The sequence below is a fragment of the Panthera leo genome, chromosome A2 (assembly GCF_018350215.1).
Source record: "Panthera leo isolate Ple1 chromosome A2, P.leo_Ple1_pat1.1, whole genome shotgun sequence".
NCBI classification, from domain to species: Eukaryota; Metazoa; Chordata; class Mammalia; order Carnivora; family Felidae; genus Panthera; species Panthera leo.
The window spans coordinates 153,725,958-154,014,315 of record NC_056680.1 but is presented as its reverse complement, the minus strand read 5'-3'; the positions used below and the strand labels follow the sequence as shown (position 1 = coordinate 154,014,315).

The following is a 288,358-nucleotide window of genomic DNA, read 5'->3' as shown; positions in this document are numbered from 1 at the left end:
AAAAGACAGGAAGCATAAGAAGGGTGGGTTTAGGGTGCCTCGATCGCTCATTAAAGGAAGCTTCCCCCAAAACATGTTAAATTGCTGGAGGGTTTTATACCCTGGGCGAGGGATATACCTTTGTTTCAGAAAGTGAAAAAGAACTACTGTAAATGCAGAGGCAGGAGAGAAGAACCTGTATAATGCTAGCAATGAGTACTTACGGAAATAGGGCATCTGCACGTTAATTTACTTAAAGGAATAAGTATCCACCTGCCTCTTGGACTATGCCACACAGGAAGAACCTGAAACTGATGTGAGCTTTAATTCTTTCTCTAACAACAAGGAATATTTGCCACAGAGTATGATCAGTAATGAAACCGTACAGCAGAGGCTTTCCACTTCACCACAACTTAGAGTAAGACATAGATTTTACATTATGATCCAATATACACATATTGTTTCATGAAACAGTAATTACCCTCATTATACGTGAAGCGCTCTGATATTCCCTATACTAATGTCTTTTAATGCTGGTCACAACCTGCTAAATTGATTTCACGACTAACTTATGATTCATAGCCCACAGTTTTGAAACACTGAGCTACAGAGATGGAAACTGGTAACGCAATCTCTGATTATAAGAAGTGTCTCTAAAGAAGCCTTAACTTGAAAGTACAAGTGGGAAAACCAAAGCCTGGAAGTCAATGTCTGTGAGAGGTTAAATTTTGACCCTGAGGTGGGGACATTATTCTGAATTATCTAAGTGTACCCTAAATGCAATTACATGTATCCCTGTGAGAAGGAGGCATTAGGAGATCTGATACACATAGAGAAAGAGGTGATGTGAAGAAGAGGCAGAGAGACAGTTGAAGATACTGGCCTTGAAGATTGATGTGGCCACAAGTCAATGAATGCCAGTGACCACCAGAAGTTGGGAGAGTCAAAAAACGGATTCCAATCTAGATAGAGCCTCTGGAGGGAGTGTGGCTCTGTCACCACTTTGATTTTGGCCCAGTGATACTGACTTCAGACTTCTGGCCTCCGGAACTGTGAGAGAATAAAGTTTTGATGTTCCAAGCCACCAAATTTGTAGTATTTTGTTATAGCAGGCTCAGGAAATTAACAGGAACCCCATAAGCTTGACTTAATGAGAGTCATATTGTAAAGTGCCTAGAATGTTACTAAGACCCCAAGTTCAGCTACTTATAGCTTGAAAAGCCAATATTTAAAAAAAATTTTTTTTAATGTTTTTATTTTTGAGACAGAGAGAAACAGAGCATGAGAAGGGGAGGGGCAGAGAGAGAGGGAGACATAGAATCTGAAGCAGGCTCCAGGCTCTGAGCTGTCAGCACAGAGCCCGACACGGGGCTCGAACTCACGGACCGTGAGATTATGACCTGAGCCCAAGTTGGACACTTACCGACTGAGCCGCCCAAGCACCCCATTGAAAAGCCAATACTGAAGAGATGAGGTGTAGGGTTTAAGGTTTTTTTAAGTTTATTTATTCATTTTTGAGAGGGAAAGAATGTACTATCAGCACAGACACCCCCCCCCCCCCCATGCAGGGCTCAATCCCACAAACTATGAGATCATGACATGAGCTAAAACAGAGTTAGATGCCCAGCCAACTGAGCCACTGAGGTGCCCCAAAGTTTTGATTGGAAAGGAATATGAGCTTTATTCAGGAGGCCAGCCACCTGGAGGAAACAGACTCTTGACCAAAGGCCAACTCTGAGCTTTCTGCCTTGCTCACAAATTTTTAAAGGAGTTTAGGGCAGTTAATCAGTAAAGGGAGTGCAGTGGTCTGTAATATTTCTTGATTACTGTGCAGACTTAATAGTGCCAGCTACAGACGTTTTCACAGTGCTCAAAGATTGTGCAAGGGAGTCTGGTTCCTTAGTCCTAGGCATTAGGGGCGGGGGTATGTGCAAGAGGGTCTGGTTTCTGTTTCGAGATGTGCAGAAGGGCTCTATTCTTTTCTTGGAAAGAATGCACGATCTCTCAAAAAGGTTTGTATATGTACTGGGCTATGGGTGGTTGCTAAGGCTTAAGGACAGAGGCAGTTTCAAGAGTAATAGCCATTTATAACTCTTTACACCTTGGTAGTTTCGAGAGTCATGGTATCTTATAGAGATATTCACAAAACATACTGATAACACAGGTGATAGGTGAAAAGGGAAATGCCAAAAATAGATATATAAATGGAGCCAGTGACAAGGTTTATGCAAATATACATCATAATATTCATTGCCATGAGTCTACTGCAAATTTAGCCTTAAACTTTCCAACAGCCCAACATGCAAAGGGAGCCTTCTTGTTTACATGATTCAGTGGCCATTAGATAAAACAGGCAACTACACAAAAACACAAAAGACAAGGTGAAAATTCTACCCAGACCATTATTTTTGGACTGAGCTATGCAAAAAAGGATGAGGGATGCTCATTACATTGTGTGTAAATGTAACTGCAGTAAACTCACACCAGACCAAGTTTCTAAAGCTGATATGGTAAATATCATAGATTGATAAACTGTCAAAACTTAACTTGATAAGAGCAAATTCTAGATTGATAAGATGTTGCTAAAAACCAAAATTCAACAGAATAAAATTAAAGATCCATTAGGCTTTATTAAGCGAGTTATGAATCAGAAAGCATCCCATCTAGCAAGTAGAAACGAGCTGAGTTGTACAAAATGGTAGTAGGGTGGTGCAAGAAAATTATTAGCAAAATAAAGGAAAGAATTGTTTCAAGTCAGGACATTTTTTGTGTGGGGGGTGGGAAGACGGGGGTTTTTATCATGCAGATTACCTCACTAGTGCAGATCAAGAAATTTCAGATTGACTGTTAAAAGGTTAAGTTCTTGAGAGAGGCTGAAACTGTGATTAAGTTTTGGTTTGCTGTGGTGGGTATGGGTGGAGAGGAAGGATACCATTTGGGGCTTCTTTTTCCCTTTTTAAAACAACGTCAAAAAATAACATGATTCTATAGGAGGGAAGAGAGTGTCCACAGAATACCTTCCCGGTATATGGCATACTGCTGATGCACCTTGTTTCCGGGATACGTTTTGGAGTATTTGTGAATGGCTTCGAATAATGCTTAGAAAATAATGTCTTCAGCCTTACTATCAGTCAATAAAGACTTCATACAATGCCTGAGGTGTGCCGTGCTTGAGAGCAGATTTAGCATGGAGGAAAATACAGTATTTCCACTATTTCCCAAGCCTATCTAGGTAACTACTAAAAAGTCAGATAAATATCCCATCCCTCCTGCCTGAAGGGCCACTGGGGGAGATAAACAGGCAGCTCCAAATGGCGCCCTGATCCAGCAAAAGGTATCAAGAACGGCCCTCTTAGAGGTGTTACTACTCCACTATTAGAAAATGAGTAGGTAAGTGCAAGGAGAGGGGAATGGCATCGCCGATGGGCCAGAAAACCCTTCAGCCCCTAGTCAAGCAATGCCCTTGGAGCACATCAAGGCCTAAGCTGGATGAAAAAAAAGAGGAACGGAAAAAAGAAAGTGCATTTTATCCTCCACCACGCGGCACGCGCACGACCATTACTTTAGAGGTTTGAGGGTTTGTAGCTCTTTTCCAACAAAATACGGTTAGCGAACCTTGCAAGACTTCTCAGCAAAGCCAATCTTCCTCCCTAAACCACCACCTCCAGTCCACACACCCGAAGCACTGCCCTCACTGCGCAGGTGCCAAGTAGGACCTCTGAGGCCTCCAAGAGAGAGCGCTAGTAGTTCCGGGTTTCACTAGGGCTCCCCTCTAGCCGCAAGCTTCTGTTTCTCCACTGCTCTCCGTTGTAGAGTGGCTTCCGAGCTTAGAGCCCGGCCGGGGGCGGGCCTTCCGGGAGAAGGGAGGGCCTTCCGGGAGAGGGGCCCGCGGGAGAGGAAGGTCGCGCGTAGGTAAGGCTGTCCGGGAGCTTTGGGGGGGTTCCGTAAGTGTGCGATTCCGGCGATCGTGGAAGAGGTTCTGCGAGGGTCTCCAGCCTTGGAGAGTTGCCAAGAATAAGACGATTCGATTTCATTATTAACCAGCTCGGTGGTTTCACACCGTCCAACAGACAAGTTGGCCTTTTCCTGCGTAAATGGGGGAATTTACCAAACGAAGGACTCTAGCGTAGTTGCCTCTCTGACACAGTTACTCTCTTTCTGATTAGGTAGCGTGCAAGGCTCGGTTTGTCAGCTCATCCGGCGGTATTCTGTACCGTCACTTTGTGTGGGGATGCAGATTAATTTTGTTGCCAGTTGAAAGAAAAATATTTGCGGGACGCCTGGCTGGCTCATTCCGAAGAGCATGCTACTCTTGATCTTGGGCGTCTTGAGTTCCAGCCCCACCTTGGGTATGGAGATTATTAAAAAAAAAAAAAAAAAAAAAAAAAAAACAAACTTAAAAAAACAAATTGGGGAATACCCTAAGGATACAAGCGTCCGCTGACTTGACACCTGCTTCCATCACAAGCAGGCGTGATCCAGTCATTTGCAGGGGGTTGGTGGCGTTTTTGTTGAACTGAATAAAGCGGACTGACGTTCAGAGCGTTCGTGTCCCTACGACCCAGTGACAGTCTGTACCAGGTTTTAAAAATAATAAAGCATCGTATTTAGTTTTGTGAAACACGTGTGAAGAACGTGTGTGGGTTCCCTGAGACCTGATGATTATTAGGGCAACCACTGTGCCACGAGTTATGCGTGTCAGCCTCAAAACACATGAGGTAGTAACTTACTCAAGTGGTAGATGAGAAAACGGAGGCAAAGGATACCTACTTCTGCAGACACGAAATGGCCATCAAAGCGCAGAGGCAAGATTCCAAATGGTTTTTCTACTGCAAAGCTGGTGCTCTCCAGTAACCAGTGGTTTTGAGAAAATGATGAAAACTCTCCCCAGCAGAATTTACACACACACACATTCAACATACACTTTTAAAGTTCGACGGGATTCACCCCGCTAAGGGATACCCAGGTTAAGAACTCCTGTACTTCATCTGCCCTTTTCAAAGAAAAAAAAAAGCAAACCTAATCCCAAGCCAGTTATTGGCCTTAATTTATTTTTTTATAAATTTTTTTTAGTGTTTATATTTGAGAGAGACCGTACGCAATCAGGAGAGGGGCAGAGAGAGGAGACTGAATCTGAAGCAGGCTCCAGGCTCTGTTAGTAGCACAGAGCCTGATGTGGGGCTCGAACCTACTAGCCCTGAGATAGCGACCTGAGCTGAAGTGGGACGCTTAACCTACTGAGCCACCCAGGGTGCCCCCAAAACCTGAACTTTTAAATGCATCAAACCTGTCAAAAAGATCAATGAAACTTGCCCCTTTATGCTAGAGTAAAAATATGGGAATTTTCTTGTGTGGGCTTAACATGTCTTGCTGCAGTACATTTGAACATATATATGTATATATATTTTTTTCCTTAGCATTTTCCACTCCAGTTAATTTTTCTTCATGGTACTGTTTACTTTAGATTTCATTTAAGGAAAAATGATGTTTTTAAGTTTTTAAGTGACTATTTTATACTTGCTGGAATGGCTTCATGCAAATAAAAATCTTGACCTGTAAGTTATTTGCCTTTTCCTTTATTGTCTTTAAAATAATCTTTTTAGGGGTTCCTGGGTGGCTCAGTCGGTTGAGCGTCCGACTTCCGCTCAGGTCATGATCTCATGGTTCCTGAGTTCGAGCCCCGCGTCGGGCTCTGTGCTGACGGCTCGGAGCCTGGAGCCTGCTTCGGATTCTGTCTCCCTCTCTGCCCTTCCCCTGCTGACACTCTGTCTCTCTCTCTCTCTCTCTCTCTCTCTCTCTCAAAAATAAAATAAACATTAAAAAAAAAAAATAATAATAATAATAATAATCTTTTTATTTGTAACAGAAAATTGAAAGATTCTGTAAGGAGGCATACTAGGATCCTAAAAAATCCTAAGTAAGGCTTTCCAGTTAAAAAAAAAGAAAGAAAATTTAAAGCCAGTAAAAAGTGACAATTTACCAGTCCTAGAACCAGTATTTATGGACAACAGAACTGTGTAGCTGTTTTAGCCTATGTTAAAAAAAAGAACAGCATACGAGGTCACCTGGGTGGCTCAGTCAGTTAAGCCTCTGACTATTTTGGCTCAGGTCATGATCTCATGGTTCAGGAGTTCGAACCCCACATTGGGTTCTGTGCTGACAATATGGAGCCTACTTGGGATTCTCTCTCCCTCTCTCTGCTTCTCACCTGCCCCCCGGCTCGCTCACTTTCACAGTCAAAGTAAATAAATAAACTTTTGAGAGAGAGAGGGCACAAGTGAGTGAGGGGCAGATAGAATCCCATGAGGGGCAAAGAGAGGGGGGTTGAGGAGAGAGAAGCGGGGCTCACCCAAAGCAAGGCTTGTGTTGTTTTGTTTTGTTTTTACCCAGAGTGGGTCTCGAGCTCACCCATTGTGGAACTCTAACCCATGAACCATGAGATCATGACCTGAGCCGAAGTCTGATGCTTAAGGACTGAGCCACCAGGCGCCCATAAATAAATAAAGTTAAAACAAAACAGAGCATACCAAGCTCCTATGCCATTCTTCATCAGAGACGTATGTCTGCTCTGTGGAAGGAGACTACAGAGCAGTAATTGATAATTGTTATAATCATTTTCCGTTTTCTTCTTTTTAGCAAATGGATCTTTATTTCTAGTAAGGGATTCAGGTTTGAAGAGGCTTATTCCCTTTCTCCATCATAAAAGTTTTAGGACTTGGATTTTGTGGTATAGCCGTGTCCCAATGGATTCTAATGAGACTTCTTTGCCATTTATGTCTCCCAGTAATTTCCTACATTACAAAGTGGGCCTGGAGATAACTTAGTATCCTATGATGGCTTCAGTGATCACTCTCCTTAGGGGTCCCTTCCTCCTTGCTGCCTTTCAAGTTACTGAGCTGCTGGTCCCCTCCCCTGCATTTCTCTGGCTGTCAGTTTTTGTAAGTGAGGATGTCATTCCAGGGAGATAGCGGTTTAACTGCATGAAGTGTGTAGCTCTTTTCCTAAGGTATCTCCTTTTTTGCATGGTTAAATGAGGACAAGGAATAGGAGCACCTGGCTGGCTCAGTCAGACCATGTGACTCTTGGTCTTGGCGTCATGAGCATGAGTCCCACATCAGGTGTAAAGATTACCTAAAAATAAAACCTTAAAAAATAAATAGGGGCACCTGGGTGGCTCAGTTGGTTAAGCATCCAACTTCGGCTCAGGTCATGATCTCACGGTTCGTGAATCCCAGCCCCACATGGGGCTCTGCACTGACAGCGAGAAGCCTGCTTAGTATATTCATTCATTCTCTCTCTCTCTCTGTCTCTCTCTCGCTCTCTCCCCCTCACCCTCTCCCTCTCCCTCCCTCCCTCCCCTCTCCCCTCTCCCCCTCCTCCCTTCTCTCTCTCTCTGCCCCTCCCCTGTTCACACACAGTGTTTCAAAGATAAGCATTAAATAAGGACAAAGAATAAATAATTGTGTCTGATTAGATCATACGAGCACCAAACTTAAAAACACATTTAGATTTTTTTTCTTTTTTTAAGTAACTATTTACTGTCACAGTCTTAGTTATTTCTCACAGTAGCCCCGCAAGCTTTGTTTTCCAAAAAGGAAACTCAGATTTAGAAAATAAGTAACTGTTAAAATAACCCAGCTGATAAATGGTAGAGCCAGGATGCAAACCTAGGCCTCAGGACTCCATGCTGCATCTTCATTTAAAAATAAAGCGATGGGGGGGGGGGGGGGGGGCGCCTGGACAGCTGTCGGTTACATACCAGACTCTTGATTTAGGCTCAGGTCATGATCTCGTGGTTGGTGAGATTGAGCTCCACATAGGGCTGTTTGCTGACAGTGTGGAGCTTGCTTGGGATTCTCTGTCTCCCTCTCTCTCTGCCCCTCCCCTGCTCACCCTCTCTCCGAAATAAACATTAAAAAAAAAAGAACTCTTGAAAAAAAGAAAAAAAGCAATGGAATTTGGAACATTATCTGTCTGAAAACATTGTAACAAAACAATAGTTCCCTGGCCATCAAATAATTGGTTGTGGAAATACTGTGCACTTGCAGAAGAAATTTATTCTAATGCCATAATAGCAGTTAAGCAAAACAAAGCAAAGGTGATTAAGAAACCGTTTGTTTTAGTTTTTTTTTTTTAAATCTGATGTTCAGAAAAAGATAACTTTAAAGAGGAAAGGTAAAGCATGCAAAGAAACTTTGTAGCCTCTGAAGACCACTATGGAGTCTGCAAGGCCGTTAGAGGTTTACAGCGCTGATTTATTACGATTTCGTATTTATACATTGAACTGTTAATGCCTTTTTTTCTCACTGATGAAAATATAACTTTACCCCTAACAAGCCAACCCAACCCAACCCAACCCACTCCCATCCACACAACTCTAAGAGTTGAGACAGAAGTGAATCTGAGAACAGGAGTGCTGACAGGAAATGGAAAAAGCAAGGTTTGCATGGGATCCCCAGGTTGGAGGGGCAGAGAAGAGACCCTAGATCCAATAGTTCTCCCATTGCTGGCCTTCAGATGGCACTATTGGCCCAGGTTTGCTTGGTTGGTGTTAAACGATTGGTAACTGGTTTGAGATCGACATTCTGCAATTGTTTTGAGGTCAGCCTCTGCTCTTTCAATGGGTCTTGAAATGGACAAGAAAAATTCCTTAATTTAAACTGGTTTTGGGTTTTTTTTTTCTTTTCTTGCAAGTTATTTTGAAATTTACTGGGCACTTTTCTTGTTTAGAGGGTGTTATTTTTTTTTTTTTTTAAGATTTTACTTTATATTTTAAGTAAACTCCACATGCTTCATTGACTGAGCCAGCCAGGCCCTCTAGGAAATATTTTTGTTTTCTATATTTTTTCCCGATTGGTTTTTCAAGATAGGTTTTTGCCTTTTTTCTGTTTGGATATCAACTCCTTTTCACCCCCACCAGACTGTCCCCCAGGACAGTTTCTTAGCAAAGATTCTCCTCTCCAAATTTCACAGTAACTAGCACCATCAGCCACCAGGAAGCTCTGCATCTGGCCTGGGATGGGATGGGACGGCTATTCTACCAGCAATGTTCTTGATTCTTAGGTATCGCCTATTAATTTTTGATATGTATTAGCTGAAATTTCTTCATATTACGGATAGCATCCTCCTACCTCTTTCAACATTCAATGTACTGTTTTCAGTTAATAAGAAGTTAACTGGCGTGCACTGAGGCAGAGTATATAAGACGGAAGAAAAGACAGATAACCTTATAACCCGTAAGTCCTTCCTTTCAGGAATAAAATGAATCTTAAGAGCCGTTGGGTTTATTTATAAGACTACTGTCTCTGTTTTGTTTTTTTCCCCGAATGGCTCTCAGTCTCTAGGCAGAATTCAGTCCAGCAACCTAGAGGCTAAATGACCTCATAACTCATTAGCAGTTCTCAGAGCCATCTGGAGCCCTTGAGGAGAACAGTGTTCAAAGGGCTGATAATAAAGACAACAGGATAATTATTTCTCTGCCATGATTAAACCTTTAGATGGCAAGCAGTCAGCATTTTTATTCTGCAGATTGCTGAGGTGGGTGTTTTCTGAAGGTATAATAACAATGCTGTGGTAGGATAACTCATTTGCCTGTCCTCATCTAGCCTACAAACAGGTAAGCTGTCAGTAAATAACAAAACAGTTCACTGTAAAAAGTTCACTACAGCAAGGTAATAGTATGGAAATCCCAAATGTAAAAATTAGAAATGTAAATAAAGCATGCAAAGGAAACCACCATTCGGACTGTGGACATTTCCCAACTCCAAGGCATGTCCTGTCGGCCACATGACATGCACGTGTGGCCTGCTGGTTTCATTTTCTAAAGTGCTCACTGGTTAATCTTAGAATTTCATACACTAACCTGTTGATGTTTCTTCTCATTTTCTGTAGGGACCCTTGCTCCTTGCTGCTCAGGAAATGTCTTCACTTTCAGAATATGCCTTGCGCATGAGTCGTCTCAGTGCCCGGCTCTTTGGTGAAGTTGCCAGGCCCACTGATTCCAAATCCATGAAAGTGGTGAAGCTCTTCAGTGAGCAACCGTTAGCCAAGAGGAAGGAGACTTACGACTGGTATCCAAATCACAACACTTACTTCGCACTCATGGGGACGCTACGTTGTCTTGGCCTCTATAGGTAATGGCAAAAAAGCACAAAGAGTAACTTGTAAGAGATTATTCTAGGAGATCAGAAAAGGAAAAAGTTAGTTTTTTTATCCTAATAGTTTTTTGGCTCTTATAAAAGTGCCCAGGTTGTTCAAAAGGCACAGTTTTGGGGGGAAAGGCTTTTAAAATACTCAACAATGGTCACACCAGGAAAAAAAAAAAAAAAAAGGAAACATGCACTTAGTGGAAGACAGATTTTAATTATGTCTAAACCTGGACAAACTGACTGGATATTGAGCTACAGAGATGTTTAATTATTAATTTAAGAGCACTTTAAAGGGATGCAGAGGAAAACTGATGCAAATTCTGCAGAAGAACCCCCCCCCCACCCTGTCCCCGCCCCCGCAGGCCGCCAGAGCTGCAGGTTCTGATTGGTCAGATGAAGAGAGGCCCTGCCTGCAGCCCATCCCCTTCCTAGCGAGTTTGTGGGAGCCTTCTTTCTTTCCTAGTGACAGTTTTTTTGCAGTTCTTATTTGCTTCTACCTTCTTCTGGCATTTAAAAAAAATTTTTTAGTGTTTATTTTTGAGAGAGGGAGAGAGCACGCATGAGTGGGGGAAGGGCAGGGAGAGGGAGACAGGATCCAAAGCGGGCTTCTTTGGACCACAGAGCCCGATGCAGGGCTCGAACCCACAAACTGCAAGATCATGACCTGAGCTGACGTCAGATGCTTAAGTGACAGAACCACCCAGGTGCCCCCTTTTCTAATGTTTATTTATTTTTGGCATTTTTAGTTTGTACCCTTTTTGATATATTTTTTGATCTAAAAAAAAAGTTGTAGTTCACCTTTAAGAGTAATATGTGGATTGCACAGGCTCTAAATACCATGTGTTCCATATTTGTGTATGTATAGGTACTTGGGACTATGTATTGCTCCAGAAAGAAAAGAGATCAAATGCCTATGTGATCATTTTCTTTAAAAGAGAGCCTTAATTACCAAGCTAATACATGCTCATTATAAAAGAATTCAAACAGTGTGTAATTGTGTAAAGTTAAAATCTACCTTTTTTTCATGTTTATTTATTTATTTTGAGAGACACGGAGCAGGGGAGGGGCAGAGAGAGGGGGCGGAGAGAGAGAGGGAGGGAGGGAGAGAGAGAGAGAGAGAGGGAGGGAGGGAGGGAGGGAGGGAGGGAGAGACAGAGAGAGAGAGAGAGAGAGAAAGAGAGAGAGAGAGAGAATATGAATCTCAAGCAGGCTCTGTGCTAACAGCACACCTACTGGGAGCTTGATCTCATGAATCGTGAGATCATGACCTAAGCTGAAATCAAGAGTCAGATGCTTAACTAAGTCACGCAGGCCCCCCCCCCCACCTTTTTTTTAATGTAAAATAAATCTACTTTTTGGAGTGCCTGGCTGGCTCAGTCAGAGCATGTGATTCTTGATCTCGGGGGTCATAAGTTTGAGCCCCATGTTGGGTGTAGAGATTACCTAAAAGTAAAATCTTTTAAAAATAAATAAATCTACTCTTTAAGAAAATTTAGTATGTTTTAATTGCACATGTCTTAAGGCAGCAGTACAAAAGTTAATTTGGGACTATTTAATGCAATAAAATTAATAATTCATTCCAGGTAACTAAAAATTGGTACACTCATCTATACAACAGAAATATTTTTTTAAGTATCTTCCATGTATAGACACTAAGATGGGCACTAGAGGAACAGCAGTGAACAAAACAGAATAGATTTTCTTAGTTAATATATTAAAAGAGATTATAATCCATGACACATTCTGAATTTCTGGAATTGCTCTGGGGCTTTCTCCCTTGCTATTAGTCTGGGCTCAGAAAATAAAAATTGTATTGTGACCCAAAATAAAATATCACTGGAAGGCAGATCTCCCGAGTAGAAAATTATAACCCATAACAAAGTCATATTCAGCTATTTTAATTTACCTGTTTGGTGCCACTGTACATTTGTTTGAAAAATAAAACCTTGACTATCTTTGGGGATAGGGAAAAAATACTTAGTGGTTAGTTATCCGTGGAAAAGCACAATTCTTTTCATGTATTTGGTCACTGGTTATGGTAAATGGTGCCTCTAATGGAAGACCTCCTGTGGCATCGGGCAGGATGAAACTAGACGATCTTCAATAAAGAAAATATTGCTCAAAGGCCTACAAACGAGGGAGGGACGCACAGGTTCTCATAAACACTGACTCATTCAGTGACACAGGTGCTTGGGCTGTAGCATCACAGAGACAAAGACCCCTGCCTTTGGAGCCTTCCTTCTGGCTGAGGGTTGGCGGGAGTGGAGCAGGGAGGGAAGAAGAGGAGAACAGATGTAGCGGATACGCTACACAGCTGAGTGTGCCGTGGGGGAAAAAATAGTAAAGCCGCCTGAGCAGGATCAAGAATGCTGAAGGGCACGTGGTGGGTGGGGAAAGGATGGGTCACAGTATTAAACAGGACAGTCAAGGTCAGCCTCTTTGAGAAGATGAGGTCTAAGCAGAGACTTAAAGGTAGTGAGTAAGTCAAGTGGGACCTAGGAAAGAACTTTCCAGGCAGAGCAAAGGCCCTGAGGTTGGAGTGTACCTGGTATGTTCCAGGGGTAGCACGGGCTATGGAGACAGCGGTAGGGCCACAGGCAGATCATGAAGGGTTCTGAGGGCCATGACAAGGTCTTGGCTTTTACTCTGGGTGAAATGGGGAACCGTTCATAGGCCTGTGAACAGAGGAATGAAGTTTTAAGAAAACTTTTGAGTTTTAGAGTTTTGAAGAATTACTCTGGCTGCTCTGTTGAGAATAGATTATTTGAGGGCAATCATAGTGAATTCCAAATAGCTCAGTTGTGTCCATCCTGTTCATGGAATAAAACTGTGTACCCTGGAAAACCAGTCTATTTTAAAACCACCTAAGGAGTGAAAAATTGGGCCCAGCAACCTCTCCCCCCCATATTTAATTCATATGCCATTATTATCCACTCTTTACAGATGTGCTACAGAGAGGGAAAAGTCACTTATCCAAAGGCATACAGCTACTAAATGTTAGATGGAGCTGTGATTTAAACCCAGGTTGAAATGGATTCCAGGGGCACCTGGGTGACCCAGTCAGTTGATTGTCCAACTCTTGATTTTGGCTCAGGTCATGATCCCACAGTTCATGGGATCGAGCTGCTTGGGATTCTCTCTCTCCTCTCTCTCAACCCCTTTCCAACTTAGGCGCACAAGCTCACGCATGCTCTCTCTCTCTCTCAATAAATAAACTTTATAAAGAAAAGAAAAGAAATGGGTTCTAGAACTTACATGTTAAAAGGTATTTGATCTTAGAATGCAGACATTTTTCTAGAGTATAGGCCGTCTTACACCCCATCCACATGTCCAAACAGCCCTGGCTTCTTGATCTCTAAATCTGTCTGTTGACTTGGCTTCCTTCTGCCTGAGCCTTTCCCCAGCAGCCTTTTCGTGTGAATCATCCATGGCCTTGAAGGCAGCTTCCTCCAGACCTCTTCTCCTTGTAGGACGTACTGGTTCCTGCGGCCCTCGGGGTCTCTGTGTGGCTATTGAAGCTCATACCCACTTTCTGCTTCCCTCTGTTCAGTCTTAGTGTTACAGGGAAATTTGGGGTAATTGTTAGCACTGTATCATAGTTGCATAGGTTTATATGGGCTGGCCTGGGAATTTAACTGTCGCTCGTGGGGACACTGTGACTCAGAAGTGAACTTCTGGAACACAACTCATGTATACACTGGGGACTCGCTGTCCTTTCTGTTCACCAGGCTGAGCACGTGCCCTGTAGAAGTCAAGGACCGATAACCACAACAGCCTGAGGGAAGAGTGCTACATTGGTGTGCTTTTCCACTCAGGTACAAATACTGGCTCTTTTTCTTTCTCCACTCAGAGATGAGCATCAGGACTTCAAGGATGAGCAGATGCGTCTAAAGAAGCTTCGTGGCAAAGGGAAACCAAGGAAAGGAGAAGGGAAAAGAGCAGCAAAAAAGAAATAGTGTCGGTCCATCAGGAGAAAAAACTTCTTTCTCAGCAACTGGCAGCAGAAGAAGGTGTATTCATCTTTCCACATCTTGGAGGAGTGGGAGCTTCCTAAACTGAAGATTTGGAGGAACACAATCATTTCTGTGTTGAAGTCCAATCCAGTTGAATCGTGACTGGTTTCTGGGACATGTTATAATTCTGCAAAGCTGTTTTGGCCTTGGTTTTTTACTCAGATGTTTACCTCTTTCTCTAAAGAAATGATTGAAGAAGGACTCATTTGGGGTGGAAATGGGATGTTGAGAGCACGGGGACAGACTCATTCGGTGAGCATCCTTTAGTGTCCTCAGTATCCCTTCTTGCTTCCCCCACTGCACCAGCCCTGAACTCCTCCACCCCTCTGACCGCTCAGCCACCATCTCCACCACCAAGCTCATCAACTTTAGGTACCTCTCCACCTATTCCTTGGAGACTATCTAATAAGATAGATTTGTGGGACACGGCTGTACCTGCTGAGAGAGTACTGAGTACCTGCTGTATACAATGTACTGGGGCCCTGGTAATATCATGATTAGCAATAGAAAACAGTCCCTTCCTTGTGGAACTTTCAGGCTTGTGGGGAAGACTAAATATTGTATCATTACACAAATGAAATTGTATTAAACGCTACAAAGGAAAAATCCAGACTTCTGCGACAGTGTGGATCAATGGATGGCTCAATCCAGAGATAGCAAGAGGCCCAAACTTCAGGTAGTTTCAAGAAGGCCTCTCTAGGCACTCCTGGGTGGATCAATGGATGGCTCAATCCAGAGATAGCAAGAGGCCCAAACTTCAGGTAGTTTCAAGAAGGTCTCTCTAGGCACTCCTGGGTGGCTCAGTTGATCAAGCATCTAACTCTTGATTTCGGCTCGGGTCATGGTTCATGAGTTTGAGCCCAACATCGGGCTCCATGCTGACAGTACAGAGCCTGCTTGAGATTTTCTCTCTCTCTCTCTGCCCCTCCCCCCATCTCTCTCTCAAAATAAATAAATAAACTTAAAAAAAAAAACTGCCTCCTTAAAGAGGCCTTGATCTTGGGGTCATGAGTTCAAGCCCCACGTGTGGTGTAGAGTTTACTTAAAAATTAAAAAAAAAATGGGATGCCTGGGTGGCTCGGTTGAATGTCCGACTCTTGATTTTGGCTTAGGTCATGATTCCAGGGTCATGGGATCAAGCCCCATGTTGGGCTCTGTGCTGACCATGGAGCCTTCTTAAGATTCTCTCTCTCCCTTTTTCTCTCTGCCCCTCCCTGCATGCTATGTCTCACTCTAAAATTGAAAAATTTTATGGGGCGCCTGGGTGGCTCGGTTGAGCATCCGACTTTGGCTCAGGTCATGATCTCACGGTTTGTGGTTCAAGCCCTGTGGTTCAAGCTCTATGCTGACAGCTCAGGGCCTGGAGCCTGCTTCAGATTCTGTGTCTCACTCTCTCTCTGCCCCTCCCCCACTCACGCTCTGTCTCTCTATCAAAAATGAATAAACACTACAAAAAAATCTTTTTTAATTTAAAAAGAAAAAATGATGGGAAAAGTGTGTGAGGCACAGAGAACTCTATTGCAAATCCCTAAGGTAGGAAGAAAGTGTCCTGTTCACGGAGTGGAAAAAAGATCACAGACTGTATAGGTTTCATAAGGAAACAAGAGGCCAGACCATGAAGGGCTTTGCAAGTTCTGTGCAAAAGCTTGGAGTTAACCAATGCAGTGAGTGTGTAAGGTGTTATTTCTTTGAGAAAGGAGTAGCTAGCTGCTCATTTTACTGTATTCTAGCAGTGAGGTTCCAAAGAGGTGGTGAGGCCTCTCTGATTTTTTTTTCAAGTTCCAAAAATCTAACGTCTAGTAAATTTTTTGAAGTACTTTTTCTTTTCTGTTGTAAAATTTACCATATTAACCACTTTTTAAAAATTTGTTTTAATGTTTATTTTTGAATGACAGAGACAGAGTGTGAGTGGAGGAGGGGTAGAGAGAGGGAGACACAGAATCTGAAGCAGGCTCCAGGCTCCGAGCTGTCAGCACAGAGCCCGACACGGGGCTTGAACTCACGAACTGTGAGATCATGACCTGAGCCAAAGTTGGAAGCCTAACCGACTGAGCCACCCAGGCGCCCCCCATATTAACCACTTTTAAGTATATAATACAGTAGCTTTAACTGGATGCACACTGTCCAGCTAAAAGACTTTTTAAGGGCGTTTCTGCCTCTCTCTGGAAAAGAGCAAAGTACCCGCAAGAGTACATATAGCAGCTACTGAAGCTATGACTTTCTTTCCCTGCAGCATTAGAAGTCCTGGCAATAACTGCCCTGCAAATAATTCCTGAATCAGTAAGAATCCCATCCCATGTCTCAGATAAATTATATTTTTAAAGATGCATGATCCAGATGGTATGGCTGGGGCCATTATATTAGCTTTAAAAACTACTTCAAGTTGGGTAATTTGTGTCTCATTTCATCAGGGGACTGAGAATCTATTCATTTAGAATTCTCTGAGCACTTGCCCTGTGCCTGCCACGTGCTAGTTGTGGAGGACACAGACTCAGTCCCTAAGGTTGTATGAATGACAGTTGTGTGATCCCAGGGATTTGCTCGGAAAAGTGTACACTTTCTGTTATTCTCGGCCAGTGCAGCTGAGCCAGGTGGGTGGAAGATTACCCCAGGATGTCAGGCTGAGAAACAGGCTCTCAGCCTGAACACGGTGTAGAACAACCCAGTGGATGTTTCGAATGAGGCCATCTCCAACTTGTGGAGAAGGCCTGAATGTAAGAGGAGCTTAAAAGAGTTAGCATGGTATTTTATAAATTTTTTTTTTTTAACGTTTATTTATTTTTGAGACAGAGAGAGACAGAGCATGAACAGGGGAGGGTCACAGAGAGAGGGAGACACAGGGTCTGAAGCAGGCTCCAGGCTCTGAGCTTTCAGCACAGAGCCCGACGCGGGGCTCGAACCCACGGACCGTGAGATCATGACCTGAGCCGAAGTCGGACGCTTAACCGACTGAGCCACCCAGGCGCCCCAGCATGGTATTTTAAAGAGAGACCACATCAGATACCAATAGCTGACCTGAGTCGGAAACAAGCAAAGGATCTGGGTGTTGGTTTGCTGATGGCCCCTGAACCTACAAAGAGCCTTAGCAGTGGTTGATAGGTTTGTAAGTGACTCAGCAGTAGGCTAGTATGCCACTGCTCCATGCTGAAAATCCAAAACTACACCTAAAATTTACTTGTACATAAGCTGTACCCTGAAACCCATCTGACACAGTAAATGCTACCTGACTTAAAACAGCCTGTGCTGAACATGGTGGACAGACAGGACGTAGAGGATAAAAGGGAAGGGGTAATTCTTGGTGCCATAAAAACAACACCTTTCAGGACACCGGCGACTGTGGTTTAAGACAAGGACAAAGTGCAATCGGAAAAAACTCTTTAACTGCAGGTGTAGGCTAGACAGATGTTTAACTGGACCTCTCTGGCCAAGACCAAGACTTTTGTGTTTTCCCTCCAATGTTTGGTATTCTGTGTGCATGGAGGATCTTGCCCTTGATTTCACTATGGCACAGTAAACCAGACGGGGCTTGGGATTCAGAAGTCACGGATTGTGGATGCAGTCCTCCTTACAGGCTTTGTGACCTTAAGTCACATTCTCTGAGCCTCCTTCCATCTCTAAAATCATAGTGATGCTTCACTACATTCATGAAATATTAAGATTTGTGAAAAGCACCATGTGAGTTGTAAAAGAGGAATCCAATGTTTTCACACACAGCTCTTTGTGTGACTAGTGAGAATTATTACATCTTCCCAATAAATTTTTCCGAGGTAGTGTTGACAAATATATGCTAAAAATATAAAATTCTCTACATTTACATGCAACACGACAGGTTCAGGAAGCAGTAGGTGGGAGATGCATTTTATTATTTATGTGATCATGAAACTCATTTTTTAAAAAGCATCATGTAGATGTGTGTATGTATATCTAAACGTGCATAAGCGTATAAACAGGATGCTTTTACTTGTTAAGCACCTTCTGAAAAAGAAGAAGTCAAAATTAAAAATTCCGCCCTGTTCACCCTTTCCTTTTTTCCTCACACATGTCCCCCAAAGCTTCTAAGTGCCTAATTTTAGAGATTTACAGGCAGGAACAAACTTCAAAGGAAATAGAGGGAAATGTCTCTTAAACTGCCAACTCTGTCTTCATTGTCCTTTTTCTTAAGTACTCATTTTAAGTTCAAAAGAAAGCATTTTTTTAAAAAAAGAATCAATAAAACAAACAGTAAAACACTCAAGAAGACTTAGAAAAACAGGGAAATACAGTAAAGCCCTGGGTATTAAGAACTAGAAACCAGTAAAACATCATGCTGAACTTAACACTGAAATGTTTTTCTTTGGCTTTTTTCTTTTTTGAGAGAGAGAGAAAGAGAGAACACAAGTAGGGGAGGGGCAGGAAGAGAGGGAGGGAGAGAGAGAAAGAATTGCAAGCAGGGTTCACGATGAGCCCAATGCAGGGCTCGATCTCATGACTGTGAGATCATGACCTGAGCTAAAAATCAAGAGTCAGATGCTTAACCAACCGAACCATCCAGGTGCCCCTGAAATGTTTTTTAAATGATACCATGACAGCAAAAGAGGAGGATCATGAAACTAGGGTGAGTACTTGTCAAAGAAACTACCCAGATGCAGTTTTTTAACTTAATTGGACGTCTGGCGATATTATAAGTTCATGTCAAAGTAGAAACCAAAACTAAACCAGTGTAGATCCTAAGGCCTTTTTCATTCCACTTAAACGTGTTTTTTGAGACAGAGAATAGATTCATTTTTGGAGAACTCTCTGTGTCTATTACAGAAAATATGAGCTCCTTATTGACAATCTAAACTGCTGCTAAGTGCAAAATATCTTCCCAAAAGAGCCACAAAACGACTAACCGACCCACTGAGTTTAGCATAAAAACAACATTCTAAACAAATGAAAAGTCTTAGGACACATGTCAAATCTAAAAGACTGAGTATATCTAGCATGAGAACTGACCAGTTCATTAAGCACCAAACAAATTAAAGTTAAAGATAGAGATCAATGCAGTCCAATCATCCAGAATGACTTCACAAGCAGTGAAAGCAATGAATGCAAGTTATGTCAACATTTTTGGAGCACTTACCCCACACCTGGCTTTGCATTTTATAGGCCTTATGTAACTCCAGCATAAGTAGTCCCATTTTACAGCTGAGGAAACTGAGGCTTAGCTCTTGTGCCCAGGATCACACAGTTCTAAGTGTCTAGACTGAGGTTTAAATCCAAGCCACCTGACTTCAAAGCCTACACCACCAATCACCACACTGTTGCAAGTAGGATCATCCCACGCAGAGAGGGGGTTACGGCAAATAGCGTGTGCGAAGACCCACAGACAGAATTCTAGTTGGCAAGAGCCATAATGAGCGTGGCCTTGCAACTTCAGAGCCATGACTTCATGAGCCCTGAAGTTCCCCGTGTCCTTTTATGACCCGACAATGCAGCACTGACCTCTCTGAGTCTGAACGGTATTGTGACAACAACTACCATTTGTCCAGCGCTTCCCTATTTGCTGGGAACTGTGCGTAGCTCTGTAAGCTATACCACTTAATTCCTCCAACAACCCTTTGAGATAAGTATTACCTTTCCCGTTTTGTAGGTGAACTTAAGTTTAGCACCGTGGTTCTCAACTGTGGCTGTGCATCCGAATCACCTGGGGGAGGTTAGAACGCTGTGCCTGGTTCCACTCCAGACCAGCCTAAGGCGGGGGAGGGAGAAAAGTAAGTTCAGCTTTGATAATTTTGAAAAGCTCCTCAGGTGGCTCTACTGTGCGATGGAGGTTAAGAATCCCTGGTTTAAAGCAGTGTTTCTCAAGCTTTGGTATTTAGCAGTAATCCAGAGGGCTTGTTAAACACGGAGGGCTGGGCCCCACCCCCAGAGTTCCTTTTTCAGGAGGCCTCAGTGGGGCCCAAGAATTTGCATTTGTAATAAGTTCCCAGGTGCTACTGGTCTAGGGTCACGCTTTGAGAACCATTCGTTTAAAGTCGTCTCTTTCTGCGTGTGTGCATTTTGCCTACTCTGGTAGCAAACACAGGTTGAAATTGCTGGCTGCTTAGCATGAGCTCCAGCCAGGAAGGACTTCTGGGTCCTCTGGTCAGTAGGTGGTACTGACCCAGAATGAAGCCAGACTGGGGGCCTGGGTGACTGGTTTGACAGGTGGTGAGTCCTGAAGGAGTAGGAAGGGCTAGGTCACCCTGGGACTTCGGCCACTTGATAGGTCAGCCAGGGACCACTGAGGGGGGCTGGTGGGCATAATGCAGGGAAAGCCAGGTCCTCAGGCAGAGAGCAGGTACCACACGGTATGCAGGAAACCAGGAGCAATGTGACCCCCTGAGAGAGAAAGGCCGACAGCAGCCGTCAGTGCGGTGAGGGGAGCTCCAGGGGAATGAGTTCTGTGGCTACAGAGGCCAGGTAACAACCCTTGCTTATCACACTGCATTCACAGGCAGTTACATTCTTGGTGGAAAGGCTAGATGGAGCTGAAAATAAAGTCAGGGTGGCAAAGTCACTGCCATGTGAAAATGAAAAGTAGATATAACCTGTTAGGATTCAGTAAAGGGGAAGTAAAAATTAACTCACGTAACTCTGTACGCAGCCATTTAGAAATACACGTAGAATGTAAAAATTGGGATCGTCTATTCAATGTTTTCTTTGCACGCTTTCCCTTTCTTTAGCCTTTACTCTTAGCTTTTGGCAGGAGACTAGGCGGGAGTAAATACATGACTGTCTTTCCCAGTGACACAAGACCTACACTTGTCAGTCAGTGTGACTCCATTAAGACAGTAAGGCTCAGAGGATGGGCTCAGCCGGCCTGCAGCTGAATCATCACCAGAGACTTCTCTGAGTCAGCAGGCAGGGATGCAGCCTAGGCATCTGCATTTCCAACAAGTCCTTCCAGGTGATTAATATGCAATCTAAATTCTGATGGAACCCTTGAAAACCAGAAGATAAAACCTGGTTCCACGACAACCTAGTGAGCCACAAGATGGAGGCATCCAGATGACCTTGTGCTTGTCAATGTAGCAACACATGTCTTGAATCAACCGTGAATTGTAATATCCTCACCACCAACCTCCTTCGGTTTCTGATTTTATAATTCTCTCCAGCAAGCTCACATGTCTGATTTTATTCTTTTTTTTTTTTTTTTTTTTTTTTTTTTTATTTATTTTTGGGACAGAGAGAGACAGAGCATGAACGGGGGAGGGGCAGAGAGAGAGGGAGACACAGAATCGGAAACAGGCTCCAGGCTCCGAGCCATCAGCCCAGAGCCTGACGCGGGGCTCGAACTCACGGACCGCGAGATCGTGACCTGGCTGAAGTCGGACGCTTAACCGACTGCGCCACCCAGGCGCCCCTGTCTGATTTTATTCTTAGTGAGTCCTTGGCGCTAATAATTGCTTATCATTCTATAATGATCTAGGATGATCTTATCTCTACAGTGGTCTTTGCGGGGGCATGTTCAAGGTTACAGAGGTAGCAAGGATACTGCAATCCCTGGATGCTCAATTCCAGGCTTGTGGGCTCTTCCAGACCATCTGTGCAGGTTGTAAACTTCATCACAGAAAGGAAAGCATAATCAGAATTATTCTTCTTGTGAAAAATAATCACTTGATCTCTCCTCCTCTTTTATAGGTCTTATAAAGTCTCCCACTGCATTTCACAACCAGCATAAAGAGCAGGGAAGATTAAAGCGAAGAGAAGCTCAGTGATCTCATTTGGAGATCACAGTCTGTCTAGTTAGCACAACAGGTGGGCCTCCAGTGTTTTTGCCACATCGCAAAACCAGGCAGGCACCAGCTCCCCAAGGAGGGAAGGGTGACTGGGTGATGCGAAATAGGAAAAAAAGAAAATTAAGACCACCCTAAAACATGATTCATTGTCAAGTGTTTTGCAAAGAACAAGTATTATTTCGATGACAAAAAAAAAAAAACCACGTTATTTTTTAGAAAGAACACTGTCATGAGATCCTAACAGCTTGCCAACTGATGCAGCTATTTTCTTACTAAAAAGGAAGCACCTGAGAAAGCATCAAACTAACTCAAAATGGTCATTTGAGTTATGTTTTTCTAATTGTTATTATTCTTCAGGAACCCAAATCAATTGAAAAATGTGTGCAAACCCCATGAGTCCTGCCTTCCTGTTTATCTCCCACCAAAGACCCTCAGACTAAGGAGTTCCCCACGGCCCTGCTGCCTTGATCCACAGCAGCTGACCAGGCCTGCCTGAACCCCTCTCTTCCCTTTCCTGCAGTGCTTGCTCCTGCGTCACCTGAACAGGTGACCTCCAGGATGAGTCACCCTCATTTACACCCCTGGCTGGTTCAGGTACAATGAAGAATCTGTTTCTGAAATGCCAAAGTCTCAAAAAGAGAGGCTTCTAATACTTTTTATTAACTGCTCCTGGCAAGAGACAAATTTGTGCTTGCCAGCTTGCTCTAAGGTTGTGCCAACTGGCGGGCTCAGCCGAAATAGACAACAGTTTACAGTGTCTGAGCCTTTTTACTGGAAGTGTGCTGCCAGGACCCCCTGGGAGCTTGTTAGAAATGCACAACTGCAGGCCCTCCCCAAACCTTCTGAATCAGGATCTGCATGTTAACAAGATCCCCAGGTGGTTTGTATGCACCTGAAAGCTGGAGAAGCTTTAAAGTTTAGACTTGTATTAACCTTCAGAGTTTTCAGCGGTCCCAGGGACCCAAATACAGTCTTCCTGCCTTTACTCATGCAGTCCATCCTCTCTGCCTGGAAATGTCTTCCATAGCAGTTCATCATCCTGGCCAACTCCTACTCATTTTTCAAGGCCCAACCCAAAGATCACATCCCCACTGAAACCCTCCTGATACCCGGAGGGAGTCAAAACTAATCATTCCCTCTTCTGTGTTTCCTTGATACATTACATCTCTTATATTCAGTGTATACTAATATTATCGAGTTTTCATGCCATATTATATTTATATGCTCACATGTCCGTGTCCCCCATAAGAATGTGAGTTACGTAAGGACAAAGAACACACTTTATTCATCTATGTTCCCTAGCACCCAGCCCAGGGCTTGAAACAGAGTCTCAGTAAAGGTGTCATGAAAACTACCTTTGGGGGCATCTGCGTGGCTCAGATGGTTGAGCATCCGACACTTGGTCTTGGCTCAAGTCACGATCTTATGGTTCATGAGATCGAGCCCTGCATCGGGCTCTGGCTGACAGCTGGAGCCTGCTTAGGATTCTCTATCTCCCTCTCTGCCCGCCCCCCATTCTCTCAAAATAAATTTTAAAAAAGAAAAGAAAAATAGCTCTAACTACCAAATTAAAAAAACACACACACACTACCGTCTGATCTTTTCTTTCATTGAGTCAGGTAATAGTAAAATCTTACTCCGCTACTTGAAAATTTTCCCATTATAATTTTGTATCCTTTAAAAACCTTTCTTGAATAAATATTGTCAAAATGTCAATACTACCCAAAGCTATCTACACATTCAATGCAATCCCAATCAAAATTGCACCAGCATTCTTCTCGAAACTAGAACAAGCAATCCTAAAATTCATATGGAACCACAAAAGGCCCCGAATAGCCAAAGTAATTTTGAAGAAGAGGACCAAAGCAGGAGGCATCACAATCCCAGACTTTAGCCTCTACTACAAAGCTGTAATCATCAAGACAGCATGGTATTGGCACAAAAACAGACACATAGACCAATGGAATAGAATAGAAACCCCAGAACTAGACCCACAAACGTATGGCCAACTCATCTTTGACAAAGCAGGAAAGAACATCCAATGGAAAAAAGACAGTCTCTTTAACAAATGGTGCTGGGAGAACTGGACAGCAACATGCAGAAGGTTGAAACTAGACCACTTTCTCACACCATTCACAAAAATAAACTCAAAATGGATACAGGACCTGAATGTGAGACAGGAAATCATCAAAACCCTAGAGAAGAAAGCAGGAAAAGACCTCTCTGACCTCAGCCGTAGCAATCTCTTACTTGACACATCCCCAAAGGCAAGGGAATTAAAAGCAAAAATGAATTACTGGGACCTTATGAAGATAAAAAGCTTCTGCACAGCAAAGGAAACAACCAACAAAACTAAAAGGCAACCAACGGAATGGGAAAAGATATTTGCAAATGACATATCGGACAAAGGGCTAGTATCCAAAATCTATAAAGAGCTCACCAAACTCCACACCCGAAAAACAAATAACCCAGTGAAGAAATGGGCAGAAAACATGAATAGACACTTCTCTAAAGAAGACATCCGGATGGCCAACAGGCACATGAAAAGATGCTCAACGTCGCTCCTCATCAGGGAAATACAAATCAAAACCACACTCAGATATCACCTTACGCCAGAGTGGCCAAAATGAACAAATCAGGAGACTATAGATGCTGGAGAGGATGTGGAGAAACGGGAACCCTCTTGCACTGTTGGTGGGAATGCAAACTGGTGCAGCCGCTCTGGAAAGCAGTGTGGAGGTTCCTCAGAAAATTAAAAATAGACCTACCCTATGACCCAGCAATAGCACTGCTAGGAATTTACCCAAGGGATACAGGAGTACTGATGCATAGGGGAACTTGTACCCCAATGTTTATAGCAGCACTCTCAACAATAGCCAAATTATGGAAAGAGCCTAAATGTCCATCAACTGATGAATAGATAAAGAAATTGTGGTTTATATACACAATGGAGTACTACATGGCAATGAGAAAGAACGAAATATGGCCCTTTGTAGCAACGTGGATGGAACTGGAGAGTGTAATGCTAAGTGAAATGAGCCATACAGAGAAAGACAGATACCATATGTGTTCACTCTTATGTGGATCCTGAGAAACTTAACAGAAACCCATGGAGGAGGGGAAGGAAAAAAAAAAAAAAAAAAGGTTAGAGTGGGAGAGAACCAAAGCATAAGAGACCCTTAAAAACTGAGAACAAACTGAGGGTTGATGGGGGGTGTGAGGGAGGGGAGGGTGGGTGATGGGTATTGAGGAGGGCACCTTTTGGGATGAGCACTGGGTGTTGTATGGAAACCAATTTGACAATAAATTTCATATACTGAAAAAAAAATTAAAAAAAATAAAAACCTTTCTTATATCTTTGATAGCTGATTTACAGTGACTATTCAAAAACATTTCCATTGGCCTGGAAACAACCTCTGAGCCTACATTTCATTGGGACAATGATTTCTGCCCCCTTTCCCTTGCACACACCCCTCTCCCACAAGGTAACATACCCGTTGTTGAAAAGCCAACTTAGAGCAGATATTTTTAGTGGGGATGGGAGGTGGTATAATAAAAGGAATTATTTTATTTCCTCATTTCTATTAAGCCTGTCTTGGTAGCTCTAATATTTTCTTGCAAATATATAACTGATAATATTAAATAAATCAGTTGTGAGTGAAAGGCAAGAAAACAGTAAAGAAAGTAGAAAATAAGTAGTGATCCAAGAGTCCCAATAATTAATAGCTGTGTTAAGACAAACACACCAGAAAACATGCAGGTAATTATGGGGCATTTACAGAGTTGGCATAACCCCTCAGGTTAACAATGAACTCTTGAAAGGCTGTATGTAGTCATGCACCAGCCTGCACGAGATAACACACAGCCTGAGATGTTCACTGGGAATATACAATGAGCAATTATCACTGCTCAGTGCTAGTCAGCAGTGCACAGCTATAAACTGCTCATCATCCATAAGATTCATCCAGATGGTCTTAGTCATTGTTCACGTTTATTTCTGAATGTATGGTTCTGGCAGTGGTAAATAAGAGACACTATTTAGGTGAACTTTCGCTTTCTAAAGTGGCCCATGCAATATTTATCAAGAGATTAAATATGAGCCTTTGACTCCAGTGTCCCGCAGGTCTAGAGCACAGAAATACAGATACAGGGGTGCCTGGGTGGCTCAGGCGGTTGAGCGAATGACTCTTGATTTTGACGCAGGTCATGATCTCACGATTGTGAGATCTAGCCCTGCATCAGGGTCTGCGCTGACAGGGTGAAGCCTGCTTGGGATTCTCTCTCTCCCTCTCTCTCTCTGCCCCTCCCCCCTCTCAAAATAAATATTTTTTTTTTTAAAGAAAGAAATACAGATACAAATGCACAAACATTTTCACTGGATTTTGTTATTGTTGTTTTAAAGTTTATTTATTTTGAGAGAGAGAGAGAGCATGCATGTGGGAGGGACAGAAAGAGAGGAAGACAGAGAATCCGCACTGAGAGTGCAGAGTGCAACTTGGGGCTGCATCTCACAAACCCTGAGATCATGACCAAAGCTGCAATTAAGAGTCGGACGCTTAACTCACTGAGCCACCCAGGTGCCCCTAAACATTTTTAAAGAATAATAAACGAATGTTACTGGAACAACTGAAAAAAACGTGGGTTTTTCCTTCCCAAGGGCACAAATGCAAAAATTTAATAGCCAATGATGTATGACTTTAGGTTCAACAGAACTGACCCGGTCACTAGTACATTATAATGTATTTATGTAGTGATTGCTTTATTAAATATAAACTTCAGAGGTTTGCTTATAATATTTGTTATCACTTTTTATCATTTTATTATTATTATTTTTAGTGTATTTCTTTATTGTGAGAGAGAGAAAGAGAGAGAGAGTGGGACAGAATCCCAAGCAGGCTCCACACTGTTAGTGCAGAGCCCGGTGCGGGGTGGGACTTGGAGCCCAATCACGACCTGAGCCAAAATCAAGAGTCCAGTGCTTAACTGACTGAGCCCCCAGGCACCCCTGTTGTCACTTTAATTTCACTCATTCAAAAAATTTCTCTTCTTTAGCTATTTTTCCTGTAATTAGATGATACGCCACCAGGTGGCAGTAGTGCCTCAGTCATGGCCTCATTGTCTGAAGAGTAAGGATTTTGCTGCAAGGTGTTATAATATGTTGAGAGATGTATGGTTTTATACTTTGTAGTGGTTTTTTTGTTTGTTTGTTTGTTTTTTAATTTTTTTTTTAATGTTTATTTATTTTTGAGACAGAGACAGAGCATGAACGGGGGAGGGTCAGAGAGAGAGGGAGACACAGAATCCGAAGCAGGCTCCAGGCTCTGAGCTGTCAGCACAGAGCCCGACGCGGGGCTCGGACTCACGGACTGCGAGATCATGACCTAAGCCGAAGTCGGACGCTTAACCGACTGAGCCACCCAGGCACCCCTACTTTGTAATGTTTTAATTCTTCATTAAAATATTTGAATTTAATTGAATATACTAGATATTTCTTTTATATCAAGATTGGAAAGAAAATAAAACAGAAAAAAAGAAAGATTAAAAGAAAAAAAGAAACATTCCGGTAAAAGAGACAGCCCAGTCACACTGCTTAGACAATCAGAGTTACATAAAAGATTAATATTAGTCTGTCTTTCTAGTATTCCTAATCAGCTAGAAAGTTCTGGGCTGCTTCCTATGACTCTCCTGAAATGTCTTTTTCATATTGCTACAAAGGAACAGAAAGAAAAGCAATCCTTGTTAGATTTACCCTAACTGCAGGATTTTAAAAATCCCACTTTTTGAGCAGGGAGCCACCTTAGAAATTTAGGGAAAGCCCACATTTTACAGCGGAAGAAATTGGCATCTCAAGAGGCAGATGTTTTACCCAAGATCCTTTGGAGACACAGAACTAGATCCCAGGTTACATAGGGACCCTTGACAAATGTGCTCAAACAGGATACGAATGTCAATTTGTGAAATTTACAGTCACTTTATAAGGCTAGGTTTACCAACCCAGTTAAAAAAAAAAAATTGTTGGGGGCGCCTGGGTGGCTCAGTCGGTTAAACGTCCGACTTCGGCTCAGGTCATGATCTCGCCGTCTGTGAGTTTGAGCCCCGCATCGGGCTCTGTGCTGACACCTCAGAGCCTGGAGCCTGTTTCGGATTCTGTGTCTCCCTCTCTCTCTGACCCTCCCCCATTCATGCTGTGTCTCTCTCTCTGTCTCCAAAATAAATAAATGTTTTAAAAAAATAAAATAAAAAAATAATTTTTTTTTTTTTAAATTTTAAATAGTTTCCATGCCCAACGTGGGGCTTGAACCCACTTCCCTGAGATCAAGAGTCAGACACTATATAGATTGAGCCAGCCAGGTGCCCATACCAAGCCAGTTCTTTTTTTTTTTTTTTTTTTTTTTTTATGTAAGTAATCTCTACACCCCAACTTAGGGCTCGAACTTCCAACCCTGAGATCAAGAGTCGTATGCTCCTCCAACTGCGCCAGTCAGGCGCCCCCAAGCCAGCTCTGTGTAGACCAAGTAGTTCCTCTTAGTCACTATTCTTGCAGTTCAGACAGGTTAAAGAACACACTCCAATTACCAGCTGTTAGACCAGTCACTTAGGTTTTTTGCAAGTAGGAAGGATTATGAAGACAGACATTATAATTACAACTAAAAAATAAATGTGCTTGTGGAATTGCTAACCAATACAAACATTTACTCCACAACAGTAAGAGAAGCGGGTTTACAGTGTAGACTAAAATTTTATGAAGTACAGGGGCACCTGGGTGGCTCAGTTGGTCAAGCGTCCAATTCTCAATTTTGGCTCGGGTCAGGATCTCACAGCTCAGGAGATGGAGTCCCGTGCTGGGCTCTGTGCTGACAGCACGAAGCCTGTCTTGAAATCCCTGCTTGGGATTCTCTCTCTCCTTCTCTCTCTGCCCTCCCCTGCTCTCACGCGCGCTCTCTCTCTTTTTCAATAAATAAACTTAAAAAAAAAAAAAAAAACTTTTAAAAAGTTTATGAAGTACAAATATCTGCCTTTCTCACACATATGATTTCAAATTGTATGAATGCTAATCTAATTCTGATCTTCCTTATTTCAAAAGGGGACCTCCCAGCTTCCTCTTACTTAGGCTTCACGTTGCTGCATAGCTCACCTTGGGTGCCCTGGGACTCAGGTTTTACGTTTACCCACCTCCGGGAGGCTGGGGAGACTCCCGGGCACTCCCACTCAGCTCTCCTCTAGTTGTCTAACTCTGTTATTGCTGTCAGTTCCTTTGAAAATGAGGAACTGTGCGTTCTGCAACCCACAGCTATCTATCAGCCTTAGGAGAGGTCTCAGGTCTGTTCCTTGAATCCACGACTGCTACAAATTTCTTCTAGAAAGTCAGAAAAAGAAATGAATGGAGAACATGAAGAGACCTCAAGGTCAGTGTGAAAGTCCATCTTTCCAGTGAGAAGTTTCCTCAGCTTCCTCCCATGCACCTTCACTCTTCATGGTCAGCAGCTCAGGGACAGTCCCAGGTGCCCAACAGAGGCCAGCTTTAACTTCGTACTGAATTATTAATTATGCTTTCTTTGAGCTGTTGGATATATCCCAGACTTTGGGGTGTGCATGTGTTTTGCATTCAGAATAGTTTATGTAGGGGCGCCTGGCTGGTTCTGTCGGTGGAACATAGGACCCTTAATCTCAGGGTTGTGAGTTTGAGCCCCACGTTGGATATAGAGATTACTCAAAAATGAAAAATCTTGGGGTGCCTGGGTGGCTCAGTCAGTTAAGCATCTGACTTTTGATGTCAGCTCAGGTCTTGATCTCAGGGTGGTGGGTTCAAGCCCCGCATTGGGCTCCACGATGGGCATGCAGCCTACTTAAAAAAAAACAAAAACAAAAAAAACACCTTTAAAAAAAGGTTTATGTACATACAATAAAAGAGAAGGAAAACTTTATCAAATCCTTGGACTGGAGGTAACTTTCCAAGTTTAAAAAGAAAAGAAAAGGCACCTGGGTGACTCAGTTGGTTGAGCGTCTGACTCTCGGTTTTGGCTCAGGTGATCTTGAGGTTTGTGAGTTCAAGCCCCACATCGGGCTCTGTGCTGGCAGTGCTGAGCCTGCGCGGGATTCTCTATCTCTGCCTCTCTCTCTGCCCTTCCCCTGGCCGCGTGTGCGTGCGTGTGTGCGTGCACACGTGCATGTGTACACACGATCTCAAAATAAATAAACTTAAAAAAATAAAAGATTAAAAAGGTGAAGTGCATCAAATATTTAAACCTCTGTACATCAGAAAGTTACGAGTAGGTTTGAAATACAAGCTAATCACTTAAGAGAAAAACTGCAATATTATGAACTAAGGATTCAATGAGCTCCTACAAATAGGGAAAACAAAATCCCTCTAAATTTCCAGTAAACAATGGAAACAGAACATGAATAGACAAGGCACATGCAGTTAGATGATAAACATTTGGTAATATGATCAACTTCACTGAAATCAAATAACAGAATTAAAACTACAAACATGATATATTGCCTACCCAACAACTTAGCAAAGATGTATTGAAATATGAATGTCCCAACTGATACAGTTGTGGTGAAATGGGTCCTTTCACATACTGTTGGCAGTAAGGATAAAAATTAATACACATCTTCTGAATAGCAATTTCACCATGAATTTAAAGAGGCTTTAAAATATTCTAAGTTTTGACCCTGTAATTCCACTTTTAGTGACTTGTATTAAAGAAGTAATCCAAAATATGCACAAATATTTTGAAATTAAGAAGATCATTGCAGCATTTTGTATGCAAGTGAAAAATTGACACTTAAAATCTAACGATAGAGGTCTGTTATGGCAAATTCCATAAATAGCATACTAGGCAGCCATTAAGAACTATGGTTAGAAATAATTTTTTTTTAATTCTAAAATTTTTCTTTTATTTATTTTGAGTGAGTGCAAGTGGGGGAGGGGCGGAGAGAGAGGGGTAGAGAGAGAATCCCAAGCAGGCTCCACACTGCCAGCACAGAGCCTGACAAGAGGGGCTCAATCTTGTGATCCGTGAGATGGTGACCTGAGCTGAAATCCAGAGTCAGATGCTTGACCAACTAAGCCACCCAGGTGCCCCAGAAATAATTTTTTTAAGCAAGAAAAATGCCTGTAATAGTAAGTGTAAAAGGCAAGGCATAACTGTTGTTTTAACGCAGGAGTATAAAGACTGGAAGGGAGAAAGGTTAACAGTGGTTGTAACTAAGAGATGGGATCTCAGTTCATTTTATTTCTGCTTCTTTATACTTCTGTGTGTTTTACAAACATTCTACATTCAGCATGGATTACTTTTCTAATAAGAAAAAAAGAGACATAAAAGGAGAAAAGCTAAAGCACAAGATTAATTAACAAAATGACTATGATTTCCCCACCCTCCCACAGCAACAAAAAAGTCTCCTGAGAAGACCCTGAAAACCCACCCTCCAGGTAGTGCTCTTAACCTGATGTTTACAGAGAGGAGTTGGTTTATTGCAGTGTTAATGTGGTCAATTGAGAAACGGCCTAGTTCCTGCCACATGACTTTATAGGGTGCTGAGTTCTCTGCAATAACATGCATAATAATCTTTTTAGCAATCCCTGCAATTAGGGGGTGGCCAAACTGGAATTATTACTTTATTCGAGGCAGGCACACACACATATGCACGCACACACAATGCTGGAAATTCAGAAACAACTACCCTCTTGAAGAAAAACAGAGTAATTAGGTCTCCTTTAGATGGGAAGATAGTCTTCAAAATCTAAATATAAACAGATTGTACTTTTTTTTTTTCTTAAAAAATATAGATCACCAATCTCCACCACAAATTAGTTAAAGTCAGGTAGATGATACCATCTACCAGCGGTATCATAGTGCTTTGGACCTTAGGACAACAACGTAAATTGGTGGCCTGTAAGATGTTACAGACCCACAGCTTTGGAGTTGAATAAGCAATGAAGGAAGTTCTCAAGTTGCACCGTGAGAACCAATTTTCTCAAGCAGAACTTAATTACAACTGTACAATCATCAAAACATTTATGGAGAACGCTAACCTTACACCCACTGCTGGGTTTCTGTTAAACTGATTTCCTTTAACTGAAATGTTCCCATCGAGAGAGAGAGAGAGAGAGAGAGAGAGAAAGGGAAAGAGTTGCAATTACTACTGTTTCTGCTCAACAATATCAATAGCATGCTTCTGCTCGTCTTCTTTGTAAGGCCAAATATTTTTTCTCTGCTTGACAGGAATCCAAATGGGACTGTCTTAGGGTGCATACTAGCCCACCTACTGTTTTAAGCACAAGAAACCCACTTTTCCAAGGTTATACAGCTAATTAGTGGTACTGGTGTTTACGGGAGCCCAGTTCTCTGAACTTGTATTCCATTGTTATTGTTCCATTGCTTTAGCAGTATGATATCCTAGACTGATTTTCCCAGAGAGAAAACTAAGATTTGCATATCAAGACTTTATCTTTGAATGCAAAGAAAAATACAAGATTAAGACAATTAATTAAATAATTCTGCAGGGGGTAAAATCATCACCCTTTGCGATGTCAGAGAGTCTCACTGTCCTGGGATGACCATCTTGGGGCTGACGCAAAGATGGTTTTTGTGCCAAGTACTGCTCGCCTTGGCGAGCAGCTTGAGGAGCTTTACACCTACACAGGGGCAAGAAAGAGAAAGAGCCTTGGCCAGGTAGACTAGGCCTCAAGGACAATCAAATAACTTGGGAGAGAAGGATGGAAGTGGTGCAAGGCAAAGGATAAGCAGATGTAAAAAGAAGTGTTTCAGGTGCTCCTGGGTGGCACAGTTGGTTAAGTGTCCCAGTCTTGATTTCAGTTCAGGTCATGATCTCACCGTTCACGGGATTGAGACCCGTGTCAGTGCGGAGCCTGCTTAGGATTCTTTTTCTCCTCTCTCTCTGCCCCTCCCCGTTTGCTCTCTCTCAAAATAAATAAATAAATATTAAAAACAAAAACAAAAACTGTTTCAGCCCTATGCATTATTTGGAAATAGGATCGTGGGTCTTTGGAAGAACCCTGGGGAGGGAAGTGAGTGAGAACCAGTTAGCCTTTTCACCACAGACTCACAGACAGACTGACTCACATGCACACGCACACACACATGCACACACATACATCAGGGCACCTCTTAGACTCTGCCTTAGTGAGTGCTGACACACAAACACATACTTTGGCCTCTTTCCTTTTGAATGTGCAATTTCTTCTTTATTATTCTGATCTGGCTAAATTTTACTTGTCCTTAAACACTCAAACCACACCACTTTGGGATGCTTTCTCTGAGCCCTCCCACCTTCTCTCTGCCCTCACCCAGACTAGGCTACATCCCCCCACCCCTGTGCAACCACACAACTCAGACATACTCTAGCAAAGTGTTTTTCATACTGCGCGGCGATGGTCAGTCTCCCTACAGGGACCAGAAGCTGTTTGAGGACAGGGACCTCATTTTTCTTCTTTATATCCCACTACCAAACAGTGGGCCGGTCACATACTATTGTGTCAAGAATCCCTTCATCAAATGACTGATTTCTGAGGATCTACTTACTTCTAGCACTATGGTAGGTCATGGAGACACAGCAGTGGATGAGCTTCACGTGGTCCCTGCCTTCACGAATTTTATATTATATTAAGGCACGTTGACACTCCAAAAGCTTCTTGGAAGAAATGATATTTAACATGATGAATGAGTGTCAGATTGGTCGGACATAATATAAATAACTTCCTATTCTGCAGCATTGTCCCACCTCAATGGATAATAGACTCAAGGACAAACACAAGGATTAGGGTTTTCTCAGATAAGGTAAATTTTATAAGGAGTGCTACCAGAGACAACACAGACAAATTGGCCTGAGCCTGGCTGCTAACTTCCATAGCAACACCTAAAAAGACTGGCATTCTATTCATTTTATAGAATAAAGACAGTCACAGCCAAACCTCATTTAATTGAATTCTGCTAATTTTGAATCTGTGAATTACTCACTTAGAAACTTGGCTGGCCTCTACGTTGACACTGCATATAGAGAATTAGATTTCCAGAGAGAATTAATAATAACAACAAGCCTTTAAATAGCTCTTCAAAATTTTTAAGTCTTTCATGTATAACATCTGATCTGATAATGAGACTGTAGTTATTTCTACTTTCGGGATCTTTACCTGTTGGATCGTAGCCATTCTCAGTAGGATGTATGAGAGGAAACGAGGTTTGATGACTCACTACCCTATCTGAAATGAACAATTGGGCCATGCGTCAAGCAAACTTCAGGTGATGGTCCAGGTGTTGACTCCGTTGTCACAACATTTGCAAGGACTCCACGGGGTCCAGTTTGAAACATGATGTGTTGTTTTGTTTTGTTTTGTTTTGTTTTTCATGCAGACTCCTGTGTGAAAGAGTAGAGCTGTGGAATCTTAATTTACCACTTCTTTTCTGTCACCATGTCTAAGTCTCCAGAGAGAATGCCTTTTCATTAGAAGAGTAGCAGAATGTTCAATGGAATTTTCAGCCGAGCCCCCAAGGCCATAGGTATCTGACACCAAAGGCAGTTTCAAGATAGACTAGCCTGAGGGAGTTTTTCAGGAAATGTCTCAAAGTCGGTGGCATGGCTCTTAAAATCTCTTTGCCCACGTCGGGAATATAAAGGGAGCAACTTGTTGAGAAATCAAAAGAATTTGTGCCAAAATTAACTGGCAGGAAACGGTGCTGTGAGTCTCCCGCCCTCTCGGGGCAATGGTGGAAGGTTCTTCTCGTTTTGTATCAGGTGAGGAAAGAAGGCACATGATGCACTAGTGCCTGACTCCCACCTGGAAAGTCCCAAAGCCAGAGACAGGCTGGCATTAGATCCAGAAACTGGATAAAGGGGGTGGGAGCGAAGACGGGGTGGCCGCTCTGGGTGGCCTGTGTTCCCAGAGTGTGTCAGAGGAAAAGGTGCTTGAGCATTTTTTAATTTTTTTTTTTTTTTAAACTTTTTATTTATTTATTTATTTTTGGGACAGAGAGAGACAGAGCATGAACGGGGGAGGGGCAGAGAGAGAGGGAGACACAGAATTGGAAACAGGCTCCAGGCTCCGAGCCATCAGCCCAGAGCCTGATGCGGGGCTCGAACTCACGGACCGCGAGATCGTGACCTGGCTGAAGTCGGACGCTTAACCGACTACGCCACCCAGGCGCCCCTAATTTTTAATTTTTATTTTATTTGTTGGGCTCCACATCCAGTGTGGGGCGTGGACTCATAACCCCGAGATCAAGAGTCACATGCTCCACAGACTGAGCCAGCCAGGCTGGCTCGCCCCTGTGTGAGCATTTTTAAGCCCATGGTGGCCCTCTCAGTGGAGAGACAGCCTGGAGCTTTTTAAAATCCTGCCCACGGGGCGCCTGGGTGGCTCAGTCGGTTGAGTGCCCGACTTCGGCTCAGGTCATGATCTCACAGTTCATGGGTTCGAGCCCCACATCAGGCTCTGTGCTGACCGCTTGCTCAGAGCCTGGAGCCTGCTTCGGATTCTGTGTCTCCTTCTCTCTCTGCCCCTCCCCGGCTCACGCTTTGTCTCACTCTGTTTCTCAAAAATAAACAAATGTAAAAAAAATTAAAAATAAAATAAAATCCTGCCCAGAGGACCACACGAAGGAATGAACAACAGCAGAAGGCAAGAATCTGTGTAGAACCAACTCAGAAAAACCAGAGAAAACAGCGGCCAGCCCATGGAAGACACTTGTCCCGTATCACAGGAAGGGCAGCCAAACATGCCCAGGGGCTGCCTCCGAGGAACCCCAGAAGAGTCGGTGAAAACATTAAAAAAAGGCACCTTTAAACACCTGGCAGACCCAGAATCGTAAAGCCCTCTTCCAAGCACCAGTAAATTAAGAATTTCCTGCAGGGCTGTGCCAGGCCATACTGGAGCCTGAGGCCACAGGAAAGAATCTGTACCCCCACATACACTTGTCAAAATATCTTCTCCTAGGGGCGCCTGGGTCGTTCAGCGGGTTAAGCATCTCACTCCTGAGCACTCAGGTCATGAGCCCACAGTTTGTGACTTTGAGCCCTGCGTCCGGCTCCGTGCAAGGCGCCTGCTTGGGATCCTCTCAAAATAAATAAGTAAACATTTAAAAAATATATACCTTCTCCTATGTTAACGAGTGGAAAAGTTAATAAAAGCTCTACAATCAAAAAACATGATTACATATGAAGTCCTGTGTTTCCCAATCTGTTTCTCACACCATTGTAAAGCCTCATAAACACACCCATCGAGGGACACAATGACCCGGTGGCCCTTGAACTACAGGCTGATTAGAAATACTGTTCCCGTTGCACAATACCTCAAGGTCATAAAACAAACAAAATATGACAGCCTGTCTTTATTTACGTTTTTGGTGTGTTGTTCATCCTGAATTTTTTGCATGAGACTTAAAAAAAATACTGCATTAATATGGATCTTGTTTATTGAGCCCCTTTCACTTTTGCACTTGAGGCAAGTGTCTTCCTGCCAGCCCTGTTTTTCAGCTCAGTTTCTCCTTCATTTTTCACTACCTTCAAAGTCAGAGAACCCAGGACCTTTGGTTAGCAAGACGGAGGGGAGAGGTGGAAGTACAAGATGAAGAAAGTTTTTCGCATCTGCAGATGGTCTCAGCTGGAGAACAGGGACAGTGGGAAGCAAAAATAAAGATGCCTTCTCCAGTCACATTCCCATAAGGGTTGCTCGTTCAATGTACTGGCCACCTGAAGTTACACAAGAGCTTCAAAACAAAATCACACAAAGGCCCGGCAGTGGGGACTTGCGCTGGGGATAGACAGAAACCTCCAGCGTAATATCTAGTGAAAGAATTTGGGATTGGAGGTCAAAGGCCAGGGTTCTACTCCTGGCTTCTCCACACACTATGCTTGTGAGAATACTCTGTTAGCCTCAGTACCTCATCCATAAACTCAGGGAATATTACTGAATACTTCCAATATGCTAGGAAGACATGATTACATATTTAGGGGGAGACAGAGGCAAACAGCCAATAAGACTTACGGTAGAGATACCTGCAGGGTGTTACTGCCACAGAGCCCAGGAGGAAAGCAACCGCCTCAAGTACGGAGCTTAGGAAGGTGACAGCAGACCTAAGTGGGGGCAGGAAATAATAGAGTTGAGTCATGTGAAGCTGCAGTAAAAGAATGCTTCAGCCAGAGGGAACTGTGGTAAAAGCAGGAGGAGAATGGAATCTAAAATAGCCAAACTCATAGAACCAACGGTGGTTGCCAGGGGTAGGGGAGGAGAAGAATGGGGAGAGGCTGGGCAAGGGGCACAAACTTTCAGCTATGCAAGTGGTTGAAGCAACACTGAGGTTTATTTCTCTTTTTTTTTTTTTTTTAATGTTTATTTTTGAGAGACAAAGAGACAGAGTGTGAGCAGGGGAGGGGCAGAGACAGGGAGACAGAATCTGAAGCAGGCTCCAGACTCTGAGCTGTCAGCACAGAGACTGATGTGGGGCTTGAACTCACGAACAGTGAGATCATGACCTGAGCTGAAGTCAGGTGCTTAACCGACTGAGCCACCCAGGTGCCCCACTGAGGTTTATTTCTCACTCATATCCTGGTTCCACAGCCCCTTCTCTCTTGGTGTTTTGCTGTTTGTATGCATGGTCCCTTGGTCCAAGATGACTGCTCAAGGTTTACAAAGCAGGAAGAAGAAAGGACATGAGAGGGTCATGTTCCCCTCCATTTAGAGAACTAGAAATTCCACAAAATATGTTCACTTAGCTTTCATTGGCCTTAGTCACATGTAACTAGTTGCATGGAAGGCTGACCTACTGCAATCTTTTATTCTGGACAGTCACACACCTGGTGAAAACACAGGATTCAGTTACTAAGGAGAAAGAATCCTTTCTCCTTGGATCAGGCAACCAAGAGTCTCCTCCACAGTTATTGTGTCCTCTCTCAGCTAATGATACCGCCAGTTGTTCAAGCCGAAGTCCTGTGAGTCACCATCAGTGAACCCCAGATCCAATCTCTAAGGAGCTCAGGACTTACCATAAACCCTATTTTTCTAGCTTCTTCCAGCCATCATCTCAACTATTAATACAGCTTTCTATCTGGTCTCTTTGCTTTTACTCTTGCCATTCATGTTAGTCAGGCTATGCGGTGCTGTGGTAACAAACAGCTTTCTAATTCCAGTGAATGAATGTAAGAATGAATGAATGATAGGGGGGCTTGGATGGCTCAGTTGGTTAAGCGTCTGACTTCGGCTCAGGTCATGATCTCACAGCTCGTGAGTGTGAACCCCGCGTAGGGCTCTGTGCTGACAGCCCAGAGCCTGAAGCCTGCTTTGGATTCTGTATCTCCCTCTCTTTCTGCCCCTCCTCTGCTTGCACTCTGTCTCCCTCTGTCTCACAAAAATAAACATTATTATTATTATTTTTTTTAATGAATGATGAATTCATGGAGAGTTACTGTTTAATAGGTACCAAGTTTCCATTTTGCAAGACTGAAGGAGTTCCACGGATGGGTGGTGTTGATGGTAGCACAATAATGTGGACGCTGAACTGGTCTAAATACTGAGAAAAGTGTGGGAACGTGGAAGAAGCCTGGACCCAGAGAATCCATTGTAGCAGACCTGGATTACCCACCTATCTCCAAACTTCTCGTGGCTTGAGACAAATAATCTCCATCTAACGAACAGCCACGTTGAAGTTTTTCCTTGGGGTTTTGTTTGGGTTTTTGTTTTTTTTTTTTAAGTTAGTATTTGAGTTTCTACCATGTGCTACCACTACTACATGCCAGGTTTTATTCTAGAAACATGTGAGTAAAAGTGAATTACTGCCTTCAAGTAATTTGTATTCTAGTAGGAGAAACATAATAAGTGAGTAAATATACAATGCATGACCTATAAAGGACTATGGGAGCAAAATAGCAAGTTTAAGAGAGTAAGAGAGACAGGGATTTCCAAAGATGGGTATTGCTTTTTTAAAAAAAAAAGAAAAGAAAAGGTACTTCTTCACTCGTGCTTTATTATTTTACTTTTATTTATTTATATTGAGAGAGAGAGCATGTGTGTACACACGTAAGTTGAGTCAATGCAGAGCCCCATGCGGGGTTCGATGCAAGGCTCAAACCCGCCAACCGTGATATCATGACCTGAGCTAAAACCAAGGGTCGGAGACCTAACAGACCGAAGCCCCCTGGGCACCCAGGGCTTTGCTTTTATATGAGGCAGTCAGAAAGGCTACTCTGATAACAAACGTGACAGGTAAGCAAAGACCCAAAGGAAGTGAGAGAGGGAACCATGAGGCTACTTGAATAACACTGCCCAAGCAGGAGCATCCTTGGAGGGTTCATGAAAGAATAAGGAGACAAAAAGAGGAGGATTGTAAAAAGTGACAGAAAAATGTGTGTTGGGGAGGGGAACGAGTGCATGCGGGCCTTTGGGGCACTGTAAAGACCATGGCTTTTACTCTGTGCTGGGAAGCCCTAGGTCTTGCCACTTGGAGTAGAGAGATGCAATCTGAGACTCAAGCAAGCCAGAAGGCATGCAGAAAGGGAAGGGAATGTGCACGACTGCAGGACCAGGACAGGCTCTCTCTGCAGAAGCCTGGAGTCCTGACTAGGGAGCCTGGTGAGCCTGAAAGTCAACTGCTTCCATCTGATCCCCACCCTGAGGTCCAGCAAGGGGTCTGTGAAGCAATACGCCCAGCGAAACAGAAGACCAGTTGTCCAGAACTTTAGTCAATACCTTCACTTTTAGAATTCTTTGCCTGACACAGAGGGAATGCAGTGGAAGAAGATGGGATTAAGGGTGTTGTCTTCCTGCCTATTCTTAAAAATTGCCTTGAGGCTGGGGCCATTAATTTCTGGGAGTGGGGGATTGGCAGAGCACTAAGGCCAGTCCAAGAGCCAAAAATTCTCAGATTCAAAGACTAGAAAAAATATTGGCCTTGTTTACTTGCACACAGAATTAACTGGAAAAAAATAATCCAAAAACAAAACCCAAAAAACCAAACCACTACTAGGTTTAAGAGACAACTGTGTTTATTGAAAAACAGAAAAGAAAACAAACAAAAACCAAACAAAACCCACAGGCTGTTAGCCACAGCCTGTGGCTATTAAACCCTAAAGCAATCTCTGGGCCCCCAGAGAGTACTAGCAAGAATAGAAGCGCTTAATCTCCAATGATGGGAGGGACACTGAGCACAGGTTTATCCCACGAAGAAGACTGGTGGCTGCGGATTGGCTCCTCAAGAAACTTTTTTTTTCCTACCAGGGCAGGAGTTCTTGCTGTTCCTGCCTTAGTAATTGTCTAGGAGGATTTAACAATTTCTAAAGATCAGTAACTGCTGTAATTTTCCACTCTCCTGCTTTTCTGAGCGGGATTTTTCGATGTAGTTCTCCTGGTCTTCCCCACCATTGTATATTAGGTATTTGGATCACTAGCAAGTTGTCTTTAAGCTTATGGGTTGGGGGTGCCTGGGTGGCTGAGTTGTTAAGCATCTGACTTCAACTCAGGTCATGATCTCACAGTTCATGAGTTTGAGTCCTACATCTGCGAGCACGAGGCCCACTTCAGGTAAGCCCCGCTTTTCTCCCTCTTTCTCTTTCTCCCTCTGCCCCTCCTGAGATTTTCTCTCTCTCTCTCTCTCTCTCTGCCCCTCACTCATTTGCACCTTCTCTCTTGAAAAAGAAAAAATTAAGCTTATGAGTTGCAGGAGTATAAGCCAAGTTCATACCTAACGGAGAGGGTGGTACTCCTCCAGAGTACCTGTCTGGGATGTCAAGCTGGGCAAGGTCTGTGGATTAAACTTGGTGGTTGTCTCTTAGATGAGGCAGATGTGCTTCATGTAAAGGAAAGAAGGGAGTGTACAGAATGATGTGAGTAGCAATGGCAGGTAGTGTGACCCAGTCTCAACCTCTAACCACTCTATCTTTTTTTTTTTAATATTTTATTTTATTTTTGAGAGAGAGAGATAGAGCGCAAGCAGGGGAGGGAGAGAGAGGGAGACACAGAATCCGAAGCAGGCTCCCTCTGTACTGACAGCTCAGAGCTCGATGCAGGGCTCGAACTCATGAACTGCAAGATCATGACCTGAGCTGAAATTGGACGCTTAACCGACTGAGCCACCCAGGTGCCGCTGACCACTTTATCTTTTGCCGGTTGTACTACAGAAGTTGTAAAGCTATTTCTGATCATCTTTGATACTAAGGTGACCATTGCAGGGGAGGAAAATAATTTTCCCTTTACCCTTCTAGGTTCTCGTAAAACCCCTGTAAAAGAAGATTAGCACGATAAAAAACAAATCAAATTATGTACATACATACAGGAGCCCCACAAAGATGAGACTCAAAGAAGTCTCATCAGAAGCATGAAGCTTTTATATTTTTTAGATAAAGAAACAAGAAATTTGTGACAAATTGACAAGACAAAGGAGTTTGGGCTAGGGATAGTAAAATGGTGAAGAAGTAACAAGTTCATTTTTTGTTTTGTTTTGTTTTTAATGTTTTTATTTATTTTTGAGACAGAGAGAGACAAAGCATAAGCAGGGGAGGGGCAGAGAGAGCGGGAGACACAGAATCCGAAGCAGGCTCTAGGCTCTGAGCTGTCTGCACAGAGCCCAATGCAGGGCTCGAACTCACAGACTGTGAGATCATGACGTGAGCTGAAGTCGGATGCTTAACCGACTGAGCCACCCAGGTGCCCCTGTTTTGATTTTTTTATACAGTCTTTTGGCCCTAAATTCCCTGTATCCAATGATAGGTTGCTTTGAACCATCCTGGCACAAGGATGGTACCTTTCACATGGAAGCTTTATCTCCTACTTTCAAGGAGACAGAGGAGGGTCAGAGTCACCTTCCTGCAACAACTGTTTCTCAAGTGCCTTTAATTCAAAATAGTCAATATGCCAAAGTCCCATACTTTGGGGTGACATATTCTGAACCCCTATAACATGTAACCGAGATCTGACTAAGATACAAGCAGAAGTCTGCTGGCAACTTGAGAAAAGATTTTGCTTTTTGATGCATGCTTCCTGTTCCTCTTTCCTCCACCTTGGAGCCCAGACTTGAAGCTGGAGGTGGAGAAGCTGTCTCCCAACAAGTGCAACCAGGTGAGGATAAAAGCCAACAGGCCAGCAATGGTGGAGAAGGAACAGGGGGAAGGAAACGCAAGAGAAAAAGCAAGGAAGGGAGGGAGGGAAGGGGAGAGAAAGGGAGAAAGAAAGAAAGAAGAAAGAGAAAGGAAGAAAGAGAGAAAGAAAGAAGAAAGAGAAAGAAAGAAAAAAGAAAAAGAGGAAAGAGAGAAAGAGAAAGGAAGAAAAAAGAAAAGAGAGAAAGAAAGAAGAAAGAGAAAGGAAGAAAGAAAGAGAAAGGAAGAAAGAAAGAAAAGAAAAAGGGCAAGCTAAACCGGAGTCCTAGATGGAATTATTAAGTAGCTATTAAGCACCAGCCCAGGAAAACTTACCCTGGAATTTGTTGTATGAAAACACAACAATAAATCTACATGTTTAAGCCTCGTAAATCCATATGTTTAACACTAAATCCATATGTTTAACAAGGAAATGTACATGAAAATAGTGAGTTACCCTTCTATGCTCATCAAATGGGCAGAAATTATAACACCTGACCTTATGAATTATTGTCAAGGAGGCAGAAAAACATGTATTTTTATACACTGCTGGTGAAGGGTGAATTGGTGCAACCATTTGGAAGAGCAACTTGGAAACTGCTAGGGTAGGTGAGGCTGGACATAACAATTCCACTTCGAGATACAAATGCTTGACCCTTGCTATTTAAAATTTTTTTAATGTTTATTTATTTTTGAGAGAGAGAGAGAGAGAGTCAGAGCATGAGCAGGGGAGAGGTAGAGAGAGACAGAGGGAGACACAGAATCCAAAGCAGGCTCCCAGCTCTGAGCTGTCAGCACAGAGCCCGACGTGGGGTTCGAACTCACAAGCTGTGAGATCACGACCTGAACCAAAGTTGGACACTTAACTGACTGAGCCACCCAGGTGCCCTGACCCTTGCTATTTAACGTATGGTTCGTGTAGTCCAAGAATCCCTTGTACTTGTGCATAGGACATGCAGATAACGGTATTCACTGCAACTTTGTTTGCAATAGAAGAAAAAAAGGAGAGGGGAGACTTAAATGCTCATCAACAAAAGGATAAATAGATAAATGTTATTATATACATATGAGAATGAAAATGGATGAACTAGAGTTTCATAAATCAACAAGTATAAGTCTCAAAAACATAATGTTGACCTAAAAAAGCGAGTTACAAAATAATAAGTGCAGTATGATATCATTTATATAAATTTTTTAATCCGCAAAATAATTATCTTATTCATAGATATATGTGTGTATGTATGTGCGTGTATATATGTACAGGCGTGTGTGTGTGTGTGTGTGTGTGTGTATATGTATATATATACATATATGTAACATATATATAATACAAGTATAAAAATGCATGAGAGGGGTGCCTGGGTGGCTCAAGTCAGTTGAGTGTCTGACTCTTGATTTCAGCTCAGGTCATGAGATCCTGGTTCGTGAGACTGAGCCCTGTGTTGGGCTCTGTGCTGACAGTGTGAACCCTACTTGGGATTCTCTCTCTGCCTCTCAACCCTCTCAAAATAAATAAATGGGTATTAAAAGAATCCATGAGAATAAAAATGAATTCAGGACAGTGGTCACCTCTGGAGGAGGGAGGGTAGCAGCCTAAGGGGTTCAAGGGTTCAATTCTGCCTTTTTTTTTTTTAATGTAAATTTGAAGCAAATGGGTAAAATCGCAGTATTTGATAAAACTTGGTCATGGGTGCCCTCATGATTTATTATTCTATTTTTCTCTGTGTTGGTAGTATTTCACGATTTTAAAAGGTGGGGTTGGGGAGAGAAAGGAAAAGAAAGAGATTCAAGGCAAATACCAGAACAAGAGCAAGGTATCCTCAAAAAGAAAAATAGATCACAGGGAGGCAGATGGAGAGAAACACGCTGGTTGGGAAAAGAACAATCAGATTTCAAATGCTGTTGCTTCAAATGCTGTACAAGTGCTGCAAACCACTGCTTGCGGTCCACTTAATTATTCCCATCTATTTCTGTGATGTGCCAGGTCAGAGAGAAGAAGAAAGGCCTTTTGATGCTGAACTTGCTTGAGCCCCAGAGTACTTGGGGTATGAATATACCCAGGGGAAGATTTTCAGATGCAAGTCTTCATTCAACAAACTTGATAATAACTAACATTTACTTTGTGCTTACTATGTTCCAGGTACTATGTTCAGAACTTTATATGGTTTATCTCATTGCACTCTTAACACCCCTATGTGGTAGGCAGTAGTATCATCCCCTATATTACAAATGAGGAAACCAAGGCTAGTCACAGGCTAGAGTGTGGTGGGGCTATGAGGCAAACCTAAGTAGGTGCTTCCACAGGCCACAGAGCCCGATGTGGGGCTCGAACTCATGAACCACGAGATCATGACTTGAGTCGAAGTCAGTCGCTTAACTGACTGAGCTACCTGGGCGCCCAGAAGAGGCCTCATTCTTAACCACCTTGCAATGTACCAGGCATCGTTAGATCTGAGAGTACAGGACTCCACAGACCTACAAGCAAAAAATTTCATTGACACGTTCAATTCAGTTTCACACACTCCTGTTTGTTCAGTGGAGTAGTTTCTGAGGCTCTGTTCATTTTTTTTTCCTATTCCTCATACTGAATTGAATAATCTCAATTTAGCTAACTTTAAAGTTCATTGTTCTTTCTTCTGTTTGCTCAAATCTGAGGAGCTCAACCTCAGATTTGAAATTTGCATTTCAGTTAGTGTGTTTTTCATCTCCAGAATTTCTACTTATACATGATAATTAAGCATAGTCAGCATGCTCTACATTACATCTCCAAAACTTATTCCTTTTATAACTAAAAGTTTGTACCCTTTGTTCAATATCTCTCCTTTTATAATCTATTCTTCTATGGTTGGGTGGGCCTGTGTTTTAATTTTGCTTACCTACAAGTCACAAAGATATTTTCCTGTCTTTTCAGATGCTTTACGGATTTTGCTTTTTTGTTTAAAGCATTTAATTTTTTCAGTTCATTTATTTATTTATTTTGAGAGAGAGAGCAGGGGAGGGACAGAGAGAGAGGGAAAGAGAATCCCAAGCAGGCTCTGAGCTATGAGAGCAGAGCCCAATGTGGGGCTTGAACCCATGCACTTAGGGGTCCAAACTCATACTTTTTTTTTTTTTTTAATGTTTTATTTTTTTATTTTCGAGACAGGGAGAGACAGAGCATGAACAGGGGAGGGTCAGAGAGAGGGAGACACAGAATCTGAAACAGGCTCCAGGCTCTGAGCTGTCAGCACAGAGCCCGACGCAGGGCTGGAACTCACAGACCGAGAGATCATGACCTGAGCCAAAGTCGGCCGCTTAACCGACTGAGCCACCCAGACGCCCCTCAAATTCATACTTTTGCATGTAGGTATCTAGCTGTCTCAGCACCATTTGTTGAAAAGACCATTCTTTCCCAACTGAATGGTCTTGATATCTTTGTCCAAAATGAGTTGACTACAGATGGATGGGTTTCCTCTCGATTTTTAATATGTCAACTGTCCAAAGAGGTTTCCCTCTCTGAAATAGATATGTACTGGTCTGGTTCATTAGAAGGTATACAGATCATAAAGCCCACACACATTAGCACAAGCAAACAAGTGGAAAAAAAAGCTATTGAGAAAACACATTAGAGAATGGAATAGAAGAGGAGAAGATGAGATTGGAGATAGATGCAGATCTGGTCCATATACGGCCTTTGAGGCCAGGGTATATGATTTGGGTTTTATTCTAAATGTGTTAAGAAGCTACTGGATAGTTTTGAGCAGGAAAGTGAGATCAAATAATTTACATTTTTAGAAGATCATCTGAATGCCAGGTAAACTCTGGAGCATAAAGCGGCAAGAGTAGAAGCAGGAAGATTTTTAGAATATTAGGATCTAAGTAAGAGATGATGATCATTTAGACAAGTATGGCCCAAGTGACAAAGGGGAGAGGTAAATTCAGGATATATTTTGGGGATACAGATATGAAGGTAAATGTAATGGTTGGGGTGCTGTGGAGAAGTAAAAAGAGGGATCAGGATGATTTCTTAAGTTATGTTTAGAAAAACTGAGTGGATGATTGCTCAATTACATCCCTTCCTTTGCTGAGATGTTTAAAGCTAGGAGAGGAGAGGAACCAGTTTGGGGAGTTGGGTGAGCTTACTGGAAATTCATGGGGAGAACAGGCCTAGACCCTGAACTGCACAGGAGAAGTCATCATAGTTGTAATTAAGTTGAATGTGTTCAGATGTGTCTTGTATGTTGATAAACAAGATACGTGACTCTCACGCTGAGAAGGTAAACAAAGGATAACTTCAAGGATGAGAGAAAGCCTTCTAGGGTTGGGAGAAAAAGAGGAGGTGGACAAGTGGGGGGGGGCAGGAGCTGAGGGGCAGGGAGGATGTGTCAAAGGTAGAGGAGGTGGTATGCTATGTGTGTATATATAGAAAGAATTATGTACTTTTCAATTCTGCATTAGGGATACTGTGAAAGCTCATTGGTGCATTGCATAATTAAGCTACTCTTCAGGAACAAATGATACATTTTGAATGGGAAGAGACACTAAATTTGTTCTACTAATCCAGTGGGTCCTGAGAAACATTATAGGTATTCTAATTAATGATATAAATAAATGCTTAGAAAACATGTTTACAGTGTTGGTGGGAAGATTAAATAAGATTATAATCATGTATTTTACTGTTTGGCATATAGTTAATCTATTAATAAGTGATAATAATATTATTAAATGTCAAAAATACCAGATCAGAATTAGCATAAACAATGGTGATGACAGCAATATGTTAGGAGGTGCATTTAATTATTTTGAAATCCTGTTCTCTCAGTTCCTTTTCTACAACATTGGTATTCTACACACACACAAATATAATTTTAGTTTATTGTGTGTATATATGTGATGTTTTTTCCTTGCATTCTTACTTTTATCTCACAAGCTTGCAGCAATGAATAATGCCGGATTCCTTAAAGACTAGCAGCTTGTGGTGTTATTTATAAGAAAACGGTAGTTAAATGAAATGGACTTATTTTAAGATTTTATTTTATTTTTCAAATAATCTCCATACTCCATGCGGGGCTTGAACTCACAACATCAAGAGCAGGAGTGGCATACTCCACCTACTAAGCCAGCCAGGCACCCCAAAATGGAATTATTTTAATCAGTGATACTTTAAATTTTAGTATCCCAAACATAATTATTATAGGAACTGTCATACATAATACTTTTTAATACTCTTCAATTAACAGAGACAGAAACAAAAACAAAATAAAAAACAAGATAAACCCTAAGTACACCAAACAAGCATTGCCTTCATCTGAATTACTCCTGGTTTCCATTTCTTCTACATTCTTTCTTGTTTTTTAAAAAATATTTATTTATTTATTTTGAGAGAGAGAGAGAGCACGCAAGCCAGGGAGGGGAAGAAAGAAAGAGAGAGAGAGAATCCCAAGCAGGCTGTGCACTGTCAGCACAAAGCCCAACACAGGGTTTGATTTCCAACCATGAGATCATGACCTGAGGTGAAATTAAGAGTCAATGCTAGGGACGCCTGGGTAGCTCAGTTGGTTAAGCATCTGACTTCTGTTCAGGTTCTGATCTCAAGGCTTCTGGGTTCAAGCCCTGCATCGGGCTCAGTGCTGACAGCTCAGAGCCTGGAGCCTGCTTTGGATTCTGTGTCTCCCTTGCTCTCTGCCTCCTCCCCCGTTCATGCTGTCTCTCCCTCAAAAATTAATAAACAGTAAAAAAAAAAAAAAAATTGAAAAAAAAAAGAGTCGATGCTTAACAAACTGAGCCATCCAGGTGCCCCCATTCTTTCTTCTTTTTGATGTTTTCAACCTTATTAGAAATTTTATAGATTTGTTACTTGGTTTCAAACAAAGGTATTAACGAAGGCAATCTACTTACCTGCTGATAAGAAGTATTTCAATTTAAAAACAGTCTTTGACAGCAAAATAAGAACCAAACGCTACTCCCCACAATACATGGAGACAAGACACCTTGATAACTGAGGGAACATTTTCTTTCTCAGTAGAAGCTTGGCTGCACATTTCCCCCATGGGAAAGAGTACTCCTCACAAGGTACACATGCTTAAGTGTACACATCTCCTTGTTAAAGGGGACAGGCATTTACTTCTAAAGGTTTACTTTGAGTTCGTTAATGACAATGAAGATAATTACACTTAATTTATATTCATTTCTCACTTTTCTCCCCATTATTTTCTGTCTACCATATAAATGTCTACCTTGCTTATTTTGTGGCTTTTGTTATGTTTATTTTTGAGAAAGAGAGAGAGAGAGAGCAAGCGCCAGCCAGGGAGGGGCAGAGAGGGAGAATCCGAAGCAGGCTCCAGGCTCTGAGCTGTCAGCACAGAGCGGGATGTAGGGCTCGAACTCACAAACTGTGAGATCATGACCTGAGCCAAAGTCAGATGCTCAACCAACTGAACCACCTAGGCACCCCTATTTTGTGGCTTTTTAAAAAAGTTTCTTTGGGGCGCCTGGGTGGCGCAGTCGGTTAAGCGTCCGACTTCAGCCAGGTCACGATCTCACGGTCCGTGAGTTCGAGCCCCGCGTCAGGCTCTGGGCTGATGGCTCAGAGCCTGGAGCCTGTTTCTGATTCTGTGTCTCCCTCTCTCTCTGTCCCTCCCCCATTCATGCTCTGTCTCTCTCTGTCCCAAAAATAAATAAACGTTGAAAAAAAAAAAAAAAAAAAAAAAAAAAAAAAAAAAAAAAAAAAAAAAAGTTTCTTTGGGGCGCCTGGGTGGCTTGGTCGGTTAAGCGTCCGACTTCGGCTCAGGTCATGATCTCACGGTCCGTGAGTTCGAGCCCCACGTCGGGCTCTGTGCTGACAGCTCAGAGCCTGGAGCCTGTTTCAGATTCTGTGTCTCCCTCTCTCTCTGCTCCTCCCCTGTTCATGCTCTGTCTCTGTCTCAAAAATAAATAAATGTTAAAAAAAAAAAAAGTTTCTTTAAGGGGCACCTGCCTGGCTCAGTTGGTGAAACATGCCACACGATCTCGGGATCATGAGTTCTAACCCCATGTTGCCTGTAAAGATTACTTAAAAACAAAATCTTAAAATGGGGTGCCTGGGTGGCTCAGTCAGTTGAGCGACTGACTTCAGCTCAGGTCATGATCTCACATGGTTTGTGAGTTTGAGCCCCGCGTCGGGCTCTATGCTGACAGCTCAGAGCCTGGAGCCTGCTTTGGATTCTGTGTCTCCCTCTCTCTCTGCCCCTCCCCTGCGCATGCTCTGTCTCAGAAATAAATAAACATTAAAAAAAATTTTTTAATAAAAAATAAAAAAATAAAATCTTAAAAAAAATTTCTTTAATATTTTTTTCTGGGGAAATACATCACCTCTCTTCATCATCAAAAACAACTGAGAAATATATGAGGTCTTATAACTTCAATTATTCTCTTTAATAACATAAAACACCTTCTTCATAAAGAATAATAAACCTTGGGACACCTGGGTGGCTCAGTCGGTTAAGCATCCAACTTCAGCTCAGATCATGATCTCTCAGTTCATGAGTTCAAGCCCCGACTCAGGCTCTGTGCTGACGGCTCAGAGCCTGGAGCCTGCTTCAGATTCTGTGTCTCCCTCTCTGTGCCCCTCCCCTGCTTGTGCTCTGTCTCTGTCTCTCAAAAATAAATATACATTAAAAATTTTTTTTAAAAAGAATAATAAATCTTAAGTAACTTAGATTAAAAAAAAGAATAATAAAACGTCATTAGTTCAATTAGGGAGAAATAGGGGGGATAAAAATATACAGGATTTAGAATGGAAAAGGAGATGTCTCACAGACAGAGTGATTAAAAGAATTCTAAGAGAATACTACATGCAGCTTTATGTCAATCAATTTGAAAACTAGGATAAATAGATGATTTCCTTTATAAACAAAACTGACCCATGAAAGATGGTAAGCATAAATAGCTCCATCTATAGTAATTGTAGGATGGAACTGAGAAAGTATTAAACTCTAACCTTGTAAAATGCACCAAAGTTATTTACCTAATTTTTATCTCTTCATCCTTCCTTCTTTCCTTGCTTCCTTCCTCTCTCCCTTCCTTCTTTCCTTCCTTCCTTTCTCTCTTTATTTTGGTAAACTCTATACCCAATGTGAAACTCGAACTCATGACCCCAAGATCAAGAGTTGCATGCTCTAGGGGCCCCTGGGTGGCTCAGTCGGCTAAGCATCCAACTCGCAGCTTTGTGAGTTCGAGCCCCGCATCGGGCTCTGTGCTGACGGCTCATAGCCTGGAGCCTGTTTTGTATTCTGTGTCTCCTCCTCTCTCTGTCCCTCCCATGCTCATGCTCTGTCTCTCAATAATAAATAAACGTTAAAAAAAAATTAAAGAAAAAAAAGAGTTGCATGTTCTACCGACAGGGCCAGCCAGGTGCCCCATGTTTTTTTATTTGTTCTTAAAATTTTTTTAATGTTTTATTTATTTTTGAGGGGGAAGGAGGGGTGGAGAGAAGAGGGAGACACAGAATCCGAAACAGGCTCCAGGCTCTGAGCTGTCAGCACAGAGCCCAACACGTGGCTCAAACCAACAAACCATGAGAGCATGACTTGAGCCCGTCAGATACTTAACTGACTGAGCCACTCAGGTGCCCCTATTTGTTCTTTAAAAAGCATAAAATTTCAGTGTGTGTTAAGTGATTCCAGGATATTAATGAAAAGATAGAAAAGCCACTAATTCATTTTATGAAGTCAGCCAACTTTAACATTAAAACTAAATAAAGACCATACAAACAGCATATTGTAGACCAGTATTGTAGACCATATTGTAGACCAGTCTCATTTGTGAGTATAGATACACATTTCCTAGCTTATGAATATAGATGCATGACCCAAACAGTTACATTTGATACAGTAATGTAATAGGGGCACTTGGATGGCTCATCTGACTTTGGCTCAGGTCATGATCTCACGGTTTGTGAGTTCAAGCCCCACGTCTGTGGGCTCTGTGCTGACAGCTCAGAGGCTGGAGCCTGCTTCAGATTCTGTGTCTCCCTCATTTTACATCTCCCCTGCTAATGCTCTGTCTCTCTCTCAAAAATGAATAAACATGAAAAAAAGATTTAAAAAATACAGTAATGTAATCAAGCTTTTTTTTTTTTTAGATGGTTCAATAATAGGAATTCTATCAATATAATCCATTATATCAACAAATTTAAGGAGAAAAACTATATCATCATGTCAATAAGTGCTGAAAAGACGTTTGATAAAATCCACTGGCCATTCCTAATTTTAAAAACTCTACATAAAACAGAAGGAACCTCTTAATAGGACCGCTTACCAAAAGCCAACAGGAAATATCCTATGTAGCAAAACACCAAAACCATTTCATGAAAATCGATAACTAGTCAGGGATGCTATATCAGTATTATTTAACAGTGCCTTGGACAGTGTAGTACATTCAGTAAGATAGGAAAAATGGCATAAATTTTAAGGGAAAAGCAGATAAAATTGAAGAAATTCAGGTAAAAAGAGACTAGAATTAATTAAGAGAATTTGGTAAGATGATTGAAGACAATATAAATATATTGGAGTTAATGGCTATTCTTCATTCTTTTTTTATATTAAATATAATTTATTGTCAAATTGGTTTCCATACAACACCCAGCGCTCATCCTAACAGGTCCCCTCCTCAATGCCCATCACCCACTTTCCCCTCTTCCCCAACCCCCATCAACCCTCAGTTTGTTCTCAGTATTTAAGAGTTATTCTCTATTCTTTTAATAAACATTTAGAAAAGGTAGTGAGGGAAAATACTCCGCTAACAATAAGAGAAAAACATCTAAATCACCCAAAGTTAAATTTGACAGGAAAAGCACAGAACTTAAATGAGAAACATAATAATGTCTTTTTTCAGAATATAAAACAAGTTTTGGACAAAAGGAAAAGCATTCCTGTCATTATATGAGAACATTAATATAAAAAGGCAATTTTTCGGGGTGCCTGGGTGGCTCACTTGGTTAAGCATCTGACTTCACCTCGGGTCATGATCTTAGTCCGTGAGTTTGAGCCCTGAGTCGGGCTCTGTGTTGACAGCTCAGAGACTGGAGCTTGCTTTGGATTCTGTGTCTCCCTCTCTCTCTGCCCCTCCCCTGCTTGTGCTCTGTCTTTGTTTCTGTCTCTCTCCCTCTCTCTCAAAAACAGATAAACATTTAAAAAAAAGTCAATTTTCCCAAAACAATGTATACATTTAGTAAAATTCCAATTAATTAATAGAGTATGGGTACAGGTTGGAATTGGATAAAATACTTTTATTTATTTTAACAAAAAATATTTTTTAATGTTTTTATTTATTTTTGCAACAGAGAGAAACAGAGCATGAGCAGGGGAGGGGCAGAGAGAGAGGGAGACACAGAATCCAAAGCAGGTTCCAGGCTCTGAGCTGTCAGCACAGAGCCCGGGGTCTCGAACTCACAGACTGCGAGATCATGACCTAAGCTGAGCTGAAGTCGGACGCTTAACGGACTGAGCCACCCAGGTGCCCCTGGGTAAAATACTTTTAAAAGTTATACAGAAAAATAAATGACGAGTATAGCAACATAAACAGTGAAGGGAGACATACCAGATATTAGAACAGATTAGAAAGTCACTGCTATGAAATGATTACAGAATTCTAAAAGGTTAGACAAACCTTTTATATTGGTGAAATGGAATAGGAATCCACAAAGGGATCTCAGCAGATATATACAAGTAATATGTGATAAATGTGGTGGTTGAAGTCATTGTGGGAAAGACGAATTATTTAATAAATGGGGCTAGCACAACTAGCTGTGTATTTGAAAGAAACTACATTTCTCTATCTTGTGCCAGATATAAAAAGAAATGGATAAACTACTTAAAAAGCAAACAAATAAACAAAATCCTTGGGGGGAATACAGGAAAATAATGTATTTTACCAACAGGTAAAAGACATTGGAAATCCAGAACATATAAAACACAAGACATATATGACTCTATAAATACTATCAACTTTTTAAAAAAAAGTTTATTTATTGATTTTGAGAGAGGGAGAGAGCTCTCACACGAGTGGGGGAGGGGCAGAGAGAGAGGGAGAGAGAGAATCCCAAGCAGGCTCCGCGCTGTCAACAGCCTGATGTAGGGCTCGATGTCATGAACCATGAGATCATGACCTGAGTGGAGATCCACAGTTGGACGGTTAACCAACTGAGCCAACCAGGTGCCCCTCAACTTTTGTATGAATAAATGTGGAAGAGATATTATAATTTAAGCTAATACATAGTAGATTCAGAGAAAATATTTATAATAAAGAGGAGAGATATTCAATAACAATAATCAATAACGAGCTCTTACAAACTGAGAAAAGATATGAAGACAATTCATAGAAGAGAAAAAAAACCTAATGACCAATAAGCACATAAAAATACACGAAATTCACCAGTAGTCAGGGAAATGTACATTAAAATAACAAGAAGTTATCGCTTTAAATCTATTTGTCAAAATTTTTGTAAAGTGAAAATGCCTATTGTTAGCAAGAATGTGCAGAGAAGGATGGTCTCATATACTGTTGGTGGAAATAGGAAGCGTTGGAGCCTTTTTTATAAACAATTGGCAATAGCTATTTATTTATTTATTTATTTTTATTTTTTTTAATTTTTTTTTAACGTTTATTTATTTTTGAGACAGAGAGAGACAGAGCATGAACGGGGGAGGGGCAGAGAGAGAGGGAGACACAGAATCGGAAGCAGGCTCCAGGCTCTGAGCCATCAGCCCAGAGCCCGACGCGGGGCTCGAACTCACGGACCATGAGATCGTGACCTGAGCTGAAGTCGGACGCTTAACCGACTGAGCCACCCAGGCACCCCTGGCAATATCTATTTAAATTACAGTTATTTGTACCTTTTTCAAGTAATGCCATAGCAGCTTTATATCCCATAGTAGTAAAAGCATCAAGTGGTAAGATGACACGTAAAGGGATGTTTTCTTCAGCTTTCTTCATAGTAAAAAACAAAATAAAATAAAATAAAATAAAATAAAATAAAATAAAATAAAATAAAATAAAATAAAATAAAATAAAATAAAAGTAGAACTCAGTTAGTTGAGAGATTTGAGAGATTACCATGTATTTTTGGTATTCTTGAGAAAGCAAGATGTGCAAGATGGTCAATTTGCCACCAAGTAACCGTTTGGTCTCCTCAATAAATGACGCCTTATCAGGGGCTCAGTGCTGGTTTCTGTAGCTGGCAGGTTGGCAGCAGTAGCTGGAGCAGCGTTGGCAAGTGGGGGGCCAGGCTTTGGGGCTATGCCTAACCTCAGTCTCTGCCACCACGGCCAATTTGCTCATGTGCCCACTGTGTCGGCACTGGGAGATTTTGTGATGTAGACTGGCTGACATCAACCGGCCTAATCATTTGGTCCCTGTGGTTGTTAATGTCTCATCCGTGGTGCGTGCTCTCTGGTAGACACGAACACGTGATATGCCGATCTGTACACTTTGTGCCAACTCTCCTAGGTCTATTCATAAGGCCCGCCCCTAGATTTCCTCATATCCAGTCTGTCAGCCTGTCCCTTCCAGGGCCCTGATCACTGACCACTGCCCGGGAATATGCATGTATTTTCATCTTGGCCCACGTCTCCTTCTCCACAAAGCAGGTACTACCTTTTGGGAAGATTTTCCATGCCGACAACTGTTTAAGGCCCTCCCTAAATGTGGATATTATGCAGCCATACACATATTCAGTGTTCACTCATGTACTTAGCTGACCCATCTATGAGTCAAATTTGGGCTTTTCCCTCCTCCCTTAGCTGGTTTTACAGGACCTCCTCTCACGACATAGCCAGAGGCATGAGCGAGCGAGGGAGGTACTGTGCAATTGTGGTGGTTGACAGGAGGGTCTTCCTGTTTAAGCCTGATACCAAATATACCATTTCAGTCTTTTGACTGCTGCTGGGCCCGTCTGACTTTATAAGTTGGCAAGGACGGACAAAATCCTTAATGGGCATCTGGACTCACAGTCCCTTGGTTCTTCACGGTCAAATATTCTGTCTCCATCATGGCCCAGTAACGTACCAAGAAATGTTTCTCAAAGGTGTCTGATTCTCTTCTTCAGATGGCATCGCCGCACAGAGAATGGTCTGCACTGTGTGATTCTCCCACTGGAGTTTGCTATCAACTCCATACTGAACAGATTGAAGATTTTTTAAAAAATGTTTATTCATTTTTGAGAGAGAGAGAGAGAGACAGAGCACAAGTGGGGTAGGGGCAAAGAGAGAGGGAGACACAGAATCTGAAGCAGGCTCCAGGCTCTGAGCTGTCAGCACAGAGCCCGACGCGGGCCTCGAACTCACGAACCGTGAGATCGTGACCTGAGCCATCGTCAGCTGCTTAACCAACTGAGCCACCCAGGTGCCCCCGTACTGAACAGATTTAAATTAAATGTGACATTTTTGTAGATTTACCTCAAAACTCAGGTGTGAGTGAGAGCTGCAAGAATGGAGAATAATCTAAATAATAGATAATATATTATTATGAGAATCACTGTATTCAACACTGGCTCATGGTCCTTGACCCACCTACAAGGCATTCCAAGCTGTCATATAAATGGGCTGCTGGCAGGCATGTGCCACCAGGCTTCCAAATACACTTAAATCTGGAACACAGTTTAGACTCCAGCTGGGCCCCTATTATAAGAGAACACAACAGTATCTGACAAGAATAGTATAAAACTAAGCAGCCAGGGTTCCCAGATGTTATCAGACCATATGAATAAAATGAAGATATATTAACTGAAAACTCAAAATCACAATGGCTTAAGTCTCTACCAATTTGATAGTTTGAACCTCAACAGCCCAAGTAAAGCAGGCTATAATTATTTCTTAGAGTCTCCTGTGGCTTCCCAGGACCAGGCAGCCACTTTGCCCAATTCCAGGAGGCGTGACTGATATTGCGTCCCAGGTGAATGTCACTCCCTGGCGCACACCTGAGATTCACACTGCATAAAATGTGAATGGTGTCCCTGGAATAATGTAACAGTGACCCTGCACCTTTCAGGTGTTCACAAACCAATTCCCACTCCAGATCTACTGTTCTTCCTCTTCTGTTTCAGTTGCCTTGGCCATTGTCCACTGTCCTTGACATTGCCTGAAGGAGAACCACTGATGCTAATGTTGAAGGTGACCTTTGCAGGCTCTCTACTACTCATACCAAAGATGCAGCCCCCTGATAATCCCAGAGCCACTGTCTGCACATTGGCAAAACAGGCTACATTCTGTGCAGACTGGGGAGAAAGGTGTGCTTTCTACGGCAATTTGCTTCCCAAGTACTCAAACCCAGGACCTTACAAAGTCTCTCACTTAAGTGTTCCATCAGCAGCTACTTTCCATTCATTCTTCATCTCCTGAAAGCAACTCTCAACACTATCCCCCACCAACAAAACATTTTTTGCCACAGAAATAAGTAACTGGTAGGTATAAATTATCTCAATGCATAATGTACCAACATCTCCATATGTTTTCTCCAACCTCCATCCAAAAGGACAAAGAAGCATATATCTAAACCAGAACACTTAACACATGTGGTTATTTTAATTGTAACTTTATATATGTATGTATGGAAGGGTGTCTGGGTGGCTCAGTCGGTTAAGCATCTGACTTGGGCTCGGGCCCAAAGATGTGCGATTAGCTATATGCTGTAAACTTGACAATGAAATAAATCTTCAGGAAAAGAAGGGAACGCTGGTTTTATGCCTCCGATAACTTCAAGTTTCCAACATCCTGCAAGGTCAAATTACAAGGGCAAGTGTCTTGAGGAAATTATAATGGCCTTGGAGTAATTGTTCCAGCTCTACGTTATTAAGAAACCTTTAATATTGTTTATTGGTCCCTAACACATTGTAATAGGCATGTTAATTCAATGAAGGGAATAGTTACCTTCAGACTCAGTAAAAACAAGCTAGTTAAGAAGACGGTGATCCTCACCTTGTATACTTCAATGCTTAGCCACCAGTTCTTAAAGCAAAAGGGTTTTACATTTTTCATTGTGTCAATTTTGCCTTTAACTTGCTCATTTTTGGCTAGAGATGTCTCTAAGCACATTTCCATATAAGGTTGGGAGTTTCAGTCTTTTTTTTTTTAATGTCTATTTATTTTTGAGAGAGAGAGAGCACAGGGGAGGGGCAGAGAAAGAGGGGGACAGAAGATCTGAAGTGGGCTCTGTGCTGAAAGCAGCAAGCCCAATGAGGGGCTTGAACTCCCAAACCGAGTGATCATAACCTGAGCTGAAGGAGGATGCTCAACAAACTGAGTCACCAAGACTGAGTTTCAGTCTTGATCTATATATTGAAAAACTTCTAAAGGTACAGTAATATTATGAAGCTGCCTCTGCGTTTATCAGTCTTCTGTAAATTAGTAGCAATAATATTCAGCTTCTGGTTGAGTCCAGCCTGGCTGTCTGCCACCACTATAGCCCTGCTCTCACCCACAATCTTCTGCTTATAACTTTTAAATGGCAGCGTTAGCTACAGCTTCTCTTCAGCGTTTCAAAAATCTTTGGTCCTACTCTCATCCAAAACAATCCATTGCACTTATGTTTGGAATGTATTAAGTAATATGAAATGTAAACATAAAATGTTCAATCTTCTCATTAAAATAACAGAGTTTTTGGCCTCTTAATTTCCCAACATCTAACTTCTTTTATCATTCTAACAACTAATAACATTTCCTAGAGAGTGAATTACTGTCCTGTACAGAATGAGGGAAAATATGTTTATATTCATGTAAGAAAAGTTCTTATGTGAAAAGCGCCACCCAGAAAACCATGCTAATTTTAAATGGTGTAAGAGAGATGCTAATACAGAGACTGAAGGATTCGCATAATTAGCATATTTGCCTGCCAAAGCTATTGTTAGTTTAAAATATAAAATACATAAACTATGGGGAGCCTGGGTGGCTCACTTGGTTAAGTGTCTGACTCGGTTTTGGCTCAGGTCATGATCTCGCGGTTTTGTGGGTTCAAGCCCCACATCAGACTGTGCACTGACCGTGCAGTCTGGTTGGGATTCTATCTCTCTCCCTCTCTCTCTGCCCCTCCCCTACTCACGCTGTCTCTATCTCTCTCAAAATAAATAAACTTAAAAAAAAACTTTTTTAAATACATAAACTGTGATCAATAAATATACTAGCGATCTAAGTCAAACATATTTATAACACCATGAAATTAACATTTGGTTAGGCCCAATATTGAGTCTTTATAAGAATAGAGCCGGGAAGTGATCCCGGCAGATGCCAAAACCAGAAACTCAGATTCAGGAGGAAAAAAGACATATCAAAATAATAAATAAAAGGGTTTTAAAAGGGAAAAATCCAGATTTTCCTTCATAGGAGGACACCCAGTATGGGAAAAGATGTGAAGGTGGAAAGACATACATTTAACAATCTGTTGTTGAAAAACTTCTAAACTAACTGAATTCAAATATTAAAAAAGATTCCAGGGATTAACTCAAAGATTTTTGTTACATCAGTAACAGAGAATAAGGAATTAGCATTTATCTTTAATTTTTTAAAAAGTTTATTGAAGTAGGGGCACTGGGGTGGCTCAGTTAGTTAAGCATCCAACTCTTGATTTTGGCTCAAGTTGTGATCCCAGCCAGGGTTGTTGTTGGATTGAGCCCTGCGTTGGGCTCCACACTGTCAGCAAGTGAAGCCTGCTTGGGATTTTCTCTCTCTCTCTCTCTCTCTCTCCCCCTCTCTCTCCCTCTCCTCTCTCTCTCTTTCTCCCTCTGCCCCTCCCCTGCTCCCTCACACTGTCTCAAAATAAATAAATAAACTTAAAAAAAGTTTATTGAAGTAAACTTAATATACAAAAGAAGGTGCATGTATTTAATATGTACATTTTGATGAATTTGGACATAGGCATATACCTGTGATGCCATCACTGCAAACAAAGTAATAAACATATCCATCACCTCCAAAAGATTTCTTGTCCTCTTGCTTTTTGAGGGGAACTAGTATTTATCTTTACAAAAGAGGGTCAAAATGCAATAACATCAGTTAGTTAAAAACAAATACAGGTTGAACAGCTGTTATAGCATCAAGTAGGGAATGTAGGGCTCAGTTTGGACTTGGGGAGTTGGCAGTGTCTGTGACACATTCAGGTACAGACATGTAGCAGGAAGTTGGATACTAAAGGCTGAGTCTGAGTCCAGGTGGAGATATCTACACTGTGATACACATTTAGAAGTCATCATTGTAAACAAAACCTATGAGATGAGTACAAGGGTGAAAGGAGTTCCAATAGGAAAGAAACAGGGAAAGGGTGGAGTCCTCTTTCTCTGGGTTATATTGACGGTTAAACTGCCAATGGTGAAAACTGACCCCAAAAAGGAAGCCAAGAAAGAACTGACCTTTTTTTTTGAGAAGACCAGTAGTGTGTGGAATCATGAAATCTAAGGTAATAAGAGATTTTCAAGAAAAAGAAAACAGCTAACAGTTGTTACAAATACAAAAAGAGGAGCAAGACCCCATACTGTGAGGTAGGCAAGGAAATAAGAATGGTTAAAAAAAAAAAAAAATGCATGGGGCACAGGGTGGCTCAGTCCGTTAAGCATTTGACTTCAGCTCAGGTCATGATCTCACAGTTCCTGGGTCCAGTTCATGGGTGCAAGCCCCACATCTGGCTGTGTGCTGACAGCTCGGAGCCTGGAACCTGCTTTGGATTCTGTCTCCCTCTCTCTTTGTCCCTCCCTGCTCTCTCTCTCTCTCTCAAAAATGAATAAATATTAAAAAAATTTTTTTAATAAAAATAAATTTTTAAAAAATGCATAGAAATTTGTACTTGGGGGAGTTAGAAGCTAGAAAGTTCCTGTCTTAAAGCCTTTATTTTCTCGGTGATGTAGGAAGCAAGATCTCACAGAAAGGTTTCTGTATCTCGGAAAAAGACAGAAGCAAAACACAGATGTAAAAATCAGCATTTAGAGACATTAAACATGAAGCACAGCAGTAGTTGTGATGTGTATAAAAGTTGGGTACTGTTAGATATTTGCTCTTTGACAGGCTCTCCCAGAGCAATGGTACATGTTAAAACAAAAAAACAAAAAACCCAAGACTGTCATTATTGTTCAGATTACATAAAAGCCTAGCACAGTTCCTGGCACTCAGTAGATATGCAATAAATATTTGTTGAATGAATGAAAGAAATGAACCATGAGACCTCATAAATCTATCTTAAGAACAAAAAGATAACCAGGACAGGTGTTGCTACAAATGTTTATCATAAAAGTGCATTACAAACACATACTTAGAATAACACAACAACATTTAAGAGAAGATCCCTATTTAATATGTAGAGATACATTACAGGGTCTTATTAAAACCTGAGTGCAACACAACAAAAACTTTGTCTCACAGACTCTTAATGTCCATGACAAAAGGTGTAAATCCAATATACCAAAAAATAAAAAGCATCATAAAACTAGATTTATCTAGTTTTATCTAGAAATTGATCCTATGTAAGAAGGTAAAACTTAATGCAATATTAATAGTGGATGACTGCAAGTTTTGTTTTGTTTTATTTTGTTTGAGACAGAGAGAGACAAAGCACAAGCAGGGGAGGGGCAGAGAGAGAGGGAGACACAGAATCTGAAATAGGATCCAGGCTCTGAGCTGTCAGCACACAGCCTGAAGTGGGGCACGAACCCAGGAACCACAAGATCATGACCTGAGCCAAAGTCAGACGTTTAACCAACTGAGCCACCCAAGGGCCCCGACTAGCAAGTTTTTAAGTGCCTGAAAACACTTTCCTTCAGAAACTTAGGACAATGTCTTATTATCATAAGTATGTGCTCTTTGTATACAATGAAAGAAAAATGTTCTCCAACATTTTTTTAAAGATTTTATTTTTGGGGCGCCTGGGTGGCTCAGTCGGTTAAGTGTCTGGCTTCAGCTCAGGTCATGATCTCACAGTCTGTGAGTTCGAGCCCCGCGTCGGGCTCTGTGCTGACAGCTCAGAGCCTGGAGCCTGCTGTGGATTCTGTGTCTCCCTCTCTCTCTGCCCCTCCACTGCTCATGCTCTGTCTCTCTCTGTCTCAAAAATGAATAAAAAACATTAAAAAAAAAATTTATTTTTAAGTAATCTCCATACCCAAACAGGGCTTGAACCCACAACCCTGAGATCAAAAGCTGCATGCCCCACTGACTGAGACAGCCAGGCATCCCCCTCCAACATTTTTTGAAAAATCTCAAATATACAACAAAGTTGAAATATTACTACAAACAAATTACCATATATCCTTTATCTAGATTCTAATAAATTGTTACCTTTTCTTTATCTCTATCTCCATTTTTTCCGGAGCCATTTTAGAGTAAGTTGCAGACATAATGGTATTTCACCTTAAACACTTCATCGATCATCTTATGAAAATACAGATATTAACATTAATTCACAATTACTACTTAATATATAGCTCTCCTTTAAGTTTCCCCAGTTGTCCCAAGAATGTGTCTTATAGTTTATTTTCCTATCTAGGGTTCAGTGAAATTTCATGTATTACATTTGGTTGTTAAAGCTCTTTAACTTCTTTAATGTAGAATAGTCTCTTTAACTTCCTGTCCTCGACTTTTTTTTGTTATTCGTAATACTGAATTTTTGAGGAGTTAGGGTTGTTCGTCTTATAATCGTCCACATTCTGGATTTGATAGGTTTCTCATGGTTGTGTTCAGGTTAAACATTTTTTGGACCCAATACTACATAGATGATGTACCACATCGGGACTCATTACGTAATGTTGATTTATCCCCCTATTGGGGATGCTGAGTTTACTAGCATGGCTATTAAACTGCTATTGTAAATGTATACTTCCCCCTTTATAATTAGTGAGAGGTCTGTGTGGTGGCAATAAGAAGCCAAAGGACTGCCCTCGTCCCCAACAGTCTTTTACCCAAATAAGAATTTCAGCAACTATTAATGGTCCTGACCTGGAGTAATTATCACACTGGCAGTTGCAAAATGGTGATTTTTCTAATTCTATCATGCCCTTGCTCTGGAGTATACCAAAGTGCATCCTGTGCAAGCTCAATTTATACATTGCTGTCCTAGATCTGGAATCAGCCGTTTCTCAAAGGAGCCCTCGTGACTTTTAGGGGAGAATGGTATTTCAAAATCAAGATTCAGGTATCAGGTATCAGGTATACCTCGGCACTCCTTTCAGTGCCCAGAGCTAAGAATACACGAATCTACATGTACGTCTATACTTATACATTTATATATATGCATATGCACACATACTATATATAGGTATATACACATATAAATACTTATGTATACTATATGTACATATAAATGTACATACGGATAAGAATTATATAAGGATTTATAAGTGTACATATATTGTATAATACATACATTACATATTATACATATACTATATAATACAAATATTACACAGCATATGTACTTTCCTAATTCTATCATTTCTTCTCCGTGTAATAACTAGCATACATTCTTCTAAAATTATACATACATACATGTTCATAGACACATTATTTTTGTCTAAGTCCTACATTAATACAGTTATTCCAATTCAAATCCAGTATCACGGGGTTCTTCTTCAACTTCTCCTGTTCATAACATGTTTCTTACTTTTTCCACAGTAAGACTCTTGATTCCCAACATCATCATATATACTCATTTCTCTACCCACAATAAATACAAATTGTTTTGGAATTACAAAACCAACATCACTACCCATAAGAAGCCTTCTAAAAAAAGTTAAAGATTTATTCGTAGTTCATTTTGTTCTTTGAATGTAATCCAGTCAGTACTTAAGAAACGTAAATAACAGGAATGTACTGCAGAGATTTGGTCTTAGGCAACTGTCGAGCTGGTTAAACAGTCTAGGTGGGGATGGTGTTTCTGGGTCTGCTGCTGGAACCTAAAATCCTCAGCCAGACAGTCAGGAATAAAAGTCAGAGGTGAACTGGGAAAAGCAGGAAAAAATGAAATCTATGAGGCTGAGCTGGAAGCTAGGAGGAAAGACTGTAATACAAGTCAGATTGTCACTACCTTGGGCTCTTGTGACAATGCCAGTGATGGGGTTCCTGCGGGAGAAGCCCATCATCACAGAGTTAGACATGCATCCCATACAAATGTAGCACTTGTCATTTCTTCTCTCAGAAGAGAGCCAGCAAAGAACTCTAAGAATTATGCTCACAAATGCATTTCTCACAGCCTTGGTGGAACGAGTTTGCTCTGGACACTCTCAGGGGATATATTTCAGGAGTGGGTGAGCAGGTCTTAAATGATGGAAGAGGATTCTGGGAAATAGTTCCAGTTTAGCTAATTTAACACAATGTAAGTCCACTATAGTCTACAGTCAGAAAGGGACATGCAAAAGCTACTGGAATTAATCACTCTCTCTGTGTGATTATGCTATGAATTTGATATATGATTAGGTTCATTTGGTTAGATTTTACTCTTTTTCATTTATTTACATCCATAAAGTAAAAGTATATTAAAAGATATACTCAGAGAAGTCTCACTCTTACCCTATCCCCTTCACCCTGTTCTTACTCCTCCCTTACCAGGTGCCATTTTCATTATGTATATATACATATATAGTTTCCCCTCACTTCTTGCCAAAAAGGTAGCATACTGTATATAGTCTACTGCACCATGAAATACAAACAAATTTAAAAATAGTTGAACACTTCATGGGCACCTGGGTGGCTCAGTAGGTTAAGTGTCTGACTCTTGATTTCCATTTAGGTCATGATCTCACGGTTTCATGAGTTCGAGCGCCACATGGGATTTCTGCTGACCGCATGGAACCTGCTTGGAATTCTCCCTCTCTCTCTTCCCCTCCCCTGCTAATGCTTTCTTTCTCTCTCTCAAAATAAATAAATAAACATTAAAAAAAATTTGAATGCTCCAAATTACCAAATTCACAAAGAATAGTGAAAAGAACAGTGTATCTTATTAACACACCAAAGGGTTAGTATAAGCAAGATGTTACAAAATGAAATAATCATATAAATATCCTTTGGTAAATGTTAAAAAATGTTGAAAAATCACTTTTTAGAGTGATGAAGATGTTCTGGAACTGACTGTGATGATGGCTGCCTGACTCTATGGATATATTAAAAATCACTGACTTGTATACTTTATTATCTTTTTAAAATGTTTATTTATTTATTTTGAGAGAGAGAGCATGAGCAGGGGAGGGGCAGAGAGAGAGGGTGAGAGAGATTCCCAAGCAGGCTCTGCACTGATGTGGGGCTTGATCCTACAAACCCTGAGATCGTGATCTGAGCTGGAAGAAGAGTCAGAGGCTTAACTAACTGAGCCACCCACGCACCCCAAATTGTATACTTTAAAGAGGTGAGTTATATGATATATGGATTATATTTCAATAAAGCTGTTATTTTAAAAACTCAAAAAAAGAGAGAAATATAATATCTAATACATTTTTTTAAATTATATTTTGTTTTTTTTATGTTTATTTTTGAGAGAGAGAGAGAGAGAGAAAGCGAGCACAAGTGGGGGAGGGGCAGAGAGAGAGGGAGACACAGAATTTGAAGCAGGCTCCAGGCTCTGAGCTGTCAGCGCAGAGCCCGATGTGGGGCTCGAACTCACAAACCGTGAGATCATGACCTGAGCCGAAGTCAGATGCTCAACCAACTGAGCCACCTTCTAATACATTTCATCAATCTAAAAGCAAAGTCTTCCTTCAAGAATTAAAAGCCTGAGAAATGTGAGTTCAGTAGAGGAGATGACAACTGTGCTGAAAAGACAGAAATCCTAGACTTGATATGAGTTCTTAAAAAAAACAAGAAACAAAAAACAAAAGTGTTTATTGACTTCCAGTTTCATAGGTACCAGTAATGAGGTGGGGTTGCTTATATGATTTTTGATTGTATTTTTTTTAATATTTAGTTTTCTCTCTTTTTTTTAATGTTTATTTATTTTTGAGAGAGAAAGAGAGTGTGAGCGGGGGAGGGCAGAGAGAGAGGGAGACATAGCATCCATAGCAGGCTCCAGGCTCTGAGCCGTCCACACAGAGCCCGGCATGGGGCTCGAACTCATGAACTGTGAGATCATGATCTAAGCCAAAGTCAGATGCTTAACCAACTGAGCCACCCAGGCACCCCTGATTTTTTACTGTATTACCAAAAGCACGGATCCTAGGTTATTGCAATCAGCAGTTCTATTCTTTGTTAGTTGCACGAAATCTGGAAAAGTGTTCAACTGGACCATGTTCTAAGAGGAAAATTGAAAAGAATAGCAGAAAGATGGGAAAATACTTCAAGGAGAGAACTAGAGGAAACAGAAGTCCCTTCAAATACTTGAAAGCACTTGACAGAATAACATATAGACTCATCCTGTGTTCCTCTAGAAGGCAAAACAGACCACAACATAGATGTCATAAAGAGGAGGGTTTTAATTCAACTTCAGAAAACAAAGAAGTTCCCCTTGAAGGCACTGTATTAGTGAGGTCCCCATCACATTTGTATAGAGTCTGGGATTCCACTGTGAAGATTCCAAGTATCTCTCTACAGGAAGGCTGCCCTGAATCAACTCTATGATTCTATCTTCTATCCACACCTAAACAGCTTCTGAGAGTAGCTTTCTACTTTTTATTTTGATGTTTATTTATTTATTTTCAGAGAGAGCATGAGTGGGGGAGGGGCAGAGAGCGAGGGAGAGAAAGAATCCCAAGCAGGTTCCACACTGTCAGTGCAGAGCCCAACACAGGGCTTGATCTCATGATCAAGTGAGATCATGACCAGAGTCAAAATCAAAAGTCAGACACATAATTGACCAAGCCACTCAGGAGCCCCAAGAGAGGAGCTTTCTATTAATACAAGACGTGTTATTCACAATGATGACCTTGATTCATAAAGAAAATATTAAACTGTAATCAGCTATACATCATTGAATCTTGTTGGAGCTGTAGAAGCTTCCTAGAAACTGCTTACTTGTTTTCCAGTAGTTGACTACATTAACATGGATCAGACCCAGCTGGTCAGGTCCAGCTTATGGGTGAGACTACCCAGTGTCTATTAGAATGCAGGATTCAAGATAGAATTTCCAGTTGAAAAGTAACTGGAAGAGAGGGTCAGATATATCAGGAAGGCTTCTTAGTGTCTCAGACACGAACTAGAGCAAAGATCTGAGGAATGCTCCTCACCTGGATGTGTTTTCCAACTTCCTGTGAATACACAAATGCCTTAGGGGAAAAGGGGACTGGGAACAACACCTAAAAGAACTGCATTGACTAAATGCAAGATAATACTGCTTTGATGCCCATATGACATACCACAGCACAGGAGGGAGGTGTCTTTCTGTTTCTGTCCAGAACACAAACTGGCTTGATTTATTGCAGGCTCCAAGAACACAGTGCCATAGTTTTGGGTAGAGAGTTTCAACACAGCATAGTGTCTATGGCAGTATCCGGATTTGGCCAGGGGAAGTGCCCAAGAGGAGACAGTTAGGCTGTGTCCTACGGCCAAGGACCTGCATTTATTTTTGCATGTAGTGGTAAGAAGCTAGAGAAAGAAGGTAAGGGCTTCTTCATTAGTATACTGAGATATGTCTTGGTGATTCCCAGTAATAAAAGGGGGAGGATTCGAGTATAGCGTCCCCTGGGCAGAAGGTGAAGGTAAGTAACCATTTCTAGAAAAGCTGGCTCAGTATTCTAAATTTTTTTCTCTTAATGTTTATTTATTCTTGAGAGAGAGAGACAGGACATGAGCGGGGGAAGGGCAGAACAAGAGAGGGACACAGAATTTGAAGCAGGCTCCAGGCTCTAAGCTGTCAGCGCAGAGCCCAATGCGGGGCTCGAACCCACAAACCGAGAGATCGTGACCTACCAAAGTCGGACGTTTAACCCACTGAGCCACCCAGGTGCCCCTATAGCTCATTATTCTAAACACAATTTGTCTGTAAATTAAGATAACTGTAAATTCTTTGACACTTCTTCCACTGAGAGGTACGATCTATATGCCCTTTCCTTGAATTTGGGCTAGACTTAATGACTTACCTATATCCAATAAAATGCAGTAGAAGAAAATAAAATAAAAATAAAATAAAATAAAATAAAATAAAATAAAAATAAAATAAAATAAAATAAAATAAAAAATAAAAAATAAAAATTCAACAGAAGTGACACTGGGTGACTCCGGAGGCTAGGTCATAAAATACAATACAGGTTTCACCTTGCTTATAGGAAGCCTAGCATTTGGAGCCCCCAGCCACCTTGTAAGAAGGCTGACTACCCTGAAACAGCCATGCTACGAGGAAGCTCACGCCACATGAGGAAAGTATGTTTGGGTATTCTGGCTGATTGCCCCCAGCTGAGGTACAAGCTTCAATCACCAGGTATATGAGGAAACATGCCTCCAGATTATTCCAGTCCCCACCCATTGAGACACTTCTAGGTATTGAGTCTTCCCACCTGAGGGTCCCAGATATCATGGGGCAGAGGCAAGCCATCTCTGCTGTGCCTTGTCTGAATTACGACTGAGGAGGTAACTTTACATTTTGTTAAGGGCAAAACTATGTTTGATCCTCACAATGATATAGTTAGGCGGGTTGGGTTGGCATTATTACCACCATCATTTTACACATTAAAATAACAATAGGGGTTCGAGTGAGCTTACCTTCTTTGAGATTATATATAGTTAAGATATGGCATGCTGATACTGATCTTTGTACTCTACAAAGTTTATGCTTCCTCTATATTCTCCCATCTGGATCCTGTGGGGCTTTAGAATGGCCTAGGGAAATCAAATAAGATATATCCAGATTTAAAGACAAAGTCAGAAAATGTTGAGTGAATAGAGGCTAACAAGAATCAATATTAAATGGACGAGATCAATCATCCTGTGAAGAAATAACTATGTAAGAGATGATCTACAGGTTGTTGCTGATAAAGAAGGCTATAATTTAAAATAGAACCAATGAAAACAAATCTTAGAACTTTGAATGTTATGAGGAAGTGTTATAATGATATATTTTTTTAAGGGTCTGATTAGAAAATGAAATAGCACTGTTAAAGAATAAAAAATGCTGCAAGTTGTGTTTTTGATAAAACTAAGGGTAAAAAGTGCCATGACTGGCTAATGGTGCAATTTTAGTCTGTTTAGAAGTATGTCCTTAGAGTAAAGAAGGGCACTTCAGACTAGTATAGCTTGATGACATAATCTCTTAGGACAGTCTTCATTTACTCTACTTTTGCCAAGCCACTTTTGATTTAAATTTAGTTCCTAAAGCAGACTTTTCCACTTGGAAAGGAAAGCACAAGGAAGCTAACAAACCTACCACACTCACTTGATAGGCTGCATTTTGCATTTTTCATTGTAAAGGAATGTTAGTATTCTGATTAATCAAGCAGCCTCACACACAACGCCTTACCTTTAGACTAAGGATCAGTTCCTGGGCTCATAGTGACTCTATCGGTATGCAGACATTCAGCTTCACAAGTCAGTAGGACAGCTTTCCATCTCTTTAATCATGGTGAATACTATAAGGAGGTCACTGGTGAATTTCCTCCTCATGGGAAGTAAAGAAATGTAGTTCACTCAATGCTTCTATAACTTGATAGTTTGGTTACTTTGGCGATTAAAACTGTAGAGCATCAGTAGGGCCACAGTATCTTCCACTGTGTTTCTCACTCCTATTTCTCCATTCCTTATTCCGCACCCCCCCCCCGCCCCGCCCCCCCCCCCCCCCCCCCCCCGGACATATTCCCTTTCCTTTAAAATAAATGTACTTTTAGTAACGGATTGGGTGTCTTTAATTTCATTCTGTAATTGGGCCTCACAAAGGGAATTTAACTCTTATTTTCATGCATACTTTTTACAGATAATGTCTTAGAATATTCTATTCACGAAAGGCACGAAGCATTTAAAATGTTTTCATTGATTTTCTTGAAAATAAAAATCATTTAAGTTTTGATGCTTCAGATGACTGGAATGCTATGTCTTTGTGCAGGCCCTTGCACACGACAAGTTTTCCACTTACATTTGCTGAATGAATCTGCAAAACGAAAAACACACTTAAAGAAAACGTTTTATTCCTCAATAATGGGGAAAAGCTTTTAGACTTCCATTTAGACCTACTTTAGCAGGCCAGATCCTTTAATGAAACGGATACAAAAATCATTCTGATAATTTAGCTGTTCCTAAATATATTTCTATCAAATTCGCTCAGATGTTTCCCCCTTGAGGTTTCAAGTCTTATTTTAACGACAGAGACACTCGCTGTAATGGAAAAAACAGAAGCAGTATGGGCTTCCCCATCTTTCTCCCTCTAGGATTTCAACTTCTCGAACACCACCCATGCTCTTCTAGTAAATCCCACATTACGGCACAGGTTTAGCACAGGGAAGAGAACGAAGTAGGAAATCGGAGCCATGGAAACGGCAGAGCGGAGGAAACGTGCACGCGCGAGGGTAGGCACGAAAGGAAAGAACCCTCCCCAGAAGACTGCGCGAGGGCGCTCCTAGGATTACGTCACGCACCCCGGTGACGTCACGGCCGTGACACGCGGGTGACGCGGGTGACGCCGTTGCCGCGGCGACTTCTAGTCGTCTCCGCCCCCTTCCCCCGCCCCCCGCCTAGCATCCTTCCCCCAATCCCCTCAGGCTCGGCTGCGCCGGGGGCCGCGGGCCGGTTCCTGAGGTGGCCCAGGGGCCCTCCCGCCGCCGGCGCCGCCCGGGCCGTCCCTCCCCGCCGCCCCCCGCCCTCCGCCTCCGCCTCCCCCCGCCCTCCGCCTCTCTTCCCCCTCCCCGCCCAGCAGCGGTCGCTCGGGCCCCGGCTCTCGGTTATAAGATGGCGGCGCTGAGCGGCGGCGGCGGCGGCGGTGGCGCGGAGCAGGGCCAGGCTCTGTTCAACGGGGACATGGAGCCCGAAGCCGGCGCCGCGGCCTCTTCGGCTGCGGACCCTGCCATTCCCGAGGAGGTGAGTGCCGGCGCACCCTACACCCCTCAGGTCTCTGGGCTCGGCTGGCTGGTGTTTTTGGGGGGAAAGAGGTGACGGTGGGGGCTCTGGTGCCCTGAGCCACCTTCTCCTTTGGGTTCTGCGGGGTGGGAGATGGGCATCCCCGCCGTGTCCCTCTCCGTCATGCGGCTCCTCGCTACGTAAACACACACAGTGGCCCAGGGGGGGTTTCCCTGGCTCGCACCCCAGTCTGGGGGATTCAGGCGGCATTGGCTGAGCGGGAGGCTATCAGTAGGGGGCGAGACTCAGGGTTGGTCCGAGAAGGTCACGGCTGGCTGAAGGTAGCCAGGCTCTCATCTCTTCGATGTTTTCGTTATTTTGGGGTGGGGGGGCGGCGAAGGGGGGCGGCATCCAGGTGGATAGATGTAGGTTAGTAGCCGGGGCCGGGACCCCAGCCTGAGTTACCATTGTAATTACTACACGGTCGGGGGGGGTGGTGGTGGTGGTGGTGATGGGGCGCATCGTTCCCCTCCACTCTCCCTGATGTCTCCCTTTTCAGGCCTCTGCCCTCCCCTCCACTTTTCTACTTGTTTGGGGATTTCTTTTCACCTGTTTTACCCAGCAGATGGTTTTGATTTAATTTTTACTTTTTTCAATCTTAAATCCCACTGTTTCCGCTCTCCTCTCCTTCCCGGCGTCAGGGCCCCGGTTCTTATGTTTGCCTGTGCTCTGTCGCTGAGTGGTAACCCTTCCACCCCCCCATCCCATTCCCATCGGCCGCTCCGCTCTTTTGCCGGTTGTCGGACCTGCCAGCCTTGCAGCCTCAGTATCTACTTAAGACCATTTTTGCACTTCTCTTACCCTAGTTCTCTTTAGGCCCTCTGGATCATTCTCCTGCTCCCTAGCATTGTTATCTATTATCTTCATAGATCCGTTTGGACGCTTTGGAGCTCCTTCCCTTCTGAATCCTGAAGCTGTCAGGATTCCATCAGGTTTCACTTGAACTACTGGCACTTTTTGGCTAGTCTTCCATTGTGCGTTCATACCTCTTTATTTTTTCCTACCCGTTTTTAAATAGATTTGATTGATTTCTTTCTGTTGTCCTCCTTTTTGTCCCAGTTTTTTCCTTTCCTTTTTTCCTGCTTGGCTTCTGCTTCTCTCAGCCTGTTTTTTGCATTATTGAGCCTATTATCACCTTGTCAAATTATTTACATTTGGTTTTTAAGGAAAACTTACTCCATTTACTATCTGATGTTGTATTATATAGAGTAATACACTTTATTATACTTTGCAGATAATGAGATATTAGTATAATAACTGTGCTTTGTAGTTATTGATTAGATTATGTGATTTAATTCTGTTGACTTTGCTCAAAGTTCTCTTTCCTTCCGTACTGTTTACATTTTGTTTCCCAATTCTCATAATGTCTCACTCTTTCTTCTATGTATGCAATGCTTCTTTCCTGCTTCATCATCTTTACTTTGGAAATTCACCCCATATGCTTGCTCTAGTATTAGTTTGTTCACAATTATAATTGTTTCTCAGTCTCCTATACCACCTGCATCTATGCCCATGATGTGTTCTATGCCGTCATCTGGTCTAAAGTTCTCGTATGTTTTCTTCTTCATTAAATTGCACCTCTTTCCACTTAATTTTTACTTTGCATTTTTGCTCAGATCAGTTTCCTCTAACATCTGTTCATTTTCACCAACTTCTTGTATTCTAAGGATAGCTCTTTTCCTTCTTCCATTTCCTAGTTTATTCTGATTTCCTTGTCCCCAGTTAACCATTCATTCGGCCTTGTTTCCTGACTTTTGGTTCTTAACTCTCTGAAGCTTCCTCTTGTCTTCCCTGCACCTCCACATTCCTTCTTATTTATAAACAGCTTTGTTCCGTTGACATGGAAATTTATTTTTAGGATACATTGTTTTTAATGGATAAATACTAGGGGTCACATCTGCTGTCTATTTTTTCCATGAATCGGATATGCCTTTGTCTTACCAGGCACAGGTGCCTCCAGGCTCCCTTTACTCTGTAGTGTATGTGTGGTTTTGTTGAATTCTAACTTTGAAGACTATTACAGAATGGAAGAATGGACAAATTATTGGGTATGGGTCATGAAATTGTAATTCTCTGACCATAACATTGTTTATACTGAGAACTTTAAGACTTAGTAGAACAGTTTGCAATGATATAGAGAAGTCTTTTGTTATGTATAATCTCCGCTATCTAATTGGAAAGGGCCGGATTGTTTGAGCTCTACCCTCTGAAGATTCTGATTCTGTACGTGAGAGCTAGCGCCATAAGTTTCTGTATTTGGCACACTTCCTGTGCCGTTCTCATGCGTTAATGATTGAGAATCACTAGGCTAATGAATTTAAGTTTAAGTCGCCAATAATTAGAAAACGTATTGGTATCTCCTAAAACTACAAGGATACTCCTCTAACTCTCGTAACTAAATTTAATTAGTTAGAAGTGTTGTGTGCTGCGTCCTCCACTCAGGTTTTAATGTTTATTGATGAATAGTTTTATCTCTATAATTTCTTACAAGAGCTGATATAAAAGGTATTTGAATGGAGAATAAATGATTAAAAGTGAATCTCTTTTGAGTATAGATATCAATGTTATGGATGGCAGAATAAATTCCTCTAAGAAATACTTTAAAATTTGAAGTTGATATTGTTAATTCAGCGAAAACTGAAAGGTACTGTGTGTGGTCTTTTAATTGAACTATCTTCCTTATGTGCACTTAAAGAGGTAGACTTGCCAAGTGCATGGAAAGAAATGAAAAGTTGTGCTTGGTAAAATGACACATTCTAAAGAATTCCCTTGCCTGACATTAAAATAGAGGGTTTTTTTTTTTTTTTTAAGTTTCTTAGAGGGAAATTTCAGCTTTCAGGTGCATTAAAAAATTTCTGACTACAGAGGGAAAACACATTCATTATTGAAAAATTACAAAGCTGTAAGTAAAAAAAAAAAAAGAAAAAAAAGAAAAAAATCTAATTATGTCACTAGGATATAAAAGTATAAACATTTTGGTGTATATCCAGAACTTTTTTAATGCTTGTATGATATAGTATATGTGGTTTTAATATTTTAAACTTAATGTAGCAAAATGTTTTACATTTCATTAGGTAATACTGTGATTTTTTTAAAAAAATAATAATTTTTTTTGGATATTAAAGATTTTTTTTACTACTTGTTATCAAACATCTTGAACACAGAATGTAGATTTTAGTTTTTGATGTATGTTGGGAAGTGAACAAATTTTTTTGTCCTGTATTTGTATTTGTAGACCTCAAAGTAGAATATTCTAGAAATAACAGGATCTTATTAAATATTTATGAAATGAATGTGCTTATACTTGTGGTATTAAACCTTTATTTCTGACCATTTATATTTCCCTGATGTTTCTTTCTATGACTATATGGTATAATATTGGGATATTGTGACTAAATAGTATAATGAATACATTTATTTGAAAAACGTGTTATATTAGGGTATGATATTTGTTAACAGTTCTTCTGTAGTGTTTCTGTAGAAGGAGCTTCTTATAATTCATTACAATTAAAATTATATTGTTTTCATGATTTCTTATTGCCTGCCTTAGTTAAGCTATGTAATTATAATAATGCATTGACTAAGCAGTATTCTGGGATGGAATCTTTATAATGTGGTTCACTGTATTAAAACACATATTTATAAACCATGAAAAACCAGAGATAGTCCCATTAGGGTACTGCGTGCTTGTTTAGTTCTGGTATTGCTGCTAATACTTGTCTAGGTATTTTTGAAGGTGGTCAAAACATGCCTGTTAGGCATAACTATAAGATAGCTGTTTTTGTCTTTAATATTTTTACTGGTCCCTTTCTGTACTCTTTCTCTCCTTCCCTCCTTTAGGCATCTACTTTTATTTAGAAAACTATCTGATAATCAGTCACTTACATATGCTGGCTGTTAAAGGAATCATTTGTCAGTAAACCGATAAGAAAGGAATGTTGGTTCTGGATGCTTGAATCTTTGAATGTAGCAAACTTGATTTAATCTTGTTTGGATAATAGGCCAGAAGAATTATATTAGGATAACAAGCTAGAGAGAGGTTTGACTTTTTTTCAATTCCCTGTCCTTTGCTTTCCTGATAAGGATGGATAGGAAGCTGATCTAACACCTGGAAACCTATTTTCTCTGACTGGTGGGGGAGAGAGGGAAGGAGCAGGCTATATTGTTTTTTTTAGGCTTTTCTGTGACCTGATGCTTACTTTGTTAAATGTGGCAGCTGCTTAGAATTCTTCCTTTTTCCTTTTCTCCCAATCATAAAATTGTATTCTCCTTTAGAATTGAAAAGTGCATATTTCCTTTGACATCTTGGTATTAATTTAGCTGAGTTCTTAGTGTGAACATTTTGTGTCACAATTCCCTTGTTCTAGGAAATGCAGTATGTTGCTATGCTTCCTATATTTCTGCCTCAAATTGTCATTAAAATAAGCTTTTATTGGCGCGCCTGGGTGGCTCAGTCGGTTGAGCGACCGACTTCCGCTCAGGTCATGATCTCACGGTTCGTGAGTTCAGGCCCTGCATTAGACTCTGTGCTGACAGCTCAGAGCCTGGGGCCTGCTTCAGATTCTGTGTCTCCCTGTCTCTCTGCCCCTCCCCCGCTCATGCTCTGTCTCTGTCTCAGAAATGAATAAAATAAACATTAAATTTTTTTTAAAAATAAGCTTTTATTGTCAGTAGCTCTTACTGGATTTCATCTTCCTCAGAAGTTGAATTAAGTCCTTTACTCATTCCCTTCGTCTGTTCCACATTGGTTATTCTGTGAGGTTAGGATCAGCAATAGTTAGAGAACTGACTTCTCAATTATGTCTACTGCTTTTGTAGACATAATGTTACAGATAATAAAAGAACCAAAAAGGTAGTCTCATTTGTATCGTTCCTTCGTTAAATATTTGCTGGAGGCATTGATGTGTTCTGGGAGGTAGTTTTTATTTTTTAGTTTCTTTTGGCTACCAACCTAATTTACTATCATACATAATTAGCGTGGTAGAAGAAACTCTTAATACAGCCTACACCCTAACATTAAGCAATTATTTTTTTTCTACCCTCTACCCTCTGAGATTATTTTGGTTTCCATGTTTTCTCTTGGGCTTAAAAAACTATTAGTCTTGTTTCTTCCATCAAGACTATGCATATGGAGGGAAATTGATGCCCAGTAACTTAACATTCCTTTCGGGGTCCTGGGAATGTACTTGATACAGAGTATAAAAATTACTCTGAACTCAATTAACTTTATGTCTTTGGGAAGCTCTGTAACATCAAATGAAACATCATTTTCATTCTTGTAATATAGCTGCAGTTACTGACAGCACTTTTGGGAAAAATATACCATAGGATGGTAGTTTTTAAATTACTGTAGAGCACTAGACAATTTTTAAAAAACTACCACTGTAAGAAATTCAAGTTTTCAGTTACCCTAATACATACATAGGAGAGAAACAGTTTTTGTCTGTTTTGTACATTTTTTAAACTTTTTTTTTTTTTTAAGAGAAAGAATGTGTGGGGGAGGGGCAGAGAGAGGGAGAGAGAGAGAATTTCAAGCAGGATCCATGCCCAGTGTGGAGCCCAACATGAGGCTTGATCTTACAACCCTGAGATCGTGACCTGAGCTGAAATCAAGATCCTTAACTGACTGAGCCACCTAGGTATCCCTGTTTTGTACAGTTTTTTTTTTAATCTTTGTGTTTTGCAACAATATGTGGCACATAAGTACTCAAATACTTCATGAAAGAAATAGTGAATGGAACCTTATTAGATATGATGCACTCTGTTTTTCTGTACTTTTCAGTTCTCCTTTTTTTAAAATTGTTTTTAATGTTTATTTTTGAAAGAGAGGGACAGAGTACAGGTGAGAGGGGGCAGAGAGAGACAGACACACACACACACACACACACACACACACACACACACAGAATCTGAAGTAGGATCCAGGCTCTGAGCTGTCAGCACAGAGCCTGACACAGGGCTTGAACCCAGGAACCACGAGATCATGACCTGAGCTGAAGTCAGATGCTTATCCAGTCAAGCCACCCAGGCGTCCCTCAGTTCTCTTTTTTTATGCTATGCATAAATCAGTTTACTAGATTGATAACAAATTGGTTGTAACAGGCATTTTGAAGGGTGGTGTAACTTCAGCAGTTACGAAAAGGCTCTGTTTAGTTCTACACTTTAACTCTTGAAGCTCTTCAGTTATCTGCTTTGCATGTTGGTTTCCTTGAAAAAGAGGCTTTTATGGCTGTGAAAATTTTAGAGATGTGTACTGGCATAAATCTTCCCAATTGTAATAATCTGTGTAGAAAATTTCAACAACTTGTATCTAAGATAGTGGTCAGCAAACATTTTTTTGTAAAGAGTCAAATGGTAAAATTTTATGCACTGTGGGCCTAACTACTCTGTCTCAGTCAAAACAACTCAACAGATTCAACAGTGGCATTGTAGCACAAAAGCAGCTAATAGACTCTGTAAGTGAATTAGCCTGTGTTCCAATAAAACTTACGGACAATGGAATTTGAATTTCATATAATTTTCATGTGTCATGAAATATTCTTATAAGTTTTTTCAACATTTAAAAATGTAAAACTATTCTTGTGGGCTGTATTAAAATAGATGATAGCCCAGATTTAGTTCATGGGCCAGAGTTTTCAGATTACTGGTCTAGGGGAGACTGACTATATCCTATTAAAAGTTCTGAAATGAAGGTGTGGGTTAGAGGTCTATAGGAAGTTGATCATTGCTTTTTGAAAAAATGTCGGGTTTATTGGGATATAGTTTACTATACTGTAATGTGCCATTTTAACTATATAGTTTGATGAGTTTTGACAAATGTATATAGTCATGTAACCACTGCCACAATCAAGATACGGAACGTTTCCATCATCTCAAAAAGTTCCCTAGTTCCTCTGTATTTAGTCCCCTTCGCTGACCCTCAGTTCCTGGCAGACACTGGTCTGGTCTCTAGTCTTATTTTCCCAGAAAGCTATATACTTTCCCGGAAAGTTATATAAATGAAATGATAAAGTATGTGGTTTTATGTATTTGGCTTCTATGATTTAGTTTGATACATCTGAGATTCACCCAGGTTGTATGTATCAGCAATTAGTTTTTGCTTATTATTTAGTAGTAGTCTATTGTGTGGATATGCCACAACTTCTGCATTTACCAGTTGATGGGGTAGTAGGGTTGTTTTTGGTTTTCAGCAATTGCAGTAAAGGTTGCCATAAATATTTGGGTTCAGGTTTTTGTGTGGACGTGGGTTTTCATTTTTCTTGAGTAAGGACCTAGAAGCAGGGTTGATGGGTTGTATGGTAAGTATACATTTAACTTTATAAGAAACTACCAATTCAATTAAAAAATGGGCAGAGGACATGAACAGACATATCTCCAAAGAAGACATCCAGATGGCCAACAGACACATGAAAAGATGCTCAATGTCACTCATCATCAGGGAAATGCAAATCGAAGCCAATCAGATATCATATCACACCTGTCAGAATGGCTAAAATCAAAAACTCAAGAAAAACCAGGTGTTGGTGAGGATGTGCACTGCTGGTGGGAATGCAAACTGGTGCAGCCACTGATGGAAAACAGTATAGAGGTTTCTCAAAAAATTAAAAATAGAACTACCCTACGATCCAGTCATCACACTACTGGTATTTACCCAAAGAATATAAAAACACTAATTTGAAGGGATATATACACCCCTGTGTTTATTGCAACATTATTTACAATAGCCAAATTATGGAAGCAGCCCAAGTGTCCATACACTGATGAATGGATAAAGAAGTGGTGTGTGTGTGTGTGTGTGTGTGTGTGTGTGTGTGTAAAATGGAACATTATTCAGCCATAAAAAGAATGAAAGCTTGCCATTTGCAATGATGTATGGATCTAGACAGTATAGTGCTAAATGAAATAAGTCAAAGACAAACACCATATGATTTCACTCTTATGTGGCATTTAAGAAATAAAACAAATGAACAAAGGAGGGGAAAAAAGAGACCAAAAAATAGACTTGTAACTACAGATAAAATGGTTATCAGGAGGGAGGGAGGTAGGGGGATGGGTGAAATGGGTGAAGGGGATTAAGAGTACACTTACTTTGGTGAGCACTGGGTGATATATGGAACTGTTGAATCACTATATTATACACTGGAAACTAATAACAACAATGTATGTTAACTACACTGGAATTAAAACAAAACAAAACAAAAGAAAGGAAACTGCCAAAATTTTCTAAACTAGCCATACCGTTTTGTATTGCTGCCCACAGTGAATGAGCATTCCAGTTATTCTGTATCCTTGCCAGCATTTGGTATTGTCAGTCTTCTTAGTTTTAGCCATTCTGATAGATATATAGTAGTTGCCCATTGTGGTTCTAATTTGTATTTTCCTAATAACTAATGTTGTTGGGTATCTGTTTATGTGCTTATTTACTATCCACATATTTAGTGAAGTCTCCCATTTAAATCTATTTAGTTATTTATCTTCTTGTGGAGTTGTAAGAGTGCTATATTTATATTCTGGATTCAAGTCCTTTATGTCAGATATCTGTTTCGCACATGCCTCCCAGTCTGGCTTCTCTTTATATTTTCCTAATTGTCTTTTGAAGAGTAGAGGTTTTATTTTTGATGAAGTTCAATTTATCATCTTTTCTTTTATGATTTCTGCTTTTTGTGTCCTATTCAGTAAATCCTTTTTTTTTAAGTTTATCTATTTATTTGGAGAGAGAGAGAGCGTGCGTGCACACACATGCGAGTGGGGAGAGGGAGAGAGAGAGAATCCCAAGCAGGCTCTGCAACGTTAGTGCAGGGCTCGAATTCACAAACCGTGAGATCATGACCTGAGCCAAAGTCTGATGCCTAACTCACTGAGCCACCCAGGAACCCCTATTTAGTCAATTTTTGCCTAATTTAAGATCATGATACTTTCTCCTATGTTTTTGTTCTAGAAATGTTACAGTTTCACCTGTTACACATCATAGGTCTGTGATCCATTTGGAGTTAATTTTTGTGTATGTTGTGAAGTAGAGGTTAAAGTTCATTCTTTTTCATATGGATGTCCTGTTTCATAGTTGTTGAAGAAACTTTTTTCTGTCAAGTTACTTTAGCGTCTTTATTGAAATCAATTGATCATATATGTGAGTTTTGAACTCTGTTTTATTGACCTATATGTCTTTTCTTTGGCCAATATCACACTATCTTGATGACTATAGCTTTATAGTTAAGTCTTAAAATTAGGTAGAACCAATTCTTTGGATTTTTAGAACTTTAAAATTTGATTTTTGAATTTCCTGTGTTAACTATACTTTTAGAAGGAAAAGGTCCATAATTTTCTTATTCTGAAAAGTATTTTCTACCCCCAAAAGCCAAAGACTTACTGCTATTTATAATTAGCGCACCCCTATCTTGAATTATTTGGTGGTGAGGTTCATGAAAAAATGGCAGGTAAAGAAAAACTTTCATTCAAAGTTCATTTCTTTATAAGAAATGAAGGAGATGTTTCAGTGGGTTGCACAAAGCAGTCAATAATGTCCTTTTTACCATATTGCAAAAATATTAACTGTAAAGAAGATATGTGTGGGTGAAAGTATATTAAGATGTTTATTCACTACAAAAGTCACTGAAAATGTCAGCTGGTGGAAGATATTAGTTTCTACTCTGTTATTCTCCATCTTCATTGTAATAGTTCTTCTATTTGAAACCTATGTCATGTTCTGTGATGTTCCAGAATTAGCACCTTTATTAATCTTCAAGGCATCATTAAATTGTTTTTACTAAGGATAAGCATTTGGTGATTGTTGGTCATATTTCTACCTTTCTCATTGTGGCTCATATGATCCTTCATCTTTTTTTAATTACACTGGTGATTGCTTAGCTTAGGGGAAGTCCCTACAAGATAAACTATTTCTGGTCATGTTTTTCATCTAGGTATTAAACAAAAAATCAGCCAACATGTTCATAGAGCATAAGTCTTGGATACCTGACTCGTACAGGGCTGTGTGGGAAGGTAGATAGTATCCAGGCTTTTGTGCACATTGTAAGGAGTGTTATTCCAGTTGTATCTGGCTACCTTGCAAATTTGGAAAATGCTCTTCTAGGGAGAGAGAAGCTCAACATTTTGGCAGACCATTTTCAACTGTTGTTTCAAAATTAGTGTGTTTAAAAAATGCTTTTCCTTTGTAAAAGATACTTTGTGTTTACATTGAGAAATACTCTACTCGTGTTTTATATTTTATATTTTTAAATATATAACCATTAAATTAATAACATCAAAAAAAGACTTTCTATTTTTAGAATAGCTTAAATTAAATGAAATTTTAGGATGCTTTTAATTTTGAAATAGTTTAAGGGGCGCCTGGGTGGCTCAGTTGGTTAAGTGTCTGACTTTGGCTCAGGTCACGATCTCAATGCTTGCAAATTCGGGACCCGCATCCAGCTCTGTGCTGACAGCTCAGAGCCTGGAGCCTGCTTCAGATTCTCCATCTCTTTCTTCCCCTTGCCTATTCATGCTCTCTCTGTCTGTCTGTCTCTCTCTTTCAAAAAATAAACATTAAAAAATTTTTTTAAAAAGAAATAGTTTATTTTCTAAAAATGTTTATTTTTTTATCTTAGAGAGAGAGAGAGAGAGAGAGAGAGAGAGCGCGCAAGGGCAGAGGAAGGGCAGAGAGAGAGAGAGGGAGATCGAGAATCCTAAGTAGACTCCAGGCTCCAGTCTGTCAGCACGGAACCCAACCTGGAGCTGAAACTGACTAAACTGTGAGATCATGACCTGAGCCAAAGTCAGACACCTAACTGACTGGAGCCACCCAGGCGCCCCCAAAAATAAACAGTTAAAAATGCTGCTTAGGTTTGTTTGTTCCTCTGTTAGAATTTCTAAACTGCATTTTCTATATTATCACATTTATTTTGCAAAATAAATTTGTTTGGTCTCATAGATGGACTTTTAACATTAAAGGGGATTAATAGCTCCAGCAGTAATATTGTAAATATTTATTAGAACCTGAATTTTTTGTATTCTCAGCCTGGGTCTAATCTCTTTTCCTCTGTTATATTTTTTTTATTTTTGTTTTCTTCTTAAAAAGTTTATTTATTTTGAGAGAAGACAGAGACCAGAGAAGTTTATTTATTTTGAGAGAAGAAGACAGTGGGGTGGCGGCACATAAAGAGAGAGAGCAAGAATCTCAGGCAGGCTCCATGCTCAGTCAGTACAGATCTCGATGCGGGGCTCAGTTTCACGAACCATGAGATCATGATCTGAGCCTAAACCAAGAGTCAGATGTTTAACTGACTGAGCCACCCAGGCGCCCCCTTTTTCTCTGTTTTTAAAGTTATACCATCTACTTAGAAATCTCTCTGTAACTTGAAGAAAAACATAACAATTACTAATGTAAGAGTCTTAAATTTTTTTAAATGTTTATTTATTTTTGAGAGAGAGAGAGAGTCAGAGTGTGAGTGGGAGAGGGGCAGAGACAGGAGACACAGATTCTGAAGCAGGCTCCAGGTTCTGACCTGTCAGCGCAGAGCCTGACGCAGGGCTCGAACTCATGAACCGTGAGATCATGATCTGAACCAAGGGTGGACACTTAACTCACTGAGCCATCCAGGCGCCCCTGTAATTTAAGTCTTATGTAGGTATTGTTTTTTTAGAGTTCTTATTAGCATAATTTCTGGTAATGTTATATGAAGGTAATTTCATTCCCATTCATTATAAAAGTATCCTATCAATACCAAACAATTATTGCCTTTATAATTTTTTAATATAAAAAGGTAAAGTACTATTAATTATTCCTAAATACCTCAAAATTGCATTTTTACACAATTGTATAACTGTATGTCCATGGGAATGGTGTCAGAACTTCAGACAGGGAAGAGGTTACAATTCGTTGTAGTCGTTACGTTCCTATTGTACAACCACTGAAAGTGTTCATTTCCCCTTAGTTTTTGTACACTTTTAACGCTTTTAACATTTGAAATATTCCACCCATATTTTCTTTCTGCAGGTGTCTTCTCATATTAATATTAAGTTACACAATATGAAGTTAGTTTCACTATGCATGAACATTTAGTTCAGTGTAACTTTGTGATAACTCTGTTGTAGAGGATTTTTCTGCCTTTGAGTTTGACACTTAAGTTTCTGTATATATTTATGAAGGAAACTTTGGTTATTGGTTATCATGGATGACTCTTTGAGAGAAAGGTTTAAATAGTTCTAGCAACTATTCTGTGTCGTAGCCATTCCTATGCAGCTTGCTTATCAATGGCGGCATTTGCTTTTTCCCTCCGTCCCCTGTGATAGCCACTGAACTTGTAAGTGGATCATAGTGGTATGAGAATAAAATGAGATTGTGAACATGTAAAACCCCTCACAAAATTATAGTCATGTTATTTTTCTGTTCATTTTCAAGATTAAAAATAAATATATTCAGATTTTTCCTTTCAGAAATACTTATGGCATTTTTTAGGATGTTCAGTGACACAGCTCAGGGCTTTAGATGTTACAGACTTTTGGCAATTCTTTTTTTTTTTTTTTTTTTTTTTATGTTTATTTATTGTTGAGACAGAGAGAGACAGAGCATGAACGGGGGAGGGTCAGAGAGAGGGAGACACAGAATCTGAAATAGGCTCCAGGCTCTGAGCCGTCAGCCCAGAGCCCGACGCGGGGCTCAAACCCACGGACAGTGAGATCGTGACCTGAGCCGAAGTCGGACGCTTAACCGACTGAGCCACCCAGGCGCCCCTGGCAATTCTTTTTTTTTTTTTTTTTCTTGGTTGACATTTTATTAAATTCACATGAAGTAAAATTCACTATTTATGGTATACATAAAAGGGTACTGGTGACTGCACAGGATCATGTATCCTTGAACACAATGTGTAAGAATCCCATAGCCTCAAAATTTTTGGCAATTCTTAATATAAGGTTGCTGATTGACCTAATAGGACTGTTTCAATGTTGATTACATTCAGTGTTATCTTAAATTTTTTTTTTTTTTCAACGTTTTTTATTTATTTTTGGGACAGAGAGAGACAGAGCATGAACGGGGGAGGGGCAGAGAGAGAGGGAGACACAGAATCGGAAACAGGCTCCAGGCTCCGAGCCATCAGCCCAGAGCCCGACGCGGGGCTCGAACTCACAGACCGCGAGATCGTGACCTGGCTGAAGTCGGACGCTTAACCGACTGCGCCACCCAGGCGCCCCAGATTCAGTGTTATCTTTAAACCACCACTGAGTTAAAGACACACACAGTGACAAAATACTTCTATTTTTTGGTAAGCATGTCTTAGGAAAGAGGTAAAATGTGTTAATATGATAGTACACAGACTGTGTCTCAGGACTTTATTGGAAAAATGGTAAGCATTAGGACTTGTGTTTTAACATTTTTAAAGCTATGGTCCACCATATTCCTTGTCCTCTTTCTTTTAAAAACAATTTATTTATTATTTAAAAAAAAATTTTTTTAAGGTTTATTCATTTTTGAGACCGAGAGAGAGACAGAGCATGAATGGGGGAAGGTCAGACAGAGAGAGGGAGACACAGAATCTGAAACAGGCTCCAGGCTCTGAGCTGTCAGCACAGAGCCCGACGCGGGGCTCGAACTCACAAACCGTGAGATCATGACCTGAGACAAAGTCGGACGGTCAACCGGCTGAGCCACCCAGGCGCCCCCCCGACTGGTGATTTTAAAGGGGAGCTGTGTTTATAAGCTGCCTTGAAAAGTTTTATATTCTTTTTTGCACTGGAAGAACTGGAGAGAGGATGTGCTATGATGAACTGGGTGATGGGCATGCAGGTGGGCACAGTGGGTTAGCTGTTGCCAATCCCCATCTCTGCCCTCCGTCCCTCTGTCCTAGTCCCTAAAGCAGCTCAGCAGCTCAGCAGCTCCTCTCCACAAGCTGGAGTGCTGGACTGCCAATGGAGGAAGGTGGCTCATTCTCCAGGTCTCCTCGTGGCGGGCCTGGGCCCCGGCCCCTTGGCTCTGCAGACTGTTAGGACACTGCCCTGCCACATCTTTGCACACCTGCACACTCTGGGTCCTGCGAGGTGGCCCAACACTGGCCTTGACAGCTCTCTTGGTGAATTCCTCATTCCTAACCCTGTCCTGGCTTTGCCTTGAACCTGAATGAGGTCTCTGCCTTCACCGCCTAATCCCTGCAGTGTGGCTTATTTATATTTGTTCTTATGAAGCAGCCATTTGCTTCAGAGCTCAGACCCATGAAATGGCACTTGCTGGTTTTCACACATGTTCTAACCACTGGAATATTAATGTTAGCCCCATTTCCTATGGAATAAGACAATGCATAAATGAGATGCTAGTATTATTCACAATAGCCAGCAAGCTATAGCCAGCGCCTGAGCCACCCAGGCGCCCCTAAAAACAATTTTTTTAACGCTTATTTATTTTTGAGAGACAGAGTGCAAGTCGGGGAGGGGCGGAGAGAGACAGACAGACAGACAGAATTTGAAGCAGGCTCCAGGACTCTGAGCTGTCAGAGCCCAATTTGGGGCTCAACCCTGTGAACTGTGAGATCATGACCTGAGCCGAGGTCGGACGCTTATCTGACTAAGCCACCCAGGTGCACCTTACTTGTCATCTTTTTAAAACTACATTGATGACTGGTAGTAAGTCGTTTCATAGGCCATTATTCAAGTATTCAGTAAATAAATATTTGAGTGCCTACAATATGCCGGGTAGTAATCTAGGTGCTTAGGAGTACATTAGAAAACAAAACAAAGATCTCTGCCCTCATCTAGCTTACATTCTGGTGGAGGTATGTGTATATAGTGGGGGAGGGACAGATAGACACACAAAAAGAAAATTACATAGTATGTTTGAAGGTAATAAGTTGTGTGGAAAAATCAAAACAGAACAGGGCAAATTTTGGGGGGTAGGTTGCAATTTAAAATAGACAAATTAGGGGCACCTGGATGGCTCAGTTGAGTAAGCGTCCAGCTTCAGCTCATGTCACGATCTCATGGTTTGTGAGTTTGAGCCCCATATTGGGCTCTGCACTGATGGTGGGGAGCCTGCTTGGGGTTCTCTCTCCCTCCCTCTCTGCCCCTGTCCCGCTCACTCTCTCTCTTTCTCTTTCTTTCTTACTCTGTTTTGCATTCTCTCTCAAAATAAATAAATAAATAAATATCTTAAAAAAATAAAAATCAAATAGGGAAATTAGGTTAGGGCCTTAGTTGAGAGGGTTGACATTGAGCAAAGATTTCAAGAGGTAAAAGAAAAGCATTTCAGACAGAAGAACCAAATTCCAAGGTTCTGAGTCAGGATGTGCCTTGCCTATTTGAGAAATAGCAAGAGGGTCAAAGTTGCTGGAGTGGCTTAAAGAAGGGAGCTGAGGGGTGCCTGGGTAGCACAGTCAGTTGAGCGTTGGACTCTTCATTTCGGCTCGGGTAGTGATCCCAGGCTCGTGGGATTGAGCCCCATATGGGGCTGCACACTAGGTGTGAAGCCTGCTTGAGATTCTTTCTCTTTTCCTCTTCCCTCTTCCCATCTCTACTGTTTGCCCATGTGATCTATCTCTAAAGAAATTTTTTAAATTTAAAGAAGGGAGGCAAGTAGTAGGAGGTGGAATCTAAGAGGTGTTGGGGTAAGAGTGGGAACAGAAGCATGACCAAAAGCCATTGATTTTTGCTTTAGGTGAAATGGGTAGCCATTCAAAGTTTAAGCAGTCAAAACTGAGCCACGTGTTTTTAACAAAAAGGTTCTGGTTGCTATGTAGAGAATAGACTGTAAAGAGGCAAGGGTAGATGTAGGGAAACCAGGGAGGAGGCTCTTGGAATTATCTAGACAATGGTCTAGACCAGAATGGTAGCAGTAGAGGTATATAGAAATGATCAGACTTTAGATGTTTTTATTTTTATTTATTAAAAAAATTTTTTTAACGTTTATTCACTTTTGAGAACAGAGTGTGAGAGTGGGGGAGGGGCAGACAGAGAGGGAGACACAGAATCCCAAGCAGGTTCCAGGCTCTGAGCTGTCAACACAGAGCCTGACATGAGGCTCAAACTCACAAACCGTGACATCATGACCTGAGCCGAAGTTGGATGCTTAACTGACTGAGCCACCCAGGTGCCCCAAATTTTAGATGTTTTTAAAGTAGAGCCAACAGGATTTATTGATAGGTTGAATGTGAGGTGTGCAAGAGAGCTGTCAAGGGGGAAGGGGAGGGCACAGATTAAGAATTCAGCCACCCAGGGGCGCCTCGGTGGCTCAGTTGGTTGAGCATTCGACTCTTGATTTCAGTTCCAGTCATGATCCTGGGGTCATGGGATGGAGCCCGGTCTTGGGCTCTGTGCTGAACACGGAGCCTGCTTGGGATTCTCTCTCTCCTCCCCTTCTCCCCTGCTCGTGTACTCTCTCTCTCCTAAAAATAAAAATAATAAATAAAAATTCAGTTTGGGGCATGTTTGAAATACCTATTAGATGTCAAAGATGTTGAGTATGCAGTTATGAGTCTGGAGTTTGGGAGTGAGGCCCAGTGACAGAGACTGTTCACTGTATCTATGTCTTACTTTCTTCTTGAGTATGAATATGTACTTAGACATTTCTCCCTTGTAGTTAGGTGTGGTTATATGATTAAGTTCTGGCTAATGTAATATGAACACATGTGATATACACTAATTCTAGGTCTGGTCCATACAAACACCCTCCATCCTGTTTTTTCCCTTCTGGTTGGCTGCACTGAGATGATCCTAAGGGTAAGTTGGAAGCCATATATTGTAAATGGTAGGTTGTCGATTAGCCTGGGTGTCTGAATACTGTATGGATAAGGACCACTTTGCTAACCTGTTCAACAACCTAGTATTATTAGATGGATAAGAAATAAGTTTACATTGTATTTGAGTTCTTATACCTTTTGGGTGTATTATAGCAGTTACCCAGCCCTGAATTTGGGATTTGGATGGTATTTGAAGCTATGAAACTGATGTGGTCATCAAGGGAATGAGTGGAGATAGGAAAACAGTGAGCCAAGGTTGGAGAAAAGAGGAGGAGCCTGAGAAGGAGCAACCAGTGGGGTAGGAAATCAGATGAAGAAAGTTTATTTTTTATTTATTTTTATTTTATTTATTATTTTTTTTTGAAGAAAATTTAATAGAGAGTGGTCAGTTGTGTATACTGCTAGGTCAAGAAAAATAAAGACTAACAATTTATCATTGGAGTTAACAAAGTAGAGCTATTGTGATATAGACAAGAATAGAGCATTGAGATGAGATTCCAATGGAGATATTCTGATGGAGTGATTTTAAGGGAGAATAGAAGAAGTGGGGATAGTGAAGAATTTTCCTATAAAGGGGAACAGAGAAATGGGGCAGTAGGTAGGTAGTGATTGGGAAGTGGGGTCAAAGAATTTTTTTTTTTAGTGATTAAAAAAAATTATAAGGACATATGGTGATAGGAATGAATCCTTAGTAAATCATTAATGGTTTCTGGAGAGAGACAGGGAGAGGAGGAGGAAGAGGGAGGGAGAAGGAGAGAGAGAGAGGGACATTGCCTCTGAAGAGGCAAGAGGGAAAGAGATTTAGTTATATGTGGAAGGATTGGCTCTCAATAGGAGCATGGATATTCTATGGTAATAGGTGGTAAGGCAGAGTATATAAATGCAAGTGTTGATAGGTCCATGTGATAAGGTTATAAGCTAAGAGTGAATCTTAGGGATAGGTGCATTAAGGAGAGGTGAATGTCTTAAAGTTGTTTGGGAACACATGAGGGTGAATGGATAAGGGGCAAATATAAAATTGATAAGCAATATTAAATTAGTTGACCAGTTGTCCAAACAGCATTGTGACTTCTGGCTTTTTGGTGCAGGTCCTCAGATCAAAGTTAAATGTAACTTGCTGAAGGCAATTTAATAATTGATATGAGTCATTCTCATTTTGACTCAGACATGGAATCGTTGTGAAATAGAACATGAATTATTACTTCTTCGTGAAGTATATGCCATTATCCTGTGGAATTTAAGCTAAATTTGGAGAGGTCTGGTTACTAAGGTTGTTTTTAAAAAGAATTCATTCTTTCTGTATTGAAGTTTTATTGAATATTTATTTTGTCTGTGTAGAATAGCATCCTCATCGTTGCAGTCTAATTTTTTATACCGTACAGTGAAGCAGTTGCTGTCCTGTTACTTTCTTTCAAACATTTTCCAAGTTTGACTTGTCTTTTTGCTCATTCTTTTCCTGCTGCCTGAATTAGGAATTCTTTCCCTTGTCCTCAACCCATCCATACCTTTTAGACTTAGCTCACTTATCTCAGGAAGCATTCCTTAACCTCTTTCCAAGGCCTGCTTAGGTGCTTCTACCTTGTGCTTTCATAGTGTATCTCAGGGTATACTTGTATCATTTGACTTACTGTCTTATAGTTTTTGTTGATATCCATCCCTTCCCTCCAGACCAATGTCGTTCAGTCAAGCTTTCTGTCATGATGGAAATGTTCTCTGCTGTCTTGTGTGTCCACATGTGGCTACCGTGCACTCAAAACGTGTATAGTAGGACTGAAGAGTTGGATTTTAAATTTTATCTGATTAAATTTAAATAGTCACATGTGGCTGCTGACCAGTACTTTGATCAGTGCCACTCTAGACCCTTTGAAAGTCAAGGCTTGTGTGGGATTCATATTTATTTTTCATTGCTTAGCAATACTTACTGCTACTTAAATTACTGCATTCTTTCTCAGTAATCTTAGTCCAAATAGTTGTCACCTGGAACATGGCAGTTTTCTTCTCTACTTCCATTCTTAACCTTAGCTTTCCAGCTTGTTTTCAGATTACGTTGATTTATGCAGCGGTAAGTTCTTCCATCCTGTAAGCTAGGGTTTTTGTTGTTGTGTTGCTGTTGTTTTTCTCTTTTGGACTGAAAAACTGGGTACTGTGAGGCTACCTCAAGGAATTTCTGAGGGTTAAGGAGCGGCAAGGAAGAGGTTTAGTGGGCTTGTGGAGGGTAGGGAGGCAATTTCCGCTTCAACCAAAGTAGCTCCACTTTGTAAGTTACTATATTGGAATTGTGCTTGAGATTTCACTTGGAGGGAAAAAACGCTTCTAAAAGAGAACACTCTTGTTGGAGGAAACAGGGCATGCACATGGCAGTATGTGATTAAGTGCCAGAGTGGATGATGGAGGAGTTCAGAAATGGAAGGTTATTAGAGGCTAATGAGGTCTTGATGGAAGTTAGTGTTTAACCTAGGCAGGAAGAAGGAGGGAAAACAAGATGTAATAGGTGGTGGGTATAGACTTTGCAAAGAACTAGAGTTAGAAATACATATGGTAGTTTTGTTTAAGGAACAGGATCACCATGATAATAGTTGAGTGAATTGCATGAAATAAAATTTGGCTACGTTAGACAGGACGTCATTGTGTAAAATAGTTACAAATGGAAAATTTTTAACTTTATATTATATGCAGCGGGACGAAAGTGGGGATTTAAAATGATAAAAGCAGTGTTTCAGGATGATTGAATTGATAAGGGTTTGTACGGTGGATTTCAGATGGGAAGAGGTCAAACATTAAATATTTAGAGACAAAAGCAGTAAGGTGTTGTTCGTGTCACTGTTGAAGGTTGCATTCATTGACAGTAGATACTGAGACACTGTAGTGTGCGGTATTTATTAGGAATTAACACCTGTGAAAGGAAGACTGGGCACAGGATGAAGTTGTATTGTGATGCGGGCCTCATAAAACCCTTGCCTTTTATTTTAGCGCGGGGCTCCGGAGTGAGGATTGCCTGTCAGAGGGAGTTGAGCCAAATGGCTGGGCCTTTGTACCCCTCCTTGCTTGGTCACTGGATGTGGGCCGAAGTTGAAGCGGACTTTGAGGGAGGTGACATTTGGAAGCTCTGTCTTCTGGCTGTTCTCATAGCTGGTCAGCAGTTCCTTCCATGAAGGGGGAGCTTGGTCGCACATCTCTCTATGTCTTCCATAGACAGTGGGTCTGAGTGTGCGCACTTCTTCCCCAGAGGGCAGTTTTGAAATAGTTGGAGGTATTTTGGTTTTTCAAACGTCGGGGAAGAGGGTGGTATTAGCCTTTAATGAGCAAGGAGAGGGAAAGTCAGCCCTCTCACAGTGTTCAGGACAATCTGCACGTTTAAGAACTGTTTGAGTGGGGCGCCTGGGTGGCGCAGTCGGTTAAGCGTCCGACTTCAGCCAGGTCATGATCTCGCGGTCCGTGAGTTCGAGCCCCGCGTCAGGCTCTGGGCTGATGGCTCGGAGCCTGGAGCCTGTTTCCGATTCTGTGTCTCCCTCTGTCTCTGCCCCTCCCCCGTTCATGCTCTGTCTCTCTCTGTCCCAAAAATTAAAAAAAAAAAAAAGAACTGTTTGAGTTACTACATGACTTTGAATGGTTGTTGTTGGACTTTGTAGGTGAAAAAGTGGTAATGATAATCTGAGCTTAGAAACTAACTTTGTTTTAGGTATGAGGCATTGTATTAATATACACCAAAAGTTTCAAGAATTTAGTTATCACATAAATCGGAGCAATGTTAAAATTTTTTTTAAGTTTATTTTTGAGAGAGAGAGAACATGGGAGGGGCAGAGAGAGAGGGAGACAGGATCTGAAGCAGGCTCTGCACTGACAGTAGAGAACCTGATGCGGGGCTCAAATTCATGAACCCTGAGATCATGACCTGAGCCAAAGTTAGACACTCAGCTGACTGAGCCACCCAGGCGCCCCTGAATATTAAAAATTTTGATCAGAACTTTATCGGGAGTTCACTACTTCAGAAAATCACACGATTGATAGCAGTGCCACCTGCACAGTATTGGGTGACTCAGATACTTTTCCTTTCAGTCTACAGTGGTAACCACCACAGTTGGAGTGATTCTCCATATAGATCTAAGCATCAGATACTCTCATTATGTTTATTTTAATAATTGCCTGCACATTTTGTAATATTATTACAAATTTATTTCTTTCATATGCTTGAAAATACAATTAGAGTATTGTTGACTTTTAAAATTTCACTTAGGCTATCTCTGAATTTAATTTTAGGATAGTACAGGGGGTGTTACAAAATAGTGGTCATAAAAAGAGGAAATTGATTTCTGTTTTCATTAATGGTGGATTGGGTTATTTCAGACCAGCCCTTTTGATGAAAACAACTACAAATCTTGGAAACAATATTTCAACATTTTTTTGAGGAATTAAAGAGCTGAAGAGCTAGTAGAGAGCTACAAGGCCAAATACTAGGAAAAAAATAGGAACCCAAAAAAATAAAGTGGAGAATGAAGTAGCTTTTGCTCTAAGGGCAATTGCCAACCTATTCAGATTTGAGCTTTGGTTTTGGGGTACTTCATGGGATGAAGAAGTTCGAAGTCAAAGCCTGGAGTTCTTCCAAAATGACAGTCAAAAAGAAGAATAACTCCCTCTTAAGATGATATCCCAAGGACTCCATCATTAGGTTAAGAGTGAAACAGAACTAGACTGTCTACCCGTTCCCATATCTAGGGGATTGTGGATTTGATTGGAGCAGGGGAAGAGAAAAGAAATTAAGAAAAATAAATCCTTCAAGTTGTGACCACAGTTTTAGCTCTCACACTAATTAGCAGTTTAGATTTCTCTTGCCTGGGTGGTCCAGGGACCCTCAAGCCATTTATCTTAGTTCCTGGTTTCAGACTGGTAGTACTCAGAAGGCTTGGCAGAAGGAAAGGCAAATTATCGTTGGAGAGAGGCCCTTCATTCTGAAGAGGATTGCCACCAATAATTTTTCAAGAGCAGTTAATAGTACACTATCACAAGTAACCAAGCATAGTAAAAATATACACACCCACACATAAAATCATATGATATATGTATGTAAAATTCTTTAAGCAATATAATTTAAGATTTGTGTATTTTTTTTATTGAGGTATAATTGACAACTGTGTAGTTTGATTTATATACATATACCTCAAAATAAGTTTTTAAAAAAATATATAACCTACTTGGAAATGGCACTGTGAATAAGAAACAGATCCACGTAATTCTCAAATATCAGATGGATTTAAAACAATTGCTGTTTCTTAATGTTTAAAGAATGAAAGACATATATATTTTTAAATTTTTTAAAAATACTCGTTTTTGAGAGACAGACACAGAGTGTGAGTGGGGAGGGGCAGAGAGAGAGGGAGACACAGAACTTGAAGCAGTCTCCAGGCTCTGAGCTGTCCACAGAGAGCCTGATGTGGGGCTTGAACTCACGAACTGAGATCATGAGCTGAGCCGAAGTTGGACACTCAACCAACTGAGCCACCCAGGTACCCCAAGAATGAAAGACATATTTGAAGACAAGCAGAGAACAAGAGACTATGACACTTAGTAGACTTGAAAACACACACACACACACACACACACACACACACACACACACGGAAAATGCAGAAATGAAACTGTGCCAAATATACCTAAGGGAGAGATTGAACATATCATACCTAACTGAAGAAGAATTAGTTACCTGGAGGATAAGGTGGGAGAAACTTTCCCAGCCACACCTAGAGAGTGAAAACAATGAAAATATTGAAGAGAGCTTACATGATGAGGAAGATAGAATGAGATCTATCAAATTTTAATCAGAGCTCCAGAAAGAGAGGAAAGAATGATGCAGAGGTAATATTTGAAAAGATATTTCTGACTGCACATTTTCTAGTTTTAATGAGAAACCAGTTGATAGACTTTCAGAAGCTCAGTAAATTTCAAGTAGTATAAGTGAAAAGAAATTTGCACCCAGGCAAATCAGTGAAATGGCATAAACCCAAATACAAAGAGAAAAATCTTAAGAGCAGCCGGAGGAAAAAAAAGATTTCTTTCAAAGGAGCAGCTATCGACTGACAGCTAACTTCTCAACAGAACAGCATATGTATTTTCAAAATAATTGCTAATTTGTATTTATAAATTCTACACTTAGCAAAAGTAACTCTTAAGGATGAGGGTAAACTAAAAGTTTAGTTTGACAAACTGCATCAGTCCTTTATAAAGGAAATTATGAAGGATGTACTTTAGGCAGAAAATTCCAGATAAAGGTCTGAGGTATGAGGTAAAATGAAGAGTAAAGAGCCTTGTTGAAGTAAATGAAAGAAGACCTAATGGGGCAAAATACCATGTACATGGATTGAAACACTCAATATTATGTAGATATAATTCTATCAGTATTTTATAGTTATAGATATTTAATATAATTCCAATCAAAGCATTAGTTGTTTTTTTAATTTTTTTTTTCGGTTTTGTTGTTTAGGTGGAACTTAAAAAGCAGATTCTAAAATTCTCTGGAAAACAAATAAAGGGCCGAAGTAGTTGAGATGTTCTCAAAGAGGACAGTAGGGGAGGATTTACTTTACCAGTTATTGAGACTTACTATAAAGAATAATAATTAAGACATTGTCATAAGTTGTCTAGTGATGGATGGACCAGTGGAACAGAAGAAGGTCTATAATTATGGGTTACTTGATGAATGACAGATATAGGTTACTTAATATATGACAGATACATGCTGGGTAATCAGTGAGAAGAGTGCCCTTTTCAATAAATGGCTGGAAAAATTAATTTGGACCTTAACCTCACAGTGATCACAAATTCTGGCTACATCAAATGTCTGGATGTGAAATGCAAAAATATAAAGCTTTTAGAAGACAATATGAAAACATATTTTTATTTAGAGAGCTTTTAGAATTTATTAGTGAAAATTAATGTTTTTTGTTAAATTTAAGATGCCATGAATTCTAAGATTCACCATTATTTTATATTTCTAAAATAAAATATTGCCAGATAACCATGATATGCTATTGACTGTAAAATAAATGCACTCAGTTTTCACTTTTTTAATCTTACACAAGTGATGAAATACAGTGCACTTCCTGAACTTCCTTCCATCAAATGTGGATGCAGCTTAGGTTCTCTCCACTGGATGAATTCCCAAAATTTGGAAGGCAAAGAGGACAAGGAAACTTGTTTTTGCTGCTGCTTTGGGTGGTTAGCACAGTTGTGGGATTTGAATGAATAGAAGCAGTTGAGGTGTCTGGACTGAGATTCCAGTGTTTAATACCAGTTTAATACAACTCCAGGCAGGAGTGGCAGTAGCTTTTAGACATCCGGTTTGCAATGTAGCCTTTATCTCCTCATTCCAGTAGCTACTCCTGATTCTTAATCCTTACATATTTTGAATGATAACCATCTTAGTCCTTGTATTTAAAAAAGTTTTTCTTACGGCCGCCATCATGGGTCGCACGCACGCTCCCGGGAAGGACCAGTCCCAGTCGGCTCTGCCTTACTGCCGCAGCGTGCCCACCTGGCTGAAGTTGATGTCCGACGATGTGAAGGAGCATATCTACAAACTGGCCAAGAAGGGCCTGTCTCCCTCACAAATCGGTGTGATCCTGAGAGACTCCCATGGTGTTGCACAAGTACGTTTTGTGACAGGCAATAAAATTTTGAGAATCAAAAAAAAAATTTTTTTTTTTTTTTCAGGGCGCCTGGGTGGCTCAGTTGGTTGGGCATCTGACTTCAGCTCAGGTCATGATCTCACGGCTTGTGGGTTCAAGCCCCACGTCGGGCTCTGTGCTGACAGCTCAGAACCTGGAGTCTGCTTCGGATTCTGTGTTGCCCTTTCTTTCTACCCCTCCCTTGCTTGTATTCGGTCTCTCTGAAAAATAAATAAAGCAGGGAAGAGACAAAGAGAGAGAGAGGGGGAGACACAGAATCTGAAACAGGCTCCAGGCATTGAGCTATCAGCACAGAGCCTGACTAGGGGCTCGAACCCACAAGCCGTGAAATCATGACCTGAGCCGAAGTCTGATGCTTAGCCAGCTGAGCCACCCAGGTACCCCCATCTTAGTCCTTGTATTAAATACCTGTCTGGTTGAAATATGTGATATGTATCATTTTCTTTTCTGCATTGGGTCCTGATAAATAAATTTTTATTGGCTCAAGGAATCATTTGGCATTTAAAAAAAATTTTTAAACATTGTGGTAAACTATATTCATGTTTTAACCATTTATTAAGTATATAATTCAGTGGCATTACATACATTCAGAATGTTGCATAACCATTACTACTATCTGTATCCCTAATTTTTTTGACCTCTCCTGCAAAAACTCTACCCATTAAAAAATAATTCCTTCTTTCTCCTTTTCCCAACCCCTGGTAATTTTTATTCTACCTCCTGTCTTTATGAATTTGCCTATTCTTAGGTACATTGAATAAGTGAAATGGTATAATATTTGTCATTCTGTACCTTATTTCACTAAGATATGTTTTCAAAGTCCATATATCAAAAGTGACATATATCAAAATAACTGCCAAACTGTTTTCTCACGAGTATTCCATCTACATTCCCTCCAGCGATCATGAGGATTCCAGTTTCTGCACATCCTTGCCAGCACTTGTTATTGTTCTTTTTCTTCCTTTTTTTTGGATTTTAGCTATCCTAATGGGCATGAATTGGTATCCATTGTGACTTTGTATTATGTAATTCTTAGTGGAGTTTTCTCAAGAATCTAAACATAAAATTACCATATGACCCAACAATTCCACTTCCAAGTGTACATACCCATAAGAATTGAAAACAGACTTGAATAGATACTCGTACACTGATGTTCATTGCAGCATTATTTATGATAAGCAAAAGGTGGAAACATCCTAAGTGTCCATTGACAGATGAATAGATAAAATGTAGTATATACATACGATGGAATATTAGTCATAAAAAGGAAAGATGTTCTGGGGTGTCTGGCTGGCTCAGTCGGTAGAGCATGCTCCTCTTGATCTCTGGGTTGTGAGTTCAAGCCCCAAGTTGGGCAGGGAGCCTACTTAAAAATTTGAAAAAGGAAAGAAGTTCTGATACATGATACAACGTGTGGAAACCTTAAAAACATTATGGTAAGTGAAATAAGCCAGACACAAAAGGGCAACTATTGTGTCATTATATAAAATATCTAGAAGAGGCAAGTACATAGAGACAGGAAGTAGAATAGAGCTTAACAGGGGCTGGGAGGAGAGGGAACGGAAGTTACTGCTTAATATGAGAAAGGTCAGAATTTAGTATCAGATGGAACCTAGGCTTAACTCTCATATAATACAAAATTTCTTCTGTAGCATCCCTGACAAATGATTAAGCATTCAATTGAATATCCATAATAGGAAGGCAGTTTTTTCCTTTGTTAAATATCTTTATTATTATTTTTATTTTTAAAGAGAGGGCGAATTAGTAGGGAAGAGGGGCAGAGGGAAAGAGAGAGAATCTTAAGCAGGCTCCACGCTCAGTGTGGAGCTCAACATGGGGTTCAATCCCATGACTCTGGGATCATGACCTGAGCCAAAATGAAGAGTTGGACACTCAACTGACTAAGCCACCCAGGCTCCCTAAATATCTTTACTGTTAATAAAGATATCTAATAATGTGAATCTCAAATATACCTTCTTGAACTTTTGTCTCTAAGTTGTAACATCATCCTAGTTTAGTCCTTTGGAAAAGCACAGGACAAGCTGTCTCTTTTATCTCACGTCCCCACTCTCTCACTATTTGATATGCACATACACACTCCTTTAGACGTTTCTTTGACACTGGTTACTTGCTCTGTGCTTTCCCTTGTATCCAGGTCATCCTATCCAAAACCAAAAATACCTTCCCCGACTCTGGTACCCCCTTGAGCATTTGTTTTTCTTTCTGGTCACTGGCTGTGTTAGTACTCACTTAAACCTAACCTCTTGAAAGTCCGTCTTTCATTTCTTATTGCACAACTGAATGTATTCTTTCCGAGGCTACTCTGTAACCTTAACAATCAAGTTACCCTCTGATTTAGTGTATCAGTCCTGCATTTCCAGTGGTGTCTTGAGTATTTTATCTTTTAATGTCTCACTGACATCATAAAGTCAGCAAGTCCTAAACTGAATCAGTTCTCTTTCCCTTTAAATTACTTCTTCCCCTCTTGTAATATTCTCTACTTATTATAGTTTATTCTTGAAACCCCAGAGCATCTTTCATTTCTCCTGTCTCCTTATTTTTCCTGTGCAGTCAGCAAAGCCCTCATGATTGGGATTTGTGTGCTCTTATACGAGACCTCAAAGAGCCAACTCCTCCCTTCCTGCATATAAGATTACAGCTAGAAACACCGTCTGTGAACCACAAAGTGGGTCCAGACACCATATCTGCTGGCACCTTGATCTTGGACTTGCCAGTTTCCAGAACTGTGACAAAATTCTTTTGTTTGTAAGCCACCCAGTTTTTTGTTTTGTTTTTGAGAGAGAGAAGGGGCATGAGCAGGGGAGGGACAGAGGGAGAGGGGAGGAGAAAGCTTAAGCAGGCTCTATACCCGGTGCGGAGCCTGACATGAGGCTCCATCTCATGACCATGAGATTATGACCTGAGCCAAAATCAAGAGTAGAACGTTTAACCAACTGAGTCATCCACACACCCACATGGTATTATTTTTACAACAGCCCACACAAATGAAGACAGCTGCTGTTCTTACTGAGGTTTATGAGACTCTGACCTCCCGGTCAGTAAGGACTATCACTACAGTATTTCTAATGCCTAGTACATCATGTGATACTAATACTAGGCTTTTACAAAATATGTGTCAAAAGGATGATTTACTTTTAGAATTAGATACAGCATGTAAGCATTCAGTGTAGCATTGTGCCCAACACATACAAGGTACACATAAATGGTAGTCCTTTTCCTTGTAAAATAGTTTGTACTTTACATTCATTGATTACATTTATTCATTCATTGGCTTAAAGTTTAAGAATAAATACTGAACTCCTCTGTAACACACTCCTTGTGTGTTAGCTAGGTGCTTTGATACAGACATGATTATCTCTGTCCTCAAGGAGGTTACAATCTAGTGGTAGAACCAAATAAATCAAGAATTAAGGACAGTGTACTATGTTCAAAGTGTGCTCCAGGTGCAGAGAAATCACAGAAGAGGAGCACGTAATGCAACATGGGTTTAAGGGAGGGAGGATGAAAGATTTCCCAAAGGAGATGAAGTGAATTTTAGATATTTAAAATGTACAAACCTTTTTAAAGAAGGATAATTACGCTTTATTTAGAGACATAAAAGAAGACCTTAATAAATGGAGGTACATACTGTGTACTGAGAATGAGTTGAAGACTGAGTATGGTAAAGATGTCAGTTTTTTTGCAAATTGACTAGTAGATGTATTTAAATCCAAATGCCTGTAGGTTTTTCTGTGGAACTTGACAACTTGATTAACAGTTTCTATGGAAGTAAAAAGAGGCAAGAATTGACAAGTTACTATTAAAGAACAGTAAGAAAAGACTTCCTTAATCTGTTTTTTCAGTCAACAAATTTGAATGCTTGCTACATGTGAGACCCTTGTTATTACCTTAGTGAACACGAGACATGTCTCCTACCCAAAGCACATTCAGATTCACTTCTGGTGATATCTGAGGTTGTTTTTTTTTTTTTTTTTTTAATTTTTTTTTTAATGTTTATTTATTTTTGAGACAGAGACAGAGCATGAATGGGGGAGGGTCAGAGAGAGGGAGACACAGAATCTGAAACAGGCTCCAGGCTCTGAGCCGTCAGCACAGAGCCTGACACGGGGCTCGAACTCACAGACCGTGAGATCATGACCTGAGCTGAAGTCAGACACTTAACAGACTGAGCCACCCAGGCACCCCCTTTTTTTTTTTTTTTTTAATTTTTTTTTTTTAATGTTTATTTATTTTTGAGACAGAGACAGAGCATGAATGGGGGAGGGTCAGAGAGAGGGAGACACAGAATCTGAAACAGGCTCCAGGCTCTGAGCTGTCAGCAGAGAGCCTATCTGAGGTTTTTAAATAAACCACTTCATGAAATATCAGGTGAGTGCCAGGACTACCAACAAACTTATCACTGTAATTTTATTACATGGTTTTTATATTTAAAATTTTTCCTGGTTGTGTAAGATTTTTCTTTACATTTTATTAGTTTTAATTTCTTTTAACTGTAGGATGCCAGAAGTAGGCAGGTTTTACCTTAAATAGATCCTTAAGAATGTCAATTGGATTACAGCCTTGTTAGAAAGGGAGGTTCTGCTGCTGAATGATGTATCAAGCAATTATGCGACCTTGGGGAGTTAGCGAGGGAGGGTGACTTTGAGGGTCCCACACGCATAGGTTTCGAGGCCTAGCCTGTGTGTCAGGTGTCTGGGGAACTTACAAAAGAAAAGGCAAGATGAATAACAAAATGACAGGTGAACTTAAGTAGGTAGAGGTTGCTAATGAATTTTATATGCCTGTATGGAAGTACGTGGGTGAATACATGCTGCTAAATTAGTTGGGAAAGGATACACTTGTTTGGAACACTTGCTTACTGTATTATTGTTATTATTATTTTTTATTATTTTTTTAAACATTTATTTATTGTTGAAAGAGTGTGAGCAGGGGAGGAGCAGAGAAAAAGGGAGACACAGAATGTGAAGCAGGCTCGAATGTAGGGCTCGAACGCACGAGCTGAAATCATGACCTGAGCCAAATTCGGATGTTCAACCAACCGAGCCACCCAGGCGCCCCTGTAATATTACTTTTTTAATGTTTATTTATTTATTTTGAGAGAGAGTGCCTGCACATGGGAGAGGAGCAGAGAGAGAGAGAGGGAGAGAGAGAATCCCAAGCAGGTTCAGCACTGTTAGCACAGAGCCCAAAATGGGGCTTGATCTCACGAACCATGAGATCATGACCTGAGCTGAAACCAAAAGTTGATGCCTCACCAACTGGGTCACCCAGGGGCCCCTTGCTTACCCTGTTAAATAAAGTTGAACCCCCTCTTACTGTGCACAGAAATCAATTCCTGGTAGATTGAAGGTTAAATACAAAAAGACAAACTCAGCTTTTTCTAAAAAGCAGCATACTTTTATGAGCTCAAAGCAGGGAATGATTTCTGAAGACTGAAAACATCATAAAAATTGACAAATTTGGGATGCCTGGGTGGCTCAGTAGGTTAAACATCCAACTCTTGATTTCCCCTTAGGTCATGATCTCCCTGAGATTGAGCTCTGCGTTGGGCTCTGTGCTGAGCCTGCTTGGGATTCTCTCTGCTCCTTCCCTGCTTGCATGTGCTCTCTCTCTCTCTCTCTTTCTCTCTCTCAAAATAAATAAACATTTTTTAAAAAATTGATAAATTTGACTACACTAAAAATAGGAACTTCGATTTATTAAGACCCCCCTTAAGAGACTGAAAAGACCGAAGTGCAGAATAGTAGATATTTGTAACGTACATGTATTAGTTACCTATTGCTGTGTAATAAGTTATCCCAAAATTTAGCAGCTGAAAACAGTAAACATTTATTTTACAGTTTCTGTGGGTCAGAAATCTGAGAGCAGCTTAGCTGGGTGACTCTGGCTTATGGTCTCTCATGAGGTTGAAGTCAAGTTTTGTGCTTTCCCATGGGTTGTGGCAGGGGCCTCAGAAGATCCCCTTCCAAATTCAGCCACTTGGGCCTCTTTACAGGGCTTACCTCACGGAGTGGCAACTGGCTTTTTCCAGAGTGAAAGATCCAGGAGAGAGTGAGAGAGAGTTCACAGCATGTAGGCCACAAATAACTTAATCTTGTAACCTATCACAATGAATGGACAACTAGTACAAAGTGTATATGTAAAGAAGTATGAATCACAGGGGCGCCTGGGGGTTAAGCGTCTGACTTTGGCTCAGGTCATGATTTCATGGTTTGTGGGTTCAAGCCCCATGTCCGGCTCTGTGCTGACAGTTCAGAGCCTGGAGCCTGCTTCAGATTCTGTCTCCCTCTTTCTTTCTGCCCCCCCCGCTTATTCCTGTGTACATGTGTATGCGTGTCCTCTCTCTCTTTCTGTCTCAAAAATAAACATTAAAAAGAACAGGTATGAATCACTAGGACAAAGACAGAACACCAAATAGAAAAAGCAGGCATTTGAGTTAAAAAAAAAAAAAAAAAGACCAATAAACATATGCAAAGGTCATTAACCTCATCAACAATTAGGAATAGAAATGAAAACCATAGGAGTCCATTTTATACAAACTAAATTGGCAGAAACGAAACATTTGAACAGCATCCAGCATTGGTGAGGGATATGCTCTTCCACTGCTGGTGGGAGTATAAATTAGAAGAACCACTTTGGAAAATAATAGTGTGTTCTACAACCTGCAATACCACTCCTGGGCATTTAACCTAGACTGGTGGTTGTCGAACTTGATTGTGCATCAAAATCCCCTGAGGGATTGTTAAAACAGACTGCTGGGCCCCACCCTCAAAGTTTCTGATTCAGTAGGAATGGGGTGGAGCCTGACAGGTTGTGTGTCTAACAAGTTCCCAGGTGATGTTGGTGCTGCTAGTCCAAGAATCATAATTTGAGAACCAACCATTGCCCTAGCGAAATTTGTGAATATGGGGAATAGGAAGCGTGTGAATGTAAGACTGTTCATAGCACTATTATTTATTTTAACTCCAAAGTACAAAGAAAAAAATTCAAATGTCCATCAGCAGTGGATTAGATAGGTAAATTATGGTATATTCACTTATGGAATAAAAACTTAGTTTATCGCTTCTCGGTCTTATGGCTAAAATCTGTTCTTACCAGTTTGATAAAAACTTAGTATAAATGGACCAGGAAAAAAACCCACAGCTCCTGCACCAATATGTGTGGTCCCATAAACTTAATATTAGTCAAACATTAGATAAGTCACAAAAAAATTCAATGCAACGTGATGCTATTTATAAAAAGTTCCAAACATGGGGTTAACTATATTGTTCAGGAATGCAGACAGAAGTACAGAATTAAAGGAAAATCAAGAATAATTATCACAGGGGTGCCTGGGTGGCTCAGTTGGTTGAGTGGCCCACTTCGGCTCAGGTCCACGAGTTCAAGCCCCGTGTTGGGCTCTGTGCTGGCAGCTCAGAGCCAAGAGCCTGCTTTGGATTCTGTGTCTCCCTCTCTCTCTCTGCTCCTCCCCTGCTTGTGCTCTCTCTGTCTCTCAAAAATAAATAAATGTTTAAAAAAAAATGAAAAAAAAAAGAGAATAATTATCACAAAGGTGAAGAGTGATGTGTTTACCCCAGGGATGGCAAACAGTGGATGGAATTGAGGAGGGACATGTGGGAAGGTTTTAAGGTACTGGCAATGCTGTTTCTTAACTTTACCGTTATGCTTTAAACTGTAGATATATTTTATAAACTCTTCTCTACATACTTCTATAATAAAATTTACCTTAAGTAGATATTTTATAGATGAAGAAACTGACACTTGGAGGGTAAATACTTTGCCCAAGATTACAGAGCAAATAAGTGTCAGCTGAAATTCTTTGATTTTAAAGCTTGTGCTCTACTATTCTGTACCATAAATTTTTACAAGAGTTGTAAGAATTAGATACTGTAATCCCCATTTTGTAGATGAAGAAGTAGGTTTTGAAAAGTTATGCAACTTGCCTAGGGATACATTGCCTAAGTAGAAGATCTGGGGATTTGGACACAGACCTTGTGATTCCAGAGGCTCTTAACCACCTTGCTCTTGGAGCCTCCCCACTTCCTATTGTATCACAATCAGTTATACTTTTTGAGTTTGTTAACCACAATTGATAGCTCATGTTATACCTTTTGGCACCTTCACTGGCTTTCTACTGATGTTTTTCAGCCTGGATTATTATCTTGAATCTGTTTAGTACTCTGAGTTTGCTTGTGCTAGAGAATAAAATGTTTCTTTACTTAGTTGTGTTCTTTTACCTAGGAATTTAAGTTAGAATTTTGATAAACTCTGCTTATGTCAGTGTACTGATATCTATTAGCTTTCATTGTCTGAATCTTCAGCCTTTAAAAAATTCTGTACTCTTACCAGTAAAATTTGAGTTTATTAACGTCACTGCACGTCTGTTTTATTTGTAAATTATGTGTGTACTGCTGTACGAAAATAAATTTTTAAAAGCTAAGCCAAAAATGAAACAACTTGTGATGGTTTTCTTTGTCTGCAGCTAATATCTCAGGCCATTACACCCTTATGGCAAGGTTCATCATTAACGATAGTGGGTACAAATCTATATTTTGAATAATCTGGATAATTCTTAAAAACTGGCTAGTTTCTTATCAGATCTGATTAGGTCAGGATTTCTCAAATTGGACACTGTCTGCATTTTGGCCTGGATAATTCTTGGCTTGGCGGGGGGAGGGGGATGTTGTCCTTTCCGTTGTAGGACGTTAAGTAGCATCCCTGGTCTCTACCCCCTAGGTGCCAAGGTATCCTCCCCTCGGTTCTAACAATCAGAATACTTAAGACACTGCCAAGTGTCTCCTGGGGGCAGAATCACCCCTGGTTGAGAACCACTGGGTTAGAGTGTTGTTTTAATCCTGTATTGTGCCTGCCAAACAGCTTGTGCTAGGAGCAGGCAATGTGTCAGCTTTGCCTTTTTCTCTAGCAGCAGTAGTGTTACCTTCAGTATGAGGTTTGAGATTTTTTGGTATGAGTTCCTTTCAAGCCTCATGTCTATTTTGTGAGGTTTATTTAGTAAAGCTGGATAATAACCGTACATTCACTTCACTCAGTGTATTTAAGCTGTAGCATGTCACAGTAAGACAGATGTGCAAAGAAGAGGGAGAACTCCTCCCTTAGTTAAGTGCTGTGCAGTGTGGAATGCCAGGGCTTTGGCGTACCTCTTAACCACGTGTGACACACCTGTCTGTTAATCCTGAGTGAGGGTGGCTTTGTAAATAGTAAATCTGAAAAATCTGTAAGTGAAAAACCTGAAGTTTTCTTAGTTTTCTAGATGAATACATGACTAAATAATGTCTGCCTACAGCCCTAATAAAGAGTCTCTTGCTTGCCCTTTATAGGTGTAAATCATGTGTTCGGCCATCACATTGTCAACTGCTGTAGAGTTTGCATCATTTCAACTATAGAACTCAAAAGGGGAAAACAATTTAAGTTCTCTTAACTGACTTCTACCTACCCAACTCATCAGGTTAACTGATAGTTCCTGTTAAAAAAAATATTTGCTGTCAAGGGCACCTGGGTGGCTCAGTTGGTTAAAACATCTGGCTTTGGCTCGGGTCACGGTCTGTGGTTCGTGAATTCGAGCCCTGCATTGGGCTCTCTGCTGATAGTGCCGAGACTGCTTGGGATATTCTCTTTCCCTTTGTCTCTGCCCCTCCCCAACTTGCACACGTGTATACTCTCTCTCAAAATAATAAACTTAAAAAAATATATGCTGTCCGATTAGATGTGGGTTATATTTAAAGGAAGATTCCTCACCCTACATCAAGGTTTGGAGAATGAGTGTTCATGTTACAGTTTTAAGGTAAAATAAAATCTTTATGGTTTTACCGTTGCTTATGATTCCCTGATTTAGCGAACCTTTTCTCTTAACCAACCACCAGACTTTATTACATTGAATAAAGGGCTTTCTTTTGCACCCACTTAGGTATTACAGTTGTGATGATTTACTTTGTGGAGTTGGGATTACAGTTTCTCTCAGCACCCTACTTCTCTCGTCATCTAAACTCACAGCTGCGTTATTATACAAAAAGTCTTCAAACTTTGTCTTCTGGAATGGCTATTTGCTCTCTCAAAACAACCCTGGCTTCCTTCTTGCTAATTTACAGGATTATTGCGAGGATATTAAATCTATCAACAGTCGTTCAGACTCTCATTACTTCTTGCCTATAATTGTGGCATGCTTTTAATGGTACTCTTGGCCTTTAGTGCCTCTCTGGCTTGTTAGTTAACCTGAACATTGTTGCCAGAGTAAACATCTAAAATATATGTCTAAACAGATCAAAAGCCATTTATAACAATAAGAACTGCAATTTTTAAAAAATTACTATATATGCTGGCTTAGATGTGGTCTCTGTAATCAGGAGATGTCCATTAAACAAATTATTTAAAAAAATACATTACACACATAAATTCTGAATTGTATGTGCCCAAAGGAAAAAATAGCAGGTACTGTGGAGTTGAATGTGAGTCTAGTATAGACTGGGGGAGAGTGATCAAGAAAGGCCTCGCTGAAGTGAGACCTAAAGATCTCTTCTATCTGGAGAAGCTGTGCTTGTTTGGAAAAGCACTGGGCAGAGTTTTACAAGAAGAAAAAATAGGTTGGGTAAAGGCTTTCCTGCTAGAAGGTCATTGGTGGTTGAGTTTATTGAGTAAGGGATAGACAGTGCCTGATAAGGCAAGAAGTTGGCTGGGATAGAATCATTTAGGATCTTGTAATCTGTGCTAAGAAGTTTAGGTTTTATTTTTGAGTCACTGGGGAGCCAGTAAAGGGTTTAAGCAGGGAGAGTGATGTGATCAGATTTGTGTTTTAGGGATTCACTCTGATTATGGAGAATGGATCAGAGAGGAGTGGGAGTAGGGCAAAAGAAACGGGAAAACCAGTTAAGATACCTTTGTAAGTAGTAATTCAAGGAGAAAGGATAATAGTTTAGAGTAATGACAGTAAACAAGTTAACACATAAAATTATTCTCTCAAAAAACCATTATCATAGCCTTGTGAAGTATGAGCAGAATAAGGTTTGGAATGAACATATCCAAGCCCATCCAGTAAATAGTGGTATAAGGAATTGAAACCATGGATGTTGACCATTTGGCTTTTGTCTCTGAAACAAAAAACAAACTTCAGTGAAGATTTTTTAGCCTACCTTTATTACCTTTATCTCCTCCTAAACTCTTATTTACCTATGCTGTAGCTAAACCATACTATTACAATAGTTATTATGAACCTAACTTGTACCTAGATGCCACTGATGATTGTTTACTGTGGCTGGAATACTCTTACATAGTTAACATTAGGATCCAGATCAAAGAGGAAGCCTTCCAACTTTGTCTCCAGACACACATTGTCCATTTTCCCTCTTTTAACCACAGTAGTTTCTTTATGTCATGGTGTGTTAATTCCATAGATATGTGTTGGGCACTTTGTGTAGACATTGTGGATATATTCATGTACAAAAATAGAGCGTCACTATGGAACCTATAGTCTGGAGACAACACAGACCTTGTAAACAGAATCTGTGCATACCAATGTAATTATAAATCTTGAAAAGTGCTCTGAAGGAATAGTAAAGGATGCCTGTGGGTTCTTAGTAAATAGTACAGGACTGATTGCCTTGGAGGGGCCTTGAGTTCAAAACTATTTTTGTAATAATACTAAGACATTGTTTGCCTTTCACTCTCATTCTCTCATGAGGATTCAGTGATAAAATGTGTGATAGTGTAGCAGATTGAATGTAGAAGATGATATGAAAATCCGGATGTCTTCTGTTAAGGTGGATGTTAATGACACTGTAAAAAATATAAAAAATATTACTTTCTCTTTTCATTATTTTTGTTTTGGAAAATGTAGTTATTTTTTCATAAAAATTAGGTTAGTGTAATTTTTAAATGAACTAAATATACAGATTTCTTGGTTATAGTTTTTAATATGGTAAACATTGAAAGCTCCAACCTGCATGAATAAGAGCTATGAGGGGTCCTCAATAATTTTTAAGATTATAAAGAGATTCTGAAACCTGGAAGTTTAAGGGGCACCTGGCCGGCTGGGTCGGTGGAGCATGCGACTGGATCTTGCATCTGCAGGTTTGAGCCCTATGTTGGGTGTAGAGATTACGTAAAAATAAAATCTTTAAAAAACAAAAGAAGAAACTAGCAAGTTTAAGAACCTCTGTGGTGGGGACCTGACTTAAATTGGGGTCTTCTAGAGAATTAAAAGATCGCTTATGTCTCATTTTAAGCTCTTACCTAAAAAGTAAAGTCTGGTTATCTCCGTATCTCCAAAGCCTGTACTTCTTTGCATATAATGGGTATGTTGGTTAAATAATGTTTTATTGCCAAGGTCTACTGTACGTGGTCCTCATTTCTTGAATTTGGTTTGAAGCCTTTATTGAAGATACCATCTTTATTTCTGATTACTGTGGGAGATAGATCTGAGTTCAAATCCTTCTTGGTGTGAAGTTGCTTAACCTTGATGAACCTTGCCACTCGTCTGTAAGATAGAGTACATATTACTGTATTGTAATGATTAAATGAGCCAATGTATATAACCTGACAGGCACAGAACATGCAATAAAATGGTAACTTTTTATTTTACATACATAGCATATTGAGCTTAGTTCTAGTTAGTGGGCAGAGAGGTCTGTGGGTGAATTAGTATATAATTAAATAATCATCATTTGAGTACATCTAATAGTTTATTAGGAAGGGAGAGAAAGCCAAAATAATCCATTGCATGGTTACTCATCTTTAGAAGAGGGAACTGAAACAAAATGTAGGCTTAGAATAGTTGAAATAAAAATAACTCCAAGTACGTTGTAAGGATAGGGACAGAGTTTTATATGTCTGGTACCCCAACAGTGCCTCACATTTACTGAATATTTAAACAATGTTAAATAGCTAGAAATACTAAAAAACATTTTTAGAAACCTTGCAAAAATGTGTACTATAGTTTAAAGGTCAGGTCTCAAAATATCCCACATGGCTAACTGGAGAAGTAAATAAAGGAACCTGGAAGAAAAACAGAATTGCCCTGGGGGATAACATGAAGTGTTATAAAGTGTGACTAAACAGGATCTAATAAGATAGGACAGAGTAGGGCATCTTGCGGTGGATTCCAAATTTAGCAGTTAAAATCTTAACTATATTAGAGGTAGACTCCTTGAGATCACAGTGCAGAATGATCACAGTGCCAAGGGATGACAAGAAAATAGCTAGGAAGATCAAGTGACTGCTTTGCTTTGCTTTTCATGGCAGAGAGCTATAGGAAAATTATCCTTTTATATATTCTCTTTTGAAGCAGGTAGTTCAGTTGTGCTGAAAAGAAAGAAAAAAGAGTGTGGTGACAGATGGTAGCTACACTTGTGAATATAGCATAATGTATAAACTTGTCAAATGGCTGTGTTGTACACTTGGCAACTAATGTAACATTGTGTGTCAACTATACTCAAATACAAAAATTAAAGAAAAAGTAATATTGTTATTCCTTATTTGAGATAAAAATCAACAGAAGTTGGGGGCGCCTGAGTGACTCAGTCGGTTACGCGTCCGACTTCGGTTCAGGTTATGATCTCACGGTCCGTGAGTTTGAGCCCTGTGTCGGGCTCTGCTGACAGCTCAGAGCCTGGAGCCTGCTTCAGATTCTGTGTCTCCCTCTATCTCTGCCCCTCCCCTGCTAACGCTCTGTCTCTCTCTCAAAAATGAATAAACATGAAAAAAAATTTTTTTTTTTAAATCAACAAAAGTTGGCTAGAGCAACACAGAGGTCTGGATCTAGAGCTTGCTTACATTAAAAAAATTTTTTTTAAGTTTATTTACTTATTTTTTGAGAGAGACAGAGATAACGTGTGAGCAGGAGAGGGGCAGAGAGACAGAGGGAAAAAGAGAATGCCGAGCAGGTTCTGTGTTGCTAGCGGAGGGCCCAACGTGGGGCTCGACCCCTCAAAACTGTGAGGTCATGACCTGAGCCGAAACCAAGAGTCGGACACTCAACTGACTGAGCCACCCAGGGGCCCCAAATTTGCTTACATTTTAAACAGAAAGGGCTGTAGATTTTCTGTTCTTTTTACAACTAGAAAGCTTTACAGAAACTACCTCTGTAATTATCTCATAAAACTTCTTTCTCGTTTGAAGGTTTTTATCAACTTAAGGTTTGAATTTTCATAGATTATTAATGTGTATTATCTCGATAGCTGTGATCTTTGAATTTATAGGCGACTAAATTGAGATGTCATTTGTAGTAAGAGCAAGTGAAAAGTATGTTGCTATTCACACTTGGTATTTAAGTAGATGCTTATATTATGCAGTCAGTGCCAGCAGTTGGTTGTTAATTGAAGATAGTTTAACTGGAAAAATTTTAAGGATATTAAAATATAAACCCCACATTTTAATTTAAAACATATAAATGCATTCTCCTATACCTATATTTTGATATAATGTTTGATTAATGTGCTCTGAGTGGAGTTCCATGTGTTTTTTCGTGTCTCAACAATACTTATGATGCATTATCCATAACCACCTGTTTTCTTTTTACTCTAATCATCTGTGAGTTGAGTGAACAAATCATGAGAGATTCTAGGGAAAGGATGAAGATGACTTAGACTAGAGTGATAACAGGGGAAGTGATACAAAGTAATCTGATACATGATATATTTCAGCCATAGATCCAAGAGAATTTTCTCTTGAACTAATTTCCAAGTGCATAAATTTCAGAGACGAACTGAACAAGAGAAATCACTGCTACGAACCAAATTTTTGTTCTACAAGATCGAGTAAGATATTTTTTTCTTCATATCCAGGATCCAACCTTCTAGTGAATTCCATTGGCACTACTTTTGAAATATATCTGGAACCATACCATTTCTCACTGCTTTCGTTGCTACCATGTCAGTCTCAGCTACTTTCCTCGGTCCAATAACAATAACCTATATATAAGTGGTCTTGCCCCCTTGCATTGTGGTCTCTACATGGCAATGGGAGTGATCACTTAAAACGTAATTTATGTTATTTCTTTGCTCACGAAACCACACTTAAAATGGAACCTAGACTTTGTATGGTTTTCAAGATCTATATAATCTGACTCTTGCCAGCCTCTGTCACTTCATCTTCTAAACTAGTGATTCTCGGGGCGCCTGGGTGGCTCAGTTGGTTAAACATCCAACATCAGCTCAGGTCATGGTTTGTGAGTTCGAGCCCCACATGGTGTTCTGTGTTGTCAGCGCAGAGCCTGCTTTGGATACTCTCTCTCCTCTCTGTGTCCCTCCCCTGCTCTCTCTCTCTGTCTCAAAAGTAAACATTAAAAATATCATTAATAAAATAAAATAACTAGTGATTCTCAAAATGTAGTCCAGGGACAGCTAGAGGCCGCCAAGGCTCTTTTGGAGGATCCACAAGGCCAAAACTATTTTTATAAAATAATTATGATATTTTGTAAAAACTTTTTATAAAAATACTAATATGTTAATTTTTCAGAGTTTCCAGTTGTTCATTAATGTGTTTTATTGCTACAGATTAATGCAAAGTCATATGAGAATCCAGCTATCTTTTATTAAGCTAGTCATTAAAAAGAATTGCAAAGATGTAAAACACTGACATCCTTCTCACTAAATCTTTTTTGTTGTGGACTTTAAAAATAATTTGTGTTACATGATGGATTTCCTACTAAATTAATATTTTTACAATTTCTCAGTCTTATTTTCCAGTGTGGCAAATATTAATAGATATAGCCCACATAACCAAAGCTTTTAGAGATCCTCAATAATTGTTAAGAGTGTAAAGCGATCCTGGGGTGCCTGGGTGGGGCATATCGGTTAAGCATCTGACTCTTGATTTTGGTTCAGGTCGGGATCTCACGGTTCATGAGTTTGAGCCCCGCATCAGGCTCTGCGCTGACAGTATGGGGCCTGCTTGGGATTCTCTCTCTTTCCCTCTGTCTCTGCCCCTCCTCTGCTCACTCTCACTCTCAAAAAATAAATACATAAACTTAAAAAAAAAAAAAAAAAAGTTTAAAGCAATCCTGAGACCAAAAAGTTTGAGAACTGTTGTTTTGCACTATCAGCATTTTCTTAACACCAGCTGCATTGGCTTTCTTGTTCTTTGTAATCTCCAAGCACCCTTCTAACCTAGGGCTTTTTTCAGCAGCTGGTATTTTTTCCTATGGCTGAAGGGTATTCTTCCAAGCTTCCTCACTTCATTCAAATGTTCATATGTCACCACCTCTTTGATGAGACCTTTCTTAACAGCAAAATGCTCTTTCTAAGAGTTTCTTCCCTACCCCCTGTCCCTTACTTAGACCGAATTTTCCTCCAAGCACTTGTCACTGTTGGAAATTAAGTGATATGTTTGTTTTCCTGTTTTGGTCTCCTACCTGAATATATACTCTGTGAGGGTGGGGATTTTGTTCACTGCTATGAGGCGAGAGCCTTGAACAGTGTTGGGTACATGAGTGATTAATCGGTTTTTGACAATGAAAAAAGTAAAAATACACAGAAACAGAATCCATGAGTAAAAATGTGAGTAATATAGAATACGTACTCTGGAAATCTAATACATGAATTAAAGGATTTCTAGAAGGAAAAAAGCAGAGAAGTAAAAATTAGTTAAGTAATAGAAGACTGTATCTCTGAGCTGTAGAAAGACTTGAATCTGTATGTCGAAAGATAGGATAACAAGCAAAAGTTACATTTCCAGTTGAGATTCCTGAATATCAGGAAAAGAGATGATCATAAGCTTGTAGACAGAACAGAAAGGGAAGATAAGTCAACATTGACAACACTGAGAGAAGAAAGTGTGTTTAAGAATCCCATATCTGGCCAAGGTATTTTCAGACAAGAATGGAACCAAAGTATATACATCCCCCATATACACTATCTGTACACTAAAGAGACATGATTAAAAGTGGAAATTTACTGTAATATACTGTAATGTTAACTTTTTAGAAATTAAAAAATATTATTTTAATTCTAAATAAGTGATTCTGAAAGTGAGGTGCCTATACCAGTGGCAGCAGCATTACCTGGAAATGTCTTTTTAAAAAAATGTAGGCCCTATTGCAGACCTACTGAAACAGAAACTCTGGGCATGAGGCTCTGCAAGGTATATTCTAACCAGCTGTTCTAGTGATTTTGTACACGGTAGACTTTGAAGACCATTGCTAATCCTAGATCCAACTTAAAATAATAAACACAAGCATTTTAAGTAATTCTGTATGTTTTACTCTAAGGTTTTGACATATATTAATTTAATTTCTCCCCTAACTACCTTATGAAGTAGGTACTCTCATTATTTCCATTTTGTAGTTGAGAAATTTAGAAACTTGGCCAAGTATTCAGGACTGGTTAGTAGTGAATTAAGATTTTTTTTTTAGGAGGTAATTATCTCTTTTTAAAAAATTATTTTGAGAGAGAAAAAGCACAAGCAGCGGAGGGACAGAGAGAGAGAGGAGAGAGCAAGAATCCCAAACAGGCTCCACACTGTCAGCGCAAAGCCCGATGTGGGGCTCGAACCCACGAACCATGAAATCGTGACCTGAGTTGAAGTCAGATGCTTAACCAACTGATCCACTCAGGTGCCCCAGTGGTGAATTAAGATTTAAATCAAAGTATTATGACTACAAAGCCCATGCTTTTAGCCGCTACAGAGCCCTAGTGCTTTCTTCAATTTGGGGGATGGAGCAGAACTAAGCAAGTTAGGAAATCCAAGAAGTATAAAGGAGAAGATTGACACACCTGAATATATAAAAATTTAAGATTTTTATAAGAAAATAGTATGCACATAAAAGAAAAAGATGTGATATACAATGGCAAAACTGACACGTAACACAGGATTAACAGTTCTGCTATACAGAGAGCTCTCACAAATTGTTAAGAAAATGACTACATTAAAAATGGACAAAAGATACAAACCTATATAATTAATAAAAGAAGACATGCAGATTTCATAATATCTGAGTAGATACTCAAATCTCATTAGTAGTAGAAAAGGAAGTTGGTATTAACAGCAAGATTATTGTTTTTCCATCTGTGTGGTAGCAAAAAAAAAAAAAAAAAAAAAAAAAATGACATCAGGTACTAGCTGGAATATAGGAAAATCCTTTCAGTATCTCTCAGCATCCTATCAGCACCTGTTTGGGTATGATAGGGCTGAGGTGCTGATAGGATTGAGATACGGGTACTGATAAGGATTGAGAATTTCTAAAACCTTTTGCAAAAGTACATGTTAATGTCTGTTACAGATTTGAAAAGCTGTGTGCATGTGTGTCCATCCTTTGATCCAGCAATTAATTGCCCTTTAGGGAATCTATCCCACAGAAATAAAAGCCCTGGTAAATGGATAACTGTATAACTATTGTGTATTGCAGCATTACTCAGCAAAGTGTGCCAACAACCAGAATGTGAATGTCTCAATACATGGTTGAGTAAACTTGAACACAAAATTACCAGAACAATGATAGTTGCCAAGTAATAATATATAAAGTATAATCTTGGTTTTGTTTTTAAAAAGAACAGAAGAAAGGCAGAGAGAAAAATATGGAAGAGTATGACTCAAAGTGTTAACATTGATTACTTCAGAGTCATAGGATTGGGGTGAAGGTGGAAGGGAAAATTACAAACTGATTTTTTTTTTAATGTCCTTATTTGATTTTTGTGGAACAAGGGGTTTGTGTGTGTCTGTGTGTCTGTCTGTTAAGTCTGTAGACGAAATGGGAATGGATTGGTGTTTTGCTTGCCAAATATAAAAACTTTCCAGTTTAGAATGTTAGATGTAGACTGATGGATGTATCTTTAGAAATGTCGAAATGTCTTCGTTTTGGACTACTTTTTTGTTGTGTGATCCATAGTTAGGTGGCTTATTTCTAAAATACGTGTAAGATCATAAAATACTCATGAATGTGTATTAGTATTGAAAATTCTCCTTAGGGGCACCTGGGTGACTCTGTTGGTTGAGCACCTGACTCTTGATTTCATCTCAGGTCATGAGATGGAGCCCTGTGTCAGGCTCTGTGCTGAGAGCATGGAGGCTGCTTAAGATTCATTCTCTCTCCCTCCTTCCCTCTCACCCTTCCCCCTGCCCCCGCTTGGTTGCTCACACTCAAAAATAAAAATAAATAAATGAAAATTTTTAAAAAATAGTGAAAGTTTAAAAAAAGAATGAAAATTCTCCTTAAATGTTAAAGTAGGATGACATACACTGGACCCACCAAAAATAACCCCAAAATGTTCTGTAAGAATCAGATTTATCTGATGTGTGAATATTACTTTAGGAATTTTACTTATTTAATTAACTAAATTTCAGTAGTTAAGCAGATTTTATCATTAACCTTCACATTTGAATATATTTTAAACTTAGCTTTAATTAGATAAATTCTTTACCTGATTAAAACTTGGTCTTGATTAGTATCTGTTCTTATCAGTTTAAAACTTGGTCTTGAAATGCAAAAAACAAAACAAAAAAACCCCACAAAAACTGTTAATAGAGTTGACTGTACTGATTCATTATCGCTTTAAAAATTTTGTAGCTAGTATTTTATTGAAAATTGCCAAAAAATTTAAAAAAATACAAAAGCATATGCACCGAAGGGCAACTTTAATTTCCATTCTGACAGAGCTCTAGTCTTACCTCTCACATGTAACCACTGTCAGTAGTTTCTGTGTGTTATTTCTGAGTTTGTCTGTATAAAGCCAACTGTTGGTGGACTTTGATGATGATGATGATGATGATGATGATGATGATGATGATTTTAGAGAGAGTGCATGTATGTGAGAGTTAGAGGGAGAGAGGGGGAGAGAATCTTAAGCAAGCTCAATGCTGAGCATGGAGCCTAGCTCGGGCTTGATCCCTTGGGATCCCTTGAACCAAAAATCAAGAGTCGAATGCACAACCAACTGAGCCCCCAGACACCTCCCGCTGCCGCCTCCTTTTTTAGTTGTTTTTTTTTTTTTTTTTTTTTTTGAGAGAGAGAGAAAGAGCAGGAGAGGGGCAGAGACAGAGGGAGAGAGAGAATCCAAAGCAGGCTCTGCACTGTCAGCACAGAGCCCAGTGTGGGGCTTGAATTCATAAACTGTGAAATCATGACCTGAGCCGAAACCAAGAGTCAGCTGCTTAATCTACTGAGCCACCCAAGCACCCTGCTGTCAACTTTTTAAATTGTATATATTTTTGCTATACTGATAATGTAAATTATATATTCTTTATATTGGAAAAAAATAAAGAACATTTATTTAATCAATGCCCAGAATATTTTTGATCTAGGGAAAACTTTTGAATTTAACTTACTTTTTTTTTTAAGTTTATTTATTCATTTTGAGAGAGACAGCTCAAATGTGGGAGGAGCAGAAGGGGGGGAACAGAGGATCAGAAGCAGGCTCTGTGCTGACAGCAGAGAGCCTGATGTGGGGCTTGAACTCATGAACCATGAGATGATGACCTCAACCAAAGCCAAGAGTTGGATGCTTAACCAACTGAGCCACCCAGGCACCCTTGACTTTAACTTTTTAAAAACTTTTTTAATTTTTTTAATTTAATTTTTTTTTTTTTAATTTACACTCAAATTAGTTAGCATATAGTGCAACAATGATTTCAGGAGTAGATAGATTCCCTAGTGCCCCTTACCCATTTAGCCCATTCCCCCTCCCATACCCCCTCTAGTAACCCTCTGATGTTCTCCATGTTTATGAGTCTCTTATGTTTTGTCCCCCTCCCTGTTTTTATATTATTTTTGTTTCCCTTCCCTTATGTTCATCTGTTTTGTCTCTTAAAGCCCTCATATGAGTGAAGTCATATGATTTTTGTCTTTCTCTGACTAATTTCACTTAGCATAATCCCCTCCAGTTCCATCCACGTGGTTGGAAATGGTAAGGTTTCATTCTTTTTGATTGCTGAGTAATACCCCATTTTGTGTGTGTGTGTGTGTGTGTGTGTGTGTGTGTGTGTACATACATACATACCCCACATCTTCTTTATCCATTCATCTGTCGGTGGACATTTGGGCTCTTTCCATACTTTGGCTATTGTGGATAGTGCTGCTGTAAACATGGGGGTGCATGTGTCCCTTCGAAACAGCACACCTGTATCCCTTGGATAAATACCTAGTAGTGCAGTTGCTGGGTCGGAGGGTAGTTCTATTTATAGTTTTTTGAGGAACCTCCATACTGTTTCCAGAGTGGCTGCACCAGCTTGCATTCCCACTTGACTTTAACTTTTAATAATAACTAGGTAAATAGTAGAAAAAGCAAAAAATTTACCTTTCCTTTCAATATTTTGAATTATTAGAGACATTGACACTTGTCCTCTTCTATCAGGTAGTAAGAGAAAGTTGTTGGACGGTTTTCAGTCTGGCATAATCATAAATGTGGCATCTCAATCTGTTCATTCATCTGTTTATTGTTTTCTGTGTTATTGTGTGTATGTATGATAGGAAATACCTGAATACAGGTATTTTACTAACTTCCTTAGTCAAAAGAGGGATTTAAGTCTGAGTTTGGTACAAAACTACCTGAATATATGTGCCAATTGTTTACTAAAGTTAGAGAACTCCAGTTGCTTGGCACCTGCAGACCTTGGAGGAGGTTACGATGGCACCTGTCATCCTTGCGCCCTGGTATTTCTTTTGGTTAGAACTTGGACAACCTTTTAGATTCTCTGCGGGCTTACTGTCCTAATTAGGTTTTATAAGGCTTTTTGAGTTGATTTTGGCAATTTAGATTTTTATATAAATGTCTATTTCAACCAAATTTTCAATTTATTGAGATTGTTTATAATACTGCCCTCAGTGTCTTTAATTTTTATCTCCACGTGTTTTACCTTTCTGATTCTTAATGTATTTTATTTTCTTTTTGAGATTTTCAGGGTATTGATCAATATTATTAATTTCTTCAACGAATTCTTAGTTTATTTAACTTAATGCACTTAATTTTTGTTTGCTCTTTTGTTAATTCCTGTTACTAAATTTATTTTTTCTCAGGGTTTTTTGTTGTGATTATTGTTCTATCTTACATCAGTTTATTTTCAGATTGATTTTTTTTTTTCCCTAATAAGTACATTTGAGGCTATTGATTTTCTCTTTTAAATATTGCTTTGGCTCCATCCCATAAGTGTTGATATGCAGTGTTTAATTATCAATCAGTTCTGAATATTGTACTTTCAGTTGTGGATTTTTCTTTAAGTCAGGAGGTATTTGGAAGTTGAATGTTTTCTCTTGGTTGTTTTATATTATTTTTTATTTATTTTTAATGTTTATATTTGACAGAGAGAGAGAGCGCGCGCGCGCGAGAGAGAGAGAGAGAGAGAGCGCGCGTGCCCGCAAGTGGGCATGGGCAGAGAGAGAGGGAGACAGAATCTGAAGTAGGCTTCAGGTTCTGAGCTGTCAGCACAGAGCCCAATGCAGGACTCGAACTCATGAGCCATGAGATCATGACCTAAGCCAAAGTCTCACGCTCAACTGACAGAGCCACTCAGGCGCCCCTGGAAGTTGAGTTTTTAAAAAACTTCCCAGTGCCTGGATTCATAGGTTTGTTTGACTGACTGATTGATTTTTATTTTTTAGCTATAATTTCAGTCTTTTTTTTTTTTTTCAAGTAGGCTCCACACCCAGCATGGGCCTTGAATTCATGACTCTGGGATCAAGAGTCAGATGCTCTATTGACTGAACCAGCCAGGTGCCCCTGCTGTAATTTTATTCTTAATTTACAGTTTGGCTATCTTATGGTTAGAGAAGAAGGCTATAAGTATCTACATATTGGCATTCCTGAGATTTCCTATATGTTCTAATACATAATTAGTTTTCTAAATACTGATCCTTAGCTTTCTCCCCTCCCCCATTCTAAGGTTATTTTAAGTGAGATATAATTCACATGCCATAAAAATTGTCCTTCTAAAGTATGCAAGTCAGTAGATTTTAGTATACTCACAAGGTTGTGTAAGCATCATCAGTATCTAAGTCCAGAACATTTTTGCTACTCCAGAAAAAGCCCCTATTCCCATTAGCTGTCAGTTCCAGTTCTCTCTCTTTTTCAGTCCCCTGGCATCCACCATTCTTTCTGTGTCTATAGATTTGCCTGTTCTGGGTATTTCCTATAAAAGGAATCATACAATATGTGCCCTTTAATGTCTGTCTTCAGTTACTTAACATAATACTTTGAAAGTTCATTTATGTTGTCACATGTGTCAGTCCTCCATTCCCTTTTTTTTTTGTAAATTGAGGTGAAATACACATAACATAAGCTACTTTAAAGTGAAAAATTCAGTGGCATTTAGTATATTCACCATGTTGTACAACCACCACTGATGTCTAGTTCAAAATACATTCATCACTAAAATAAAACCATGTACCAACTAAGCAATTTTTCTCCATTCTTCTCTCTCCCAACCTCCGAAGGTCACCAGTTTGCTTTCTGTTACCATGGATGTATCTATTCTTAATATTTTATACAAATGGAATCATAAAATATATGACCTTTTGTGTCTGGTTTCTTTCACTTAGCATAATGTTTTCCAGGATTATCTACATTGTACTTTCCTTTTTATGGGTGAATAACATTCCATTGTCCTATACCACAATTTGTTTTTCCATTCATCCATTGATGGATGTTTGGGGATTACTTACAGCTTTTGGGTATTGTGAATAGCGCTGCTATGAATATTGGTGTACTTGTATTTGGGTACCTGTTTTCACCTACTGTAGGTGTATACCTAGGAGGGGAATTGCTGGGTCACACGGTAATTCTGTGTTGTTTTTTTGTTGTTGTTTTGAGGAACCAGCAAACTTGGTACAGCAGCTGCATCATTTTACATTCCCATCAGCAGTGCATGAGGGTTCCAGTTTCTTCATATTCTCACCAACACTTGTTTTATGTGTGTGTGTGCTTTTAAATAATAAGCATTCTAGTAGATGTGAGATGAAAACACATTGTGATTTTGATTTGCATTTCCCTGTTGATTCATGATTTTGACCATCTTTTTATGGATTTGTTGGCTTTTTTTGTATATCTTTGAAGAAATATCTTTTAAAGTAGTTTCCCCATTTTTTAATTGAGTAGTCTTTGTTTTTGAGTTCTTTCTATCTTCTGGATACCAGACCTTTATCAGACACAAGATGTGCAAATATCTTCTTCCCTTCTGTAGATTGTCTTTTTACTTTCTGGATAATGTCCTCTACACAAATATTTTTTATTTTGTTGAAATCCAGTGTTTTTCTTTTGTGCTTTGGTGTCATAAGTAAGAATCCATTGTCAAATCCAAGGTCATTAAGATTTACCCCTGTTTTATTCTAAGAATTTATAGTTTTAGCTCTCATGTTTAGGTCATTTATCCATTTTGAGTTAATTTTCATCTATCATGTGAGGTAGGCGTCGGCATTTATAGTATAAATTTGCTACGAGTCACTGCTTTTGCTGTATCCTATCAGGTTTATTAATATGTTCTGTTTTCATTTTCATTTCTCTGAAAGTATTTTCTTTTTTTTTAAAGAGTTTTTTTAATGTTTTTTATTTATTTTTGAGAGAGAGAGAGAGAGAGAGAGAGAGAGAGAGAGAGAGAGAGGGAGAGAGAGAGAGAGAGAGGGAGCGAGCAGGGGAAAGGCAGAGAGAGAGGGAGACACAGAATCCGAAGCAGCCTCCAGGCTCTGAGCTGACAGCACAGAGCCCGACATGGGGCTCGAACTCACAAACCATGAGATCATGACCTGAGCTGAAGTCGATGCTTAACCGACTGAGCCACCCAGGCTCCCCATCTGAAAGTATTTTCTAATATGCCTTGTGATTTCTTTGACTTTACATCTATATTCAAAAGGGATATGGGTGTGTAGTTAATTTTTTTTTTTTTTTTTTTTTTTTAGTATGGTCTTTCATGATGGTATAAGGGTAATGCTGGCCTCAAAAAGTGAGTTGGAAAAGGTTTCCTCCTATTTTTTGAAGAACATTGTATAGAATTAGTGTCATTTTTTATTTTTTAAAACATTTTGTAGGGTTTGTCACTGAAATCATTTGAATCTAGAGATTTCTTTTTAGGAAGGTTTATAAAATATTTTTTTAGTTTCCTTCATGGTTTGAGGAACATTAAGATGATCTCTCCCACCTTGTGGGAGATATTGTGTGTGTGTGTGTGTATGGTTTTTGAGGAATTGGTTGACTTCTTCTAAGATTTGGAATTTATGTACATCTTGAATTTTTCATAGTATTCTCTTATTATCAACGTCTAAATATCTTTGAGGGTCTATAGTTTATTTTTCTTTCATTACTAATGCCGGTAATTTATATCTTCTCCTTTTTCTTTTTCATTCTCATTAGAGATCTATAAATTTATGTTTTCAAAGAACTAGCTTTGGTTTGTTAAAAAACAAAAACCAATTGAGTACATTTTAAAGATTTTATTAGCCAGGACATCTGGGTAGCTTGGTTGAGTGTTCGACTCTTGATTTCAGCTCAGGTGAGGATCCCAGGGTTTTGGGATCAAGCCCTGTGTCAGGTTCCACACTGAGCCTGGAGCCTGCTTAAGATTCCCTCCTCCCTCCTCCTCCTCTCCATCGCCCCCCCCCCCCCCAACTCCTTCTCCCCTGCTTATGCTTGCTTACTTTCTCTAAGTAAATAAATAAAGAAATATTTTATTAGCCTTATTCAACAATTCATGAATTGGGCAGCGTTGCATCTAGCAGATAGAAAGGAGCTACAAAGAGCTATGCACAATGGAAGACTTTTATAGGCGGAAGGAGGTAGGACAAAGAAGCTATTCTAGCAAAGAGCTAATTTTTTTCCAGGCAAGGTCACTTTCTTTGTGGGAGACAGCAGGGGTCTACAAATTAGTGACTGGGTATTCCAGGCTGACTGGGTAAGGTTACATTCCTGGGAAAGACCAAAACTACAGTTATGTCAGATATTAAGTCTTGGTTTGGGGATGTGGGCTTAGCACAAGGGACTCCATTTTTAGCCTGTTGTCTTACTTAACAGTGTAATTTGTTAAAAGTATTTCCTTCCCTGTTTACGATTTAACTGATTTCTCCTCTGTATCTGTCTTCCTTTTCTTTGGGTTTATTTTGCTTTTTCTCTAGTTCCTTGAGGTGAATTTGAGACCATTTTTATTTTCTAATAAATGATATAATTTTAATGGCATAAAGTCACCTTTAAGTCATACTTTAGCTGCAATTTACAAATTCAGTATGTTGCATTTTCATTTTTACTTCTTTTTATAATTACTGGATTGTTCATCAAAATATTGTTAATGATTTTTGCGTCTGTGCTTTTGAAGGCTGTTCCTTTGTGGTTTTGAGGCCTCCTCTTTGACCCAGGCATTGTTAAGAAGTGTGTTGTTTTATTTCCAAGTGTTTGGAGATTTTCTGATTATCTTTATGTTTCTAGTTTAATTCTGTTATGGTTAGAGATATAGTTTGTATTTTTTAAAACTTTGAAGGTTTGTTTTATGATTTAGAATAATATCATGTATCTTGGTAAATATTCTGTGTGCATTTAACAAAAATTTGTATTCTGCTATTGTTAAGTCGAGTGTTATGTTTTTAAGATAATTTGATCCAGTGGGCTGAAGAAGTTGTTTATTTTTTTCTATATCCTTACTGATCTTTCTGCTAGTTCTGTTGCTGAAAGAGGAGTGTTGAAGTCAAGTACAATTGTGAATTTGTCTGTTTTCATTTCATGTTCTAAGTTTTTATTTAATGTTTAAAAAAAAATTTTTTAATGTTTATTTTTGAGAGAGAGAGAGCAAGCATGGGTGGAGGAGGGGCAGAGAGAGAGGGAGACACAGCACCTGAAGCAGGCTTCAGGCTTTGAGCTGTCAGCACAGAGCCCAATGCGGGACTCGAACTCACGAACTGTGAGATCATGACCTGAGCTGAAGTCGGATGCTTAACCGACTGAGCCACCCAGCACCCCTATGTTTTTTAAAGCTTTGTTAGTGGGAATACTTGTCTCTTAGTGAATTGACCCTTTTATCACTATGTGATGTCACTTTTTGTCCTTTTTTTTCCTTGTAGTCTATTTTATCTGATATTAACATAGTAAAGCTTTCTTTTTTTTTTGATTTAACTTTTTTTTATTTTTTAAAATTTACATCCAAATTAGTATATAGTGAAGCAATGATGTCAGTAGATTCCTTAATGCCCCTTACCCATTTAGCCCATCCCCCCTCCCACAATCCTCCAGCAATCCTCAGTTTGTTCTCCATATTTATGAGTCTCTTTTGTTTTGTCCCCCTCCCTGTTTTTATATTATTTTTGTTTCCCTTCCCTTATGTTCATCTGTTTTGTCTCTTAAAGTCCTCATATGAGTGAAGTCATATGATTTTTGTCTTTCTCTGACTAATTTCACTTAGCCTAATACCCTCCAGTTCCATCCATGTGGTTGCAAATGGCAAGATTTCATTTTTTTTTGATTGCTGAGTAATTGTATATATATATATATACCACATCTTCTTTATCCATTGTATATATATACACCACATATTCTTTATCCATTCGTCCATCGATGGACATTTGGGCTCTTTCCATACTTTGGCTATTGTTGATAGTGCTGCTATAAACGTGGGGGTGCATGTGTCCCTTCGAAACAGCACACCTGTATCCCTTGGATAAATGCCTAGTATTGCAATTTCTGAGTTGTAGGGTAGTTCTATTTTTAGTTTTTTGAGGAACCTCCCTACTGTTTTCCAGAGTGGCTGCACCAGCTTGCATTCCCACCAACAATGCAAAAGAGATCCTCTTTCTCCGCATCTTTGCCAGCATCTGTTGTTGCCTGAGTTGTTAATGTTAGCCATTCTGACAGGTGTAAGGTGGTATCTTATTGTGGTTTTGATTTGTATTTCCCTGATGATGAGTGATGTTGAGCATTTTTTCATGTGTCGGTTGGCCATCTGGATGTCTTCTTTGGAGAAGTGTCCATTCATGTCTTTTGCCATTTCTTCACTGGATTATTTGTTTTCTGGGTGTTGAGTTTGATAAGTTCTTTGTAGATTTTGTATACTAACCCTTTATCTGATATGTCATTTGCAAATATCTTCTCCCATTCTGTTGGTTGCCTTTTAGTTTTGCTGATTGTTTCCTTCGCTGTGCAGAAACTTTTTATTTTGATGAGGTCCCAATAGTTCATTTTTGCTTTTACTTCCCTTGCCTCCAGAGACGTGTTGAGTAAGAAATTGCTGCGGGCAAGATCAAAGAGGTTTTTGCCTGCTTTGTCCTCAAGGATTTTGATGGCTTCCTGTCTTACATTGAGGTCTTTCATCCACTTTGAGTTTATTTTTGTGTATGGTGTAAGAAAGTGGTCCAGGTTCGTTCTTCTGCATGTCGCTGTCCAGTTTTCCCAGCACCACTTGCTGAAGAGACTGTCTTTATTCCATTGGATATTCTTTCCTGCTTTGTCAAAGATTAGTTGGCCACACGTTTGTGGGTCCATTTCTGGGTTCTCTATTCTATTCCCTTGATCTGAGTGTCTGTTCTGCCAGTACCATACTGTCTTGATGATTACAGCTTTGTAGTATAGCCCGTAGTCCAGGATTGTGCTTTGGTTTGCTCCTGCTTTGGTTTTCTTTTTCAAGATTGCTTTGGCTATTCGGGGTCTTTTCTGGTTGCATACAAATTTTAGGATTATTTGTTCCAGCTGTGTGAAGAATGCTGGTGTTACTTTGATAGGGATCGTGTTGAATATGGAGATTGCTTTGGGTAGTATCAACATTTTAACAATATTTGTTCTTCCTATCCAGGAGCATGGAATCTTTTTCCATTTCTTTATGTCTTCTTCAATTTCTTTCATCAGCTTTCTATAGTTTTCAGTGTATAGATTTTTCACCTCTTTGGTTAGATTTATTCCTAGGTATTTTATGGTTTTTGGTGCAATTGTAAATGGGATTGATTCCTTGATTTCTCTTTCTGTCGCTTCATTGGTGGTGTATAGGAATGCAAACGATTTCTGTGCATTGATTTTATATCCTGCAACTTTGCAGGTAGAATTCATGAATAAGTTCTAGCAGTTTTTTGGTGGAATCTTTTGGGTTTTCCATATAGAGTATCATGTCATCTGTGAAGAGTGAAAGTTTGACCGCCTCCTGGCCGATTTGGATGCTTTTTATTTTTTTGTGTTGTCTGATTGCAGAGGCTAAGACTTCCAATACTATGTTGAATAACAGTGGCGAGAATGGACATCCCAAGCTTTCTTTTGATAATAGTTTGTATGATATATATATTTCCCCATCCTTTTATCCTACCTGAGTTGTTTGTAGACATCATATAGTTGGATATTTTGTAATCTCTTCTGACAATCATCATCTCCTAATTTGTATCTGTAGACCCATTAACATTTAATGTAATTATTGATATGTTTGGATCTAGGTTTACCAGTTTAGTAATTTGTTTTATGTTAGTTTTCTCTGTTTTTAATTATTCTCTTTCTCCTCTCCTGCTTTCTTTTGGATTCTGTGTATAATTTTTAGTATTCTATTTTAAATTTCCTTAGTGTGGTAATCCTGTGTTTATATATAGTTTTTCTTTAGTGATTACTCTGGAGATTATAATATACATACTAAAGTTTTCAGTGTCTGCTTAGAATAAATTTTGTATCCCCTTAGATGGATTATGGAAATGTTACCACTATATAGCTGTTTTTATCCTTCTGCCCCCCTTTTGTTACTGTCAACTTGCATGTTACCTTTGTTTTCATACAAAGCCCCATTAGGCAATGTTATCAATTTTCCTTTCAACTATTAAACATATTTAAAGAATGTAAGACGGGGTGCCTGGGTGACTCACTCGGTTAAGTGTCTGACTCTTGGTTTCGGTTCAGGTCATGATCTCACGGTTTTGTGGGTTCAAGCCCCACATCAGGCTCTGTGCTGACAGCACAAAACCTGCTTGGGAGTCTCTCTCTCCTTCCCTCTCTCTCTCTCAAAATAAGTAAATAAACTTAAAAAAAAACAGAATGTAAGACTAGAGGATTCATGTATTTATATTTATATATATATATAATAAATCCACGTATATATATGTGCGTGCGTGCGTGTGTATATATATATATATATATATATATATGTTTGTTTATGAGAGAGAGCATGAGTGGGGGAGTGGCAGAGAGAGGGGGAGACAGAATCTGAAGCAGGCTCCAGCCTCTGAGCTGTCAGCGCAGAGTCCGACATGGGGCTCGAACCCATGAACTGTGAGATCGTGACCTGAGCTGAAGTCAGACGCTTAACTGACTGAGCCACACAGGTGTCCCCATGTATTATATTTACCTAGACATTTGCCATTTCTGGTAGCAATTCTTATAGAGCAGGTCTGTTGACAACAAATACTCTTAGTTTTCATTTATCTGAAAATATCTTTGTTTTACTTAATCCTGAAAGATATTTTTACCGGATATAGAATTCTAGGTTGTCAGTTCTTTTCTTTCAGCCCTTGAAAATGTTATGCTACTTACTTCTGATGAGAAATCTGTAGTCATCTGAAATGTTGTTTTCTGTTGTTGTTTTTTTAAAATTTTTTGTTGATGTTTTATTTTATTTTTGAGAAAGACATAGAGACAGAGCATGAGCTGGGGAGGGGCAAAGTGAGAGGGAGACACAGAATCCGAAGCAGGCTCCAGGCTCTGAGCTGTCAGCACAGAGCACGACACAGGGCTTGAACTCACAAACCACAAGATTGTGACCTGAGCTGAAGTTAGAGGCTTAACTGACTGAGCCATCCAGGCGCCCCGTGAAATGTTGTTTTCTTATAGTTTATGGGTAATTTTTATTTGCTTGCAAGATAATTTGTCTTGGTTTTCAACATTTAATGAAGTATATGTTTATTTCTGTGTATTTATCCATTTTGGGATTTACTGTCATTTCAGAATCTTACACGTTTTGTCAAATTTGGGAAGATTTCAACCATTATTTCTTCAATTTTTTTTGTTTTTGTTTTTGTTTTTGTTTTTTGCTTCACTTTCCTCTCCATTTGGAGTTCAGTGACACATCTGTTAGATCTTACTGTTGTCTCACAGAACTTTGAAGTTCTGTTTTTTTAATTTTCAATTCTTTTTTTCCCCTCTGCTGTTAAGATTGGATAATTTCTGTTGATCTATCTTCATGTTCACTGACTCTTCTATTTTCATTCTGGTGTGGAATCCAACCATGAGTTTTCAAATTTTCTGTTATTTAAATGTTCAGTTGTAAAGTTTCTGTTGATTCTTCTGTCTTCACTGTGTGGAGGCTCTCTAGTCTTATTTCTTTTAAGATTTTATTTTTAAGTAATCTCTATACCCAGTGTGGGGCTCAGACTTACAACCTTGAGATCAAGAGTCTTTGCTGTACCAACTGAGCAGCTAGTGCCCCAAGAATATTTTTTGATCACTTGTTGAAGCATATTTATTACAGTTGTTAGATGACTTTGACATCTGGGTCATCTTGGGGTTAGTATCATTTGGTTGTCTTTTCCATGCAGGTTGGGGACTTTCCTGGTTCTTTGTGCAGAGTAATTTTGAATTGTTTCCTGGTGTTTTTAATATTGTGTTAAGAGAATTAATCTAAGACATGAGACTTACAGGTTCATACTGAGGCATAGAAATGCTCTTTGCAGTTATCTCTCCTTTTTTTGTTTTGGCTGTGTTCAGGAAAGCAGAAACTTAGAGCAGGCAAGTTGAAAAATAGGCCAAAGTCTTTACTCTAGTTATCCAAGTCAGAAGGATAAGCTCACCAGAGACTCAGAAGTAAAGAGAGCTGCCTGTAAGGACTTACAGTGTTAAGATTATCTGGAACCTTAGAGCTGTGTATTCTCTTCAGGTAGGCCTTTTCAGTATTAAGAAAAGTTAAAGACTCTCAAAAATAAACTAAAATTAGTAACATTAATGAGACAGTATAGAATTGCTTTTTTCCTTAAGGATTTAGCATACAATTTTGAAATGTAGTTTTGAATGGTATTTTTGAAATCTGTTTCTATTTTAAATTTTCTTAAACGTTAATATAAGGATTTATATTCTCATGTTGTAGCTCACAGAAAAGGGCATATTGTTTTTTTAGTAGTATATGTGCTACTGAAGTGAGCACAGAGCATGTTATTTTTTGAATATCACAATAGATACCTTAGGTATGTAGAGGAAAGAATTATTAATTTAATTTTTTAATCAAATAAAGTTATCTTAAAAGTTTATATTGAGGGGCGCCTGGGTGGCGCAGTCGGTTAAGCGTCCAACTTCAGCCAGGTCACGATCTCTCGGTCCGTGAGTTCGAGCCCCGCGTCAGGCTCTGGGCTGATGGCTCAGAGCCTGGAGCCTGTTTCCGATTCTGTGTCTCCCTCTCTCTCTGCCCCTCCCCCGTTCATGCTCTGTCTCTCTCTGTCCCAAAAATAAATAAACGTTGAAAAAAAAAAAAGTTTATATTGAATCACTATATTGTACACTTGAAGCTAATATTACACTGTCTTTTAACTAACTGGTATTTAAATAAAAACTTACAAGAAGAAAGTCTACAGTATGCAGAGATGGCTAGGAGGGTGGAAGAGTAAGAGGGCCCTAAGCTCACCTTGTGCCATGGATACAACTAGATAACACATCAAAATCAATAACCCAGAAAGTGACCTGAGGAGGAGTAGAACAATCTCCTCAACTGTAAGTAGAGAACAGGCCACATTGAAGAGGGTAGGAAGGGTGGAGATGCAGTGGGGAGCTAAATGAACTTGGACCACCCACAGGGCCGGGGAGCTGACAGCTAAGGGAATGGAGAGAAGCAGAATATCAGCGAGCCTGCAGAGGGAGGACGAATGCCCATAATATTTGGTGCTGAAAACCAGGGGCTGAATTAATGAGTTCTTAAAACCAGCAGGACTTAAAGCCTGAAATGTTAATATCAGTAGGCTTGGCTCCCCGGGAGCCTAGAGGGTGATTGGAAGCTGAGTCTCTGCTCTTAAAGAGATAGCAAGACAAAGAGCCCACAGACTTATAGCATAGAAGCAGCAGTTCGAAAAACACCTAGGACATACTGGGAGGGAAAGTACGCTACTCATCGTGGAGTGTGTCCCCAATGGGCAAAGATCACTGAGGGACCTCTCTAGGGAGAGAGGAGCTGGCGGGCGCCATCTCCTTCCCCTCACCCCCAGCATAAACACACAGCCACCTGTGGGAACCAGCATTGCTCCCACATTCACTACCTAACATGCTTACACCAGGCTCCACCCCATGCTTTCAGTGGATCTGCCCTTTTCAATCATGCTTATGTCAGTCCCCTTACCTCATTCCTGGCACTGCGGGTCCCTTCCCCCAGACCTTGCCAACACCATGTCTTCCAGCCCACATGTCTTGTGGGGCCTCGGTCTCGGCAGGTGGTGGTGGTGGGCCATGCAGAAGCCCCAGGTGCGCCTTGTTAAAATTGTGCCCCTACCTGCTTGGCATGCTTTGCATATCTGCCCTGGCCAGCCCCTGGTCCTGGTGGAGGCGGCAGCCACAGCAGGTCTCATTCCACACACACCAGTGCACACCTTGTTAACACTACTCACCACCTCAGCTGGGGCTCAGACACTGCTCGCAGCAGGCAAAGAGAACATCTGCAGACAACTGAAGAAAAAAGTGGCCAGCATAAAAGGGCCTGGGCAACACACATAGCACACCCCCTGAAGTGCCAGTTTCTGGTGAACGGGCGACATTGTACTGCAGGGCACTAGAGGATCTCTTCTTCATAAGGCCATTACTTTCAAGAGCAGGAGACACAGCTGATTTTCTAACACACAGAGACAGACACAGAGTTAGATGAAGTGAGGAGACAGTAGACTGTGTCCCAGATGAAAGAATAGGACGAAATCAAAACAAAAGAGCTAATAAACAAAACAGATATAAGTAATACGCCTAATAAAGAATTCGAAGTAATGATCATAAAGGTACTAGACTTGAGAAGAGAGTGGTGGAGGACATCAGTAAGAACCTTAATAGAGATCAAAAAAGAACTAGGCAGAGATGAAGAACACAATGAAATAAAAAAATACACCAGATGGAATAAATAGCAAGCTAGAGGAGACAGAGGAGCAAATTAGCGACCAAAAAACAGAGTAATGGAAAGCAATCAAGCTGAGCAGGTGAGAGAAAAAAATATGCAAAATGCAGATAGACTTAAGGAACTGAGCGACTCCATCAAGTGTAATAACATTCACATTATAGGGATCTCAGAAGAAGAAGAAGGAGAGAGAGAAAAGGGTCAGAAAATTTACTTGAAGAAATAATGCTGAAAACTTCTCTAATATGGGGACAAAAATGGATATCCAGATCCAGGGGGGCACAGAGGTTCCCCTAACAAAGTCATTCCAGGGATGTCCACACCAAGATGCATAGTAATTAAAATGACAAAAAACAGTGATAAAGAGAATTTTAAAAGCAGCAGGAGAAAAGACAGTTACATGTAAGAGAAACACCATAAGGGTATCCCTGGACTTTTCAGCAGAAACTCTGCAGGCCACAGGGGAGTGGCCTGATGTATTCAAAGTGTTGAAAGGAAAAAAAATCTGAAGCCAAGAATGCTGTACCCAGTAAGGCTTTCATTCAGAATAGGAGGAGAGAGAGTGTTTCTCAGACAACAAAAGCTAAAGTAGTCATGACGACTAAACCAGCCCTATAAGAAACACTAAAGGGGACTCTGAGTAGAAAGGAAAGACTATGAGTAAGAGTAAGAACACTAAGAATGCAAAAGCAGTAAAAATAAGTATATGTGTAAAAATAAAAAATCAGTCAAGGGATTCACAAAGTAAAAGGATGTAAAATAAGACACCATATACCTAAAAGGTGTGTGTGTGGTGGTGGGGGGCGAGGATGAAGAGTAAAGAATGGATTCAAAGTTAGGCAAACGTCAATTTAATATAGACTGCTATATGCAGAAGGTGTTGTATATAAACCGAATGGTGATCACAAATCAAAAACTAGTAATATATATGCAAAAAGTAAAGAGAAAGGAATCTAAAGTTATCACTAAAGAAAGCCAGCAAACCATGAAAGAGGGCAAGAGAAGAACAACAAAAACAACCACAAAACAAATATAAAAATGGCAATAAGTACATATCTATCAATAATTACTTGGAATGTAAATGGACTAAAAGCTCCCACCAAAAGTCATAGGGTGATAGAATGAATAAAAAACAAGACCCTTCTATATGCTGCCTGCAAGAGACTCATTTCAGACCTAAAGACACATACAGATTGAAGGGATGGAGAAACATTTATCGTGCAAATGGATGTCAAATGAAAACCAGGGTGGCAATATTTGTATTAGACAAAATAGACATTAAAACCAAGACTGTAACAAGAGACAAAGAAGGGGTACTGCATAATAATAAAGGGGATAATCCAACAAAAAGATAACAATTGTAAATGTTTACATATCCAACATGAGAGCATCCAAATACAAAGAGGAGCTAGTAACAAACATGAAGGAAGTAATTGATAGTAATGCAATAATAATAGAGGACGTTAACACCCTGCTTACATCAATGGGCAGATCATCCAAACAGAAAATCAGCCAGAAAACAGAAGCTTTGAATGACACACTGGACCAGATGGGTTTAACAAACATACTCAGAACATTCTATCCTTAAACAGAGGTATGCTTAATCTTTTTGGGTGCACACAGAATATTCTCAGAATAGATCACATTTTGGCCACAAAACAAGTCCCAACAAATTCGAAAAGATTGAAGTTATACCACGCGTCTTTTCTGACCACAACGCTATGAAACTAGAAATCAACCAGAAGGAAAAAATTCTGTTACAATGCAAAAGAAATTAGGTGTCTTTTAGAATGAGTGAAAAACATGTTACTTTTCAACTTCCAAATTTATATCTCCAACATAGACCTCTTAATTTAATTCCAGATAAAGATATGTAGCTCCTATTTCAGCTCTCTATTCTGTTTGTTTAAAGGCCTCTCAGGATGTTTAAAATAGAAATTTTTTATTTCTTTATGCTGTGTCTCTCAGTCCCACCTCCAGTATTTCTTGTGCAGTCTTTTGGATTTGGGGCTCTTTCGTCTTCAATTGACTTAGGTTAAAAACTGTAGAGTCCAAGATGACTCCCCTCTATCATACCCTGCATTCATTTCATCAGCAAACCTATTGACTCTGTAGTATATCCAGGCTGTGATGAATCTTCCCACCTTTGCCTGTGTCAGTGTGGTAAAAGGCAACATCTTATTTCATTTGGCAGTCATTTCCCACTTGGTTCTTGGCATCAACTCTTGTTCCCACTATGGTTCATTTTCGGTATAGCAGCTATTAAAAAGATCTGAGTGAACATGTTACTCTAAAAAAAAAAATCATTATTGGGGCACCTGAGTGGCTCAGTCGGTTGAGCGTCCGACTTCGGCTCAGGTCATGATCTCACGATTCGTGGGTTCAAGCCCCATGTCAGGCTCTGTGCTGACAGCTCGGAGCCTGGAGCCTGCTTCGGATTCTGTGTCTCCCTCTCTTTCTGCACCACCCCCGCTCACACTCTGTCTCTCTCAAAAATTAACATTAAAAAATTTTTTTTTAAATCATTATTAAGATAGAGTTCACATACCATACAAATTACCCATTTAAAGTGTGCAGTTCATTGGCTTTTCCTAGGTTCAGAGTTGTGCAACAATCATCACCAAAATCAATTTTAGAATATCTTCATCACTCCAAAAAAGAAACCCCACACCCCGTAGCCATCAGCCCTCAGTCTCTTTATTCACTTAATTCTCCTCAGTCCCAGGCAACCAGTAATTTCTGTCTCTATAGATTTCACTAATTTGGACATTTCCTGTAAGTGGAATCATGCAATATGTGGTCCTTTGTGACAGTCTTCCTTCACGAAGTATAATTTCAAAATTTATTCATGTTTTAGCATATATCAGTATTTTATTTCTTTTTATTGCCAAGTAACATTCCATTGAATATGGATATACCACATTTTATTTATTCATTAGCTGATGAATGGTTGGGATTGTTTCCCCTTCTTGGTTATTGTGCATAATGCATCTATGAAGACTTGTGTACAAGTTTTTGGATGTTCTGTTGTATGTTGTTGTGCTGTTCTTCTAACACAGTGTATTAATTATCTATGGTGTAACAAACCACCCCAAAGCTTAGTGCTTAAAACAACCATTGCGAGTCTGTGAACAGGCTATTCTGGACTGAGCTCGCCTTGGCTAGGCCTTCTTATTTTTCTGTAACCAAACTGGTGGTTCTAGGTAGGCTATCTGGTCTCGGATGGCCTTGAATGACACAACTTGGTTCTAGGAGGCTAGCCCAAACATGTGTTTTAGCAAGGCACAAGTATATTAGCAATCAAGTTCAGTTGTGCAGGAAAGCAAGAAGAAGCTCGTGTTTGCATTTTAAGCTTCTCCTTGGGTCATATTTGCTAATATCCTGTTGCCTAAAGCAAGTCACTAGGAGAAGCCTAGGATTAGAATGGAAAGGGACTACAAATTAGAAAACAGAAGGTATGCCTACAGGGAAGCCATTAATTGGGGTCATGAATGCAGCCAGCCTGTTACCACCTCCTTTCTTCTTGTATCTTAATACCTTGTATTTGTTTTCCATCTGGTTTTCTTTTTATATACCTGCATGGTGAGTTTGCTCCTTCATTCCCTCAGGTCTCTGTTCATTTATCATCTTATCAGTGAGCCCTTCAACTCTGACTACTTTACAGAATTAATAGCCACTCCCCTCCTTCCTGCTTTACAGCTAGATTTTTCTTTATATCTTTGTTTTAAGAGCCTATTTATCATTTTCTTGAGAGAGTACACGCGTGTGCGCCCAAGTCAGGGAGGGGCGGAGAGAGTGAGACAGAGGATCCAAAGTGGGCTCCACGCCAATAGCAGCCAGCCTGACATGGGGCTCAGACTCACAGACTGTGAGATCATGACCCAAGCTGAAGTTGGATGCTCAACCAACTGAGCCACCCAAGTGCCCCTTCTTTATAACTTTTTATCTCCGTCTGACATATGTATTTTGTTTTGTGCTTGACTTCCCTCGGCTTCTGTGAGGTCAAGGATTTTGGTTAAATGCACTGTCAATGCCTAGAACCCTGGCACAGGACTCTCATTAAATAGTTGTTAAATGAAGGAACGAATCTACATTGATCCACTTTTTCTTAAATTCTAATTATCTCAAAGTTCTCACCTGTGTTACACTGTGGACTGTGTAAAGTGTCAGCTGCTCTTGGTTAGAATATGTGATGATTTTTTTTCGTCAGTAATAGTACCCCCCACCCCACCCCTACTCTCTGGGGGATACATTCCAAGACACCCAGCGCATGCCTGGAACTGTAGGTAGTACTGAACCCTAGATATACTCTGGTTTTTTTCCTGTGCATATATACCTGTGATAAAGTTTAGTTTATAGGTACAGGAAGAGATATAAAAATATAATAATAAAAATAGTTCAATTATAACAACATACTGTAATAAAAATTTTGTAAATGTGTTTTTTCCTCCCCCCCCCCAGAATATCTTATTGTACTGTACTTATCCTTGTGATGATGGGAGATGATAAAATGCCTACATGTGAGATGAAGTGGGGTGAAGGATGATGTAGGCACCGTGATGTAACATTAGGCTACTATTGACTTTCCAACAATATATCAGAAGGAGGATTATCTAGGATTCCAGACTGTGGTTGACCACAGGTAACTGAAACTGTGGAAAGTGAAATGGTAGATCAGGGGAACTACTGCACTTCTTACAGACACACAGACCATGTGGTGTATAAGAATCGTTCTGCCACTCATTAACTCTCTGACCTGGGCCAAGTTTATTTTTTCACCTGTTTCCTGTTCCATAAAGTAAGGATAATAATAGTTTCAAACTGCTTGAGCTGTTGGGAGAATTGAACGAGTTTAATATGTATAAAGTGTGAAAACAATGCCTGGTACAAAGTAAGCACTATAAAAGATTGGTACAATTATTGTCTAATGTTTCTATCACCCACTTGTTATTCGACTACATGGCACAGGGTAAATGGAATTAGAAGCTAGAGAGGTCTTATACTGATGGAGAAAATTGTTGAAAACTTGACTATACTTTTTTGGAAGGGGAAAAGCCCACAAAGCAAAGGAAATAGGTGATGTTTTTCCAGTGTGTGTATAGGAACATTGTATTCTGAAAACATTCACATACCATGAAGTGCTCTTTACAAAATATTCTTTATTTTAGAATTTACTAAAAATACCTAAAATTGGGGCACTTGGGTGGCTCAGTCAGTTGAGCATCCGACTCTTGGTTTTGCCTTCTGTCATGATCTCTCGGTTTTGTGGGTTTAAGCCCCATGTCGGGCTCTGTGCTGGCAGCATGGAGCCTGCTTAGGATTCTCTCTCTCCTCTTTCTGTGTCCCTTCCCCACTCACACTGTCTCTGTCTCTCTTAAAATAAATACACTTTTTAAAATATAAATAAAAAATAAAAATACCTAAATTAGTGAGCGCATATTTTAACTCTGTCTCTTTTGAGAGTCATATAAGCATCATTCTCGATACATCAGAGAGAATGCCTTGGACTCACACTGGGTGCATTAGGGTTTAATTCTGTCCTGGAACTCCATTTGAAAAAGAAGGAAAAAAATACCTTGACTAGGGTGGCTCCTGCTTCATTGACTGGTAAACTACCTACTTCATACTAGTGTACTTAGTTAGTGCTAGGAATAAAGCAGTGATCAGTGTGCTATAGATCTTAACTTCACTGAGTTTACAGCCCTAATAGGCCATTATACCCCAGTTATTTATTTCTGTTTCCCACACATCTTTTATTTTAGAGTCGTGGGACACGTGCTCTGGAATGGTGTGCCAGGGCTTTGGAGAACTGAGGGTGGCTTGTTTTTAAAGTTACATGGGGGTTGGGGCGCCTGGGTGGCTCAGTCGGTTGGGCGTCCGACTTCGGCTGAGGTCACGATCTCGCGGTCCGTGAGTTGGAGCCCCGCGTCGGGCTCTGGGCTGATGGCTCAGAGCCTGGAGCCTGCTTCTGATTCTGTGTCTCCCTCTCTTTCTGCCCCTCCCCCGTTCATGCTCTGTCTCTCTCTGTCTCAAAAATAAATAAAACGTTAAAAAACAATAATAATAAAGTTACATAGGGGCGCCTGGGTGACTCAATCAGTTAAGCATCCGACCTCGGCTCAGGTCATGATCTCGCGGTTCGTGAGTTCGAGCCCCCCCCCCCCCCCCCCCCCGTTGGGCTCTATGCTGACAGCTCAGAGCCTGGAGCCTGCTTCGGATTCTGTGTGTCCCTTTCTCTCTGCTCCTCCCCTGCTCATGCTCTGTTCTGTCTCTCTCTCAAAAAAATAAATAATAAAACATTAAAAAATAAAGTTACATAAACTTAGTGGATGACCTTATGGACAGTTTAAAATAGTTCATTTTTGATGCTGTTTTGTTTTTCCAGGATCCGTGAAATGATAAGGTTTACCTGCTGTCAGCCAGAAAAAAATTTTTTCTTCCTCTTACTTCCATTTTGGGTAATTTTAAATTAATTTCCAAGTTTGACTCAAAAGTCAGGATATTTTTCGCATATTGATTTCATGAACACCACTTCCCTATTTGTATATCTCACTCTCTCCTTGAACAAAGTAATTGTGAAGCTATTATCAACAAACTCTTAAATCCTCAACCTTTTTTTTAACCTTAAAAAGATTCCAGACACCTGTCTGGCCCCTGATCATTGTGCTTCTTCAGCCTTCTCGAGAGAAACTCATTTCACAACCCGTGGACTCCGGGACCAAGGAATGACTGTAACAGTTACTAATTTCCTTGACTCTTTAGTCTGTCTCCCCTTTCATTTTGTGAGTCTAACAAAATAGCAACTGCACACCATCTCTCTTCCATCTCTGTCTTCAGCAATGGCTGCTGGCAGTGCTGCTCCTTCTGTCTTCCGGTGAAGACTGTCTGTCCACTCACTGCGAACTTCTCACAGCTCCCGCTTTCATCTCTGGACGTCACCTCAAAGTCTTCATTGAGAAGTTAGATGCAGCTCTGATCTCACCACCAAATCTACAAACCTGTCTGCGTTGGTCTTGGTGTTCTCTACCTTCCTTTCACTCATTGTCAGAGACCTTCCCTGATGGTCTCATTCCTCTTCTTGTGACTCAGGTTCCATCTTCTTTTTACTGTCTCTAGGGCTTCTTTCCTGCAGTTCGTGTCTCTCTTCCACATCCTCAATGTCTCCCTCTCTTTTGGATTTTCCTTTTAGCCTCCAAACATGCTGTTATCTCCCAGCCCTGCTGTATATACAAATATATGCAGATATTGTAATCAGATATATAGAAGACACATCCTTCTTAGTGTCTTCTGTCTGCTATTCTTTTCCCACTTTTTAACCAATAAATTTTCTTCTCTGAATAGTTTTTCTCTTACCCTAGTGTCTGTTTCTTCTCAACCATTTTTGTGGACTCTGGTTTTTGTTTTGTCTTGTTTTGTTTTACTAGTCCTCTAAATGTTGGTGGGCCTTAAGGTTGAGTCTTTGCCTACACTCCCTTGGAGGTCTGCTCATTAGTATGCTGTGACACCTAAATGTCTCCTGCCTTCTCTCTCCTCCTGAGTTCATAACCAGCTTCCCTCCTTGATCATGTAATTGACCTCACCTGTTGGGGACACAAGGCTTGCTTTCTTTCCCTCTTGATTCCCCACTTCAGTAAATGACTTGACCGTCCATACTGTTGCTTACGCCGACATTTTGGCTCTGGACTCTTATTTTTCTTTCTCACCCCTTCCCCATGTCTAATCCATTAGTAAGTCTTATCTTCTCCACCTCTAAAATATATCCCAGATGCACCAATTTTTCTCCACCTCCACTGCCTCCACCTTAGTCCAGGCAGTCATCTCTTGCTTAGCCTACAACCGTAGTCTCAACTGGTCTTCTTTGCATCCACTCTTGCCCCCTATAATCCATTCTTAACTGGAGTGATATTTAGAGGCATTATAATATTTATGCTCTGGATTTCCATTATCTAGAGTTAAATCCTGACTCTGTTGTTTGCCAGTTCTGTGACTTTGAGCGAAATACAACCTCTGTGCCACAGATATTCTCATCTAGAAAATGGGATGGTAATTGTCAGAAATAATAAAATATCAATCAGATTATGTCACACACACACACATACCTGGTTTTGAAAGTTTGGATTCTCACTGCACTAAGAATAAAATCCAAACTACTTACCGTGGCTTTTTGCTTAATGTTCCTGACCTCTTGTTTTCATGTTCTCCTTGTTTACCTTACTAAACCCACACTTTAGTATCTTTTAGCTCTTTACTTGCAAACATAGCTTTTGGTGGGGTATGCTTGCTTGCTTGCTTGCTTGCTTTCTAGACCAGTTTATTAACATTCTTGTTTTGTGTTTGTTTTGTTGTATATAAAGATAGTGCCATTTAAAAAAATTAGTTGATTTTTTTTTTTTTTAACCTGGTGACTTATCTTTTTAAGTGCTAGGACCAGGGTTCTACTGTGTTTTTCCAGTTTTGTGGGAGATTTATAAAATTCTTAGAAGTGGAATTGCTAAGTCAAATGATAGGAAAGTTTTCAGACCTATGAGTCCTATTGAGGTGAGTTTTTGAGACTTCACATGTCCACAGAAGTTTTCATTTACCCTCGTATTTGATTCATATTCATGAATAAAGGACCAAGTTGATTATGGTAGAGAGCTTTGCAGTTATACAAATATAGACCTTTGTTCTAAATGGGAAGTCTGATTGTGGGTTCTCTTGAACTTTGTGTATTCATTGGTGGTTTTTTTCTAGGGCACAGGGATTGGAGTAGGCAGGTTTAGGGCCACCCTAATTATAAATGTAAGGTCAGCAAAAGTATGGAGGGAGCTAACCAACTCACAACCTTCATTTCCTTCTTCATTCTCTCCTTCCTTCCTTTCCCAAGCATATAAAAAAGTACAGAGAATAATATTGATCATCCATGTACCTATAACCCTATGTTGTTGAATCATGTCTTTTATCATATTTGCTTCAGATATTTTAAACAAAACATTACAGACACAGATAAAGCACCTTCTAGCTAATCAAAGATAATCAGAGTGTATCCTTTGTATCTGTTCCCTGCTCTGTTCATCTTCAGAGGTACCCATTATCCTGAATTTAATGTTCATCATACCATTCACGCTTCTAAACTTTTGACATGGGTGTATGTCTATAAACAATATCAATGGCATGTTTTAAAGCTGTATATATCTTAGAACTTGGTTGTTTCATTCAATATTGTGTGTTGGAGACGTATCCTCAATGATAAATGTAGCTCTAGTTCTTCATTTTGACTTATGTATAGTATTCCATTTTACAATTTTTTTTTTTTTTTTGCCCCTTTTCTCTTAGGGAGTATTTTAGTTGGTTCTAGTATTTTGCTATTAAAACAGTGCTGCAATGAATACTTCTTGTACGTATGTTAATGTTGTAATAGCTGCATGATAGTATAATGCCCACCATCAGCTTTGCTAGATATTTTCAGTTTACTCTTATGCATCTGTATCATACCCACATGTAGAATAGAAAAGCACCTATTGCCGTACATAGTTAGACCTAAAGTTTTTGCCAGTCTCATGGGTGTGAAATGATTTTTCATTTTAATTTGCATTTCTTTGATTGCTAATGAGGTCATTCATGTTATCATGTATCTGTTGGATAGTCTGAATTCTCTTTAAATCTACTACTTGTTCATAAATCCTTTGCCCATTTATCTTTTGGATTATTTGACATTTTCCAAAAGGATAGCCAGTTACCCCAGCATTATTTATTTATTTTTTTAATGTTTATTTTTGAGAGAGAGAGAGAGAGAGCGCGCGCACGCGAGCATTCAAGGGAGGGGCACAGAGAGCAGGAGACACAGAATCCAAAGCAGTCTATGAACTGACAGCAGAGAGCCCGATCCAAGGCTCGAACCCACGAACTGTGAGATCTGACCTGAGCTGAAGTCAGCTGTTTAACTGACTGAGCCACCCAGGCACCCTAGCATTATTTATTATATGGTCCATGATGTCCCCCACTGAATTATAATGCCAACACAAACTATATCCGTTCTATTTGCTCTGTTTATTGCTGTACTATCCTATTGCTTTATAAATCTTGCTCTCTAGTAATAACAGTCTTACTCTCATTATTTAAAATAGCTAAAAGACTGTATCATTTTATAGTACTTTTGTAAGAATTTTAGAATCAGTTTGCCAAATCCATGGGGAAAAAAAAATCTCAGGATTTTGTTTATTGTACTACACTGAATTAATTTGGGGAAAATTTGAGATTATTACAATATTGAATCTTCACATAAAAGAGCATTTATGTTAGTCTTTGTCAAGTGAAGGGGTGGAACATGCACATACACACATGCATCACATGGCATAAATGTGAAGTAAGATTTAGTGGAAAACAGTAAGTACCAGAGCACACAGAATCCCCTGAGTTCTGTTATCTTCACACAGATATATACTTAGGGTAGACCTAACTAGAACTAATATACCAGAGAAGGGGCTCCTAAGTAATAATTGGAACTTTGAGGTTGCTGGAATGGCCTTATTAGAACGGAGAGCTCTGTGGCTGTCATCAGCCTTTTCTTGCATTGAGCAAACTCAGACCTCCTAAGTCAGCTTGTTGATAGGCTACTAAAAGAGAAGAGGAAATAAACCTCCAGAGTCATTTGAGTTTCTCTTCTCAGTCTTCCTTTATGCCTTTGCATATTATTTTGTTGTTCCCTTCACAAAGATCTTGCAAATCTTTTATTAGATTTATTCCTAGGGGCGCCTGGCTGGCTCAGTAAGTAGAGCATGCGACTCTTGATCTCAGGGTTGTGAGTTCGAGCTCCATGTTGAATGTAGAGATTACTTAAAAATAAATTTAAAATCTTAAAGATCTTTTTCTAGATTCTTTATAGTTTTTGTTGCTATTTTGAAGGGCATATTTTTAAAATTGGCTCTGGCTGATGCACTGGATTACTATTCTATCCACCCATCTTGCATTATTTATTTATGTCTGTTTTTATATTTTCATACTCTTAAAAAATTTTTGTTTTAATGTTTTATTTATTTTTTGAGAGACTGGGAATGTGGGGGGTGGGCACAAGAGAGGAGGATAGAGGACCTGAAGCGGGCACCTTGCTTACAGGCTGACTGCTGCAAGCCAGATGCAGGCCTCAAACTCACAAACTGTAAGATCACGACCTGAGCTGCAGTCAGATGCTCAACCGACTGAACCACCCAGGCACCCCTCCATGCTATAACCCTTCCATACTATAACCTCCTGTATATAATATCAGTGGTAACAGGCACCCTTGTCTTATGCTTGACCTTTCACTGTGATATTTTGCTGCAGGTTTCTGTAGATATACTTTATTAAGTTAAAAGATCACTATTTCTAATATTCCAAGATTTTTAAAATAAGTAAATGTTGAATTTTTCAAAATACACTCGAATTTTGTTACTGATTTTTAAATTAATTGCATCATGATAAAGAAATAGGGTTTGTATGACAACAGTTTTCTGTGTTTATGAAACATGTTTTGTGGCCTTGAATGTGACTGGTACATAGAGGAAAAAAGGAACAATAACAAAACTTGATCAGTTCCGTAGAAGTCAGAAAATCAAGAAAAAAGCAGTGTAAGTAGAAAGCACACAATAAGACTAGAAATAAATCAGGTACAAAAATGTAAATGAACTAAAATCTCTGATTAAAACAGATAAATATGTTTAAAACAAAACATGCTAGCAAAAGAAAAAAAAACTTTGCATAGTTCATTTATAGGCAACACAAAGATGAGAAAAGACATATCAGGCAAATGCTGGTGTAAGTAGGTTTGTATCATAAAATAGACTTTAAGAGAAAAAGCATTGTTGGGGAGAGTTAAAGGAAAAAGAGATAAAAAGTTTGGAGAAAAACTCAATCCTACATAGAAGTTGAAGTAACAGTACAACAAACGTTTGCATTGATGTCACTTACACCACATAGCTTCAACAATTGTTAACATTTTGCTAGATTAATAGGTCCAGAAAAATTATTTCACTTGTCTAAAATTATGTCTAGGGAGATTAACAATTCTGTAATCATATGTGTAGTACATGTTTAAATTTCCACAGTTATCCTAAGAATGTCTTTTATAGCTGTTCTCCATCCCTAAACTAAGATCTTCTTTGTGTGCATGTGTTGAATTAGTTGTTGTCTTTTAATAGTTCTTGTCTTAGAGTCTTGAACAGACCACCCACCGTTTTGTTTCCCATGACATGATTTATCAAAGAGACTAGGATACTTGTCCTGGAATGTCCCACATTTTGGATTGTCATGGCTTTGACTTTTAAAGAGAAAGATAAATGTCTTATAGAATGTCCCATATTCTGTATATGTCTGATTATTTCATTATTTTTTTTTACCCTGTATATTTCTTCTCAACTTGAAGCTAAGTGTAAAAGTTTGATTAGAGGGTGCCCGGGTGGCTCAGTCGGTTAAGTGCCCGACTTTTTTTTTTTTTTTTTTTTTAACGTTTATTTATTTTTGAGACAGAGAGAGACAGAGCATGAACAGGGGAGGAGCAGAGAGAGAGGGAGACACAGAATCCGAAACAGGCTCCAGGCTCTGAGCTGTCAGCACAGAGCCCGACGCGGGGCTTGAACTCACGGACTGTGAGATCATGACCTGAGCCGAAGTCGGACGCTCAACCGACCAAGCCACCCAGGCGCCCCAAGTGCCCGACTTTTGACTCAAGTCATGATTTCATGGTTCATGGGTTCAAACCCCACATTGGGCTCTGGGCTGACAGCTCAGAGTCCGGAGCCGGCTGGAGATTCTGTGTCTTGTTCTCTCTCTGTGCCCTCCTCCACTTGTGCTCTGGTGTCTCTTTCTCCACCACCACCCCGCCCCCCCACACACACAAATGAATAAACTTAAAAAATTAAAAAAATGTTTGATTAGATTCTGTATTAATGTTTTGCAGGTAAACTTCATGGGTGATAGATAATGTGTCATTTATGTTGTATCACATTAAGAGGTACTTGTCTGGTTGTCCCTCTATTAATGATTCTAAGCTACATCTCCTTATAAAGATGTGTGTTTTTCCCTCTGTCTTTAATCTGTGTGGAAATGCTTGGACACTATAGGAGTATTCTGTTCTTCATCAGCTTTTCACCTAACAGCTTCAGCCTCCTGTGATCCTTTCTTGAATCAGTGATTTTATATTAGCTGGCATTCTTTTAGAAAGAGCTTCCCACATCAAATGGGAATAACTAGAATTTTTTCCAAGAAGGTAGAATATAAAATACATAATTCTTTTCCACTAATGTTTAATTTTTCTAAAGATGTAACAGTCACCTACAGTGGTGGCAAGTGTCTCCCAACAAACTTCTTACTTTTATGGACTAGTGAGTTTTTATTTATTTATCTTTTATGTATGCAACCTGTTGTAATTAATTATAGTTTTTACTCTTTTTGCTGAAAATCTCCCAAGTTTGGCTAGTAGGAGTCCCTTCAAGCTGGCTCCTGTGTTGTTTTGACATCTGTCTGGCACATGAAGATGTTCCAGGATCCTCTTGAATAATAAGTGGGTCTTAGAATGCTTTACTGCTGCCCATTTGCCCCCAGCAACTGTTGTCATTGTTTTTGTTGTTATTTTGTATAGTCTGCTTATTTAGATTTACCCTTGTGTTTATTAGTTTCCAGGTTCCCCATTTGTATTAGTTTCCTGTGGCTGCTGTATCAAATTACCACAAACCTGGGGTTTTACCGCAAATGCATTCCCTTAATAATTCTGAAGGTCTGAGATCCAAAATGGGGTTCACACTAGGCCAATCGAGGTGTCAGAAAGACTGTTCTCCCTCTAGAGCACATTTCCTTGCCTTTCCCAGCTTGTAGAACTGCATTCCTTGAATTCCTTGATTCATGGTCCCTTCTTTCAGCTACCCAGGCCAGCAGTGTAGCATCTTCAGATCTCTCTGGTAGGTCTTCACTTACCTAATCCTCTGTAATAAAATCTCCCCATTTTATAAGGATGCTTGGAATAACATTTCGGGCCCATCCAAGATAATCTCCTTAATTCAGAATACTTAATTACATCTGCAAAATTCTTTTTGTCATATAAGGTAACATAGGTTCTGGGGTCTACAGTGTAGATATTTTGGGGGCTGTTAATCAGCCTACCATGCTGCTCTGTCTTTTACATTATTCTGGGTTCTGTTTCCTTTTAGGTTGTTAGCTATTTTCTTTTGTTTCTTGAAGTCATTTCAGTATCCTCTGGCTTCTTATACTGTTGTTAAGAAATATGCTGTCAGTGTATTTTTTTTTTTTTTTTCTCTCTGGTTGACTTTAAGAACTTTTATGAACTTGTACTTCGACCTATATGGCTGTGGATTTAGTTTTTTCTGTCATGGACAGGACACAGGACTCCTTGTGCTACTCTTGAGAATTTTTTATTTTCAATTGTTTTAGAAAATTACACCCATCTTCTGTTCAAATATGTCTCCCATTGTCTGTTTACCTTCTGAATTTACTAATTCCATTCTTTGCCTTTCCTGTTTTCCCTTCATTTTTCTCTGTCTTTTGGCCAATTTTCTCTGAATCCTCTTCTAGTTCTTTAATTCTTTCTTTAGCTCTAATCTGTTTACTTCAGCTGAGGTTTTATTTTAATGACTGTGATTTATCATTTTCTCATGCTCCCCTTTTATATGTATTGTCTTTAAGCTTGGAGATATTCTAGAATTATCTCAAAAGAAACTTTGATATTTTGGTCGGCAATTTATAAACTTTGATTTCTTTCTCAAGCTGATTGTATTTGTTTTTTATTTTAGAGGAGTTTTTCAGAATCTTTTCCACTGACTGATTGTCTAGCCTTCATGCTTCCACTGCCATGATTATTTTAGCAATTCTTCTGAAATTTTAGGACCATGTCTCTCTTTTTGAATTATTTATTTTAAATAAATTTGTTTACATAAATTTGTTTTACCTTTGGTAATAGTTATTTGTTGTTTGGGCATCTGTTAGACTAGCGTGTAATTTTCTCCTTTGACCTGTTAAGTATTATTTTACTGGATTCCTGATGAATGACTAACATTAATTTGAGGGAAAGAACAAGAGTGAGAGAGGGAGAGGGAACTGAAAGGAAGAGGGAAAATAGAATTTAAGAGGTTTTCTATCCTCACAGCTTGGATTATTTGTGTGTGTCTGTGTGTTTTTTTTTTTTTTTTTTCATTTTGTATTCTTTTTGTCAAGTTTGGATATCTGGATTTTGCTAATTTTATGAAATGAACTTGGAAGATTTTCCTTTTTTATATGCTTTCACATATTAATAACTTACTGTATTTTCTTTAAAGGTTTGATAGAAGCCAATCCTATAATAATCCGGACTTGATGCCTTTTTATTGGGAGGAAGGGAGGCAGTGGCTGTAGTTTTCTGTGCCATTACTGCCCTGCAGTTCTTCCATAGCAGTTGGTCTGAATTTATATTTTATTAATTTATATTTTAACATAGGCGTCTTCTGAGGTGGGTGTTAAAAAAATTTTTGTGGGGGAGGGAATTTTGCCATCTGTAAAGTCACTAGAAATGATCGATTGTTTACTAAGATTGCCTGATTTTAATTGCTGTGGTCCACTGAAGAGATCAAAACAGGACAGGAAATCTAGTACCTTTCTTGAATTTTTTTGCTTCTGTTTGTAATTATTTCATTTCCCTTTCAGGATTGTTGAAACAGATTTTCTTCATTTTTTCCAAGAAGGCATTTTAAGGCCAAAACTATATTTCTTCTCTTAGTTTTACAATATCTTATTCTATTTTTTAAACTATTTATATTTAATAATTATCATCAAAGTTCTTTCTCTTACTCTTCTGGGAAATCTGAGCAAATTTTTTCTACCAGACTCATCTTCCCTAATTTCAGTGACGGCTCATAGTGATTTTTCTTCATTCTTTGGATATAAAATACTTTTGTTTCGGGAATTAAGAAATCTTATTCCAGAACATTCATGGTCTGGCCCTGCCCTACCTCACCAAACCTGTCATTTTCTACTCCCCAGTACAAAAATTTTATTCTAATCAGTTTTAATCAGCTCAGTTCCATAATTTCCCTCATGTTCATTTTCCTTTTCTAATCTAATTTTTTCCTTTCTCTCTCTCTCATTCCTTGGGGGGTGGTTCTTTACCCTAACTGTACATGAGTTTTATCTGTGGAGCTTTAAAAAAACAAAACAACAACAACAACAACAAAGGCTTTGGATAATAACATCTTCATTTATTTACTGAAGTGGAAAGAATCCCCGAACTAGGCCTAATTTTTCCTCTCTTCCCCTATTCTAAAGACAGCCTGAATCTTAGTTTCATCACTGATTGAATACCTGTTATGACTAAGACACCAAGATAAGTGATGGGGAAACGAAAGATAAATAAAACATGTTTCTGATCTCAGAGCAGCTAATAGACATGAAAAACATAATCAATTTTAGGATATCAAATTCTGACTATAAAGCACTTCTACCTGAGTGGTCAATGAAGTCAACATAGAGGGAGGTTATCATTTTCTGAGATGAAGAGACTATAGGAAAAAGAAGTTTTGGGGGGATTGTGGGCTAGACCAGAAGTTAAGTCTTTGAACATGTTAAGTTTGCAATGTCTATTAGTTATTTTAGTGGAGATGTTCAGTAGGCAGTTGGACAAAAAGTCTGGAGTTGAGAGGACAGAGCTGGATTTTAAAATTTGGGCTTCATCAGTCCATATTTGGCATATAAAGCCACAAGATTGGATAAGATCACCTGGAGAATAAGTATAGCTAGAGAAAAAAGACATCCAGTGCTTTTGGGGGGATATGAAAAATTAGCCAAGGAGTCGTAAAGGAAAATAATACTATATCTGACAATAGAAAGAAAAGGAAACTTCTGTCATTGCTTCTCAAATTCTGAGATTTTGCATGTATAACATGCTTCTGGAAGATTATGCTGCTGCTAGTCTATGGACCACTTTTGAGTAGCAGGACTTTGTCTGACAAACGAGGCATAAAGTGAAAAACATGAAAAAACCACAACATTTGGAGGAGAATAGGGTTAATATATAAAATATCTAGAACATAGGCTGTCTATAAATCAACAAGAAAAAAAATAGAATGAAAGAAAGAATATGGATAGGGAATTTTCCAAAAAGAAATGTAAATGTCCAGTAAACGTGAAAAATGGTTTCCTGGGAAATACAGATTGAAACAACAAGATCACCTTTCCCCTTTCAGATTGGCAAACGTTTCAGAGTTTGATAAGACCCAGTGTTGGTGGGATTATAGGGAAAAGCATGGACTCATACCCTCCTAGTAGGAATATGACTTGGGACTTTTTTTCTATTGGAAAACCATTTGACACATTTATTAAATTTTTAAGTGCACATAACATTCAATTCAGGAATTCTATGCATTGATATCTAAAAGGGAAACTTAAACCTGTGCCCAGAAAGGCAGTTCAGAACTATTCATTGAAGCATTGTTTGAAGTTGAGAAAAATGGAATAATCTGAATATCCTCTAGGAAGAGAATTATTAAATAAACCAAGGGTCCTGAAGCCCCCTCCTTGTTCATCTATCTATATACCCTCTTGTACATTTTTTAATTACCACACATTTTTAAATTACAACTTTCAGTAGTTTAAAAGGCCTTAATCTCTAGTGTGTATTATATTTATGCTGTTCATTTTTGGTCACACCTTAGAATTCCAGGTTTAGATCATGCAGTTTATGGAGTATCTAGTATACAGTGTAATTTGCAAGCACATTCTCTAACCACTCAGATAAATTGGACTCATTCTTCATCAAGGAAAAAATGACTTTTTAAAAAATAAACACATAATATATGCCTATACTATAACCACCCAACTTCTGAATTCTAGGCTGGCCAGCTGGATAAATGAATGAGGCTTGGAACCCTGCCAAGAATTTATTTCACTGATAAAATAAGGTCTTGGTTTTAACCCCTACCCCTTTTCTCTCAAGGGGTTTTTCCCTCGTGTTGACTCCGTACTTTAAAATTTATACATCTTAGAACAGTGCACATTAGTAGGATCTGAGATGGAGAAGAATTTTGCCTTTCTTGTATAGAACGGAGAATTACAATGTGGTGATTTTAAAGGGAGAGGAGGAAAGGAGACTAGTTCTCAAGCAGTTCAATTAGGAGTACACAAAAACATCAAGGAGCTGAAAATTGTCCTAAAATTATCCGTGACCATCCACTGTTAGGTTGCTCTTGAAGTTTGAAGACCATTGACAATAAGCAGTGTCATAACAATATTATGAAATAAATGTTTCTATCCTTAACACCACCATTTAAAAACAGTAAAATACATATGTATTGATATGGAAACAACTTTGAGGAATGTTGTTCAGGGAAAAAAGCAAGTATTAAAAATGTTTTTTAAATATAATATTTATATGTATTTGTATACTTTGTATATGTATTATTATATTTACTTTAATAAAAAGGAGATGTGGAAAGGATGTATAACAAATTGTAAACGGCAGTTGAGTTTTGGGCAAAGGGTCCAGGAATGTGGGGAAGTGTGAAAAGAGACTTTCGTCATTCTTTTTTTTTTTTAATTTTTTTTTAATGTTTATTTAGTTTTGAGACAATTTTTGAGAGACAGAGTGCGAGCAGGGGAAGGGCAGAGAGACAGGGAGACACAGAATCTGAAGCAGGGTCCAGGCTCTGAGCGGTCAGCCCAGAGCCCAACGCGGGGCTCGAACTCACAAACCGTGAGATCATGATCTGAGCAGAAGTCGGACGCTTAACCTACTGAGCCACTCAGGCGCCCCTGTCATTTATTCTGAATACTCATGTATTATTTGAATCTTTTACAGTTGAGAATATTTGTACTACTAGTGTAGAAAAGAGTTTTTAGGTGTTTAATAAAAGATGGGAGAAACTGCTATGCTAAATGGTCTCACAGTTCTCAGCTCTAAATTTCAAATTTTAAAATATCTCTAATTCATATCCTAAATGATTCTTATTTACATTCTTTTAAATTATTTTTCAGGTGTGGAATATCAAACAAATGATTAAGTTGACACAGGAACATATAGAGGCCCTATTGGACAAATTTGGTGGGGAGCATAATCCGCCATCAATATATCTAGAGGTAAGCTTTTGAGTATCATATCTGTAGTGATTTTTGATTTTTTATTTTTGTTATTTTAGAGACAGCGAGAGAACACAAGTGGGGGAAAGGGACAGAGGGGGAGAAAGGAGAGAGAGAGAATCTTAAGCGGGCTTCACACTTAGCACGGAGCCCCGTGCAGGTCTCAATCCCATGACCCTGGGATCATGACCCTAGCTGAAACAGAGAATTGGATGCTCAACCGACTGAGCCACCAGGTGCACCTGTAGTGATTTGGAAAATAAAAACAAGAACTTACAAAAAGCATTTGTACTAGTAATAATGTTTACCCTAGGGGGTAAGATGAGAAATAGATATGGGAAGGTGGATTACCTTCGTCTTTATTATATTATACTTCTTAATCTTACTTCATTTGTTACAATAACATAGAGTATTTTGTAGTTTGGAAAAGGAGAAGTCATGTATAAACCTCAAAATATTACTCTGTTAAAAAACTTATTTAAAAAGAGAGAAAGAGAAAGCATTCAGTTGTGGAGGTTAGAAAACTAGTTGCTGTGTTAGAAAGTGGGGCCAAATTTTGTGAAGTATCTTTTTTCCTTGTGAAATATCTTTTTTTCCAGCAAATCCCCCCAAATTGGTGTTTGCTTTCTTAATAGGTAAAATTTATAATATTTAAATAGCTCAGAATTGCTTAGCTTTAGTGTTTGAGGCTTTTGTATCAAGACTTGAGCATCATAAACTTATAGTCATTGTTCTTAATCCTGTGGTGTAGTAGTTTCTGTTGTAATCGCAGATAACCTTTCTTGCTATTGGTTTCCTGATGTAAGTCACTCGGGTTCCATGACGAGCAAGCTGTTAGGGAGTCCAGGCAGTCAGGCTTCACGGTCCACACTGCTTCCCGCTGCACTACACTGCCTGTCGCTGTAAAAGCTGGTCCAGCTGTAATCACTAATCATATAGAAATATAACCATAAATTACAAATGATCATGTGCCTTCAAACGCCTTACATTTTTAGGCATGGATTGGTAGACTCCTAAACTAAATTTCTAGTTCAGTAATCTGGTTGCACTTAAAGGACGTTAAATCTTTCAAGTATTTATTTTCATGAGAAAGTAAGTTTGCATTTCTAAAATAAATTTAGAAGTTTGGAAATAACCACTGATAAACTGTTGGCTTCTTCATATGGCTTCCCTCAGAGCACACTGCCAGATACCAGTAGTAGGACCACAGTTCATACCTCTGAATACTAGTTAGTGTGCTTTCCAATATCCCATGCTGTTTTACTTTTCTGTCTGAGGAGGGCAAGTGCAGGAGTCATAGGAGGCAAAGAGTCCTGGTGAAAATAGTGATTCTTTATTAATTAGAATTAGACAGTTTAACCAACAGTTTTTGCCAACCATTTCTGTGTCTTGTGAGACTCTCCCCCGCCCTTAGTCGTAATACATTTGCATCAATAACCGTTTTTGACTATAGCAGGGATTCAGTGCCCCCTCCACACACTCACATTCTTCACGCTCTTCACTGTTCATATTACATCTAACTAGGACAATATAAAGCAGACCATACCTCATAGATTATATCATTAGCATGTAGATTCTTTTTTTAAAAAAATTTTTTAATGTTTATTTATTTTTGAGAGAGAGAGAGAAAGAGAGACAATGTGAGCAGAGGAGAGGCAGAGAGAGAGAGAGAGGGAGACACAGAATGTGAAACAGGCTCCGGGTTCTGAGCTGTCAGCACAGAGCCCGACGTGGGGCTCAAACTCACGAACCACGAGATCATGACCTGAGCTGAAGTCTGACGCTTAACCAGCTAATCCACCCAGGCACCCCATGCAGGTAGATTCGTATTCTTAGGGACACACTACAGAATTTCTCTGTAGAAGGCGATATAATATAGTGATTAAGATGAACTTTGAAGTCACATAGGCCCTATGTTTGAATCTTAGCTGTGACTTAGCTTCTGCAAATAGGTTACCTAATCTCATTATACCTGACCTCATTGGTAAAATGAGAATACTGTCACACATGTAGTAACTTAAGGTTTAATTAAGTTTATAATTAGGAAATAGCATCATTCGTCACACATATTGATTACCCATAAATTTTTGATTCATTCATTCAGCAGATATTTATTAAGTGCCTGTTTATATTTATGCATTTATGCTTTTTTAGGCTCTGGGGATATAGCACAAAAAAAAAAAACAAAAAACACCACACAACTGTGCCTTTAAGCAGCTTATAGTTTTATCAGAGGAGGGAATTACAGGCAATAAACAATAAACCTACATAAACATTGGATAAACTATGAAGAGGAGCCTACCTGGAGATGACATATTCTTCCCTGGGGAAAGTTGATGAGGGCCAGTGGGAAGACCTTTGGGTACTGATATTTGAAGGCCCTTCAGTGAAAAACCAAGTTTGTTGGTTAGCCACTGAGACCCATCATTCTGCTTTCTGTCCCTACGTATTTGACTACTCTAAGAACCTCAAACAAATGGAATTGTACAATATTTGGCCTTTTGTGACAGCTTATATCATTTAGCATATGTCTTCAAGGTCCATCCATGTTGTAGCATGGGTCAAAATTTCCTTGCTAATTAAGGCTGAATAATGTTTCCACATTTTGTTTATCCATTCATCTATCAGTGTACCATTGATGGTTGGTCATTTCTATCTTTTCATTACCACGAATAATGCTGATTTTACTCCTTTTGACTGTATACCAGAAGTGGAATTACTGAATTATGTGGTAATTCTGTATTTAATTTTTTTTAATTAACTAATTTCTCTTTAATTTACATCCAAGTTAGCACATAGTGCAACAATGATTTCAAGAGTAGATTCCTTAATGCCCCTTACCCATTTAGCCCATCCCCCCTCCCACAACCCCTCCAACAACCCTGTTTGTTCTTTTATGTTTAAGAGTCTCTTATGTTTTGTCCCCCTCCCTGTTTCTATATTATTTTTGCTTTCCTTCCCTTATGTTCATCTGTTTTGTATCTTAAAGTCCTCATATGAGTGAAGTCATGTGGTATTTGTCTTTCTCTGACTAACTGATGTTGCCTAGCATAATCCCTTCTTTTTTTTTAATTAGTTAATTAATTAATTTATAAAAGTTTTTATTTTTTCTAAATATTTTTTTTTCAATATAGAAATTTATTGTCAAATTGGTTTCCATACAACACCCAGTGCTCATCCCAAAAGGTGCCCTCCTCAATACCCATCCCCCACCCTCCCCTCCCTCCCACCCCCCATCGACCCTCAGTTCTCAGTTTTTAAGAGTCTCTTATGCTTTGGCTCTCTCCCACTCTAACCTCTTTTTTTTTTTTCCCTTCCCCTCCCCAATGGGTTTCTGTTAAGTTTCTCAGGATCCACTAGCATAATCCCTTCTAGTCCCATCCACGTAGTTGCAGATGGCAAGATTTCATTCTTTTTGATCCCGAAGTAATACTCCATTGTGTGTGTGTGTGTGTGTGTGTATGTACACATATATATGTACACATATACACACATACACACATATATACATACACATATATATGTGTGTGTGTGTGTATACACACACACACACACACACACACACACACACACACACACACACACACATATATACACACACCACATCTTCTTTACCCATTCATCTGTTGGTGGGCTTTTGGGCTCTTTCCATACTTTGGCTATTGTCGATAGCGCCACTAGAAACATTGGGGGGCATGTGCCCCTCGAAACAGCACACCTGTATCCCTTGGATAAATACCTACTCGTGCAATTGCTAGGTCGTAGGGTAGTTCTATTTTTAATTTTTTGAGGAACCTCCATACTGTTTTCCAGAGTGGCTGCACCAGTTTACATTTCCACCAGCAGTGCAAAAGAGATCCTCTTTCTCCGCATCCTCGCCAACATCTGTTGGCTGAGTTGTTAATTTTAGCCATTCTGACTGGTGTGAGGTGGTATCTCATTGTGGTTTTCATTCCTGATGATGAGTGATGTTGAGCATTTTTTCATGTGTCTGTTAGCCATCTGGTTGTCTTCTTAGGAAAAGTGTCTATTCATGTCTTGCCCATTTCTTCACTGGATTATTTGTTTTTTTGGGTGTTGAGTTTGATAAGCTCTTTATAGATTTTGGATACTAACCCTTTATCTGATATGTAGTTACAAATATCTTCTCCCCTTCTGTCGGTTGCCTTTTAGTTTTGCTGATTGTTTCCTTTGCTGTGCAGAAGCTTTTTATTTTGATGAGGTCCCAATAGTTCATTTTTGCTTTTATTTTGCTTGCCTCCAGAGCTGTGTTGAGTAAGAAGTTGCTGTGGCCGAGGTCAAAGAGGTTTTTGCCTGCTTTCTCCTCTAGGCTCTTGATGACTTTCTGTCTTACATTTTGGTCTTTCATCCATTTTGAGTTTATTTTTGTGAATAGTTTAAGAAAGTGTATTTAATTTTTTAAGGAAATGCCATACTGTTTTCCACATTAGCTGCCTTTTACATTTCTGTTAGTAATATACAAGAGTTCCAGTTACTCCATATCCTTGCCAACACTTACTTTGTGTGTGTGTGTGTGTGTGTGTGTGTGTGTGTGTGTGTCTAATAGCCATCCTAATGAGTGTGACATGGTATCTCATGGTTTTGATTTGCATTTCCCTGATGACTTATGATGTTGAACATCTTTTCATGCATTTATTGGACATTCATTCTTCTGTGGAGAAATGTCTGTTCAAGTCTTCTACACATTTTTTAATTGGGTTGGTTTTTTGTTGAGTGGTAGGAGTTCTTTATATATTCTGAGTATCATTCCTAATTAGATATATGATTTGCAGATATTTTCTTCCATTCCATGGGTTCCCTTTTCTCTCTGTTGATTATATTCTTTATGCGAAAGTTTTTTTTTTATTTTGATGATGTCTCATTTACCTGTTTTCCTCATGTTGCCTGTGCCTTTGGTGTCACATCCAAGAAATCATTACCAGACCCAGTGTCACGAACCTTTTTTTTTTCTGTTTTCTTCTAAGATTTGTAATTACAGTTTAGCCCTAACGTTGAGGTCCTTGATCCATTTTCAGTTAATTTTTCTGTATGATGTAAGCTAAGGGTTCAACTTCATTCTTTTGCATGTGTATATCCAGTTTTCCCAGCCCCATTTATTGAAAAGGTTGTCCTTGGGGCGCCTGGGTGGCTCAGTCGGTTGGGTGTCCGAATTCGGCTCAGGTCACGATCTCGCGGTCCATGAGTTCAAGCCCCGCGTCGGGCTCTGGGCTGATGGCTCAGAGCCTGGAGCCTGCTTCCGATTCTGTGTCTCCCTCTCTCTCTGCCCCTCCCCCGTTCATGCTCTGTCTCTCTCTGTCTCAAAAATAAATAAAACGTTAAAAAAAATTTAAAAAAATAATAAAAAAAAAAAAAAAAGAAAAAAAAAGAAAAGGTTGTCCTTTCCCATTGAATAGAAACTTTGACACATGCCCTTGTCAAAAATCATTTGACCATGTATGTGAGAATTTATTTGCGGGCTCTCTTTTGTTTTCCGTTGGCATTTATAGTCCAACTTTATGCCAGTTTACACTGTACTGATTTGATTACTGTAGCCGTGTAAGGATTTTAAAGTCAGGAAGTATGAGATGTCCAACTTTGTTTTCCTTTTAAGGATTGCTTTGGCATTTCACTATCTTTTGAGATTTCATATGAATTTGAGGGTGGATTTTGCTATTTCTGAAACACATGGGGATTTTGGTAGGGATTGCATTGAATCCATAGATTGCTTTGTGTAGTATTGACATCTTTAGAGCTCATAAGTCTTAAATATGAATGGACAGCTAAGAATAACCAAATATTGGAAGAAAGCTTATAGCAGGAAAACAATAGCAAAAATGGTCAAAGCAACTCAGAAATAGTGCACAGAACAGATGAGAACCTGAAAATAACTATAATTAACATCAGAGATAAGAGAAGACAATCTGTTCTTATTTCATGGCTGTACTAAAGAAACAAAAGTCTTAATAGAGAACAAGAAAGAGCTCTTGGTATTAAAATAATTAAAATAGTAAGCAGAAAATGTAAATACATATGTGTATGTGTGTCTGTGTGCATATATATAAACAATTGTTTTAAGATAAAATTAAGGAAATCTCTAGAAAGCAGAATAAAAATAAAGATGGAAAGTATTAGAAGAAAGATAAGAATTAGAGAATAAATCTAGGAGAGCTATAAAAATACCAAATGCTTTTAGCTACAGAAAATCAAAAACACCTAATCACAAGTTGCCCAAACAAATAAGAGTTTTATTTTCCCCTCCTGTAACAAGAAGCGTGGAGGTAAATTATTTTAAGATTGATTCCACAGCTCAGAGTTGTCAGATGCTGGGGTGGATCTCTACAGTCCTTTAGGCCTTCTGTCATGAGTGCCACAGATCTGTATGCCATCATAGGACACCTCAAAGCAGGAGCTGGGATCACAGACGCTCTCTTGTATCCTACGCGCTTTCAAGGAGGAAATTTTTCCCTTCAAATCCCCTACACGTCTTTTCCTTTATATCTCATTGACCAGAATGGGGTCACATGTATCCCTACACCGGGACTATGTTTATATTTCTTGAAATAAGAGGCTAAAAAGTGAAGTTTTTCCAATGTTCACAGTTTGGCTTTAAGATAAGCTTGAGCATTGGTGACTAGAAGTTATGCTATAGTTATTTCGTTCCAAACATTTCAAGATAGGAAATAATGTTTTCTATGTTTGATATTTTTGGTATTTCCACAGGAAGATAAAACTTTACCTATCCCTGCATCTCTTCCTTGTAGCAGAACAGAGTGAAATCAGTTCTGTCACCATCAAAATCTTATGTCCTTGTACTAATTTATTTAAAAACTAGCTTTTAAGTTGTTCTAGATTTTTTCCTACTGACGTGAATAATAATTAAAATTATATTGATTCTCTTGATGATAACTTCAGTGAAATGAACTATAGTACTCTTAAGGAATTTCAAATTTGGCTTTTTAGTCTTTGGTTCCCTTTTTATTTATTATTATTATTTTAACATTTATTTATTTTTGAGAGACAGAGATAGAGCACAAGGGGGAGGGGCAGAGAGAGAGGGAGGGACAGAATCCAAAGCAAGCTCCAGGCTCTGAGCTGTCAGCACAGAGCCCGATGTGGGGCTTGAACCCATGAACCGTGAGATCATGACCTGAGCTGAAGTCAGATGCTTAACTGCCTGAGCCACCCAGGCGCCCCATAAATCTTCATCCAAAGGAAGAAAAGATAAGTTTGCCTTGAAGAGTCATTTCCCAGGAAATCTTTTTTTTACCCAATTTTTCTCCCTCCATACATCCAACAAGTTATTTGAATGCCTTCTGTGTGTAAGATAAAATGCTAGATGCTTCTCTAGTAGTAGGTTCTTCTTTTTGGACCTGACATATTAGATTCCAGAAGAGAAGGAATAGTGTTTCTGGAATCACTGTGCTGGTGATACACACGGGTGTTACACACTGAGTCCTAGCTACCATAGAATTGACATGTATGCCAGAGTGCCCTGCAGATAGAGGCATGGTAACGGTAGTAGCTCCTGACATTTATTATTTGCTATATACCAGGCACTGTTCCAAGCAGATAGTCGATCGTTTAATCCTCAACCTATCCTTTGAGTTACACTTCCTATTCTCATTTTCATTTTATAGATGAAAAAACTAAGGCACAGAGGAGTTTAGTAATAACATGGCTAATGCTACAAAATTAGTATATAATATAGCCAAAGTTTGAATCCACACATTCTGAATTCAGCATCTGCTCTTAACTGCTATATCATTATTATGATACTGACAGCCTTTTTGGTCTTTAATCTGTGTAGAACCCAGGATGATGCAGAGATAGTTTATTAAAACAAGTGAAAAGAATACTAGCAGCAAGGTCCTTCATGTGGAGTACAGAGCAGTCCATTAGATACCATCTTTGGGCAATCTGTAAGATTTCATTGTATCTTGTGAAATGAAGTTTAACAATAAATTTAATGGACTAATGATAAAAAATGTTTATTTCACTGCTTTTTCCCATTTGTTTAAAGTAGATCCTTAGATAATTTTCCTCCCACTTTTCCCCAAAATTTTATTTTTAAGTAATCTCTCCACCCATTGTGGGGCTTGAACCCACAACCCTGAGATGGAGTAGCACACCCCACTGACCCAGCCAGCCAGACATCCCTCCCACTTTTACTTGAGAAATGATTCACATACCGTGAGATTCACTTTTTTAAAGTGTGCTATTCAGTGGGGTTTTTTTAGTATATGCACAAAGTTGTGCAGTCATCACCACTGTCTTAATTCCAAAACATTTTCATCACCCTAAAGAGAAACCCTTTACTCATTAACAGTCATTGCCATAAGCCATTGGCAACCACTGATCTGCTTTGTATTTCTATACATTTGCCTTTTGGGGCACTCTGTGTAAATGGAATCATACATGATACGGCATTTTGTGACGGGCTGCTTTCATTTGGCGTAATGTTTTCAAAATTCATCCATGTTGTAGCATGTAGCGTTCATTCCTTTTTATTCCCTCATGTAGATATATCATATTTTGTTTGCCAATTTATCAGTTGACATTTGGGTTTCCACTTTTTGACAATCATGAATAAAGCTATTATGAACATTCATATATAAGTTTCTGTGTAACATCTGTTTTCACTTGTCTCGGTTCTATGCCTTGGGATGGAATTGCTGTGTCCTATGTATGGTAACTTTATGTTTTAACTTTTTGAGGAACTACCAGACTGTTTTTCAATGTTAGCTGCTCCATTTTAAATTCCCACCAGAAATGCATGAGGGTTTTCATTTCTCCACATCGTTACCAACACTTACTCTCTTGTTTGTTTTTTAAACAGTCATGCTTGTAGTTTTGACCTAAAAATGGTAAAGCATCTTTTTCATGTGCTTATTAACTGTTTATATTCTTGGGGAAAATACTAATTCAAATCTTTTGCCCACATTTTAACCTGGGTTATTGTTCAGTTGTGAGAATTCTTTGCATATTCTAGATAGTAGATCCTTATGAGATATATATATATTTTTTAAGTATTTTCTCCTAATCTGTGGGATTTATTTTTCATTCTTTTGGTAGTGTCTTTTGAATTTTTTTTTTTTTAACGTTTATTTATTTTTGAGACAGAGAGAGACAGAGCATGAACGGGGGAGGGCCAGAGAGAGGGAGACACAGAATCCGAAACAGGCTCCAGGCTCAGCTGTCAGCACAGAGCCCGACGCGGGGCTCGAACTCACGGGCTGTGAGATCATGACCTGAGCTGAAGTCGGCCGCTCGACCGACTGAGCCACCCAGGCGCCCCAGTAGTGTCTTTTGAAGTATAAAAGTTTTAATTTTGAGAAGTGCAGTTTATCTGTTTTTTTCTTTGGTTGGTGTGATTTAGCGTGTCATACCTAAGAAATTACTGCCTAATCTAGGTTCATGATGATTTACTCCTATGTTTTCTTCTAAGAACTTTGAATTTAAAAATTTTTTTTAATGTTTATTTTTGAGAGAGAGAGAGCATGAGCAGAGTAGGGACAGAGAGAGAGAGGGAGACACAGAATCTGAAGCGGACTCAAGGCTGTGAACCATCAGCACAGAGCCCAACGCGGGACTTGAACCCACCAACCGCAATATCATGACCTGAGCCAAAGTCAGACACTGGTTAAGTGGTTAACTGAGCTACCCAGGCGCCCCTCTGCTAAGAACTGTGTAGTTTAAGCTCTTAGTTTTAGGTGTATGATCCGTTTTGAGTTACTTTTTTATTGTAATCTTAGGTAGTACTCCAACTTCATTCTTCTGCCTGTAGATATTCAGTGGTACCAGCACCATTGTCAAAAATCAGTTGGCTGTAAATGTAAGGCTTTATTTCTGGATTCTCAAGTCTTCTGTGATGTTCTATATATGTATCCTTATTCCAATGTCTTGATTACTGTACCTTTATAGTAATTTTTGAAATGAAGAAATGTGAAGCCTCCAAGTTTGTTCAAGATTATTTTGGTTTTCTGAGTACATTACGCTTCCATATGAATTTTAACATCCGCTTGCCCATTTCTATAAAAAAGCCATTGGGATTTTGAAGGATTGTAGTGAATTGGTAGGTCAGTTTAGGGAAAACTGTCATCTTAATAATATTAAGTGTTTTTGTATTATTTAATTCAAAAACATCCGACATGATCTGTGCCTTCAACTAGTTTACAGTTTAGTAGAGTCATGTTAAGAACTCAGCTAAGTAGGGGCGCCTGGGTGGCTCAGTCGGTTAAGTGTCCGACTTCAGCTCAGGTCACGATCTCGCGGTCTGTGGGTTCGAGCCCCGCGTCGGGCTCTGTGCTGACTGACGGCTCAGAGCCTGGAGCCTGCTTCCGATTCTGTGTCTCCCTCTCTCTCTGCCCCTCCCCGTTCATGCTCTGTCTCTCTCTGTCTCAAAAATAAATAAAAACGTTAAAAAAAATTTTTTTTAAAGAACTCAGCTAAGTAATACAGGGATGACAGTAATAAACATAAGAATTGCTAGTACTACTTATTCCTGCTAGTAAGAATATTTATTGGGTTTTTGCTATGTGGTAGCCTCTGTAATAACTTCTTTTACTTGTATTATCTCTTTTAATCCTCACGAAATTTTTTCATAATGAGAAAAACATAGTCCTATAAAGAAGAACATGATAATAGTCTAAAGGAGGTGAAGAGAAAGAATACTTCTTTGGGGTTTTATCAAGCAGAGCTTTGAATTGGACTTTGAAAAATAAGTAGGATTTTGATGCGAAAGAATAAGGTTTTGGGAAAGCTTCATCCTGAAGAAGTATCTGGTATCTGTAGTATCTGGAAGAACGAACCACAAGAATTTTGTTGATGATACTGGTGGTGGCTGAGGTGTGCATTTTTGTGGGAGGACTTGTCCATATTTGCTGACTAAGGAAGCAGAGGAAAAGTTGGAAGATATAAGAGAAATTGGGGATAACAGTGTACCAAGGCCTCTGTAGAGGCCCTAAACATTCAGTGCCATTACTAAATTGAGAACAGACGAGAGATGGGGCGGGCCCCTGGGTGGCTCAGTCGGTTGAGCATCCCACTGTTGATTTTGGCGCAGGTCATGATACTGGGTTCGTGGGATCAAGCCCCACATTGGGCTCCGTACTGAGCATGGAGTCTGGTTAAGATTTTCCCTCTCCATCTGCCCCTTTCCCCCACTCGTGTGTGCTCTCTCACTCTCTCTCTAACATGAATTAAAAGAAAAGAGAGATAGGGAAATGCATGGAGAATTGCTTAGACAAAGAAAGAAGAGGAAGCTTTTATTTGATGGCTTTGACCTCCAGAGTAAATTTGAAGGTAATGTAATGCTGTTTTCTGAGTGAGTTGAAGATTGGGTGATGAAGGTAAGGAGGCAGACAAGCATAGAAAAGGTTGGAGTAAATATTGTGAAAAATGTAATATGATGTTAAAAATAAGTAAAAATTTTTGGGTAGTACCCTAAAGGACTAATTTCCACGAATTGATAATGGGACTAATTGACCTCCTTCTATCTTCTTGACTTAATTAACTGACCTTAACTAATTGACCTACCTTACTATCTTCTCCAGCAGTGTATGGTAATCTGAGAGAAAGAATGGAATACTTGAGTGGTTAGAATTTACTCCAAATTTGTATTTGACAAACAAGTTGGTAAAAGAATAAGAATTAGAGAATCAGAGATGTTACTAGTGGTATTGTTGAAATGGTGAGCCGCAAAGTAGGGGCAATAAGACAGTCAAGGCCCAAATCTAAGAAACTTCAAGGGATTAATGTTGATATCATAAACAGATTAATGTAGTAAGATGGAAACTTGAGAAGGTGTGTTCAGGGACAGGGGAGGCTCCACATTGAGGTCTTGTCATCATTTGGAACTCCTGGATCTTGAAGGTAGAATGAAAATTAATACCTTTAGAAATAAGTTTAGAGAACTTTACGGCAGGAATGTTAAAAGAGTAATCCACACTGAATGCATCAAGGATAGTGGGATGAAATGAGTCAATCCAGGGGCAAAAGGCAGGCAAGAGCCTTGATTGCAGCTGTGAGGATGGAGAGAGGTGGAATAACTGCTTTGTACTTAATAAAAGAAAAGAGCTATTGATAAGTGCAGTGAAATATTAGCTTGTAATCCACAATGGAGGGAACAGTATATTTTCAAAAATTAAGACTAACATTTTGATAAAGAAATAACATTCTGAAAATTTATTGTTTAAGTGCATTCCATTTCCCTAAGGCTTACTTTGTGTACTTGTCCAGATGATAGTAAATAAGATTTGATATATGCAAGGGGGAATTTTTATCTCCCAGACTGCATGTATGTGATCTTCCTAGGGTAGGAATTGCGTCAGTCTTTATTTTTTTAGTTTGAGTCCCAAACAGTGCCAGACACATGTATGCTCAGTATATACTAATTGACGGATTAAAGGCTGGATAAATGGATCATATTAAAAGAGATGCCCGTAAGTAATTAGCTCTTGGAACTGAAAGCTAACACAAAACACAGTTCAGATAATTTTGAAGTGATTTGATTGTAATGCCTCAAAATGTTATGAAACATTTCCAGAATCAGGGTATGGTAGCTAGTAGGTTATAAAGGAGAGGGCTTTTTAAAAATTTTTAAAAAATATTTATTTACTTTTGAAAGAGAGAGAGAGAGAGACAGAGCGAGAACGGGGAAGGGACAGAGAGAGAGGGAGACACAGAATCCGAAGCAGGCTCCAGGCTCTGAGCTGTCAGCACAAAGCCTGACGCGGGGCTCGAGCCCATGAACCATGAAATCATGACCCGAGCCAAAGTTGGACACTTAACCGATGGAGCTGCCCAGGCACCCCAGGAGAGGGCTTTTAGATGCAGTTTATGCCCTTTACCCCAATGGCTCATTTTACTATTTTTCCTTTTTTTCATCTTCAGAATTATATTTTAAGAACCAGCATAGCAAGTACAGTCAGTGGTCTTTACTGAAATGAAATTTCTTCTTCATTCTCCTCTATCTTTGATCATTCTCCTTTGCTTATAGAATGAAGTTCAGGCTTCATAGCATGGTATAGACACCCTCTACAAGCTGGTGCCTTACCCACTTTTCCAGTTGTATTACTTGTTTCCCTGTATTGCTATTCTTCATTTAATTCCGCAAACATATATTGATCCCTTGTTGTGTCCCAGATACTGAATTGCATGCAGCTATACTAGTCTGTAGTTTTCCCTCTATGCCTTAAAGTTTCCTACCTCTCTATTTGTTGCAGAATTTCTCCTGTGCACAGCTCTCTCTTCTCCTCCACTTAACTCCGTCTATCTAAATGCTAACATAATCCTACCTCATTCTCACCTTATATCAAGAATGTCCTTTATTTCTCATGTATAACACTTAAGCATACTAAAATACATCCACCTGCTTCTCTGCAGCCCAATAATAAACTCCTTGAGTGATGAGAAGTTTTAAAATCTTTGATTCTCCCTTGTAGCCTTTTATAAATGTTTGTGGTATTACATCTATGTATGATGGTAGAGAGAAATGGTGGACCATAGTGTGGGGGAGGGTGATTTCCATTGCCCTAAAGAACCATGGACATATATATTCCAATTTATTCCATCCCTTTACTCTCAATATCACTCTGTTTTCAAAATTCTTGTTATTTTTAGAATATGACATCTTATGTGGTCATTTGACTTTATAGCTTTAATCAAATGAAACTTCTAGAAGTTTCCACCCTAGTGGATAATGGGACCAGAATTTCTTGACTGCAGGGCATAAACCACCTTTTCAAATAAAATTTTATTCTTTAAGCAGTATTTGATGGGATCGTCAGAGATCCATAGTGAAGAGAATAAAGTATTTTAACTAATACCTGTTTCAGAAAGAAGGTGGCAGTTATATAACTTCTAAGCCCTGTTGAGATTTTGGTGGTAATGGCGAGATCTGACCCTGTACCTGAGTCTTATTTTTTGACAAATCTCTTTTAACCCCGCATCTCCTTTTCAACTTCTCTTTCTGTTCTTTGGAGGGCAGAAAGGTATGAAACTTTATATGCCTACAATTTCCTCAAAAAAAATTTTTTTTAATAGAGAGGGTACTTATCCTTGATTTCATATAGTATTTTATCTTATGTTGGATATGCACTTTGGAAGTTAAATTGCAATATGACCAGGGGCGCCTGGGTGGCTCAGTAGGTTAAGCATCCGACTTCAGCTCAGGTCATGATTTCACGGTTCGTGGGTTCAAGCCTTGCATCGGGCTCTGAGCTGACAGCTCAGAACCTGGAGCCTGCTTCAGATTCTGTGTCTCCCTCTCTCTCTGCCCCTCCCTTGCTTGCACTCTGTCTCTAAAATAAGTAAACATTAAAAAATATTTTTGTTTTTAAATTGCAGTATGACCAGAACATTGTAAATACATTTTAAAATTAACATTCGTGGGTTATTCTAGACACTTATATGTTTGTTGATTTCTCAGTGCAATGTACTGTCTTATCACATACACACAAAAATGATCAATTTAAAAGTAGAAGTATTAATTTACAGTACTTTCAGCACTTATTTTGTAACTTGTACTTAAAACCCTATTAGCTAGATTATAAAGAGATTACAATCAAAGATTTAAATTTCATATTTCCTTTTGTTACTGTCAGGAAAAAGTCCAGATTCAGTGTATGTTTACTTTATTTTATAGGCCTATGAAGAATACACCAGCAAGCTAGATGCCCTCCAACAGAGAGAACAACAGTTATTGGAATCCCTGGGGAATGGAACTGATTTTTCTGTTTCTAGCTCTGCATCCACGGACACCGTTACATCTTCCTCCTCTTCTAGCCTTTCAGTGCTACCTTCATCTCTTTCAGTTTTTCAAAACCCCACAGATGTATCACGGAGCAATCCCAAGTCACCACAGAAACCTATCGTTAGAGTCTTCCTGCCTAATAAACAGAGGACAGTGGTGAGTCAACTTTTAATATCATCATTGCTTTTTCTTTGTGTTTTTCAGAAAGAGTAGTTGTTGAAAATGAAATACGTTATCACTCCATATTCTGTGGTCATGCAAATGGAAGCATCCATTTCAAAAAGGAGTGGAAAAGACATAATTAATTGGTGCCAATGTCTGTGTCCCTTAACTGGAACAAATTGTATTGTGTTTAGTGTCAGATTTGACATTTTAACCTATCTGCCGAACTTGAATCAGACTCAAGCCTAAGTACTAGTTCAGAATCAAAAAGAATGTCCAGACTTGAGCTTGTTTGTTGTCTAACACATGTCAGGTAAGCTTTGTTCTTTGCCCTTGAGAAATCCCTATTTGGACTTATCAAATGTTGGATTTTTAGTGTGCTTGATATTTTTCCTCTGTGTAACTTTTGTTGATCATTAGCATTACCATTGGAACAAGTATTCTGTAAGTAACATTTAAAGAATGGAAATCTGCACAATTTTATGGGCGGTCTATAATCCTTGAGTACAAGTACTGTCATTGCCTTAAATAATGCATCTATATGCATTGTGACTTTTTAAAAATACATGTGGTTACTTTTGAGGTTAATAAAAAACCTTTTCATTTCCAAATACAACTGAAGTCAAAGTAGTTTTTTTTCCCTCACACAGCATTAGTAGTAATGCTAGATTTTCATAGAAAAAGTTTGATGACTAGGCTGTTGCTTGGAGGCTATAGCCTGGAGGCTATGGTGGCCTCCAGTGAGGTTAATTTGTCACCTTGTGCAACAAAGAGATGTGAGTGTCAGTGTGTGGGGATGCAAGACTAGGCCTTCAGCCAGTGTCACAAAGGTAGTTGGAACTCAGGTCCTTGCATAAAGCTGAGTCTTTGAGGAGCTTTATCTTCAGCAAAAGGGTGAACTAGAAGAAAATCTACTTACTCAGCATACATAAATAACAATGAAACTTGTCTGTCTTCACCAGTGGTCCAGATAAAGTTTAAAGCTTCCCTTGTGAATTCCTAATTATAGGCCTGTTCTCATCATGGTGTGGGATTCATATTTGTACTTATGGGTCCTGTCCAGGAACTGTCAACGCAACAAATGGTCCTAGAGAGATAATAGCGCTCAGGCACTGGGTAGAAGCAAATGCAAACCCTCTTTGGCCGATCTAGGTCTCATGAAATTCATATAGATAATGCCCACTGACAAGTTCAAAATCCCATGTCGTAAAATATACAAGGAAAGAGCCTATCAGCACATTAGAAGACTTAAAAACAGCAGGATTCCTAAGAAGGAACCAAATAGGACTTCTAAGTGGTCTTAATATTTTAAACTCAGTGGATGACAGTTCCCATCTATGAAGTATTCTTGCTAAAGATGATTTTATTGAATGTTAAGCTTCCACACCTTCCATTTTACAAGAAACACGAGGAATAGAAGAAAAAGTTAAGTGCCATGAGGAAATGATAAATTCAGAATGTGGACATTGTATAAGACAAATGGCCTGGATTCAGTGTCACAGAAGATAAAAAAGATTAGGGATTATTCTACAACTAAACAAGACTAAAGAGATGTAAACAATTGCAGCGTGTGATCCTAGTTTGGGACTAGGATGGGGAAGAGCTATCAAAGGCATTCTTGCGATGGGAAATGGTGAATGCTGATTAAATATGTTATTATGGAGTTACTAATTTTCCTATGTGTGATAATAGGAATGTAGTTATGTAGGAGAATGTCTTTATTCTTAGGAAATACATTTTTTAATATTTAGGGGTAAATCGTCATGACACCTACAACTTTGTCCACCTTCTTTTTTTAAATAAAACTTAGGCACAGTAAAGTATACAAATCTTAGGTGTACAGCTGAGTATGTATATGTAACTTTGTGCATATGTAACTGCCATGCAGATGAAGATACAGACCATTTCTAATGCTTGGGAAGAGGTTCTCCCAAGCCCCCTGCAATTTGGTCATCATTTTCCAGAGTAACCACTATTCTGACTTCTATCTCAATCAGTCAATTTAGAACATAGTTTCAAATGATAAGATCGAAAACAAATGTCAGAGAAAATAAATATTAAATGTTAGAATCTATGTAGAGAGAATTTGGATGTTAATTGTATTGTTCTCATTTTCCGTGTTTGAAAATTTTCATAATAGAGTTGGAAAAATGCAAAAACATATACCAAAGGAAAAATAGAAAGTTCAAAAGAAACAGTTGTCACTAAGGAAAAAAAGAAATAATGAACATTTGATTTGATGAAGTAGCAAGGCAACTTGAAATATAATTTCAGTATCTCTAGTAGTTACAGCGTATTACAGAACAGCTGTCAAAATGCTAAATAAAAATTAGAATATTTGTTTTAAAAAACTAAATGGATGAGATTAAAAGTAGATTAAAGCCAACTGAAGGGAGGGAAAATTAGTAAACTGTGGAAAGCAAGGAAAGAGAGTCAAAGAAAATATAAAAGAGGGGATAAGAGGTATGAAAGATGAAATGAACAGTTTCATTATATGCCTGAGAGGAGTTCCAGAAAGTGAAAATAGAAATAAAGGAGTAGAGCAGAATTCAAAGAAATGATGGCTAATGTTTGTGAAAGACATGAATCTAAAGATTTGGGGAAAACACGCCCTGAATTGTATAAGTAAATTTTAGTCCATAATTATTAAACATAACAAAATGAAAGAATACTATTTTAAAACCATTCAGGGAAAGAATTATCTATAATAAAAAACTACAATTGGATTATTAAAAAATATTGATTGTAGCAGCTGGAGAAGCCAGAAGACAATAGAATATTGTACCAAGAATGCTGAGAGGTGCCTGTTAAGTTGCTTAGCTAAGTATGAGTTGAAGGTACATTCACTAATAAAGGCCTTTCCAGATGGGGAATTTACCTTTCCCATGCTCTGCTTGAAGGAACTACTCAAAAATTACTTTAGAAAGTTGAATACAGATGAAGGAATGAAAAGTAAAAATTAAACCTAAAACTATCAAATTTATAGAAGAAAACATAGGAGAAAATCTTAGTGACCTCGAATTTGTGGCAGTGATTGCATAAATATGACACCAAAAGAAAAATCCATAATGAACATATTCATAAATTGGACTTCATCAAAATTAAAAACCTATTGCTCTTTGAAACACAGTGTTAAGAGAGTAAAAAGACAAACCACACAGACTAATCTTTGCAGAACATCTATTTGATCAAAGACATGTATCCACAGCATTAGAAAGAGCTCTTTGAACTCAATAGTAAGAAAGCAAACAACTCAAAAAATAGGCAAAAGATTTGAGCAGATGCTTCACAAAAGAAGATATGTAGACAGTAAATAAACACATGCAAAGATACTCAACATCATTGGTCATTGGGGGAATGCAAACTAAAGGCACAAGATGTCACTACACGCCTACTAGAATGGCTGGAATGAAAGAGTGGTCATACCAACTATTGGCAGCTATTATGTGGAATAACAAATTTTTATACACTGCTGGTGGCAATGTATAATGGTACAGTCACCTTGGAAAACAATTTGGCAGTTTTATTTAATTCAGTTCCTTTAAAATCCCAACAGTGTTTTTTGCAGACATAAGAAAAATCCATCCTGAAATTCATGTGGAGGCTCAATGAATCCTGAATAACCAAGCATTCTTGAGAAAGAGCAAAGTTGGAGGTCTCACACTTCCTGATCTTTGAACTTTTTACATGCCTACTGAGTGGCATAGACATCAGACATACAGATCAAGGAAATAAAGAGTCCAGAAATAAATGATTGTGTATGTGGTCAAAGGATCTTTGACAAGGGTGCCACAGCCCCCTTTGCGGGGGGAGGCGGGGAGGAAAAACCCTTCCACAATGTTACCGGGAAAACTAGATATGCACGTGCAAAACAATGAGGTTGGACCCTTACCTTACACTATATGCATTAGACTATATGCAGATTATCTCAACATTAGATTAACTAATTAGTCTAATTAACATTAGACTATATGCAGATTATCTCAAAATAGATCAAAGGCATAAACATAAGAGCTGCAACTATAAAACCCCTTAGAAGAAAACATACAGGAAAAGCTTCACAATACTGGACTTGGCAGTAGTTTTTTAGGTAAGACACCAAAAGTACAGGCAACATGTAAAAATAGAGAAATAGGACTATATCAAAATTAAAAACTATATGAATCAGAAGCTTTGATGCAGCCACTCTGAAAAATAGTATGGAGGTTTCTCCAAAAGTTGAAAATAGAACTACCCTATGACCCAGCAATTGTACTACTACATTTTTAGCTGAAGAATACAAAAATGCTGATTTGAAGGGGCCAGTGTTTATAGCAGTAATATTAACAATAGCCAAATTATGGAAAGAGCCCAAATGTCTGTCAACTGATGAATGGATAAAGAAGATGTATTTATATACAATGGAATATTACTTGGCATTCAGAAAGAATGAAATCTTGCCATTTTGCAACAATGTGGATGGAACTAGATTATTAGGCTATATGAAATAAGTCAATCAGAGAAAGACAAATATGATTTTACTCGTGTGGAATTTAAGAAACAAAACAGATGAACATAGGAGAAGGGAAGGAAAAATAAAATAACAGAGAGGGAGGCAAAGCATAAGAGACTCTTAACTATAGAGAACAAACTGAAGGTTGAGGGGAGGCCGGTGGGGGGGGGGGGTGGGCTAGATAGGTGATGGGCATTAAGGAGGGCACTTACTGGGATGAGCACTGGGTGTTACATGTAAGTGATGAATCACTAAATTATACTCCTGAAACAAATACTACACTGTTAACTAACATGAATTTAAATTAAAAAACCCCACAAAACTATGTGAATCAGAACACAGTCATCTAAGTGAAAAGACAACTTATGGAATAAGACAACTTCTTTTCATATTTACAAATCATATATATGATAAGGGGTTAATATTCAGAACGTATTTTTAAAAACTGCTACAACTCAACAACAAAAAACCTGTAAACAACCCGATTAAGAAAAGGGGAAAGGACTTAAATAGACATTTCTCCAAAGAAGATATACAAATAGCCAACAAACACGGGAAAAGATGCTCAACAGTAATCATTAGGAATGTGCAAATCAAAGCTACAAGGAGCTACCACCTCACACCCATTAGAATGGCTGTTATCAAAAAAAGAAAGGAAGAAAGCAAGCAAAAAAGAAAGGGAAAGAAAGAATGAATAACATGTTTTATTCAAAGTAGTAGTAGAAGTCCTAGACACAGCAGACACACACACACACACACACACACACACACACACACACACACACAGAGGAATATTACAAAACCATAAAAATGGATGAGCTGAGGTGCCTGGGTGACTCAGTCGGTTAAGCATCTGATTTCAGCTCGTGTCAGAATCTTGCAGTCCCTGAGTTCGAGCCCTGCGTCGGGCTCTGTGCTGACAGCTCGGAGCCTGGAGCCAGCTTCAGATTCTGTGTTTCCCTCTCTCTCTGCCCCTCTCCCGCTCGCAGTCTGTTTCTCTCTCTCAAAAATAAATAAACATTAAAAAAAAAAAAAAAAAAAGGATGAGCTCTTGCCAAAGAGGGTATTATGCTAAGAAATAAATCAGACTGAGAAAGACATATACCATATGATTTTACTTGCATGTGGAATCTACAAAATAAAACAGGAATAAACACAAAGCATAATCAGACCGGTAACTACAAAGAACACACTGATGGCTGCCAGAGGGCCAGAGAATAGAAGGATAGGCAAAATGGGTGAAGGGAAGTGGGGGGACATACTTCCAGTTGATGGAATTAGTAAGTCATGGGGGTGAAAGACATAGGGAATATTACTATTCTGATGTTGTATGGGGACAGATAGTAAGCTATACTTGGGAGCACAGCATAATGTATAGAGAAGTTGAATCACTATGTTGTACACTTGAAACTGAGGTAATGTGTGTCAGCTATATTCAAATTAAAAAAATGTTTTTAATTGATTTTGCTTTAAATGTTGACTTGTTGTTTCTCAGTGGTGGGTATATAGGAATCTGTTATACTTTCTGTTTCTATATGTACAAAATATTTCATAATCTTAATAAAAAACAAAATCAGTTTTGCTTTCAGTTGGTGAATAATAGATACTTGAGTCATGATTTTCCTTTAATACTAAGTTAGCTCTATAAATGATGTTGTATCTAACATAGTAATCCGTATGACATTTTAAAGGTATTATAAAGGTAAGGTATTGAGCTTTATGAAATGATGCGAAAAAATATATAATTTATTCCTTTTACCTCATACTATATATTTCTGATACTATAGGTACCTGCAAGATGTGGAGTTACAGTCCGGGACAGTCTAAAGAAAGCTCTGATGATGAGAGGTCTAATCCCTGAGTGCTGTGCTGTTTACAGAATTCAGGATGGGTATGGTTTGTATGTGATGTGAAACTTTGTTTAAAAAGGCAAAAAAACCTCAGACATTGAACTTTGGGGTGTTCTGTAGCATCTTTACCCAAACCTAGGGTGTTAAAATGTAAGTTTAGAAAAAAAAAAAAAACCTAAAGGAAATTTGCCAGCCTTTTGAGGAGTTAACATTAGACAATTTTGTGTGATTATAGTATTTTGTTATTCTGATCAAATGACTTTATTTGGAGTTGGAGAATCTTAAAATTTTTGAACCATTTAGAGTGTGACTTATTTGAATAACGGACTCTACCCCACGCCCATTTTTAATATAAATTCATAGTTTCACACAAGGCTTATCACAATTAACATTTTATATTAAACTGTTTTTCTTTCAAAAAAGTGTCTAAAATTGTGCCAAGACCCCCCAAATTTTGAATCCTGTTTTTTAAAAAATATCCTTTTTGGGGCATGTTGTCCCTTGAGTGCTGTTTTTATTTTTTTAGTTTTTACTTTTTTTTAAATGGATAGATAAATCCGTACCTGTGATTTTTTTTTTTTTTTTTTTTTTTGGAGGGGGGACCCTAGGAACAATCAATTTTCTGCTGTTGTAGGTCTTTTCTGGAGCTGACTTGAAGAAAAGAGTACATCTCTTTACCCTGCTGTTTGTCCAAGAGTGATACATTTATTTGGGGTAAACTTAAAAATTAATTTATTGCCATTTAAATTTCTAACGATGGAAGACCAGGGAGCCAAACCTCCCTCACCATTACTAGCCCCTCAATAACCAATTTTCATATCTTCAGCATGAGGTACGTGAAGATTTTTAGGTACGCTAACCAAGAAAGGCTGTGTCTACACTTTGCAGAGAGAAGAAACCAATTGGCTGGGACACTGATATCTCCTGGCTCACCGGAGAGGAATTGCATGTAGAAGTGTTGGAAAATGTTCCGCTTACAACTCACAACTTTGTATGTACTTGTACATTTTTTCTGAGTGTCAAAACCGTTCAGGTTCTTGTGCATGAATTTTTATTTAAGGAATATGCAATATGGATGAGTAACTTAGGGATTGATATTTGGCCTAGGTTAAAATCAGTTCTTTAAAAACTTTGTATTTAAACTAGAGTTTTATTTTCATCATATACTTTCTTTTTAACTTGAAAAAGCAATAGATGACTTTCCTTAAAAGGAACTAAAAAGAAGGGGCACCTGGGTGACTGTAAGTTAAGCGTCCACCTCTTGATTCCAGCTCGGTCATGATGTCACAGTCGTGAGGTAGAGCCTGCTTAAGATGCGCTTTCTCCCTCCCTCTCTGCCCATCCCCCGCGTGCATGTTCTTTCTCTCAAAAAAAAAAATTTTTTTTTTAAAAAGAACTAAAAAGAAAATTTGAATGGTACAGAAGTATATCAAGTAAAAAAATGAAAATAAGAGGGTAAACATTTGTTATTTTGTATTCTTCTAAACTCTTTCTGTATATACAAATGTGTGCTTATACCTGTGAGCCCAAAGTTTTTTCCTTTCTCTTTTTTCCTTCCTTCCCTTCCCGTTCTTTCCTTAAACGAAAGATGGAGTCATATTCTGTATGATATTCTTCACCTTAAAGAAAAAAAAATTCAACAGTGTATCATAGATCCCTTGCCACATCAGTACACCTAGGTTTGTGTTTATAGTGATTGCATAATAGCCCATATTTAACCCTCCTCTATTAATAGACATATAAGGGGTTTTAAAATCTATTTTGTACAGGGCTAAACAGAATTTTTGCATACAGCTTGATACACTTGTGTAAATGTTTCTGAAGGATGAGTTAATGGAAGTGGAGTAGTGCTCCTTGAGGACCTCTCCCTTCATCTGGGGTTTGCATTTGCTGGAACCTAGCCTAAAGCTAAGTGTCACCAGCATGAGACCTGGAATGTGGGACATCTCCACCTTAGTGATGAGGGTATAGTGCCCAGAGTTTGAGAACTTACCCTCTAAAGGATAGTCAGAAGCCTAGAGTAGAATGATCTGTAAGGCAGGAATGCACTTCTTACTTTGTATTGTATATGGAGTTTTGACAATAGTTTATTTTTTCTAGATGGATAGTTATTGCTCACCTTTGGGCATCCAGTGCTTTCTCGTGTGCTTTGGTGATCAGTACAGCCGGACTCCTAAAACAGATGAATGATGAGCTGATTTCCTTGGGGGTTTGTGCTTTCTGGGCTCCATTAGTGGTGAATAATTTGTGCTTCAGTAAATAAGACATCTTTTTTTTATGTTTATTTTAAAATTTTTTTATGCTTGTTTATTCTTGAGAGAGAGAGAGAGTGACAGCGCACAAGTGGAGGAGGGACAGAGAGAAAGGGAGACACAAGATGTGAAGCAGGCTCCAGGCTCTGAGCTGTAAGCACAGAGCCTGACATGGGGCTTGAACTCACAAAACCGTGAGAACATGATCAGAGCCGAAGTCAGATGCTTTAACTGACTGAGCCACTCAAGCACCCCAAATGTTTACTTATTTTTGAGAGAGAGAGAGACAGACAGACAGTGAGCAGGGAAGGGGCAGAGAGAGAGAGAGAGAGAGAGACAGAATCTGAAGTAGGCTCCAGGCTCTAAGCTGTCAACTCAGAGCCCAACGTGGGGCTTGAACTCATGGACCACGAGATCATTACCTGAGCTGAAGTCAGAGGCTTAACCCACTAAACTACCCAGGTGCCCCAATAAATAAGGCATCTTTTTGATGAATGTTGTCAGTCAGATTTACTATGTAGCAAGTAGTTTTGTAATGATGACCTAGCAAGTTCATTACTATTTATTATTTTTTTAATTTGTAGAATTTGGAGTGGATAAATCTGAAGATAATTTTAAGTTTTTAGGATCCCAAAACAGTAGAGCTTACATTTCACAATGATTACTACTCTTTTTCTTAATTATTCTTCTTAGCTAGAAATTAGTTAAGAGGAGGTGAAAAATCTAATGTTAAAGTAGTGCCTCGGGAAGGTCCTTGCCACAAGAGAATAATGAAAACAAACTGCAGAGTATAAAAATCCTCACAACACAGTTGGAGACTTGCCAGTAAATATTTATTGAGAACTTTCCATTTACCAACACTGTTTCTGATCTGGGGATATAACAATGAATGAGAAAAACAATATCCTTGTCTTAGAGTAGAGAGACAGATGATTCGATAAGAACATTTCATAAACACTCTTAATTACCGTGTATGTATAAAGTACAGTAGATGCACAGAGTAGAGACTTCTAACCAGGCCTTGGAGGATCAGGAAAGTTTCCCAAAGGAAGAACTATCTAAGCTAAGGCCCAATAGATGAGGGAAGAATACTCTCAACAGAAGGAACAGTGTAAAAGCATGGCACTTACCAGCTCTGAAAGAAGTTCAGGGGGTATGGAATCAAATTGGAGAGGGGGTGGTTACAGTGCAGCAAGAGTTAGGGCTAGAGTAAGAAGAATCCAACTCGTGGGAGTCTTTGTAAGGCATGTTAAAGACTTGGACTTCTCTCCAAAATAATTGGAAATTGAATGCTTGTAAACAGGGGAGACCTGGGAATTGATTTGTGTTTTAGAACAGTTGCTGTGAGTGCCATGTAGAGGCAGAGGAAAAGCCTGCGTTCCGTTTAAGAAAGGGAAAGAATTCCTCTCTTTGCTTCTCTCTGCTGGATCTTGCTGGCTACTGGAGGATAGCTGTTTATGCCTCCTGGTTCCATAGAATCCGTTATAAAAGCAGTTCCTTTGGTATTTGTCTGGGTTCCAGAAATCCCTGGGAACTGACACGGTGGAAGTGGCAGGAAAGGTAGAAAATCTGCCTTCCCGTGCCCACTTTTATTGACAAGAGTATACTCATATCTTCAAGTGCATGTCACAATTTATACTCCTGCGTACCCACGTTTGCTTCTCATTTCCATTCCTCTCTGCTTCCCTTCCTCCTCCCCTCTTGCCTTGTGTGTTTTTTTCTTCTGTACATACACAAACAGCCTGGTACACGTAGGTTTCAAGTAGAAGTCAGTAACAGGAAGAAAGACTGCAAGTGAGTAGATTAATGAAAAAAGAAATTAGGGCTTCATGAAACTGAACAGATTATCAGATGAGTGAGAAATGGTTAGCAAAGAGGATCAGGTGACTATAAAATAATTCCTGTGAACACGTTTTGTATTTTTCTGTGCTCTATCTTCTGAGATCCTGCGAGAAATACAAAAAATCCTCACATTGGCGAGTAATGGCCACATAAATGTTAAAGGTTTTCTAATGGAAAAGTAACAAAGCTAAAAACAAGTAGTTGCCTTTTATATTCTCTAGAAAGTGATATGTAGACCTTTTTAGGTGAAGAAAACAAGAGCCACTCTTGAAATCACCTGAATGTTCTCAAAAAGCTGGAATGTATCATGTGCCAAGATATCATTTTCCTGATGAGACATTATTGTTAAATATCTTTTTATCCTGCTAAATGTATGTTTGTTGAAAAGAGTTTGGTATACCGTGGGTATTGAAATAAACGTACTGGCTCATGAAAAGCATTTGCATGGAATAGAAAGTTCTGATGTACATTATATATGGTCAGGATAAATACTGTTACATGAATAAAGGTATATCCTGGGTCATGATGTAAAATATACTTCTTACTATTGTTTGTGATTAAAACTGTCTGAGACACTGAGATGAATTAAGGGTATATAGGAAAGACAAAGGACAAAATAGAGTCCTTTGAAAGCACAAAATGCTTTCACCACTCTGAAATAGCCTCTGTTAACATTTCGGTATTTATCTTTCTTATATTTTCTGCTTATTCTATATGTAAAACAAATACTCTAAAAATAATTTCTGGCTTCAGTAGTTATCAGGATAGAGCCTCCCTGACTCAGTTCTTATTACGTGACCCATGTTGTAGATCATTTGCCTTCTGACATGGAGTTCTTAAGTTTCCCATAGAGGAATGTTCACAAACCCATTTAGGTGTTCTAATCCTCTAACTGATAATTTGTTAAACGTGGTTCTTACTGTCTTTTAGGTGATTTTCCTATCCCTTATCTTAGTCCGTTTCTGTTTTAAAGCTCTTTGGGTGGTTTTCTTTTTCTTATTACTAAGTAGTAACTTTAAGCCAGAGTTCCTTGCTTTATCAACCTCGGCCATCATTTACTGATCACTGATTTTATAGGGAATTAGCTCATTTGTAGTGTTACAACCTTACCTTTTTCTTCCCCTTTAAATAATATACCATCCCACCCCACCATGTAAAAATAAATAAATAAATAAATAAATAAATAAATAAATAAATAAATAAATAAATAAAATGCCATTGTTTCTTGTTCTGTCAGCAGCAGCAAGCATCACTTAACTCCTTTCGTGGTACAGTTGTTACCGGGTGCCCTCACCCTTCCTTTCACGCCTGTTCCCTCTTTGTACTTGTTATCTCTACTTTTACTTTCATGGAGTCAGGTTGAAAATAGTTGCCAGTCTTTTATTCACTTTCCATCTTCTTGACTTCTGAGTTTTCTAAATTGGATATTGAGTGGGAGATAAGTACATATGGTTCATCTATTGCCTTGAACCCCCTGGTCTTCATTTTAATATCTTTGTGTGTAAGGCAGTTCTCATGATATGAACATATTAAAGATTTGTTATTTTAAGCAAGAGAGTGAATAAGCTGATTTCTAAAAAGATTCTTGCAAGTTTTTAAAATGCTCTCTGATGTTTTTACTTTGCAGGTACGGAAAACGTTTTTCACCTTAGCATTTTGTGACTTTTGTCGAAAGCTGCTTTTCCAAGGTTTTCGCTGTCAAACGTGTGGTTATAAATTTCACCAGCGTTGTAGTACAGAGGTTCCACTGATGTGTGTTAATTATGACCAACTTGAGTAAGTAATAAAAAAAAAAGTCTCTTTTCTATCTACCATTTTACATTTAACTTTTCTTAATGTGAAACTAGAGTATCTTAGAATCTGGGAATTTTCTTTCCAATAGAGTTACAGGGAATTAAAAAAGGGTGGCTAGGGAATACAATGTAGTGTAGCCAGTACTGCTCCCCCAAATTTAATCCTGATTCAGCTGTACATTTCATTTATGTGTTACATTCTCTTCTAATGAATAAAGTTCCCTTGCCCATAGACATCACTGATAGATGGTTTTTGGGAGGACAGTGGTGTGATTTAAACTAAGTTAACCATTATATTTTTGGATCACAGATCAGAGATTCTGATCCTATCACTATTTTGTAAATTATGTGTGTTCTCTCTCTCTTTCTTTCGGTGTCTCTCTCTCTCTCCTTCAACCTCCCCCGCCCAGTTTATTTGAAAGTAAGATATAAAATCTTTGTATCCAGTGTATCTTTCTAAAACTTCTATTTGCTTTATGCCACAGTTTCTCTAATAGATTAGACTGAGTCTATTGTAATCTTTTGTTGTTGCTGCTGCTGCTACTACCGTTAAGGTCTTATTACTTTGCTTGATCACTTGAGCAAAGAGAATTCAACTCTGTACTTTAAAGTACATTTGATGTAATCTAACTTAGCAGTTGATACATTTTCTTCTAATTCTTTAACCATAAAGCATGATTTTTCCCCTCTAATATATAGAAATTCGCTGGATAGAACAATTAGTTCTAGATTATAAGCTTGCCTTTCAAAGTGCAATATAATTCTTTTTAAATAAGCCTTTAGGCAAAAAACGACTAATTGAATTTAACAGTCATTTCTGAAAGTGGAATTTGATCTCAAATATTTCTGTTAACTCTATAATGTATTCTGGTGTGTGAAGCTTCTGGGTTTTGCACAAGTTAGGTTTGTTTTGTTTTGTTTTTGTTTTTGCCTCACAGTTTGCTGTTTGTCTCCAAGTTCTTTGAACACCACCCAATACCACAGGAGGAGGCCTCCATAGCAGAGACTGCCCTAACGTCTGGATCGTCCCCTTCTGCCCCCCCCTCCGATTCTCCTGGGTATGACTTGACTCCTGCTGTTCAATAACAATGCTACTTGATCTGGTTTCTTTTGGATCTTTTGGTTAATTATAAACCTTTCCAACACTTGGACTGTTAAATTAAGGATTTTTCTCCAAGTAACTTATTTTATCACATCAGACAAATGAATGATCACACAGGCAAATGTACACAATTTTATCACATCAGGCAAATGCACATGAATTCGGTAAAGGTACGTGGGATTAAAACTGACTTAGACTCTTTCAGGACCAGCCTGGGAAAAAAATCAAGCAGCAGATCATTTAGAGTTCCTGCCTTGTGCTCATCACTTTACTAGGTAATATCAAATATAGAAGTCTGTGATTCCCATTTAGAAAAGCAGCATTAAACCAATGAGACAATGGCAAACAATTTAAAAATAGTCTGCAATTTATGATGTAATATTTTAAATGATGTGAGAAGGACATAAATATTACCATGTTTACCATAGAAGAGAGAGTAGTGAGTATAGGCAAGAACATTGAGTGAAGAAATGGGATGTGGATTCCAGAATCTGGATGAGCCCAGGGAATAAAAAGCATGGTGATGGGTGGTGGGATGGTAGATTTGAGAGACCGTGAACAGAGGCTAATCAAGTTGATAAGTAACATGCGTAAACCCAAATAATGAAGAGTGCTGAAATTCAGACTAGAAGTTAGGCTTAAGACTTAACACAAGACGGGGGAAAGGTAGTTTTCGAGCAGAGAACTGGCTGGTCAAAATGATTTTAGGGAAAGGATCACCATGTAGCAAGGAGAGATAGGTTGATGGAGAAATGTCTAGGGTGAAGAAGGCCAACTCAGATGCTGTTCATAGTGGAGACAACAAGTGGCAATAAAGACCTGAAGTGGGCTGTATGGAGAAGGGATGGATATGCACAAAGTGTAAGGAAAAAAATTAATAGTATTGTTAGTTGTGGAGGATAAATGAGAAAACTGACTTTAAAGATAATATAAAGGCATCATATATTCAAGCTTCAAAAAAAGAAAAAAGATGATGAGTTTAATAGATACTTGTATTTTGTTGGAGAATTTCTTACACATGTCTGCATACTCTTTCTCTGTTGGGTTTGAGGCAGAATAAATTATGCTATATTTGGAAGCATATGGTTAAAAAAAAATAAAGTCCTCACATGGCATTCTCTCTTATAATATTCCAGAGATAGTTAAGATCAGAAATATTTATTGTCAGTTTGAACCCTACTTCCTTCCTCTCTTCACAAGGTAATGCTATTTTTTCTGCCTAGAGAGAGAAGACAGTAAGTGGATAATCCTAAGAGACCTGTAATTTTACAAAGCCAACCTTTCTAGAGGTTTCATAGGCTAGAAAATTTACTAAAGACTTGTATTAAGGACTGTATTTTTTATCTACTTAGAAACACTAGAAAATGCAACCATTTATTTATTTAGTCAGGTCATAACAGTTACCTGCTCTAGTGGAGTCATTTTATTCCTGCTGTCTCTGTCATTAGTTCTTTGCACCTGTGTCTTCCTTAGGAGATCTAAGTGTTATTGTTTGTTTTGATTTTTAATTAACCTTCTGGCTATGGTATTTACTCCTGACAGTTCTGTAGACCATGATGCCTTTCCAGTGGCAGGTCCTAGTTCTATGAGCAGAGTTACAGAACACCATAATGAAATTCACTTGGTTTCTCTGAAGGTTTATAATGGTAATGATCCAGGGCAGGTGCCTTTCAGTGAAGGGATGCTGTCTTAAAATTGAGAAACCATTTGCCTATGCCATGAGTATTTTCTGTATAACTAAACTGTAGTACCTTCTGGTCTTGAGCAAATGATAAAAAAGATATTCAGACTTTTGTTTCCCTGATGCTTTTATGTCACAAGTGTCTGTGTATGCCTGTGAAAAGATAGAAGCCAATCCTGTTCTGTATTGCTGCTCCTTTGCATTTTGTTAATAGTCTTTATAATAATTCTAGTGGTCATGAAGCGCATAGAATAATGGATGTAACCAAGACATATTGGAGAAGTGATACATTGCCCAGTTTTGAATTAAAAGTTAGAGGTACCTCCTTTTCTGCTTTTTAAAAATGCTGTGGAATGTGTGAATGTATAAAAAGTCAGCATTTTAAAATTTACATATTGCTGGGGCCCCTGGGTGGCTCAGTCAGTTAAGTGACCAACTCTTGGTTTTGGCTCAGGTCATGATCTCACAATTTGTGGGGTCGAGCCCCACATCAGGCTCTGCACTGGCAGCATGAGGCCTGCTTGGGATTCTCTCTGTCTGCTTCCCCCCTGGTCATACTCTTTCTCTCTTAAAATAAATAAATAAACTTTAAAAAATAAAATTTACACATTGCTGAACAGAAGGAGTCACATTGCTTCAAAACTTTTAATATTCTTTTTTTTTTTTTTAACCGTTTGTTTATTTTTGAGAGGGGTTGGGGGAGGCAGAGAGAGGAAACAGAGGATCCGAAGCATGTTCTATACTGACAGCAGAGAGCCTGATACTGGATTCAAGCTCAGGAACTGTGAGATCATGACCTGAGCTGAAGTCAGTCATTTAACCAACTGAGCCACCCAGGCGCCCCAAAACTTTGAATATTCTTTTTTTTTTTTAATGTTTATTTATGTTTGAGAGAGAGACAGAGTGTGAGCAGGGGAGGGGCAGAGAGAGAGGGAGACAGAATCTGAAGCAGGCTCCAGGCTCCACACCGTCGGCACAGAGCCCGACACGGGGCTCAAACTTGTGAACCGTGAGATCATGATCTGAGCCGAAGTCGGATGCTCAACCCACTGAGCCACTCAGGCGCCCCCCCCACCCACAACTTTTAATATTCCAGATTGAAAATAAGATCTAAACTAAGTGGTAATTTGCTGAAGAGTGTTAGAGGTAAAATTTTTTTATTTTTAATCTGATACTGCTTTAAAGAGGTTTGCAACAAGATAGGTAGAGGTGTCATTAGGAGAAAGCCAGTTACTGGCTGCCAACATACTTCACTGGGTATAAATTGTGTTGGTCCGGGTAAAGATGCCCTAGTGTGGAAATTCAATTTTATCAGTCCCCAGAAATGATGAGAGTTAGAGATACACTGGTTTACAGTAACCAGAATTAGAAAAGACTGAATCAAAATTCTAGGTAATTCATTTCTTTGAGAAATATAGCTGTTGTATAGACCAGAGTTCTTGTGTTGGATGGACCAGCACTCCACTGTTGGAAGATATTTTTGAGAAACCAAATTATAATCCAAAGATTGCTTTTGTTAAGCATGGGATTAGCATATGGCTCAGGGGCACCTGGGTGGCTCAGTTGATTAATCATCCAACTCTTGATTTCGGCTCAGGTCATGGTCTCGCAGTTCGTCAGACCAAGCCCCATTTCGGGCTCTGCACTAACAGAGCAGAGACTGCTTGGTATTCTCTCTCTTTGCCCATTCTCCGTTTGTGCTCTCTTTCTCTTTCTCCAAATAAACTTAAAAAAAAAAAAAAAAAAAAAAAAAAAAGGACATGGCTCAGATGTTTAATGACATTAAGATATAATAACTTGAAGTTTCTCACAAAATTATAATACACTGGGCATCAATGCTAGGTAAATTGATTTCATGGACCACCATATGCCCTCCACTGGGTGATGTTAGATACCAGCTGCCAACTATAGTCTTTCTCATTTTGTGAATAGACAGATATCGTCACTTTCTTATGTATCCATTTTTTTAGATAATAAAATTTATCAGATTAAATCCTGGTTTTCGTTTCTCCTACTTCTGAACCAATGCCCTTTGAATACATGTTTCTGCTTTGTTATAGACTACATGTTGCAGTCATAGTCTTAATTCAGTAACTTTCAAAAATGACTTGCTGTCACTTAATGCCTGCATCAGATCAATTATATTAGATTGATCCATTATATTAGATTAATTAGAATGCCCTGTACAACTGTAGTTAATTCAGGCTTTTTCCACATTTAAGTCCTAACTTAAAGTATGCAATTGCCTTGAGACTTTAAATGACTATAGTTTTTTAAAAGTAGGTACACTTTCCAAAACTTTTTTTAAAAACCATTTGTCATTTTTACATTCTTTTACCTGTTCTCAAAATCCCTTAGCAAAAGCCATATATTGGCTGCCTAAGGCAAAATTAAAGAAAGCTCTGTCACAAATTAAAAATTTCTCAATAATGACAATAAAAATCTTCTTAAGGCCAGGTCCATCAGTCTTAACCTGTAATTTTCAGTGGGTGATAACCAGGTCTTTAAACTACATAATATTTTATTATTTTTATTTCAGTTATAAGTGGACTGAGTATGAACAAATAAGCTCAAAATTTCTTTCCCTACCTTTGATAGCATACTTCAAAGAGTAAAACAATAAATGGGTGGGGTTCAGATTTTGTTAAAATGCTTTATTCAGAACCTTAGGGGAAAAAAATCTTTTTGTCACTATTTGGCTTCTTTGGCTTTTCAGAGCTTTTCTACTATTTTTTCTTCCCGTACCTTCCTAAACCTGTCTCCTCACAAAATGTCTTTTTATCCCCTCCACGTTTTCATTTTGGCTATGTCTTAATAACAATAAAAAATGATGATTAGTTACAGAGTTTGCATTAAATGGGGTGGAATGAGGGCACCTGGGTGGCTCAGTCGGTTAAGCATCCAACTTTGTCTCAGGTCATGATCTTGCAGTATGTGGGTTCGAGCCCTGCGTTGGACTTTGTGCTGACAGCTCAGAGCCTGGAGCCTGCTTCGGATTCTCTGTCTCCCTCTCTCTCTGCCTGTCCCCCACTCGTGCTCTGTCTCTCAAAAATAAACAAACATTTAAAAAAATAAAAATAAAAAATAAAATAAACGGGGTGAAATGATACCAGTCTTTGTAGAGGGGCTGTGAGCACTGCATCATTCATTGGTCTTGGTGGAGCTCATCAGGACAGCCATACCTTTTCTTTCACGCGATACTCCCTTCCCAGCTCCCTTGGATATTCTTTCTGAGGAGCCTAGACTACTCACAGGTATTTACAGTCTGTTCACAAAACTTGAGTGTGCTTTGTGAGTGTGAGGTTCATTTCAGGGCAATGAGAGATCGTAGAATTTGTTATTTATCTACAGTAACAAAATAGATCACTGTCACCTATTTTGATGATTTCATCAAAAGCAGTTTTAAAGAAGATTTGCTTTAATGCTTAATACTTGATTCTCTTGCATCTCTTAATTATTGGACACGGTAAGAATGATAAAATATGAGAGGCTGACACTATAAGGATCATCTTTTGGATATGCAAATGGTCTTTTGCTGTTGTTCAAGATTTTAATTTAACTCTGTGTAAAGCAACAGATACATCTTTCAGGTCCTGGAATCCACAGGTGTATTTTCAAAATATAATTTCCTAATACTTTGCATAAAAATTCCATTTTAGGATCTAGAAATGGCAAAGGTAGAAAAAAATAGATTTTATTCAGTCAGTCTCTAGTATTTAGAGATTTTTGTGTAACTTTAAAGAGTTTCTTTAGCTGATTAACTACAGGTAATTTCTAGCCATTTTTAGATTTCCCTGGAGTTCTTGGATAAGAATCAGTGTTCTTGTCATTAATCGTCCCTAGAGGGTCTGCTTCAGCAAAAGCAGCTCTTCAGTATTAATTACAGGCATATATTAGTTTTTTAAACACCGTTACTGCTGGGTTTTTAATGCTTTAAAGATTTTATTGGAGAATACGAAAACAAGGAAATCTTTAGATCACCCATTTTTTGTTTTTATCTCTTTAGAGTTGCTCTGAATCTTATCTTTCAATGACTTGATTTTTCCAGGCCCCAAATTCTCACCAGTCCGTCTCCTTCAAAATCCATTCCAATTCCACAGCCTTTCCGACCAGCAGATGAAGATCATCGAAATCAATTTGGACAGCGAGACCGGTCCTCATCAGCTCCAAATGTGCATATAAATACAATAGAACCTGTCAATATTGATGTAAGTATCCAGCATTATTAGAATTAAAAAAATTCAATTATATTTCTTTTTCTGCTACATTTATAATATAGATCAGAAATAAGTGCCATCTTTCAAGTGTCACAGTCATTAGGTGATTGACTTCATGAATTAGTGATCAGAAGAACCATGTCATCTTCTCTGATGGTACTAATACTTAACTGATGCCAAATTGTGGAGTTGTTCGGATTTGTTGCCTTATGATATTGTTTCTGCAAAAGTCTTATCTTCATTTATTTAATAGATAATCCCTTGGCCATTTCATGGTAAAGAAATAAGGGTACCATTGCAGATTTTCTATTTGGATCAATTTGAAATCTGTATCTAAATTTCTAAAAGTACAGTTTTAAGTTAAATAACCCTTTAGGACTAATCATTACTTTATGTACAAGATATACAAAGCTACTTTTTACCTTCCTTACTTTTTTTTTTAAATGTTTATTTTTGAGAGAGAGGGTAAGTGGAGGAGGGGCAGAGAAATAGAGACAGAGGATCTAAGCAGGCTCCATGCTGTCAGTGCAGAGCCCAGTGTGGCACTCCAACTCACTTTTCTTTCCTTTTCTTTTCTTTTCTTTTCTTTTCTTTTCTTTTCTTTTCTTTTTTTTTTTTTTTAAAAACATGTATTTATTTTTGAGAGACAGAAAGAGACAGAGTGTGAGCAGGGGAGGGGGCAAAGAGAGAGGGAGACACAGAATCCGAAGCAGGATCAGACTTCGAGCTGTTAGCACAGAGCCCAATGCAGGGCTCAAACTCGTGAGACACCTGAACTCGTGAACCACGAGATCATAACCTGAGCTGAAGTCAGACGCTCAACCGACTGAGCCACCAACGCGCCCCAACAGACTTTTCTTAAAGTAAATATTTTAGTCTCATGGGTCATATGATTTCTGATGACAGCTGTTGAACTTTGTCATTGTAGTGTGAAAGCAGAGATAATACCTTATAAACAAATGGCTTTATTCTCATAAAACTTTATTTACAAAATAATCCAGTAATTGAGTTACAGAAGACAATAATGTGCTCTTACTACCTGAGCTGTCGTGGGATGGGGGTCCTGATCTTGGAATTAGGTGTCATTTCTCCCAGAATTTGTGCTTTCAGATAAAGAGTGTAAGTTATTCCTAATCTCTGTAATAAGCAACAAAACAGAAAAGCTGCCAACCTTGTTTGCCTTGGAAACTAATTATATTTAAAACGGAAGTTAAAAAACTATTTCCCCACATAAACAGGGTACTAAAATTAGTGAGGTGGTTTTGTGTGTGTGTTAGAAGATAGGAGTTGTTCTCATTATACAAGCATTCCTTATGTGAGTCTTCCTAGTTATATAAAGTTGAGTAGAGAAGCAAAAACTTTCCTAACAGGAAAATATTCACTTATTAACAGGCTACTTTAATATTAGTCCCCACTCAGATATCCTTCCCCATCTAATACCAGTTTGCATTCCAACCCCCATACATCATTATCCAACATTTCAATGAAAATATAATGCACATTGATTGCAAATCTGGCAAAAAAAAGAAAGAAAGAAAAGATTTAAAGATTTTTATAAAGATAGTGAAAAATGACTTTGGAGAACTACTGAAATTATAAAAAGCCATTGAAAAATAAGGATACAGTAGAATTAAATTAGTCCAGGTAACAATAGAAGAGAAAAGATCCTTAGAGATGACAATATAATAGGTTCTTCAAATGAAAATGATTTAAATATCAAAGGATTGTTAGAGGCCCTTCAGGGAATTGATGAAACCCTCTAAAATTTTTATAAAAATGATTATGCTTGCTATGTAAAAGATGAATATGAAAACGAGGATTTCAGTTGGTGCTATAGCTTTCGTATTATGAACAACAAAAACTTGATTCCTGTGTTCTGATAATTAGCATATTGAAATTGTAACTTAAAATTTATTAAATATAAAAGAAAATCTTTATTATAAATTTTAATTTCATTTTTCAAGACGAACTTCCAAATTCCAGACATCCTTCCCACTTTTTACTATGAGATTTTTTTCTCTATTTTTATTGGATTTATTTTAAGTGGTCTTTGCCTAATATTAATTTTTCTCAACTAATAAGGTCTAGGTAGGCCTGAATACAAAGGAAGAAAATAGTAGGAGAGGGAAATATGGGAATAATGAGATTGTGAAATAAGAAACCAAATCTTATTTCTAAATTAGGTCTATTCTCATTATGTTCAAAATTGTAGCTATCTTGGGGTGCCTGGGTGGCTCAGTCCAGTTAAGCTTTTGACTCTGGATTTTGGCTCAGGTCATGATCTCACAGTTTGTGAGTTCAAGCCCCCTGTCAGGCTCTGTGCTTGCTGTCAGCATGGACCCTGCTTGGAATTCTTTCTCCCTCCTTCCCTCTTTCTGCCCCTACCCTCTCTCAAAATAAATTAAAAAAAATTTTTAAACGATTTTTTTAAACATTTGTTTATTTTTGAGAGACAGAGCACGAGCAGGGGAGGGGCAGAGAGAGAGGGAGACACCGAATCCAAAGCAGGCTCCAGGCTCTGAGCTGTCAGCACAGAGCCCGACACTGGCCTCGAACCCACGAAGTGTAAGATGATGTCCTGAGCTGAAGTCGGATGCTTAACCGACTGAGCCACCCAGGTACCCCAAAATAAATAATTAAAAAAAAAAAAGTTATATCCAGTTTTCCTTTCAGTACTAACATCATTTTAGACTGTTTCCCTCTAGACTTTTCCTCTTAGTGTTACTGTTCTATTCTCTGAGGCTTGAATATTTGGGGTATCATCTTTATATCTTGCCTTTTCTTCCTTCCTTTTAACCAAATAGTCATAAGGTTTCAACTTTTCCTTTTGGTAATGCATCTCAAATTTGTTCTCATTACTACCACCCTCTGAGCCCATATTTCTTTATTTGAATTAATTAATCTCCTAAATGGATTTCCTGCCATTGGTTTCTCTCTATCCATTTCCATTCTTTATGTTAGCGTCAGAATAATTTTTTTATACCTCTGCCATCATCTGTTTCCTTGTTCCAAAACTTTCATTGACTTCCATTGATTATAAGATAATATATAAATGCTTTAGCATTTTCATTCAATTTCAGTCATTCAGATCCAATCATTATTTATCATTTATTATTCTAGTAAATAAGTTTTTTTTAACTTGTTTTTGACATACTTGGCAATGCTGACTCTGGGATAGGCACTGTCAGAATTGGGAATTAAAGATGAATTAGCACATAGTCTGTGATCTCAAAGAGGTCACAGTCTAATGGATGAATCAGACATATAAATAGATGCAAAAATATATAGGGGTAGTTTATAGAAGAGGGTGATAATCCTATATGCCACAGGGTAGAGTTTATCACTGTATTTAACAGAGAAAGGACAACATTTAAGCCACATTATAAAAGATGAATGCATAGGAGTTCATTAAATTCACTAGGTGGAGGTTTTAAGAAGAAAGGGCATTTGTTAAGGAAATAGCACATGCAAAAAATATGGAAGTACCTTTACTTAGGATGTAATTAATAATGCACATTGTAGGAGTTTCTGGTTCAGGAGAAGAGTAGGAAAAAGAAGACAAAACTAGGTAGGTAGAGTCCATACCTAAAGGCATTGTCAAGTCTTTAAGGTTTCTGTGGTTGCTGGTAGTAGGGAGTCTGGAAAACTTTTGAGTGGGAGAGGAAGTGCTCAGCTCTGTATTTTGGAAGAGTATTTTGAGTTCACGAGAGATTTAGAAGGCAAGATTGTTAGGAATGGTATCAAAAATGGCTACTGTTTATGAATGCTTACTATATGCCAAGTACTATACTGAGTGCTTTACATAAATCTTCTTCTTTTTTTTTTAAGTTTGTTTATTTTGAGACAGAGCTAGCGTGAGTGGGGAGGGGCAGAGAGAGAGAGAAACAGAGAATCCCAAGCTGGCTCCACACTGTCAGTGCAGGGCCTGACACAGGGCTCGAACTCACAGAACCGTAAGATTATGACGTGCGCTGAAACAAAGAATCGGATGCTTAACCGACTGAGCTACCCAGGCTCCCCTACATAAATTTTCTTAGTCTGTCCTCATAAACACTCATGGATTAAGTACTTATTTTTATCCTTATTTTACTGTTGAGAAAATTCTATTTGAAGAGGTTAAGAAACTTACCCAAGATCACATTGCTGATAAACGATTGAAATGGGGTAAAACCTTGTCTTTCTTGCTTATGTTTAACTACTGTTCTGTAGAGTAGTAGAAAGAAGTGAAAGAGATGAGATCTAGAAGATAATGTCCACACTTCTCTGGCTTGGGTAAATAGTATTCATTGCATTCAGTAGTCTAGGAAATACCAAAGGAAGAAGAACAGGTCTTATAGAAATGAAAATGGTAACTTTTATTTTGGACATACTGACATTAAGTTGTCTGAGGGACTTCACTGGTTTAGAAGTCCAGTGGCAGTTGAATATAAGGACCTTGAGTAGAGATAACAGATTTTGGAATAATTAGCATATTTCTCAATTAAAACCATGGGTGTAAATGATACTACTCAAAGACTACATGTAAATTGAAAAGAAGGTAGAATATGCAACCCCACTGAATATTATTAACATTTTGAGGTCCGGGCAAAGACTGTCCTTTTCTGTGCCTTTTATGGGCTCCTCTTCCCAAGTCTAACTTTACATAAGTAAGAGAGAGTAGTGTCACCCCAAAGGGCAGAAAGGGAATTGAAGAATGCTGAAGTAGTTGACGTTAGTTGCCACTGAGACTCACATGTGATAAGGACTGAAAATGACTACTGAACAATTAAAATGTCACTTTGACTTCACTGAGAGCTGTTTTAGAGGGCCAGTGGAGGAGAGCAAGGCTGGTGAAGGTGTGGGGGTAAGTGTCACTTTTGAGAAGATTGGCTGTAAAGGAATAATGTAAGGGCCATAGATTAAAACAGGGTTGAAGGACAGTTGTTTTTAATGTGAGAGTCTTCAGCGTGTTTGTAACTTGAGGGGAAGAAGCAAGTGAAGAGAGAGGTTGAAAATAACAAGAGAGGGGATAATGGATATAGTCCAGTTCCTAAACGTGGAAACGATATTCCTCAGAGGCTGTGAGGAATTAGAGATGGACATAGCTCTCTCTGCAGCTCTTTACAGGCTGTATGACCTTGGGCAAATGCCTTAACCTTGAAGCTAGCCATGTCTACCTCTTTTGTTGGTTTTAAAATGTTTATTATGCACATAGTAAGAATTCAGAAATTATAGCTAACGCTACTGTGCAAGTACTTGTTAATATAGGGACAGGTTTCTGTTTCCTCTATCATGCTAAAGGGAAGAGATATAAGTAACAAAAGGAGCTACAGGAGATGAGGGAGAGTTGCAAATAGCCAGTATTGGAATACTAGAAGATCCTCTTTAACCTAGAATAAGTGAAAAGATTGTCAAAGAGCTTTAGGAACAGATTGAAAAATAGAAGTTTATGGTGTTAATTAGCAGTAAGAGCGGAGAAAGCCAGAGGTGGCTGATCCCTGGTTGTGGGGAGTCACAAGGTTGGTGAAGCAAAAAGGAAAGGGATGTGGCATGTTTGCCTTTGTCTTGCGGTTCTTTGTGTCTAGAAGTTCCTCTCTGGGACACCTGGGTGGCTCAGTCGGTTAAGCGTCAGACTCTTGATCTCAGCTCAGGTCTGGACCGCGGGATCGTGAATTCAAGCCCCGCGGTTGTGCTCCAAGCTGGGTGTGGAGCCTACTTGAAAAATGTAGGTGGTCCTCTGCTTCTTTCCACCCCTGCGTTCCTATCTACCCCCAACTCCTAGCTCTTCTCTTGAAATGCTTCCACAGTCAGGTCTTACAGTTCTTTATCCCTTGAACTCGTGTGGCACCAGGAGTCTTTTCTCCCATACTATTTGTCTGGCAGTTAACTAAGCAACTTTGGCACCTCTTTTATTGTTTTCTTAAGCTATTACTCTTTTATCATTTCATTTCCCTGTTTGTACATCTTTCTTCCACTTAGTTTACAAGTCCTCAAGAACACAGAGAAAGTTAGTGAGACCACGAGGATTTTGTATTTATTGGTAGCCATGCAGCCCCTAACACCTAGCACATTGTTGGCAGATGTATATTTGTTGGTTATTCTGTAGAAGATGGCAAAGCCTTTATATAATACATTACACATGATAGAAATGCATTTGTAAAGAATTTATTCTAGACTAGAAACAAAAAGCTGCCTGTTTGCAAAGAGTCTTTGAGCCTGTTTAGAGACATTTGGGGCCGTTCAGGCCCTCCTATTTAAACTGGGTAAACATACTAAGCTCCACCTATCATTGTCCAAAGTGCATCGCGTTGCCAGTAGACTTTTCCCTCCCCATCACCCAGTATTGTCTGTTGTAGAAAGATATGTTTTAATAATAAAGACAAACTTTAACAAAACCCTGTTAGAGCCATTTTGATTTTTTTCCTCTCTAGTGTTTCCTTACGCATCTGTATTTTGATTGTAATCAGTGTACATTTAATATTTTTTTATATTGTAAACATGTTTCATGATACAAGATTCATACTTAGTAGCTGCATAATACTTACTAAACTGATGCACCATAATTTACTTAACTAAAATGTCATATGTCTATAATAGGGAAATAATTATTTCTGATTTTTTAGTATGATGGATAATGCTGCACTGCATATCTTTATGCATACATTTTTTTCTTCTGAATTATTTCCTTAGGAAAAATTCCCAAAAGTGGAATTACAAGATCAAAGGGTATGAACATTTTATGGCTAATATGTGCCAGTAGAATTTTTTTTAAGATTGATATAGCCAGGGGCACCTGGGTGGCTCAGTGGGTTAAGCATCTGACTTCAGCTCAGGTCATGATCTCATGATTCGTGAGTTTGAGCCCCTCATCGGGCTCTGTGCTGACAGCTTAGAGCCTGGAGCCTGCTTCAGATTCTGTGTCTCCCTCTCTCTCAAAAATAAATAAACGTTTAAAAAAAAAAAAGAAAAAATTGATGTAGCCATTGGTTTTGAATGGCCTGGAAGGGATTTCAACATTTGATTAGGACTAATAATCCCTTCAATATAGGGGTTAGGTTGACAAGTGCTTCAAAATGTTTATCTTATGTTCCCTAATTTCATATTCTTTTGTGAAGTAATTGTATGGCAGGTATTATGTTGAATTAACCTTTCTGTTAATGGTTAGTGGAAAGTTCAGTGTTGTTATTACTTTCTTACCATATGCTTTGAATAAATATCCATTACTGTTTATTTGTAGGACTTGATTAGAGACCAGGGGTTTCGTAGTGATGGAGGTAAGTAGTGATTTCAATTAAAAAAAAAAAAAAATCAGGGAAAAATGCAATTGCTTTGCTGCTTGTCTCCTTTATATTTGCTTCTTTCATGAAACACAGACACAGAGAAAAATGCGTAGGGAAAACCCCCAAATTTTTTTTTAGTTTTCTTTATTATTTATCATTCATCTCTGGTAAAATTTTAACTGATTTATAAGATGAGTAGATAAAAAGAGAAGACATAAAATGGAATCTTAAATGTACTATCTACAATTTTAAAATGTTGTTATCCTCAAAGACAGATCATCAACTATCTTACCCACCTTACTGATTCCTAACTATCTCTAAAACTAGAGGTGCTAACTTCCCTTTGGGAGGGAACTCTAACTAGTACCACTCATACTTAATGATTGAGCTTAGGGTCAGTTAACACTTGATTTTCCTAAGTCATTCTTGTGAAGAATCCCTTAGATTGCCTGTCACAACATCTCCGTTTGTTGAACATTGTCAGCCTCTTCAGCTTTCTAGAAGGGTTTGGAATGTACCTTATACAAAATGGACCCTTATAGAAAGAAAGCATGTCGTCCTCTTATTAGTCCAGTAAATAAAAGAAGTAAATGAGAAATTGAATGGAGATCGCTTCATCAGATGTTCACTCTAGCACTCTAAAAATTGGGGACATACGAAAACATTGCTTACTTTTTAACTAAGATTTTATCCCTATACAGTGTTTTCCACGAAATGGTATTTGAAACTGTCTTGAAGATTTCTTCCAGGTGGTCCTTAGTGCTTACTTTTTCAAGTATTTTCTCTCTAAAAAAGAGGACCTGTAGTACCTGTTTACCTTTTTGAGAGTCGGTCTCCTCACTGTGAACTGCTTTATCTTCAAAATACCTAAACCCAGACTTTAAAGATATTTTATATTGAATAAACATTGTGTAAGTCATCTTGTGTTATGTTTCTCTATACCTGTGAATCTGCCTCAGTGAAAACCCTGCACTGTATCTTGGACTTACTATTCATTATAGCATGTAGTTTAAAAAGTTGTGGTTGTTTTCCATTTGTTATTCCATGAATCCACCAGTTAATGTTGCTGCCAGTTTGACTTTCATATGTCTTAATGACTGTGGCTTCTGATAATTTTGCCCAGTACATCCAGCATTTAAGTGTTGCCGTCATGTTAGCATCACAAAGTTAAGTTAATCTTAAAAACTGCCTGCTTAGTTCCAAAAATCAAATGGCACTTCTTATCCTTTTTATGAGTCACTTTATAAAAAGTCATTGGGATTTTATGAAAACAAGCAGATTTTTTAGACATCCAGAATATTTTGTGAAGCAGGCTTCAACTCATTTATTCCCATGACTTCTTTCATTTCTTCTGTGTGTCTGTCTTCTTGTGTTTGCCTGCCCCTCTCTTTCTCTTCTAACAGCCCCTTTGAACCAGCTGATGCGTGGTCTTCGGAAATACCAATCCCGGACTCCCAGTCCCCTCCTACATTCTGTCCCCAGTGAAATAGTGTTTGATTTTGAGCCTGGCCCAGTGTTCAGAGGTAGTTGGGCTCTTCTTTCTTGTTTTCACCCAAAGCAAACTCAATATAAACTACAGATACTGTTTGTGCCTCACCTTCACAGCGTGTGTTTGTAAGTGTGAGAGTTTTCAGTACTAAATTTCTGCTTGGCCTGGCTGGAATGCTCTGAATGTGCTTCTCACACATACTCACTACCACAAGCTTTCTGTATGCTGTCTGTCATAAATTTTTAAAAGCAAGAAAATTCTGAGCTAAGATATCCATCTTGTTTTTTGTTCTATTACTTACTTTTTGGTCTTGATAATTTCTTAAACTCGGTGGGTGGCAATAAATAATGTATATGGGGGGGTGCCTCAATCAGAATAACTTTTATCTTAATCCATTTACATAATAGCCTTCATGACTATTAATATTTGTGATCAACTCTTGTGGTTTTTAATAAAGTAAAAATAGAAACCCCAATTAGGAGATTTTGCCAGATTTTTGGCTTTATTTTTCTATAATAGCACTGTCCTTTTTTTTAATGCAGGACATGTACATTTTATATCAGAGGTAGGGAGCCTTAAGAAAGGTTTTTAATATATTTGGAGTACTTTTAGCATACTTCAGAAAATTTGAGGATTGCTACCCTCACTTACACCCTAATATGAAGGAAGCACTATAGCAGTGTGGTTCCACTCTCTCAGTTCATCTCACTCTGTTTTGTAGTTAAACTGATCTCTTAACGTTTTAACTCAAAATTCAGACAGGTATCTTACTACAAATATTTTTAAAGAATTATATTTACTGGCTTTTGCTAGTGTCTCTTATTTACTCTAAAAGTGATGGTGGTGGTTCAGATTTTTGCTGTCTCAGCCCAGCTGTTTCTCATAAAAACCATAGGATGGGCTAGAATTCCTACAGTACTGAGTAGTGTCACTGAAATAAGTAATACAGTACATTATTGAGTAGATCAGAATCTATGAGGCCTGAGCAAGCAGTTAAAGCTTTATGATGTTGAAAATTACCAGTTGGAAGGTAGAAAATGGATTATGCTCTAGTTACAGGCGTCCCAGGCCCCATTTCCTTCTAGAAAATTGCATATCAGATCAGGTACATTCTCCATGTGATGACATGTGTGATGTGGTAATGATAAAATTCTATACAGTTTGAACATTTAAATGTAGACATTGCTATTCTCCCTACCCCCAAATAGTAATCTTATAAAAGAAAAAATTCTTTCGAGGTCTTTTTGTTCTGTATATGCAGATATTAGTGGACATCTCAGTTCTCCTTAACTGTATTCAGACACCACTAGGAGTCATTGCCCGGAACCCCTCTAAACCGGCTAGGTGAATCTAGGAGTTGTGCTCAGTCGGTGTTTAGAGAAGTATGCAGCCCTGCCTACTGAGTCTACTTTCAGTGTATCCACTGGACTCACTTGACTCATAGAATATTTCCACTTGTAGCAGCTTGGCCAAGAGGCCATAGCACTTAACTTTTCTCTCACTTTATACCTGTAGAGATTTTTCAGAAAGTCTTGAGAAACCTGTTTGGCTTTGTTTGTATTAACTTTGTTATACAGGTAACAAGTAGTCTTTGGTAGAACAGGAATCCAGGAACCACTGAACTGACCGATATTTCTAACTCTTAAACAGTATAGGATTTTTAAAGTTCTCGTGGCTAATATGATAGAGCCAGATATTTTTAACATTAAGGCCATTATTATATGTTCCCATTTGGGAGTTTCCATCTGTTTTTATATTGATTGGCTGTTCAGGTAACATAAAATAGTTACAAGTTTATTTTTTCTATAAGCTTTTAAATTGATTTTACTTTTTTAAACCAAACAAAGACTTGGGAGTATTGTTTTAGTATTGATCTCTTACTTTAGAAAGATTATTTTTCTTCCAGACTCTACACCAATAAGCAAAGTATGTATCTGAAATCAGGTGTTTTAAAAGTCATTAAATTGACCAGAAAACTAAAAGAAATTACAGTGCTGATCACCAAATGAGGCCCTTTTTTGTCCTATCATTTCCAAAAGATGTGCCTTTAAACATACATTGCATTTTGAAAAGAAGTCTAAATCTCTCCCCACCCTCTTCCCCCAGTAAATTAACATACTCAATCCTCCTTTAATAGGTACATTTTTCATTTCACTAATTTAGGATCAACCACAGGCTTGTCTGCCACCCCCCCTGCCTCATTGCCGGGCTCTCTCACTAATGTAAAAGCATTACAGAAATCTCCAGGGCCTCAGCGGGAAAGGAAATCTTCTTCATCCTCAGAAGATAGGAATCGAATGGTGAGAATATATGAGATCTTCTGTCCTCTAAGCTCTTTTGTTTTATAAGCTAGCTAAATGTAATGTCACCTTTTAGATTATATGATATATAGTGATGTATGAGATGTCAGTATGTGACACAGAATTCCCTTAACAAAGTAAATTTAAAAGCTTGATAGTTTTTTGCTTAAAGCATTCCCACACACTGATTTTTGCTCTCTTCCTTTTTTGTTTGTTTTGGCTTGACTTCTGTGCTATTTTTATGAAGAAAACACTTGGTAGAAGGGATTCAAGTGATGATTGGGAGATTCCTGATGGGCAGATCACAGTGGGACAGAGAATTGGATCCGGGTCATTTGGGACAGTCTACAAGGGAAAGTGGCATGGTACGTATGTAATACAGTGACATACAAGTTATAATAGGATACGTGTCATAACTGTGATTTAAAAAAATCACAGGGAATATGCACTGTTTGAATCACTAAGCAAATAGCATCATAGCAAATAGGTCAGATTAAAGAGTCCTCCAAAGAAAGGGTTAACAAAAATTATGGGAAATAAAAACAATTCACAGCAAGGAGGACTCCTATCATTACAGTAATAATTTTTAAAGATGACAATTCCCTGGGTGAGTTACGCCCCAAGATTTTTTTTTCTTTTAGAAGTCTTTTTGCTGATAGTTTTATTTGTGTTATAAATCACAGGTAAACATTAAAATTGTACTTACCAAAGGAAGAAACAACCAGGGAACATATAGAAATGTTTAGCCTCACTAATTATCAAAGAATTGCAAATTCAAAAGCTAGAAATCATTATTTGCCTCTCAAGTGGACAGATAGGTTTTTTTTTTTGTTTTTGTGTTTGTTTGCTTTTTTTTTAAATTGGCCATGTTTAGAGCTGTGATTGTAACACTGCTGGAGGGAGAATAAATTGCTACAGATTTTCTGGGGGGCAGCTTGTCAATATGTGTGTTGAGCCAACAATTCCATTTGTAGAACTACAACTCATTGGGCAGAAACAAACAGATGTGTGTGCAAGTATATTCATTAGAGACTTAATGAGAAAGTGGAAATAAAGTTACGTGTTCGTTAACAGAGGACTGGATAAATTGATAACCTTCATATGTGATTATATAGACATGAGATAGTGTGGTAGATCTATATTTATTGATACAGAAAGGTATGTGTGGTATATTAAATTTTACATAACAGCATGTATAATATCCTATACTATGGTACTGCCTAGAAATATACATATAACATAAACTTTTAAAATGACTGTCAGCATTTTAGTATGTATCTTTTTAGGTGATTTTTTTCCATATGTATTCGTAAATATTCACACTGCATACATATAAAAGCCTAATAAGTTTATATATCAGTGTGTTAACAATGATCACTTCTGAGTGGCATGATTATAGGAGATTTTACTTTTTTTCTTTGTTTTCAAAATGTTTTTCACTATGAGCACTGTATTACTTCGATAATCAGGAAGAATCCATAATTATATCAAAGTATAATAAACCTGCAAAAAAGTACAAGATTCATCTGTATTATTGTATGTGGTTATAGGTCATTCATTCTCTGAATAGAATTCATTGTGTGACTCTAACATGATTTCTTTTCCAGTCTCTACTGTGTGATGAACATTTGAATAGTGTCCAGTTTGGGGCTATTACGAATGCTGCTGCTGTGAATATTCTTAGTACATGTTGTTTGGAGAACATATGTTCCATTTTTGCTGGGTATATACTTAGGAAAGAATTGTGGGACCACTGGATATACATATGTTCAGTTTTAGTAGATGCTGCCAAAAGTGTTTTAAGTGCTTGCACCATTTTACACACCCACTGGCGATGTGTAAGAATTCTGTTTCACATAAAATTATTTTTTTAATCTTTCTGAGCAAAAGCAAGTGATCCTTGGATTTGAAAACCATGTTAACTACTCTGATAAAGAAGCTCTGCAGTTTTCTATTTCAGCCAAGCTTCATTGGCCCTGTCATCAATAGTTTGTTTTAACATTCAGATAATAAAAGCATTTGGTTTAGTATTGTTAATTAATCAGGAAAATACCATGGGTACTTACTTGGTTAAACTACATTTCTAGGGGAAATACAACATTGGCTATTGGGGGGGAGGTGGTATTTTGAAATACTAGTATAGGAGTGTCATTGTTCATTTAGTTTTTATCCTTAGAAAATTAATACATTTTAGAAGTTAAGATCTCATTTATTTGCAATTTAATAATGGTATGGATTTAAGGCCATGGTAATTAGTGAAAATATCCAAGAGGTTTTTATATATATTTGTATATGTATATGTATGTATATATATATATATATATATATATATATATATATATATATATACACATATCTTTTTTTTTTTTTTAAGTTTAAAAAATTGGAATGACATTTGGAATGACAACTTTTTTTTTAGGTGATGTGGCAGTGAAAATGTTGAATGTGACAGCACCCACACCTCAGCAGTTACAGGCCTTCAAAAATGAAGTAGGAGTACTCAGGTGAGCCTGTGTGCATTACTGTTTTCCAGAGAAGTTATCTTTATCTTCTATTTTCCAGTGATAGCCACTGTTGGCTTTACAGGTTTACTAAAAGTGGATAAGACAGAGTTTGAGTATACTATGTCTTTAACCGTATTGTTTAAGTGGTGTACAATATTATATGGTATAACTGATAGGAAAATTAGTCCTAAGGTGAATTAATGGAAATACAATGTTCTGATCATGAAAAATCCTATTTCCGCTTATGGAAAGAATACTCTCAAAATTCTAAATTTATCAGAACACATTTAAAGATTGTGTCAAGCCCTGGGACTTGAGGAACATTAACAAACTAGACAATATCCAGGCAGGGACAACTTAGATGAGGAGGATTCTGAAACTGTAACAAGGGGAAAACAGTCGATAGAACTGAGTATATTTGGGTCCACAGAAGGCTATTATGTTCAAGAAGGTACAGACTTTGTTTTATTCCAGAGAGCAGAACAGGACAGCCAGTGGCGGAAGTTGTAGGGAAATAGTTTTTTCTCAACCCCAAAGAACTTTTTAATACTAGAACCACTTTCAAAAGGGGGGTAAGGGTGAAAAAAGAAGCTGCAGTCTCAGTGAAGAGCTTTGCACAATTGAAGGTATTTAAGCAACTTCAGTTGCCTGTTGTGAGGTATATTAAAACCTAAGATCTTTCTGCAAGGGGTAGGATATTAGACTAGACAATTCCTAAAATAATTTCTAAACTTATCCTTCCTTATGTTCTAACATCTTCCTGATAATCAGACTGCTTTGGTCCACTTTTTTAAGATTTGCTGAAGTTTATCGACATTTACTATTTACTGACATACTTCCTTTTACAGGAAAACTCGGCATGTGAACATCCTGCTCTTCATGGGCTATTCAACAAAGCCCCAGCTGGCTATTGTCACCCAGTGGTGTGAGGGCTCCAGCTTATACCACCATCTCCACATCATCGAGACCAAATTCGAGATGATCAAGCTGATCGATATTGCTCGGCAGACTGCGCAGGGCATGGAGTAAGTTCCATTCTGTTAAATCTCTTGTAAATTGTTTTTGAAGACCACTGATGGTATTTTAAAGGTTTTAGCTAATATTCTTTTGGGTTGCTTTTTGAATTACTGTCTAGTAACATAGGAACACTTTTAACTAATGGCTAAAAATATGATATTAAGAAATAAAATGTCTCTCTAGTATATCTTTAGTATAGTCTTCAAAAACATGTATCAAATATTTGATAACAAATACGTGACTGCAATTTTATGTTTAGCATGCAATGATTTAGTATTGAAGGTTAACAAAACAAAATAAGCCAAAAAAACAAGAAAGTCTACAAAAAAGTCTTTAACAGTTACTGAAGTATACAAAATAATTAAGTTATCCTTTCAAATTATTTTCTCCATGTACCCATATTTTTTATTACAAAATGTCATCTGAGTGAAATAAAATAAAATGAAAATCTGCATTCTGATGCTTTTTTAAGGATTCCAAGTTGAGTTGTTCATATCTGTTGAATTTTGCTATGTAATTTAAAAGATAAAATGTTGCTTAAATAGAATTTATCATCGGTCACAATAGGGAACCAACTGGGAGGGATAAATTTTGCATGCAGCTCTTAAGTACAAATGAAGAAGGAAATCAAAAGGTAAAAATTAAGAATGAATTTTGAAAGTACTTAGATGAAAAATTTTAAGTTAGTAGAATACAAGTTTAAAAGCTCTATGGGTAGTTTAAAAATATGTATGTATCTTATATTTTATAGTATACAAATGGCTTTTATTATGTCATTTAATCTTTATAGTGCTATAAAGTAGTTTTTTTTTTTTTTTTTTTTTTTTTTTTTTTGCTTTTAAAGGTCAGGAAACTCAGGCTTTTAAGTGATGTCTATAGCTGCACATTTAATAAATAGCAGCAGAGTTGTTTGACTCAGAATCTGACTTCCAAGCCATTATTCTTTCCCCATATTCACTATGCTACTTTTACATTTTAAAATTAGAATAAAAGAGTAAAAGTGTATATAAGCACCAGTACCTAGAGCTCTGACTCAAGGTCACTTAGTGTGTAAGTGTAGGACCAGGACTGAAAATCAGATTGGGCTCTTAAATCTTCCCACTGAACTATCACCCTCCCTGTCTCAAGACTATGTAATATATCTAAGTAATTTACATTGTTTACAAGCCTGTGGTCAGCCAGAATGCTTATTGCAGCAAATGATTACCTCTTCAGTAACATTCCCACTTACCCACTAGACTTCAAACAATGTCAGCCTTTCATATAAGTTAGAATCTGAATCTGTTCAAATCTGAAAGGTATATTAAACTCTTGGAAAGAGTAAACCGTGGCAAAAGTAGTAAACATTGATAAGAAAACAAAGCTTATTCTGCTCCCATCCCACCAGTCTCGTTGCTGTTTCTTCAAGCCAAGCATCTTCCCTCCTCAGCCTTTGTACTGGTTATTTTTCTCTTTGGGATACTCATTCCGGAAATATCCATAGAGCTTCTCCCTTAGGTCTCTGTTTAAATGTTACCTTTTAAAAGAAGGCTTCTCTCACTCATCATCTTATGTAACTAAGATTCCTACCCCACCGATGATACTTTTTGTATCCCTATCCTTTTGTTTTTGAGACTCAGCTGTATCGGACATATTTGTTTATCGTCTGTCACCCCCACTAGAATATAAGCTGTATGAGATGAGGGGCTTTGTTGTGTTCATTGTTTTATCCCTATTGCCTAGAACAGGGCCTGGCCTATGATAAGTACTCACTACATATCTGTTATACACACACACAAAATGAAAGAATGATTACACATAACTGCATATGATTGCTGGTTTACCTTTTGGAAGAGAGAGAAGCATATCAAAACAAGTGTCAAGGAAAGAGAAAATGGTCAAAGAGAATAACAAAAGAATAAGGGGGGAAATGCTTTTGCTATAAACAGAGGCAGCAAAGAATAGTACTAAAAATTGTTTTTAGAAACAGTGATGGGTAGGGCATCTGGGTGTCTCAGTCAGTTAAGCATCTGACTCTTGGTTTCAGCTCAGGTCATGGTCTCACGGTTTGTGAGTTTGAGCCCCGCATCAGGCATTGTGCTGATGGTGCAGAGCCTACTTGGGATTCTCTTTCTCCCCCTCTCTCTGTCCCTCCCCTACTCGTGTGCATACGTGCCCACGTGCTCTATCTCTGTCTTTCTCTCCCTCGCTGTCTCTCTCAGAATAAATAAATAAACACTAAAAAAGCAGGAACAGTGATGGGGCAGTGGAATGCCACTATTGATAAAGACAAGAAGTACAGTAGAGAGAACATTATCAAATTGCAATAGTTCTGTAGTCTGGGGAATAGTCAGTGAAGAGGCATAATATGATCCCATCACTTTACAGTTTGGGTTCTGTAAGCATAAACCTTTGCATCTGTCTATTCCAAAACACTTTGGTTATATTTTTAGGTAACTCTGACTATATAATGAGTATACCTAGTTATGAATTCAGATCATTCTATAAATTTATCATAGATTTTAATAGCTAAAAAAGTATTAATAGTAAAATTTAGGGGTGCCTGGGTAGCTCGGTTGGTTGAGCATCCGACTCTTGATTTTGGATTAGGTCACGATCCCAGGGTCGTTCGATCGAGCTCCATATCAGGGGTGACAGCCCAAAGCTTGCTTGAGATTCTCTCTCTCTCAAAATAAATAAACTTTTTTTTAACTGTAAATTTTAAGCCCTCTAGCAAGAGTTTATTACCAGCTTTAAATGAACCAAAGAAGATACAGTTCCTATTTTTTCTTTCTGTTCTTTATAAGACAGTAACATGCACCCGGTTAAATGTATTAACATATCTTTAGTTTCTAACGGCTTTGGCAGATGTGGGTTTCAAGTTAAGGTGACAAAGTTTTGCTGTGTTTTGAAACGCCACTAAAACTACAATCAAGGAATTTTTTTTTTTAAGCATGAACATATAAGGACAGAGATAACAGAGAGGAAGGAAACAATAACAACATTTTGAAAACCAGAAAGCAGATGAAGTGGTAATGGAATTAATGTACCTAAAAAAAGCTAAAGCCTTAGTTGGCAATGGGGAAATAAAGGCCAACCTGACACCACAGGTTCCTCAAAAGTGTCAGGAATTGGCAGTGCCGGCTGCCTTCAGAAGAGGGGAGATACGTAAGTGAGAGAGCATATCTGCAAATCTTCTCTAAATCCTGCGTCCTGCTCTGGGTCGCTGGGTGACTGCCCCCTCCCTGCCCTACTGTAGACTTTTATATTCTCTGGAGAGAGGAAAATCAGTTATATCTGGACTGGGGACATGGGCATGGAGATTTTGTCAGAAACGGGGGTTGAGTGACTGTTTCCGGAAGGATGAATGGAGAGTTCCCCAGCACTCTGTTTTCAAAGATTCCCAGCCAAATGCTGGCAGCCAAACCTTCCCCTTTAGGCAGGAGATGGGAGAGTCTTCTCTGAGGAATCTTATCAACCGAGAGAAAAGACCCAAAGGTAGGGACATCAGGGATTCCACTTAGATCACTACACAGGGAAGTTAAAAAACAAGAAGCCCATCCATATGCTCAAACCTTCCAGACAGTTTTTTGAACCTTCATTTAGTCTGAGTAAGACAAATTGTCTCTGGATCATCAAATGTCAGAGGTAAAGGGTGGGATGCCAATGACAGAGACCAAAACAAACGGAGTTAAAGAGGCAAACAAGGAATAAAAAAACACAAGGCAAGGAGAAGAGACACCTCTCTCCCCCGAATACCTACCAGTTTCCTCAGAGATGAAAGAAGATTTTTTATTCATGAGGCAAGAATAGATGCTTTGTTAGGAACATTTGGATAATAACAACAACGGCAGTGTTAAAATGTTGATATTGTAGCCCAGCACAAATTATATGCTTTGTACTTATTTAAACTTTTAAATGTCTGATTCCTCCTTCCCTGTCCTCCACCATCATTTCACAAAGGACAGAGCAAGCTAGATGTAGCTAACCGATAAGTCCATAGTCTATTTAAAGAGCCACCCTATTAATAGTGTACTTTTGCGAAGCCCCCGTTTCAAAATAGTCTGCCACCTGAATGTTTTCCAGATGTTGTTGATCTTTTCTGAATACTTTCTGAAACATATTATTTTCCCCTAACTCCTTCCCAATTTGAAAGGATACAGTCAGCCACTGCTCACACAAAATGTATTTTGAAGTCAGAGAGTATAAGCAGAATAAGGATACAGGGTGCTGGGGTTGTAGTCATTCATAGGATAAAACCGTTAGTAATTAGGAAACTGAATCATTAGGACTTTCAGATGTGTCCCCTTCATTGGATTACAGAATATAAGCAGATGGGTGACATTTTTCCTGTGTGATTTTGTCTCCTTTCCTCCGTGAAGGATCATTTCTGATTGCTAGGTTTACCTGAAGAGAGCAGAGTTGTTGTAATGGTAGATAAGGAGAGTCTCATTCCCCCCCGAATCAGGGCTAGTATAGTATGTTTATCATCTTCTCACCTGACAGTCATTGACCTTAGGGCCAAGGTGTTTTAAAAATGTTGTTACTAAAGAAATTTCACAAATGATCAAGCTGTCATGCCATTTCCTTGCAGGACTTTTAATTTCAGTATAATACTTATTGTATAACTTTTCATTTAACTTTATCAGAAAATTTACTAGGTGTTAAATCAAGAGAAAGTTGTGGTCTGTTGTTGTACCCACAGAAGTGTGATAATCTGAATAAAGATAATTAAAAGTAATTTGGGGATAAATCCTCATGATTTACTTTTTTAAAAAATAATGAAAAGTATGCCTCTTTACTTAAAAACAAACCTAGTTTTGGGAATGCAAGCTGGTGCAGCCACTCTGGAGAACAGTGTGGAGGTTCCTCAAGAAACTAAAAATAGAACTAGCCTACGACCCAGCAATTGCACTACTAGGCATTTATCCATGGGATACAGGTGTGCTGTTTCGAAGGGACACATGCACCCCCAAGTTTATAGCACCACTGTCAACAATAGCCGAAGTATGGCAAGAGCCCAGATGTCCATCAGTGGATGGATAAAGAAGATGTGGTATATATATGTACAACAGAGTATTACTCAGCAATCAAAAAGAATGAAATCTTGCCATTTGCAACTACGTGGATGGAACTGGAGGGGATTGTGCGAAGTGAAATTAGTCAGAGAAAGACAAAAAGCATATGATTTCACTCATATGAGGACTTTAAGAGACAAAACAGATGAACATAAGGGAAGGGAAACAAACATAATATAAAAAGAGGGAGGGGGACAAAACAGAAGAGACTCATAAATATGGAGAACAAACAGGGTTACTGGAGGGGTTGTGGGAGGGGGGATGGGCTAAATGGGTGAGGGGCACTAAGGCATCTGCTCCTGAAATCACTGTTGTGTACTATATGCTAACCAATTTGGATGTAAATTTAAAAAAATAAAATTAAAAAAAGATAATAAACCTAGTCAAAAAAAAAGATGGAAGGATGAATTAAAGCTGAAAAGAGGTGAACGTGTATCAGTGATTGAAAATAATTCCAGTTGATCAAAGAATATTTAATTATAGTGAGCATGGATAAGAACAATGATACAAAAGAGGGTACTGGTAATCAGAAAAATAAAAACTAAAACAAGTACTATTTTTCACCCACTGGGATTAGCAGAATACCTGAATTCAGACAGAATTGCGTGTTGAGAAAGATGAGGGGAATTGCTTACTGGCACCTGATGCAACCGGCCACCCCTGGTGTGCTCCAGAAGGTCTGATAAAATGGAGAGTACCTGACCTGCCCCAAGAGATGCCAGCTTTTGTTCCATAAAAGGTTTATATGGGAAGAGATGTATTGCAGGAAAATATATAACAGTGAAAAATTATAAATTTAAATGTCCATCAGAGGACTTGGATAAATAGAATATTGGCACCTCTGTGCAGGAGAATAATATACAGCAGAAATGAATTATGTATCAGCATTAGCTTTAACATACAGTATCAGGTGAGAAAAGCTATAGCACGAGACCACTTGAAATTTTAAAAACAAAACATTTTTATATGTGGGTTTTTTTTTTTTTTTAAGAGAGGTGTACATAAGTATGCAAAAGTATTAAAATAAGGATTAGCAGACACACACCAAATTGAGTAGTGGTTTGCAAGAATGGTGGAAGGGATCAGCATGGGGACAGCTAGCAGGGAGAGAAGAGCAGTTGTTTTATCTATAACACGTTGATTATTTCTGTCTTTTAATTTAAAACAAAAGACTCCATAGTTGTGTTTTACTTTCGTAAGTTTTATGAACTGTGAAAACCGGGAGGCCAATGTGGAAAATTTTTAACAGAATTAATTATGGTGAGAAATACGAGTGATTGCTGCAGTGATTGCCTTTGGTGCAGTTCTTAATTTCAAAATAAAAGTTATTATAGGGAATACATAGTCACTGGAGAACACCCAGGAAATGTGAACATAAATCAGCACCAGTAATCCGCCGAGAGATAATCACCATTAATATTCTGATGTGTATTGTGTGTCCTTTCAGAATTTGGTACTTAATAGTATACACAGTGAGTTATGTTGTTGTTCCAAGTATGGACTCGCACTGGTTTTACCTTTTTTCATTCTTATTTTAAATATCTTTCTTGATCAGTAAATACTGTTTTGACCCCACCTCTGCTACATACTAGTAACTTACCCTCTCCTTCTGTTTTTTATACCAGCTACATTCTCTGGTTTTTTATATATGCAGTAATGTGTTTAGCAAGTACTTACTTTGTGCCAGACTTTGTTCTGTGTACTTACATATGCTACCTCATGTAATCTTCAATAGCCCTGTGAGGTATATCCTATTATTATCCCCATTTACTTATAAAGAAACTAGGGTTTAGAGAGATCAAGTAACCTGGCGCTGACACTTTGGTGTCAGAGTATATTCCTTTACACGTTGCTGCTTCTCCAACTTAGTCTTTTCAACACCTCAAGTGGGCTCTTAATGGAATACAGCAGCCATACTTTTTTTCAAGATTGTTGGTTCTTACTTTCTCCCAGAGGGTGTCTTACCTTCTCTATCCTCAAACCTTCAACACCTCTCCTCCAAGAACAGTCAGCTGGTTTCCTTGCCTGTGATTTCATTGAGAAAATTAGAAGCACCCACCACATCTGCCCACCCGCCTGTGTTCATGCTCAGTTTTTCTGCCTTATCACTAGGAGTGAAAGCCAACCCTTCCTTTTCATATGCTAGATCCCCGTCTTATTTCCCCTACTCACTGACATCTTTGGAGTAAATCTCTCCTATTCATCTTCAGCTTTTCCTTTTCTACTGGATTTTCTTTCATTTAGAAGATCTTCCTTATAATGCACATTTGGCAGAATGTTGACAATTGTTGAATCTAGGTGGAGATTGTAGGGTGATTATTGTACTATTCTTTCAACTTTATGCTTAAAAATTTCTTAATAAAAAGTTATGGAGGACCCATCCTTGATTCTACTTCCCCTTCAAGTTATCACCTCATTTTTCTATTTACAGTAAAACTTGACAAAAGAGTTGTTGATATTCACTCTGTAATTTCTCTTCTTCCCTTTTATTGTAGATCCCACCTGGTCAGGATTTTGTCCCAGTACTCCACTGAAATACTTCTTAGTGGGTCCAGTGGTTAGATTTACAGTCTCCATCTGTTTGTACTGTCAGAAACATATTCTGCAGTTGATCATACCCTTCTCCGATGAAACCCATCCTTAATCCCTTGCTACTCAGAATCTGGTCTGAGTAGCATCTGTACCACTTGGGAGCCTTTTAGAAATGCTGAGTTTTAGGGGTGCCTGGGTGGCTCAGTCAGTTAAGCATCTGATTCTTGATTTAGGCTCAGGTCATGATCTCACAGGTTGTGAGTTCAAGCCCCACCATGAGTCTCTGTGCTGACAGAGCAGAGCCTGCTTGGGATTCTGTCTCCCTCTCTGCCCCTCACATGCTGTCTCTCTCTCTGTCTCTTAAAAATAAATAAACATTAAGAAGTATTAGTGAAAATGACATTTAAAAAAAATTTTTTTAATGTTTATTCATTCTTGAGACAGAGACAGAACATGAACGGGGGAGGGTCAGAGAGAGGGGGAGACACAGAATCTGAAGCAGGCTCCAGGCTCTGAGCTGTCAGCACAGAGCCCGATGCGGGGCTCGAACTCTCGAACCACGAGATCATGACCTGAGCCGAAGTCGGAGGCTCAACCGACTGAGCCACCCAGGTGCCCTGCGAAATGACATTTAAAAAAAGAAATGCTGAGGGGCACCTGGGTGGCTCAGTCGGTTAAGCGTCCGACTTCGGCTCAGGTCATGATCTCGCGGTCTGCGGGTTCGAGCCCCGCGTCGGGCTCTGCGCTGATGGCTCAGAGCCTGGAGCCTGCTTCCGATTCTGTGTTTCCCTCTCTCTCTCTGCCCCTCCCCCGTTCATGCTGTGTCTCTCTCTGTCTGAAAAATAAATAAACGTTAAAAAAAAAAAAAAAAAAAAAAGAAATGCTGAGTTTTAGGTGCTACCCCAGATCTTCTGAATTAGAGACTGTATTTTAGCAAAGTCCCTAAATGATTTGGATGCATATTAAAATTTGAGAAGCACCCTTCTCCTGATTTTCCTTCTACTTCTCCTTTGTAGCTAGTTCTTCCTCAACGCTTGAACCTCGCTGAATGTTGGAACTCTCCAGGAATCTCCATTCTCTTGGTGATCTCATCCAGTTTCATGGCTTAAAATACTGTTCAGTTACCACTTATATGCCCATCACCATCCAACTCACTTCCTCCGAACTCCAAACTGTCCTATCCAGCTGTCTGCTCCACATTGCTTGACTGTCTAATGGACATCTCATATTTAGCGTGTCTCCTACTGAGGACCTGACCTTTTTCCTCAAGCCTGCTCTTCCTACAGTCCTTTCATCTCAGTAACTGGCAACTCTGTTCTGTCAGCTGCTTATGTCAACATTTTGTAGTTATCTTTGACTCCTCTCTTGTTGGCACACAATACACCCAGCCTATTATCTCCTGTTCACTCTGTCTTTAAAGTATATCTAGAGGGGTGCCTGGATGGCTTAGTCAGTTAAGTGTCTGACTTTGGCTCAGGTCTCGATATCATGGTTCGTGAATTCAAACTCTGCATTGAGCTCTCAGCGCAGAGCCCACTTCGATTCTCCTGTCTGCCTTTCTCTCTGCCCCTCCCCTACTCGCACATGTGCTCACACTCTCTCTCTCTCAAAGATAAGCATTAAAAAAAATTTTTTTTTTAAATCCTGTTTTCATTTTTGGGGCAGCTGGGGGGCTCAGTCATTTGAGCGTCTGACTTCAGCTCGGGTCATGATCTCACGATTCATGGGTTCAGACCCTACGTTGGGCTGTGCACTGACAGCGCAGAGCCTGTTTTGGATTCTCTGCCTCCCTCTCTCTCTGCTGCTTCCCTGCTCATGTGCTCTCTCTCAAAAATAAACAGGGGCGCCTGGGTGGCTCAGTCGGTTGAGCGTCTGACTTCGGCTCAGGTCATGATCTCGCGGTCTGTGAGTTCAAGCCCTGTGTAGGGCTCTGTGCTGACAGCTCAGAGCCTGGAGCCTGCTTCGGGTTCTGTGTCTCCCTCTCTCTCTGCCCCTCCCCCAGTTGCATTCACTCGCTCGCTCTCTCTCTGTCAAAAATAAACATTTAAAAATAAGTAAACATTGAAAAATTAAAAGAAAAACGTATACCTAGAATCTGACAAATTCTCATCTCCTATTCTGCCGTTCACTCTGATTCAAGCCACCATTAACTCTTGGCTGACTTAGTGCTCTTCTTCCACCCTTACCTACCTTCAGTTTATTATTGTTCAGCACCCAGAGTCTTTCTTGAGACTTAACTCAGGTTATGTTGCTCCTCTGGCCTCCCAGCGTCTCACATTTCACTCAGAAAGAAAGCCAAAGTCCTTACAATAGTTCCTCAAGGTAACCACCACCACAATCTCTCTGCTTTCGTATTACCTCTCAATTCATTTACTGCTCTTCTTGCTCCCTCTGTTGCAAGCCAGTTTGCCCTCTTGCCGCTCTTAGAATTTGGGAAGCGCGTGCCTCCCTTAGGGCCTTGCCCTTGCTAGTTCCTTTGCCTTCTATGCTCTTATCCCATATCTTCGTGACTCTCTCCCTCCCCTCCTTTCAGGCTTTCATCAAAAGGTCCTTTGAAAAGAGGCCCTCCCTGCCCTAAAATCACAACCCCCTGCCAACTCATCATTTCCTGTCCCCCCACTCACAGAATACTGACACATCTTTTTTCTTTTCCATCTTCTGTACTAAAATGTAAGCACCTTGAGGTAGGGCTTTTCCGCTTTATCTTCAAGACTTAGAACAATTGTTGCTTAGCACATAGTGGGCTTTCAATAAACACGTGTTAAAAGAAAGAAGAAACCCCTTCACAGGTGCCTGGCTGGCTCAGTTGGTTAAGTGTCTTACTTTGGCTCAGGTCATGATCTCACGGTTCTTGGTTTCAAGCCCCTCATCATACTATGTGCTGCCAGCATGGAGCCTGCTTTGGATTCTCCCTCTCTCTCTCTCTGTCTCTCTCTCTCCTTCCGTCCCTCCCCCACTGATACTCCCTCTCTCAAAAATAAACATTAAAAAAATTTTTTTAGAAGGAACCCCTTCAAGGTAATCATTACCTCCATTTTTTAGGTTAGGAATCTAAAGCTAAAAGGGATTATGTAAATGTACCCAAGGTCATATGGCTAGTAAGTGATGCAGTTGGAATTCCAAACCCATGCCCTTTCCACTCTGTCCCTCTGGTTATGTCTCTTACGTCTTCTTGGCTCTGGTTTTCCCCTTAGTATAAGTGCAGTTATTGCTGTTTTGCTTGCCTCCCAAAGAAACACAAAGTGGGGTTTTTTTTGTTGTGTTGTTTTTTTTGCAGTGATGCAAAAAAAATGTGTTTTTTTGCAGTGATGCAAAAAACAGTGTTGTTTTTTTTGCAGTGATGCAAAAATATCCTGAAAACTTTAAAAGGCTGTATGTGTACATGAGGGTGGTAGAAATTTTTTTCTTATAGAAGTTTTACAGTTTTTGCTTTTAGTTTTAGGTCTTAAATCCACTTTAGATTGATTTTTGAGTTTGGAATGAGATGAGGGTTGAAGATTTTTTTTCTCCATATGGATATCCCAGCAGAATTTGTTGAAATGACTATCCTTTCCTCCACTGAGTTACCTTGCTTTTACAAAAAAAAATAAATATGCTTCTGATTTTGGACTTGTATTTGAAATGAACTTTTAAAAAGAATAATAGGGTTTTTGCTATTCCATCAGTACCATGATATTCCATGTTTATAAAACATTCCCACTTATTATTTTTAGGCCAATGTTTTACTTAGAAGGTTTGATTTTCCAAGGGGGATTATACCCTCTCTAATGCAGGTCCCAGCTAGGAAACAAAAAACACATAGAAGTATCATATTCATTGATTAGGAGATTCAATATTATTAAGATGTCTTCCTTCCCAAATTGATCTGTAGATTTCATTTTAACCCCAGTCAAAATATCAGCAGACTTTTCTGTAGAAATTAACAAGTTGATCATAAAATGTACTTGGAAATGCAATGGCTAGAATAGTCAAGAAAATCTTTGCAAAGTTGAAGGACTTCTAGTGTCAGATTTCGGAACTTTGTATAAAGCCACAAGGCCATGTGATGTTGGCATAAGAATGGTCATATAAATCAACAAAACAGAATAGAAGGCCTAGAAATATATCCATAAGTCTATGGTCAGTTGATTTTTTTAACAAGACGTCAAGGCAATTCATGTGGAAAAGGTAGTCCTGTCAACAAATATTGCTGGAACAAATGGATTTCCATAAATAAATAAACAAATAAACACACGATTAACCCTTACGCAACACAAGACATTAATATTAACTTGAAATGGATTAAAGACTAAAAGTTGAAAATCTAGATGTTCTAGAAGAAACATTGGGGAAAATCTTTATAGCCTAAAGAAAGACAAAGATTTCTTAGGATACAAAAAGTAAGGATCATACAAGAAAAAATTCATAAATCGGACTTCATCAAAATTTAAACCTTTGCTTTTTGAAGACACTGTTAAAAATGAAAAGATAAGCCACAGATTTTAAGAAAATGTTTGTAACATACATTATCTGATTAAAAGACTTGTATCTAAACCATACAAGAACTCTTACAACTCAGTAGTTAAGACAAAGTATCCAACAAAAAAAGTGGGCAAGAGATTGGAGTATTTTATTTAAAAGGCATAAGAATGGCAAATGAACATGTGCAAAGATGTTCAACATCAGTAGACATTAGGGGAGGTAAATTAAAACTCCAAGACACCACTCACTACACACCCACTAGAATTCTTACCATCAAAACCAGCCATTCCGATTATTGATAAGGTTTCTAGAGCAGCTAGAGCTCTTACGTGTTGCTGGTAAGGATCTTAAATGGGACAACCACTTTGGCAGTTTCTTTTAAAGTTAAAAAAACCACATGAGCAATCCTGGTCTTAGTTATTTACCCAAAAGAAGTGAAAGCATAAGTCAACAACAGAGACTTGTACTTGAATGTTCATAGTATCTTGTTCATAATTGCCAAAAATCAGGAACAACCCAAATGCCCAAGGGCTAAATGGTTAGGTTGTGGTATGTCCATACTCTGTAATACTGCATACAGCCAGTGTGTGAATCTTAGAATCATTATGCTGAGCAAAAGAAGCCATAGATTTTGTTTATGTGATGTTCTAGAAAAGGCAAAACTAATCTCTAGTGGCAGAAATCATTATCAGTGGTTGCCTGAGCTGAAGAGGGTGTTATTAATTGCAGAAATACCTGAAGAAAGTTTTGGGGGTGATGGATATTCTTCATGTTGATTGTGGCTGGTCATTATACAAGTATATATATATTTGGCAAAACTCAAACCGTACATAAAATTGGGTGCATCCTGTGTTGTAGACAAGTTATACCTTAATAAGTTTGATTTTTTTTAATGCGATAGAAACCAAAAACTACCTAAAAATGGATTTTAGGCCACTCAGAGCACAACACAGCTGGAAAAGGTGTGAACTTCACTTCTTACGTATTTTAATTATTTTATTTTTTTATTAATTTTTTTTAACATTTATTCATTTTTGAGAGACAGAGTATGAGTGGGGAAGGGGCAGAGAGAGAGGGAGACATAGAATCTGAAGCAGGCTCCAGGCTCTGAGCTGTCAGCACAGAGCCCAGCTTGGGGCTCAAACTCATGGACCGGACCGTGAGATCATGACCTGAGCCGAAGTCAGACGCTTAACCGACTGAGCCACCCAGGTGCCTGATATTTTAATTATTTAAAATATAAATGATTGTTTAAAGTATAAATGATTGTTGACTGCAGAGGAGTAGCAGAGTCTCATTCCCTTCAGTCTTACTCACTTTGCACAGTGTGGTTATGAGGAGAGTGGAGAGCATCAAAGCAGAAGGGACACTGTAATTGAAATTGTTTGGATCAAATATTGTCACCACCTTCATGCATATTAGTCCCGTCAGCTGCCACACCCTCCCTAGGTTTCTGGGGAGAGATTCAGCTTGCTACGTGAAGTCTAATGAACATTTTTGAAATTGTGTACCATTTGGTGAAACGGGATTCAAATGCTAATGTCTTGGAAGCCAGTTCTTTGGTTTTAGAAACAGTTGAAAATACAAGAAAAGAAGAGTGAACTTCAGTGAGAGACACTTGGGACTGTTACAAACAGGCAACACCGATAAATCAGGCAAATACTACAGCAGATGCAGCCTTAGCGATTGCATTTCAGCAAGGCATTTGAGTGATAATTCTCATGATGGCGTTGAGGAGAGGATCAAGAGATGTAAATGCATGGAGAATTGGACTAGGTTCATGAGTGTATGACGATCATCATCCCTGAAGCTATTAAGCTGAAGGAGATTTTTGTTTCATTCTGCTGCTGAGTATGACTAGCATGTTTACACATAACTTAGGTGAGGGCATCAAGAGCACACTGATCTTTTAAAACTTATTTTTTAATGAAAACTAAAATTTCAATCAGCTGAGATTATAGGCCATGTCTACAAGATAATCGACATCTTACCCAAGGTCAGAAAAGAAAGATACACATACAAATATAGGATGGGGAAACTGTTGTGTAGGAGCAATGCAAGAACAACCCTGTAGGGTTGGAACTGAATATAATTTTAATAGAAGTCTGTTGAGTGACTGTGGCTGCCATAACACTCTCAATAATGGCTGATGTAATTTTTTAGCCCACATAAGGAAGATGAAGATGAATTAAATTTTGTTTTGTTTTTTTAGATTCCACATCTAAGTGAGAGCATATGGTATTTGGATTGCCCTGTCTGACTTGTTTCATTGCAGATAATGCCCTCAGGGTCCATCCATGTTGTTGCAAACAGCAGGATATCCTTTTTTGTGGCTGTATAATATTCATGTGTGAGTGTGTATGTGTGACATTTTCTTTATTCACTCATGAACACCAAGTTGTTTCTGTATCTTTGCTATTGTGAAGAATGCTGCAGTAAACATGAGGGTGCAGATGTCTCTTTGAGAGCCTGGTTTAAATTCTTTTGGGTATCGGGGCGCCTGGGTGGCTCGGTCGGTTAAGCGGCCGGCTTCGGCTCAGGTCATGATCTCAAGGTCCGTGAGTTCGAGCCCCGTGTCGGGCTCTGTGCTGACAGCTCAGAGCCTGGCGCCTGTTTCAGATTCTGTGTCTCCCTCTCTCTGTGGCCCTCCCCCGTTCATGCTGTGTCTCTCTCTGTCTCAAAAATAAATAAGCGTTAAAAAAAAAAAAAATTTTTTTTTAAATAAATTCTTGGGGCGCCTGGGTGGCTCAGTTGGTTAAGCGGCCGACTTCGGCTCAGGTCATGACCTCGCGGTCCGTGAGTTCAAGCCCCGCGTCGGGCTCTGTGCTGACAGCTCAGAGCCTGGAGCCTGTTTCAGATTCTGTGTCTCCCTCTCTCTGACCCTCCCCCGTTCATGCTCTGTCTCTCTCTGTCTCAAAAATAAATAAACGTTAATAAATAAATAAATAAATAAATAAATAAATAAATAAATAAATAAATAAATAAAATAAAAAATAAATTCTTTTGGGTATGTACCCAGAAATGGGATTACTAGATCATATGATAATCCTATGTTTAAGTTTTTCTGAGGAACTTGCATACTGTTTTCCATAGTGGCTGTACCAGTTTACATTCTCTTCAACAGTGTACCCTTGAAAGAATTCCCTTTTTTCTGCATTCTTGTTACCACATGCTGTTTCTTGTTTTTTTGATAATAGCCATGCTAACAGGTATGAGGTGATAGCTCATTGTGGTTTTGATTTGCATTTCCCTGATGATGAATGATGCTGGACACCCTTTCATGTACCTGTTGGCCATCTGTATGTTTTCTTTGGGAAAATGTCTGTTTTTTAATCAGTTTGGGATTTTTGCTATTGAGTTCTACAAGTTCTTTATATTTTTTGGATACCCCCTTATTAGATATATGACTTGCAAATATTTTTTCCCATTTGGTAGGTTGCCTTTTCATTTTGTTGGTGGTCTGTGCCCTTTGCTGTGCAGAAGCTTTTTCGTTTGACGTAGTCCCAGTTGTTTATTTTTGCTTTTGTTGCCTTTGTTTTTTGGTGTCAAATCAAAAAAAAAAAAAAAATGATTATCAAGACTGATGTCAAGGACCTTGCTACCTATTTTGTTTTCCCTAGGAGTTTTATGGTTTCAGGTCTTATGTTCAAGGAGAAAATTAAGATGAGAGTCGCTCTAGTTTGTGTTGATCGGATCAAATCTAGAGTATTGTATTTACTCTTGAGGCATCATATTAAGCTCTTAAAAGAATGTTAAAAACCTGAATCTTGGATAATAGCTTGAAAGAAGTAGCATAGAGAACAAATTTTACTAGATGATTTGCCCAGCTTTCAGATTAAATGATTCTGTAGGTGGATACTTTTGCTTCAAGGAAGGAAACTCCCAAGGGAAACCTATCAAGAAGATGTGATACTCATTTAGTTTATAGCATGTTTTTTCTTTCTTGCTACTTTTATAAACCTATAAGGTTCTCTTTAACATCTTTGAAAAGTTAAGAAGGAGTCCAATTTGACTGCTTTAAATAATGGATAGACTTCTGTATAATCTATAGTAAAGTTAATTTATTCTTGTTCCCTTCCCTACCCTCAACCAGTAAAGGATTACCCAAGGATAAGGGGGTGCTGTTTCAGGTTGCAGCTGTATATGACTTTGGCCTGTGTTAGATTTATATTGTCCACCTTCTACTAGGGTTATATCACTAGCTCAGCACTTGTATTTATATCTTGTTAATTATCTAGTACTTTCCCAGTCAGAATTTTTTTCTCCCCTCAACCCTCTGGTTACATTTCTATTTACTTTATTCTTGCTATATTTCTTTGTATCAGATTCGTTGAAAAAATTGACAACATCAGGAACACCTTTATCTTCTCTTATAACTTAATCATGCTGCCATATAGTTCATTTCTACCACCCATTTGTTGTTGTTTTTAATTTCAAAGAAAACAATCTCTTTTCAAAGACCAACACTTTTTCTGTGCATTAAATACCAGATCTCTGACCAAAGCACCAAGCTCCGCCACTGAGCACCATCACCATTTGTTCTCCTTTCTTTCTGAAGAGGAGACAAGGTCTCCCCATCTTGAAAAAGCATTTGATTGAGGCCCCTTTCTCTCCATCTGTACCTCTCTCTGTCACTGCAGAACTTTTTAAGCAAATGAGACCCATAAATGACATCATGTTTTCCTTCAACATAAGAGAGAGCGGGTGATAGAGTGAGATTGAGTTTAAGAAGTCATGACAACAAGAAAACTTTAAAATGCAGTAATCTATGCAGGAAGTAAACTGATACGAGAGAGAAATTGGAAGAGAAGGAGTTACTTTGTATAAACAGTAGTTTGAAATGAAAATTTTGTCTGAGAAGAAAGTTTCAAAATCTTGATCTCTGGGAGAATGAGGAAGTTTAAATGAAGATGTAAAAGCATAAATAAAGCTTAATCATTGTAAATCTTCCATTTTTAACTGTTTATTACATAATTTTGATTATACCATTTAGACTTTAAAGTGTCATTTTAAGGCAAAATTTGTTTCCTAATGGTCATTGTCAAATTTCAGAAGTCTCCTGTATCTTTTCTCTGTAGTATCAAATGAAGAAAAATAACTTTGACTAGAATATTCTATGCATTTCATTGTAGTTCACTCAACAGACATGTTGAATACTTACCATATGCCAGGCACTGTGCTAGGCCCTGGAGACTAAACAGAAGTAAAGTAGGCAGAGCCCTTTCCCTCAGTGAACTCAAGCAGTTTTTAGGGGTAACAGATAATTTAAATTTATCATCGGCTTTAAAATAGACTCACTGGGGACGTTATATAGCACGTTTCCTCCTCACCATTTTTGTCTGTTTTGAAAATTTAGTCTGTATTACTTAATTTTCTCTTATTATATGCTATTTTAAACTAATCAACAATAGGATTATTTACTGTGGCCATTAGTAGCTAATTTAAGATTAACATGTCTGGTAAAGCTCCTCTGTATTTTTAAGGTATTTTAGGGATGCCTGGCTGATTCAGTTGGTGGAGCATGCGGCTCTTAATCTCAGGTTATGAGTTCAAGCCCCATGTTGGGTGTGGAGATTACTTAAAAATAAAATCTTCAAAAAAAAAAAAAAAGGTATTTTAGTAATGTATACTACTACCTTTAAAATGGTTTTATCAATCAAATCTTCATATTCTGGTGGAATTTACATTCTGAAAAGAAAGTGAACCAAAGGCACAGAGGGAAAAATACATGAATCAAGCTGTTAAATAATTACTACATGAGTGAACACTGAAAGATCACTTTCAGTTGAGTTAATCATGGGAAAGCTTCATTCAGAAGTTAGAGTGAACGTTCAGTCTTAAAGGATAGGAATGAATGGGGGAGAATAGAATGAAAGTTCATTTGGGGATGGGTTTGGGAGGGGAGCATCGATCACAGAGGTGGGATTAAATATCAATGTCTGTTGAAAAGACACGGATAAATAGGCTTGGCTGGAGTGAAAGGTTTGTATTGGTAAATAGTAAAAGATGAAGCAAAGTCTTTTAACACAATACAGGATTTTGGCTGTACCGTAATAGTAATATGTTCCTATAATCCTAAATTCATTGACTGTTTATTTTAATATTCTTATGTAAAGAGGTTATCATAATGTATAGTTTGCAGTTGTATCATAATTTTGAATAAGTCTTTATTTACACCCCTAAATATGTTCTATAGATTTTGAGGCCAGAGTCTTTACCCCTACTCAGGTTGAAATGATGTTTTGTTTTTCAGTTACTTACACGCCAAGTCAATCATCCACAGAGACCTCAAGAGTAATAGTATCCTTCCTGAAATTTGTCTGCGAAGTTTGAAAACATCCTGACTTTTTCTTCTGCATTTTGTCTTCACATTATGTAAAAACAATTTTCATGCTAAGTTCAATATACTGTCAAGAGAATTAATAAACGGGTTTGCATGAGAGCATACTGAAGCAGGATACTACCACCTGCTTTTGGTTTCTGAACTTTTGAACATTATCAAAAAAATCTACCAAGTCTTCCTAACAGTAGTACTCTTTTGATTGCGTGCTTCCACTCTGTCAGCTCCATAAAACGGAGAGTTGCGCAGCTGCCCACTCATTTCTGTCAGTGCTCTGACGCTGCCCCCCAGTGGTGCAGATGTAACTGAAAGTTGTAACTTACGTAACGAGGAGGTGAGAAAGACATATTTTTCCTTCTTCCTCCATAAACCCAGCTCAAGACCCTGTCCGCCAACTAAACTTCATTCCAGTGAAGAACTTTGTGTCTTTGTCAGCAGTGCCAAAAGAATGGATCTGTGTTACTGAAATCTAATGGGAAAGTTTTCACGATTTCCCAGAAACTCAGGAAAGCATCTCACCTCACCCTGCCACATTTCAAGCCCCAAAAATCTTAAAAGCAGGCCACATAGGCCAAACAGAACTAATTATTTTTTAAAACATGTTTGTCAACTTTAAGAGGAAGTAGGAAGAACTGTACTTTTTAAAGGAATATCATTATTACCAAGGAAAGAAAATCATATTACAGGCTTATAGAAATTAGATCTCTTACCTAAAATTTTCATAATGCTTACTTTGATAGGAAAATGAGATCTATTGTTTTCCTTTACTTACTACACCTCAGATATTTTTCTTCATGAAGACCTCACAGTAAAAATAGGTGATTTTGGTCTAGCCACAGTGAAATCTCGATGGAGTGGGTCCCATCAGTTTGAACAGTTGTCTGGATCCATTTTGTGGATGGTAAGAATTGAGGCTGTTTCTCCATTAATGAAATTTGTGGACCCCGCGATGCTGCTGAACTACTAGAAAATCATTGAAGGTTTCATAATGCCCAGTATTCACAAAAATCAATGTTGATCTTATTTTTTATGTAAATAGATTTTAACCTTTTTCTTTACCTTTACAAAAAGTATTATGATACCAGTTTCAGTACATTTCAAACAAAATATATGTATTTTATAAACTGTTTAAATTTTACCCAGAATTGGCTCTCTAAAATATCTTGTGTTCAAAATGTTCTGTGTACCCTGTTGCAAAAAGAAAAAAACAAGTATGCCATTTAAGCAGGTATGATCTGCAGCAGTTATTAAGGTTTTGCTAAGAGAACTCCTCTTTTTTGGGAGAGAGGCTGTTTCACAATCTTATTTAAGCCTAAATTGGCAAGTACTTCCGTTAGACTAGAAAGAACCTATAATTATGGGGCAGCTGGGAGAGGAAAGACAAAAAAAAAAAAAAGGTAGATTTTTAACACTGTCAGCCATGTGCTGCCCTGCATAGCTCTTGCTTTATTCCTATTTCTGCTTTGTTGGAAAAAAGGGAATGAAAACTTCAGTTACTTTCTGCAGGCTCTGAAAAGGGCAGGCATAGGAATCAACCTCTAAGCTGGCTGTTCTTAAAAGGGACTCTGAGACCCTTTTGGAGGTCTTCAAGGTCATCCCTGTGTAAAGCCACATTTGGTTTCATGTTCTTCAACCAGAAATGACACATCACAACAGATTGGATGCAGCAACATATATGTGTCTGTAGCTGACTCTGTTAAACCAGTCAAAGAGAATTGCAGTACTGTTCTCGCTGAACTGTTTTTGGTTTTGAAAATACACTTTTCATTAAACATGGGTCATCTGTGTTAACATCTAATGGCTGTTGTTTTATTATTTATGGAATTACTAAATATTTTAACAGTTTCCCTTTAGGTTTAAAAATGATAAATACCTATGTATATGCCCTTGGGATCTTCAGTAATTTTCAAGACTAAAAGAGGCCTGAGACAAAAAAGTTTGAGAACCGCTGCTCTCAGCTGAATATAGGATGTCCCCAAGCCATTAGTGCAATTTGAAGGTTTAAATAATTGAATCTGCACAAAGACTTTGGGACACGATGCTGGAAACAGAAAAGCTGCAAGGGCTCTTGAAGCCACATTTGCGTATATTCCCTGAACTATCCATAGCAGTCTCCAGGAAGGGAATTCCAAGATAGATGTCTGAATCAGTGAGGAAAACTTAGGGTTCAATTCGGCTATGATTTCTTGTAATAATAACTGGAGTTAAGGCAAAGTAGCAAGCGGAAGGAGCTCACTGGACTTAGAATTAGGAGATTGGTACTTAAGTGCTCTATTTGACTCTTAGCCTGCATGTTTGTTAACCTCCTCCACATCTCTCAGTTTTTAATGTTGGTTGGACTAGTGGATTTCTAATACCTTTTCTGTGTCTAAGATTCAGTAATTAGAGCTAGCTAGGTTTGTGACTTTGATTATTCTAATTGTTTAATAAGTCATTATAAACCAGAGGCTAATTGATAATTGTAAACTGGATCTCACGCACCTTTAAGTCCTACACCTTGTTACAAGATGGCAGTGTATCCTAGGGAGGGGTGGGCTGGCAGATATTAAGTACTGAAATTATAAAACCTAATATTAAAAAGAAACAATTAATACATGTTTTAAAGGTGTGTTGATCTTAACTAGTGTGGACGAGAGGCTCAGTTAAATCTCCAGGTTTGTCCTTTTTTCAAAAACCGTAGTTTTATACAGTTAGTAGATTATTATACATGAAGTGTTACATTTTCTTCTAATTTCTTTTTTGTTGATACCTAGGTAGATTGGTTCATCCTTTGTTCCATCAAGCTGAGTTCTAATACAAGAGTAGCCAATAGTACACTTAATTATTGAATAAATCCTTTTGGGTTGATAGTGCCTTCAGAAGCAAATATGGAACATCCGTAGACAAGAGAGAAGAGTTGGGTCAGGACTAAGGTTATGTAATTCTCTGAACTATTTACAATAGTCTTCTCAACCTTGTTTTATTTATCTTAGAGGGGAAAGACACCTTTGTGAAAATTTTTACAAATTAAATCATTAAATTAATTGAGGATCTTAAATCACTAAATTAATTGAGGATTGATTATGCGTTTCTTGTAAATAGATGACATACAACTTTACATCAAGCCATCTACCAACAACAGTGAGGTAAAACTAAATTTTAAAAAGACATTTAGTTCCTCAACTGATTTATTACTCTCTTCCTCTCAAAACTGTGTTCTGGCTTTTCAGATTGTGTCTATCATAACCAGCCTCTCAGTATTCTGGCTTGTTCACTATAGCACAGTTGTATGTGGTTTATTTTGTACTATATTACTAAAAGCAGTTAGTAAGATGTTTGACCAAAGGAAGTAGACAGTCTTCTACGCCCCCATCCTTCCATCAGGGCCTCCGCACATCTATCAGTGGTTCTCAACCTTGGTTAGACATTAAAATCATCTGGGGAACTTAAAAAAACAACAGTGCTTGGATCCCCTCCCCAGATTCTGTTCTAGATTGTAGTCTGGACATTGAGAGGTTAAAGTCTATACAGGTGATTGTGATTTTCGGGTAAGGCTGAATGTCATTGCCTGCCTTTTGAGAGAGTCTGACTGGCCTTACCCTGACCTGTGACCAGGAATCTTGTTCCAGGTCTTCCGGCCATTTTTGCAGTCAGTCCAGGTTTTGGTATCAAAGTAACGCTTTCACAAGAGTTTTTATTTATACTCTGCAATTTCTCTAATGAGACAATTCTTCCAAATGAAACAGAACAGAAGATGCAAGGTGAAGTAATTCCTTTAAGCTAATATTTAACTGACCATCTATTGTATTTTATGTAAACAGCCAAGAAGAAATTAAGTATTAGAGTACAGTGAGTGAAATGTGTAAAAATGTAGCAAATATGCTTTGGTCTATAGCTTTTCCCAAGAAGCAAGCAGCCAAGATTCTTTATACCATCTTCTAAGTCAACCTGCTGTCTCTTGTTTTTGTTAATAAAGCATCCACAGCATGTTGACAATGCTTTTGGAGGCAGGAGTTTTACCGGTATTCTCTAAGGTGCCCTGAGACGAGGAAAACCATTGTACCAAGGGGGAAAACCAAAATTCTAAGGCAGTTACCATAGTGGTTGTGCTACTCCCAAACATGAACACAGATCTAAAATTTCTTTACTGAATCAAGAATGGGAAATGGGAACTGATTCTTGAAAGGACTAGTCCTGGGAAGGATTCAAATAGCAATGACAGGATTTTGTGCTGAAAGAGGATGGCTGATAAAATTATAAAATCTTAGTAATGCACATGGAATCTCGGGTAATACCACCTCTTTCAGAGTTTACCAAGCACTTTTCTTCTTGATCAGTTCTACTTCTTTGCCCATTAATAAGAGAATTGATTGCATATTAGATGAATTATTTAATGACAAAAGCATTGTTCTGGGAATTTTAATAATCTGCTTTTCAGTCTATTCAGTTGAAGTTGAAGAATAAACAAGAATATTTGTCTTTTTGTGTTCTGACAGGCACCAGAAGTAATTCGAATGCAAGATAAAAACCCATATAGCTTTCAGTCAGATGTATATGCATTTGGAATTGTTCTCTATGAATTGATGACTGGACAGTTACCTTATTCAAACATCAACAACAGGGACCAGGTAAATCTTTACCATCTCTTGGGGTTTATTTTACTATATGTATAAAGAGTCCAGTTTGGAAGCAACTGTGTGGCTCAGTCGGTTAAGTGTCCGACTTCGGCTCAGGTCATGATCTGGAGGTTTGTGAGTTCAAGCCCTGCATCCGGCTCTGTGCTGACAGCTTTGGAGTCTGGAGCCTGCCTGCTTCAGATTCTGTGTCTCCTCCTCTCTCTCTCTCTCTCTCTCTCTCTCTCTGCCCCTTCCCTGATTGTGCACCTTCTTTCTTTCTCTCTCTCTCTCTCTCTCAAAGTTAAATAAAAAAATTTTTTTAATTAAAAAAAAAAAAGACTCCAGTTTGTTGCAAGAAAAGAAGCGTTGAGTCCGGGTAGGCATGAAAAATAGGTATCTTGATCTTTGTTACCAGTTTTGGAAACTTTTGGTATACTCTCAGCAATAGTAGCTGCATGTAAGGCCTCTCCTTGAAAGCTCAGTGCTAAGTGTTGTAATGGAGTATAGCTCCTGATGTTCTGACTAGAAGCTAGAGCTGCAGCGGTGGGTGTTGGTCACATCTCTTGACCGAGCTCGGCTAGAAGGAGGCGCTGCCGCTGCAGCGACTGGGCTTTATGCCGTCTCTCTGTTCCGTCACCGCTTGTGCTAAGCAGCCTGGCTGTGCTGTTCTTCATATCGGATTCTTGTGAAACTAGTACGGTTTCTCCCTTTTGTTAACTAGGTAAATGGAAAGACTTATTTCATGCTTTGCATTTTTCTAGAAGGAGAATTCTAATAGGAAATTTTTGTGCTTATTTCTTCCTAAGTTCCTGTTCTCTGTCCTTTACCTCCCCCACCCCCGCCCCACCCCCAGTACCCAACTTAGCCTCAGGCAGCTCTTTGCCTTTTCTGTCCCAGCCACATGAAATTCACCAGGACTTTGACACTAACCAAGAAAATGAAATTGTCTTTACTAAAATTATCTTGTATACCTCAGTATGTAAAAAAGTGTGTGTGTGTGTGTAGAGAGAGAGATTGCAGCAGTTCCACCATTAATATATTAAAAAACAGGGGCTCAGTCAGTTAAGCGTTCGACTTTAGCTCAGGTCATGATCTCACGGTTCGTGAGTTCGAGCCCCGTGTAGGGCTCTGTGCTGACAACTCAGAGCCTGGAGCCTGCTTCAGATTCTGTGTCTTCCTCTCTCTGTGCCCCTCCCCAACTCGTGCTCGCTCTCTCTCTCTCTCTCTCTCTCTCTCTCTCTCAAAAGTAAATAAACATTTAAAAAAATAAAAAATAAAAATAAAACAATAGTTGACCATATAAACTATAAATAATATTTATACTTTGTACCGTGGTTTGCATCAGCATTACTTGAGTAAGGGCTCCTGGGTATTTCAGTTGGTTAAATACCCAACTCTTGATTTCAGCTCAGGTCATGATCTCACAGTTCATGAGATTGAGCCCCACATTGGGCTCTGCACTGACAGCTTGGAGCTGCTTGGGATTCTCTTCCCCTTCCCCCTCCACCTCTCTCTCTCTCTCTCAAAATAAGTAAATAAACATTAAAAAGAAGAAGAAGAAGAATTACCTGGGTAATTTGTTTAAACATAGAGATACTAGAGCAGATTCTGATTCCATGGAGTGAAGTCCAAGCACCTGCTTTTTTAATAAGTTTGCCAGGTGATTTTTATACATACCGAAGTTGAGAATCCCCAATCCAAAGAATAAAAAAAAATCCAACAGTATGAATGTGGTATGTGTTTTATCATAAGCTCTCAATCTAGTGAAATGATAGTTTTTAATTTATAAATGTGTTAACTTCATGTAAGTAGTGTGTGTGTATGTGTGTTGGTCATCAGTTCAACTCTCCATCTTTTTGGTAATAACTCTGAGTATCTTTCTAAGAACTTCAGCTAGTATGTGATTTCAGAGAAGTAGTCTCAGTTGTCCTGTACTTTGTGGATACTTGCTGAGTGACCAGATGGCCCCTTACCCAGAGTGCTCTGGATTCTATGTAGATGAAAAAAGTGATTTAAATGACTGTTTCTACCAAGGTCAGCACAAAGCTAATTGGTTAGTTGCTGTTTGGTCTTTCTAACTACTACATAGCTTTTGAATGTTGAATACTACCTTTGAGTGTTAAAAAAAATCTGTGACCTGATTCCTAATTACCTGACATTTTAAGCCCTGCATGAAGCATAGATTCAAGATAGACCAAACTACTAGCGAAGGAGCATAGTCAACCCATTGCACTCATTGGACTTGTGACAGATTCTAGATCACTGAGATGATTGACTGGATGATGGCAATCTGAGTAGCAAGGTTGGTTCTAATTTGCAAACTTCCTGTGCCCTGCCTCTTACAGTCCTATTAATTCAACCATAAGACATAATACCCTGTGCCATGTTCACTTTTCCTTTGCATATAACTTTTCTACAAGGGAAAAGGGATTTACATAAAAAAGATTTATGTCTGTGTCACATTGTGTTGCCTAGGGTGCATTCATTTCGGTGTTAAAGGATCCACTTTACAAGGGAACTTTAGTTTTAGTTGATTTATCATAGAGACAACAAATAAAAATTTATGAATTTAAGATCTGGATGAAATCCAGTGAATACTTCTGTTTTAATAAAATAATACGTTATGGAAATGGGTATTATTATCTCCAAAATATGGATAAAAAGCAACCCAGAGTTTTGCACTCATCCACTTCTTGGCATTTTAGGTGCTTTGTCTTCCACAGGAGTATAATAAATGATGTGGCAAGGGCTTACTCTCCATAGGAGAAGTAAGTGAGTGACCAACAGAAGGGTAAGGCCTTTACTGGTTAATTCTGTCTGGTAGTAAGAACCTTCTGGAATTTGCCAGTCTGAAACCAGGTTGAATATTTGATAAAGAAAAAGGAGGACGCCTGGGTGGCTCAGTCAGTTAAGTGTCTGACTCTTGATCTCGGCTCAGGTCATGATCTCGCAGTTTGTGAGATCGAGCCCCTCTTGGGGCTCTTTGCTGACAGCAGGGAGCTTCCTTGGGATATTCTCTGTCTGTCCCTCTCTGCCCCCCACCTCAAAATAAATAAATAAACTTTAAAAGAAAGAAAGAAAAAGGGGGTCAAAGAATGATATATGCACTATCCCTTACCCCTATTCTATTTCATTACTTCTTGTCTGCTTTCTTCAAATGGCACTTTCCATGGAAGTCCCTTTTGGGAATTGCTAATTCTAGTCATTTTCAGTGACGTAACCCCAGCTATTGCTCCGTCTGTCCCCTTGATTTGATTTTTCTTTTTCTCTCGAACTTTCATCACCATGGCTCTCAGATTGGACTTCTGTTTGAAAATTTAGGAATATTCTTCTTTCTCATGGGAGATAGGACATCTCCTTCTTTACTACGCACTGTAGGAACTGTTCCTGTGTACTCTTCCCCCCATAGTCTTGGGTGGCAGGTTTTGCCTGTAAATTTAAAGCAGGACTCTGGTTAAGAAACTCAGTGTAATGGCCGACCTTGGACTCATGACCTGGTCACTTTAGCTCTTCAGGTGTCTTTTTTTTTTTTCAGTTATAAAAATAAGAAATTGCACTAAAGAATTCGTTCTGGTTGTAAAGATCAGATTCTTTCCTAGAGCAGTTCTCTTAGCGCTTCAAGGGATAGCCATCGTATAGCATGCCTTTTGCTTTCCTTACTCTAGTGCTGAAATCTAAGACATTGCTGTCATTTTTTTCCCCCTCTTTATCCTTCCATTTTGCTCTCTAATCACCCTGCTCTTTCCTCTTCCAGTGCAGCTTTTCTACTGAGTTGGGGTTAATAATGTGCTCATTTAGGCTACGTGTATTGACTCTCTGTCCTCATGGTTTTCTTTTCTTGGAGTAGAAGTGCTGGGTCATCTTAGAAGAAAATAACAACTAATTTTTATCTGTTATTTTAAGTACCGTTATTTAAGTCTGTTTTTTCAGTTACTGTTGGTGTATAACAAACCACCCAAAACATAGTGGCTTAAGCAAATTATGAATCTGCAGTTTGGACTGCTTTCAGTGAGGAAGATTTATGTCTGTGTCACATTGTGTTGCCTAGGGTGCATTCATTTGGGTGTGAAAGGATCCACTTCCAAAATGGCTCATTCATACCTCTGACAAGGTGTGGTGCTAGCTGTCTGCTGGAAGCTTGGTCAGGGTCAAGGGCCAAGGGCTTTAGTTCTTGTCGACATGGACCTTTCTATGGGGACGTCTTCTAGAAAGTGTGGACTTTGTTAGAGCCTGGTGGCTAGGTTCTAAGCACAAGCTCTCAAGAGATACAAAATGATAAATACCAGTATCTTACCTACACACAAATTATTTCAATAAGAAATTTTCAAAGCCTACTATATGCAAAGCACTATGGGATATAAAGGAATACAAAGATGAATAATACACAGGCCATGCTTTTGGTGGAGTTTACCAATCTGTTGAAGCAGTACAAGGGGAGGGGGTGATGAGAACGAGTAGACATTGTGCTCCAGTAATACAGAGGCATGAATCAAGGGGTGGAGGTGCCAGGAGTGCTGAATGTGGATTGAGAATGGAAATGACCAGTCAGTTCCAGAATTTCAAATTGAACTGCTGATTTTATCTTTTATGTGCCACTTAAATCTTCTGTACATGAATTATATCCTGGAGAGTCTTCCCTTTAAGTTTAAGTAATTGCAAAGAATGTGATTTCCTTTGTATTATATTTTTTCAAAGTTTGATATGGCTCTTTTTTAAACATACTTCTATACTTTCAAGCCTTTTATTGATCATTCAAATAACATCTCTGCAACAAAAAATATGTATTTAAATTTAGAATTACAAAAATCTTTCCTGTGACTTTAGTCTTTGAAGGTTAATTTTTTAAATTCTGAACTATGCTTCTATTAATGAGTATTAATATATAACTGATGAAAATAATGTAAGTTTTGGTATATAGAAATAAAGAAGGTAAAATTTTATTGGAAATGTGTGTCTTCATGAACATATGGGGCTTTTCAGTTCATTCATGTATTTGTGGATAAATAGGCTTTTGCTGAAATGAGAAAGAATTAAGCACTGAGCAGTATTGTTCAGGTAGATACAAAGATGGGAAAGTCAGGAATTTGTTGTACCCACATGCACAGTTCACTGGTCCCCAAGACCACACTCAGACTCAATTGCTCATTAAGTTTGAGAACTCGCTCTAGGTTGTTAATGCTTACAGTTATGGTTTAGTGCAACAGCAGGATACAGATTAAAATCAGCCAAGGGAAGAGGCACATAGGGCAGAATCCAGGAGAGTTCCACATGTGGAGGTCACAGTTGTCTTCTCCCAGTGTAACTGTGGACCGCACTGAATTCTCCCGACAGCAGAACACTGCCAACCACAGAGACTCTCTTAAGTCCAGAGTTATCACTGGGGCTCTGTCAGGTAGATAAGGTTGACTACCTCTGTGGCTGGCCTTAGTTCTCAAGCCCTCTGGAAGTCAAACTGGTACTATATGACTCAAAGTCCCTTCTATAAGCCCCCAGGTAAATAAACAGAAATACTCTCATCAGGCAGGACATTCCAAACTTTTAGGGATTATCTCCTAGGAGCCAAAGGCAAAGGCCATCCCTTTTTCTGGGCAAGATAAATTCTTTACCGTACACCATATCACTCAAAACTCATGTCTATAATGTACCAAAAAATTGCGTAATAGCTTGTCACTGAGTTTTGTAATCAGCTGACGGTTCAGTTAATTTTACTGAGAGCAAAGATTTGGAAACTAGCTGTCTTGCAAAGGTATTTGTTACCCATTCATGAAAGCCCTGTTAAATACCAATAGTGTCCCTTTGGTACCCCAGCAGTTTTACACCTTGGTGCAATGTGTACTATCGTTAAATTTCATGTGGGTAAAAAAGGTATGCTTTTTACAAAGCAGGAGTAGGGCAGTTCTGCCAGGGGAGATGGAAGGGTAGCTGCACACTTGCACCGCGTGGTCCTCGAGCACATCTGCTCTCGGGTCAGCACCGGTTCTTACAGCACTGAACAGGGACTAAGAGCAAGTTAAGAGACCAGGCTCGACTGTTCTAAAGTTGATAAGCTCCGGCCTGTAACAAGGGATCTCTTACTGGCTGTCCACCTAGCCACTAGGCTGTCCGTTGGAACTGTTCCCTCTAAGATCAAACCCCCGCCCCCCCTCTCCAAGACTTCTGATGTCTGTCTCTGCCCATTATCAAAAGAGCTGAGAATTAGAAAGTTAAGAAGTTGGAAAAATTATAAATCTCTGCACCCAGGGAAGACAAGCCTTTTTACTTTATTAAACAGAAAACTTCAGTTCCCAGATGGTTTACCTTCTTTTCTTTGGAGGAGGCTGTGATTCTCATATCTACATAACTAAATGCCCCATATCACCCATTTCCTCAGCAAACAAATTTAAAACGCAGATGCCAAAACAACTCCTAAGAAGGTTAACATTTTTAGTTCCAGCTACATATATATAAAGGACTCAGTATGATGCCCAACAAGTACTCAGTAAAATACTTAAGTAGAAAAGAGGCACAGCCTGATCTGTGTCTCAGGATTGATTACCCTGGCAGTGGGAAATGGATTGGGGAAGGAGAGACCAGAGACCTGGGGAGCGATTAGGAGACCTTTACAACAGTCCATGGGTCATGAAGTTTTCAGTTGACGGCCCGTGCAGTGTCGGGTCCCCACGATAAGATGTGTGAGAATCAGATTACTAGCGTTGTGTTTCTTAACTTTTTATTAAGGGAAAATGTACACGCAGAAAAGTACACACAAATGTGCAGCTTGTTGAATTCTCAGTGTTGGAGTATTATTCAATTTATCAGTGCAGTTGTTTGATTTGTTTTTTTTTATTCCCTCCCCAGATAATTTTTATGGTGGGACGAGGATATCTTTCTCCAGATCTCAGTAAGGTACGAAGTAACTGTCCGAAAGCCATGAAGAGATTGATGGCAGAGTGCCTAAAAAAGAAAAGAGATGAGAGGCCACTGTTTCCCCAAGTAAGAAGAAGCTTGATGTTACCTAAGAGGACAGACTAATACTCAGATGCAGATTTTTAAGTACTTTCAGGGGCACACAGTTTTGTGTTTTATGGATTTGGATGCCTTGTGATCGTGTGCAGGCAGCAGAGAAGTAATTGCACAGAGATGATTTTATAAAGGTTGAACAGTGGTACATCTAGAAACCTGGAATCCCAGGACAGAGTATTCAGAAAGACTTGACTTTGGTCTAGCAGTTTTCAAACAAAAATTTTTGGTCTCACACACTTAAAAATTATTGAAGGCCCCCCAAAGAGCTTTTGTTTATATAAGTAGTAATTGCCATTTTAGAAATTAAAACTAAGTTTTAAAAATGTTGATGTTTATTTAAGCATAATAAAACCATTACATGCTAAATAACATTTTTATGAAATTAAAAAGAACTACATTTTCCCCACCAACAAAATTAGACGAGTGGCATTGTTTTACCTTTTTTGCAAATCTCTACAAAAAGAAGACATCTGGATTCTCTGCATCCATTATGCTGCAGTACCTTCCACTGTGTAGCTTCTGAAAACGCTGCTGACTTTTGCAAAGTAATGACAGTGAAAAAGGCAGATAATACCATAGTGTTACTATGAAAATAGTTTTCCCACAGACTGCACTTTGAGAACTACTGCTTTAATTCTTCTTGGTGGTAAGATAAACACATTCCAAGCTTCCCTACATACTGGGTCTTTTGGAAGAACGTTTCCACCTGGAGCAAAAAGAAAAGGCAGCTGTTGGTACTGTCTGCCTTTCTCTGATTCTTAGAAAATGAATTATCACTTTTGTCTCTTCATGTTATAAGGCTACAGCCCTGAAGTTCATAATCTTTCATTAAGCTTCATGAACTGAAACTAAGTACCTGAACAAACTTAGAAAGTTTAGGTATTGTAATATAAATTGAGTTTTTTATGATGCTTAGGAAGTTCCTGATAGCACCACATAAATAGGTCTTGATAAATCAATACAGTTTGCAAGTGGGAAGTGCTAACTCCCTTAATTATCCAGCTACTGTAATCACAGAGTTGGTCTTTTGTGAACCTTCTGCCCTTGAATGCACAGCGCTAGCTGGGTCTCTTAGACAGAAGTCACTGTTACAGGAGCTAGTGGATCTTTTATGCCCATCTAAAGAATTAAAGACCCAGGGCACCTGAGTGACTCAGTTGGTTGAGTGCCCAACTTCAGCTTGGATCATGATCTTGCAATTTGCGGGTTCAGGCCCCACGTTGGGCTCTGTGCTGACAGCTCAGAGCCTGAAGCCTGCTTTGGATTCTGTGTCTCCCTCCCTCTCTCTCTGCTCCTTCCCCACTCACACTCTGTCTCCCTCTCAAAAATAAACAAACATTAAAAAAAAAAAAAAAAAAGAATTAAAGACCAGGGCACCTGGCTGTCTCGGTGGAACATACGACTCTTGATCTCAGGGTCATTAGTTCAAGCCCCACGTTGGGTGTGGAGCCTGCTTAAAATTTTAAAAAAAAAATTTTTTTTAAATAAAGAATTAAAGATAGAATTTATAATTTGAACATATCTCTCAGGGGCTGCCCCAGCGTGGGTAGATCTAGGTTTTACGTATTGGAATTCTAAGTTACTATTTTGAGGAAGAGTTATTTTTTTTTTTAACCCGGAAAACCACTGGCTGAAGATCTCAAAGTAAAAGGACCAGTGCTGTTGGCCATTGTCAGCAGGTCCCCTGTACCATGTTCTCATTTCATATTCCAGGTGCCAGAGCTTCCTGTTTAACCTGCTTGGTGTACATTAATAATGCAAATTATATCCATAGGACCACTTTTTTTTTAAGATTTTCTTTTTTTAAGTAACCTCTACACCCAACATGGAGCTCGAACTTAACAACCCCAAGATCAAGTTGCATGCTCTACCAACTGAGCCAGCCAGGTGACTGACCCACTTTCTGAGTGGTATTAAAAGGGACAAAATGTTCATATTTCTTTTTTTTCTTTCAAAATGTTCATATTTCTAAATATAAGTAACATTTTATTCCTTGCATGATGTCAGAAAATGAAATGCATATCTGAATTTTTCAGATTATTGAAGGCTACCTTAAGTACTGTTTTTAATTTTTCATTACAGGATCTCTTTTCACACTATATAAAAACATAAATTTTAAATGGCTAAAGATTTATATGTAGAAAACAAAACCTTAAAATAGGAAGTCATTTTTTATAACCTTGAGATAAAAGGCTTTCCTTATAAGCAAGAGACAAAATCCAGAAATTATAAAGGAAAACATGAGCATGTCTGACTACAATAAAAGTTTTTATACTTCTGTATAATAAAAATAATATTGAAAGGTAAACATAGAAAAATAATTGTAGCATGTATATAATAAAGTATAAATACCGGTATTATATAAAGGCCTCCTACAAATCAGTAAGTAAAAGATAATAGAAAATGAGCAAAGGATATGAACTGGTGAATCATAAAGAAATACAAATGGCGAATGAACTTAGGATGTTAAAAGTTCTGGGACAGTCAGTAAAATGTAGAGTAACGGTGAAATACATTTTGATTTTCTCTCTCAGATTGACAATATCCAGCATTGGGAACGATGTTGGGAAGTAAGGAAGAGCCTTCCTTATAAATTTTTTAACAGTGTGGTTGGGAATGTAAATTGGTTTGGCCTTTTGAAAGGACTTGCTAGAATTCATAAACTTAAAATATATATACTTTGTGCTCTGGTAATTCCACTCCTGAAAAGGTATACTACAGAGCCTGCTTCCACAAGTGTTCAGATACAGACAAAAATGCTTACCATTAGGAAAAATTAAATATCAAGGTAGCTCTCTAGATGGCATGGATGTTAGGGAGGGGGAAAAAAAAGAAAGCAATGCAGAAAAGTATGTATAGAATGATACCACTTTAAATGGTGATGAGGGTGGGGATGGGCTCTGTTTTCATATGTGCATGTTTATGCATAGGAAAGGTCCAGAAGAAAGTATAGACTCTTTAACAGTGGTTACCCCTGGAAGGTAGGACTTATACTTTTTCTGTATTATTTGAATTTTTATTTGTGTGTTATGCTTGTAATTTAAAATGTTTTGTAACATTGCTTCTTTGCCTTATACTAATCATTATACAGATTATAGTTTAACTTTTAAAAAAGTTTTGGTGGCTCAGAAAAATAATAGTGTTGGCTGCTAAAGTTTTATTGAGTACTTACTATGTATTCTAGGCATTGTGCCAAGCCTTTTACACATATGTCTCATGATTATGAACATCTGTTATTATACTGTACGCCTTCAAAGTCATAACCTGTTTCTTTGTACCTTAAAATATGCTGAGTTTCTACATTTTGTGGATTGGTGTCTATTTGTTGTTTTCCTGTCTTCTCCTTCACTCTTGGATTGTCACCTGTCACTTCTCACTCCTGTGCCACTAGCAGTCTGGGTCATTGGGACCCTCCTTTTAATCATGTATGTGTAAGACGTTTCCTATTACTGAGTTTCTTAAAGAATGGGTTGCTCTGATGATTCTGTTTGTGAAGCCATATAGTGCTTTACTGATTTATGCTCCTTCTTCTTCCCAAAAGGGACTGTGGTCTGTGGGATAGGTATATAATTGGTTTAAAATTTTGTATTATTTACTGTTCCAAGGCTGGCAAATAATCTAAAATGTAAATAAAAGCTAACTATAGGTTGCTTTCCCCATTTATTTTACAGAGATTAAAGCCAATGGAGTTTGGTAATAATCTTTTCTTTGTAAGGAAAAAAATACCAATTTCTTAAGCGTTTAGGATAATACTCAAAACAGTGTAAGATTTCAGGTGCTTTCTTGTTAAGTATGATGCGGATATTAAAGATTAACACCACCTAGATTTTCATTCTACTTTTTTCTTTTTTTCTTTTTTTCTTTTTTTTTCCCTTTTTTAGATTCTTGCCTCTATTGAGCTGCTGGCCCGCTCATTGCCAAAAATTCACCGCAGTGCATCAGAACCCTCCTTGAATCGGGCTGGCTTCCAGACAGAGGATTTTAGTCTCTATGCTTGTGCTTCTCCAAAAACACCCATCCAGGCAGGGGGATATGGTGCGTTTCCCGTCCACTGAGATAAGTTAGATGACTGCGCGAGTGCAGGGGGCCGGGGCCAAGGAGGTGGAAATGTGTGTGCTTCTGTACTAAGTTGGATAGCATCTTCTTTTTTAAAAAAAGATGAACCAAAGAATGTGTATGCTTTTAAAGACTAGATATAATTATTTCCTGATCTAAAATGTATACTTAGCTTTGGATTTTAAATATCCAAGGGTTTTCAAAATGCACAGACATTGCTGAACATTTGCGGTACCTCTTCTGGAGGCTTTACTTCCTGTTACAAATTGGTTTTGTTTACTGGCTTATCCTAATTATTAAACTTCAGTTAAACTTTTCTCCTGCACCTTTTGTTATGAGCTATCACATGTCCCTTAGGGACTCGCAAAAGCAGTACTGCCCCCGTGTATGGGCTTGCAGGTAGAAAGGGGATGACAGGTTTTAACGCCCGTGTGAGGCAAGGCAGTCCGAACAGATCTCATTTAGGAAGCCACGAGAGTTGAATAAGTTATTTTTATTCTTAGTATTTTTTCTATAACTACTTTTTATTATAACTTGGAAAATATGGATGTCCTTTATACACCTTAGCAATAGACTGAATTTCTTTTTATAAATTATGGGTGCAGGTAACGAAAGACATTGCTGAGGAGTGGATGTCTGACATGAGTAATACGGTTGAAGCTTGGATTTTTAGTGGACAAATGTTATAAATTGAGGTTCCTTCTAAGTAGTATTTCCTCATTACTAAAGGTGTCATATACACATGGAAGGTGAATTACCTTACAAATGCATTGCCTCCTCCTCCCCCAAAAAAGCTTAACAGAATTCTGTGAAAGTTTTGGGTTTGTTTGTTTAGATGTCTTTAGTTGCCAAACAGCAAGGTCACAGACTTCTTAAATATTGTTACTTCAGATTATACTTCCCTCTCATGATGCCTATTTTAACAATCCCCTTATCCATGTGTCTCATAAAATTTGTGTTCCATATGTTCTTTGCCCAGAAAGGTTCTTCTTCTTATGAGTGAATGCTATTCTTTTTTTAATCCCATGGTACGAAGTATTTGTTAGAGCTAATACTTAACATTTTCTTATGTAAAAAATGGCTGTATTGTGGCAGTCATTAATATTCTTATTGTGAACCAAAATCTTACTGGAATCAAAAGTGAAAGAGGCAGTATTGCTGGCATCTTATCAAAGAGATTACCATCTCTACTTGTGAGTCAGTGCCAAAAGCCAGCCTCTTAAATACGTTTTCATTTATTCGGTTTGGAACTGTGATGATTTTTAAATATAACGGACAGTTCAGGGTTATGCAGGCACACAGACAACATCTGCGTAAATACCATCCTTTGAAGCCAATAAAGAAGAAAATTGGGAAGATTTTAATGATATTTTAGTTCTTAGGTACCACAAATAAGTTTTTAAAATACTTTCTTGGGACGCCTCGGTAGCTCAGTCAGTTAAGCATCAGACTCTTGATTTCGGCTCAGGTCATGATCTCACGGTTCGGGAGTTTGAGCCCCATGTCAGGCTCTGCACTGACAGTGTGGAGCCTGTTTGGGATTCTCTCCCCCCCCCCTCTCTGCCCCTTCCCTACTTGTGCTCTCTCGCTCTGTCTCTCTCAAAATAAATAATTAAAATAAAATAACTTTCTAATTTGAATGGATGAAATTTCGTCCAGGAAAACTACCCAGTGAGAAGCATGGCATACCTTTGGCCCCTTATTTGGGCAGTTTAAGACAAGTAATACCATTCATGTTATTCAAAATGGATTCATGCCTTTCAATTTAGGCAAGAGTAGTGGAAAAGAACATTTCTCACGTTTTCAAAAATAAAAATGAGAAAGGCATAAAAGAATAGAGCATGTTGGAAAACATTAAAATGTAGGATTTCCAAATCCTCTAGTGACATTAAAGATGTGATTAGTAGTGGGGCGCCTGGGTGGCTCAGTTGGTTAAGCGTCCGACTTCGGCTCAGGTCATGATCACGTTGGGTTCTGTGCTGACAGCTCAGAGCTTGGAGCCTGCTTCGGAATCTGTGTCTTCCTCTCTCAGCCCCTCCCCTGCTCGCTCGCTCTCGCTCTCTCTCAAAAATGATGAGTAAACATTAAAAAAAATTTTTTTTAAAGATGTGATTAGTAGTAATTACTAAATGGGGTTTTATTTATCACAAATTGAATAGCAAGAATGTAGCTGATAAAGTTTTTACATTGGTCTGTGGAATGCTCAATGCTCAAAGCTTTGGAAAGCATTTTAAGGCACAGGAGTCAAATGATCTTTATATTGATACAGTTCTTTCTATAGTTCTTCACTATACTTGCTTCACTCATATTTTCTTTTCTTTGCTCACCGTTTTTACCCCTGACTACCCCCTTCACTGAAAACTACCCAGCAACCCCACTGTCTGCCTTTGACTCCATTCAGCCTCCTCTGCCAGAGGGCATTGCTGAGCTCTTCCAGCCACAGCGTTGTCTCACACTCTCCATTGTGCCTCCAAAGGGTCACCTGATAGTTCTCTTGTCTTCAAACCCGGCCCCCTGGACGTGTGGTGGAAGAACATGAAAAATCTGGTAGAGCGAGATGTTTAGAAAGCGTAGATGCAGAGGAGTAGGGAGCATTAGAATGACATATGGTAGTCTCCTTTTCTGTTCTTTTATGCTGTATTGTAGATGCTTTCTCCAAATAAAGAAAAATACCGTTTTTCTAACCGTATGTGGAGTCCACCTCTCTGACTAGGTAATTGAAACAGAAGGACATTCGTTCTCTTATGACCTGCTCTTTTTCTTAAAACCTGAACCCTCAGATATGTTTATTAAAGTTGATTTCCTTTTTCAGCAGACAGCCTTTTTATAAAATTTGGTTTACATGTTAGGCATTTTACTAGTCAAGTGGTGAGGACTAAGATTTTTCATCTTGATTTTTAAGTAGTTGAGGGATCACAACATTTAATCAAATACTTTAGGTTGTTTATTTTCAGATATTAATATTGTACTAGGCATTTACATACTAAAGCATTAGTTAAATCATCCTCTTGGGGGCGCCTGGGTGGCTCAGTTGGCTAAAGGTCCCACTTCAGCTCACGTCATGATCTCACAGTTTGTGGGTTCGAGCCCCACATTGGGCTCTGTGCTGACGGCTCAGAGCCTGGAGCCTGCTTCGGATTCTGTGTCTCCCTCTCTCTCTGCCCCTCCCCTGCTTGCTCTCTCTCTCTCTCTCTCTCTCTCTCTCTCAAAAATAAATAAACATTACAAATATTTCTTAAAAAATCATTCTCTTTAAATAGAGACCATGTAACACAGCAACTTAAATGGCCTCTGACTCAAGTGAGTCGCTCTCGATGTAAGGAAATGAACTGCCTTTGTTGCTTAATATTATGAAACGGGTACTTTATGGCTAAAACATTTTATCAGTTACAGTCTGTTAGATTGAGAATTATCGAGTATTTCTATAGCACTTTTTATTTTATTAAATACTTCATCTCTCCTGTGATAATTTCTCTTAAGAATTTAACAAGTCCAGTGTGTCCGTGCCAGAATGTTATACTTTTGAAACTTCCTTAAAGGTCACCACAGAGAAAGAATGGGACTTGCTTTAGTTTCAGATGACTGTCCCCACATCTAAAGCAGTGATCAATTTGTGTGCAAAATAACACTAGATTTTTCATAGCATATTTTATCTTTAAGAAGTATACATCAAATTATATGTATGAGAGCCTCTGAAATACATTCAATTCTGGACTAAAAGATAATTATTTCGTAATATCTTAAAACTAGTTAATAAAATCCTTAGCTTTCAAATAAACAAATCTTGATGTTTAGAGTATCTAAAATCACAGGGCCTTCCCAAGTGTTCTCTCCCCTAATCTTAACTAAAGTCACATGGAAAATAGAACTTAGGTTATTCTTAGCCAGAAAAGAGATGAAAAAAAAAGTTTCATTTTGGCCTCTGATTTTTCAGGCAACAGTTAAGTTAATATACCAAGATTTCAAAAAGCCACATAGTATTCTGGGTGTTTCACTTCAAATAATTGTTATTACCTCAAATAAAATAGGGTAGGGGATGGGATAATAGAGATTTCCAGATACGCAAGAAGGAGTATGTTTTTTTTTTCCCAAAAGCAGATCCATCGCCTCTTACCCCCAATTTTTCTTAAATTTCTCCATGATTTCAGGGTCATATATAGAAAGAGTTTTATTGGTCCCTAAACTCTTGAGTTCTTTTTGTCTTTTTTTTTTTTTTTTTTTTTTCCTGGACATGAAGTCTGTTGATGTAAAGAAGTCCATTCCTTTAGAAGCAGCAGACAGTGGTAGAATGATCTTAACTGTTTCCTTTACTGGCGTATGATTTGCAGTTTGTTGGTAAGAGTTTGTCCTTGGGCGGTTGTTTTGTGATTTTTTTTTTTCATGGCTCACATTTTTAAGTTTGTAGAGTAAAACACTTCAACAAAGTGGAGTGCCTAATCATAATTAATGGACAACATCTGAAGATTTTTTCAAGTTATTTTTTAATGCAGTATATAAGATTTAACTTAGAATTTTGTCACTTTTGATACTCTCTCACTTAATAGATTAAAATTTAGCCATTTTTTAAAATAAAGATTTCTAAGTAAATCCTATTTTCACATTGGCTTCCTTCGATGAGATTTAGATTCTGCCAGATACAGTGATTACTAATTAGAATGTTGGAAATTGCTTTGAAGAAATGTATTAAAATACTGGAAAAAATAGCAACCTTAAAACCATAATGCAAAGGTAGTGTGAATGTTTATACATTTCTAGAGTCGCTGTTAACAGCCTCCTGTGGTTATGCTATATTTGACTCTCCAAAGTCTTAGTAATTTGGCTAATTTTTTCACTAGTGCCATACTCCCTAATCCTTTTAACTTTAATTATGAGGTAATAATTCTTTTACCCTTCCTTGACCTTTTGACTCACAATGCCGTGGTTACTTCCTTGGTGAAAGGAATCTTTAGATAGAAAGACAGTTTCACTATGTGCAGTCCAATTAGTAATAATATTCAGAATGGGAAAACAAATGATTAATTATTGAAAATTGTTTAGGGGTGTGTTAATAGTGAAGACTCTTCTCTTCCACCAGACTTGCATTTTAACTCTGCCATTTTCTAGCTGTGAGATAGCAGGCAAACTACTTAACTATTCTAAACCCCCCAGCTTGCTTCTCTACAAACTAAGAGAAGGAATAGCACCTGCCTTATAATTATTGTGAGGCTCAGGTGCAAATGTATGTAAAGTATTGACTGATGCACCTGGCATATAACAGGCATTCAAACAGTCTCATATTAGTCTAATCGACTAATATTACTAGCCTACAGTCTGAGGGTTCTGCCATCCAGTCATTAGCAGTCTGTTGGGATATACCAGTGTTCTCTAGTAACCAGTTGGAATCTAACAGCAATTAGAAGATGGATAGGTTATTCCTAGATTAAATAGCGTATTCATGTTAGTGATTGCTTGGATCCTCATCACACAAGCTGTTACTACTGAGAAGCGATGTTAAGGCTGGCTAAATTCCGAGGGTTGTCGGTTATTAACCAACCCCCCAAAATTAACTACAGTGTATATAATAAGAAGAACCAGCCTCTAGTTACAAGTAGAAGCTATGAACAAAACGATAGATGAAAAATAATGGCATGAACCCTCAAAGTCGGTAAGCTAACGGAATATAGGACCTCAAAGGGACTTTGTGGTTTAAAGAATTCCTTGTGCTGACAGTAATGTTCAGTCACACGTGCCTATGTGTAATATTTTGGTAGTTTAAAAGGAAATGAACTAGAAAATGGACAGTCTAGATTTTCTTTCCTTCAATCAAATGTGTCATGTGGACAAATCAGCTGACCTCTTAATTTTATCTTTTTCCAAATGGGGAGAATTCTTGTTTCTTCCTTTCTAATCTAATAGTGGCATTATAAAAATGGAAATGAGTTGATAATTGGGGGGCAAAGTATTCAACAAATCAGACTTACTATTTTACAGTCAGTTTCTGAGAAATTTTGTTCGTCGCAGTGCTTTTCAGCGTGACTAGAACCATAACATGTACATCCCCGCTGGGAAGTTACTTGCAGACTTGATATGTAATTGATGTAACTGAACCCTACTCTCTATACTGTAAATTATCTTCTTTTATGGGTTTCAGCCATTTTTGCTTTTAAATTAGTTATGATGATGCTAGATTTGTAATAGATAGCTAGTCACCTTTCAGTGAGGCTTTTCTGGGTCTCTAGGTTATTTGAGATAACTTTTTTAAAATTAGCTCTTGTCCTCCCTCTACAGGAGAATTTGCAGCCTTCAAGTAGCCACACCATCATGGCAACATCTACTCTTATTTCTTAAGTCTTGTGTTCGTACAGTTTGTTAACATCAAAACACAGTTCTTCTGTTCCTCAACTCTTTTTTTAAAGATACAGAATTTTCAATGCATAAGCTGGTGTGGAACAGAATGGAATTTCCCATCCAACAAAAGAGGGAAGAATGTTTTAGGAACCAGAATTCTCTGCTGCCAGTGTTTCTTCTTCAACACAAATACCACGTGCATACAAGTCTGTCCACTCCCAGGAAGGAAGAGGAGAGAGCCTGAGTTCTGACCTTTTGGTGGTCTGGCATGATGGAAAGGAGCTGCTGCTACAGCTTGGGAGATTGGCTGTGGAGAGCCTGCCGATCGGCTCTGCCCTTCTAACCGCCAGATCCGCGTGTGGCTGGTCACCTGACGGGGCAGTTTGCAATCGCCAAGCATCGTTCTCTTTCCTGTTCTGGGATTTTGTCGCGGAGCTCTTTCCCCTAGCCACCACCGTTCATTTCTGAGGGATGGAACAAAAATGCAGCATGGCCTTTCTGTGTGGTGCATGTCCAGTCTTTGACGCATTTTTATCAAGTGAAGCTGTTTTATTTAAATGGAGAACGAGAGGTGAGGACGAGATCCGTGTTGGTGTAGAGGAAAAGGGGATGCTGCATCTTTTTCCTGACCTACTGGGTTTCTGGCCTTTGTTTCCTTGCTCACTGAGGGTGTCTGCCTAACCGCGCAGGCTGGGACGTGCTGGCACACATTGCCTTCTTTTCTCACTGGGTCCAGCAATGAAGACAAGTGTTGGGGATTTTTTTTTTTCCTCCACAATGTAGCACATTCTCAGGAAAATACAGTTGATATCTTCCTCCTAAGCTCTTCCAGTCATCAAGTACTTATGTGGCTACTTGGTCCAGGGCACAAATGCCATGGCGGTATCTATCTAATTAAAAGCCTACAAAACTGCTTGATAACGGTTTTGAATGTGAGACATTTATGTAATTTAAATGTAAGGTACAAGTTTTAATTTCTGAGTTTCTTCTATTATATTTTTATTAAAAAGAAAATAATTTTCAGATTTAATTGAATCGGAATAAAATAATACTTCCCGCCAGAATTATATTCCTGGAAAATTGTATTTTTGTTATAGAAACAACTTTTAAAGAAAGATCGTTATCCTTTTCTCTACCTAAATATGGGGAGTCTTAGCGTAATGACAGATATTTATAATTTTTAAATTAATGGTACTTGCTGGATCCACACTAACATCTTTGCTAATATCTCATGTTTTCCTCCAACTTATGCCTACACTACATGCTCCGTCCTCTTTCCAGTCTTTATCTGGAATATGCAACCGAGAATAAAAATGGTGGTGTCTCCATTCATTCTCCTTCTTCCTTTTTTCCCAAGCCTGGTCTTCAAAAGGTCGGGTAATTTGGCAGCTGAGTTCCCTTAGTAGAGAATAGAGCAATTTTAGGTGTATTGGGACTGAGGGGAGGATGCATGAGGCCTAACAGCAGTTGTTTTTATAGAAAGGGCTGCTGTAGTACCAAGAACCTCATCCTTTGTCTTTGCATAAGTGGAAAATATAATCTACTCGTAGCTTCCTTTGGCCTTTACTAAACGGTGGTATAATTGCAGTAGTAACAAAGAAAGTAATTCTGGATATATTTATTAATGGCAAATTAATGACAAATCCAGCCTAGAATCTCTTGTCAGCATTTAGGAATGTAAATCAAATCAGACATACTTAGCACAACCAAGCTATGAAGCCAAGGACCTTACGGAAATTAGGACTTATGAAATAAATCAGGGAATTAGAAATTGGTATTTAAACATTTCAAATTGTAACTCACTCCACTATCTATCTTTCAGCCTGTTAAGCTCACTGCCATTCGATGCTTTTTGCTAAAATACCTGTATTCAGGGGAAGGCCTACTGAAAACTGCGCAGACTTGTAGAAGGTTGTCCTAGTAAAATGGAAAGTATCCTGAAGTTATTGATGAGTTTGAAAAGCAATGCGTTTATCTTAAGTCCTACATGAGCAGAGCAATATCTTACAGATTCAGAAATGGCAAAGATTCTTGTTGATCTGAACAGCATCTTGTGTGCATAATTTTGCTTCTCTTCTAAAAGCATTGTTTATTTTTCTTTTTAAATATGTCCCCATCCATGCTCTTAAGCTGGTTGGTGTGTTCCCTTTACCAAGATTGGAGAGAGCTGGGCTGGAAAAGTAGGCCTGTCCTGCTGAGCAGGTAGAGCCCGCCGGAGGAGGCCTGGCCGCATGACTCTCCGGTGGCGGGAGCCAGCACAGCACTAGTGATGGAGGAAGCTTAGCATTGGAATCTTCAAAATAAAATTCAAGGTGATACACGTTTTTCTTTCCATCCTATTTAGAATAGGTTGCTGTCTCACTTGAAAAGAGGAAACAGACTTGATCTCAGATGAAGCTGTGCCCAGAAGCCAGGCTCAGGGTGTTCTTGGGAGATTTTTATAGCGCCCTTAAAAAGTAAAAATAAAATTTTAATATTTCTGTTCCCTTTTTTCCATCTCTAGTTTACAAATGACATGATAAAGGGGTTTCCTCTTACTTTTTGATGCTTAGACTACAGATAGACTTGTTGAGCTCCTAAGAAGATACAAGGAAGAACTCCTTGTTTGTGCAAAGCACTTTATGAATAATTTTGTACAGATAGTGTGTGGCTGCTTCACTGACTGTCTTGTAAGGTTGTAGTTAACCTGTCTTTTCCGTAAAGTGGCTGCGGTGCCTTCTATAGTGTATTTTATTTTGGGTAAGGAAAGGTGAAGCCTTCTGAAAAATTTGAGAGCAAACATGAAAGATTGTTTGAAAATATGTAGTATTCTTGATGGACTTTTTTGTCATCAAACCAGAGTGTAGAGTTTAGACTTTTGCCACTGAAATAAATTGACCAAAAAACTTAGAAAAGGGATTTGTGAATAGAAAATCCAGTGTGACCATTCGTATGTATATGCACCTTAAAAGAAGATTCTGTCCAGCTGTCAAATTCTGGTTCCTGAACATCCAGTCCCTGATTGCACTTACGATCTTGTAGGATGTACTGGAGCGTCCTAGAAGATAAAATGCCATGTAAAGCATGTATGTTACATTTATGTTGCTGTTGGAAGAGAAAGAGCATATTATGTAGTTCTAAAGAGGTAATCAAGGCTTCAACACTGTCAACCAGAAACTCTGTAAATATTTCCTAGATTCTCCTTTGGTGCAGTCCCAGCTCTCTTAGCACACGATGTTCTCTTTGCGTCACCAGGCAGTGCTGGGGCTGCTGGATCCCCTCCCAGGCCCCCACTGCCCCTCCTGTGCACTCACTCCGCAGCCTTGTGTGGACCCCGTCTAGCTTTAGTTTGAAGCACATTGCAGGGTTCAGGTGACCTCTTCAAAAAACTACCTCCTTAGAATGAGGTAATGAATAGTTATTTATTTTAAAATATGAAAAGTCGGGAGCTCTAGAACATGAAGATGATTTAAGATTTTAACTTTTATGTGTACTTGTATTTGAGCACTCTCATTTTGTCCTAAAGGGCATTATGCATTTCAGCAGTAATACTGAAAAATGTAGCTCAGAGTTTCTGATTGTTAATGCAGGTGGTGCCAGAATCTGTTTAGGGGTACGCTTCAGAATCTTAACCTTAAGTCAGTTGCATGAAATTAGATAGTTACGGTAACAGTTCACTAACAGTGATACACTTAATTTTCAGTAGGCTTGGCAAGACAGTACATCTTCATAAAGAGTTAGCCGCAGCTTCATCACATGCACAGATCCTCCTGTAGAGAGACTGCCCAGCGAAGAGGGTGGAATGATGCCCCCTGATCCTCTTCTTTGTCTGAGTTGGCATCGTTAGCACTAGAATATCAGCACCTTGGGACTAGCAGATTCCCACCATTAAGGCTATTTAAAAAAACAAAAAAACAAAAACAGTAACCAGACATGGAAAGTTTACTGTGAGTATGACAGCAGATAGCTTAGGGGTCATACACTGAAACGGTGTAGACGAGGCTCTAGAAAAATACCTTGACAATTTGCCAAATGATCTTTACTGTGCCTTCACGATGCAATAAAAAAGCTAAAATTTTAGCAGAAATCAGTGATATGTGAAGAGAGCAGCCACTCTGGTCTAACTCAGCTGTGTTAATATTTTGTAGAGCGCAACGTAGACCGCAAAGATCAGTGCACTCACGGGTTTATAGCCGAAATCACATTTAAAAAATGAGAAAACACACAGGTAAATTTTCGGTGAACAAAATTATTTTTTTAAAGCACGTAATCCCTAGTAGAGTCAGATATATTTATCACATAGAGCAAGTAGGTTGAAAATTATAGTTCAGTGACATTTCTAGAGAAACTTTTTCTACTCCAATAGGTTCTTCAAAGCATGGAACTTTTATATAACAGAAACGTTTGACAGACATTTTAAGGAATTGCTGTCGTTTGGGGTTGGAAATAATATATGCTGGGCAGCAGTCCCTTCTCAAGAGTGAGAAGGAGGATGCTAGTAACATAGAGGACAGAATTTGATTTTATCACTTTCCAGAGTACTGCCAACCTGAACAGGGATTTTTCAGAGTTTAAAATGTAAACTGGCCTCCCAGGACTTGTTTGCAAATTAAGTGGGGCTGTCCTGGTCATGCTGTTCGGGGTGCCACGGGGGGGCCCCTTTAGGAGGGGGCATTGGACCAGTTGGGGACGTGGCCGGTGGCTGTGAACTGGACACACTCCATGGTGTGCATTTTGTGTCTTGTTTTCGTTTCTTGCCACCCCCAGGAAAGGCACTGTACTGTCTCCAGCAGGTTCTCTAGATGTTTTACTAGGTTGTAAATGCCCATAGGCTGTTGTACTCTGGTACGTATGTACTATGATGCCCATGGGCTCTTGAGCCCCAAGGAGTGCAGTAGGATCTCTGCCTGATGTGTACATTGACCAGAGGAGAGGGAGGTAGCCAGTGTATTGCTAGCTCTGATAAAATTGAAAATACTGGGAAGATTTTGTTTAATCAGCACACTAGAGAGTAAGCTTTGTTTTGTTGTTTTCAGATAACTTATTTTCACTTCTGTTTGGGTAAAGATATTGAAATTGAAATTGACTCCTAAATTTTGCCAGTGGCGGAAAGGCTAATTGATGGTTTCTATCAGGATTTTTAAGGTAGAGGATGACAGAAACGTTAAGTCCCACAATCTTAAAGTAAGGCAGCAGTGCTTTATTTTAACACGCATCGGATTGTTCGTCCTCACCTCAAAAAAGTGATTAGGTAGATCTTTAATTTCAACATCCACAACTTCAGCTGTTAATTTTTTAATCCTTTTTTATTTAATTTTTTTATCCTTTGACCCCTTCTACCCAACTGTTCATTTAGTTTTATTAATTACTAAATTAGTTTTATTAAAATGTTTAATTTTATTAAAATGTATAATTTTATTTAACAGAATTCTGTTCTAATTGTAGTGCATGGGGACACAGCCAGTGTATCCGTGTGTGTGTGTGTGTGTGTGTGTGTGTGTGTGTGTGTGATGGGTTTGTGTTTTAAGGATTCTATAGATCAAAGTACTCTTGGAAAGCAGCCGAAATGTTTGTTCGTGTTAGTCCCGAACACAGGACTTGGGCAAGCATCTGCCGCTCTGGCAGGCTGGGCACATGGTCCGCCACGAGCAGCCGGCTGTCATCAGTCTGGGGAGGTGGGCGGGAAATTCGCCGAAGAGACGCGGCAGAGGGCTTCTGCTTACAGGGGCCGAGATGGGGTTAAAAGTTGCTTCAGTACCAGTTTTGTGTTGAAAATGATTCTGTGTTGCGTTTGTGTGTTAAGCCTTTTTTAACCCACTTGGAGTTTGGTGGAAGAAACTTGAGACTGGCATAAGCAGCAAAGCTCATGGAGTAGGCACAGATGTAGAGAACATGGACCAAAATGGGAGGTGGGAGGGTGTGGGAGTAAGTCGGGGGCTAGGGAAAAATTGATGTGATGGTGGGAAATAAACTATAATTACCTGAAATAAAACATAAGAGTGCAATAAGTGTGCTTTTTATTCTAAGCTGTGAACAGTTTTTTAAAAGAAATTATTCCTTCCTACTAACATTTGTGTATGTTCCATAGCTGATTAAAACCGGCTATGTAAACATATAATGCCTTTTTATTCATGTTAATTACCAACATAAGTGGCTAACCTTTATGTCTTATTTATCTTCATGTTCTAATAGTTTACATACAGGAGTGCGTGCGTGTGCGTGTGTGTATGTGTGTATGTGCTGTATTTCCCTCCATTTGGAAATGCATTCATTGGGTCCTCTGTTCTTCCTGTGGCCATGCCACAGGTTATGTTCTTGATTTGGCCTTCGTGATATTGCCTGATTTGAAGGACTCTATCACAGTGCTGTATTTTTCTGGTGTTCTCATTTGTTAGTTGTACACGCTGACCCTTTCCTCACTCAGCAGTAGCTTTCTTAGGAGCGTACAGCTGATGAGGGGACTGAATTTGACCATTCCTCGACATACGTCCCTTTGAATTCTAGTTCAGTACTTAGGATTGCTCTTTGGTTTAAACCAGGAAAAAGGAAATCACCCCGTTGTCATTCACTTCTTGGTTTGAGGACAATTCTTCTAGAAAGGAGAGGAAAGGGAAAACCTTCGTGTTTTAACTGCAGTGAATTAATGGCTCCTGGTTTACCACTCCAGACCTTACGGCGATTCACACACACATTCCTCTCTCTCTTGCTGCCAAAGGTTTGTTTGGCTTTAGTTCACTTCGGTTCCACTCAAGCATTGAAAAGGTTCTCATGGAGTCTGGGGTGTGCCCAGTGAAAAAAAATGGGGACTTTTAAATTGTCCACAGACCTCTTTATACCTGCTTTGCAAAAATTACAATGGAGTAACTATTTTTAAAGCTTATTTTTCAATTCATAAAAAAGACATTTATTTTCAGTCAAATGGATAATGTCTCCCTCTTGTCCCTCAATCCTCAGTGTTTGCTTGAAATTTTTTTTTTTTTTTTTTTTTTTTTTTTTTTTTTTTTTTTAAATCTTCCCCATACCCACTCCTTGATACTTTGGTTCTTTCCTGCTCAGGTCCCTTCATTTGTACTTTGGAGTTTTTCTCATGTAAATTTGTACAATGGAAAATATTGTTCAGTTTGGATAGAAAGCATGGAGAATTAAAAAAAAATAGCTGAAATTCAGATTGAAGAGATTTATTTCTGTGTAAAGTTATTTAAAAACTCTGTATTATATAAAAGGCAAAAAGTTCTATGTACTTGATGTGAATATGCGAATACTGCTATAATAAAGATTGACTGCATGGAGAAGTCTTTATCAAGACTCTTTTTCTAGCACTATCCCATCCAGTAACGTAAGTAGTTGGGGTTTTGACAGTACTTCCAGGCGATGCGGAGACCCGGAGATGTGCGTTTTGTTTCATACATGTCAATCCCTGCTTGGTGAGTAGAAGTTACTTGTATGAAAAATATTTTTAAAGTAAGTAGTCGCGATGAATGCCTGGTACATTGTACCGACTGCACTAGGGTGGTGGGGACAGCCTTTTGTCCAGTGTTTGGTGTTGGTGGTGACCCTCAAGTATGTTACGGTGCTGTGAGCTGACTGCTGCCCTCCAGTGGCTCAGCTGAAGTGTGTGCAGTAACTGAGTCATTGAAGGAATCAGTCTGGAGAAGTTCCCCTTGAATTGTATAGGTTTCCAATTTTTCTGACACAACTTCCAAAACATTTTGCGTAGGAACACAGAATGTGCTCATAGACATGTATTTGAAACTACGCACTTGTGTTTTTTAAAAATGCTAGTTACCCCAAACAGTTCATTTTGTGCATGATTTCACGACCTGAAGTCTGAATGACTCCTAGAATAACGTCAGGTGATGTCAGATAACTGGGCAGTTTCCAGAAGAGAAGTCAACCATTTTAAAACTTCACCTGGAAACCCTATGTCTGAGAATAATGTGAAGGAACAGAAATATCTTCAGGTTGGTACCTTATTTGAGGAATCTGCTTTGTTTTTCATGCCCCTCCAGCTAATCATAAAATTCTGTGGAGACCACTATTTTCTCTGAACTATAGCTTTCTCATCTTAAAAAAAGAAAGTAGTTCTGTAATACAGATACTATAGAAACTTTTTTTTTGAATTGCTTTTTTTAATGTTTATTTATTTTTGAGAGAGACAGAGACAGAATGCGAGTGGGTTTAGGGGCAGAGAGAGAGAAAGAGAGAGACACAGAATCCGAAGCAGGCTCCAGGCTCTGAGCTGTCAGCACAGAGCCCGACGCGGGGCTTGAACTCACGAACTGTGAGATCATGACCTGAGCCGAAGTCGGACACTCAACCGACTGAGCCACCCAGGTGCCCCAAAACTTTTTTTTAGAAACTCATTTTAAAGTAAACTTCATAGAGGATTACAACAAAGTGATTGGGGCCTTATGTTTTAAGAACGTATTACTCTACTAGAAATTTTCCTTAAAACTTGGTCTAGAACGTGAACGCTTTCATTATTGTGATAAAATTCTATCACAAAGCACTCTACCACACCAGTTTTGAGACTTTATCAGGGGCTGTGATAATTGGACCTGCTGTCTGGATTATGTAGTACTCCTAGGCTGATAAATGCCAGTGCAGAAGGAGCTCTTAAAGATAATTCTGGTCCAGGGGCGCCTGGGTGGCTCAGTCGCTTGAGCATCCAATTCTTGCTTTTGGCTCGGGTCATGATCTCAGTTCATGAGTTCAAGCCCAGCATCAGGCTCTGTGCTGACAGTGCAGAGCCTGCTTGAGATTCTTTCCTTCTCTCTGCCCCTCCCCCACTCCTTCTCTCAAAATAAAAAAAAAGATATTCTGGTCCAGGTCCCCTCATTGTCAGATACTCAGTAGGAATCCCCAAGGATGACACAGCCAAGACTCCGGACTTTTGTTTCCAACATCAGCAGCATGCGCCATTTATTTTCTACATGTATGTGTGTGTGTGCGATTTTGTTATGGTTTAATAGCTGTAACAAAATTTGGACAGAAGTGGGTGTTCACTCCGTGACAGTGAGTTTGTAGCAAGAAGTGGATGTTGTGCCAAGCATACTGCACTTGCCCCTGCTGTCTTTGCCAGTCGGTCAAGCCCCTGCTCAGGTACGTGACAAGAGGCGGAGGCCTGGCTGCTGGGATGGGCAGTTCCTGTTGCCCCGCACCATACGCTGTGGCCCCACTGGTGCTTTCTAGGAGGTGGCAGCGGCGGACAGCCAGGCTGACCTCCCACAGAACAGTTTTGGGGGCACACAGGACCCAGAGGACTTCCGTACCTTCCTGTAACATGCGTACAACCAGGGGTCCTTACACAGTACCTCCCTTGTGGTGTTTGTACTCAGGGTTCCATGGGAAACGTTATAAATTTGTGTTAAAATCTGACGCTCTCTGTTGCCATCAGTCATTTCTTCACCACCTGCCTTTCCTTTTTGTGAAGGTCCATCTTTTCCCTCCATCTAGCAGGCCATACCCTAACACTCGGAGTATGCATATACGGGAATGTTTGACAAGTTACAGGAAAGTTTGAGGCTTTCCTATAAAATTGGACTGGGACTCAAGCGTCACCATAAACTTGGCTTGGACCCAGTGGTCTAGAAATAACAGTTGCTTACATTTAGAGATCATTTCCTTCACAGCAGATGTGGTTCTAGAGGCTTCATGTGCTAACACATTTAATCTAATCCCTTTTACAAATGTGGAAGTTGAAGAAGAGATCAAATAAGGAATGCACCCAAAGTCACATCAAGTAAATGGTAAAGCAGTGAGTCAGATCCAGCAAGTTTGACCCCAGACTGAATTCATGAAGCACTGTGCCAGTTTTTCAAACGGAGTCCCTTAGTGGGTGGTAGAACCTGGCTCAGTTAACCATTTTAGAATAAGAGAAAGTAGTGTGTATCACAGGTAAGTACTGTGTCATAAAACTTTTGGATTATACACACAAGCATATATTCTAGGCCACCGTGTAAAATTAGCGAGTAGGTCATGATCAAAAAGGCTCACACAATGCTGTACTGACTCTCACAAGCTGACTCGGCCTAGAGCCAGGCTGGCGAGCCAGGATCTGAACCTCAGCTCTCAATTGTGTGAGCTTGGGCAAGTTACCAATCTATAGGTCAGTGTCCTCGTCTATAAAATGTGGACTTAACATGTGCAAAGTGTTTGCCACGGTGCCTGGCCCATAGTTAAGCCATAAGCTTTCTCTAACTACATAGCCATCGCTCACATGTACGTCACGCTTTGGTACCTTCTCCTACTTTATTTTCCCATAAGCTGTACAGCTGCCCCCTGAACATGGGTTTGAACTATAATGGTTCACTTATACACGATTCTTTTTGATACAGTACAGTACTATAAACGTATTTTCTGTTTTTTTCTCTAGCTTTACTGTAATACAGTATATAACACACATAACGTGCCAAACATGTTAACTGCCTGTTACCAGTAAGGCTTCTAGTCAGCAGTAGGCCATTAAGTTCTGGGGGAGCCAAAAGTTATACCCAGACTTTCGACTCCACAGGGGTGGCACCCCAACCCCTGGGTGGTTCGAGTCAAATGTGATAGGGTGGAGGCTTTTTAAAGTTACCTTTCATTCAAATCAGGCAACTCTGATTTCTAAGGCAAAGAGGTTAATGGGACTATCTTACTTGAGTTCGGGGTTACAGATGAGTACGGATCAATAAAACACTTTGTGAGGGGGAGGGGGGGCGCAGAGAGAATAAAAATTAGACCTAAAAAGTACAGAGAAGAGACGGCTTTTTAAAGATCTTACAGACTTAACAGCTGAGACCATGCCCTCTTCTCCAGGTAAGTGAACACAAAACAAAAAGAAGTGTCTGGCAACAGGCTCTTGACTACTGGAGCTGGAGGGGGGAGGGGGAAACTGTTCCCCTTGCTTCAGCTTTGCTGCCTTTGTGCCTACTCCTGACACCTGAGGACCAAGGATCACTTCTGTTTAGAGCCTGCCAGAGGCTTCTCACTGCATCGAACATAAAATCCAAACCTGCAACCATGACCTGTTAACCTCATCTAGTCCCCTGGGCTCCTCACCTACTGGAGCCCCACCGGACTTTGTGCTCCTGAAACATAGTGACCTCGGTCCCACCCTAGACCTTGCTTCTTGCGACTGCTTGTCCCTGGAGCACTCTCCCCTTGAGACTCTCACACAGATGGTTTCTCCTACCTGTTCAGGTGCCTCCCACCCAAAAGATCAGTACCCACCTATCTGTAGCACATCACCCAACATCATTTCCTTCGGGGCACTTAGTAAATCTCACGTAATCAATTTGTGTCTGTCTTCCCTTCCTAAAGTCTTTTAAGTTCCTTAAGAACCGGGTCATCTTGGGATGCCTAGATGGCTCAGTCGGTTAAGCATCTGGCTCTTGGTTTCGGTTAGGTCATGATCTCATGGTTTTGTGAGTTCAAGCCCCACATCAGGTTCTGTGCTGGCAGCGCAGACTGTGCTTGGGATTCTGTCTCCCTCTCTCTCTCTGCCCCTCCCCCTCTCCTGCTCTCTCTCTAAATCAAAAACCTTAAACATGAAAAAAAAAATCATCTTATGGGTCTTGTTCAGCAATGTATTGCCTACACTCCAGTGGTTAAAAACCTAAATTAAAAATATGAACAGTTATGTTTCTGGGCAAATCATGAAGCCATTGTATACTGCAGATTTTTATCTGTGGACAGAAGAAAATTCTGTCCTATCAGAACTGTGATGCTACAGAAAGTTGGAAGGTATTTCGAAACACATTTTAGAACAAGTGGAATATCCTATTTCACCAGTATCTCCCATTCCTCCAGTCGTAAGAATTCCTAGTTAGACATGTATCTCAGGTCCACAAACGGCCACTTAACACCGCCCAGCCCACAAGCGATAATATAAACACAAGAAATGGACCACACAAACCTCTCACCTCTGTATGTCGGGCAAGAAAACACCAGCAGTAGAGAAGTGGCAAGAGTTTTCACGTTAACTGTCAACATACATAGGACTACAACATTCACTAGGAGGGCAGTATCGCTCTGCAGTTAAGTGCAGGGCCAGGCCTAATGTCACTACTCATCAACGTGTGACCCTAAGGCAAAGTTACTTCATCTCCTTGAGCCTGAATTTCCTCACTGAGAAGTGGAGCTAATGTCTGTCTACACCATGGGGTACCCCAGAGGATCCAGTGACGGGGCCTGTAACCAGTTAGGACAGCAGTTGGGAGCATAGGAAATAATCCATAGAGGGTGGCTGTCGTTATCAGAAACATCCATAACTCAGTTCCTCACTGTTGACCAAAACACTTTAATGTACAACTTTCAGGTACGATATGAAGTCCTCAATCGCTTGAAACTTTCGCCCGACTCCTGCAGGGAAACAAAAGTAGAAAGCTTTAAGTACTTTTATTTTCAATAATTCAAATCCATAACTTTTATTCAATTATTCAAGCATTCACTGAGCACCAATCATGAGAGTAGTCTTATAGAGTACCTTCTCAAAGGGTTTACAGTCTCATCTTTAAAATAAAATGTTAATGACTGTGTGAGAATACTGGGAAATCTGTAAGAAGAGGAGGTTTGTGCTGGCAGTCACGTTACCAAAGGGAAGGAGGGTCCTGCTAACGGAGACCCCTGGTTTACCCACGGTAAATCCAGAGACACAAAACAAGCTGTGAGACAGTTTAACCACCTGCCCTTGGGGGACATTTTTTTCCTCTCCCTCTCCTCCCCACATACCCTAAAACTGCTGTAATTTTCATGTCAATAAGTTACTTTTTTTTCCTTAAAAAAATTGTTTTTTAATGTTTATTTTTCAGAGCAAGACAGACAGGGTACAAGCAGGGGAGGGGCAGAGAGAGGGAGACACAGAATCTGAAGAAGGTTGCAGGCTCTCAGCTGTTACCACAGAGCCCGACGCAGGGCTCAAACTCACATGAGATCATGACCTGGGCCAAAGCCGGGCACTTAACCAACTGAGCCACCCAGGTGCCCCTCAATAAGCTATTTCTAATTAAAATTATAATAGCAATACTAATAGTATGATGGAATGGGAACATTTTTCATTTAATGCTTCCTAGCATTTAAAATGATTCCTGAAAATAAATAAAACAATTTCTAAGGCCTTCTGAGTGCTGGCAATTATTAATGCAATGATTGATTTAAAAAACATGTTACATGAGAATGTCTTAACCCCTGAAGGTTCTAGTAGAACCTTCCTTTCAAACTAAGAAAAACTCTGATTCCTAATTTGGAAAAATGAAAGGACCATAACCTTTTACTGTTTAGGGTTAATCTCCACACAATTCCGTATCGTAACACTTCTCATAAGCTGGAACTTTCTATACTTTAACACTCAGAGTAGAGCATGGTATTTCTGCAACTACAAACATAACTGCAAGCTCTGTATCTGCCTTATCCACCACTATAATCCCCCTGTGGAGCTGATACTTTAGAAAGTCTTTGATCAATAAATAGATAGGGGCGCCTGGGTGACTCAGGCAGTTAAGCGTTCAACTCACGTTCGGCTCAGGTCGTGATCTCACATTCATGAGACGGAACCCCACAATGGGCTCCGTGCTGTGGGCAGAGCCTGCTTGGGATTCTCTCTCCCGCTCTCTGCCTCTCCTGCACTCTCAAACACTAAAAAAAAAAAAAAAAAAAAAAAAAGATGGCTAAATGGGACCCTAAATCATAACATGACTCAGGAAAAGAGAATTTTTTAAAACAAATATTGAAAAGGAAGAGGAGACAGCAAATATGAAAATACTAAAGGCAGAAGTCAGACACAATACAGTTAATTGTCCATCATGATTTTAGAAAGACCATCATAAAGTCAAAACATTTTTATCAACACAAGGCAAACAAGTTTCCAAAGGAATGTGGGGCATACCCACCTGTAAAGAGTTCAATCGACACTTTCAGTCTTCATCATCAGGGAGGATACCTAGTTCTTCATCTGTCCACTGGGAAGGATCTGGATATGGAAAGTGACCCTGGGGACAACCGTTCAAAAAAAGGTAAAGAATCTACATATATTCCATACGGTGAATTAAATTCAAAAGAAAAAAAATTTAAGGCTGTCCTACACACAGACCCTGACATGCCACAGGAACAAATTCTACTATACTATTTGCTCATCCGACTGTTCTTCAACCTGTTCAATATGAGCTGTGGCCTGAACTTCAAAGCCTACCCATTTTGGAGCCAGCAGCCCGAGCCAGCATTTCAGTATGCACCCATGATGGACGGTAGGGAGAAGGTACCCCACATCTCGACAATGCGTTAAAGCCCTGGTAAAATATAACGTCTCAAAGTGTCCTGTCAATCCTGACGGGAGATCAGGAAGCCTCAGGTGGGCTCATTCATCTTCAGTCCCGACTCAGGGCATTTCTGGTGGCATCATCGTCTCAGGCCAAGCAGCCACATACAGGCCTGACAGCGGACCTACAGCGAGCTAGGGGTGTCCACGTGCTGCCAATTCAGACACCAAACAGCTCCCTACAGGGGGACAAGAGCACAGAGTTCTAAGGGAAATGGGACATGAATCAAGCCGATGCATCAAAGATTTGCGTATGAAGATTTTTTTCCTATCTAGATCAACGAGCACAGATTTCAACGGTGGAAAGGTTTAATTTCCTGGAGAACAGAGTCCGTGCAAAGGTGATAAAAACTAAGTTGAGGCTAGTAACATGTTAGAAGGTTACCAGCAGCTAACTTCTCAAGACAAATTAGCCCACGTCTCTCCCACCCCGATCTGGCTGCCCTGGGCCCCTGCACAGACTAGATGACATTGAGCATTTAAAGCAACTGAAGTCTGAAACTTAACCCACCAAGGAACCCCTGGTTCAGAAGGTAAAAGAATTAGTTTCTAGTCTTCCTTCCGAATATGACAACCTAACAGAAACCATAAGAGATGGATTACCAACCTGTACACCTGTGGGTAGAAAAGGTCAGAGATCATGTATTTCATTTGTTAATAGGATTCTGCATGTCCCCAAGGACAACATGGTAAAGGGATACATCCAGACAGCAAAACGGTCTACAGACAGGAAATGAAAAAGCTAAGCTATTGATATATTAGTAATAACAATCTAATTAATTATAATACTCTATTAATATATTAGAATTATTGTCCTGCACTTACCAGCACAGCATCCGAGTCATGCCAAAAACGCCAGAGAATCCAGAACCACATGGTCCCACTGAAGAACTCGGCCTGGACCACCTGGGACTTGGTCAGCTGGGGAAACTGCCTATACCGAGGCTCGATATGCCCCCCGCCACCGGCACTATGACGCAAAACAAAATGTTACACCGCTTGGTGCCTCTTCAAAGTATGAAATCATCCAAAATTTTAAAGTTAAATCTAGAAACTGAATCTAACATTTGTTTTTGTTTTTTTTTTTAAGTTTTATTTATTTATTTTGCAGAGAGAGAGAAAGCGCACAAGCAGGGACAGGCAGACAGACACAGAGAGACACAGAATCCGAAGCAGGCTCCAGGCTCCGAGCTGTCAGCACAGAGCCCGACGCGGAGCCTGACCCCACGAACCGTGAGATCATTACCTGAGCCGAAGCCAGACGCTTAACCGACTGAGCCACCCAGGTGCCCCTAAATCTAACATTTCTCATCTCCTCCATGAAATACAGGATGACAGACCTCCACAGTCCCTTGAAACTCATTTTTCATAAGCCTGCTTTTAAACTTGTTTGGCAGCAAAAAACTGGCCTGCACTGATGAGATTATTATTTCCCTTTAGTGAATATTCATGTATTTTACAGAAATATGAACGTGTTGATAATGGGATACCAGCCTCAAGTTTTAGTCCAGGGAAGTGAACCTGCAGCAGTACGTCACTTAGCTGATCCAGAAAAACAAATGGGCAAATTAATTTTGTTCTGTTTAGCCATCTATTTCAAAGGCAAATTATGTCCTCTGCTCTATTACAGTCTTTATTAAAAGACCACTATATGGGAATGACGACTCAGCAAATCCTTTTTTTTTTTTTCTCAGTTTATTTATTTTTTTTAGTAATCTTGACACCCAATGTGAGGCCGGAACTCATGACCCTAAAAAAAAATTTTTTTAATACATAAAAGCAAATGTTTACTTTAAAAAAATAAATAATAAGCTAATACTTCTGAACAGAGCAAAGAGCCTCAAAACAGTAAGTCCAATCAACTTTTCCTGGTTTTTGTTTTCATTTCAATATTGATAAACTGGGGGACACAATCCCTAAGGGCTGCAGTCTTTTTATTCAGTTAGATTTTAATTATTATCGGTGGACTCTAACGTAATATAATTTGTACCGAATGGTGTTATTGTCAAGATCTATTTAGCAGCTATACATATTCTATGATACAGAAGTTTAAAGAGAATTTCTATATAAAATGTACAGTGTTCACAAATTTCATTTCAGGTAAGACCCAGCTTGTAAAACAATGTTCTCTTCTGTGCAGCATAGAAATGAATAACTGTACCAAAACTGCACTAACATTTCTTCAAACTGTGCTGTAGATTTGAGAACATCACTAGATCTATGGTTCCTTATACATTCTTACCCACCACCCTTATTATCCTCTCCTACTCTTTTAACATTTTTTTAATGTTCATTTATGTTTTTGAAAGGGAGGGAAGGGGCAGAGAGAGTGAGTGAGACACAGAAGCTGAAGCAGGCTCCAGGCTGTCAGCAAAGAGCCCAACTGGGAGCTTCAAATTCACAAACCTTGAGATCATGACCTGAGCTGAAGTCAGACGCTTAACCGACTGAGCCACCCAGGCGCCCCTATCCTCTCCCTTTAATTGTTAAAGGTTATTAATAATCATCATATATTGTTTACCATGTGCCAAACACCAAAGTAAGCATTTTATATGCATTATCATTTATTTTCATAACCCTATAGACAGAGCCTATGGTTACTAATATTCACAAATGAAAACACTGGGGGATTATTTGGTGGCAAAGCCCAAGCTCTTAAATACTGCCTACAAACAACATTAATAATTTTCTCATTTTATGAATCAAAGACACAGTTCTTAATTAGAATTCCCATCAGCATGATACCACACTGAAGAGATAAAGTTTCATTTTTATGTAAGTATTTACCCAGTATATTACACATCTATTTGGAAGGCTCTACATAAAATATTAATGGATGGTGTAAGAGGTGATTCCTATTTTTGCATATGTATTTAAATTTTTATTAACTTTTTTTTTAAGTTTATTTTATTTATTTTGAGAGACAGCGAGAGCATGAGCAGGGTAGGGGCAGAGGGAGAGAGAGAATCCCAAGCGGATAGCGTGGGGTTCTATCTCCCATAACGTGATCATGACCTGAACTGAAACCTAGGGTCTGATGCTTAACTGGCTGACCACTCAGGCACCCCTTAAGTTTTGGTTTAAATTCCAGTTAGTTAACATACAGAGTAATATTAGTTTCAGACGTATAATATAGAAATCCAAAACTTCCATGCAACACCCAGTGCTCATCACAAGTGCCCTCCTCAGTCCCCATCACCTAGGTCACCCATCCCCCCACCCACCTCCTGTCTGGTAACCATCAGTTTGTTCTCTAGGGTTAAGAGTCTGTTTCTTGGTTGCCTCTCTCTTTTTCCCTGCCTTCGCTCATTTGTTTTTCTTAAATTCCACATATGAATGAAATAATATGGTCTTTTTCTATGACTGAATTCACTTAGCATTACACTCTGGATCTACCCACGTTGTGGCAAATGGCAAGATTTCATTTTTTTATGGCTGAGTAATATGGATTTTTTGTTTTTATTTTTTTATTTTTATTTTTTAACGTTTTATTTTTATTTTTGAGACAGAGACAGAGCATGAACGGGGTAGGGGCAGAGAGAGAGGGAGACACAGAATCGGAAGCAGGCTCCAGGCTCCGAGCCATCAGCCCAGAGCCCGACGCGGGGCTCGAACTCACGGACCGCGAGATCATGACCTGAGCTGAAGTCGGACGCTTAACCGACTGAGCCACCCAGGCGCCCCTGTTTGTTTGTTTTTAAATAGTGACCACATATTACTTTTAAAAGGCACCTTCAAGGGGCGCCTGGGTGGCTCAGTCAGTTGGGCGGCTGACTTCGGCTCAGGTCATGATCTCACAGTTTGTGGATGTGAGCCCCACGGCAGGCTCTGTGTTGACAGCTTGGAGCCTGGAGTCTGCCTCGGATTCTGTGTCTCCCCCATCTCTCTGTTCCTCCCCTGTTTGTTCTGTCTCCAAAAAATAAATAAACATTAAAAAAAATAAAAGGCTCCCTCAAGCATCATTGCTTTACGACCTGAAGAATATATCACACTGTTTCTGTAATGCCATCATGTGCCAATTTTATTTAACAGTATTTATTCAGGACCTATCTATGCATATAAATACTTCATTTTACAAACAAACTATGGGGATGAGAATTCAATATATTGTAACAACAGGCTTCCTCTTTGATACGTTTTAGATACAAGGGCCCATCAGTTAAATTCATTAAAATAATATTTGAGAATTACAGTTCAAACTCACTACCAGGAACTCTCCACATTTCATTATTGCCACAGTGACCTGCTGTTTTAACTATGACTTGAAATAAGTGGGTCGTTGGGGCGCCTGGCTGGCTCAGTTGGTAGAGCACACAGCTCTGGATCTCAGGGTCATGAATTTGAGTCCCACACTGGGTGGAGAGAGCATTTAAAAAAAAAAAAAGAGGGGCACATGGGTGGTTCAGGTCATGATCCCACGGTTCATGGATTTGAGCCCCATGTCCGGCTTTGTGCTGACAGCTTGCTCAGAGCCTGGAAGCTGCTTTGGATTCTGTCTCCCTCTCTCTCTGCCCTTCCCCTGCTCACGTTCTCTCTCTCCTTCAAAATAAACAAACAATTTTTTTTTTTTTTTTTTTTTTTTTTTTTAAAGACAGGCACCTATGTAGCTCAGTGGGTTAAGCATGCAACTCCTGACTTCAGCTCAGGTCACGAACCCACGGTTAGTTGAGATCAAGCCCCTCATCAGGTTCTGCCCTGACAGTGCAGAGTCGGCCTGGGATTCTCTCTCCCTCTCTACCCCTCCCTTGCTCATGCTCTCTCTCTCAAAATAAGTAAATAAACAGTAAAAAGAAAAAAACAAACTTCCAAGGCCAAACAGCTAGACTGTGGCAGAGGTGACATTTGAATTGAGGCAGTTTGAGGCCACAATCCTGCTTTTAACCACTACCCTACCCTGCCTCTTGGAAAAACGTAGATGATGATCTAAGGGGCCTGGGACATCACCTGTAAAAATCGGGCGTTCTACTTTCTGTCCTGCTCGTACTGAATCTCTGCACTACCAATTCATTTTTGGCAGAAGTGCCCTCCCTTGGTATCCCAGCACTATGATCTCCAGTTGAATTTTTGGGCTGCCTCACGGGTGACTCCTCTATTGCTCATTCTCTAAATTCTGGCGTTGCGAGAGTGAACCCTAACACGAACTATGGGATTCGGAGATAATGTGTCAATCGATTCTGCCAAAGGGAACATTCTCATAGGGAATGTTGATAATGGAGGAGGCTATGCATGAGAACAGGGGCCTTATGGGAAGTCTCTGTACCTACCACTCAATTCTGCTGTGAACCCAAAACAGTTCTAAAAAATAAGATCTCTTTCTTTTTTTTTTTTTTTTTTATTCCTATATTGTCCAAGCATCCACTTTTGGCTCTCTTCTCACCCTTCGGCACTCTCTCTGGGTGATCACCTCCACAACCTTAAGAGAATTCATCCTCCACCCTGAAGCCAGAGTAACTATTCAGAATGGAATTAAAATCTGGTTATGTGACATCTAATTAAAACCTCGCTGGGATCGCTATCGCCTCCGTTAGAAATCCTCCAGCCGGGCGTGCGGACATTCCCTCCCTACGTCCCAAGGTCTCCCGAGGCACTTCGGACACTCCTTGCCTCGCACTTGACGCTTCAAAACACACCGTACAGGTTGTTTCCTCTGCCAGAACGCCCTCGCCTCCCCCAACTCCTGCTCTCGCTTCCAGATCAGCTCCAGCTTGCCTCCACGTTCAACTGAATTTCCCAAAGGCAGGCTCCCCTGGGGCAGGAGCGGCCCCCCGCACAGTGGAAAACCTGCCAAGCAAACAGTGCCCCGGCGCCCACTGCCCCCCGGCTCTCCCTGGCCCCCACGTCACGGACCGGGACTCCAAGTCCCAGCATGCCTCGGGGCGGAGATCGCTGGAGAGACCCGGTCCGCCCAGGTGCCCGGCGTCAAGGTGAGGGCGTCCCGAAGACCGGCGCTTTCCGTTAGAAACAGGCGGGGCCCCTCTCCCAGCCAACACTCACTGACGGACTCCAGTGCCTCCAGCCGCCCCGGAGCCGCGGCCTCTGAACAAGTGGTTTCCAACCCGAAAGAAAGGCGCCAACCGCTTCAGAGCCGACATGCCAGCCCGCGTCCGGATCGCCGTTCCCAGGCCGCACCGCCTCTTACGTCACTTCCCCCGGCGCCCCGCCCCGTTACGTCATGACGTCGCCCCGCCCCTCTCCCAGAAGGTGGCGTTTGCCGGGGGAAAGGCTTTAGGAGTCTCCTGGCTTCAGGCTCAGCTTTAGGAGACCCTCTTGGCGCGCTTGTGCTGGGAAACCAACACTGAGTCTGCTCACTCGCTCCTCTCTGACTGCTCATCTACACGGTGTTTTCCCACCTCCATCCGCTCCTCTGCCTGTTCTTCCCTAGTTAACTGCCTTCTGGACCCCCCTTAAGGCTGCTAGACCCTTTCTGAAGCAGAGGACCTGCCCAAAGCGAGTCCTTTGTGCTCTCCTCTCCTGCAAGAGGCTCACAACAGTTTTCTTTAAAGTCTTCGTTTTTTTTATTGTTCTGCCACTTGATTACCAACCAGCAGCCAGTGGTGCGTAAATACCAGTACATGGACTGGTGGCATCAGAATCACCTAAGGAGCCCGATCCCAGATACTCTTCAGTCTGGAGCAAGGCCGAGGAATCTGCATGTTAGCGTGCCCTCCAGTTTATGCAGTGCTCTAATTCCCTGATCCTGAGCCAACCCTAGATTCTTGACTTTTGTCTCCTAATATTGCCTTCTATTAAATCCTGGATGGACTCTAAGCTCCTCTAGACACCCACACCACCATCTCCCCCCAACCCTCCCAGAAATTCTTAGGGTCTTTACTTACCGGTTATGGTCTTCCTAAAAAGTTGCAAGTTTGATTAACTGATTTATTTTTTTAAGTTTGTTTATTTATTTGAGAGAGAGTGTGCTCACATGCGAGCGGGGGCGGGGAAGAGAGGGAGAGACAGAATCCCTAGCAAGCTGCATGCTGTCAGGGCAGGGCCCAGCTGGGGCTTGATCTCCCCAACCTGAGATCGTGACCTGAGCCAAAGTGAAGAGTCGATTGCTTAACCGACTGAGCCACCCAGGCACCCCCCACAAGGTTAATTTATAAACTTAGCCTGCCAGCCTCACACCTTGGAGATTTGAAATGCATCGTTTGCTAAGCCCTGAAGACTTCATTCTCAGAGTCACAAGCATGAAGAAGAGGATACTTACGGAGAGAAATGCAGACCTAAATTTAGGGATTTCAGTGCACTGAATATAACTGACATCCTTCCTGTGCCAAGATCTGGGTCTCCATGTGCCCTGTAACAGGAAACCTGTCTCCCTGGAGTTACACTCACATAAAGCTTGGGATTACTGAGTTGCCTTGTGACCTTCTGAGCAGCCTATTAATTTAACCCCTGGCCCTGTAGAACTCTCTCCCCTCCCAACTTGTAAGCTGGTGTATAGAGGAGAGAATCCACTATTCTCTGGATGAAAGTTGACTTTCCAGTTGATACACAAGAGCATGGCTTCCTCTGAGCCACTTACCCTTTCTAGTGACATGTATGACCACTAAGATATGAAGTTCATGAACTGGGAAGACAGAGCTTTCCATTCTTCCTTGGGAGCTCACTGCCCAAGCTACACAACTTCCCCGATCCCAGCAAAGAATGAATTTGTGATTGCAAGGCCAAGGGGCGGGGTGGGGGGGGGGGGGGGGAGGTGGAGCACAGCTTAAACAAAAAAAAGCCAGAAGATCTGGAGTTCAAATAGAGTGAATAGAGTCAAATTGAGTTAATAGCTCTATTAGCTCTATTAAAGTCAAGTCACTTTACTTCTCTGAGTATCAGTGGCCCCATCTGAGTGCGAGTCTTCTAAGAGTACCTAGCCCACCACATGTACTCAGGAAATGTTTATTCTTTGTTATTCTTTCCTTTCTTCCTAGCAAAAGCTATTCAGGGGAATTAAAATTCATCCACTCTTCCCATCTTTTTTTGCTGAATTACTAAACAAGAAGTTTTAACTTCAATGCTTGCTTGTAATATTAAATAATTATAATAATGCTTGTAAGAAAAATATTGTTTTATAGGCCATTTGTAGGACCCGTAGCTTTAATGCCTTGCATTAACAAATTCTGATTTTACTATAAAGTTTATGGTCCCAATCAGTAAAATATTTTGACCAGGTAGCAGTGATGCCTATTTGTTTTCTAGACACGCTTTAAGAATTCCAAAGGGGCTGGGCGCCTGGGTGGCTCTGTCAGTTAGGGACAGACCCTAAGTGACCTAACATACAGCATCTAACCCCAAATCAAGAACCTATTCCTTGGCTGGGAATAGAAAACAAAGCAAGGAAGCAAGGAGGGGAGAGAAAAAACAAAACAAACTTTTGTTCACACAACTTCATGTATCATTTCATTTCCTACGTTTAAAGGCTTGATCTCCCTTTCTCTAGAAGTCTTAGAAAGAAGAAAGGAACCCATCTGTCCAGCGGTTTTAGTAACACAGAAATGAACCTTATTCTTTCTACTTTAGAAGGGATTGAGTTGTGGTCGCTCTTCAGGGGACAGCCACCATGCTGCCCCTTTATCCACTTACACCCAAGGAAGTAGCCTTTTCTCGGTAAGAAGATGACTTTAGAAATCAGATGTAGCATTCTTTAAGATGCTGAATTTAAAAATCAGCCAATTACCTACATTAAAGCACATCTGTTGCCCATTTTTCTCCTCTTTGAGACAGCTTGTGTTCATTTTCGGCTGCTGCTATAATGGCTCCTGAGGAACTGAGGCCCTCAGTCCAACAGCCCACGAGGAACTGAAGTGTGCCAACAGCCACGTGAATGAGCCTGGCATCGCACCCACCCCTGTGGAGACTCAAGATGCCCGCAGCCTGGGCAAAACCCTGAGCAGGGGACCTGGCTAGACTGCACCCAGATTTCTGACCTGCCACTGTGAGGTACTAAGTTTTGTTGTTTTTCAGCCACTAAGTTTGGGGTAGTTTGTATGTGATGTTAGATAACTAACACATGCCACCAATAGTTTGATTAAATCCATCGGCTTTAAGGCAAAGCTCAGTACTGCTGAGACAGGCTCAGGGCGGCACCCACCCTGCACTTGGACCCTCTCTCACCTCACAGCGTAGGTGTACGTGCACCGGACACAAGGGCTCTGTGTCTGGCTAGAGTGCCCGTGAGGAAGCTGAACAGTGCCACTGCCCACCCCAGCTATCTGGAGCCACCCCAACCCCTCACTGCCTGACTAGAGTGCCCTCCCCTCAAGACTTGATAAGTAAAGGGGTGCCTGGGCGGCTCAGTTGGTTAAGCGTCCAACTTTTTATTTGGGCTCAGGTCATGATCTCACAGTTCGTGGGTTCGAGCCCCGCGAGGGGCTCTGTGCTGACAGCATGGAGCCTGCTTGGGAATCTCAATCAATCTCTCTCTCTCTCTCTCTCTCTCTCTCTGCCCCTCCCCTGCTCACACACACTCTCTCTCAAAAATAAACATTAAAAAAAGAACTGATAAGTAAAATTGCTATCCATACCCCTCAAAAAAACTGCCCCAAATGATCCTATGTGCAACTAAACCTTCTTTGCTCCCTAAAAGACAAAGGGGAGGAACTTCATCCTTGAGAAGGAAAGAGTGGAAGAATCTAGTCCTGTGGTCAGACCAGAACTTCCAGAGAGTGGGAAGGCTTGACTTACTACTATCTAGAGCAGCGGTCTCCAAAACAAGCAAGAGAATCCACTGTGATGTGGGAGAAAATACTATTTTTTATCAAAAAGAAAAGAAGAAGAAGAAGAAGAAGAAGAAGAAGAAGAAGAAGAAAGAGAGAGAAAGAAAAGAAAGAAAGAGAAAGAAAGAAAGAAAGAAAGAAAGAAAGAAAGAAAGAAAGAAAAGAAGAAAAAGAAAGAAACTAAGTTTTACTGATATTGGCTCTACAAGCTGACCCTGGAACCCGCTTAGTCCAATGGGGGCCCACCCGTTTTGGGGAACTGACCGTGAGTGGGCCCAGGGCAGAAAGGCAGGCAGTGGCCTCCTTAATTCATTGCTGGAGAGTGTCACCGTGTGCAGATGTCAGGCCCTGGTTTACAGGAAGTTCTCATTATGTTAGCTCTGTGTTAATATCAGCCAAAATTAACCCTGGACGAATGGGAAAGGGCCTGAACACTGCTCAGAGACTGCAGTATGAATGCTGATATGTGAGCACCGGGGAACTTTAAGAAAATGGCAGAGATCATTCCGTCCCTGTCCCTACTGTGGCAGCCATATTAATCACTTTACCTGGTCATAAAATTTAGCAGGTCACCAAAAAATATGAAAGATTATCAAGAAGATACTTTGAAGTACAGCAAAATTTGCCCAGAGCATATACCGTGCCTTCAGAGATCTGCTGGTGGCGGTAGAACCTGTGTAAAACTTCTAAATACGTTATGTGCGTGCAGGTATGTATGTAAATAGATTCAACTTTTCACTAGGAGGGTACCTAATCAAAAACATTTGGAAGCCATGGGTCTACAGGATTCTGTGACATTTTCTAACCTAAATATCAGAGCACTTGCAGGGCCTCCCTGATTGGGAAATGTACAGGGTTAAGAAGAAAAGAGAGAAACGAGAAAACAAAATAACTAAGTTTATTTGTCCTCCGCGGAACATTTTCCCTGAAAGTCTCCCTGACACCGGGCCCATCTCCCACGCTGAACGGAGAGGAGTCTCCCCTCCCTTTCCTTCCACAAATAACCCAAAGCTTTTCACACAGAAGCCTGAACCAGGTCAGAGTGCCAGACCTCGGCATGCCTTCCACGCGTACCAATTTGAAAATGTCCAAGCTGCCACAGGGGAGGCTGCTGGGGGTGGCCTTCAGTTCTGAGACGAAAGCCCGCTGCCTGCCGACGGCTGCGGTCAGCGGGAGGACGCTGGTCCTTTCAGAAGGAAGGGCTTCGCTGCCTCCAGGATGTCCAGTTTGGGGTCCAGGGAGCGGCCAAGCCCCTCCAACACCATGATGGCGAACACAATGGAGGCGAAGTTGCTCTCTAGCTTTACCTGAAACAGAAAAACTGGTTCTTACCAAAGCCCACTGACAGAGAGAGGATCCCGGATAACCATGAGACCGTCCACTCCATGCCTGGGATTTCTACCACCTACCTACCACTCCTCTCCCGACCCCATCGTCTTCCCCACCATCATCCAGTCCCCCAACCTCCCCTCTACTAGAAATATTGACGGAAAATCTGGGGGATGAAGCACGTACTTCTCTAGGGGTGTGTGTGGATGAATGACTTAAAAACGATAAAATGACTATTTCACAGCTGCACGAGGGTCATCCTTCAAGAGCTGCAACGGCCTTTGTGAGACCGCGCAAGTGGCTTTGCTCAAACAGCATGGCTGCCTCCCCTTTGGAGCCAGGGGAATAGTAGCAGCGATTTAAGTAAATTACTCAACTAGTCCGCAAACGTACTGTTCTCCACATGCTAGAGAAAGGAAGCTCAGGTGCAGGGTGGTTAAGTGATTTATTCCAGGCCGCTGCGTGAGGGAGAGTAGAGCCAGAATTGAAACCTGGAAGAGCAAGAATCTGCTTTTCGAGAGCACAGAAGGTCAGAAAATGGAAGGCTGACTCAGGGGGAAATACTCTCTGTTAAAAGTGAAACGTTATTGGGGCGCCCGGGGGGCTCAGTGGGTTAATCGTCCGACTCTTGATTTCGTCTCAGGTCATGATCTCACGGTTCGGGAGTTCGAGCCTGTCGGGCTCTGCGCTGACAGTGTGGATTCTCTCCCTCACCCTCTGTCCCTCCCCTGCTGGCACACATGCTCTCTCTCTCTCTCAAAATAAATAAAACTTAAAAAAAAAAAGGTAAAGGGCATTTGTCTCCGTTAAGACCTGAGAAGTTGTCTGGGGGTCAGGTCGTGCTTCAGCACCACCAGAAATGTTTTCATTCTTAACTTAAGCTGAGGGGTGAGCTTGTGTTTGTTGTATTCTTTCTTCCACTGTTTCTGACAAATGTATATGTTTTTTAACATTTATTTTTGAGAGAAAGAGAGAGAGACAGACAGAGACAGAGCACAAGCAGGGGAAGGCCAGAGTGGGAAACAGAAACCGAAGGAGGCTCCAGGCTCTGAGCTGTCAGCAAAGAGCCCGACGCAGGGCTCGAACTCAGGAGCTGTGAGATCATGACCTGAGCCGAAGTCAGAGCTTAACCGACCGAGCCACCCAGGCTCCCCTCTGGCAAATATTTTATTAAAAAGTTAAGTGTCACTTGAATAGACATTTCTCCAAAGAAGATGTATAAATGGCCATCAAGCATATGAATAGATGCTGAACGTCACTAATCACTAGAGAAACCCAATCAGAACCACAAGGAGATACCACCTCACGCCCGGTAGGATGGGCACTAGCAAAGAGCCGGACTGGATCCTTTGTATATTGGTGACGGACAGGTAAAATCACGCATGGAAAAGCAGTACAGAGCTTCCTCAAAAACTAAAAAAAAATACCATATGATATAGCAGTCCCACTTCTGGGTAAATATACAAAGAACTCGAAGCAGGACCTCAAAGAAATATTTGCACATCCATGTTCACTACAGAATTATTCATAACAGCCAAGAGGGGGAAGTAGCCCCAATATCCGTGGCTGGATGAACAAATAAAGAAAATACGGTGTAGACATACGGTGGAATATTATTCAGTCTTACAGAAGGAGGAAACCCTGTCACGTGCTACAATATGGAGGAAGCTCGAGGGCATGATGTTGAGTGAAACAAGCCAGTCACAAAAGGACAAATAGGGCGCGATTCCATTTATACGGGATATCTAGAGTCGTCAAAATCACAGAAACAGAAAGTAGGACGGTGGTTGCCAGGGGTTGCCAGGAGGGAGAAATTAACTGAGAGATGCTGATCAACGGATATAGCTTCCATTTCGCAAATTGAGAAAGTTCTAGAGATTTGTTACACAACAATGTGAATATGGTGGACACTACTGAACTATGCACTGAAAATGGTTAGGGTTAGGGTGCCTGGGTGGCTCAGTCGGTTAAATGTCTGACTTCAGCTCAAGTCACGATCTCACGGTTCATGGGTTCGAGCCCCACATCAGGCTCTCTGCTCTCAGCACAGAGCCTGCTTCCCCCTCTCTCTCTCTGCCCCTCTCCTGCTCGAGCACACATGTGCGCGCGCTCTCTCTCTCTCTCAGAAGTAAATAAACATTAAAAAAAAAAACTTTAAAAAATGGTTAGGATAAATGTATACATATATTTTACCTATAAACGTTTTTAAGCTTGTTAAAAAATTAAATGCCTGGTGAAATGTCCAGAATTCGGTACTTGTACTAGGTACCTGTCGGCTCTCCCATCCTGGGAACAGCAACGATAACAGCAAACACTTCAAGAGCTTTGAACCACTGTGTCCCACACTGTGTGTAAGGAAGGCTGTCTGCGGAGTTAGAGCACGGGGGACAGGAGGACAAAGCAGGAAGAGTCCGGGCTCTGTGGTCAGACGGCCGGCACCCGGGTCCTGGCATTACCACAGGCGCCGTGTGGCCGTGGGTTCGTGGCTGGGCCTCTGGGCACAGGTGCCTGCCTTGAGGATGTTGAGGGCTTTAAATGGGACAGTGACAACATGATATAGGGCGCACACAGGGAGCCCCTGCACACTACTGTGGTTACTCACGGCGGCCCTGGGGGCTGGGAGGCGCTCATTCAGGTCAGAGCTGGTGAGCCTGAGTCTTGGCCACCTGCTCTGCATCGTGTGCGACTGAACTCCCAGGAGCGGATGTTCAGTCCTGTTTCCCTCCAACCCAACTCCCTAGCGATGACTAAAGCTTTCCCCAACCCCGAGGCCGTATGGAAGCCTCCTGCAAAACAGAACGTGTCAGAAGTTTTGGAAAGCATAAAGTTTTTTACCAAAACCCCACCAACAAAGCCAACTCTAGAGTCAAGAGACAGTTGCAGGGGGGCAGGGGGGAGGCTGTGCCACGCACAGTTGGTGGGACGTGGGGAGTCACTTAGTCCTTCCGTGCCCCGTCTCTTCATTCAGATAACACGATAGAGGTCAGACCTGCCTGCGGGCATCGTCCTGAGATTCAACGAGAAGCTGGATGCGCAACGGACCCAGGTGGTAGGCGTCCTACACGAGCCAGCGGCACCTGTTATCTCATGAATCCATAGGGTACTTGGAGACCCCTGGTCTGTGAGTCTGTTTTGTCCCAAGCATGCCGCTACTGCACAGGAGTCATGGAGCAGCACAGAGAGCACAGGACTGAGAGACCTGGTTACGTGTCAAGTCCCGGCTCCGCCACTGAGGCCCGAGAAAGAGAGCAGACCGGCCTCCCCCGCTGTGCCTTCTGTAGAGTGAAGGCGCCGGGCCAGACAACTTTAGGACTCTCAGCTCTGTGCTATGATCCCTGCCAAAGAGCTGCCTCCTCCACGTGGTGTTTTATTACCAGACTGCAGAGCCTCACGGGAAATGATGGGAAAGGCCATCTTCAGAGGAGAATCCTCCCTTCCCCACCCTCAACGCCTTGGCTGGCGGCTTCACTCTGAAGAGTGGCCCAAGACCACACTCCATCAGGAGCAGATAGAGCCGAGGCAAAGGCCAAGGTGAAGAACCATGAGGCCACTTCCCCCTAAGGGACTGGGGCAGGAGGCGAAGGCCAGGACAGCCCCACCGGGGCCTCTGAACCCACCAGGACAAGAGGCACCTCCTCTTGGGCCACCCTTGGCCCCGGGACTTTATGCCACACGGGAAAGAGGTAAGTATGACTTACGTTAATACTAAGCATCACTAATGAGAACTGAGGATGGAAAAGGCATGAAAAGCCCGAGTGAGGCGGTTCTGGCATTTGTGAAGACAGCCGGGTATTCGTCTCTCCAGCTGGGTATCGCGGGTACTTGGGCCACTCGACCGAGGGGTACTCAGAGTCACCGTGAGAGGGAAACGGCCCGCCACGCCCGTGTCAGCGAACACGAACAGCACTCGCCACACAAATGTCCGCCAGGACAAGATCGCACGGAGGGGAAGTACCTCCCTCCACCCTGCGGCCGCCCTCCGGCTTCCCCAGACGCCTGCCCTCCAGCCTGAGCAGCGCGTGGAGGCTCAGCTGCGCCTCGGGCCTCACCTTGTGAGTCATCAGTAACTTAAAGACATTCGACAGAAGGCTGGAAACTTGAAGCTGGAAAACAGAATAAAACGGACTGCGGAGTCCCCACAACCACTTCTGTACCTTCCAGGTCCCTGTCCCACCCTGTCCTACCACCCACCCCCGCCCCTGCCCACAGCCACAGCCACACACGCGCACCCACCCAAACACACACACACACACACACACACACAGCCACTAACATACAACCACATACACAACCACCCCCACACCACCCCCACACACACACAACCACACAACCACATACACACAGCCACACACGCACACCCACCCAAACACACACACACACACACACAGCCACACACGCACACCCACCCAAACACACACACACAGCCACAACCACACAACCACCAACATACAACCACATACACATACACAACCACACACACACAACCACACACCCACACCCACACACATCCACAACCACACCCACACACAAACACACACACCCACACATGCACAGACACACACACACACAGCCACACACACACACAGCCACAACCACATACACACACACAACTACACACCCACACCCACAAACACACACACACAACTATACACACACCATAACCACACACACAAACTACACACACACCCACAACCACACACACACCCACCCCACCCCACCGACCCGCCCCCCGCAAACACACACACCAGCCGTCGGGAAAGGGGCTCTCGGAAAACTTCCAGAAAGGACCGCATACATACAAGCCCAGCTCCCATCGCACAACTGAGTTCCAAGCCCCCCGCCACGGTCCAGCCTGGGGGCCCGTGGATCCCATCCCTCTCGGCGCACAGAAATCTTAGGTGAATACACCACATGGCCAGTGCCAGTGTGCCAGCTCCTCGCTACAGGGGGCCACTCCTTGCTCTGACTTGCTCCTGCTAGTGTAGGCCATGAACTTGGCAAGAAAACGGGTTAGAACTGTGTATAAAACACCGAGTGGGCTTTGGTTCGGCTGTAAATAAAGGACACGAAGGTTAGGCATGTCCTCTGGCTGCTCCGGGGCCTTCGTCCTCCTTCCCTCCCCACTCAGCTGAGCTCCAGACACAGGCGAAGCTGCAGAAGGGCCACAACCTGGATGGGGAACGGGTGGGAGAGTGGCACTGTAAATGTCCCTGCCCCAGCAGCCACCAGGAGAACCTGGTCGAGGAGTCACTCTTGAGAGCCGGGCCTCCAGTGGGTCGCCCTGCACCCGGAAGACGTGGGCAGAGGAAACGTGCGCTCTCTACCTGCCTTAACGCTCAACCCCACTCAAGACTTCTCCCTGCGAACAGGTCTCCCTTCAACCTCTGCTCCATCCGAGGGCAAGGGCAGTAAACACCCCAAGGCCTCTGCCCCTCAAGTGGCCTGCTCACTTTCTCCAGGGTGATGGTGTTCTTCCTGGCCTGAGTCACCAGGGCGGCCATCTCGGCCTTGAACCGCTCCACGTCCCTGCACTCACTGGCCCGGGCGTGATGCAGGATGAGCTCAGCCACTCTCTGGCCCTGCAAGACGTGAAAGAAAGGAAACTCGGTAGAGTCAAGAGGCCATAAAACTGGACGCTCTGCCCAAACTGCTTTGTATTCTAGTTGCTTCCACCTCAGTTGTCTACCGTCCCGAGCTTTTCTAATTATACCCACTCCAAAATACCTGGTGACCAAACAAAGACTTTCAAAGCCTCTGTCGGTCGCTGGGAGCCCACAGGCTCCAGTGCAGTCAGGGCAAGGGGCTGTGTTCGCCTCCTTCACCTTCAACAGCCACACAGGGGACGGGGCAAAACCAGTGCCCTGCTGCTCGCGCTCCACGAGGCACTGCCGACCAATCAGCCCGTCCCCCAGAGTCACCAGGACCTGCTGCTGGACCGGACCAGCCACACTCTCCTCGTGGGCTCTCTCCCCGCCCGAGGAGAATTCCCTCCTCACAGCCGACCTGACCTCTGCGCTCCGGCCTTCCGCCTCCTCTGCCCAGGGCGCCCTCTGACCAGAGAGCCTCCCGGTCTCCCCGAACACCCGAGCGGTCACTACAGTGCCTTTCACCTCCCACAGAGCCACCCCAGGAGCCAAGCTCTGTCTCCCCCACCTGCGCAGGGGAACGTCCCCCCACCCTCCACCTGCCACTGCACCTCAGTGTTTAACCTTGGCCCAGGGGATGCTTTCATCAGGTCTCAGGCTCGAGCCTTTGGTTTGTCCCCTCAGAAGCCTCCTAAATAAGCAGAGCCTCCCCTGAATTTTGCCTTTTTGTTTTTTAAACCAGCTCTCTCTTTGGCAGGGTCTTTTTTGCTAGAAAATTCCACATCATTGGCCAGAGGGTTTCTTCACTGTCACTCTTGATGTAGTACCTGAAGTTGACTCTGTGGAGGTTTTGCTGAATCCCTTTCTGTAAATAATCACTCTCAGCAACTGGAGCCCCTCCGAGCCACAGGGTTGGGGGTTAAAGACCACTCCAGATTCCAAGGTATCTCCCCACACTTGGAGAGTAAGTTCTCTAAGCTGCTGCTTCTCACCAGCCTGCCGTCTTGCAGCAAATGGCACAGGCCAGGCCAGCCGTTATTCAGACGAGAAGCCGGCGTTCCCAGTGCCCACCCACATGCCTGCTGAGGAGGGAAGAGAAACTACCAGTACGGAACAGCATTCGGGATGCTGTCCCAAACTGTGAGCTGCTTAGAACGGGCGTCACGCGTGGGCATCGGCGCATTCTGACCAAAGACCCCTTGGATAGCTTCGTTTCCTCTCCTCTCCTTCCCTCTCCCCGCTCCACTCCACTCCACCTGCGTCCATCAAGAGCACCCCCGGCCAAGGCAGGCATTAACAAGATTGACAAGGGAAACCCCACGGTTTCCAAGAGCCTAAAAGATCGTCTCCGATTCCCGCCGGCCCAGTGGGTCTCACCTGGCCCATCGCCACAGCCATGAAAACTGCCCGGAAGTTGCTCAGGTCGGCATCCTGCAGCTCGGCCACGATGCCGGCATCCAGCAGCACCAGGCGCAGCGGGCATGGGGCAGGTGTCATGGCCATCACCAGCGTATCGCAGACATCCACCTGCTGCAGCCGTGCCTCTTGACTCTTGGAAAGACCGTCGGCGCCCTGGACCAGGATGTTCCCAGGGTGGAGGTCTGCATGGACAAAGTTGTCCACAAATATCTGGAAGGAGATCAGTGCCATTCAAGGCTGAGTCACCACCCCATCACCACCAGACCACACGTGAAAAAGCTTCCGGGACAGGGGTGGGGGCTGCCTGGGTGGCTCAAGCGGGTAAGTGTCCGACTCTGGGTTTCAGCTCAGGTCATGATCTCAGGGTTCACGGTTTGTAAGTTCGAGCCCCACATCGATTGAGTACAATGGCAAAGAGGTGTACGTTTTATAAAGCCTCGTGGCTTCTGTTCTCACTTCAGAATCTGTACTGCCGAAGGCCAGGTTGACATTTTTAAGAGAAAAGTTATTTTCAAAGTAAAGAACATTAAAAAAGATTAGAAGGGAACATGAAAAATCAAAGGCCAAACTGCATTTCAAAGGACTTATTTTTATACTGTAGTTTGAGCAATTGATATTCTAATCACGAATTATCTACTCATTGTTTAAAGCTTCCCCCAAATTCTATATTCTTAAAATTCGTGGAACCACCTTTTTAGAAAAACATTTCATTAATCAGACATCCCCTCCATTCCCTCCATCCGTCCACACGGTAGAGTCTAACCATGATACCAACAACCCACACTGGACACAGCATCGGGTGGGTGGGGAGAAGTGGCTTCGAACCCACTAAGCAGGAAAGAAAGCCCCAGGACGATGCCGGACAGGAAGTCAGGTGTGACTTGGTGGGACAGGATCTGCCTCCTATGAAAGCTCATCTCTGTGGTCAGAAACCACCAGCAATCCTTCCAAAGGGGAAGAAGAGCCTCAGAGGCTCTCAGGGACACCCTCCTACTTCCTACTGGCTGCAGACCCAGGCCAGAGGCCCTCCTGGGCCAGGTTCTGGCTGTGAAGGAGGTAAGAGAGCCCGCTGCCCTGGTGAAAATCCTGGAACTAGAGAAGCCAGGGCTGGCACACCCGCAGGATGTGGTTTCCAGAGGCTGGCTGACCCCTGACCCCGGGCTGAACCTCCTGGCACCTTGCTGTCCCCTTGGCCCCCCAGCTTTCACCCCCATCCTTGATTCTGCAAGCTGGAACCCATCACGATCGCCCCAATTCTGCGTGCTATTTCCTGCTGCCTTCCCCCCTGGCTGCCCCCACCGCACCCTCCCCTCTGGCCCAAGGTGCCCCTTGGAGCCCTGTTGCTGGGGACAAAGTCCTCTCCCCACTGAACTCCCACTGCACCGACTGAGAGAACACCCAGCTCTCCCCAGACAATCCGGCTTCTCTGGGAGTAGCTGGTGGTAGGGGGGGTGGGCGGGGGTGCTGCTGACTTTCCACCAGAGGCCAGAGGTGGAGTCGAGGCCTGCTCCGAGCTCCTCTTCTCACCCCTGCCCTGCTCTGGCCACTGGCCTCGGCCCCCACAGCTCCATGCCAGTCACGCAGGTTCTTTCTTCCCACTGTGCCGACACACCTGGTTCCTTCTTACCCGTATTCCGCATGCTGCAGACCTGGGCTCATATCCTCTCTCTTGCCTACAACATGCCATCCATCCCTCAGCCACTCCCTTCTGTGCCAACTGCCAGGGAGAGTCCAGACCCTGGATAACCTCAGTACCCACTTTCTTTACTCCTACACGTGAGCTGCTATCAATCCCAGTTGCTGCTGTTAGTACTAATGATGACACGGAAGCTAACACTGCTTAGGGCTCACTATGTCCTTTTATGGGCATCAGCTCATTTACATCATCAGGCTGAGCCCTCGTAGGTGACACCTAGACTTCCTCTACATCTCAGCTCAGATGGCATCGCTTTCTGAATGAATCCTGAGGCTAGGATGGGCCCCACCTAAATGACCCTCTTGTGCCTGTGTATCATTTACTCATTTGTGGCCTGTCTTCCCAATGAGTGACAGTCCCATGAACGTTGTGATCATATCGGTTTCGCTCACTACTGTAAAGTCAGCACTCAATTTAGTTTATTGAGCACAGAGAGGGTGCTCCATAAACACTGCTGAATGAATGAAGTACCATTTAACATACGGTATCTTCCGCTGTTTGCCTAAACTGTAGGCAACTTGGGCAGAGCCTGGGTCTTGCTCCCCACTCTTCCCACCGCACCCTGCATGGTGACCAAGCACATGCCACCAAGAAAGCGCTTAACAGAAAGATGTAGAATGAACGGTCGTGGTGGGTGGCTCAGCTCTTCCTAGAGCAGATTTTCAAGATGGCGGCTTGCTGCTTTCCTCATCTTCCCGCCCATGGGAGCCGACCAGTGTCTCCACCATCTTCCCACGTGAGATTTGACCACATGCTGGGCTGGGGCACCCTCTCCATGCCCATGAACTCACCATCTTCAGAAGCATGTTGATCCCCAGACGTGCAATCTTCTTCTTCAAGTCTACAGGAATCCCCGCCTGCTGGTAACTGGACACAGGCACACTTTCCTGGAAGAAAGGTCAAGGAAGAGACAGCTTTACCCTGAAAAGCCCGCCGAACACCCCACGTATTCCTCATCCCCACGTGACACATGGGCACTGCCTTCCCATCCCTACTCTTCTCAAGAGTTTTTCCTTCCTTAGAATCCCTATGAATCTGTCACCCACAAGTTAATTTTAATCTACTTACTTATCCCTTCTAGAACACTTCTCAAAGGAAAATAAGTCCCATTTTACAGAGGAAACCCACAACTCTGCCCCCCACAGGTAAGAAATGCTGTAAGATGGTGGGAGAACACAGGAACAGACCCCAGGAGAACTAGATTCTGATCAAGAGTCAGTCAACAGGGACATGAATGAGCTCTATGGCCTTGGGCAGGGAAACGGAAAGGACGATGAAAGGGCAGAGACAAGAAAGAGCTAGTAAATAAACAGTTCACACAGGTTAGTTATTTAATTGTCAAAGCAGCCCGCTAAGACAGATCTTGTTATTCCTCAGGAGCAAATAAAAGAACTAAAGCCCAGAGAGTTTAAATAACTTACTCAAGATCACACAGCTAGTAACACCGGGTCATTCGTGTCACTTCCCTGGATCTCACCTTACTATCTTTACAAAGGAGGCTGAACCAGGCAACAGCTAAGGGCAATGATGTGACACAAACATTTGCTGAACACTTTCTCTGTGTAAACTCTGCTGAAGGCATCTTGTATTCAATGTGTCACTGTGTCCTGGAACAACCCTATGAGGCGGGGCAGGTGCCTGCTGTTATACACCAAGAAACTGAAGTCACCAGCAAATAAAATGGAAAGCAGTTTTTCCGACAGAACGGAAGAAGGTATTTGCAAACGACATATCAGATAAAGGGTTAGTATCCAAAATCTATAAAAAAACAAATAATCCAGTGAAGAAATGGGCAAAAGACATGAATAGACACTTCTCCAAAGAAGACATCCAGATGGCCAACCGACACGTGAAAAAATGCTCAACATCACTCATCGTCAGGGAAAGACAAACCAGAACCACAATGAGATACCACCTCACACCTGTCAGAATGGCCAACATTAACAACTCAGGCAACGACAGATGTTGGTGAGGATGCAGAGAGAGAGAGGATCTCTTTTGCACTGCTGGTGGGAATGCAAACTGGTGCAGCCCCTCTGGAAACAGCATGGAGGTTCCTCAAAAAATTAAAAATAGAACTACCTTATGACCCAGCAACTGCACTACTAGGTATTTATCCAAGGGATACAGGTATGCCGTTTCGAAGGGACACACGCACCCCAATGTTTATAGCAGCACTATCAACAATAGCAAAGTATGGAAAGAACCCAAATGCCCATCAATGGATGAATGGATAAAGAAGATGTGGTATATATACACGATGGAGTATTACTCAGCAATCAAAAAGAATAAAATCTTGCCATTTGCAACTACGTGGATGGAATTAGAGGGTATTATATACTAAGCAAAATTAGAGAAAGACAAAAATTATACGACTTCACTCATATGAGGACTTTAAGAGACAAAACAGATGAACATAAGGGAAGGGAAGCAAAAATAGTATAAAAACAGGGAGGGGGACAAAACGTGAGACTCTTAAATATGGAGAACAAACAGAGGGTTTACTAGAGGGGTCTGTAGGAGGGGGCAATGGGCTAAGTGGGTAAGGGGCGTTAAGGAATCTACTCCTGAAATCATTGTTGCACTATATGCTAATTTGGATGTAAATTTTAAAAATAAATTAAATTTAAAAAAATAAAATAAAATAATAAAGTAAAATAAAATCTCTGTCAATTTGACATATGAAGAAAAAAAAAAAAAAAGAAAGCAGATTTTCAAGTCCAGAAAGTCTGAAGCCACGCCCAGGCTCCCAGCCACCCCGCTACACGACCTCCCTGCCTCATGCCATATCTGAGTTGCCCTCATTTTCTCTTGGCTTTTGCCTTTTCAGACTGAACAGCGGAGATGGCCCAGCTGTGAGTGGAAGGCACAGCCTGGGAAGCGCTCACTCTTACTTCATAAGTTTCCACCAAGACGTCCCTGGTGACAAAGGGACGCAGAGGGGTGGGGAATCTGACAGAATTCACATTCAGGAAGTTGCACTGGAAGTGTTCTAGGTTCCGAGCTTCGTAACGCAGGTCGATCTAGAGGGAAGTGGAGAGAAAAGATGAGGGGTAACCCGGGCCCAGGGAGAGCAGTATCTGGATGGCCAGCAAGCTAGTGAGTCACCACGTGCAGCGGCCTTCTGCACCTGCCTTCTTGCAGAACTCCTCAGGAGACAAGGGAGGGCGGTTTTGGCTGCGGGAACTCCTGGGAGCCACAGCTGCAGACCCCCTCGCCGCACTTGGACTCCACTGCCTCCCCGCTATTCCCTCTCTGCCCACCCCGCGTGGCTCCAGGCCACGGAGCCCTTGCCCACGTCCCAGGGCTTTCTCTCCCGTGCTCTCCGGTGGCCCTCTGGCCTCCACCAGCCCTAGACCTGTCCCCCTCTTGAGGTCCACCTCCATCAGGGGCCGGCGCTGCCCTCTGCCCACCGCGCTGACGCAGCTCCCTCCGCTCGGCAAGCCGTTCCCTTGCCACTCAAGGGACCGCTCCCATCTCTCCAGGCACCTGCTACCGGTGCCCTTGATGACCCTGTTCCTCCTGAACAGTTCTCTTGGCACCCACCCTTCCCTCCCCCGGTCCTCCCCCTGCCTCCAACCGCTCCGTCTAGGTCTGGTCTCCTGGCCACTCCTCCCCTGTGTGCCCCCACGCGGTCTCAGCTGCTGACCTCCACCAGCCTCCACTCTCCCTCTCCATCCCCTCACGTCCTCAGCCAGCACCTCCTCACGACAGAACCGTGGTCTCCCGTCCAGACCCCGCTACCAACTCCACACTTCTTTTCCTAGAAGCCCACACTCCGTGTCTTGAATGGAGTCCACCCTTGAACACCCTTGAACTCCACGTCTCAACGGAATTTACTCCCCCCGCCCCCCATGCAGCCAGTCACCTGGGAGTCACTGCAGATTACCCCTCTCTTGTCCTCCACGCTATTTGTGACTCCAGGCCACCAAGGCTGCAGCCACACCTCTCTCGGATCCACTCCCCCGTTTCCCCCTCACTACAGCTCCCAGGGTGACTCCCAGCCAAAAGAGGCACTGGGCTCCTTGACCCCCATCTTCCCTCTCTCTAATCCATCTGCTGGTGCCCCCTACCACCTGTAGGACGAAGCCTAAATTCTTTAGGATGACATCCAAGGTGGCTCACTGTCTGGCCCCCACTGCTCTCTTGAGCTCCATCTCTTTGTGCCTCCCGCTTCCTCCACCTCCCAGAACTCTAGCTTCAGCCAGTCTATACGGTGCTGAACATCCTGGCCTGCCTCATGCTCCCCATCCCCTTCGCCTTCCTTAGTCCCTCTGATGGGAATGTTCTTCCCCCATTTGGTCCAACCGTAAACACCACTCACCTTTCAAGACTCAGCTGGAGTCTGGGGAGCCTGACCCTCAGGACAGAATGACCACTTCCCCTCTCGGGCCCCAGCTCTACCCACGTGAACCTGGAGAGACTCCTACTATAACCGGGATCGTGCTCTTTTTGCAGGTATTTATGGGCCAGTCCCCTTCTGCGTACTATATATTCCTTATGGACGAGAAAATCTCCCCCATCACCCCATGGTGTCTATCGGACTTGGAGGAGGGGTGGTAGGAATGACAGTGATGCAGAGCTGGTTGCTGGAATAGAAGCTATTTCCTCTATTTTAATTTTCTTTTATCATGGAAACTACCTTGCCCGCAGCATAAAGCAAAGCTTTCTAAACATTCAAATGCATCCCCGCCCGGGACTTAAAACCTTCCATCAGAGGACAGAAATGAAGACTGAGCACCTTGCTTTTGAAAGACGGCCAGTTTCTGCACTCTCCAACAGGGAGCCAGTGCACTTGCCTACTTGAAGCCCCGGCTGCCCCCAAAACATGTTCACCAAGTCCGGCTACTTAAACAAGTATCCCAAGGGTCCTGGACAGGGAGCAGGTCCTTGTCTACTCAAAAACCCTGGAAACGAAACAAAGCAAAGGCACAGTGTGTGACTTCACTAATTCTTCTCACCCTGGACATCAGCCATCGATTGTGGCACAGGTAACACAGATGACACAGGTAACACCAGGATCCTGGTACTTTCCTCCCAGGCGCTAAGGAAGATGGTGTTTCCCAGGCACCCTTGCGGTGACATTGGGCCCGTGCGATTAAAGCTCTGACCTGTAGACTAAGAAGGCCACAGTGGCCTCTCTCTCCACTCCACACGGACCCTAGATGACCCAGGTTGAAGATGGCAGCACCAAACTTGGGAGGAAATTGGGTCCCTGGATAACCATGAAGTAGAGTCCCCTCTCCCTCCTCCGGCTCATCTGCATGGCACTTTGATACAAGAAATAACCTCGCTGCACTTGGCCTCTGAGATTGGGGTATTCTTGGTTATGTCAGTTAGCAGTACCTACCCCGACTACTACACCACACGAGCCACGACATTCTAGGAAATCACGCATTCGTTCAGCATTTACGAAACGGCCAACGGCAAGAACTATGTTAGATGCTATTTACAACCGAGGGAAGGAGACTTCACCTGATGGACCATGAGCTTCTCAAATTCCTCCACAATCTCCGGCAAGCTCAGCCACTTGACTCCTGGCAAAAGCGCGAGGACTCGGCTGCCCGTCTTCATCAGCAGCAGGTCCATCTGTACCTGAGACAGCAAGCCAGGGTGCAACACCTGCCAGGAAGACAGACAGAAGAGGGATCAGGAGGGCACATTCACCCAGACAGGGCTGGGTCCCACCATCAAAGGAGAGCCAAGCCCGATGCTCATCAGAGCAAAACTGGATGGGGTCCCGACACCCGGGATGCTCCTGCCGCCCTCACTCCCATGTGCCTTCGATAAGGAGATGCTCAGGGCAACTCCTCTGTGCTGCACTTGGCTTTGCTGGGAAGAAGAGATGGGCTTTTCCTTCCAAATACATTAAGGTTAGGTCAGTGGCTCCCAAACATTAGCAGGCATAAAAGTCACCTTGGGGTGCCTCGTGACAACAAAGACTGCTGGGCCTCCTCCAAGACCTAGTGAATCACCTACCCTGGGGATGGGACCAGAAATCTGCATTTTACTGAGCCAGCGCACCAGGTAAATGAGTCAGGTAGTCCAAAGCCTGAGTCGGATAAGGATCTAGAGTCACAGAACTCCAGCAAGGATGCACCACGGTGGGACGGGAAGAGACTGCTTTCAAATGCCTGTTTGTTCTGCAACTCTTGCCCAGTCCGAAACTGGGCACGTACTCAACCTCTCAGCCTCCTGTTCCACTTTTTAAAGTTTTCTGGCTTTTCTTCCGTTTTCTTTTTAGAGAGAGAGAACACATCCAAGTTGGGGAGAGGGGCAGAGGGACAGAGAGAGAATCTCAAGCAGACTCCATGCTCAGCGTGGAGCCTGATGCAGGGCTCGATCCCACAACCCTGGGATCATGGCCTGAACCAAAATCAAGAGTCGGACACTCAACCTACTGAGCCACCCAGGCGCCCACTTTTGAAAACATGAAGATAACAGTCCCTACCCCCACTTCAAGTCCTTTCCAGAATAAAATGGGAATATAAATAAATAGAAATTAAAGAAATGCCTACTTCAGAGGCACCAAGAACAGATTAAATCATGCATCTAACATGCAGAACATAACATCTGTTCTTTAAGAACAGATTAAATCATGCAGGCACCCACTCCTTGCCTTCCACAGAGCAGAGGATACTTTGGTCCAGTGTTCCCCAAACATGCCTACTCATGAGAATCACTTGCAGCCTTTATAAAAAGACAGGCCTCAGCTTCCTCTCTTGGAAAGTGTGATTCAGTAGGTGTGAACTGAGGAACGCTTGGGAGGGTTTTTTCCAAGGAGGTGTAAGAGAGCATCAGGGGTACCTGCTACCTGGGTCGGCCAGACCCCCGGGGTCATGCTGAAAGGGAATGGAAAAGTGTGGAGACTAAAAATTGATGGAGCCCAGGCAGGGGTGACTAGAAACGAAGAGGGGCGCCTGGGTGGCTCAGTCGGTTGAGCATCTGACTTCGGCTCAGGTCATGATCCTGCGCTTCATGGGTTCGAGACCCGCGTCGGGCTCTGTGCTGATGGCTCAGAGCCTGGAGCCTGCTTCGGATTCCGTGTCTCCCGCTCTCTCTGCCCCTCCCCCACTCTGTCTGTCTCCCAAAAGTAAATAAACATGTAAAAAAATTTTTTTTTTAATAAAAAAAAAGAAATGAAGAGACAAGGGAGCCACTTCTGTAAAAATGAAGACTGCCATCTTGGGCTCACCACATGGTATCTAACCTAGACTGTCTGTGACTTACCCTGACCCCAGAGTAGTGGGTCCATTGGGTGGTTCCTCTAGCCACAGAGGCAGCGGACCCCAAACCCTCTTCGTTTGCCTTTACTGGACTAGTCACACAACCACTCCCTAGAACCAAGAAATAACAGCTTGCAAAGCATAGGCAGTCAGATAAAGGTCAAGCTAACAGAAATCAGTGGAAGGTAATGTGGGGTGATTTGCAAATGGGGGTTTCTGATCGGGGACAGCTCTGTGGGGTCGGTGAGATTTTAGAGACAGGAGGGACAGGTGACAACATCAGAGCACTTACTTTCACTGCCACAGGGATGAGGTGATCTGGCTCAGACTGGTGGGCAGGTGCTGAAGACTGAGACAGGACTGCATTTGATCCATCCGGGCCAGCTTTAGGGAGGAGCAGCCTTTCTAGAAATGACTGGTCGGCAAGACTTCCTTGAAACTTCCACCCCTTTCCCAGGGGTCCAAAGAGCTCTCCCAGCCTCCCGACTGCCCCAGCTTCTGAAGAAGGCTGCAGACTGGAGGCCTCGGCAAGTCTCTGGATGCTGACATTCTCCAGGAAGGCGGGATTTGCACGTGCTTTGTACACTTGGGCCACACAGCCTGAACCCACAGGTTCCTTCTTCTCAAAGCAGAGGACCCTTCCCCAGTCTTCCCCAAATGCCTGCCGCAGGAAGTGCTCAGTGTGAGTCCAAGGGTGGGGGGTCACCTGGACATGCAGCTTGGAGAACTGGGCACAGAAAGCCTCCGAGAAGAGATCCCGCCGGGTACTGGCCCACTGGCCCAGTTTGATGTATGTTGGGCCCGAGGTCTCCGTGGCTTTCAGAAGCAGATAGAGCCAGAGGCTGGAGATGCTGGGTGCCAGGTAGGTGAGGGGGTAGAAGAGAAGGAGGGGGAAGAATTTCATCAAGAGAGCCCCAGCCCGGAGCCAGATACGGAGGTGCAGAAGGAGGCATCCTAGCGGCCCCTCTTGGGAGACTCTCTGGGGTGGCCCATTTTCAGCTAGGTCACTCCAGCTGGCTCTTTGCTGGCACACGCTCTCAGGGCCCCCCTCACCAACGTCTCCATAGGCTGAGATAAGTTTGGGTAAAGTGCCAAGCAGAAGCCAACAGAGTCTGGCATTACGAGAGCACCCAGATGATCTTAGAAGGCCGAGTTCCTGTCTGAGCTCAAAACCTCTTAGGTACGACAAGCAGACCCTAACAGAAAAACGCCAGGGGGTCACCATCCTCTCCCAGAGGTCAGGTCCCCCGCCTAGGTTGCCCGCCCTCGACTTAAAGGGCACCCATCTATGTTCACGCTCTGGGCAAGGCTGACATGAGTCCAGGCCACAGCTGAGTATCCCACTTAAAAGTGGGGCAGCAGCGAGATGCGGCGACGCTCAGAGCCCGCGTGCTAACTACGCGAGTGCAAGCGGTGCTCAGTCTGGCTCCCGGTCCTGCCCTGCAGGGAGCGCCCCCTAGGCCTCGCAGCCCGGCCCCTCCGTCCCGGCTCCACCCCGAGCTCCCTCCCGGTACCTCGCCTAGATCTAAGGTCCGAGGCCGCCTGCGCCTTCGGGGGCTTTCAGAACTGCACCGACTGCGAGGGTCGGAGGGGCCGAGCCAGACGCCAGGCCAGGCCCAGAGCGGGGACGCGACCTGCGGCGAGGTGGCCGCGCAGGCGGTGCCACCCCACTCCAGGTCGCTGGCCGGGCACCCGCGGAGGGCCACAGCGAGGAGGGGCTGGGTGGAGGTGCGGGTGAGGGTCGTGGCGCAGAGCGCGGGTGCTGAGAGCCAGGAGGGAGGGGTGCGGGGAAGGCAGGAAGGTACACCCGGGTCAAGGGATTGAAAGCCGGGGCGGTGGGCAGTACGGACCGCCGAAGACCCAGACCCCGGGTACCAGGGTGGGAAGGAGCCTGGGGCCGGGAGGTGGCGGGTGGGGGCTGGGAGGGGCGGGTGCAGAGACCCAACGTTGAGGGCCTGAGGATCCGGACGCCGACAGCGGGAAGGGTGTGCGGAGGGCCGGCGATCGGGTTGGAGAAAAAGGGGGAGAGGGGCGAGGAGAGCGGGAGTCAGGCGGCCGGGGTCCGGGAGCCCAGAGCGGAAAGGGCGTGCGGGGGACAGGGGATCCCTGGGCCGAGGAACCCGCCGCCGAGAGCCCGGGACCGCGTGCGGAGGGCCGAGGATCCGGCGCAGAGGACGTGCCGCCCGCGTCTTCCGGGAGCGCCCGGCGCGCCCGCTCGGGCACCTCCCCTTAAAGCGGAAGCGGCGCGGACGCGGCGGAGGCTCGTCCCCGCCCTCCGCTCCAGGACTGCATAAATCGATTTCGCGCAAAACTGGAAGGGCCCTTCACGCCCTCCCCTTCTGCCCGTGCTCTGGGTCTCCATGGACATCTTTGCAGCCTTCCTTACAGAAATCGTGGAAACGCGCAGTGAACTGAAAGCCCGGTCTGCACACAGGTTGAGTGTTCAGCTAAGCAGAATGTGAGGAGGGTCGGGGAGGGAGGTGATCCTTGGACCAGGAGTACCAGGCTGCATTAATCTAGGGATGTATTTGGACATTGGGGAGTGGCTAATGGCATATTCATTTAACTAATGCTTTTTGAGCCCAATACGTAACTCTTAAGCAGAATCTAGTAATATTATCGAGGCTCATAGTATGTTCTGTTTTTAATTTTTTCAATGTATTATTATTTATTTTTGAGAGAGAGAGAGACAGTGAATGAGCAGGGGAGGGGCAGAGAGAACGGGAGACACAGAATCTGAAGCAGCTTCAGGCTCTGAGCTGTCAGCACAGAGCCCTTTGCCGGGCCGGAACTCATGAACTGCGAGCTCATGACCTGGGCCAAAGTCGGAACCTTAACCCCCTGAGCCACCCAGGTGCCTCGAGGCTCATAATATGTTCTGAACTAGGTATCACGCTAGGCCCCGGGGACGTGGAGACCCACATCCTGACTTTACAAGCTGATCACTTATGAGGGAGATCCCACAGGGGAACACATAATGTACAATTTCCAAGTGTGACACAGCATGAAAGACAGGAAGAATCGGAAGAACCCAAAGCATGGCGACTACTTTGGACAGGAAGGGAGAGAGGCGTTAGGAGTGGGAGGGTGTTCAGATTCATAAAGAGTAAAGTCCTTGGGGTGCCTGGGTTGCTCAGTCGTTTGGGCATGCTGCTTCACACAGGTCATGATCTTATGGTTCTTGAGTTCAAGCCCGGTGTCAGGCTCTGTGCTGACAGCTGGGAGCCTGGAGCCTGCTTCTGAATCTGTGACTCCCTCTCTCTGCCTTTACCCCACCTCATGCTCTGTCTCTGTCTCTCAATAAATAAATAAATATTTTAAAAAATAATAATAAGGTCCTCAAGAGGAAGGAGTTGAGTGTGAGGATGGGGGGGGGGGGGGGGTTGCTTTAACCTTGAAAAGCCAAAGGAAGGTCCCATGGTTCTAGACACCAAGGGGCAGAGAAACAGAGGTGATGGTGGGGGTCGTGGGACGCTAGTGGTGGTGGTGATGGTGGTGGTGAAGGTGCAACTTCTTAAGGAGCTACAGGCACCCAAGCAGGTGAAGTTGAGGGATTCCTGGGGCCCATGTGAATGTCAATGAGCAGAATGATGTTATCCATATTAAGGTACATGGACAGCAAAATCAGTTATATCAAATATAAACCCTAAGTCAGAACCTGTAAGGGGCAGCCTTTAAAAATCGCAGATGTTGCTGCAGTCAAGCTGCTTCTCACATGGGTCATTTTATGCAATCTGTTTCAGGATGTGTTGGGGCGCCTGGGTGGCTCAGTCGGTTACGCGTCCGACTTCGGCTCAGGTCATGATCTCGCAGTTCGTGGGTTCGAGCCCCGCATCGGGCTCTGTGCTGACGGCTCAGAGCCTGGAGCCTGTTTCATATTCTGTGTCTCCCTCTCTGTCTCTCTGACCCACCCCTGTTCATGCTCTGTCTCTCTCTGTCTCAAAGATCAATAAACATTAAAAAAAAAAAAAAAAAAAAGGATGTGTAACAGCAGGAGTGTATTTGGAATGATGAATGAATTAAGAGACTAAATATACAAACAGGGGTGCCTGGGTGGCTCAGTCGGTTAAGCATCCAGCTCTTGATTTCGGCTCAGGTCATGACCTCATAGTTTGTGGGTCTGAGCCCCACATCGGGCTCTGTGCTGACAAAACCGACCCCGCTTAGGATTCTCTCTCTCTCAAAATAAACTTAAATAGAGAGAGAGACCAAATATACAAACAGACACTGGCCAGATATATGACGGTGGAACTCTGACCTGCAGCCTCTGCGGTAATAGGTCCTGGACAGTCAGGACTCGGTCAATGACCGCCAGCTTCTCTAATTTTCATCCCCAACTTCCATCTCAGGACCAACCACGGGAAGCCAGATGTCTACTCCAAACCGGTCACAGGAGATGCCCAGGCCCCCAGCGTCCCTGTGCCAACAACCTCCAATTAGGGCCCATTTGGTGCTTTTTTTTTTCTGTATAACCTGTCCCCACTAGCATTTGAGTCGCCACTTGTATTTGAGTCTCTGCCACATGCAAGTGATGATGGCTGACTTCCTTGCTATAGAAAGCTCTGGATACACGGCCTCCGTTTGTTCTCACTTGGGTGATCTCCGTTTTTTTTCCATAGAAATTTTCGTGACACCTAAGCCTGCTAACTATTCATAGCTTCCAGTTCTTGGAGACGCTCCTGCGTATGCTGTTAACTCTGCCACCACTAGGTGGCACCATTCTCTCGTGACCTGCAACCGAGGCTTCCTCGGGGTTCCCAGACCTGACGGTGCGGGAAGAGAATTGCAAAGGCCCACCTGGCTGTGCTTATCTTTTTACGTGATCCAAATGACTGTGATTTTAGCATTTCCCATGGAACATTGTGACAGAGCAGATGTGATGCAGGGCCAGTGCTTGTTCAAAGCCCCAGGATAGGGGATAAAGATGCAGGATTGGCTGGCTTCAGAGTTCTCAGCCTCAGCACATTTGACATTCGGGGCAGGATAATTCTTTGTTGTGTGTGAGGAGGGGTGGGCAAGGGGGAAGGGAAACCTAACGGTGCCTTGTAGGATGCTGGAACCCACTTGATGCTGGAAACCCCCTTTCCCGATTATGACTTTAAAATATGTCTTCATGGGGCACCTGGGTGGTTCAGTCGGTTGAGCGTCTGACTTCGGCTCAGGTCGTGATCTGGCGGTTCGTGAGTTCGAGCCCGGTGTCGGGCTCGGTGCCGACAGCTCAGAGCCTGGAGCCTGCTTCGGATTCTGTGTCCCCCTCTCTCTCTGCCCCTCCCCCATTCACACTCTGTGTCTCTCTCCTTCAAAAATAAATAAACGTTAAAAAAAATTTTTTAAATATGTCTTCAAACATTGCCAAATGTTTCCTGGGGAGCGAAGTTGCCCCCAGCTGAGAACCACTGGGCTTAGCTCCTTTGGAGGACAGTTCTCTGTTGAGACCCTTTCAGCCACTCCCCCCTCAACACACATACTCGTTTTCTTCAGAACAGGATATCAGCGAAGGGAAAGCCCGGAGCACGCCTGCTGCAGCACCCCCTTCGTCCTGCCTCGAGCAGACCCTAGACCAGCATGTCTCCGGCGGGGACTTGAGCCACCTCCACTGAAAACACCTGGGGAGCTTGTAAAGCTGCAATCCCCGGGCCCCACCCAGCCCCCCTTCATTAGGACCCCTGCTTCCCCTCCCCTCCCAATACAAGGGCCCTATCAGGCAAACAGAAAGTTGGAGAAGGACTGACTCTATCCTGCCCCCAGGTCCCGCTTGGTACACCTGGCCTGCAGTTGGCGCCTAAGAGAGCTGGACCTTGGCATGAAAATGCTGGCCGTGGGCCACCCATGTACATCTACTCCTCAAGCCTGCAGAGTAGAAAATATCAGAAACAACACTGGAAAAGGACAGTCAGGGACGAGGCTGAAGCAGGCGGGCTCGCCCACCTCTTTCCCCACTTGCCACAAAGATTGTCCCAGACCTTCCTCACGCGGGCTCCCTGGCCGCCTTCCGCTTTCTCCTTTCTTTCTCCTTAGCGGGCTTGTCAGAGGAATTGCCCCTCCTCTGAGTCCCGCTTTCCGGCTTTCTGGGGTTGCTCCGGCACCACCCGGGGCAGGTGCCGCTCTTGTGCCAACGCCAGGTGTCCTGGCAGGTCCCTCCCTCCTCGATGAGGGGCTTGGCCATGCCCACCTTTGAGGCCCCTTTCTGCTCTGCTCTGTGGGGCCCCACCCATGCGCAGCTCTGATGTTCCCGGGCCTTCCACGTCTCTGCTGTCAAACCGGGCCCATGACACCAGTAGCCCCGGCTAGTGGTCCTACTGGCAGAGCCACTCAGGTCGTCCTGGGTCAGACGGCTGGGTACTTCCGGGCTCTGGCACTCATTCGCAGTGGCCTTGAGCAAGGCACCTACCTCTTTTTGGCTGTGTCTGCATTGGTAAGAGGCTATTAGAACCTCCCTCCTAGCTGGTCTCTGCAGCACCTTAACATTACCTGGCAACACTCAGCCATACGGGGAAAAGCAGAAAGAATGAGAACCGGTAGCTGCTTTGTGCTTTTTCTGACTGTTTGAGAAGGCGGGAGCTGGGTAGGGCCTGAGGGCCAAGTGGCCTGATCTCCCCGGACACCTGAGACCCGCGAAAGGGAGGTGCCGTGCCCAAGGTCACACTGACATCTGAGGGTAGTCAGATGTCACCTGGCTTGCCTTTGGGCAATATTTTCTATTTTGCTCTAAGTTGATCTGAGAGATAGAGGAAGCAGATCAGATATTAGGGCCTCCCAGGGGCACCTGGGTGGCTCAGTCAATTGAGCGTCCGACTCTTGATTTTGGCTCAGGTCATGGTCTCACGGTTGTGACGTTAAGCCCCACATCCAGCTTGGCATGGAGCGTGGATCCTGCTTGGGATTCTCTCTCTCTCTCTCTCTCTCTCTCTCTCTCTCTCTCTCTGTGCCCCTCCCCCACTCATTCTTTCCCTCCCTCCCTCTCTCTCTCTAAATTAATAAACCTAAGGGGCACCTGGGTGGCTCAGTCAGCTGAGCATCCTACTTCAGCTCAGGTCATGATCTCACAGTTTGTGAGTTCAAGCCCCACATCGGGCTCACTGCTGTCAGTGTAGATCCCACTTCAAATCCTCTGTCCCTCTCTCTCTCTGCCTCTCCCCAGCTCACTCTCTCTCTCTCTCTCTCTCTCTCAAAAATAAATTTAAAAAGGGGCGCCTGGGTGGCTTGGTCGGTTGAGCATCTGACTTCGGCTCAGGTCATGATCTCACGGTCCGTGAGTTCGAGCCCTGCGTCGAACTCTGAGCTGTCAGCACAGAGCCTGGAGCCTGTTTCAGATTCTGTGTCTCCCTCTCTCTCTGCTCCTCCCCTGTTCATGCTCTGTCTCTCTCTGTCTCAAAAATAAATAAACGTTAAAAAAAAAAAAGTAAAAAAAAATAAATAAATTTAAAAAGCATTAAAAAAAAAAGATATTAGGGCCTCCCAGAAACATGTTCCTTTAAGCGAGGTGTGGCCTCTGAGAGGCAGTGCAGGGCTTTGCAATTATTTGGAGGTCTAAAGGCTGAGATCAGGTCCTGGGTGAACGTTAGCCAGGGGGGTTGAGCTGGCAGGTTTTGAGGCCGTGGGTGCAGCACCCAACTCATAACGTTGTGTGATGGAAACGTTTGGAGAATTCTTGCCTCCCCATTCAGGTTTGAGGAGATCGTCTAGCTGGCCAGGAAGTAGGTCAAGGAAAACTCTGAGAAGCAAGACGGGAGTCTTGTGTCCTCAGCACAGGCCAGAGCTGGTCCGACTGACCTGGCATGTTCTGGAATCACAATGAACAGGAAGAGCTAGAACTGCTCCTACAAACAAATCTGTGGCTTCAGAAAAGAGAATCTAAACCATCGCACTCTTGTGTCCCTTCCTCAATGTTCAACTGGGTCTCCCAACAGGAAGAGAATATATGAGTCGAGGGTATTTGGCTTTGCAGGGCTAACATCTGAAACTGCCTGGCGGTGAACGCTGCAGAATGTCCTTGACTTTGTTCTCGGCTTTCTGTCGTAAACACACTAGTTCTTGTAAAGTGATGAATGCCTTAATTCTTTGTGGGGGAAAAAAAATGACCCTCCAAAGCTAAGGGCATGGAAATGCAACAGATGGTTCTTAGGCAAAAATTATGTTATTGTGTCAGCTGCCAATTCAGTGATTCTTTGAGATTTCCAGGATACCCTGACAAATGTCAGTGGGTCTAGGATGACGAACGTCAGTTACTCCACAGCGCCCCCTCATGGGCCCCCACAACCGCCGGTCTTCCCATGCCAGTACCGAAGGCAGCAGGGCACCCGGAGAGAGGAAGAGAGGGGACAAAGCCATCTCCGCGGAAGACGGGCCCTTCACAGCCAGGAGAGGATAAAGGAACCTGAAGCCTTCAGTGTGGGCCCTGCTCACTGCTTCCCCTGGGTGGCTGCGCCTCTGACCCTCCTCCTGGATGACATTTGATTGGGACCAAGAACAAACCAAACCTGGATTTGAAGTTTGGGTGGGATGGCTGGCTTGGTTTTGTTTCCCCAGAGGGAGGCACATGAGGGTTGTGGCAGATAGGAAGGAACGTGCGTCCAGCTGTCTGTAGGCAGGGGAGCAGAATGGGCCAAGGATGGGTTAGCAATGGAATGAGAAGGGAAGAAGGCAGCGGGCCTCCTATGGAGGAAAAGAGCAGGGGAGCGCTGCTGCTAGTGGGCTCCAGTCAGCCACTGGAGGGCTGTGGAGGAGCTTTGCCAAGGGCATATCAAGGTGAGGCTGTGGATTTTTTCGTGCCCCTAACATAAGTTCCTTCCTCGCTCTACCTCATTCAGAGGTCATGCGCTTAAAAATGAGCGATTCCTGGGGCGCCTGGGTGGCTCAGTCGGTTAAGCGGCCGACTTCAGCTCAGGTCAGGATCTCGCGGTCTGTGAGTTCGAGCCCCGCGTCGGGCTCTGGGCTGATGGCTCAGAGCCTGGAGCCTGCTTCCGATTCTGTGTCTCCCTCTCTCTCTGCCCCTCCCCCGTTCATGCTCTGTCTCTCTCTGTCTCAAAAATAAATAAAACGTTAAAAAAAAAAAAAAAAAAAAAAAATGAGCGATTCCTCTCCCCACACCAGCTTTCTGGATAAAATAATAATAATAACAACACCCAGGGGCACCTGGGTGGCTCAGTCAGTTAAGCACCTGATTCTCAATTTCGGCTCAGGTCATGATCTCATGCTTGTAAGATCGAACCCCGAGTCAGGCTCCGTGCTGAGTGTGGAGCCTGCTTGGGATTCTCTCTCCACCACCGTTCCTCAAATAAACAAATAACTAAATAAACATTTAATAGTAACAACCAAACCTCTCCTCTGTTGTCCGCTGTGTGTATACCTTTCAACTATGCCGCCTGCGTGCCAGTGAGACGAGAGGGCTCCTATCTCTCAAGGGCTGAGAAGGAATGGATCCCGGTGACCCAAGCAGGGGGTCTGCTGTCTCTAAGGAGGGGTGTCAGAGAGGTCTGGGGGAACTGCACTGCCTGAGCCTGGGGGAGCATAGCCAGGACGCGGATTGATCGCTGATCCAGAAATCCCAGTCCGGGGTGGCTGGCACTGGGCAGAACCACTGCTCTCAGACAAGCTGGCATAACAAAGAACCTGGCTTGAGCCAAAAAGGCCTTGGAACTCAGTTTTCCCGTCCATAAAATGTCAGGGATGATATCGGATTGCCCAGGGTGCGGGGAGGATTATGTGGCAAGACCATTCATGAAGGTGCTCAGTAAATGTTTAGCGTCCGAATGGAATTTAAATTGGGACACCTGGGTGGCTCAGTTAGTTAAGCATCTGACTCCCGATTTGGGTTCAGGTCATGATCTCAGGGTTTGCGGGTTCAAGCCCCATGGGTTCTGCACTGACAGTGTGGGCCCTGCTCGGCATTCTCTCTCTCTCTCTCTCTCTGCCCCTCCCCTGCTTGCACATGCACTCTCTCTCAAATGAACTTTTTTAAAAAAGGAATTTAAGTGGAAATTAAACAATTTGGGGAAGAGGAGTTGTTCAAAGGCTCCTTTTCAGGCTCTCTCCCCGTCTTCATCAGGCTAGCCTTCTTCCAGCCCTGGGTACTCCTTCCCTTGGTTTATAGCTGAGATGAAGCAGGCTCAGTGCTGTGGTGCAGAAGGCCCTGGACCTAAAAGAGGTTGGGGGGAAGCTCCACTCAGATATGAGAGGAGAAAATGGGCTGCTGTCCTAGGAAAATAGCAAACAGGAGGTGACCGAGAGTGCCCCCAACAGGCCAAACCCAGTACCACACCATTTACTTGCTGATCTGTTTTTAATCCCTCCCAACAGGATGAAGTGGGTTATAACCATTGCTACTTCCACCTTACAGATGAAGACACTGTTAGAGGCAAAGCAACCTGCTCCTGAGCCCGTGCTCCTCGACAGGATGCTGAAGGAAGAGAAGGGAGGGGTAAGAGAGGTTCTGCGGCGCTCCTTGGTTGTTCTAGGTGGAAAAAACAGGATCCGAGATGAAGAAAAATCAACTCTGTCTCCCTCTTCCCATCCACACCTTTCCCGCCTTGAGGCCAGGCAGTATCTCCTACCCTAGACCTCATTTTCCAACATGGAGAGACGTCGAAGACAGACGGGGAGGGCCGGGGGCACTGTTGGAGCAGTCAAGTGTCAGGAACGGGGCGAAGAGGGACCACTGAGAGGGTCTTCCAGGCTCCTGTGCACAGCCCTCACCTTGGATG

General features: G+C 40.6%; 4 protein-coding genes across 10 annotated transcripts; 2 read left to right on the top strand and 2 right to left on the bottom strand.

Moving 5' to 3' along the window:
* The first annotated feature begins 3,851 nt into the window (after nucleotides 1-3,851).
* Nucleotides 3,852-14,984, top strand: MRPS33 (mitochondrial ribosomal protein S33). The gene is made up of 3 exons (XM_042926663.1): nucleotides 3,852-3,891; nucleotides 9,871-10,112; nucleotides 13,978-14,984. Exons 2-3 carry the CDS (start codon nucleotides 9,898-9,900, stop codon nucleotides 14,081-14,083), a joined length of 321 nt encoding a protein of 106 aa, XP_042782597.1. The 5' UTR covers nucleotides 3,852-3,891; nucleotides 9,871-9,897; the 3' UTR covers nucleotides 14,084-14,984.
* A 54,690-nt stretch (nucleotides 14,985-69,674) lies between these two features.
* BRAF (B-Raf proto-oncogene, serine/threonine kinase) lies at nucleotides 69,675-236,476 on the top strand. 5 transcript variants are annotated; one of them, XM_042926650.1, is made up of 20 exons: nucleotides 69,675-69,875; nucleotides 147,232-147,333; nucleotides 161,978-162,241; nucleotides 168,527-168,630; nucleotides 169,478-169,580; nucleotides 174,311-174,459; nucleotides 175,415-175,534; nucleotides 181,308-181,467; nucleotides 188,693-188,729; nucleotides 190,139-190,258; nucleotides 192,388-192,524; nucleotides 192,772-192,889; nucleotides 194,944-195,028; nucleotides 195,877-196,053; nucleotides 214,349-214,395; nucleotides 215,218-215,336; nucleotides 218,911-219,042; nucleotides 225,868-226,002; nucleotides 229,914-230,067; nucleotides 236,356-236,476. In XM_042926650.1, exons 1-20 carry the CDS (start codon nucleotides 69,747-69,749, stop codon nucleotides 236,376-236,378), a joined length of 2,415 nt encoding a protein of 804 aa, XP_042782584.1. In that variant the 5' UTR covers nucleotides 69,675-69,746; the 3' UTR covers nucleotides 236,379-236,476. The 5 variants fall into 5 exon arrangements, with proteins under 5 accessions (XP_042782584.1, XP_042782593.1, XP_042782579.1 ...); XM_042926659.1 differs by lacking the exon at nucleotides 236,356-236,476 and having other exon boundaries at nucleotides 229,914-230,404; XM_042926629.1 differs by lacking the exon at nucleotides 190,139-190,258 and having other exon boundaries at nucleotides 69,677-69,875.
* Nucleotides 236,477-248,657: 12,181 nt separating this feature from the next.
* NDUFB2 (NADH:ubiquinone oxidoreductase subunit B2) lies at nucleotides 248,658-256,834 on the bottom strand. Its single transcript, XM_042926615.1, has 4 exons — nucleotides 256,685-256,834; nucleotides 251,516-251,660; nucleotides 250,266-250,364; nucleotides 248,658-248,739 (listed from the first exon to the last, which is right to left on the bottom strand). Exons 1-3 carry the CDS (start codon nucleotides 256,780-256,782, stop codon nucleotides 250,290-250,292), a joined length of 318 nt encoding a protein of 105 aa, XP_042782549.1. The 5' UTR covers nucleotides 256,783-256,834; the 3' UTR covers nucleotides 248,658-248,739; nucleotides 250,266-250,289.
* Nucleotides 256,835-261,305: 4,471 nt separating this feature from the next.
* Nucleotides 261,306-279,832, bottom strand: ADCK2 (aarF domain containing kinase 2). Of its 3 annotated transcripts, none has more exons than XM_042926562.1 (8): nucleotides 277,948-279,832; nucleotides 275,905-276,051; nucleotides 273,324-273,452; nucleotides 271,221-271,316; nucleotides 268,692-268,943; nucleotides 267,180-267,308; nucleotides 265,779-265,832; nucleotides 261,306-261,707 (listed from the first exon to the last, which is right to left on the bottom strand). In XM_042926562.1, the coding sequence occupies exons 1-8, from the start codon at nucleotides 278,878-278,880 to the stop codon at nucleotides 261,567-261,569; spliced, it is 1,881 nt and encodes a 626-aa protein (XP_042782496.1). In that variant the 5' UTR covers nucleotides 278,881-279,832; the 3' UTR covers nucleotides 261,306-261,566. The 3 variants fall into 3 exon arrangements, with proteins under 3 accessions (XP_042782496.1, XP_042782505.1, XP_042782513.1); XM_042926571.1 differs by having other exon boundaries at nucleotides 261,621-261,707; nucleotides 265,779-265,854; XM_042926579.1 differs by lacking the exons at nucleotides 261,306-261,707; nucleotides 265,779-265,832 and adding an exon at nucleotides 266,425-266,898.
* Nucleotides 279,833-288,358: the final 8,526 nt, after the last annotated feature.

Excerpts from the sequence above, each read along its gene's own strand:
- MRPS33 (XM_042926663.1), top strand. The coding sequence starts at position 9,898 with ATGTCTTCACTTTCAGAATATGCCTTGCGCATGAGTCGTCTCAGTGCC. Across the intron at positions 10,113-13,977 it reads CGTTGTCTTGGCCTCTATAG|AGATGAGCATCAGGACTTCA; the intron begins GTAATGGCAAAA and ends TTCTCCACTCAG.
- BRAF (XM_042926650.1), top strand. The coding sequence starts at position 69,747 with ATGGCGGCGCTGAGCGGCGGCGGCGGCGGCGGTGGCGCGGAGCAGGGC. Across the intron at positions 175,535-181,307 it reads CCCCCCTCCGATTCTCCTGG|GCCCCAAATTCTCACCAGTC; the intron begins GTATGACTTGAC and ends TGATTTTTCCAG. Across the intron at positions 192,525-192,771 it reads CAGAAGATAGGAATCGAATG|AAAACACTTGGTAGAAGGGA; the intron begins GTGAGAATATAT and ends ATTTTTATGAAG.
- NDUFB2 (XM_042926615.1), bottom strand. The coding sequence starts at position 256,782 with ATGTCGGCTCTGAAGCGGTTGGCGCCTTTCTTTCGGGTTGGAAACCAC. Across the intron at positions 251,661-256,684 it reads GGAGGCACTGGAGTCCGTCA|TGCCGGTGGCGGGGGGCATA; the intron begins GTGAGTGTTGGC and ends TTTGCGTCATAG. Across the intron at positions 250,365-251,515 it reads ATGACTCGGATGCTGTGCTG|GGTCACTTTCCATATCCAGA; the intron begins GTAAGTGCAGGA and ends GGTTGTCCCCAG.
- ADCK2 (XM_042926562.1), bottom strand. The coding sequence starts at position 278,880 with ATGGTGACCCCCTGGCGTTTTTCTGTTAGGGTCTGCTTGTCGTACCTA. Across the intron at positions 268,944-271,220 it reads TCAACATGCTTCTGAAGATG|ATATTTGTGGACAACTTTGT; the intron begins GTGAGTTCATGG and ends ATCTCCTTCCAG. Across the intron at positions 261,708-265,778 it reads AGTTACTGATGACTCACAAG|GTAAAGCTAGAGAGCAACTT; the intron begins GTGAGGCCCGAG and ends TTTCTGTTTCAG.